We start from the raw sequence: 261,343 nt of genomic DNA, 5'->3' as shown, positions 1-261,343 counted from the left end.
CAGCACCACCACCACTCCAGGGAGAACCAGCATCCCAACTGCATTGCTTCCTGTGAGGCCAGCATACGGGTAAAAATCCCCCAGGTAGGTCAGTGGGACAAGGGTTTTCTTTTTCTGATGATTCTGAGAAACTTATCCTTCAGGTTGACTGGGGTAAGGTGCCATTTGTAGACACTCTGTGCTAGCAAAACACTTTGGTGATGCAGATTTCCCCACACTGGCTTTGGTTAAAAGCCTTTAAAGCTCTTGCACACTTCTGTTGCCCTAAGGGAGAACTATCACCTAAAAGTCTGGTGCTTTATACATCAAAGGATGTCAAGAGTAAAATAAAGCTAGATGTTTTCATAAAAGAGTATCATCTTAAAATCCACTTTGGTGTTGTTGAGTGAAGAAGCTAGGATCTGAAGAGAAGCTTAAATAAAAGCTCCACTTTAAAAAAATAAGATAAATACAGAATATTTGTACCTTGGGACATTTGTTTTCCCTTTTGAGACCCCTCATGAGCTATGCTGGTGTTCAGCTTCTGACTCATGTGCTTGTTCTCAGGAAATTAAACACCATATCCCTGATTTTTTCTTTACATGAACATAAGATGAGCCTGTAAATGTAAGCTGTCTCCACATTTCTTAGTGAGCATATTGTAGCTCCTACAATTATCTAAATAAAATGCACATAACTGTAAGCTAAATTGCCTCTTACACCATTAACTCGGATTTTATCTGGCTGTTGTTAGGGACAACCACATGTCACTTATGGAAAGCCAGGGGTTTTGAGATGTAAGCACAGGGGATTCATTAGTTCCCCAACATCTGATCTGACCCATCTTTAAATAACAGACTGGCTTTTCAGAGGGATGATCCTCATCACTTCCTTAAATTGCTCAAGCCTCCTTTAAGTGTCTTAGACTGAGCCCATTAAAGCAGAACTACCCGTGGCTATGTGCAATCATGGTATTTGTGTCCAGCTAAAGGGCTAATTTTTTTCAAATATCAGACCACCAGCACTTATATAACCACAAGAATAATCCAGAAAAGAAAAAAAGGTTTGACTAAACAGGATGAAAGAGACACCAGAGGGACAAACTTGGTTCAGCATATACATATTATACAAACAATAAATGCATACACAAATATACATTAAAGCAAAAATGCAAAATACCACTAATGCTCATGGTTCTTTCCTCCAACCCAAGAAACACTATAAAGGGAAATATTTTTGAATTTCCTTTTTGTCCAAGGTCCTGAAAGCAAAACTGGTAACTGGTAGAAAAGAAAAAGGAAGCCAAATTTCACTGAATAACCCCCAAATTAGTTAGAAGCAACCATGCAAAAAGATTGGCAAATACAAACATGTTGAATTCAACTCTTTCATGTTTTCTTCATTTGCAGTAAATCATGGCCATCCTATAAACACTGGAAAAGACTACTTTTTGTTTTAAATCTTTTCAGCCAGTGGTGCCTGCTCAGAGCTAATGTGTATTGTGCTGTTTGCATCATGGCTGCACCAGGCTGTTTCCTGAGAGACTGGCTTTGCATTGCCTCCAGTGCCCAGCAGGACAGGATATAGCTTATTACTGTCAGGATGCACCGGGCTAAGTACAACCAGTCCAAACAGTTCTCTGGGCCAGCTCAAGCAGAAAAAAAAAGCTAGAGTAAAGTGGCTTTAAAGTAGCTACTCCCAGAACTCCATTAATCATCAGTCTGCAGGTTCTTCCTCAATCCCATGAACAAGCAGGTCATCCACCTCTGATTGGTAACCAAACAGGGTTGCCTTGTTCCAATGACCTGGGAAGGAGGAGAGAGAGCTGGAGAGCAGTCTTGAAAAGTGTAAGGGTTTATGCACAGCAAAAGTGCCCTTCAGACTTTATGAAAGGCTGTTACGTACAGGGGCATCATACGTGCTATGCCACTGTAGGTCTAAGTCCTAAATTTGTATTTTATACACAGAAACTAATGTGGACTGAAGATATGGACTGCAGAGGCACATAATAAAGTGCTTCTGCATCTGTACAATTTTCCACACTCCTTTCTGTATAGCTTTTACACTCATCTGTCCCCTGAAAAAACCCTCCTTCTAAAACACCCATAACTCAGCAGTTTTGAAGAGGCAGGTTCAGCCAAGCAGAGAAATGCAAAGGTGGGAATCAAGATCTAAACCTGAAACTCACTGAGCTCAGGCTGTAGCAGGGCTTTGATCCAGAAACACCTCTGGTAAATAATTCTTTTGATTCCCATATTGTTTGGGGCGCCAAGAGGGTACACTCTTTTCTGTCAGGAAACAAAATCCATGGAACCCTCTTTTGGGGAAGGATTTTTCCTATGCTGCATAATGATAAATAGCCAGTCCTTCTCTTGTACAGCTGCCAAACCTCTTTTGTCACCTAAGCTTTCTGAAATAGAAATCTTAGTTTAGGATGACATTGGGGCTGCTTCTTTAAAAATGCCAAACCAAGGAACCAACTTCTTTCTCATGCAGGTGAGGCAAGTATTCTGATACTTTGGTGTTAATTCAGCTCACAGCTAGCAATGGGCATGTTCCTAAACAAAATTCAATTTTTCAAAGCATGGCTAAATAATGCAGCATGTTCCTTGGGGGTCCTAGATACTTCTAGAAGTCCTTCATAGCCTGGAATTAGTTTGGGGGACATTAGACTTTGAATGGAAAGGCAAATTTAGTCTAACATCCTAAATATGGTCCTAAGCTGTGGCTTTAGTTGGCATGAAGCATATTATTACAGAGGACAGCAGTGACAAACTAAACAGCCATTTCCTCCCCCACACAAGGCAAAAGTGTAAACTGAACCCTGCCAATCATAGCACACTATTAACAGTGGCAATTACAGATAATCACCAAAATTACTAATAAAACATTATCAAGGGTAATAGGATGGGTAATTGCTACCTTTCATTTAAGAAGGTCCAAGACCATGGCAAGACACTGTCAAGAAGGATGATTCCCAGCTCCCTTCCTATTTGATGGCACCCGTTAGGAGACCCCACAGCTACAGCTCAGGAAGAGAAAGAGCAAAGGGGTGTCAATCCTCTTCCCTGGAAGCAGCTTCCAGGGCAAGACTGGGAGCACAGCTGCAGTAAAAAGCACCAGCAAAATAACTACTTCTTAAGCACTGTGATACCCGAGTGTGACTGAGATGCCCATGGACACCCTAAAATATTTCCAGCTTGATGCTTCCCAGAGCCACAGTTGAGGATCATGCTTGCAGGCTCTAGCTCAGGACAGGCTCATGGCAGCTCTGTGGCTTGGCTTGACCCTTAGGACTGATCTTTGGTGTCCATCAAGCAGGAAAACACACATCCTCCCTCAGTCCCCCAAAATGCCTGGGTGTTGGCTCCAGGGACAGAACACGAAGAGCTGTGGGAATTGAGTAAATCCTTAGTTCCAGCCTAGTATGCATTTGCAAAGGCAAAAGTTAGTGCAGTGGAATTGTTAGACCACCAGCCTTCCCTGGCTGAGAGTCACCTCTTTACATGGCCATTGGGGGACATAGGAGAAAGGTATTTTTCCAGCTGACCTGCTGTCTTCAGAGGTTTGCATTTTACCTCACTCTCAGACTGATTTCCCACATTCCACGTTAAATTATATATGAGTAAGCAGTAACTTGCAGGGGTGTGCAAAGTGACACAGACCAGCAGCAGCAGTTCCCATGCTGAAGAACAGCTCATACACTTGTTTATTCTGTCAGAGGAGCTGTGCTGAGATGGATGTTTGTGTCCTCTGCAAAGAAACAGCAGTGACTGTAACCTGGTGCACAGGCACTGATTTGACTGGCATACATCTAAAGCATGGGTACCCAGTTCCTTGGGGATTATTCCATGAGTAGCCCCTCTGAAACCATTTGGGTAGGCATGGAGTGTGCAGCATGGTCCCATTTTGTGGGGACAGTACTGTTTGCACAGGGTGCAGCAGCAGGAGGCTCATGTGGACAACAGAGAAACTCAGCTTGTTTGGCTCATTTTAATATATTCAAGTGAAGGAAAGGAGTCTCAGTAATGCACAGGATAAGAATAAGCTCAGTCTTGGTCCAAAAGTGAAGTAGAGAGTAAAATTGTTGCTCTTCTACATGTCTTCTAACAGTTCACACTGAGCATCAAATCAGGAGCTTATCTCAATTCCCAGCACATGCGGCTTTTTTTCCCATTCACCAGAATATTTGCAGTCACAGGTAAAAGTACCTTTTATTGGTTTTACAGTCCCCTTTTATTGCTGTAAAAGAAACAGAATTTGAGTCAGTAGCAACTATGTGTTGCTGAGCACAGAGCAAATTCCCAGGGCTTTTTATTGGATTTCTCTACCTGGTACTAGGCAAATCCCCCAGGGGGATCAAAATTACTGCAAAGTCCAAGAGGAGCAAAAGTTTCACAATAAATAGCTGGCCCAGATCCAGCAGGCAGCCTGGAAGGTTGCCAGGCTGCTATGCCTGAAGTAAAGATGGCTGGAATCTGCAAGTCAGGTCCCAGCAGTGTGAGCAAATTCAGGGTGATTAGCTGGCAGGTCGGTGCAGCACGCGCTGGAGTGGGAGGGAAGTCACACAGGTCTGCTGAGCAGGTGGCAGAAGGTCAGGGAGGAAGAGGACACCAAAAAAGAGTGAAGAGAGAGTCTAGCTGATCAATGCACAGAAAAAAAGCCCCTTGCTATAAGAGAAAGTAGCACAAAGGCATATTCAAGTACTTCATTGCATGTCTGCCACATGTGTAAACGGGTGACAAGAGTATCTTTCCAGCCCTTAAAACAAGGGCTGGAAAACCATAAAAAAATCACTTTAAAAAAAAATCCACCCACTTTAAAGTGTATCCTTTATTGACAATAGCATGACCAGCCGGTCAAGGGAGGTGATTCTTCCCCTCAATTCTGCTCTTATGAGAACTCGCTTGGAGTGCTGAGTCCAGCTCTGGGCCTGCAATAGAGGAAGGACAAGGATCTATTGGACCAAGTCTGGAGGAGGAACATGAAGATGACCAGAGGGATGGAGGATTTCCTTCTCTGTGGAAAGGCTGAGAGAGTGGTGGTTGTTCAACCAGAAGAAGAAAAGTCTCCAGGGTGACCTTACAGCACCTTCCAGTACCTAAAGGAGGCCTGCAAGAAAGGCAGAGAAGGACTATTGACAAGGGCATGTAGGGAAAGGTGTCCCTGCTCATGGCAGGGGGATTGGAAGTTGGCAATCATTAAGGTCCCTTGCAACTCAGACTATTCTTTGAAGATTCTATAAATTTACTCTGTAGTTAGAGAGGAAGCAGAGAAAAGGAATTTTGCTGGAAATTTTTGGTGGAAATTTTCTGCAATATTTTCTGTGATTTACACACTGTCCAGTTGCCTTTCCAAAGATGCTTTATAGAGAAAGTGGGGGCAACCACCCTATGATGGCTCAGCAAGAATGACCAAGCGTCTGAAACCTGAGCAGCATGCATACTCTGAGAGACACAGTCATGCAGAGATTTGAGGGCAGCCATAAATTCCATACTGTGAATAACTGAGGCGTTCTGCCCTCTCTGCAAAACATCACTGTTAAGAACTTCCCCACTCTGAAGGCAAGCCCATGCTGCCAGCAAGGACAGTCTACAAGGGCTATGGTGGAAGCTGCTGCATTGGAGACAATGTGCTCCCTTTTCATAAAGCTGCTTTGGGGCCAACCCAGAAATCCTCACTCTCACCTGCAGGGCACACTAGGAACTACTATGAAATACAACTTTATCAGTTCTAGAGATATGGATGTCAAGTATGAGCATCTGGAACAAAGCAACTTGAGAGTGGATTCCTATGAACTGTACTGAGATATAAATCTCTTTGATGGACAACCATTTTTGATAAGGCATTTCCTGAACAGGATGAGGAATCATGGTTAAATTCCTAGAGACTGATGAGCATTTCTGGGGAATGGGAAAGAAACATGCCAGGCCTGAGCAAGGAGGGCAGCACTGTTTTTTTCTCAACTTTTCTACAAACATTTCTGGGGATTAACAACATGATAGATGTAACTGAAAACACTGGATGGGTAGATCAAGCATATGGAAGAGCTACTTACATTAGGCTAATGCATATTTTCAATCTATATAACTTTGCTGTGGATTTAAATCTCAGCAAATGGGCCTCTTCTCCTAGACAGCTTCACAAAGTCATCTTATCCACCCTTCACTGCAGCATCTCTGTCTGTGAAAATGAGATTAATAATATTTGTAAAATATCCTGTGATCTCTAGATACAGGGTATCTCTACACCATGGAATTGCTGGCAAATAAACATGGCTTTTCTCTCCCACTCACTCAAAGCCTCAGGTCTGGATATCAAGTTTTCATGTGCAGTAGAAAGGGTAGAAAAATCAGGCACACCAAGCTCAGTTGCTTTTTCATCCTTCAGCCCAAGGAGCCACAGGGTGTGAATGACCTGGGTTTTACAGCTCAGGAAGTCATGAATGGGAAGAAGAGTAGAGAGCCTGTTCTTATGGTCCACTTAGATCTGCTGGAAATCACCCCTGCCCAAACGAGGCAGAGCTTTAGCCTCATCTGTGGTTCACATTGCCCTCCCCGGGAGCCACAACCTGAGACGTCCAGACAACTGCTGGGAGGAACAGCCAGGGCTACAGTCCAGCAGCCTCTGCTGGGGCTCCTGCCATCCATCCTCAGCCAGGAAAATATGCAGGAGGAGCAAAGGAGAGGAGGCATGACCTTCCACAACACCCTGCAGAGGCAACTCCACACCAGCTCTTTGGAGAGGAACAGTTTCAGTCACCATGTGTAGAAGATGCAAGACAGGACTTCTACCTACTGCCACCACAATGTAACTTGCAATAATGAGCAGTAAATGTAAACTGTGGAGTTTCCTACCACCTACAGGAAATTTCTAGTATTAGGGAAGTGTGTGTTTGTGTTTCTCTGTGACTTTGCACATACATTCAAGCTAATGTACTTTAATGACGTTGGTTATTCCTAGGAACATGGATGAGCACAGGCTCCATTTGTCCTGCAAGATTTTTAACAAAGGAACAAATTGATCCCTACTTAGGCATCATGCAAGAGAATGGGACTGAGCAAAAAGGCAGCTCTGCCCAGGCAAGCTTGTGAAGCAAGTTCAGGAAACCCCATCAAATCAAATCAGAATGTGGAGATTCCTCCAAAAAGTCAGAGCTCAGTGCCTGCAGTGCCAAGCTGCTTGTAGAGATAAGGTATTGCTTTCCATAGATGAATTTTGCAGAACCCATTTCTTGATAACAAGTTACAGCAGCAAAGCACAAAAGGAGCAACCTTTTTGCTAATTTGTTAGCATCTTTGGAGAGGTTTGTGTAAGAGCATGTGAATTGTCTCACATGAGCACGGTTCCATCCAAGGAGACCATGAGATTCATAGCCTGCTGGCATGAGGATGAGGTCTAAATCTGAGCTCAGTGTTCATTAATTCATGTCACATTCCCACCAGTGGTGCTCAAGTTCAAGTCCACCTCTTCCAAGTTAGCACAACACTATTATGCTATTATGTTTCTACAATATCTGCTAAGAAGGAGATGCAGTGAGGTCATGGTAAGTTTTGGTCAGGTGGGAGCAAAGTAAATTCTCAGAGCCTTTTAAAGAGATAAAAGAGAAGGAAGACTTCCTTGAGGAAGGGATGATGTATGGATATTGCAGTGTCAGGCTATGTAAACACAGCTGCAAATCTCCACATAGAGTCAAGCTGCTTTATGGGGTGTTTATTACACATCTAGATGGATATCTCTTTATATACTTATAGAAAATAAATATCCACATAAAACACCCTTCTGCAAGCGCTACTCAGGCCTCTTCATTGCAAAGAAGTTGTTACAAGCAGGATAAGGGAATTCTGTGAAGCATTCTGATCAGAGCAGCGACTACAGGTGAGCCATCCCGATGAGCTCTGTGGCATTACAGTCCAGCACTCCGCAGTAGCAACATCAAAGCATCTCCTACAGTCCTGCAATCACTGCCACCACTGGGTCTTTTAACAGCAGTTTGAGGCCATCAATCAGCAGCCAACATGCCATCAATGCAGGGAAGAGTCACCAAAACAGGCTGCAGCACTGCAGTATCATTGGACATACAATAGAAATTGGATCTAAAAGAAATGCAGACATAAAACTGAATAAAATCAGTTGCCTTGGCAAGGGATCTGTCTGGTTTATCAAAACATTTATGGATGCAATACCTTAGCTTGCTTTCCTGCAGGCAGTCACCAGCAAAAGAAACATGACTGGAGGGATACCTGACACCAGATTTTGCACCTTTATAGTGAGCTCTGCAGGGATTGTTCTCAACTTGCAACCAGCAGTGTAGCAGTTTTCTGGTTCTCATATTTATTTTCAGCCAGATCAGCACCCTAATCTCCAGCTACATCATCTTTTGTGTCAAAACAAAGAAGAGGGCAGGAACAAATAGCCAGTAAGAAAGGCATATCTTCTTTACAGTGTTTCTTCACTGGCACAAGTTTTACAACCAAACTTCCTGTTAAATTTCCTCCATACCTTGCATCACACGTATGAATTCCAATACCACCTGTATGTACCTTCTTTTCTCTCCAAATACTTCCAGATTTCTTTCAGAGGGGCTATATACCAGTCAGTAAAGACTAAGCTAGAACTAGAAAAAAGAGCTGCATATGGGGACTAGCTTCAGCTGAGAGAATGATGACAACTTCCAAAAGAGCCATCAAAAACTTCTTACTCTAGGACTGACAGGTGCTGAGTAAGGGGGATGTTTTTAACAGTTCTCTTGTACCCCTTGGCCCCATGGCACTGGAACAGTAGGACACAGAGGACTGAATACACAGTGGTATCTCTCTTGCTGGTGGAAACCTTTGATGTGGCTGGGCAAGTATTGGTGCTAACTCAGCAAAACACAGATGCTACACTCCTGACCACTACTACATTACACACCAATCCATCAGAGTGTGTTACTTCAGTACAGGCATAGTTGAAAAATTTGGAAAATTAAATATCAAAATAGAAAGCTGGGAAGAATATCTGTAACCATCTATTGGAGGGAACCTAAACATGAGTGTGCATAAGTCCATGGGACCTGATGAGATTCCTCTGCAGGTCCTGAGGGACCTGAAGTCACTAAGCCACCATCTGTCATTTTTGAAAAATTGTGGCAGCGAGGTGAAATCCCTGATGACTTCAGGGAGAAAGGGAAATATAACTTCTATTCTTAAAAGGGGGCATGACCAGCAGACTCCACCTCTACTCCGCTCAGATTCCACCTGGAGTGCTGCAACCAGCTCTGGGGTCTCCAGCATAAAAAGGACACATAACTGCTGGAGCAAGCCTAGAGGAACAACACAAAGCTGATGAGAGGACTGGAGCACCTTTCCTCTAAAGACAGTCTGAGTTGGGGCTGTTCAGCCTGGAGAAGAGAAGGTTGCATGGAGACCTCATACCAACTTTCAAGTACCTGAAGGGAGCCTACAAGGAAGCAAGACAGAGACTCTTCATCAGGAACTGTAGTGATAAGACAAGGAGTAATGGGCACAAATTGAAGAAGGGGAAATTTAGGTTAAATATTAGGAAGAAATTCTTGGCTGTGAGGCTGGTGAGACACTGGAACAGGTCGCCTAGGGAAGCTATGGACACCTCAGTGTTCAAAGCCAGGCTGGATAAGGCCTTGAGCAACCTGGTTTACTGGGAGGCATCCCTGCCTATGGCAAGGGGGTTGGGAATAGAGGATCTTTAAGGTCCCTTCCAACCCCTTAATATTCTATGATTGAAGTAGTTATGTAGCATCTCTTGCATAACCATCAGATATGGCAGGTGTGGGTAGCCTTTATTATTTCCAAATTTTCTTTCTGTATTTAAAAAAAAACCAAAAAAACAAAACCCAAACTTCCTAATCACACATCTTTTCCTCACAGTTGACTTCTCACTGTAGTGACTAACCAGATATACCAACCACCTCAACAGAGATGCTCTTAAACTGTGGTCCACACTTAACATTTTCAGCATAGTTGCAGCAAGCACCATTTTATGATTTAGAAACTGAAGTTTTTGGTTGCAATAACAATTTTGCAGTCATTATGTATTTTGTCAAGGGGATTCTTATGAACTGCCCCTGCATCAGGAACGCGTTACCAACAGAGAGCTTCTGATGGAGATGCCTGGCTCTAATAAAAATATTCCACTCCTCCAAAGATTATCATGTTAGATGGGAGGCTTTTTCCTTATTTATTTTTCTTCTGGGCAGGATTAGTACCCAACAACCCTTCAAGGACAATACAAGGCACGCTGAATCATGGATGTCTCAGACACTCTCATGCCTGCATCCCCTCCCACTGAGCGAAAACTAGAGAAGGGCAAGCAAATCCTCCCCCAGCAAAAATGAGTGGTGACAGGAGATCTAAGCTGCTTCCCCCTGCTTTTCTCTCCCTCCATGTCCTCCCTCTATGTGTGGCTCTGAGGAGGGTGGTAAAAGGTGCAAGTTGTCGTGGGAGAAGGAGAAGCAGCATTTCTCACAGCTGAATTTTTGCCAGCATGAGCTGTGGTTCATGAACTCAGCCTCTGGCCCAAGGCTAAGTTCAATTGTGTCTGAAGTCTGATGAAATGCTTTGCATTGCTCTAATACAAATTTCTATTTCAGCTGAGGTTTTTTCCAAGGCAGGAGACAATCCCTCTGCCTGACTAAAAAACAGGCTTTGAGCACTGTTTGTAATGTATTAAAAGGGATTTGCTTTGTTAATTTTCACAAATACCAAGTCCATTCTGCAGGCATATAAAATGTACAGTAAAAAAAATGTGATTCATCTAAGGATCACAGAGGTTCTCTTCTTCACATTGTGTCCAGTGGAGATGATCAAGATCCTGAACTTAGGGATTTTGTAATTCATAATGAAAACCTTGACAGTAAAAAGATATTTCTAATACTAAATGGCTCTTTATGAGACAAAAATGTAACAAGATCTAATGTCTGGAAACTTGGCTAAGAAGATACAATTAATTTTAATAATCACTAACTATTGAAAGTAATTAGCTACTAGATCAAACTACTGAATAATAATAATTTTTAAAAATCTTAATTTCTGGCTTCATTTAGATGAAAGTACATGTTCCCTTATAAGGTGAAGAGTAGCTCAAACAGAAGTTACAGGGCTAAAGCAGAAATTACTCAGAAAAATGCTATGATCTGCATTAAACAGGTCAGGCTGGATGATCTAATAGTCCCTTCTGGCCCTAAATCCTATGAATTATGAATCTAGGGTGCTCTCCTTGGAGAGTTTGACAATGCTTTGCCGACATGAGGCAAATATAATCCACTGTCATACTGCAGGCCAACCACAGCATCACCTCAATGTCCAAAATCTATGTTTTATGGCCATCTCTAAAGAGATAAACTTTACTTATTAGGGTATTAAATATTTCAGAGGAATTGCTGGCAGATCTGATATGTGGAAAAATTCTCTTTTACAAAGGGAGAGCAGGACAGATGTGCACTATGAGTGTCCCTGTGCCAAGGACCTCTGTCTGCCCAGCAGGAGCACCATCTACTTTCTATGCTTATATCTTGATATCACCCTAGCAGAGCCACAGAGACCTCAGCTAAGGCTATGGGCTTTTCCTCACTGAAAGGACAAATAACCTGACCATCCATCTACCCCATCTCTCTGTATTATAGGCAAAATACAGGGATGAAGACTCTCCTACTTTAGGTACTGCTAAACAAGCAGTGCAGCAAGGCAGTGCATGCTCATGTGGACACACTGACACCAATATTAAAACACAGGCACGTGGATGCCCCATCCCTGGAGGTCGTCAAGGCCAGGTTGGACAGGGCTTTGTCCTTGCCCATGGCAGAGGGTTGGAGGTAGGTTATATTTAAGGTCCTCTCCAACCCAAACCATTCTATCATTCTATGATAGCAAGGAATAAATTTTCAATAGGCCACTTTAACCTATACAGGGGTTGCTTATTTTAGTTGCAGACTAGCAAGACTGCAGGCTGCAATTGCCTCTATGAACTCAGATCAAACTTTGGAAGACTTCTCTGTCCCGACACAGTTACACGATAAAGACTGGTTCCAAAACAGCTCAGCTCCAGGAGAAGATGTCCCACTTTTGTGTAGCAGGGAGCCCAAGCCAGCCAGCCAACCTGGCAGACACAGATTAGTTCTTCCCTTGCCACCCTCCTATCGCCGCCACAGCAAGGTCCCCCCGTACCCAGGGTCAGCCTGTGCTCAGCAGCCTCACAGGTCTGGCTGGATCCAGACCATGCTCCCTGGTACAGCAGGTCTCCAGGGATTCAGCACAGGGTGCTGAGCCACAATCTAGAGCTTTCCTGGACTTCCTAGTGCTACTGAGGGGAAAGATTCACTTCTGAGGATCAATAAAGTCTGGGAAGCCTGAAGATGTCCACTGAAATAGCATTAACATGCCTGAACCCAAATGCCTCCTCTTTGCAGAAACAAGAAGAGCTTCAGAGGCCTTTTCTGTGTGGCTTATAAACAGAGGAGGGCTGACTGATCATGTACAAACTTTGATAGTGCAACAAGTGTGTGAACATCAAGGCTTGGAACAATTGTGACTGTACAAACCTCTAAGGAAATCGAATCACTGTGGTACCAGAACTGCTGAAGCAATGTTTGAGAGAAGAGCAGGGAATGACCCCAGAGAGGATCATCCCAAGCTCCTGTTCTAGCAGAGTGTGACTAGGCAACTGCTCATGCCCATGTGACTTGTGTTAAGCCCCTCGAAGCACCCCTCTGTTGCAATAGTCAAACCACAGATCTCTTACACATAAAGCTGCTATAGAATGAAGCTGAATGCTTTTCATAAAAGTCTGATCCAAACCTGCTGGAGATGATACTGCATTTAACTTCTGCAATCAAGCCTAACAGGTGTTTTTTTAAAATGCCACTGCATTGCCCAGCATGCCCTTTTTCTCCCTTCACAGTCACATGGCTTTTCTACTGAGTTTTATTTTGATCTAAGGTATCATTTTCAGCAGGCACACATCACATGAACAAACCAGAAAATTAACAAGCTGGTGATTTTCTGCTGCTCTTGTTAAGTCAAACAGAGAGAGCACCCTTGTCTTCATAAAGCTCTGCAACAAAAACCTCAGCCAGTGAGAAGTTGGGAAGTTGCTACTCCAGTTAAATTACCCTCAGGTCTGTTTTGCAATCAAGAAAAAATGAGGAACCAACAGCTTTGCTTCCTGGCTGAGCCTTTTTATCTGCTTTGGCCAAGGACTTTTTGCTTCTGGAAAGCTTGGTCCCATTCCTTAGACTGTGCTAGGGCTTTGCTACAGGATGTACATGGGTATGAGGCAGGTGGGAGCTGTAAGCAGCAGAGCATTGACTGTCTCATCTGGGACAGGGTTAATGGTTCTGAATCATTGTGCTGAGGATCTTCAAGACTTGGGAAAATAGATTAAACATCATAATAAAACATATACTGAAACAAATATCCTTTAAATGAGGAATAACCCCACTCCGAGTTCAACAAATGCCTGTGCTTTGTCTTGGTTCCCTTTGTGTAGAGTGGGTTCACCAATATTAGTTCAGAGCAATGTGTTGAACTATGGATTGTGAAAGGCACATCTACCACAATAATGGAGCTCTATAAATAACCTAAAAACACTTGGACAGACACATGTAGTTAAAGGACTTCATACTTCAGTGGGCAAAACCACAAAATACCAAAATAATTAAATTTGTCCCTCAGAAGCCTTGGAAATAATTGGGTCAAGTTTCCCTATTTCATCCTCTCCTATTTTATAAGATAATTAGGAACAACTCAGTACACCCAGTTTCTGGAAGCAAAATTCTGCATATCCTTCTTTTTCCTTTCTGCTTCCAAAGAAGAAAACAAAAGAAAGAAAAACTGAGTCTGAGCACAGTTAGGTCTGCAATATGCCACTGGCTTTCCTCCACACAGCTCCCTTTAAGTCAAACCGCTGATTAGCTCCGAGATGTCTGTCTCTGTAGAATCTCTCTTCCCAGAGCCAACAAGAAACGGAATTGTGGCTGCCTGAACCAGAACAGTGCTTCTGGGATTTTTTCATGCACTCTCTCTGTGCAGAAGAGTCAACATAATAGTGCAACATGACAAGATGTTGAGCCACAGTGCCAAGACAACTTGCACACTTTGCATTTTTCCTATTAGAGATGCATCAGTGGTTCTGGAAGGGAAGAAAAGGAGAGGAAAAGAGAGAAAATAGTGCAGAGGAGTCAAGTCCAGCTCCAAAAGCCTTTGTGTTTTCATTTTTCTATCAAGATGAGGTATTACAAGACAGTGATGATTTGTAGACTTCAAGTACTGTAATAAATTTGCCCTTTTATTAAAACTGTTTTCCCAGGGGGAAAAAAACCCCCAAAAACTAACACAAAACAACCAACCAAACACCAACAAAAAACCAGGACCATAAGAAAAAAGGACCAGAACATTACAAACTACATAACATCTTCAAGTGCATGCTTCATGCTAAGATGAGAAAACAGAGAAAAAACTAAAAGCAAAACCTTCTTTCTGATCCCTCCTCACAGTTTTTCTGGGAAATACTCCCCCCAGATCACACTACCAAAAAAACCCGTGAGTTCCATTTCTTTTCTTAATATATAATAATAATATAATAATAATATCAGGAATGGAGAAATATGGGAAGTTTTGAATGCATTTTCCAATTTTCACTTTTATTCTGAACAGAGACCTGATTTTGGGCTGGTTTGTCCAGACATTTTTGATTTAAGGGAAACAGGGTTTGTACATTATCTCTGCACCCTACCAAACCAGGGTTCTCCCCAGCGCCAGTGCAGGGTGTGGCAGCAGCCAGAAGTCGGCCTTGTGCTGCAGTCCCCCCTCCCTCAGCACCCTCCAGCTGGGTGCCCACTGGGATGGCCCTGGTCAGGACTCTCAGCCCATCTCTGGCTGCCCCTCTCCAGCCCAGGGTGCCATGTAGCCGGGAGCCTTTCAGCCACCCTAAACATCCAGTGTACCTGCTCTGGACCCCAAGCATCCAGTGTACCTGCTCTGGAGCCCAGGGAGTGAGCAGCAAAACCTTACTTGGGTTGTCACCCACCTGCCCAGGCTTAGTCCCCACAGCAGAGCACCAGGGCCACCACTGCCCTCAGGCCCATTTTTGCCGCCCATCCTACACTGTGACCTCATCTCACAGAGAGTCTGTGACTCCTCACAGCTCTTGAATCCTTTTAATTTGTAGTGACAGAGAAAGGGGCTGCCCATTGCTGATGGGCCTGTCTCTGTGCTGGAGGTATGCACATCCGTTCAGTCATAAGGAGACAGCAGCTCATTTTCAGCCTTTTTCACGTAAATGCAGTGGTAGATAATGGGGCAGGAGGGTGGTATAATTTCTAATGGAAATTACCTTAATTATAAATTAGAAACATTAACAGGATTACCCTCACAAAGGAAAGTATTATCTCATAATTTTTATAAAAAAAACTTACTGCTCTGCTGTTTTAACACAGTCAGCTTAAAACCTCAAGGCTGATAAAAGAGTTCACTCTCAGTGTTCTTTTTTTCAAGTAAGGAGAAGATATTTGGATTGACTTCCCTCCCCACCCCACCCGATTCTAAAGTGTCTCTAAATTGCACCACAGTGTTACTGATCCATGAGCTGTACTGTAGATGTTTGCTCTTAAAGGTCCACAAATCCCCACTCTTTGTTAGGTGACAACCTATGCCTAGGGCCCTGGCAAAGATTATTAACTTTACCATTTAGTTGGCTTCCTGACAGAGATTTTTAATCCTGTGAATTACTTTTAAGAGGGCTACATCAAGAATTTCAGAGCTGCTTTATTATCTATGAATCAAGCCTTGGCTGCACATTCAGAACATCATCCCTACATGAGAAGAGCAAACATATGTATGTATGGGGATATAACAAATGAGTCTTTCAGACCCATCTTGACAATGAAGTTCATGGATTTACATCCATTCTAAAGATGCAATAGAAAAAGGACAGAAGGTCACAAGTTTCTTTCCAATATAAAGCCTGAATTTAGCCCTAGCACAGCTTTGCTCTATGGAACCGTGAGCCTGAAATTTACCAGACATCATCAAGTGACAGAGGGTATTTTTTCAGGAAAAGGAAAATTAATCAGAGATTTGTTTTTTCAAATATGGCTCAGCAGTTACCTTCTGTTGAGACTCTGACTCCTGCACTGAACCAGTAACATTTCTGCACAGAAACTTTCCTGCAAAAGTAGTTTTTTCTCTGATAAAAATTTAAATATAGAAACCAGGCAAAGAAGAGATACTTTTCAAGATAGAAATCACTTTTCAGTAAAACATTTCCTCTTTGGCCTTGGCTTTCAGTTAAAAGTGCTTTACCAAGCTACCTTTTAAATAATCATAGCATGAACTCTGAAAAGGCTGGCCTTATGGGGAAGGGCAAGGCTCTCCATCAGATTTTCTTTATCCATCCATAGGGTCACATCCATAGGACTATTAGACAAGTGCTGCAGACACCTTTGGGGATGTGGAAGAGAGGAATGTGCAGAGCAGATGTGCATCCTCACACCCATCTGTGCATAAAGCTCATGGAGAAATAGCTTGGCAAGTACAGCAAGCTCCTTCCTGCTCAGAAGAACCCACGCCCTCTCCTTGATGGTGTCAAAACCCCCTTGTCTTGGCAGGGAAGCACTGAGCACACCAGGGCTGCAGAAACCTCTCCTCAAGGCCATCAGCCAGGCACTGGAGGTCCCTTGATTCCATGGGCTTGCATCTGCCACAGACACTGATGTAGAAAATGGCTGCAAAAGCAGCAACATGCTGCCAAAAGGGGGAGAGCAACAGGTATGGGATTTGCCCTTCATGGGCTATGGGCATTCCAGCATCTCTTCTGCAGCTCATCGGGCTGGGAGTCCCAAAAAATCTAATAAACTGGGAGCCAGACATTCACCATGTTGGGAAGCACGTCCTCAGATCACCGTTTGGTCATGTTTATACATTTAGGCTGTATGCAAATCTCGTGGCGAGCTATCAATTATAAATCCTCAAAGGCTTTTGCACTGTTATAAATGATACAGCACGAGAAATGTTAGAGCCGCGGCACAAGTGTTTTCCGAAGCAAAGGCATACAGCCCGGAGCCAGGAATGAGGTAATTACTTGCACAATAGAAATGTAAATTCAGTAACCTGAAGCGGGGGTGGGGGAACACAGAAGCGATACAAGTCCTTACAGAGCCAGGTCCCAGGGGTAAGTCTCAGGCACCAAGAGGCAAGCAGACAGAAGGAAGAGAAAGGTTTTTTTATGAAGGAATACGGCAACCAGAATAGTCGGCTATAAAATCAGAGGAAGAGGTAACAGAATATCCCAGCCCCAATAGCAGCAGATAATGAACTACTCTAAAAAGCTAGCTGGTTGAGGGAATAGCCAGAAAAAATAAACACGTAAAGCTAAGTAAAATATTAATAATTCCTTTATTTTATTAACTTTATTCTAGTATCACATACCCTCGGGCCTAAGTAAACACCCTTTATCGTTCAGTCTCATCTACTGAAAATGCTGACTGTCAAGAAACATAAAACACAGGGTTTCCAATCCTTCTGGGGCAGAATCAGAGTATTAGTATGCTTTAACAACAAACAACAGCCAAATTAAAAAAAACCCCTAAAACATTACCGGGATATCACAAATTTCCCCAGAGAGGAGGAAAGCTCCTTCAAGAGCAGCTGGGCATGGGAGCCCCTCTGATGTTCAGAAGGGGGTGGGAAGGACCCTGGGCACAAAGGGTGTGCAGCACAGATCCAGGAGCAGTGCTGGAAGCCTCTCTACCTCAGGATAAAAGCCACATACCAAACCCCCATACAGAAGGAACTCAGGACACCTACCTGAAGGAGCCTGAGGCAGGAGGAAGACCACTGGAACCATCAGGAAGACCCCAGCAATCCCACTTCTTGGGCTCTTATTTCCTAGCTGCTTCCCATCATTCTCCAGCCCCTCTGTCTAAACAAGTCAGCTGAAATGCATAGCCCAGAGGCACAGCTGTTCAAATGGAGAGGGATAAACCAGCTGTGTTTTGGCCAGACCTGATTGAAACCCCAGTCCTACAGTCAGCAGTGCACTGGCAGTTAAAGCTCATCAGCTGGTGAAAATCAGCTCCACATGCCCACCGTAGGTGCAACTGTAGGAATTTGCATCCTGCAAGGCTCTGTTGAATGCATCCTGGCTTCCTTTTCAGTGTCAAAAATAAAGCTTGTTATTTGCTGAGGTTTGGGATAGGGGGTGGGGACGTGACAGTAAGATCCTGAAATGTTTAAATAAACGGAGGCAGCAGTGTTTTGAAGTACTGCTTGTTCCTCTCGAGGCTTTGTCCAAAAAAAAAGAAAAAAAAGTATTAAAAAAAAAAGTGTGGCCTTGTGACTTTTTTATAAAACCCTGCTGCATCAGAAAGTTTGAAATATAAACAGCTGCTTTTACTGACTACATCAGTGCAGCTGGGCTGCCTAATCCTTGGGTAGCAGTGCTTATAAATACTGCTCAGACAGGCAGGTTAGATCAGATTTTCCCATGAGCTCACCCAGGATGGTTGGCTTTCATGGGCAGGCACGCTGTTATCTCTTTTAGCAGCCAGCGTTTTAACAGCCGGCTTTTGAAAGGCAGCCACAGTTTTCAAAGAGTCAGTCCTGGGGAGGAGGAGAAGGAGGTGGCAGAGGAGAGTATCTTTCATCACAAACCTGACACGGGAGAAGCTGCGCCTGGATTGATGCCAGGCGAGAATGTATCACTCACTGTCAGGCAGAGCCAGGCCATTCCCAACAGGCAGCGACCAAGCTGCTGCACAGCCCTGGGCTCTTCCTCGTGGGCACAGGCCTGTTGAGACCCAAGTGCCCCTGGAACACTGGAACCTGGTTTTGTCCGGGGGGTAAAGCGTAGCAACAAAGGATATGGAGCTAACCTCCTCCCTCTGCATCCCTGAGAGCATCCCAGCACCCCGGTACTCAAGGGATGGGGTCTTCCCACTGCAACCCCTCACCCTAGAAATACCACTGGGGGAGGACAGAGAGATAGAATGTGGGTATTTCAATGAGGATTGTTCACCTTATCATACAAGCCGGGCTTTTTAACATCAAAGGGCAGCAATGCTTCCAGTTGGACCTCCTGGCACTGTGGTTCCTGCCCCTCAGGCGTATTTATCCCAGTGGCATGGTCACCTCCATGAAGGGAGACACACCCTTAGCTAGAGGAAAGCATCTTGCAAAGAAGGGATTTACTGAAATAGAAACAATAGAATGAAGTAGAAACAATAAAATGAAGATGCATTATCAGTAGAGTTTAAATTGTAGGAGGATGACTAATCAGATACCAGCTTTGGATGGCCTGTGCGGCCTGTGCCTGGCAAGAAAGCGTTAACCCAAACCTCCTCAGTCAAGACATGCAGAAAATCACCTTCAGTTCTGCTGCCTTCTTTGAGCTGATCACTACAGAGGTGCTTCAGAACAGCAAACACAGGGCTGCAGCCCCAGAGAGAAAGGAATCCATCAGGAGTGAAGGGGACGCAGTCCCACAAGAAGAGCAGATTGAGGGGTGTTTTGAGGAGCGCAGGCAAGGCCCGGCAATGCCTGAGCCGCCTCAGCGCTCACCCTGCACAGGCCTCAGTCAGGCTCAGGCACTGCAAGAGCCGCCACAGCTGCGGGGCAGGAGCTGCCCTTCCTGTCAAAAGCCATTCCTGGAAATCTTGCTCTGGGCATTTGGCTGATGCGTCAGGAGAGCCCCGAGGAGACCACGGAGGTGACATTATTGCTGCCGCAGAAGAAAAGTGCAGATAATGAAAACCATGGCTGTGTCAACAGCACTGCTGAGGAAAGGCTTTTTCCTCTCTATGTTTCTATTTCTTCAAAACGAGAAGCAAATCTCCAAGTGCTGGCAAAAGAAAAAGTGTTTTTATGGGAGTCCACTGAAAAATGCAGCCAACATGAAGCCACTTGAGCTTGCTGGCTCCACTAGTGTTAAACCCAATGCATTCCTCAATGAATGATCCTGAGCAAAAGGGCTTTTACCCACATTTCCTTGTCTGTCCTTATACTGATCCCAGTGGTGCCATCCCAGCTGAAAAAAGATGTTGAAAAAAAGCCACTACATCTGCATGTGCACTCAGGAGGGGCATAATAGCTCCCTCCTGAGGGTCTGAGCTCCAGCCACAGACACAGCTCAGCACAGGAGACTTGCACCCAGCAACCCCACAGGGCACAGAAGCTCCTTTTCTTTCCTGAACACCGTCAAGACTGAGAAAAAAAAGCCAAATCTCAGGTATTCATAGCCCCCTTCCAAGTTCAAGGAAGTCAGTAGTGAACAGTGGGACAGGGTTAGTTTTGGCCCATTTGGATCACAAAGTGCAGAGGCAAAAACTTCAGAGGCCCAAAAAAGGGTGATCCACCTAAATGATTTCTGCCAGAGGGCATGAGTTGACTTTAATTTCCAATTGGCAAAGGCTGCAATAAGGGAGGGGAGAGAAGGATGGTCATTAGGAGGTCAGAGTTATTAGCCTGTGTCCTCAGGAATAAAGACTTCATCCTTCTCTGCCTCTCTCTCTCTCAGCCAATTTCAGCTGAATTCAAAGGAGTCTCAGAGGTATAAGTCTCAAAAACAATTTAACTTCCACATGACTGATGAGACATAGAAGTCTGGGAGAATAAGAGGTCCCAGGGAAAAGCACATGGCCAAGACTGGGCAGTGGGTCAGCAATGCCATTTGTCTGGATGGCCCCACCAGGACACTTGAGGAACATGGCCAGGCAGCCAGGGGAAGGGAGCACAGGCACAGTCTTCCCAGGGTCCACCAGGTCTTCTGCTCACGGGACATAACTTCAAACAATAGAGGATATTGCTGGGGAGAGGAAACAATTTCAAAGCCATTTTCTGTGACTGCTTTCTTTGACAAGGCGTTTCCATGCTTTAGATAGAGACTCAACATCAAATTCCTTGGCTGCAGTTTGAAGGAATATTATCTAGGTTGGAAACAATCTCTCTGTTTTCAGAGGTGATGGGGATTTGTCCTGTATGCTGCACGAACACACCATTTCCAGCACAGGGTTACGCACATTCCTGCAGCAAGATCCAGTCAGGGCTGTAGGCTTCATGCAGCAATATCTGGCAGCTGATCACACTTATCCTTTGAGCATTAAAATTAATTAAAGAAAAACTGAGAGTAAGCTAATCACTTTCAGTTATAACGGTTTCATATGATATCAGGATAAATACCTATCAGTTCGATGAGATTACAAGCAAAAAGTGGAGAAGAGATGAAAAATTCCTTCAATTTTGCTTGTGTATCACAAAGCAAAAAAAAAAAAAAAAAACCCAAACAAAACAAACAGATGCAATCTCTTCTTTCACAGCCCATTATACAGACTCCTGGAAAGAAAATACCCAGCCCTACAAGGATCTCCATTAAAAGACAGATTCAGTTCCCGTCACTTCTGACATGGAAGTGCATGCAGAAGTAATGAAGGTTTGCTTTGCTTACGGTTCTCTGTGCATAGCTGCTGGTAATTGTTCTTACTGAGAAGCGAGGCATTCTTCTTTGTGGAAAAAAATCAATAAATATTTAATTCATAAATGCAAGAGAGGTGATGAGCAAAATATACAACTAATAAAGATAAATGGCTTTCGTACCCATGAAGAAGTCTCATAAAGAGTCAGTGGAAAAAGTGTCCCTGCTGAGCAAAGAGAACAAAATAAATGGGAGATTATATACTGCAAACACAGCACTGAATTAAAAAAAAAAAAACCAACAAAAACAAACAAAAAGAACAAAAACCAAAAACCCCCAAAACACAAGAGAAAACAACATTAATGCATCATTAATGCTGAGTGTTTAAATCTACAGAAACCAGCACAACATAAAGGAAGATTCCTGAGGCAACATTAATTGGGACTTATTGTGGGCTCTGTTATTGATAATTACATATATTCAACTGCATAAACAAATTGCCAAATCTGTATACAACTGGAATGCAAATAAGGGATGTGCAGTCATGTGGTTTCTCCTACACTGTGAGACCCAGCAGGCAACATGTGCAGCAGGAACAGTTTATGGGTCACTTACAGATGCACACACATGTATATCTGTTCCATGGACCAGCACAAGGCAAAAAGTCCACCCACAGTACCTTACGCGTCAGTTATTTTGGTTTGTTTATTTATTTGCAGGCAAGTTAAAGATGGGGCGAACAATGCATTCTTTTAGTGCTTGCATAATTTAATTTGTTTCATCTGTTGTATCTGAAAATGCTGAGACACGACAAGAATGTAACACTCCCTAAGTGGTAAAGTACTTCTATTTAGTCATTTCAATGGCCAAATGAAAACTTTGTGTTATTTCATGTCCCATACTGCCAGTAAAACCACAGCTGAGCTAACATGCTCCAATCCCTATGCCTGTTTTCCAAAGCACAACATCCTGGGGACATATTCTCTAAATTCCCTGCAAAGGCTTTGGAACCACACAAATGCAGCCCAGAGAAAGAGCCTCATCCATCAGCAAGGCCAGGGTCTGTCTTGGATCCAGCAATAACTTTGTACCTTATCGGCACCAGGCAGTCACAACTTGGCAAATGGCACTCACATTGATGCTGGAGGGGGTATTATTTGCATCACTGATATTCCCAGAAACCCCAACAGAGATCAGATTCCTGCTGCAAGTACAAAGGAAATTGCCCTTCATGTCCAGGTAGGCTATTAACCTTTTGGAGAAGGGATTATGTGTGAGTGGGTCATCCTTTCAAACAATTCCCATTTCACAGTGGAAGAACTGACCCTTCTACTGAATGCTGTGGATTGAAGTGGGAATTTTTGTGTCCTGACAGTTTGTTAAAAATTAAATCAAGCTCAAAAAAGTGATCCCAGACACTTTATCAAGGTACCCAAAGTTGCACACTGTGACAGAACCCAGAGGTGCCACTCTTCCCCACTGGCATTTCCCATGAATAGCCAGTCCCTCCCCACCTTTTGTGCCTCCTCTTTAATCAGAGAAAAATAATGGAAGTGCTCATGCAGTGTTGCATCCTCTCTCTACTTTTGCTTTCAGGCTCCCCAGCATCTGATCATGGGTTGAAACAGACAGGGGGGACATTCTGCTTAGATGATTTAACCAATCTCATGCAAATGTACTCGGCAGTCATGGTACCCATTGTGTTTTCACCTACATAATGGCCAAGACAGCTGAATATAGCTTTTTCCAAGGATAATAGCATTTTTATGCATTATTCCTTAAAGCTTTTTGTGCTCACACACTGAAAAACAGCTCCAGCTGAGGAATAGCTGAAGTCAATATACTCAGTCTCTGTCCAGGTAATTATGCATCCTCCTCCCATGCTAGGTTAAGCAAATATGATAATGATAGGAATCATTAACATGTCTATTTCCCCTCCCCCTTTTCTTACTTTCAGCACATGCAATGGAAAACCACAGTTAAACATTTATTATCATGTATTTTCTGACATATATTGCCTACTTATCCTGCATCTGAGAAACGGGAAGGATTTTGCAGGCAAGACAAAAGAACTGGTTTAAACCAGAAAACAATACACTTACCTCTCCTGAATTTATGTGATTTACTGATTTCTTAATTGTCTGAGTCCAGAAGAAAAGGACAAACCCCCCCCCCCCAAATATACATTATATACATTATATGCGTGTATGTGTATATATATATATATATATATATATATATATATATATATATATATATATATTTGTAGTTTCCTTTAGTAATAGAAGCAAAGCCACTCAATAATGGTAATGGAAGAGTTGTCAGCTCCTCTTCCACATCCCTCACCAATTCCCAGGTTAATTTGCCTGATAAAACTCAGGAAGGTATATTGACGTGATAAAATCCACCTCAATATACCTTCCTTCCCAAGAAACCAGGATTGGCCGTGAAAACCAATGTTAGTGGTTTTTTCCCCTCTTCAGTTCTGACCAGGTGTTGCTCCTGCCCACACTTTGTGCATTGACCAATGCACAAAGACTTTTGAGTAAAGACTGGGATTTCAAATCTGACACCAAGGGAGCTGGAGGATTTGCTGGAGGGAGTGGGGTGGGTTGAATATGAGAAGACAATCAGCTCACAGCCACCTGAAGCATTACCTGGAAAAGCTGTAGCAATGTGGCACCTGCACTAACATTCTGGAAAGTCACAACTTCTGTATAGGTCCAACACATTAAACCCAGCTGTAAAAAAGGAATGATAGCAGACTTACAAAAAATTTAAGTACTTGAATTTTGTAACAACCAGCCTTTAACTTATGCTCCCGAGAGAGCACTTTGACTGTTGATCTATCTACAACTGACCTTTCAATCCATTGGCTTCCACAGGCTTTAGGAAATTCCTGTGGATTTTGACAGCTGTTGGCTTATATCCAAGGTCCATGCCTTCAGAAGCATGAAACCCATTTTGATGCTTTAAACAGATATGGAGAAAGCTCCAGCCCCCCGCCTCTCTGATACAAAAATGTGACTGCTTTCATTGTAGGTGTGTCTCATGCTGTTTGATCATTGTTCAGCATCTTTCAAGTTAGCTCCATTAGGAGGAGAAATTGCTGAGGGATTCAGGTAATTTGATACAAACCTGTTGATTTTGAAAAGAAAAAAGAAATACAAAAAGCCTTGAAGACAGTCTGAATCAAATCAGAGGTAATTTCTAATTTTCTAATCTGCATTCATATTTGTTGTGAGAATTTGCAGCCATTCTCTCAAATTGTATTTCCAACTTTTTTTTTTCTGTCTCCAGGACTTGTCTAGATCCTATTTTTCCCACCTGTTTCCTGGCTATTCAGGCTGGTAACACACTCCAGTAACAGTATCTTATTGCTTAGATCTTAATTTGAGCCCTGGAAAAATATTTTCACCTTTTTCTGATTCTTGTTAATTATCCAGAGCCTGTGTTTTGGGCATTGAATCCATTCATATTTATTCCAGAAAAGGAGATTATCATCTTCATTCTTGTCTCCTGAATGAAAGACACCATCACACTGACACGCTTTAATTAAGTTCCACCCAACCACCAAGAACTTCAGACATGGCTTAAGAGATAAATATATATCATCAGAGATAAAATAAATTAAAAAAAAATTAATTATGGAGCCAAAAAGCTTCCCAAAATGGAAAGAACACACAACAGCAGCATGTATCACTTTGTGGTGACATAAAAGCCCACAAGGATTGAGTGAATGCCTGGTGAATGCACAGTAGCCACTGCTCCCAGGTATCTGCTGGAGGTGGGATGGGTAACTCGAGGAGCAAGTTACTTTGACAGCAGACAAAAGCCCAAATATTCTCATTTAGAAGAGATAAAAGGAGAAAGCAGTGGACTTCATTTGTAGTACTAATTTGGTAAATTTCACCCAGATGCATGGAAACATTCCTGAATTGTTACATGGAGACCAAAACTAGCTCCATCAGAATGACCCTCATCTGGGTCTTCAACTTTTGCTTAACACTTGTGCTTCAGAGCAGCTTCTTCATCCTCCAGCTACAGGAACTTCCAAATACACTATAAGAAAGTGGCTTGTAATGGAGCAAAATTACTAACAGGATTCTTGGTGGGTGCAAAATTAATGCTGGAGAAGAGTCTCAATTACTGGAAAATTAAAATACTGTTTGGAGGTTGGGGGCTTTGTTTTCTGGGAGTTTCTTGGGGATTTTTTTGGCCAAATTTCATTTTCAATTAAACCATTTACTGAAAGCAAAATTTGGCCAAAGCAGAGCATGATTTTCACAGAACAGCAATGAAATATTTAGCATGTTTATGTTCCCAAAAATTAAAAACAAAGCAGAACAAAATGCACAAAACAAAACATTGTGCTGAAATGGGCAGACTAGATTAGTCTTCTGCTGCAATACCTCTGGTTTTGCCCTTTGTCTGAGAAATGCTAGGCAACAGATAATTCCCACTTCATCAATAGGAGCTGGGGATGCTCCATCTGTGCTGAGCTCTGATCTGTTTACAGACCTGCTTACAGCTGCCATCCCGATTTAAAAGCATTCTACGAGAAAGCTTTTCCTGTTTACAAGCTCGCTTAGCCAGACTCTGGTCCTCCTGGTCACTTAAGCACACATTTAACTAAAGTGCAGGAGCAGATTCCCGAACTTAAGAGAGGTCCTGACACTGCGAGCAGGGCCAGGTTGTTTGAAGTTAAGCACATGCTTAAGTGCTCTGCTGGATTTTTGCCCAAGCTGCCAATCTTTTATAGTTAATCATTTATCACCCCGCTTATGTTCTGGTAGTTATGCTTCAGTGTGCAAGTATGTAAATTGCTTTCATAAAGCTCCACGCACTGAGCACAAATAATGCTTCCTCAGCCCTTTGCAGTTCTCCAGTCCTGTGACACCTCAGATAGATCAAGCGACACTTAGAACTGGCAAGAAAGTAACTTCTCCCTTAATTAAACAGAATCATTACCGTGTTCGTCTTCTTAATGGTGAGGCACATTCACAGACTTGCAAAGTAAGCAAATAAATAATGCCAGTTAGCTCTAACCTGACAAGTATCACACATTTTGCCTCTAGAAGCATGTACACCAATTCATCTTCCTCCTCCACTCCCAGAGTGAGAAAGGGATCAAGCTGTCAAACCCATCGTAAGCATATCTGCATAACTTTGGCACAGATTAAGGTAAATCACTGCCTACAAGGGTATTTGCAATGCATCACAAGGTAGTTCTCCCAAACACCAGTGACCATTTTAATTTTTCTTTCCCTCCTGAGGTTAATTGCTGTGAACTACAGGGGAATGTCACCTCCACTTACCCGTGCTCTGTTGCTTTGTATTCAGAAAGCTCACAGCTGCCGTGATTTTTCACAAAGAATTAAAATTGCCACAAGGAGAGAAAACATAGTTACTGCCATTCAGTTCCAATATATTTATTGGAATGATAGGCAGCAATGGTGCCTTACTGAAACAGAGCTTTAAAACACAATTAGTTGCAGTTCTATAAATTGCAGAGCCAGTTATTCTGCGCTCCTGCCCGTGGGCCTTCCATGCACCCGCTAATGAAAAGGCTGCTTTTCCCCAGATGTCAGGTACTTTTGCAAGAAATGAGCAGCAGGAAGGGAAAATGACAGAGTCTGTTCTCTTGCTCTGTAGAGCACTTTTTTGTAAAAATTTATTCTCTGTCAAGCAAACTGCCTGAAAAAAACCCCTCAGTCAGCTACATTGTCTAAGAGGAAGCTTGAACACTACTCAGATTGAGTCATATTAAAACAAATTAATGCTGACAGCTGGTCTCACAATCATTACTTGAAAAAAACTAAACCTCAAGCTTTAAGTGTAAATTAACAAAAAATCCAACTCTTAACAAACAAAGAAAGAAGCAGCAATCTAAGCAAATGGGCCCTCCCGTGATAGACCGGCTGCCACCACGACCCACTGAACAGGACAAAACTCGTCCCCTGAACTGTCCTGGGTTTGGGTCCTGGGACTGCAAAATGCTCCTAAGATTCTCCTGCAGAGTTGGGCTGGCAGATCAGGTCCTGGGCCAACAGGACACCGATTGCTGGAGAAGTAAAGGCAGGAGGGACCCCCCAGGGAAACCCTCATGCTTGGGAAAAAGAAATCTCAGGCAGGGTTCACTGCATGGCTGTTCTGGGATTAGTGGGGAAGTGAAGCCCCAGGAAATTAGGAGCCTCAGACAAATTTAAGAAAGCTTATGTTCAGTTCAGGTCCTGGATGGAGATTTGGCTATCATCCCAAATACTAGAAGGTTTTCCTGCACTATGTAATTCTTTAAAAATTACATGCATGTTAACTTCTTTTGGTTGTAACCACCAGTTAATTACCAAGTTACATTACAGCAAGTAAGTTTGCAGCATTTTGAAAGAAATATACTGTTAAAGTAGGTTAGAAAAGACACAGAAAGATGCCACTTGTATGGAAAAATGCATGTTGGTGAAACAGATATTTTCCTTTCACAGTAGGTCAGATATAACAAACCCTTGATGGAAAATATCCACTCACTTCTGGAGATCTAGTGAGATGGAGACACAAATATCTGAGCAGCTAAATATAGTTCTGGATAGCAGTGCTTTGTACATTAAGTTCTAGTGTCTCTTAACTTAATATGGAAATTGATACAAAAATAAAATCACAGCATTTTCAGAGTCTCTCTCTGCTTGTGTGCTCACCGCAACTCACACCACCAAATTTCAGCCTCTGTTGAAATTACTTTGCAGTTTTTGTCTTGCACTGCCTCACATGCCAAGAAGGCAGAATAATGATGTCCATCACTAAAAGGCCACCTCTATTGAGATATATAAAGGTTACTCCACAGAAAGTCAATATGAGAACTGCTCTGAGAATGCCTTGTCCTTCAGCATTTCCACAAGAGCGACAAGCTAAGTTTAATTAGAGGAGTCCAGGTCTTGGTCAGAGGTTTCCCCAGCCCTAAATGCCAGTGGTTCACTTGTACAATGTTTGTTACTAGACATATGCCCTTTGGATCAGCCTGTGGTTGCTGAAGCTTGGAGCCAGGCTTGGGCAGGTACTACTGGAGCTGCAAACCCCTCGAGAAGGAAGAGGGGGCAGTGGGAACAGTGAAGAGCTGTGGTAGTGACACGTGGCATTCTCATATTTCTCCTACTTTCTCACTTTGAGGCAAAAACTTTGGACCCAGGTGTGATTGCTTTTGCAATGATTTAAATTTAAATTTAAATTCCCAGGCCTGACTCTACATTACCCCGTCCCTCACTCAACCGCTGGCCTCAGCATTGGGCATGCAGGACTTGGTGGCTGTACACTGGGTCACAGGACAATTCAGGTCAGGAAGGGCCTCCTTGCAGCAGAGGTGACACCCCAAGAGGGAGGGTGCAGATGGCAGGAAATTCAGAGCAGAAGTGGGCTCCCTACCTGGCCATGTCTCACTACAGTCACAGGCAGCTGGGGGGAACTTGGTCTGGTGCTTTTTCTCCCCATTGCAGAGAAAGCACTGGATGATATCCAGCCATTATTAACAGGTTTGTCAGCAGTACTGACCTGGGCAAAAGGTAAACCTTTAAGTCAACTTCACCTTATGTAACATTAGAGGCATTTGCTCTTACAACTCACATGGAAAAGAAAATGCAAACATAACAAGGTGTGTTGTCATTGCCTTTACATTATCCACTTTCAAAGTTAGAAAGTTATGCCAAGCATAAGTCAATAAATAAACAGACAATGAAAATATCAACAAGCTTGATTTCAAAGGTCATGGGAAGAGGGAGACTGCCATGTTTTCAGCCTTCTTCTTCCTCTTTTCAGTCCTCAAATGCTAAAATACTGTGCCCTGCCCTGGGGTGAGGAGGGAGATCTTGCAGGAAGCAGCTGGATTCAGAGCCTCTATAAGCAGATGAACTGGACTCAACACTTCGCATCCTGATGAACACAACTAGTCCAAGAGAGGCCAGAGAGGACTGCAAATAATTTGGTGACTGCAGCTCACTACAAGCCCTGTCTCATGGATGGATAATCAGGACTGACCTGGGGCTGTACCACACAGCTGGCAGCTCTGCAAGCCAGGTTCCCAGACCTTACCCAGCCACAGAAGGTCACCAGCAGCTTTCCAAAGACAACACACAGGAGAAGACAGTTTTCCACCTTCAGGCTGGATGAAGCCATGTGATGATGGAGAAGGGGGCATCTGGAGATGTCCCACCACTGTGACACACAGCACACCCCAGAGCAGGTGCAACACAGAAGTTCTTCTTTCCCTACCACAACTATTGCTCCCAAAAATATTATCTTCAGCTGGCTCCTGCTCACAGTGCCCCACATCTATCAGATGCAGAAGCATGGCACCCTCCACATTCTCATCCTTTTTGCCAAAGACATCTCGGTGAAGTATCCCCACCATTCCAAAGCCATGGGAAAAGGGTCTTCAGGGTTCACACAAACAATCTGGAGAAGTAACAAGCATTGCATCCTTACAAATTAGCTGGGGTCGTAAGAGGTGAAAAACATTTGCATTGTGGCTTCTCCAAACCAGACACTGCAGTTTAAGGTTTGGGTGAGACCATGAATGTTCATTCATATCATTGTTCTCATTCAAAAATGTGAAGACTGTACCAGACTTACAACTAACAGGCACGGCATGCATCGAAATCGCCAGAGCTTGTAAAATCTGATTTACTCTGTGAGGGAGAAGGGGAAGTTATTTAGTTTGAGTCATAAGAGGTCTTGATACAATCTAGGCTTCATCATTTCTGAAAAAACAGCTCACTCCCTGGGCAGATATCAAAAGGCTGCTGTGTACAGCTTTGATAACAAAAAAACAGAGAACAATTCCTAGTGCTGAAGATTACGAGACCATTGTATCAGCTGCTCTTCAGTATAGTTTCTCTTGCATTACACCACCTGTCTTTTCCAGCCTGATGTTTTCATCCTCTGAAGCCTCACCTGCTCCAGTGTCAGAGTGTGCAGCTCTGCTGCAGGTGAAAGAAGGCAGGCAGAAGAGCTTGGGGTAAATTCTGCCTTCATGTCCTTCACGTGGTGCTGGAAGCCTCTGCTGGCTCAGAACCCCCTTCTGTCACCTGAATCCTGTCAGGACCCCATGAAGAGGGATGATGATGCTTGAAGACCCACAAGTAGAACAAAAGAAAGCTTAAACTCCTCCAAACACAGAATTTTACTCCCTACCATAGCTGCTAAGGTTGGGGAGGATGTTTTATTGCCTATGCCATTTGTTTCTGGTAAACACACATCTGTGGGAGGGAAGAATTGACTTTGTCACACACCCCATGGGGCTGTGTAAAGTAGCTGAGTGGGAGAATTTTTGACACCTCTCCATGCTGGAGTCAACCCAGAAGTGTGGGCCAAGACTCTGGCAAGAGCCTCCCCTGGGGAGACACGAGAATAGCACAGCCAATCCTGCCTCTCCATGAGAGCTGCTCTCCAGCACTCCTGTGGCCTCTCATAGAAACTGAATTCACAAATAGCACAGAGATGCAAGGAACTGGAGGGGGAAAGGGAAAGGGCAGCTGAGGTTGCTACCACCATGGCCGAACCAGAGCAAATGGCAAACAGCAACAAACCCCCGCAGAGCAGCACTGGGGACAAACAACACACATATTGCAAACTGCATATTCCCCTGTGCTCATTGTCCCCTTTCTTCTCTAACAAGGAATGATCTAAGAAACAAAACTCACTTTGTAGAAAAAGGTGCTATGGAAACAGTAAGCAGAAAGAGTAACTGATGCAGGTTGTACTTTGCATGTTCATTTCCACTCGCCTGCATACCACAGTACACAGATTATTCCTACCACCACAGATGAGCAGCACCAGATGCAGTGGGCTGAGATGCTGTTTTATTACTAACCCCCTGTGGTAAAAAAAAGGCGTTAGGCTTGAACTCCTCTGCATTCTCCCAGGGACCCTGCAGTGCCAGCAGTATCTACCTCCCAATAGGTAGGACATCCATTTGGTCTTGTCATAAATAACAAGAAGTTTTGATGAGCTTGCAGAAGGTGTGACTTATGGGGTGGCAGCCATGTGAGTCCCACATTGCCAATTTTTCAGTCAATTACTTCACTCACACCAATACCAGCTGTTCAGCTGCTCCCATGAGTGAATTTGTTCTACAAACAGAAGTTCTGCAAAGCAGTCACTCCAGCAATGGAGACTGGGATGGTCAATGGCTTAGAGCTTTGTGTACTGAAGGGAAACACTGTGGCCAGAAGTCTCAAGACATCAGCTAGGGCACAGAAAGCTGAGGATGCAGTGAGTACCCACAATGACAGAGTATATGCTGTAGATACTTGTGGAGTGAGGCTAAGGTGAGGATAGCTCTCCACAGCAGACACTCACTGGATCCTGGAACAAGTGTGGCACATTCCCATGCCTATACACAGACTGTGCTGTAGTGGCAACTTTCCAGCTGCTCATGGCTGCTCCTTGCCCTGGCTGTAGGATACAACCACCAGCACCAGGCACATGTCCACCTTTAGGTGTGTAGTCTGCAGGTACAGCCTGTAACAAATACAAAATATCTGCTGTAACTGAGGCCAGCTGTGAGGCAACATGCCCAGTAAGACCACTGGACCATCACCTAGTGGAAAAAATTACTCCCTTAACAGTACTCAGATATTCTCACAAGGTACTCTGAAGCTGCACTGATGACTGCAGGCCCGTGATGCCATTTTTTTTCTAGTACCTAAGAAGCAGATGGAGGTTTGTAACTGGTTTTTCCCAGCCAAACTTCCTGCAGAGGGATGACTAGTTTTCAGAGTGTTAAGAGACATGTGACCATGGCCAAATGCCAGATGGCTGGAAAGAGCATTGGAGAAGCCCCCATGATGAATGTGTAGCCTTGGCTGCCAGGATCATGCACCATATGTATCAGCTCTTGGATAGAAAGGCCTGGCTGCCACTTGGGAGTGTGACACAGGGATATTACACAGCACAATTTTTAGTGATGCCATCATAGAATAGGCCAGAATGAACAACATTTTTTCTTTTTCTTGCTTCTCACTTGTAATCAGTAACCAAGGAATCTGCATGAGATTCATTGTGCAGCCATTACTGATGCTTACAGTAATGGAGCAGAATACAAGTGGAAAGAAAAACAAGGAAACAAAAAAAAAGCCTCCACATGGCTTCACTTTCTGAAAACCAGCAAATCCAGCTGCAGTTTCATGACCTCTTTGTGCTGATCTAACTCTGGGCTGCTATGGAAACAATCAGCCCTAACCTTCCTGCCCACCCTGTCATGAGCTAGCCCAGGGAATTTGACTGCTATTTAACCAGCTTCCTTTTCATTTGGATCATGAGTTGCAGCCTGTCCAAGCTCAGGAAGCAGCAGGAGAGCCCAGTCAGCAGCAGCAATTCACAGCAGGATGAGCTGAAAGACCTTGTCTTACAGCAACAGCCTCACAGCACACCAGCCTTAACTTGCCTCAAGATATGCTCACAGGTACGCTGACAGGGCTGGCAAAAAGCACGGCCCATTTTGGAGATATTCGTACATGTGTGCCACATCAGGTACACACAAACCAGCCATCTACCCAGACTGATTCCATCCATTCCTTAGTCTGGGAGCTGCTTATGCAAGACATGAAACTAAGCTAGAAGTCTGCAGACTCCTAATGAGAGCATGTATAAACAAACAGCTGGCAGCCAAGTTATAACAACAAAAAAAAGAAAAACACCTCCCCAAAAAACACAACCCAAAAGACAGCTGCCTATGTATTTTAAAATAAGAATTTTGTTGCTGTTGTCATGTTCAAGAAATGTGTACACTTGAAGAATAATCAGAGGCTTTTTTTAATCCCATATTCCCACTAGTATCTAAATGGCAAGCCTCAAATGCAAATTTCAGTCATGTGACAGCATTTAATCTGTATCAGCACAGCACTCCAATTGCTGGATGGGATTTTGGCACTCCAGTCCGTTAACCCTTATTTACATTCCAGAGCTGGAGGTTGCTTCAGAGGAAGTCTGAGGATGCTTCATCACATGGAATGGTGCTTATTCCTTCTGGGAAGTCCAAGTCTCCGTGTGGTTAACAGCTGGGCCAGTCCATTCATCACCATCATAAATATGGTCAGTGACATCACCAGCACATAGTGGCTGATGCTGTAAGGAAGAGACAGATAAAAAAAAAGTGAGAGAAAAATACAAATTTGCAGAGTAAAGAAAAAAAAGCCTGACATAAATAACCCTCTGAATATTTCTTTTTTTTTCCATTTTAAGTAGGCCTAATTGTTCACCTAGGATGTAATTTCATATACACTGCTCTTAGAAGACAAGTAATTATAGCAGTCCTGTCATGTAAAAACCCAAGTTATGACAAAATAAAGTGGTGGGGACAACAGAAAACACAACTGAACATACACCAAGTGAGTAAAAGTACCAGGTGTACTTTTCATTCAAATGGATAATTCAGTATATGTGAGTGAAACAATTGCAAAACTTTCATTTGCTGTCAACTATAACACAGAATCTAGAGAGAACTTGCCATCCGGCAGACATTGCTTGGTAGTAAGACAACTCAGATATTTATGTCAGATGAAGTGAACTTTTCTAGAGAAAACACTATCCTAGTGACAAATAGCTTTAAGAAAAAAAAACCAAAACAAAAACAAACAAAAAAAAAACCAACAAAAAAAAACCAAAAAAAAAAACCAAACCAAAAACCAAAACCCCACTACTTTGTCACTGAACATTGCTAAAATCTGTAGAATTCTGTGCTGTAGTAGCACATGCAAAGATATTAAAGAGATGAGTTCAAGAGTGGCTAATAAACACAATATGAAAGTGCAGCTTCTGGGTTAGGATGTCCTGAAGCCACTAAAGCCACCTGAAATGATTAAAAGTCTGACAAGCAGTGAGCTTGTTCTCCACTTGCTCAAATTCTGTTACCTGAGGTTCACTGGTGTTACAGATGGGCTATTTAGGGTCAGACTAAGATTCAGTCCAGGACATTCAGCATTCTGTGTTCAATGGGTTCAAGGTCCATTTGGAATTAAATCTGGCTAAGGATGTCAAGAATAACAAGAAGGGCTTCTTCAAAGACACCAATAACACCAGGAAAACTGCAGAAAATGTGGGTCTGCTACTGAATGGAGCAGGGACCTTTGCAACAGAGGCTGCAGAAAAGGCTGAGATACTGAATGCATTCTTTGTTTCAGCCTTCACTGCCAAGGCTATCTCTCAAGAACCCCTGACCCAGGAGATCAGGGGGAAAATCTAGAGGAAGGTAGACTTTCCCTTCATGTGGGAGAATTGGATTACAGGCCAATTGGATTCAGTCAAACCTGACATCCACATGTGCAGGTGCTTCCTCAGCAAGTTCACTGATGGCACAAAGCTGGGAGGAGTGACTGATACCCCAGAGAGCTGTGCAGGCCCTTAGAGGGACCTTGACAGGTTGGAGAGATGGGCAGCAAAGAACTGCCTGAGATTCAACAAAGGCAAATGCAGGGTCCTGCACTTGGGGAAGAATGACCCCAAGCACCAAGAACAGGCTGGGGACTGACCTGCTGGAAAGCAGCTCTGTGGAGACAGACCTTGGTGTCCTGGTGGACAATGAGCTGTCCACGAGCCAGCAGTGCATCCTGTGGCCAAGAAGGCCAAAGGTATCCTGGAGTACATTAGAAGAGCATTCTGACCCAGCCCCTCTGCTCAGCCCTGGTGAGGTACATCTGGAGAGCTGTGTCCAGTTCTGAGCTCCTCAGTACAAGAGAGACAAGGAGCTCCTGGAGCAGGTCCAGGGGAGGGCTAAGAAGATGATCAAGGGACTAAGAGACTGGAGCATCTCTCTTACAAGGAAAGGCTGAGAGAGCTGAGCCTGTTCAGTCTTGAGCAGAAACAAGTGAGAAGGGATCTCTTCAAGGTCTCTAAGTATCTGAAGGGAGGGTGTCAGGAGGATGTATGCAGACTCCTCTTGGTGGTGCCAAGGAACAGAACAAGAGGCAATGAGCACAAACTGGAATACAGGCAGTTCCACCTCAACATGAGGAAGAACTTTACTGTGGAGGTCACTGAGCACCAGAACAGGCTGCCCAGAGAGGCTGTGGAGTCTCCTTCCCTGGAGAGCAGCCATCTGGGCACAATCCTGAGTAATGTGTTCTGGGGGACCCTGCTTGACCAGGGAGGCTGGACTAGGTGACCTCCAGTGGTCCCTTCCCACCTCAACCATTGTGTGATTCTGTAAGATCTGTAAGATTGGGTACTGTTAATGTAAACCACTAGTCATTCAGAAACCAGAAATCTTCCAAAACCAGTGACATTTCAGGTTAGAGCTACAGAGGAAACACTGCTGCAACCATTTCCATTATGCATCCAGTGTAGCTTTGGTTTTTCTTGGGATTACTGAAGAAACTAGCACTCTGACACGAGAGGTACCCATACCTCCTGATGCACCCATACCTATTATTCCAAAGTAGATGGCTCTTTAGGACAAACAGAGTAACTTCAGACTCGATGAAGTGTGAGTTTAGTCACAAAAAAGGATTGCAAGGAATGCTTGCTGGCTTAATGACCTGGAATTTCTGCCAGAGGACTCATTCAGTTTAAGAGTTTAGCCACAGAAGAGCAGTAAAGCTCATAATGCCGACACTATCAATCCTCACAACCCTGAGACTGTGACAACTCTGGCTCTAGTCTAGCACAATTTAGACTTGTGAAGTGGAGAAGCACCATCTCTCCACAAAGCTGGGCTGCTAACCACTGTGAGAGAATAAAAGTAATCCAAAAAGTTCTTCCACAACCAGGGTGCCAGAAACCAAAGGACCAAACATAGAGAACATGACAACAGAGTTGATGCATGAAAAGGCTGAGATAAAAGCTTTAAGATTTTTCTGTTTCAGTTGAGTCTGACTAAAACACCTCACAAATGCCTTGCTCAAATGAATAGTTTTAAGAAATCAATTAGAAAAATCCACCATCATAAAAGGGCTCAGACCTGAATGAAGATAACGAGTGGCAGAGCAGCCACGTCTACAAGGGCCAAGCTCCTGTCCTGCTTCTGTGGGGAAGGTGTAAGAAGGGACACAGGGGGAGCATGAAGTCAAGCACAAAGCCTCCTGTCACCTGGGCAGCGCACCTTGGACTTCATAGTTCATAGCACATTTACAACAACAAAGATCAACTCCCTCAAGAGCTGCCCTTGAAAGATCACCTGGGTGTGTTACAACTTTGGTTTCAGTTCTCCATGGGAAAGGACACATTGACAGATGAAACTCAAACTCTTGCTGCAGTTATCTTCATGGCGTAATGTGGCCTTGGGGACTGTACATTTACCACAGGTAGATAAGGTTGCTGTTCCTAAGGGAACAGCCACTCTGGTAAACAGCTGGACACCTAGTGTCTCCTGCCTTACTGGTAACACTTCAGCTTTCCTTCTCACCTGGCACCAGAATTCTAGTTTTTCATGTAAGCAGCAAACACCACTTTCCTTGTAACCTTCAAAGAAAGTGTGAATGCAAAACCTGAAAATCACAAGCCAAGCAAAGACCCTGCCTTTATTCCCACAGATACCCCAAGAACATCACAAACCATGTATGGCCCTTAGACAGGCATCTGAGTTCCTGTGCACCCCCCAAAAGGAGCTCTTTCAGATGTGATCAGGATTTGGCAGGGCACAGGGAGGGGCTTTCTCAAAGCTAAAAGGTCTCTTCAAACTCTCCTTAGCTGCCTGTCAGTTGAGGGACTGGATCCTCCATACTTTTGTAAAGAAGAGAGTGTTGCACACACTTCTCCCTTGCTATACTGCACATGTCTGCATAGTTATGCTCCTTCAATAAAATATCAGACATTCAAATATATATATATATATAATACCATAGGGCACAATAAAAACAATTTAAATCTGGTTGTCATGTTAATTACAAACAGCCAGCATCTCTGGGGCTCTCAGCAACTGGCACTGCACTGCCTATGGGCAGCTCTGCCTGGTAAATTACTTCTTAGGCTGGGGTAATGCTGTATTTAAACAAAGAAAACCAGACTCTTACAGGTATATGCCACAACAGCAGTGTCAAATCTTGATCCCTATACAATTCAGAACCTGTACCCTTGACTGGATATGTAGTTACAGTGAAGGAGGTAATTCTCAAAACAAGCTTTCTGCATCAAAAGTCAAACCTGAGCTAATGAGAAGGAGTAGAAAGATTCTAGGCTCCAGGCAAATTAGATCCATGTGGAGGAAGAAGAGCCATTAACAGATACAAGAGAAGAGCATAATGGGGCACAGTGGGGCAATGCTTACAAAGGATGAGATGGCAGAGGTAGCAGGTGTGGGGGATCATGGATGATCTATGGTAAGGTGGCACTGTTCAATGGAAAGGTGAGTGCCCATGTAGGTATCAATGTCAACAGGCAAAGCTGGTGGTAGGAAAATTTTTTAATCAGGGAGCAAGACACCTGTTTCAGTGGCAAGGAACCACAAGGAGAACATATGAGGTACTACCACCTCTCGGCTCTGTGACAGTGTATATTGGTGAGAAAAAAGAAGATGAGAAGAATCTAAGATATTAAAAAAATCAGGGGGATAAGCGGTGGGAATCAATCTTGCTCCAAAACTTGGCTTTCTCCCAAGACAGGCTAATTCCTAAGATGACAGACCTGATTAGAAGCTGGAAAGACAAGAAGATGGAGTAAGTCACCATAGCAATTAAAACAACTAGGAACAAAATAAGTAGAACAAAAACAACTTGTGCTAAGACTTGGATGGGCACTCTTCAGAAGAGTCCAGAGACATTATTTCTTTGTGACATGCTCTTTGAACTGCTCCCAAGCACACACTGAGACCCCAGATTTAGATTCTGAATTTTAAGTTTCCTGCTTTTCCAGCCAGGATGCCACACCCTCTCTCCTCAGTTTCACCAAAAACAAATTGCAAGACTCTTGTTTTGACAGTTCAACCAAGAAGCCTCAGCACCCCAACCCCAAAATTGACTCCGTTATTCCTAAAACCTAAAAAACCCCAGTTTTGTGCTTTATTTATGTCCCCTGACCTTTGAAACTGCAGAAGAGCAGTTAAGATAATATCTTTATCTTCCAGCAGCTATAAAGAGAAGGAATAGTACAGTATGTGTCTGTATAGAGCTATATAATAGCCATATAAAGAACCTTAAAGGTTTATCTTTACTATCAGGTTATACAACTATTTACAAAGTGCATGTACTGTAAAGATATAGTAGCCTTTAAAGGCTATTTCTCTCTCTTTCTGGAAAACTACAGAGATAGATAAACATGTTTTAAGCTGCAGAGAAATTATTTTAGTGACAAAGAAGCTGAAAAGCTAGCTATTCCATTTGGTTCTTATTCAAAAATAAAAGGACCTGTCAGAACAAAACTCTCATGATCATGTACTACACACTAATACATCAAAAACACTAGGAAAATTACATTATTATTTTTAAGAAATTTAGTGGTGTGTTCTTCTGGGTCATATGATGCAATTCAGGTTACCTCAAGGTATATAGGTAGAGGGCAAGGTTAAGCACACCGCAGAAGTTTATTTAAGCTGCTGCTTTGAGTTCTGCATTCCCTGCAAGACTATTACCCCATTATTATATCAAAACAATGAAAAGCACTCTCTGAAAGACAAGCTTACATTGATTTTGGCATCGCAATTAAGAAAAGGGGCTTTAAAACTTTCTAAGAAGCCATAAATATTTATGGTAATTGATAATTTACTGAGAGGAGGGAATCAGTGGTGCATTGATAATTTGCTGAATGTGGTAATACAGGGCTGTATGTTGCATCTGTTGCTGCTCAGCATTTCATTAATGCACTGGAAGAATGGAAGAGGTAGAAATCTGCTTCCATTCAAAGACAACACTTATGTGACCTGGTGAACGCCACTGGGAGAATAAAGGCGTCATATTGTTTAGGCAAATGTGAGGCATAGTAAAATGTCATGTCACATGGTTAAGGCATAACAGAACAGGATGCAAAAAGCCAGGAGTTAGGGGTGAAATTTTTAAAAATAGAAAATGTCAGTTCAGTAAACAAACCTTACTTTCAAACAATAAGATCCACTAGGAAAGAAAACAAGGTGAAAAAGCAGTGAAGGTCTTTTTATTGCAAGGGATTTAAAGCCAGCTCATCTACATGAAACTTGGCTGTTGGAAAAACCAAATATTGCCTAATGAGTCTCCTACTCAACTTGCATATTCTTAGTAAGAGAGAGGACATGCAGAACTTTTGAATATGGTAGTTAGAAAATCCATGGAAAGCCCATCACTACAAAACAGGATGAGTAAGGAAACACATATCAAAGCTTTACAAATGTGGCACATACACCACTGAGCTCTGAGAGACTTGAGAGGAATGAATCTCCACCAGGAAATTAAGCTGCTGGTTTTCTACCTCTGATTTCACTGATGTGCTAACCAGTAACATAACACAAATCCAGATATTTTTGCAGACACACACATACGTACTTCCTATCAGTGTGACAAGAAAAAAAGAAAAATATGAGAGCAGCTGTCCCTAAAGACTTGTCGGATTCTCAGGAAAGCTTTGGCAACATGGAAAATGTTGCCTGTTGTAAGACAGGATATTTTCAGACCTTGCTGTCAAAGCAGCAACAGACAACACTGCAATGAGAATGCTACAGAGCTGTCACTGCACTTGCAACAGGAGGACAGGAAAGAGCTATGTTAGTATCTCACTCCCACTGGTTTTGGGAATTACCCAAAAGTTCATCTTCCCTTTCAGGAACAAGCAAAAAAAAAAAAAAAAAATCTTCTGCTGTTGCCTGCTAATTTTGCCAAGCCTGAGGATCACACATTAGAAATCTGCTCAGAGGAGAAAGTTCTGGTGCCAAAATAATGCTCATGCTAGATAAAGGAAGGACCACTTAGCTCCACACCTATGGCTTCACTTCCTTTCTTAAGCAACCTAATTATTTTTCTTATGTGCATATACACACCTACATATAAGACATATATAAAGAGACTACAATAAAATAACATAGGTGGTAGAGTCAAGCACTCAAAAGTCAAGTAATGATAGAGGTTGCCTGAACATTGAATATGAATTTCCATGTTAAAAATTAACCACAAATTACTCTTTTGAAAGGCCTTTTTCAGTGCTTTCTTCAGTGATCAAAACACACACACACGGAGAGGCAGAATTAGTGGTGCATAATAAGCTCTCCTAAACTCTTCAGAATAAGGCAACCTTCCAGCTCAAATAGATCCAGCAATGCATTGCTGTTGTAAAGCTCTAGCTATGAAGACCACGTATCAGAGAGGAAGCTTATGGGTACTTGTAACAATTTATACTATTGCTGCTAACTCCCTAATTAAAAAACTTCTTGCCCAACAGAACAGAAATTTTTGGAGGGCTTTAATATCCTTATTAATCTGCAGAGGAAATCAAACCAAAGGATGAAGCCCTCTGACTGACCATAAACTGACCACAGCAAGGAATTGGGATGCTAAAGTGACATTTCACTGTTTGATCTAGATGTACCTCTGCCCACTAGGAACCTCAGAAGGTAACAGTGAGCAGGAATTGGAGTTTCCAAAGAACACGTGCGTGCACACGCTGCTGGAAACAAAGGGGCTCACAAAAGCAAAGCACAGAGCACACGTAGACTAAACAGAATATTAACAATGGGTCACTATTCAGCTTCTGTTTAAATAACAGTGTCAAGTGACCAGATTGGCTGGATTAGAAACAATTTATATTCCCTAAGCTTACTACAGCATTTTATCTATTTTCACAACTCAGGGAAGGTAAATCTGAAATGTGCATTCCTTGTATTTGAGGTTAATATGACTCAATGCAAAACAAATTCTCTCATTTTAGCTGTGATTGCGATGTTTAAATACTAAACTCTTCCCCGGCTAGGGGGAGGATAAGTCCATGAACCTTGGTAGCCACCAACATATTTACACAAGGTTCTCTAATTCACAGTGAACTGTATATGGAGGCTTAACTAGATACAAGGTAATTAACAACTTCAGTAAATTGTTACTTTAACAGTGATTACAACTAATTAAAATGCAAAACATTAATTAAATACTTTTTGTGTAATTGCTCTTCAAACAGATCCTACTAACTGTACTTCTTGCCATGCCGGACCTACTACTTTGTGTTGCTCTGGCACAAGTTTTAGCTTGGGTGGGATATGTATATGTATGTGTGCACATGCTTAAAGTATGTGGAACTTCCCCAAAGCATTTGATTGAGCAGAGTAATTGGAAAAAATGACAAGAATTATGAGTAGATAAACAATAGTACGAACCCATGAAGCTTTATAAATGCAATGGAAGCAAAAAAAGGTACTGTACCTTGTGCCAATATCCAGCCAGCTTCCATAATCTTTAACCAAAAAGAAAAAATGCTAGGAAATAAAACAACTTTGATTAGTACATCAACACTGCACAATTTGAAAGAGAAAATTCAACCAAAATTTTTTCAGGCTGGTTACTCCAAATTTCTAATTCTTCACATAGAATATGCACAACACCTTTCCAGAATGATCATTTGGACCACAGTAAAGAATAGTTTAGGAACCAGAAATAGATTTAACACAGTATCAAACAAAAACATCAAGAGATGGACTAAGTTCTGTCTAGCTTGGCTTGCAAACACCAGAGAAATACCAGAATTTTTTCAATAAGAAAAGCCAAGCCACCTTATTGTTTGAAATAACAGCATGCCAAATAATGCATAGTGCCTAAAAGTTTTCATGGAATTTCAACACAAATGTCTTTGGGCAACTCTGGCAGTTCTCCACCTGTAAAGTGGGAATAATGTTGGGAGAAGATAGTTCTTACCTATTAGTGAATTCCCCTAATTCCAGTTGGTGGCCCCATTGATTCAAGACTACAAACATGTTCTCTTTTTGTTCTGCTACTGTCTCTTTTCTTACTTCACACAGCCACACCTTCTCCTTTTCTCACTCTACAGACAAATTAGCAATTATTTGGTTTTTACTTGCTGTTTTTCCTATCAGGTGGTATTTACAGATCACACTGTACTAAGAAATAAGATCAGGAATGCCTACTCCAAGTGATAAAACAAAACCAGCATGCATAAAGTGACAACACCAGCTCTACTTGCTGATTTGAAAAGGTTTCTATTTACCAGTGGCACTGCTTGATGATTTGAAGACAGCTGAAGTGGGCAACAAAACCACACTTTTAATCTGCAAAAACTGTGTTGGGGGATTGTTCAGCTTTGGGTTTTTTCGGCTAGCTTGGTTTGTGGATGCAGGTTTTCTGAAGATAGCATTTCCTGACAGCTTACTACAAAGGGCACAAAGTGTCTTTATGGATGTGCTGATCTCCTGGATTCTGACAAGTCGAATGGAGTTGGTGGGTAAAGCATTTCTCCTTTTCCTCTCTTTTTCAAGACAAGCTGGGGTGGGTAAAAGGTTTGGAATTCCTGAACTAAATTAACTAAACCCTGCACACAGCTAAAACTTATATTCTTGTTTAATTTTTTCCAAGGAATTTGATCATAAAGCACATGTTGAACTCCGAATGTTAACTTATTACTTCATTTTGTCTTTTATTATTATGAGAACATTGCTTCTTCAGAAGCATTAATTACATGAAATTTGAAAAGCAGTGATTGGAAGAGTTTTATCTCTAAGTTATGCTAGGATTTCAATCCAATTCTCTGCCCTAGTTAGAAAAACTTTGAAGTCTGAAACAAATTCAGATCTCTCTTGATGGAATTAGGAGAACTCTCTGCTTCTTGATCTTATTTGAAGAGAATGTGCAACAACAACTTACCAAAGCCATAATGTCTGAAATCACAAGAACAATGAGGAAAAGGCTGCAAAGAAAAAAACCCAGCAAAGTCAGACCATCAACCTTTCTTTATGGACACAGCTATTAAAAGAGCTTATTAAAACCCACAGAAGGAAATTAAATAAAGGTATAATTTCTCGCATTTGTTTTCAAACAATCAGGTACATTTCAATCTACTAGAAAACAATTCAAATACATGACTAGGACATCTGGCATGTCCTTTATAATTTCACATTAATAGGGTTTCAATCTTGCAATGGAGAAACCTGAGTCATTTTTTGGAGAACAAAAGAATCTTACAAAGAGCATCTGGCCCATTCTTGATGCAGAGAGCTATGTGCTGGTTGGACCAAATAAAGCTGATTTAGGAGCTTCATGATGGACTCAAGAGTGAGCAAAGCTGCTTGGCAGGTACCTGAACCGTTCAGTCCCACCCTGCTGACAAGCACTCTTCTGGGTCAGAGGCTGCTAAAGGAGGTGTTTGCCCTCTTCCAAATCTTGGGATGCCCATAACCTGCTCTGGGAACACCCAGCATTTTGGTGGTCTGCTCCCAAACCATGGGCCTCTTTACAGGTAGCAGTTAACTTCTGGAAGTTAGGCTTAGGCTAGTAAAAGGAACCAGAAGGGAGGAGGCAGAGCTATTTTTTCCCCCCCATTAACCTAATCTTCTTTTCCTGAAACCATGTAAATCCTAAATTACATGAAAGCAATTGCTGTAACTGGTTAAAACTGGTTTCTAAGTTAATGACACTGAAGTAATGTTGCAAACAGCTGACCCATTAACAAAAGCCTTTAACTAGAATACAGCTAATTTATCAGTACTACCATCATAAAACTACAAATGTTTTTTTGGAAAATGTCCTGCTGCAGCATTGCATGGGCATGTACTGGGGAGGTACCCATACCAATGTCGCCAAATGAGGAACTTGCTGATATTGCCTACATCAGTTGTGCTTCATTGGTAAATCAGGATGCAGCAAACCAACTGCATCTCAGACACAGGGAAAGGCTTCTTTCTCCTAACCTATGGCTCAGATAAACAGGATGTTGCAATAATAGTGCTTAGGAGGCACTCAGCTAGAGGGATTTTTTTTATAGGCAAGCTCCAAGAACATATTGGGACAGAATATTTCCCACTGGAAAAAAAAAAATCTGTAATCAGGGACTTTAGGAGCAATTTGTCCAAATCACAAAAATGCACTTTTTGCCGTTTTGAACTGCAGGAAGCCTTTCTCAACAGAAGGACAAGACTAATTTCAGGGCATGTTTATACACTGCAAAGACAAGATTGTTCCCAGCGATGGTTTAATTTATCTAGCAGGGGCAGCAACCGCAGTAAGGAGTGCAGCACAGACTTCAGGATGCGCTGACAATCAGAGCACAACCTCTCTGGGGATCCCGGGTGCGTCTTGCGGTTTCTGCCTTGTTCCCAGGCGGATGCTGTGGCACTATCACTGCATTTGTTACCTGAGCCCAGCTAAATGAAGCTGGCACAAACAAGAGACAGAGTTACAGCCACAGCCTCATAAAGTGGCACAGAAATACTTGTGTCCCCTGGTTTATGAAGGCAGTATCATTTCCCCTCTCACACACTCCGATGCACATTCCACAAAAGTTTGCAATATCACCAGTGCTGCCAAGGCAAGCATTCACAAATTAGGAAATGCTGACCTTTATGATGCTTGAGCCCTAGAAATGGAAACCACTAGCTGGTCATCTGAGCAACCCCAGGTCCCCAATGCAGCCCTGCCCTTGTACAAGCCTTAGGGATAAGGATGAATGCCCTTCCGTGGGGATCCAAGGACGACGCAGGTACGGTGTGCACACAGCTAAGGCAGAGCAGGTGAAAGGGGTGGGGAGTGTCGTGCTGCCACTCCAACAGGGAGTCAGATTTTGGGCTTCCTCACTTCTCTTTGGTAGTGGGTGGTTTTGTACAAGGACTCAACAAGCAGGGTCAGGCAGGAGGAAAGCAAACTGAAAAGCAGAGGGCATCACAACAAGTGAGGGCAGCTTCCTCATGCTCAGCTGAGCAATGTGCAGGAGAAAGTCCCTGAAGTCCTCCTGCCACACACAAGCAGGACTTTTGGTCAACCCACACAACATCCCACAGTGACAAAATCACATGGCTGTCAGGGACCTCCTCCATCTCAGCACCATCCATAATATCACACGATGAGTGGAGGATTCAGTCATGTGCACTGAGTCTGCTGAATGGGGTGAGCAGGGCTGACAAAATAAAAGTCTTGAGATGGGAAAACATGTTTCATGTCTGGATACAGCACTCTGTGAAGCTGGGCACCCATACTCTGAAAAGTCCTTAGAGATAGGGAAAAGACTGGCAGCCATCTGCTCCTACTGCAAAAAATATGTAATACTGAACACATCTGGGAAGCACTGAACTGCAATGCAAGGACATCCAGTGCCTTTTTTAATGCTATTTGTGGTGAGATCAGTGCTACAAAGCTATAAATTGGTTACATTACAAATGGGCTATTTAAAAAATACTATGCGATAGGCAGAGATGCATAAAGTAAAGTATAAAGTAAAAATCAGACTTTAAATTCTGCTCATTTTTAACATTATGGAGGAAAAAGGGTCTTTCTGTGTATTGTAAACAAAGAATATGAAATATCTGATTGTTTCAGACAAGGCCAACACTTCAATTTATACTTGTTTATCACTAAGGAAAAAACCCTGAACTTGCAGAAATCACTGAACAAACCCCAAGCCCTAGTAACAAATAAAAGCAACAACGAGATCTAATAGTTTGGTTTTGTTTTTTTTTTAATTTACGTTGAGATTTGAAAATTCTGAATTCTTCCAAAATAGATTTGAATCCCTTACTAATGCAGAAATAACAGCATGTAATGTACCTCTTAGAAGACAGCTGTGTTGTGACTTGAACAGCTTCGAAAGCACATGATACCAGAACAAACGGGATTGCAACCTGTTCAAAACCAAACATTTTGGTTTACAGTCATATTTACAAAAAGAACCTGGGCAGATTGTGAAAACATTTTCCTGGTTTTGAAATTATCACAGAATGTGTATGTTACAAAATAAAATATTGGCTAGACAGGGTAGAAAATAATTTTGTAGGAAACATTTTCAGTTCATTAATAAAAACCCCCTTCCATGATCATAGCTGAACTGCAGTGAAATAAGCCACGAGGTAATATCAAAAACTAGAATTAAAGCATATCCTCACTTCATTTATCCATTTTAGCACTAGTGATAAATGCTTCAACAAGGCTAGAAGACAGAACTATTCAGATCTAGCATCTCACATGACAGGCTGCAGAGTTTCAAGTGTAAAGGACAATCTCATCACAAAAAAAAGCCTGAATGCAAAAGGCATTCAATAAGGCAAGGGTCACACTGCCCCCTCCAGAGCCAAGTCAAGCAAATATAAATGCTTCAGTAAATTAAGAACAAAAACTAGAAAACATGAATGCTGCCTTTTGCTGTTTCCAAAGTTAATTTGAAATCCTTATGTTAGCAGTGTATAAAACCTGACTATTGGCATCCAGAAGGTTTGCACTATGGATCTGTGTCCTGTAGGACAACATGCAGTGTACCTGTAACTTCAGTCTGCCTCCTCTGGGACAGAAGCAGCAGAAAAACAGTGGTAGAAAATACTGCTTATTTTGGTAATAACAAATAGATTCAGTGTCCCACTTCAGCCCCTCTGGCAGATCCTTTACTCAAATACTAGAAAAGAGCTACCACACCTTCCCTGCAAACCAGAAGTGCAATCCAATCTCTGACAGACTACTAAAAAATACAGAAAATAACAGCCATTGTAAAATGATAATCTAATCAGTAGAACACTCAATACCTCTATTTAATGTAATATAGATAGAGCTAATTTTATATATATATATATATATATATATCCTCAACATTTCTGTTGATATTATACTACAGGAAAAGCTTAAAACTTTAAAAATAATTAAAGTACTTTCAACATTTGAAATTTCCATTTTAATAAAATAAACTGACCTAATGCTGTCAAATTACACTTCCCTGCACTTCAGTTTTTCTTTTGGGAAACAAAATGATCTCTCTAAAAACACTACAAAGACTGAAAGCTTCACACACAGTTAAGAAGCCTAATGAAGCTCAAATATATATACATATGTTCTTTCATGAATTGCAAAGTAACAACTATGTATGTGATACGTTATTTATTCCACAGTTCTCCGAGAAAATCTCACCAAGCTAAGATTACTAACCTTCAGTAAAAGCAAGCCTCCCATCATGAAGGGACTGAACACAGTCAAGAAACAATAGACAGAAGCAGGGTCAAAACTAGAGAAACATGAAAAAGACATTACATATCTTCAAAATGGTGCTTTCCATTTAAAAAAACCCCAGCCTTTAATTACCCTGTAACACACTGGGTTGTATATGCATTTTTAAACAAGGCTTCCAATTTTATCTTCTCTTGATGAAATATTAAATCAGCAGGGACTGCCAACCTCACCTGTCTTTCTCTACAATTTTTCTCTGATTGTGTTTTTCAAGGTGCCATGCTGTTGGGGGGCAACCAAGCTCTCTCTGCTCATCCTGATAACATCTAATGGAATTGAGACAGCCTCACAACCAATACACTCAGGCTCTTAAGGCAGATGTTATAGAGAGCAGAAACAAAAAAAATTGTTATCTCTCCACTGATAACTGCTTTGATTCTGCTGCCCTGATTTTTTTAACTAAATTTACATTTAGTACGTCAAATGCAGGAAGAATTTTTTGTACTCTGTGTCTCAAATAAATGAATAAAATTTACCTGTTAATAGAAGCTATGTTTCCAGTGCCAAAAAAGGCTGTCACTATGAAGAAAACCTAGATGTATTTAAGGAAAATACACTAAATAAGAAAATAAAACCCACATTTCTCCTCCTTCATTCCAATTTACTTTCAAAATCTAACATGAAAGTACAAGAAGCTGACCCACTGCTACAGGTTTTACAGCACCTTAAGAAATCCAAAGTATTTTCTAGCTCTACCCTAGATTTCACACACATCTATACCAATTTTAAAACACACACTGCCTAGGGAAGGTTTTAGAGCCTGTCTTGAGGCCCTGGTAAGAAAGCTGCAGCTGGCTTTTTGGGTCTCTGCCTAGCAAGACAGGAACATCCCTGGACCACAAACCCAGCAATGCATTCAAACACATGCTTTTGCAGAAAGTAATGACACAGGCATGTGTTCTGCACACCAAAAGAGATGGCTTTATTGAGGAACTGACTGTGGCTCTTAAAAAAAGGCTAGAAGTTCCTATGCTATCCTTACTATAGATTTTTTTTGTCCAAAGATTATGCTGAGTCTACCCATGGCAATATGGGACTTCCATTTTCTTCCTCATCCTTCGAGGGAGGATGACTCCAGCAGTCTCTGTACAGCTAGAAGCTTTTGGATAAACCCCACCTTTTTCATCTAGATGCAACACTTGCAACTATATGAGCCCATGAAAGGTATTTTTCTTGCTCCTGAGCTCATTGGAGCCCATAATAGCTCACATGGCTTCAGCTGAACTTTTTAACTTATTCTGCATGAGGCAGAGGGTCATAAGTCAGTGAGGATGGGCTGCTGTTGCCAGAGCTCCCTCTGCTACTTTTGCTCCTGTTATAGCTCCTGCACTGGGTCATTTAAGTCTCTCCATAAACAATTTGTTACCAACTGTTTAGTAGAATAGTTGGGATTCCACGTGCAATATTTTGGAAGGATTAGGTCAGCATAACTGGAGAAATCAGGCTTCCCAAGAGTATCACATAATTTCAAGTTTAGTAACACTTTAGTATAAAAAAGTATAACTTTTTTTCAAGTTTAGCGGTCTAACGAACTAGCACAGTTCTGCTGGTTGAGATTTATAAGAGCAGGTCTGCAATAAAACAAAAAAAACAAACCAGTAACACATAGGTCTAATCAAAATGCTAAGCATGAGCAATCTGAATCTTTTCCTCAAAGACCAGACTCTGATTTCTCAGCAGATGCCAGCTACTGGGCCCCATACAGGAGCTTTGGGACAACCTTAAGGCACACAGTTCACAGGGTTGTAGCTGCAGTATGACTACTCTAGCAGAAAAGGTTTCTCCTCTAATACGACTATTTCTAAACATTAAACAGCATCTAAATTTAAAAAAAGACATAACATGTTTTGAGCAGACAAAGGAGATCTGAAAATTGGTAATTTTTTCAGGAGCTGAGCAAAACACATTTGAGTGTTTTAAAGAAGTGCTCACTTGTGGGGCAGTGTGAGGAGCAGAGAAGGCCTTGACTATGTGCCAGCACTGAACTATCAATACTGCTGCCATCACAAATGCAAAACATAGCCTCATACTAGCTACCATAAAGAAAATAACTCTACCCAAAACCAGCATAGCTACATTCCAGCGTTAAAGATGTACTATGCTGGAGCTTTAGAAAATACAGTTGGATTAGTTGATTTATTTTTACTAGTATTTAGCAACTGACAGCAGTAGCTTTACTGAAGTTAACATATTTTTTGTTAAAACAGCAAATGAAATTGATGCATTAATGGCAAGGTCTCAGCTCTTTTTAGATATACTAAAGCAAAGACAAACATCAAACACCTAGCAAATAATTTTGCCTTCTTTCTTAGCATTAATCTGCCTTCTTAAATTGGTATCTGTTACACTTTCTCTGCTGCAGGTTCCTAATGTCCAACAACACAGTTCCAAATTCCAAAAGTGTGGACTCTGTGACTGTGACCCACCCTCTCAGATCTGGTTATCTGACAAACTATAAAGGCTGTTTTTGAAGGAAGCAGTATTGAGACAACTTCATCCCCAGATACAGTAGTAACTCACTTGCATGAAACCCCCCTGTGTTCTAGACTGGCTCATTTTCTCTCCCATTTGCCCATTCATCTTCCTTGCTACCAAATAGCTCTCACTTAATTGCAGTCCCACAATGAAAGAGAAAAATGACAATGTTATCAATGTATAGTATTAAAAAAAATCAGCTGCATATCAGTTACAGGAACACAAACTAACTGCTATGTTAGTGAACAAACACCTCTTCCCTCATAAGACCATATAATTTCTAACAGCAGAAATCACTTAAGATATAAGTAATTCTAGGCCAGACTCTGGGAACATGTTTCACCATGAGCCTGAAGGAACTTTCCTTCTTGCTTCATCTGCCTGCTACCTAACATCTGCATCCTAACACACTGCCATGCTCTAAAAATGAGAATAACTTTAATATCACCTATTTCAACTGATTTGGGAAGGTGAGCAAATTGCCTCCAGCCAAAGTGAAGTCAAACAAAACCAAATTGAAAACAGAACTCCTCAGAAGAAAATTTACCTCAGCTGCAATGGCCATAAGTGGGCAGAGAGCCAGATTCCAAAACTGCAATTTTAACTACTTGATAAAATGCATAATGTACAAGACTATTGCCTTTTGAGAGATATAAGTCAAATCATCTTTACCAGCTCCTGTTCTCAGTGAGTACCAGGCTATAATTTTTGACTGCAGGTCCTTTTGAAACAAACCCTTTTTTTGCCCTGGAGTGCAGCAATCAACCAAAGGATACAAAGAAGAAGGACCTCCGGACATCATCCAGGTGGAGCTGTCGGAACTGAGTTATATCCATAGTACAGGTGAAGTTGAAAACAGCAAGCTGGAAAGACAGCAGAAGGAATCAACACTGAATATGAACTAATGGACTTTGACAGAGCCACTGTATTTTTACTGAAATGAATAAGAAACCTACTTCCCTATTGCCTGTTATTAGAGAATTGTAATAAGGACTGCAAGCGTTTCACATGTTTTCGTTATACTTGAATGAATTAATGAATCAGCCAGAAAGACTGTACAAGTGAGATGATCAAATGAACAGTGAAGCTTCTGCTGTTATCTAAACTAAAAATGGACTTCTATGCCTTAGACTTATAACCATCTTTTTTCATCAGAAATACTCCTCCTACACACATACACTTCCATTGCTCACATGAGCATATGGATAAAGATCCTCAGAAATAAAAGACTGCAATTATCCTTATTTGACTTATTTTATGAGTGAAAATAGTAAAATACTCTCCATCTCCTTTACTCACTCCTCAGCACAATATCCCTTGACTTGAAGAGAAATTATCTTCATGGAATTTAAGAGGTCAGTAAACTCCTTTACATTGGGAAAAAAAATCAAGTAATAGACATTCAAGACTGATAAAATTTTAATTTAAAATAATCTCTCATCAGAGAATTGAGCTGCATTCTCTAATACAAGATTTACTTTGCAGCATATATTAACAGACATTCTAGGGATGATATCTTCAGGGGTAAGCATTATTGTTCCTTTCACTTGAAACCACAAGGTCCACGTAAATGTTGACAAACAGTGAGTGACAACTTAAAACATAATTACAGCCTACCTATGTTCTTTTCATTTGCATTTGATTAGTAAAGTGTTCACCACTGTTTAATACAACTTTAATAGAATTTTATTTTACAATGAACAGAACACCAGACTAACGGCAGACAGGCAAGCATCATAGATGCCTTGTAACAAGATACAAAAGTTAGAGTGGGTCTTATAGTGGAAGAAAAAATACATCCCACAGATGCTAAACACCTTCAGTTGCAATTGTGGCATCACACTAATTGTAATTGTGATATTCAGATTCCATCCCTGTTGCTTAAGATGCTACAAAACACAATCACACAGATTATCATAAGTAAAGGTAGCATAAATAGAAAATGATTCCTGGTTTTATTTTTGTTTTTTAGCCTTGAATTGGTAAATCCTACTCTGCCAAATTTCAAAACTGTCTTCATTGTAGGAGCACCACAAAACCACGGCAAATGTCAGGTTCACTCTCTCTGTTGACTGTCTTGGCTCAAGTTTCAACCTCCAGGACTTCTTCCTAATTATTATGAGCTGCAAAAGGAAGGAAAGATGTGTACCAACACTTCTCTTCAAGTGACTCTGGCCACTCCCACGCATGTGCAGCCAGGAGGGCTCATCTGGGAGAAGCCAAGGAGAGCTGAGGTGCACACACACCCACCTGGCTCCAAGGACCCAAGCCACTGTAACTGGCACTTTGGGTCCAACCAGAACAGTGGCACAGCCCCAGTTTGTTCAACCCCACACCTACCCTAAGAGCTAAGTTGCAGTGTGAACAGCATGGCCTTTGCAAATTGTTGACAATATACTAAATTTTAAGGTGAAGAATTTGCATTGATTACAAACTCCCTTTTCTCCTCCAGGCAAATCTGAGAAGGTGCTAGTTCCAAGTTGGTCTCCAGTTACTTGTCCAATTAAGATTGCTAATATCTCCTAAGGTCTTTTCAGAAATCAAATAATTTCAGCCTCTCACTCGTGAGTCTGTCATCAGACCAAAAAAAGTACAGTGACATGGTACTTCCTCTGAAGACTTACTGCACTTTATGCTACACTTGACAGAGACAGCTCTGTAGCTTACAGACCATTCCACTGTGTCTTACTAAGTCAGACTGTCTTCCTGCATTTCTAGAAATGGCTCTGATGTGCAATATCTTCCATAACATGAATTACAAATCTTACTTTAAAAGTCATATTCCTAGTTCATGATACAGCTAATACTGATTTCCCAACTGAAAAGAAACACGAAGTGTTGCTCTCTGAAAACCACTCAGAATATTTATTACATCCTCAAAAAAACCCAGCTAAAGCTGTTAATTACATTCATATATCTGTCAAGAGCTGTTACCTTTGGTTTGAGTGAAAGACCATAGTGCTGCAGTGCTTCTTGTTCCATATTTATCCACACAAACATCAAACCAAACAGTGCCAGTGGAAAGAGAGCTTCGTATCTGAAAAGTAATGTAATAATCATAGTAAGTGCAGTTGCTGACAACTAATTAACATCAAATGCTGACATGTTTCTTTGCTTTTTTCTTCACACAAAGAATATGCCAAGACCTAGCGGCATTCTCTCCCATCTTTCCCCATTTCCAAATACCCACAGTACGTTGAATTTTAAAGCCATAAAGTAGTTAAATGGCAAAAGTAGGAGAAACAGAGTTTGCTTCAGCTTTGTCATGCTTTGCATTTTTTTATTCAATGGCTGCCACAATGTTAGATGAATGCCTTTTTTTAATTTTAACAAAACTGGAATAAAGTTAAAAGAAACAAGAAAAAACCAAACCTATTTGACATTAATTTTCTGCAAAATGGAACATTTCTCAATGAGAGCGACTTGGAACTGAGGGGTTACAGTTCAACAGCAGCTAGAGATTGTGTCTCTTTAGGACCTAATCACACAAACTCATTATGGTGATCTCAGGAAATCCTTTTGTTCTAAGGAAAAACACATCTGTACAATAAAAGGAGCACTACATTTCACTTCAGTGAAACACTCTTTTCTTCACTGTATTCCAACCCTTCACAATAGCAGCATCAAGTCACACACCATGGCCACTAAGCTGTTGTAGCTACACCCACAATCTCTGGGTACTTCTGACTCCTACAGCACTCAAATTCCAAAGTCTGAGTGTATTTATGAGAAAGATTATTACCCCCAGATAACATAAGGGTGTAAACTAAAATTGGATAACATTTAGTTTCTCCAGTTGCACTTCATGGTACCTCCCAGGCTTTTTTCTTTCAGGGTAAAATTATAATACTGATACTGACAAGATTGTAAATGGTTCCCTTTTTAATTTTCCTTCTTAGACAAATATCTGTCTAAAAAATAAGGAAATCACTGCAGTCGCTGCAATCACTGTGTCTTGATATTGTTTCTGTTGGGCTACAAAACAATTTCAAACTGGAACAAATATTCTGACTAGACATTTCCACTTTAATTATCAGAACCACAGGCAGCTAAACATGAAGATGAAACACTTATGCTGTCAGCAATCAAAACACTACAGTCCTTATAATGGTCTATACTTGCCTTCAGATTAAATGCCTTCAACAGAGTTGGTGACAAGTGGTTGCATGCAACCATGCTCTTGGGCTGGCTTCAGTGTTTCCACTTAAGCACCCCTAGAGAGGTGCTGCAATTCCCCAGGCAATGTGCTGGGTTATCAGTACATGATAGAAGAGTGCACTGAGGAGAGAAACACTGGACACTTTTGGCACCAGTGCCTTGGGTTTTGTTTTCTCTTTTAAGAATCATTCCAAAATTTTTTCATCTATTTGGACATTGTAGGAAGGCAGCAGAGAGCTGTCAGCATTTACGTGGTCTGGTGGAGGGCCAAAATACAACGAGGGAGATTGCAGCCTCAGAGAGAACAACATTCCTGCTTTATACAGTAGCCAGCACAGGCTAAGAAGGTTGAGTGTAAGAATGTGTGTGCAGTTAGGATCAAAATCTTAATGGGGAAGTGGGAGGAAGGGAGGCAGAAGACCGGGGAAAAAAAACAAAGGAGATGCTTCAACTAAAATGAGAGTATCCACAGGAGGCAGCTATTGCAAAATGTCTGCTGCAAGATGTTTTATTCCACTTAATTTTCCAGTGTAATTAAATCCACAGAATAAGTGGGAGGGGAGGCGGAAAGAACAGTTCCTATACTCCCCATTAATTATGCTCTTAAGAGCTACCAAGTCTGAGAAAAAAGAAAGGGCTGGCTGACATAGTGTTTTCTTCATTTATAACAGCAGAGGAATTGACTTTTATCCAAAAAAAAGCAAGGTCTAGTCTTTATGGGAAACAACATCCCTTTGAAAAAAAAATTACTTCCACAAAAATCTCTCAGAATGCAATTTTCCCTCATTTTAGGACTACCTGTTTCCTGGAACACATCATTTAAGCCATAACTAGACACCAGTGCTGAGCAGCTGGGAGAGATGCTATTTGTTTGTGAGCAGAAAAGCACACATCAAAACAACAAAAGGCATAAACTAAACCAGACTTCCTTATTTTGTTGCAATATTGTTTGAACACACACCCTTCTAGCCACTGCCTTGTCTAGTTGAAAGGAATGTCAACAAACTGTGTTTAAAATACAAGGAAGAATATGAAAGTTGCCCTGAAATTTTATTTAGTAAACTAAACAAGGAGATAAATGCTGGAAGCACATGTTACACCTTTAACAGAAATGTGCATGAGATGAAGCAGTTTCACATATAGTCCTGGATTTCCATATGTAAAACTAACTGAAATAGAGTGAGAATGAAGTACCCTGTGCTGAGGAGCAGGTAGGTAGACATCAGGGAGAGCAATATGCTGAACAGTCTCTCAAAGAGAAATGTGGGGCTCAGTAGCAGCAACACTGGGGAAAAAACTGCAATAATAAGAAGAGATCCATCAGTCACAATGTGCAAAACATTTCATCCTCAGTAACAAGATAACTTTGCTCAAATCTTGACATATTATGTACAGAAATTCAATACAGATCATATATGACCCTCTATTTTCAAAAGTTACTTTTGCTAAAGAAAATACAATGTTTGGAAAGTTTCACATTCATCAAAAGTAATTTCAGTTCTGTATCATTTTAATTCCCTGACTTTCCATGTCACAGCCTTTATAATTTCTCATGAACTGATGTTAATAAGTTTTTAAGATGATGCAGAAGCACTACCCTCAAATCCAATCAAACTTGACTATTTAATACTGCTCTGATAACCAATTACCAAGGCCCTGAGGACCTCTGGCAGCTCAAAAACTGCAGCAACAAAGCCACTGCTCCACTGGATTAGAGCCATAGACCGGCTTGGGTTGGAAGGAACCTTACATATCACCTAGTTCCAAATCCCCTGCCATGGGCAGGGACACCTTCCACTAGGACCAGATTGCTCAGAGCCCTATTTGACCTAGCCTTCTCTCTTTTCTAATTAGATTAGGAACTGGGCTACTGCAAAAGTGAGTAAAGAGGTAGAAAAACAGGAAAGATGGCCAGTGCTTGAAGAAGGGAAAGGGAGAAGGACAAGCACTGTGATCACACTGTGATGTAATCTTTAAACCTGTTTTTTTAAATATAAAGACTGCATGTTTATAAAAAAGTATGCTGACAAATAATATTCATGTGATTCTTCATTGCAGTATAGGAACTTCACATTACTGAATCATTCAAAGATTGCATCAACAGTAAGTCAAAATTAATAATCACTCCAAGGAACACAAAAGATATGGAAAGTACTCCCTTGTGATTATCATCATTATTTCCATTAGTATCTATAGTCAACATATCATTGAAAGAGGTGAGGAGGTTTCTAAGTCCTGTGGATCAGTATGTTTTATTTCCTGGCTTTCAGCCTTGGCCACAGCTACAATTACAGAATAAGTGACTTCAAGGGGCTCCAAAAAGGCCCAATTCAAGGAGGAACTCCAGGGACCTCACTGAAAGTCAGAACAGTTGGAAATAAAATTTAGCATGGCAACTGGCCTCTGTGAATGACACTGAACATATCAGATGTGTATCATTCTGAGTGCAATCATAGATGAGAACAGATGAGTGGCTAGTAGATGACTATTAGTCTTTCTCTTCTATCTCTGATGCAATATATCAGATATTAATCATAAAAAGACCTGTAGGTTCTGGCTGACTGACACAAACCTCTGTATATGACTCCTGCACACAGTTGTGACACAAAATTCCTCAAAATTTAGCAAGTTGCTATGCTAAATTCCCACTGATAAAAATTTTAAGACATAATTTACATTCATTTAGAACTGTCTGCTAATATTGAGAAGGTTCTGAAGAAGATGGGAAGCCCTTGAATTAATGTTACACCTCCTGGTTTTGCCTCTATGGTTGCAGTTAAGTACACTGTATGAACCATACAGTGTTACAGCTAAAGCCACTTGGACACAGGCCTGCAGGAACCCAGCCATCACTAATTCACTTGTCTGGTTCCTCCAACACCAGTCTTTCTCAAAAAAAACAAAAAAAAAAAACAGGTAGGTCAAAGTTAAATTTTAACGAGTTTGGCTTCATCTTATTCAGGATAAACAGCTGAGAAGGGGGGAAAAACTCCCTAGAAAACTTCTGAAGTATGAATATTATTCTGACACAATAATAAAACAGTATTATTATTAACAAATACTGTTAACTGTGTTTCTAGTTCTATAAATACACAGAGATGCAAAAAGAGAGTTCAGGAACAGTGCCATTCTTCCACAACTCTGCAAAAAGACAAAGAGAAGTTGGACCACCTGTAATCCCACCAACCTTGGAAAAGCTACAGTAGAGTTTGGTATTTTAATTCTTATGGTATCCCATTTGTGGTACACCCTGGCAACGAGGCAGGTGCTAGTTGTGGTTAAGGTAATGACAAGGCATTTCTCTCCAAGAGGAGTATTGAGGACATCTTGGATGCCTTAGTGTTTTACCTGCTTATTTCTGTGTTTAATTATGGAAAGCAATTTCAGCAAGTACACAAAGCTCCTATCTTGTATATCATATTCACTTAGAATGATTACTTCCAGTCTGAAAGACTTTGCTAAAATATTCAATACTACTGTGGCAGCAAGTAGATATTTTGAGTATCTACAGTTTACTTCACCGTTAGCTTTATTTTTATCATCACCCACAACAAAGAGAATTTCTAATATACTTTTTCCTCATAACTCTAAACCTCTTTGACTGCCTGAATCATCTCTTAGATGAAAAATGTTTCTCTTTCATCCTTACACAGGAGAGAAATATAACCTTTACACTCAACTCCTGCTCCAGTAAGCCAAGCAGGACTTCATCGATTTCATTGACTTTACAACTGTGAGAAATTCATCCACACAGAGATCCCCATTTAGCTTTAGCAGGCTACAAAGAGTTAGGGGAGCATGATGGAAAGGAAAATGCTCCAAAGAAAAATGAATTACTAAGAAAGCATTGCTCACACACACCGATCACAATCACTGAACTTAATCTTGAATCCATTTGCTCAAAGAGAAGCAGGATTGCTAAAACAGACACGATCTGCTTAAGTTAAAACAATGCCACCAGTACAGGAATGTGCAAGACAACCAGCAAGTAGGTAGCATGGGCCACAGTTCTTTCATTGTTTAAATTCCTGATCTTGATTTGCAGCAAAAAGCTGCTATCCAACTTTATATAGGATATGTTTAACTCTAAAACAAATCCCACATTTCAGATCACTCAGGGATGAACAATGCTTAACATTTTCTAATGGAGCCCTATAGAAATTATTTTATAACTGAAATATGAAAGGTATTGATTCATTGTATACCAGAAGCCCAGTAACAATTCCATTTACTCTGTTTAATCACACTAAGATTTTTGAGTGGTGAAAAATTCATAGACTTGCAAATTGCTTTTTTCTTTAATAATTAGATACTAACAGATATCAAACATACACCATCATTATTTCACAGGTATTTTGCAAAGCAGCTCTCAAAATCACTTCCACAAGAGTCACTGCCATCTGCTGCAGCTTCAAGTTTACATGGAATTACAGCAACAACCTTTGGTCATTTCCCTGTGTTCAACTGAATTGATGGCAGAACATCTCATATCACCCATATCCAGCTCCAAGTGAAACAAAAAGGGAATTTATACCATTATATCCCTAAAAGAGGTCTTGAAAATATCCAGAACACTCAAAAGACAAAGCTATTTGTAAATCAAAGATATTTGCATTTTATCACAAACTTACAAAGGAATAATATTTTAGAAGACTAACACATCTCAAAAAAACTCACTTAGGAAAGCAAACATACAGAAGAAATACCAGCAGTCAGAGATAGGAAAAGAAGTTGTTAATGAAAAAGTGACATCATCCCCCACCCAGTCCCAGACTCCACAAACTGCAAGCATAGAAATTTGAGAGGGAAGATTTTCTTACCTAGTGTCATCCAGCTAATAATTTGATTCATTACAGGTAATCCCTGTTTGATCTTAAGACTGTTATGGGTACTGCCCACAACATATGTCGAAAGTGCAACACTGAACATCTAGAAAGAAGAAATCAGGCAAAGAAACACAAAATTAATGTATGGATCTCTGCCATTCCATCCTAAATATGTAGATATGCTTTAGAGTTGCATAAACACTTCATCTGAATCATTATAAGAACAAGAAGTCAAAGACAGTGTTAAAATGTATAACTTTTTATAACCTACAATTACTGTTTTTTAAAACTTCCATCTAGACTACTTTTTATTAGCATTCTTGTTATTTATTTGTGCTATTTTAGAATAGTATCCACAAGTGACCTGGACTACTGATTTGACATGCTATACTCCTTGTCAAGAGTAACTAATTAAACACTCCTGCAAACCACAGAAAACACATGCCCCCAGTCCTTCAAGGGGCACCTGTCCTCAAACAGCAGCCACAAAGAACAAGCAGAGCCTTTGGCTTTGCTGCAGAATCAGGTACAGGGAGAAGGGGAAGGCTCCTGGAAGAAGAGAAGCAGCAGCAGAACAATTTGGAGGTGGCTTTTATGAGATGGAAAGAAGCTGCTGGGATTTTTGCCCCCCAACTGAATTGACTGAACCACCTCAAGCAAAGCCCTCAGCCTTACAGAAGCAGAAAAGTTGGAGAGGTTTTTTTCTTTGACTAATTCAAGAGACACCATTCAGTCATCAAGTACGTGCAAAAAACTTTTTTTTGCACGTAATTACCCCATGAGTCAGGATTTTTGAAAGGTGACAATTATCCAAGAAAATGCTTGAGCCAAGTTTTCAATTACTGCTATTTATTCACAACTCTGCAGTTCCACTAAAAGGCAAATCAAGCATGCACAGTACTTTGCAAACACGTGCTTTAAAACTGCATTACCAGATGTAATTGCAGTCGTGGCTTTTTAGTGCAGGCAACTACACCATTCACATCCATCACTTTGTACCATATGAATAGCTGCTATTTCCCTGCTAGACTGCAGTGATACCTACTGGGATCAGCCCAGACATACATTTAGCACCACCATTCTTTTTTGACAAGTTTCACAGGTGCTTAGCTTATCTGCTGCTTCTATTGCATTTCAGGCCACAAGAACATGTACCTTGTATTTCTCTGTGGCATCAATAAACAAGGTCAAAACATTAGGCATCCAAAAGCTCAGGGAATTTTAGACCTCTGATGTTTATTTTGAACACTTTTGCTGTATTCAAGCCCTTTGACATATCTTATCAAGTTCTGTTTGGTGTCATGAGCTCTGGTAATTCCTCCAATACCCCCTAGACACTGGTGAAGTCACTTTGCACTGTCTTTGTGTCACCCTCCGTAATATATCCCGTGCCTTGGAAGACTTGTGATGGCCTGGGAACATTAATAAGCACAAAGAACTGCTGCTAAATCTATGCCAGTGTCCAGGGAAGGGCTCAGCAGGTGCTTTTGAGAATCTGTGTTCACATTTTAAGTAATGTTCAAACTGGTCTTGGCTTTCACCAACATCTCCAGGACTGTGGAACTGAGCAGAAGTAACTTGGAGAGGCAAACTGAGCTAAGATAAGAATCTGTCTCCCTTCATCCTTCACAACCCTCTCTGATGTTCAGAGATAATTCCTAAACAACCTAAGAGCAGGTCTCAGATACCCATACCTGCAGGTCATACAGCTACAAAGAAGAAACCAAGGGTGACACCTGCAGTCCCAACACTGCCAGCTGCTCTGGCTCGGAGCTCTCCTAAGCATCACACATCATAAGGACCCATAGGGAGAACGGCAGGAGAACCAGCATCATCAGCTGGCACAAGGCTGGTTGAAAACACCCTTCCTGTCCCCTGGTTCCACCAGAATGACATGGTATGTAGATGTTGCACTTAGGAACATGGTTTAGTGGTGATCTTGGCAGTGTTAGGTTAATGGCTGGACTTGATCTCACAGATCTTTTCCAACCAAAATTATTCTATAATTCTAATTGAGAGGAAGAAACTAATGAACTGACCACCTCAGACACACATGAACTCCAAGCATCCTGGGAATAATAACTTGGTCCAACATGATCAACCAATGAAAAAAGCATGTTCTCAGTAGCATGGCAGAAACTGAACAACACCTATGAAACGGTGTTTAGGTTGGCTTAGGTTTAATTCATCAGTGACCCCAAACATTAAGTAACAGTGTTATCAGAGGAAGGCATAACCTTTGATGACTGCCTCCAAACACCACTTACGGGGAACCTGCAAAAACTACTTTTAAGAAATCCCTTGTCAGATGCAGAGCAGGAATCTGATTGAGTGTGCTTATCTATTTGAATGCCAGTGGCCTGATCACCATTTGTCACAGAAAAATAGGTATTTTTCCCTGACTAGGGGATTCATCTCACCTTTAAAACTGTCTGGGAGCTGTAATCAAAATTCAGGATCTCAAAATGAGCATTTTTGAAGATTACCCCTTCCTGTTCCCACTGAAAAGTCCAACTCAAAGGAAAATATAAAAGTAGAATGAGGGAATTTCATTGACTAGAAATACCAGTATTCTGACAAGCATTTTCTTTTGCATTCCTGTACTTTTTGAAGCAACTGAATGTAACCTAACCTCAAAACAAGATATTTATTTAGAAACACTTAGAATGCCTCTGTAATGTCCTTTAATCCCTCTACATCTGAATAATCTCACCTCCCAATCCTTTCCTTACCCAAAATGTGAATGGTGGATCCTATATTTTCCATTCCCAATTAAGGTACTGAAACAAAAGTCTAATAGAGACTAGTAATTAGATGTCACTGTTGTAAAATATCTTCTGATTAAGAGGCAATTTGAGGAACTTTATGATCTTCTTAGAAGTTGGGAGGAAAATGAAGATGTTACTTCAGGAATAAGCAGGCAGAACATTTTCCTCTAATTAAGTATCACTCTGTGAGTGGATTTCCTGATTCTCTACGTTTGCTCAAGAATAGTCAGACATAACTTTTTTACTATGGACCAGTTTCTTCATCATCATGAGATGCTACAGCAGTTGTGTGGTGAGTTGAGGTTGGCCAGCCACCTACTGGGCTGCTCTCTCACTTCCACACCCAGTATAAGCTTTTTTCAGGCATTTCAGCAAGGAATCCATTGCCAAGTATATACTGGAAATTTATGTTTTAAATGCTTAGGAAAGGAAATGACATCTCTTTTCTACATGTAGGCTGAAAAAAGAGACATGACCACCATATTTGACATGCATTCATGCTCAGCTGCTAAAGCCACTTGAAGCATTCATTAGTCTTTCCCTTCCTCCTTTCAACCATCTGAGCTCCATACCTAAATCACTGATATAATGAATGCATTGCTTTGCTCACCAAGAAACTCCAGCACACACTAAATCATAACAGATAAAGGTGGACCTGAAATAAAACTATTATCTTGTAATAGGTTGAGGGGCGAAAAAATTTAAAAAAGAGGACAGCAGACATGCAAGGTATTATTAGAATCTTAAAGCTCTCTAGAACTTAATTAGCTCCAAGCATGAAAAAAACCTACCTCTTTCACAAAGATATAATTCACCTGAAAGAAGACTTAACCAACAGAAAAGCAGCTCACAATCAGTCTCACATTGTTCTTCTACAGCCAGAAACTAGAACTAGGTCAGCCCCTCAAACCAGCAAGCCCTAGTATGCACATGCAGCTACTGCAAAGGTCACTGGAAGTGATATACACAGACAAAAGGCAGGACAAACTCTCCAAGCAGAACATCAACATCTATATGCACATTGATATATCAAGCAATATAATTATGCACACGATGGGCTTTTGGGAACACAGCATGACGATATTTAAATATGTGCACATGGTCCTCTTGAAATAGCCAAGGAGAAAACTCTTAGGAACAATCTTTTTTTTCTTGAAAATTGTGGCCTTGGTAGAAGAAATGTGTTCTTAGGAGCTAAGTAAAAATTCGCACATAAAAACCTTCTAACATTCAGAGTTATTGAAAAGTAACAACTGACCTGATAAAAATATATTTTCAGATCTTCATTATCTCTGTACTTATTTTCACTTTTGCAAAGAGATGTCAACAAGAAGAAAGATATCAAGATGGTCAGCAAACCAGCTGCTATTCTGCAAAAACAAACAAAAGAACAATAAAATCTCAGAAAACATCATCAAAAATTTCTTTTGCTACCGTACACTGTCTTGTTGCACTTGACATCCCACACCAGATTCAACCCCAGGAGCGTTTTGGGTTTCCTAATCCATCCTGAATATTCAGTGTCTCCAGGTTCCTCTTGGATTATCTAGCCCTGCTTTCATCCCCATATTTCCTTTTTATGACTGAGCTGACTCAGGAGCTCCCTGCTCCTACCATACAAGTTTCATTCATGTACTGAAAAGCCCTGACTTGACAGTACTACTGCCCAAGAACAAAAACACCTATTTCTCACTGGCTTTCTGATTTCTCCCTCTTGTATCTTCTCCCACAGTATCAACTTATCTGCAACATCCTGAAGTGTCACATATATTTTTAATTGCTGCTTCAGGCCTTTTCAGCTTCAAAACTCCCTTGAAAAGTTTCAGACAAACACAGTGTTTCAGAGGTACAATGTTTCATCAGAAGAATAAATAGAAAGAAGTACAGCCTGGGCAAGGTGAATATAAAGAGGTGTCAGAGAGGAAGATCTGTAGGTAATTTAATTCCCTTTTGATTTCTAAGCTGTGCACATATGTTCTAAAGAATAGAGAAACCTCAGTTTGGGCCAGTAGAAATGCATATATATGTATATACAGCTGAGATGCTATAACACAGTCAAAGCAAATCTGTGCTGAATATTTCTAATGTGCCCAAGGAATAAGACTAAGGGTTTTCAAAGATAGATTTAAAACACAGTAGAAAATATTGAGGGCGAACATCAATAATCTTGGAAATATCTAGGCTCATAATTCTACCTGCAATCACATATTACTGCTCAAATCCCATATTTCACTGAGGACCAGGCATCCTGGCTCTGCTGAGGCATTGCACCCTAGGGTAAATTCACTTTTTCTGCAGTAACTACAAAGAGACCACAAGCCTAACCCTTCAGGCCAACCACCTGGATGGCATCCAGATATGAGAGAATGTTCCCATGACCAAAGAGTAGCTCACAGGAGGAGAGGGACAGATAAAGATGTACTAGAAAAACAATAAAAAACAACAACTGTAGAAAATCAGACAAGCAATACCAGAAAAGAAGACTCAGTATAGAGAAGCAGAAGTGGAAAAAAAGAGACACAGGAAACACAGAGGAAGAAGAGAGCTCTGCCTAGCCTGTTTGTTTTATTTCCCTGAATATCTCATTAGGTAAAGAGTGCTATTCAAAGACAAATTCTCATTAGTGGATAACTGGGGTCTCTATAATCATGTTATTTAAACTCTAACTTTCAACTCCTGTCTCAGCCAGCTTTCAGTAATGCAATTCCTCACAAATACCAAAAGGCAGCCTAAATTTCGAATCGAAGAGGGAATAAAAAATTTAAAGAACAAGATGAGATTCTTACACCAGAGGAATGTTTGCTTCTCTTCCTACAACAGGCATTAATGGAAATATTGCCAGGAGCACACACAGGAGAGTCCAGATCAATGCTTTTGTCTAGAAGAAGAAGGAGGTCATGTAGACAGACAATTGTCTACTCATAAAGAACTACTACTACTACTTCAGTGAACTACTAACAGCTACTAGCACCTCCCAGAAGCAAAGACCCTGCATCACCAAAGAGTAAAATTAGCTAAAAAAAAAAAAAAAGAGAGAGAGAGACCATGGGGTCATCGGTATTACAGAACTTGAATTTAATACAGAAAATAATTTTTATATAGCTGTCAAAATCTTATCAAAGACAATGATAATTAAAGCCAAGTTTACACTTATAAGCACTTTCTCAAAGTGTGGCCTTCACACATTGCAGGCACCAGAACTCTGACAACTGGCCTTCTAGAAGGAAGGCATAAAACTAAGATCTCAGAAGGATACAGCAGTTAATTAATCAGCACTGAGAGAGAATACGGTAACATTATCCAGTCTTTGCATCTATGTGCCATTTGATTTAGCCACCATAAGCAACTAAGTAGTTCTTGAAACTCTTTGCTAGGATGAAAAAAAACCAACATATCCCAGGCATTTTAAATAACTAAAAGCATTAAGAGCTGTGTCATGTAAATTTTTCAAGCTCAAGTAAAATTCATATTCCTGAAAGGAAATTTCACACAACAAAACATCATCTGTGCATATCCAGCTTTAAGACAAGTTACTTGATTATTCAATTAGAACAAAAAATTGTAAATTAAACAAATACAAGCCTCCATCTTGGCAGTTTTTGGAGACTAAGACTTAGCAATTTGACTCCTTTTCTCGATCCCAGAACCCTAGGTTTTAGGTATCCCCTGAAATAAGAAATCTTGGAAGCAGTGAACAGAAGAAACATCTCTTAAATTTAATATCATGCCACCTCATGAAGGTGGAGGTTTTTTCCTAGGAAAAACAATACAGAAAGCTGCCTCTGAGGAACAGTGTGTCACAGCTGACTGCAGACAATAATGAGTTGACAACTGCCTTTCTGTTATCTTCAATATTTTTTTCTAATAAATGATCATATTAGTTAAAGGGTGACACTTTCACCAATCATACACGTAAACAGCAGAGTCACTGCAACAGTTTGATAAATGATGTGCATTTCATATGATTGAGTCAAGCATTTCTTAGTCATCAACAACAGAAAACTGATAGCTAACCCACAGATACCTCAAAACTCTTAAGCAACTCTTATTACTTCTGCTGTATAACAGATCTACCCAGATCATATTAAATTCCTTTGCTTTGCTTCATGCAGCTTATGACAGAGATCAGAAAAAGAGCATAACTGAATAAGAATCTAAACCAGCATTCCAAAGCACTCCCAACATCCTAAGATTCAATCCAGCTGTTCACCAAAGCAATGCAATACCTTAGCTTGAATCCACAGCTGTGTGATCACTGGCCAGCCAGCAAAGACAAGAAGGCCAACAGTAAGTGCAGAGCGGTAGAAAAAGCTGAAGACCTAATTTAAAAAAATCCAAGAGAGGACTGAATATCAAACACATTAATTCCTCAAAGAGGAAGAATACAAGAAATGAGATACCCTGTTGATATATAAGGATAAAATACTTACTAGTATTTCAATTCCCAGTATACAAACTAAAAGGAATCCTGCAGATTGACCAATATGAAGCGACAAAACATTTGTGGCAAGGTCTTGAATGACAGGAATTCTGTTCAAAATGATAGAACAAGATAAGACTCATTTAAAAACACAGAAATAGCATAGCATCTTACCTTTTCAGGGCAAGAATGGGGTCAGAGCACAAAAAACGTTAGAGGTATTGCTGGTCCTGCCTAGACCCCATGGTTGATGGCCAGATGCTCCTTCTGCCCAGTTTTACTTGATAGAAAATCTACTATAAAACCCTCCAGCTTTTTTCCTCCCATATTTGGCACATCTTTGCCAGTGTTTGGACAAGCTTCAGATTATTCACTACCCAAATTGACTCTGAGTATATGAATATTTTTGGTTATGTTGTGCTTAATGTCTGTCATAACTGATGAAACGTTCAGAAGCTTTAGAGAGAGAAAAACCTTCCTTGTTAGCTTTTCCTGTGCTTTATGAGACAGCTCATTATCTAACTGCAGTTGGTCTCATTTTCTCTGAATAATACTGAGTTGGTATCTACAAATTGCCAGTAGATCAAGAAAGTAAAAGGAATCTGAGGATAACAAGCATTTTTGGGCCTGGAGTAAAAGGAGACCCAAACAAGACAAATATATTTCAATATGGGAGCACATTCATCAACATGACTAGCATGTGTTTTCCAAGAGTAGCTGGCATTCCACAGACTTGACACTTTGAAGGATCATTTTGCAAAATAAGGCAGCTGCTAGAAGTATTTGCAAAGATTTTAGCACTCTTTTGCAACAGTACTAAAGTTATGTTTTTATGGAAATAGCTTAATTTATTTTTGCTAATAGAAAATATATCTTCTAGAATTGGCGACTGTATCAGTCAGTTTGGACAATACTCATTATGTCAACTGAAATATAAACCAGAGTCCTTTGGAATGTCTCAGGAAACACTTAATGAAGTTTTCTCCCAAAATTATGGGAAAAAATTTTATTCTCTACAAAAAGGAAGTCCAGACGTGGTCTTATAAAACAGTAGTAATAAAATTGCATTCTTTACTTACTCTTTCACAACTGCATACCATACTGGCACTGGCAAGAGACAGTATATATAGTATGTCCAAGGACATGTTTGAATCAACAGGAAAAAAGTTATTATCATTCCCGCAGAGGCAAAACCATAGAAGAGGACAGTAGATTTCTGAAATACAAATGTTTGGACAAACATTCTTTTAACAGCAATAAAATGCTTTAAACTACACTCTATTTTCCATTTGTTAGTTACACAGTAAAACAAATGCTATTTTAACACAGCCACACAAGCTGTCATGTGTCTCTAGACAACTCTAGACAAAGTTGTCAGCCAGATTAAAAAAACAACAGTAGGATCTGAAGATCTAATTCTAAATGTGTCTATTCATAAGGTCCTGGAGTAAAATCTGCAAGGCAAAGACATACTTGTACAATCTGGAAGCCCAATACATGCAATATCATTTATGTTCAATGGATACTTGGAATCCATCTGAAGCCAGAGATGCTAAGGGGTTTAGGAAAAAGAAATCTCAAATTTAGATTTTAGAAACAGAGTTGGAATATAACCCATCAAGTTCATAGCCTTACAGTCAAAGCATTTAATGAAAATTCCATCAGCACATTTCCTCCTCCTGCTTGAGACATTTGTAAGAGAACTAATTAAATTAAAATATTAAGCATTAACTCCTACCAGAAAAAAAACCCCACTACTACTCAGCATCTAGGAATAGGAACAGCTACAAAAGGAGGCTTGTGACCAGCCTTTCACAGGAAAAACTTCCTTCCTCAAAGAACCCACAGAGGACTGGTGCTGCATGGCCCTAAAAGGTAGCATAGCTACAATTCCTATGATATTTCATCTTAACGTACAGGTACTGCTTTGGGCTTTTCTTAGAAAAAAATCAGATACCAGATTGGAACATTATGTACTTAAAGAAACACATTCTCAGACTGAGAACACTCTTAAGGGGAAACATCAAAGAGAGAAGGAACATTTTTAAATGGGTTATCTTAGATAGGCAAGCCAGTCCTTAATCATCAGCAGAAATCCCTTGTTTGTACAAAGAGAAGCATTAAACAGTCACTCTGCATCTGCCTTTTATCTGGCCATTGAACTATTCTTCCTTATTCAGGGACATTCAAATATCAGAAGAATTACTGGTAAGGGAAGGTTATCTACAAGTTTTAAATAAACAATTTTTTTTGTATTATAACTGGACATAGCAAAGGCAGCTTTAGTGTAGGTAAGGACAGACACTGCTTTCTTCTGCACAAATACTAGTTTTATTGAAAGAGTTAGGTAGACAGATACACAACTGTGTTAAATATGCTGAGAAGAGACAATCAGCTCACAGTTCACCTAGATGGATTAACATCTTTTCTGACTCCCCCTCCCTGTAACTGATGTGCAACTGCCTTGATCTAAAATGACAGCAAATGCAAGTTCTAAATTATTTTTAAAATAGAACTTTTGCTAAGATATACCATTAGCCTAAGAAAAGATACATCATATAGAAAGCTGACCTAGAGCAATTTTGCTTTATTAGTTTTAAATTTTACATTTGCTGACATACAGGCAGAATGAATATGCATATATAGATATGCACACAGTATAATTTATCACTGAATGAGTAAACACACACAATCAACATTTTATTCCATATAGTGACACAAATACTATAGAGCCCAATATAGTCAGTCATGCATTGAAAGTGGAAATGAGATTTGCAATTCTGTGAATATTTAAAATAAATTTAAAGGTTATACTTCTTGCTAGGCAAAACAACATTCTACACCAAAAGAAAAAAGATGTTTTTTCATACACAGCATAAGAAGCCAAAAACTTTTAAAGATGATATATACAGGATGTGCAGTTTCATTACTCAGAAGTTTCTTGATTTTATAAGGGTGTGCTTTGCAGGAGACTATTTGTGAATGGTAGATTAGTCACTAAGCAAATTTCTTTAAGTTGCTTCAATATAAGCAATAAACCAAATAACTTCCCTATATGAAGCATTAGCCTCATATTGTGATTCTCTAAGTATTTAGGAGCACTAAAAAAGGTTCCTACAGAAAAGAGGCTCATGAAAACTGAAGAAAAATAAATTCTATAGACAAAGAACTAAGATATCTTTTTTTTCCTGCCAGTGTCACTACCATTAAATTTGTCTTCAACAAGTAAAATCAATATACAAAATTAAAATCTATGTCAACTAAGAATGCAAATTTTTCTGTAATGTAGTTATTAATATGCCTGATATTCAGCCTACTTATTGCAATTATTTTGTTTGTATTTAACATAACATGCATTCTGGATTATTTCCTCTCAGTTATTTGATGAAAGAACAACTAAAGCATGCAGTACAGCACTTATGAATATTTTCCACTTTAAGTTTGTTTGAGCATTTTCACTAAAGGTCAAGACTATCTTATTTCAGCCAGTAGTAAAAACCTCAAGATAACATGATAGGAATTTTCTCAGACTAATATATTGAAGGCAGTAAAGATGTTAAATGAGTGCTCACTCTCACCTATATTACAAAATAAAACAATTATTTTTATTCTGAAACAAACTCTTGAGGTTTGGGAGAATTTCCCCTCCCCACAAATGCTTTAACCCTTCTCTAGTGAAATGCTAGCTTTTTGCCTTTTTGAGGTCTCTTTTCCTGATGAATGACTGAAAATAAATTCTTAGGATTTTATACTTTGTGAAAAATCAAACCATAATAATCTAGTCAAAAAGAGCTTCCTTCATCTTTAATGTCTTCTGCACACTTGCAAATCACAAAAAGCAAGTGAGCACACTATTTTGTGAAACCAAAGTTCACCTGCTATCAAAACAGGCTACACATTTTAAAAATGCCATGATTGGACTGCACAGTTTCTGAGAACAGATGTAAAATTACCAAAGAGGGAAGGAATAAAATTATTTACATGCTGGGGTTTCTTCTGTCCTTACAGTGAAGAAACATCAATGAAACTGGAAGCCTGAAATCTGTAGTCTTCCAAACAATTATCATTACAACAGAGTGCTGTTAATACTGAAAATGAAACCTGGGAAAACTAAACCCAGTTAAATACAGACCCTTTAATAGTTTTAAATCACTGTGTTTTCTCACACTTGCATTAGCATCTCAAACGGACAGCTGTAGGAAGAAAAAATGAAGCAGCACATGCAGACTTACACATCTTAGGAATACTGATCCTAATCACTGGACTTAACAGCAACACCACAGAGGATCACAGCAGCTGGAAAACTCAACAGCTTGCCAGTTTCCACATTAAGTCAAAGGAAGTATAAGGTATTCAATTTATCCTGCACACAGTCACTTAGCATACATGTAATACTGAAAACTGATAGAAAAAAAATAATGGAATGCTTCAAACCTACCTTTTTATTAGCTGGGACAGTCTTGGTCAAATTGGTATGGGCCTTGATAATGACCAAAATCACATAAGTTGTCCAGCCCACAAAACTCACTGCAATGCTCAGACCCAGGAATAATCTATCATAGGTGTGGTAGTAAGACAAGCCTTCCAAAGCAAGGTTAATCAGAGTTTTGCACAGGGATACCTGGAGGCAGACAAAATATTCAAGTAACATATTAGAAGAATGTGAACTCCCCATTCCCCATATCAACCTAAGTGACAGCAACTGGAGCTGAAGCATCTCTACCACTCCTGGCACGTGTGTCCTCTCCATGCTCAGGTAGTGTTTTGGCCAGCACCAACACTGCTTGGGACTCCTGCTGGATATCAAATCAACCATCACCTGGCTCCTTCACCATCCTCCCTGGCCATGACAGTGGTTAGAAGGTGAATGCCACACAGACAGCACACCTTGAACATCACCTGCTACCATGCATGCCATTTGGTTTTCCCACAAATATTTGACTGTACATACTCCAGTTTAAGTTATCCCCTTAAAAATCAGTCATGTGCTCCCGAAGGCACATTTTCACAGGGGGAGGATTATAGATGCAGCTGAAACATGGTCACTCTCCATAGCCTGAAGTATTCCCTGCCTGGGTTTTGATGTCCTCTACTTCAGTAGTACCTGATACCACAAGAACCAGCAGCGAATTCAGAGACTAAAGTGGAGTCCCAGATGCATTTACAGAGCAGCTGCTTGTAGCTCTCAGGATGTAAATCATTTGGAAACAAGAAGGGTTGTACCCAGTCTAATCACAGGTGCCCTCACTCAGTACCTCCACTGGGGAGACACCATAATAAAGACCGTGGGTTTTCCCACTATGCCATTTGGCTGTGCTGTGATTTACCCAAAGATGGGAAGCTCATCCATGCAATTTGGAAGAGTACAGTAACAAGGTGAACAATGAATACACAATGAAGCTTTTTATATGTGCAGGTATCCGACTGGGATTCAACAAAAACAAAGTCAGGAAAAGGTACAGCAACTACTGAAGAAATCACAAGTCTGCCAGTAGACAATTCACCCCAAAAGACATCTATTCTATACAATTCTTCTATTCTATACAATTCTGAGTGCATATTTTCAATGCAAAGGAGTTGCAAGGTTCAGGCAAACAATCATCCAAACCCCAGGTTCCGGGAATGGAAGAACCTTTTCTGCATTGCAATACAGGATGCTGAGGATAACCAAGGCACAGGCACAAGTCTGATGTGTGAGTGATCAAGAGTGAACTTGAACACCTGGAGCACTCAAATAAACAAGAAGTAAAATTTACATATAAGCAACAATACAAAAATCACAAGTTCTACTCCTGAAATGCATAAAATGTCTGCTATCAGTAAATGTGACAACTAAGTATTAAAAAACCAAAAAGAAAACTTTCTCCTACAGCAAAATGGATCAATTTATTTAAGCTGAATGGTTTCCAATTTACAACAAAACAAGTAAAAAGGCATAAAATAGATTTAGCTGTCCTATGCATAAAATAGTAATAAATTACCCTAAGAATCGTATTAGGAAAAAAGAACTGAACCCCAGCACACAATGGAAGTCTTCCTTGCGCCTGGCAGGTTAAATATAATCTTATATATTCAATATTTTCACACTTTTTAACACAGAAGTCAATGACCAAACCACATCTGTTAAAATGGAAGACTTCTTGGTATTATTTAACTCTACAAATTCCTTCTGCAAACATCAGAATACAAGCATTGGTGAACTGCACCTATCAAGTACCCCACCACACAGTGAGTGTTGGCAAATGCTTAGGAAAGTAATACTAGAACTGAGAAGCATAATTCTATGTATGGCTGCCAGTCTGACACACTGAAATGTGAAAGTAAAACCAAGCACAACTGGTTCAGGTAAAAAAAAAAAAAAAAGATTAGGTAAAGCAGGATCTATGATGGAGCAAGATACCAGACTTTTTTCATGAAACTAGCAGTCTAAGTAGTGCAAACATGAACTAGATTCCTCAGTTTATCTCTCAATTTACCCTTTTCTAGGGTGGAAAATAAAAACACACACTGTGTGTCATACTATCAAATAGTAACAAACAGTTTAAGAAGTATGAAAAAAAATACAGCAAGTCAGTATTACTTATTAGAATTAGTATCAAATTGTAAAATTTTGAAGACTAACAGTGGGGTTTTGAGTTAATGAAATGTGTATCATGAGGATGAAAAACGTTTTATTTCTCAGTTAATTTCAATTTAAAGAAAAAAATATTTACATATAGCAAAACCAGACTTACCGCTTCATCATACTTCTGCTGCTCAATATATAGTCTTATTTTTTTTAAATAGTTGATCTGTTCAGAAGCAGAAAGTGGTCTGTACAACAATATAAAGAGATATTAACATTTCTCCTTTTCATGAACAGAAAAAATTAACTTTGCAATTAAAATAATTATTCTGTAATGAAACCAATATATTCTGAACATCATTAGAAGCAATTAGGTAATTGAGACTAATCTATTCCTCTGCATTCATCTTCACATGTGTCAACACAGCTGCTTTTTAACTTATCTCAAAATTGCTGCATTAATAGACATTACTTTTATGTAGCTGATCCCATCTAATACTGCTGAGAACTATTTCCCTTGTGCATTATTATTGACCATTGCTCTGGACAGGAAGCATGGCACATAGAAAAATTAAGCAATTTAATTGATTTGAATATGGCTGTAAGCAGTTGATAAGACAGCACTGAGTGATTTGCTCATGTTCCATGTTAACAGTAGACGATACCTAACAAGCTTCTCTTGGAAGAGTATGACTGTGTCTCCTGTTACTCAAGGAGCTATTAGCCGAATCCCCAGAGCAGGGGATAACACAGTTACCTGGCTACACTGAGGTCAGTGATAAAAATCTCTTTGGTTTTAATGAATCTCATCATCAACCAAAACAATTGCTACCATTCTTCCCTTACAGAAAGCAGCAACCAGGACAAAAAAGCCAGTCGACCAAACTCCACCCAATGAAGGCAGAAGGAGCTGTTTCTCCTGTACCATTTTCTTTCCACATTTAGGGACAGCAGCAAGCCGGAGAATCCCAGACTTAGCCCGGGTAAGTTACAAGGCACATAAGTTATATGGATAAGTTATAAGCCATAACACAGTCCCTGCCGTTCTTGGCACCACAGCAAACCACCATGGGCCACAGCTCTCTGACAGCCAGGAAATTCATACTGCAGGTTCCTTCACACATGGCAGTGGCACAGCACCAGCTCTCAACATCCATGGCACAAGATGGTCCAGTTGCTTGCCTGCCTGCCTCCTGCTCCTTCCCATGCCTCATTGACAACCACCAACCTCATGTTTCAGGCAGTACCAAATCAGGTCACTCCCACCATTTAAACCATCAGCAGCTGCCCATGTGGTCACTCAGCTGAACCACGGGGGCAAGTCTTGATTTCAAGCAGCTGCTGCATGGAAATGCTCATTCCTGCAGCTCCCAAACAGCCATGAATTACTTTTGCCTACAACCCAGTCTATAGGCTGATACAGCACTTAACAGATACATAAGCAATACATACACACCATCCTTTGAGGCATGAAATACATTGCAAGTATTCTGTGCCTGAACAACCTGAATTTTAGTAGTAGTAACATCCTGGTATATTTTGATGCTATTTCATTAAGTTCAGAGCAGAGTAGTATCATGCAGGAATCTTCCAAAACACTGAATAATTGGAACAGCAATTAATCTTACTTTTGAGAAGAGTATTACCTGTAGAGTAGTACCTGTATTAAGAAAATGTTTATCTCTTCAATCTAGAAAAGAATTGAAGGGTGGTATGTATAAACAAGTAGGAAGAAAGAGGTCCCATTGAAGAGGAAAAAGGGATAAAAAGATAATCACAAGGTCATGGTAAGAGTTTGATCACCTTAACTTTGATGGGAAAACAGAGGATTTTAGAAACCAGACTTGAAAAATAGCAAAGTGAATGTTGGTTGTTTCTGCACCTTCATGATACGTCTCTATGGAAGCCAACCTTACACCTCCACAGGCTGAGGGCTACAATCAGAAACAATTCCTAAAGGAGGCAAACCAGACCCCAAGCCCTGCCTCAAGGAAATCTGTGGCTTTCAGATTTTGCTAAGTTGTTTGGTAGGGGAAAGGGAGCAAAACATCCACTCAAGATGGGAATTTCACCATGTGTAATAATAGGAGGAGGAATAGTAGGAGAGGAAAAAAATAGGGGGAGGAAAAAAATAAGAGATACCTTAGCTTTTAGGTAAGAATTTTTTAAAAATATGGAATAAATATTCAGAAACTTTAACACATTCAAGTTGTTCCTATGTTCCCTGGCTCATTTTTATTGTTTTACACACACTGTTATCTGCAAATTCTATCCTTGTCAAATTCAATGCAAATTTCTTCCAAGCCAAAATCATATTTTACTTCACATCTTTAGTCATTTAGCCATAACCCACTTATTATCTTTTTATTCTCACTGAATCCTTATATTATTAATGAACAATAGTCTTCACCTATTCCTTCTGAGAGGACAGCACCTAGGGTCTCTGTACATGGATGGTGTAACAGAATAAACAGGGTTTTCAAACAGTAAAATTTTGACTAAGCCAAACACTGAAAGCAATTATTTTGTCAAATTGGGTTACCATTGGCAGGTGCAATGTTAATTTTCAATAGCTAACATCATAACACACATATTACCTTACTTCCATATACAAAATTTTCAAGAGGTTGAATTTACAATTGTCTAACAATTGCTTTTGTAAAATTTATGAATTCACCAGAAACTAAGGACTAATCATATATTATTATGAAAATGCAAGGAATGATCATCTTAAGATATTTTTTATCTCTGTATTAAACAAAAAAGAAAAGAAGTTATTAAAGAATTTTTGTATTTTATACCAGTCTAAAAAGGTTACCAAATATGCTGATGATTCCTCAATTCAAGAATGGGCATAGTTCACCATAAGCAATTTATCATCCATTGAGGACACTGATTCACTTCCTGAAGCTGACAAAGTAGATGAGAGATTTAAAAGAAATCTAGATGTAGCAGAAAGCATAAAGAGACAAACATGAGCCATTAACAGAAGTGGAAAGTTGCCTATGAAAAAACTCATGGACTTTAGAAATGGTGATTCTATAAAATCTACAAGACTTACCAAAAACCAAAACCACACTGAAAATTTAAATCTGAGAAGTTAATGCTTGATCTGTGTGTAGCATTAGATTTTAACTTAAATTATTTTAAAGGTCTCCAGCAGAAGACAGTGTTAGGAAATAATAAACTGATCAGAGCTTTTCCCTGTTGCAGAGCATCCCAGAGGCACTAGCAAATGTCAATGTATTCTCAAGGTCACTTAATAAACATATCCATGCAATTAATATTAATAGCAATGAAGTGAATTTACTGATCATTATTAGAAATATTTTCAATTCTAGAAGGAAACCTAGGGTGTATGTGTATATGCTCTTGCCAGCTATCCACCATCAAAATCCAATTCTAACAAATTCAAGATGAATAGTCTTGCCTAGCAAAATCTGAGGACTTTTTCCATAACACAAAAATACCTGTCCTATTAAGAGGCACACACAAAGAGAATTTAGCAGTAGACTCAACTCTGTCCTCCTTTTCTTAAAAGTATTGCAAAACACATGCGCTGAAAAGGGTAGTACTCAGTGGTTTAACTTGAAAGAAAAAACAAGAATTCCATGATCACATAGATTATAAACAAACATGCATTCACAATACTATCGGGATTCTAAAGACTTAAGATTAAATTCTTGACAGAAAATGATGGTGGTTCTGGAAGAGTCATTTTATTTTTCATTATGGCTATCAGAGATTAACTTCCTGGTTCCAGAGAGAAATCACAGCTTCATCCATGAATAAATGTAATTAATTATGAAACAAGATGATTGGGCTAATCATGCAAGTGCTTGTAAACTCTCCCTTCTGAGATGTTAGTTACCCTTGTCATAGGTATACCTGACAAAATTAATCTTTCCAGCACATCATTCATGCTTCACATAAGCTAAGCTATTTGACAGCAATTCACAACAAGACTCTGATGAAGTACATTCACCATAGCAATGTCAAAGGGATCTCTCTTTGGCCCATGAGTCTTGTTTATCATCACACTACAGAAATTACCATCCCCAATGGCACAGGTAGCATGCTGCAGACAAATCAGGAAATAAAACCTCTCAAAACAGAAGGAGATGCCTTGCAAATAGATCTGTATCCACCACTGCTAGTTTGTTAATTTTATTATGCCTGGTTATTTGGGTAAAGATTTATGGTAATTTTATTGCACAGTACATTTTCCAGAATTCTGCTATAAAAAGTAACCCCTTCGTGTCTGTATTAGTTGAACACTTATAATGATTCAGATTTAGTAATGAAAGCCAAGGAAGCACCACAGACCTGTAGATGAAATGTACAAGAGAAAGACTAAGATCTTTGCCTAGCTCATTGTCAGATGAAAACAAATTCATTTCAGCTGCTTACCTACACACACTCACAAACCTCATGCACTTATGTCAGCTCATGCATATCTACACCCTTCCATCACTGCCTTTTCACTCTCTCCATCAGAAAAAAAGGAAATACTGTACATCCTACAACCCTTTGAGAGTGCAAGATTTGCAAAAGACAGTGATCACATTTCTATGACCCTTATACAGCAGCAAATCAGAAGTAGCTGTTCAGCAGTCTTCTAAAACTTTTTCATTTTGGCTATTTGGGAGATGGAGAGGTAAGCACCTGCTCCTCCTGTTGATGCAAAACTAAAAAGCTGAAGGACATGAACACACATCCCTAGACCCCTGTGACTACCCCATGATGGATCAAGGCCATTTGAATATAGCATGATAGGATTTTGTATAGGTGACCTTCTTTTGAACACCACATAAAGCAGAGCTTCTCACATGCTTTGCTATGAAATTCCTAACTCCAGAATTGCTAGCAGCAAAAGAGTCAGACTGACACTGTCCAAACAACTCTAGCAACATCTGCCAAAATGCTGAATAATTACAGCTTCTTGTCCTCTTCTCCAGAAAGATCATCCCTGGTACCTGAAATAAATCAGCCAGGATAAAGTTGGGCACCACCCATCCTGCAGAGCATCAAGGCCTCTGCCATCCAGACACTGCATGGGGCAGGTGCCAGGGCCTCTCTGCTCTCTCCCCATGGGAGAAAACTGCCAGCAACACAATCAGCTGAGTAAATTCAAACTGTGTTGCCACACACCACTCCCTGAGAGGACCATACTGCAGAGATGGATGGCTTCCACTCCAGCAGCCCTGCAAGCAGCTGAAATAGTACTTACAAGACCCACTATTTTGGCTTTGATCCACAAAGCAATAATTTGATCCACTGCTGGCAAAATGCCATCTTGAAAATGCAGATGTAAGACTGGCCTGATGCTTTTGCAGGGCTGCTATTCAATAGCAACTGAGCCAGTGCAACAACAGGCTTCAAAAATGCAATCCTCCAGGAGAGCTGCCTTCAAGCACTTCCAGTGCTCAACAGGATGGTACCTGAGAAAGCATCAGGTGGGTAATGGCAGAGTAGAGACACAGATCTGTCTGCATTCAACACTGTTAATGTGACAGAAACATGACTGCACATCTATTTCTGTTCTACAACAAATTCACTCCAGTTGGCAACCCATGAGTGCAGAGACTTTATGGTGGTGACAGTGCAATCTCAAATGAACCCAACTTTGTAATTCCCCTGTTTCTTGCTTCCTGTTTACTTTTCAAAGTACTGTGCAGAGTCTTGTAGGGGCAGAATAAAATGCATAAGAGAAAACTTTCCCACTTCATTAACAACAAAGAACAATCACAAAGACAATGAATGGCAAATGATGCAAACACTTAAGTTCATTCAACAAAATATGAAAAAAATTGACCAAATAAATGTTTCATAAATCAAACTCTGGAACCATGATATTTCCTTTCTGTTGAACTTGCTGTGCAATACAGAGTACGTGATGTTACCTGGGGCAATGATCAGGAAAAAGAAAGCTATTACAATTCTATGGACCTCACCAAATTACCTGTTTACATGAATTTTAATGGCCAGAAGCCAATTTTTTCCCATTTTCAAAATGCATTCAATTCCAGTTCTTCAGATGTGCCTTTTTGGAAAAAAAGAACTGTTTTATAGTATCTGCCAAAGACAGACTGAAAGCACATAGTGAGATAAAGAGACAATCCTTTGCATACATTTTAGTTCTGATCAAAGAGCGAAGTTTCAAAGACTAAACAATTTGATGGGTAAATCAGTGATCCTTAATCTGTTTAGATGGCCTTAATTTTACTTGTTTACTAAAATATTTTCAGGTAAGCTGCTAAAAGAGGCAAGTCCTAAAAACCATCATTTTGATAATTAGAAGATGCATGCTGATTACAGATTTTAAAAATTACAGCCATAGTATTACTATACTACAGTTATGCTTTTTAAAAGAAAATGTGCTCTACATAAACTTACACTAAAGGGTTTACTAGAGCTTCATAAAGCCCAGAACCCACAATATTCCCTTTCCCAACTTAATGGGAAATGCCTTTCTAATGCCTTTCTTCCTGCTGTTCCACTGTCAGGACTTTCAGTTTTGGAGGGTCTAAATTTCAAGTGGATTTTTGTATTTCTGGGTTTTCTGACTACTGTGTTAAATTTTTAGTCAGGTAGTCTAGTTGTAGGGTTGTAGTAAGTTATTTTTGCAACTCAGTTATCCTTTTCTTTTAAGAAGCATTAAAAAGCACTGCTAGCACTCCAAAAGGAAGAAAAGGATGAGAAAGTCAATAAGAGGAGTCAATAAGAGGCTCCAGTTTTTAAGTTCCGAGGTTTTTGTTCTTTAAAGCATAAGGAAATGAAAGATGGGCACACACACTTCCACAGGCCAAAGGTAGCAAAAAGTCTATTTACTGACACATTGCAGAAGCCTGTCAGTACATCTATGCTTTTGTATTCATCAGATTCACAAACATGCAGAAGAGGACAGCGGGACATCAGTGAAGCCGCAGGAAATGGTCTGACTGCTAATGCTCTAACCGTGGACTGTCAAGTCTCAGGAATTAAAATAGCCTTTAATATTCACAAATCAGAATCCCTGATGTAGCATATTCAACAGCATAGTGCCTTAGGATATTTATGTAAATCCCTTAGATAACAAAGATGAGAGAAAAAGGAGCTGACAACTAAACTGCCAGCTGCCAATTCACTGAACAGAGAAGCAATTAAGGTAACTGGGCTGCACACAGCATATTTTGCATGTAAACTACTATGGCAAGAGCTTCAGAGAAGCAGAGGCCAGAAGGGAGGAGACCACACTCCAAAACTGTCCCTTTGGTCCCCTTAAAGCAGAACTGAGAAGCTGGATGCAGGGATCTTCCAGGGGCAGGGGGTTTGTCCAGAAAGCCATAGCAGGAAATGATGCCGCAGCCTTGGAAAGGGAAACTGCTTTTCAGGAAAGGTGGAAGATCCTTGAAGGAAAAGAAAGGCACCATTTTTAAAGTCCCTTCTATTTTAGTACTACAGGGGAGGGATATGTGCTGACTGTCCATAACAACACCCTGCCAATGCTGCAAGTGAGTCCTCACCTCTGCAAGATACATGATGATTTATGTCAATGACTTATGTATGATTTATGACAATGAGCTGGATCTAGGTATCTGCAGTGTTGTGGCTATATAGTGTTAACACCACAGCTCCTCTTCTGCTCCACAATCCTACATGCCCATCCTAAACCACAGCGACCATTTTTGAAGCAGCTGCATCCAGCGCAGGCAGCTTGTGTTGTGCAAGTACCTACCAGCAGGGCCCCATGGCCACCAAAACATGTCTGGGAGACCACCCATACTGATCCTAACCAGGAGACCATTGCACATCAAGGAGTCACTGATCCACATACCCTATGCAGGCCCAGGAATGTGGTGCCCAAATACCTTGGCCAAGGGACAGACCCAGTCAGCTGGGAGGAACAGAGCAGCCTGCAGGCAATTCCCACTCTGTAACAGGGATTACACTGCCTGCCTGTCCTCATGTATGTAAGAGCTGCAAGAAGTTCTCATGTGAACCTCCTTTCTGTCTGACAGTAGAAATTATCACCAGGGTTGATTTCTTGATTGAAAATCACATAGCAGCTTGAATGAGCAATACAAGGGAATGCCTCCACAGCCAGCATCTGTGTGGCACCATCAGAAAACTGATCCCACGCTCCACAACATAGGGTGCCCAGCATCTGAAGGGATGTATGGTTTAATTGCTGTTTTCTTCTGTTCATTTCCTATTATTACAACAGCTACTTTATTAAGCTATTTGTAATTGGGCTTTTCTTACTGTGATCCAGAAAGAGTCCTGTATTCTGCCCCTCACCTCACACCCCAGAGCAGAGCATTCTCTGTCCATCCCCTCCTACCACCTGCTGGAAATCCTCCCTCACCCTCATTGCACAAAGCCTCACAAGTTCCACGAAAAGGGCAAAAGGATTTATAATACAAGGCAATAGAGAAATATACATTAATCTTGTGATATTTTATCTTATATACCAGCCTTTTAGCTCCTTCTTAAGACCTTACCTACTTCCTACTTGATAGTAAATCCAATTACATCCAGTCCTCCTGTGCAGAAGCCAGTTAGCTTCACATGTACAAACTAAAAGCTTCAGAGTGCACTGCTGAAACTCAAGACCAGCAGGATGTCTGCCTTCTGAGAGGATTGCATCCTCCCTGAGCAGCAGTGTGCTTCAGACATGGCCCATTCAGTGTGAGAGAAGCTGACATTTTTGCCAAAGAACAAGCATTGATTTCTCCCTGAAGAGATAATACCTTAACTATTTAAACTATTTATATTTAAATATAAATTCTATTATTTGTAAAAAATAATAGAAAGCCATTATTTTCATTTGAGCACTTTGTCTCTACAGCACTGCAGTTCTATTTTTTGATGTATATACACATGTCCTTAAAGCCAAGGGTGAAGGGGAGAGGGCTGCCAGTCTGCCTCCCAACACCAGCTGGCAAAAGGTGCCCACACTGACCAGCTTCTACCAGCAATCCCTTATGCCTGGATTCACACCTGATAACACAATGGGGACAAAGTAGAGACAGGAAAAGGCTGCCTGCCTTTGCAGGGTTCACTTGGAATTGATAGAAGCCGCTGGTCCTTCATTCTTGACTACAGGATGAAGGGGCTGAAATCTCTGCAGCTAAATTAGTGCTTCTGCTAAATAAAAGGTCCTCTGAAGACACAAAGCATTCCAACAAACATGCAGGGAGAATGATCACTATTAGACTATTCTTACCTACTGCAATATTTTCACCCTTTTCCTCTTGGCATTCAAAGCTAAATGTTTGCTCTTGCAAGCATTATCACATATATCACAAATACCTTACATATTACCAGTTATTTCAATAAAAGTAATTTATTTAAGCAAAACAAAAATAGTATGTTTCAAAGGATGTACTGACATCTTAAGGAACCCTGCCTTGCTCAATAGTGGAAAAGAAATCACCTGCTTCACTTTGATCCAAATGTCAATTTTGTGGGAATATCTATTATTTAAGTTTTGAAAGGCCATCAGACAGAGGGAACAATATAGTACTGTATCTCCAGTCATCAGAGAAAGGAAGAAAAGAGAGGTATTTTTGCACAAGGCAGTTTTTTGAAGTTTCTGTAATCTTCAAAGACACTCTACACTCTATTTTCTTTTCTATCACTGACAAAATACATAATGGGCAATTATGTGGAAAGACACAGCCTCTACATGATTGATACTTCCTTGCACCAAGTCCATACAAATGTTTAAGGGAGTTATATCTCAATTCATACTAGAGGATAGAGCAAAGGAAGAGTTACATTTTCATATGGTGAAAAATACATTTTTATTTAATAAATGTACACTGCACATTAAAAATGCAGTGACGGTCTACATAAATATGCAAGTTATAACTTGATTATGCACACAAAAGTAATTATTTGGTATGATTAATATGTAGTATTCAGACAATTAGGTTACTTTAAAAATGCAGCATAAGGTGGTACAGGATTTTTCATATATGAGAAGATAGCTCAAGTTTCTTATTTAAAGTCAAGGTTCTATTTCCTGATAAAAAAACCCCAACCATTATTGATAAAAACTTCAAGACATTCAACAAAAAAGCAGAGCTAGTGGTAAGCAAGCACTGATTATAGTTTAGGTGTTCATCCCTTGGATTTTTTTCTGAAGATGGTGGTTCTTAAACTACTGCTCCTGCTACCTTACTGTGAGGGACCAGAACCTGACCAGCTGGAAGCACAGCCATACCTGAAAGCATTGGATACACCAGGACTATGCAAAAGGACTCTTGTGCTTTTATGTAATTATCTGAAATCTCTTGTACCTCTTGGGACAATAAAATTGCACTAATTGGTTTCGCAGCTTTTAGGGCAACAGTGATGCACCATTTACTCACCATACCACCCTGTCCTTCTGATACTTCTTGCAGGATTACTTCCACAGGCCAGAGATGCCAACTTTGGGAATGATTTTGCAACAGTAGCATCTGGCCCCTTGGCACACTGGTCTTTGAGCTGTGCCAGCTTGGCAGTTGCCCTAAGGTGCATCAAATGGTCAGAAAGCTAAGATAGTGAACTATCCTGGACATCAGTTTTCCTCTGTCAGCAGTCTTCAAATTTGTCCTCTCACTTCCTTCAAAGCATCTGGTACCTTGGCACCTCCTTTTCTCACACATAAAGGTCAAAGCAGTGTGCTTTTCTTCTCAGAATTCTGAGAAAAGCCTCTGACTTTGCTAAGCAAATGGTTTTTGAAAATATGTCTTTTGTAGTTGGGAAAATAAGGTAGGGAGAGAAAGGAAGTGGGAAGGCAATAAATTTCAGATACTAACTTCTTTCATATATCCAACTAGAACTGCAGTTAAGTATTCAGTCTCAGCAAGGGATACTGCACCTTGCCTTGCAGAATCAAACACTTGGAGCTGAGTTTCTGAAATGTATTCTCAACAGTTTCACAAGTAGCCTCAAGATACACTTTACCCAGATTTGTTCCTTGATGAAGGCACTTTGAAAAAGCAAAAATGGCAGCCAGACACATCCTTATTAATAGATAGAGCTATTCAAACTCTAACCCACCTCGAGTCTGGTCAAGTAGACACTATTGAAGTTTCTATCACATAACACAATGATCAGCTCCATCCTCCTTCTCATCATTATACACCTGACAGATGGATTTCAGAGAGAAATGCAATTTAGATCCAAGTAGGAAAGGGCACATATCTACTGGCCTCCTTCATTTCCTGTCCACTGTGCCAGCCACACTTCTGCTAGGGATGAGATTCCCTGTAGAAATCAGAAGCTTTATATCAATTCAATATTCTTCCTCTGTTGCCAACACTTTGAAAACAGGCTTATTTTATCCACAAATATATATTGTATACTAGCTTTATGCTTTTGGTGCAATATATTCAATGTACAACTCAAACACCAGTTTTTGAGTCATTGCAGCTGAAGGTCATGAACAGTTTTCTACTCACTCAGTAATAAAACACCTGAAAATCAAACTAGAAAACAGGATTTTTCCCTCAGAATGTCAAAACAAACATTTTAATGCTATTTCTGACCGAAAAAATTAAGTCCAGGTTAAGTTTCTGTTAAGTTGCAATTTCTACAGAACACATTGTGAATATATCCTCCTCTCTCTCCTGCTCAGTAAACTACATATTCATTAGTAATTGCACCTCTAAAACCAGAATGTCTCAATCTGAAATTCTAAACTCAGATTTCTTCTGGAGCTCATATCTACATTTTCTATTATACTTTATTCAACTAGATCTTTAAATAATTTAAGAAATTCAGTTCTTAGAGATATCTTTGTTGATTTTCAGGTCACCGAGTTGCTGAAATAACACAAAATCTGTAATACTCACAAACAAAATAAAATTGAAAATTTTCTATGTAACTTCATGATTCCAAAGCACTTCAGACATGAATAACCCTTCACTAACTTCCAATAAACTATGAAGAAAAAAAGAATTATATGTTGGAGCATACACTTTCTGAGCTTCAAGTTACATATTTCAGGCACCAGAAGGATTAAAAATGAGTATAATTCCTTTGTACAACAACTGAAAATGAACAGAGGTGGAAGAAGTTATTTGTGTCTGAATGAAAGGACAGTAGGAGCAGACACAGCACAGAACTGTGCTCAGCTGCAGCAGCAGGTAAGGCCAACCATAGGTTAATACAGATCAGGAGTCAAACCTGACACTAAACCTGGGCTGACAACTCCCAATAGCATACAGCTCTGCAGAAACACAACCTCCCTACAAATACCAATGACTCTGAAACATAGCACAGCACACCAGGATTTCACTTGCTCTGGACAGGAGGTAGGTGTCCCCACCTTAGCATTTTTAACTTCACCTGAAAAAGCAATCATACCCTTCTACACCCTCTATCTACCACCAAAAAAGTGTCTCAACAAAGACAGCAGAAGGGGATGGATGCCTTTCCCTCTCTATCTCATTCAGATTCAAGCATAATTTGTGTGATTATCTGATGTGGTTTGCCTCATAGTAATGCATCAGATCATGTATCTGCAGCTGAAGTTCAGGCTTGTGTTCATTGCACACACATTCAGTCATCTGCATGTGAAAGGAGGGATGGATCTATAGACAGGTCATGCCTAAAACTACCTTCACTCTTCCTTTGGTTCCTGCAAGCTGGAGCGCTAGGAAGTTACTCATGTGTTTAAAAGTAAGTTTGTGTTCAACCACTTCATCCCAACTATTAGTAAGAGGTTAGACAAGATCCCTTGGTAGCTTTCCAGACATGAGCCAAGTTTTGAAAGTCAAGGAGAGCTGTGAAGACTAATCAGAATGTGGCCAAACTACTCCCAGCACACTGTGGGTGAGTATTTACATTAGTGTGTGACCATCCATGGTGAGTCTTTTTCTGCTTTCCAAGCATGAATAAACAGCATCATCCTGAAGCAACAAAGAAAGTCTTCACCCCCACAACATTCCTGTAAGGCATTTCACTGTGGTAGTGGATTCCTGCCTCCCTCAAAACCACTGACCAAGTCTGGAACTAATTCTAGACCCAGCTGCATCTAAACTCCTTCTGAGAAGGAGGTTAGACTCTAAGGAGGTCTTCTCTGCATCTCACAACTCAACAGGAGGATCTCCATGACAGCTTTTTCTGACCCATCCTCTATGCAGTAAATAATCAAGTGTACCTTGACACTAAATCTTGCTAACTGCTGTGGCATTTCCTATCAAACATTGTGAAATAGTAATCACTTCTCTCTGATGAGTGAGGTGCATCACTCCAGCCATGACACTCACACATCCAAGGAATTATTTTGGTCTCAAATCAAAACATTTCCTGGAACAACTATTAATCCAAATTTTGATTCAGAAAAAATTGTAGAGTATCTAAAGAAAATAAACTTATTTTTGCAGTGGACCATACCAAAGTAACAATATATTTATACCAAATTTTAGCTGCATTTTCAAAGTGATAAATGTCTCTGGTATTTCCACTTAAATCAATCCAACATAGCATAAAAAAGCAATCCATAAAGCAATTGGTAATATTTAGATCCTTTAAAGATCTATAGCATTAATAAAAGCACATCTTATCGTATAGGCTCAGTCTTATTTCTCAAGGAAAGGTAAAATTGAAAGAGCTGCAAAATCAAACTAATTTTATCAAAGAGAACCATCCATCCTTTCCATATGGGCATTTTATTTCACATAGATCAGTAAATTCTTTGATAATGCAGCTGTCATTGTTATTCAGAATTTGTTCTAAAGGATTCATTATGTGCCCAGGATTAACTTGACTTTTGTCTCACAGACTGTCTTGAACCTTTCCCTTTGAAGGAGCTAGAGGTATAAAATAACACAGCAATTGCCTGTTCTGACAGACAGCAATCATCTTTAACAATAAACATACTTCACAGGAAGCGACTCAAGTATGTTTTACTGCTGCTATGATTTAAAGACCTTAATTAACAGCGCTCTAGTTCCCAAAGGAAAACAGCTGCTCTTGGTGACAAGGCATTTTTGGAGCACTCCACCAAATGCGAGCAGAACTGTACACTATCACATCCACCCATGGCAAAGCTTTTAAAAACCTCTACAGAAGAAAGGTAAAGGAAAAAGAAGCTTTAATTAGATAAGACAGAAGGGTGAGGGGAGCAATAACTGTTCCATACACTAGAGCAGAGTTCCCAGATACACAAATCACTACAAAGACTCCTTCAACAGCCCTGGAAACACTAAGACCAGGCAACACAAATGCTAAACATTGTAAGCTTCTTTTCTGGATGCAATGTATTTTATTTATTCTTCATTGGCATTTAAATGACAGAAGAAACAATTCTTAGTTCAACTTTTAGACATATATATAAATTAACAGATGGCACTTCCTGACCATATAGGGACTTGCATCTCCCAAAGTATGCTGAAAAAATGCCCAAAGTATAGCAAGAAAAAAAATCAGTGCAATATATAGTGTCAAAAAAAGCCTAGACAAATTACCCTTAATGGAAAATAAAGTGTAAGGAATAGATTTTAAAATGGGTCAGTCCATCACGGGAAAAGTAAAAATCCATTTGGCATGTCTAAGCCAGTCTACTTCTGCTTCAGCAGAGAAAAAGAAAATTCAAAGGAAATGCAGACAGGATCATCCCAATTACATCCTAAAGTTCTGGTGAGAAGAAGCAGGTAATTACATAGAGTTCTAGTGCAAAGTTTCATAGGCAGATAAACACTTCCATCTACAAAAGACTTAAGAGACTGAATGAGTTGTTGCAGCTCACTGAAATACCAAAGCAAGTGGTAAGACAAACAATCAGGTAAAATATACATAGTTTTTACAGACACTTACTTGAATGGTGTGAACAGAATTGACAATGTAGTTTCTTTTTTCTGACTCATCTTAACCTGCATAAAAGAGCATTAAATCATTACATGCAAGTGGCAACAAGACTAAAAATTGTATCAGGAATTAAACTACAAAAGATCAAAGAAGATGTATAAGACTTTGGAAAAGGAATGAAATCACACTCTCAATATCTGGGTGTTATACTCCAGTATGCACAACTCCTCTGAGCTCCTGCAAACTCAGACCTGCTCTAAAGTAAATAAAATAAACCATGCTCTAGCCCCTGCTTTTCTCAGAAGGCCTTCTACAGTTTCCAGGATAAAAGGAAGACATGGATAGAAGTGAAACCAGGCTTCAGTGACAACCACCCTCAATGAAACCAGCACCATTTCTGCCAGACAGGCACCAGTACACTGCAGCAAACACTGCCAAAGCAATGCTGTAAATCAATTAACCTGCACATGGACAAAAATAGAAGGTTTTGATGCCATCAGAGATACTTTGTCCAAGGTCCTCCAAAACATATTTAAGGCCTCCTACAGCTGGCTGACTCAAGTCTGACTGCTGGCATAATGTACAGTCAGGAACTTCCTAAGCACACCACTTGTAAAACCTGACAGCTGGAAGTAGGATCCCACATATTTCATCCTATCCATCCGAGGCAACATCATCTCCAGGGAGCACAAACTGTGGTCAGGTCAGCCCATCACAGGAAAAGTAAAAATCCACTTGGCATGTCTAAGCCAGTCTACTTCTGCTTCAGCAGAGAAAAAAAGAAATTCAAAGGAAATGCAGACAGGATCATTCCAATACAATGCTAAAAAAAAGCCAACAAGAATAACCCAGCACTAGAGAACAACAGAACAAAAGTAAGCTCAAAAGAAAGGAGAAGCAGAACTACTTCGTTTTTTTAAATAATCTCCAAGATGCCAATTTAACTGAAAAATATCTGAGTCATCCTTAATGCTTAAAGCAGAGGTCTTCCAACTGCAGAGGTCATATCTGCATGCTTCAAACTTCACATCCAACCCCACCAGTTACTCTCCCTGTTAACACACCATCTCTCCACCTTATTTTTGAAAGTGATTCTGCTGCTGACACTGCCACCCTGGTATCCACACCTTTGTGAAGCTGGCATTCACAAAGGGACAGAAGATGCTGAAGGTGCTGATCTCATGCATGTCATCTCATGCTAGTTCATTGTTTCACTACTGTGACAGGAATTTCCAGAGAGGATAACAGTTCTTTTGTGTCTCAGCTTCTATCTGTGGAGGATGATTTTCCTTCAGAGTATTTCTGTGCCTTGCCAAAACTGGGATTTTGGACAGTTTCTCACTCCACTGCTTAGTGAAACAGAACCTTTTTTATTTGGACCACTCATGTGTTCTCATAATGTAATATCCAATATTAAATGATTCAAGACAGAGGAACCAGAGATGAACATTTGCAAAGCAAAACAACAGATATAACAGCATTAGCTAAAAGTTAATTAGGCCACTAATTTAATTTCTTTAATGCACAGGAGCCTTTTACCTTTCTGATCTGTTTGTGTAGTGACCCTGATTTAAGGCCTTGTCTCCCAGCCCCAAATGCCAAGGCATTATTTCCCTTCTCTGGTACCAGCATTCTACCTATATACTGCAAGTAGATTTACATTAACACCAATAAACATCACCATTTTTGTTAAGATGCAAGAAAAAAGTTATTCATTCTCCTTAGAAAAAGCCAACCAAACTTCTTTATTAAAGTATTTCAAGCTTCCCCAGATAAGTCTGACAGCTATTCAATCAAATGAATGTGCATTCAATTTTAATCCTTTCGACTTGGCACGCTATAGATATGGTAAGTCATACAGTTACTTACACATAGCAACAACTATTATTCAAATAAGTTGGGCTTTTTTACCATATGTTTAGTACCTTAAATTGCTCAAGAACCTGAACAGCATTGGTAAACATGCTCTCTGCTTTGAAAAGAGCACTAGTGTTCAGATACTCCAGAGGTAGAGTTCCCTGAGGAAGAAAAATACACATTATAAGTAAAAAAAAATTAAATTAAATAACAGGAATTTCTCTTAACTGAATTGCTGGCCAAATAAGCAGTAAGAACACTTCAAATTACTGCTGAAATAACTCATGTTATTTGAATATACTCTACTCTTCTCACACAGATTTGCAACATTGTAGGGATTGTTTGTAATATCTCAGCTTCTACAGGAATGCAAAAAGCATAAATAACAGAAGTTGTTACCAAACTATATACTATAAAATAATATAAACTCAACCTCTAATCAAAAGCCATTTTTGATAACCCTAACAGTCTTCTACCCAAAGCCTCACCTGGGCCTGACTCAATCCAGTACTTGTGGTAGGAAAGGGAGCAGTTCCCATGCCACCCTGTGTTGGGCAGCTTTCCTCACATAACCAGCAATGAGTGCAGGACAAGGGGACAATTCCTTGGACAGAGTCCCCAGAAGAAATATTCCAAAAAATATGCTGTAAATAGGTGTTTTATATGTGAAACTAGCAGTGTGACAGCACACTAATGAAATGCTAATTGTCAATTCAATATTTATGAGGCAACTTTTGAACTATGTAATAATACGTGAAAGAAATTAAAAGAAAGTCATCTCACTCTTCACTAAATTAGAGGCACAAGATAACATCTGAAGAAAGTACACCAGTTTAATCAAGAAATAATTGAATATTAAATTGCAGGAACTGGCTTGTTTACAGGCTTAGCTTTCATGATCAAAATCATGTGTTATTCAAACCATATTGCATTTTTACCATCCCTAAAAACAAAGCAACAAAAAACTCTTATATAGCTCAAGAGTATAAAGTTGCAGCTTAGAAAAGGACCAGCTGCCTCTCCAATTAAAAGCCCTATACAATACATTAAAAAAATTTAAGTTTGTACTCTAAAGATACACACATAAAATTAAAACTACGAGCAGTCTTCACACCCTATAGCACTTTGACAAATCTGTAATCCTTCTCCTCACACACCTCAAGTCTCACCCCTAGCACCTCTTCCTTTATAGTGAACAGATTTTTATGACATAGAAAAACATCTGTACTTCTTACCACAGAGTTCAGGGGGAAAGGTACACCGATAAGGGAAGCCATCAGTGGTGCTATATCAGCCTGTACAAACAGAAGCATTCCATTTTAACATAGCTTCAGCCTCTAGAGATAATAAATTCAGCTTAATTTTAACATATCTGCATATGCAAAAGATAACTATGTAATATCACCAAGTTATACACGCACGTCTCCTTTACAGTTTTTTGGGTTTTTAGTTTCTAGTAGTCATGGCGTGATTAGATTCAAAATGTGAAGCTCTGCTGCTGAGCAAGCTTGAAAAAATACATTTCATTTAAAAGGCAAATTATAACTACCCCAGTATTTATTTGCAGGAATTCAACAGCTCCTTTACTGCACTCAGAGAGGCATACCACTTTTTATGGCTATTTATATGACCAAAAGAACTAATTCCATATTTACAGTTTTAAGCAGTATTCTGGATATACTGCTTTTCACAACATTCTTTATCCCATGCTTCTACAGCGCAGATTGCTCATCTTCTCCCCTACAGAGGGAGTTTCTGCAGCTTTTTAATGTCCAGTCAGGCTTCCAAGAGGCCCTTCAATCTTCACTAAAGCATCTCATGAAATAAGTTATCATTTCCTTCTATTTGTGATAATAAACACTGCCTCTTACCAGGTTTATATTTTCCTTTAATATAAAACTAGACACCAAAATTCTTTGTTTCTCAGGCATAAATCTGAAAAAACTACACTGAAATCACAGGCACTACTCCAGCCTCAGATCTACTGAGCAGACTCCAAACCATTATTTGTTGAGAACAATACACGTGGAGTGTAATGATAATTAGAAGTCTTGTTTGCTATTTTTACCCATCATCCTACGTGTACTACAGGACAAAAGCTCTGTCTGTCCTTGGGAACTCCATTATCCAGGGCAAAGTAATATTCAAGACTCTTCTTTACAGTCTCAAAACAACATTGCCATAACTCCTACCAACCTTGAGAGGAAAACTAATCTTTTTTTGTAGTTTTGTACCAGGGATTTGCTGAAGGCAGTTGATCCAGAACATTCCCAATTTGAACCTTCTAGCATGAGATTATTTCCCTTGTTTGAGTAGGTTTGGAGTCTGTTATTCATATATTGATTTTTGAAGGATGATGAAGCACCACCGTTTAAAAAAGCTTGACTGATTAAGGATCAATGGAAAAGTTGTTCACATTCTTTTCTTCCTTGACTAATTGTCTAACTTGCAAAATATTTGGGCCACAATCACAGATGAAAAAAAACTCCACAGTTTACCACTATAGCAAGAAATGGTTTTGATTTCATGACAGCAGCTTGGGGGACCTGGTGTATTGTACTGCACTTTTCCTACAGCCATGTGGGATCGCTTAAATAAATGGTGCAATAATCCATCTTCAGGAGAAGTTGTTTGTGCAGCTGTCAATTTCTTGTCAACAAGCAATTTAAACTTACCCTCATTATGTTATTGTGGTTCCTGTTTCTAGGGAAATGTTACATTGGTGTGATCATTCACTCAAATTAAGTAATTACTTTAAATCACGCAAAACTCATAATTTAAGGGGAAAACTTATGAACTATTAAATTAGGTGTGTTTGATACCTGATTGACATCAAGCCTCTTCAAGTTCTCCAGTTTCCATTCTGCAAGAAACAACAGAGCACCTGAACAGCTAATCTACACAGATTTCAAAGGACAGTTCAAGTTCAGTTGACATTTACTATCTTGGTGCCATTTTCTGTAAAGTGTTGGTACTAAAGAAAATTATGATTTTACATTAGGATGCTAGCTCAAGAAGGGTTACAGATGGAACTCAGCAGGCAGAAACAACAAAATGCATTCATTTAAATTCACATTTTCTTTTATCCAGCAGGATAAATTGCTGCCTGCAATTGTGACCTAGATCAGTAGAAAAAAGGCCAAGGCTTTTATTTTTTTCAGCACAGTGATGTATTACCTCCTGTGCCAACTAAAAGAATCAAACTCGGATCTAGGAGATTTATAGCATCTCTTCAATAGCTGGTAAAAAAGGCTAACTCAAGGTCCTAAATGCACTGGTACAGCACAGTACAAACATTAGATCCTAAAGCTTTGGCACATCATACAAAAACCTGGTTGAAAATTATATTTTCCTGCTCTACACTGGCCTCTAAGGAAATAAAGTGAAAATTGCCTATTTTCTTTGGGGGTGGAGAGTTAGTTAAAAACAAGAGTTTAGCAAGGTTTGTTTTTTTCTTTCATACATCCGCAGTATTGCATACAGCAAACTTACTTCCAGCAATTAGTTCATACCACTGCTACCTTGGGGGGGTCTGAGTAAAGCTCCACTGTTACTTGGTTCCACAAGCACCCTGAAGAGCAGACTTGTACTTTAATAGTAGTGAGACAGCTAAGGGGAGTTCCCATGGGAACACAGGGGAAGTATTAGCAGCATTAATCATCAATTCTGTTAAACTCACACCAAAAGGTACAAGTCTGCTTCCTTTTGCTTCCCAGAAAAGGAAATGGATTTGTATTTCTAGAAACAGACTCTTACCAATATTTCTATTGTATAAATGAATTGCCTGTCTTCCCTTTAAATTCAGTTTTCCAAAGAAAAACATTGGAAAACTGTCTATGCACACACAAAATGTGTCTAAGGTAGGAAGAAACTGTCTCTGCTAGAGAAAACTTCCTCTTTTTGTCAGAAGTTTTTTCATCTCTGCATGTTCTACTCAGATATTCCAAAATGCAGAATTGAAGACATCTGCTTGGGACCAAGAGCCACAGGACACTGAGCCAAGGAGCTCCTAAGGACTGTGACACACCTACGGACTGGCCAGTCCAGGCTGTACTCCCAGGAGTGAGGCATCTTGGCTGTGCATGCTGCCCACATCGGTTTATTATTCCAGCTCACTGTCTAGGCTTCCTGTACAGTGCTCAGCAGTTTTCCACCCACTTTATAGAGGGGTTTTTTGCCTTTATCCTTCCCTGCTTTTACTGCAGCATGCTGAGCTGTCAGATGCAAACAGTCCAGGGAAACAGCAGGGAAGTGCCAGTTCAAAAAGAGGCTGAGGATGAGGGTACATGAAGCAAAGAAGATCTCACATAAAACCTCACAGAAGCCAAACTAGTGGAGGGTACAGTGAGCTCCCTCAGCTGTGCCAAAGCAGGCTGAGCCCCCTACAAAGCAGGCCTGTATCAAGCACCTCATATCCTGATGCTGCAGGAGGTTGTGCCTTCACTCACAAGCTCCTCTGGGCTTGTGCCCCAGGGCCAGCCATCAGCCCCTGAGGAGCTAGAGAGCAGTTCTGTATTCTCTTCCCTGCTGAAGAAGGGTCAAACCAGTAGCCAAATGGGTAATAGCACATGTTGCCCACAGGATGCAAGGCTGCCATAACAAATCTTTCCAAGAGGATTGCATGAGCAGGCCTGAGGGAAGGCAGAGCACAGGTGACGAAACTGATGAGAAGGCTGCCAACCCAGAGCAGATTTTGTGCCCTTCTGGCCATCCAAGGAACACATTCATGTCTCTGTGACAAACTGGACAGGCTAAGTCCTGGCTGTAGGCACTGCCTTTGGGGGGTATGAACCCTCCATGGCAACAATGAGAAGAAAGACAATTCACTGAGCTGCCTTCAGCCTGCTTGCACTGAACAGATCATAAGAAGTTTGTCAGCATTAGAAATGTTCTGTCAATATTTCCATAAACATTTGGAGAAATTGAAAAGGATTGTCAATAGATGAAAGAACTTGACCATTGGAGCGTGCAACTAAAAATGTAAGCCTGACACCTGCATACATCAGTGACACAGCAGTCTTGAAAACACTCTCCTCCCCTGCATGCAGCCACAGCTGCAGCTGTACGGAGCAGGAAAGACAGATTCAAAGAACATTTCCAGAGAACTCTTTTAAACAGCTTTCCTTTTATATGTTACCTTTGTGAAAATATCTGGGATTCTAACAATGGAGTAGCTGAGCTGTATTGACCTGTGCAAGTGCCAAGTTCCATTTCAACAATTTTCTCTTTACTTCTAAGCTACGTAACCTACTAGAAGCTCTGATGTACTACCATAGAGAGAACAGTCCCTTTTCAAGAAGATAGTTTTTACTCAAACAGAAATTCATACTCCCAAGATACTCAGAGCATCTCAAATCTCCAATAGAGATTATTCCTTGCCAATTAAGAATCTGTAACGTTAAGTGTCTAAACAAAGCAACAACATGCTTGACAGATGCAAAGCTAGCCCAAAATAAATGGAGGAGTTTCTGATGTTTGCTTTGGTGTGCTTGGCTTTTTCTGTGGTTATTTGCTTGGCTAGTTTTTTTAACCATCAGAAGGAAAATATGAAGCAAGCACAGCAGGGTGCAGACAAATGTCATCCTCTAAGTAAATACACATTGCCTAACAGATGAGGGCCATATAGCTTTCCCTACTGTGCACCTGGGAGTCAGCTCAATGCTCATCTTTTTTGAAATCTCTCACATCATTTTCATCATGATTTCAAGTCAAATGCTGAGTTTTGCAGTAAGGCTGCCGAGAATCAAGGAAACTGACAGATGTAGACTTCAGCTATTACAGATCAACCCTTAGATATCACATGTCCTTAAAAGTCTAGCAGATCAGCCATCACTGACACTAAAATCAGTTGTTTTAGTCTGGTTTTTTTCTACAACTCATTTTCAATTTTATCACAGATGTCATCATTTTATAGCAGCAGTTAGGCACAAGGAGTGAAAAGGTAGCACTATTTCTGAAATGACCTAACCTGTTACCAAATACCTTCTCGAGAGCAGGGCGGAGTTAACACCTCAGAGCTGAAGTAATTTTTGCCTGTTTTCTCTAATGTACCTTGACAAACAATCCAATAAAATAGGAAGTCATTACCTCATTGATCACGAGCAACAACCCAAGACTGAAGGCATCTTAAAAAACAGAGCAGGCCACAAGAATGGGGCAGGCACATGAAAGAGGAACAGCTTGAATAATTTAATCATGTGTTAAAGAGTCTCTAACTACACTGATATTTCAGTAAGACAGCATTTATTGCATTATGTATGCGAAATAATAAAAACTCGTTCTTTTAAAAATGTTTACTCTTAAATAAATTAGAAAAAGCAAAAATAACAGTGAAGAATCACAGTTTTTCATTAAGAAAAGCTGTTTACATTTGCACAACAACTGCAAGGATACGCAAATGAGACAAGACAGCCCCTAGAATGTCCACAGGGTTGTGCTGTGAAGTTAGAAAGGAGTCCTTGAACTTGTCAACTTATGTTTCTAATAATGTAATTATTATGTATTATGCACTAATATATTCAACATCTGGGAGTTAAAAATTAAGTCTCCTTCATTCTCTAAGGAATGAAGTTTTAGGAGCATAAATAGCCTCCTGTCAACAAAGAGAGAAAGTCTTCAATTCTATGATTAGAAAAGAAAACTGACTGAGTTATCTACCCAATTTTGCAGTAGCTTCCTTAGGCATACCCTGTCACCTTTTCCTTACACATCACACAAAGCAAATCACGCTTTCTGAAATGGAATAGAAGTTAGTGAAGCTCAACAGGTGTAATGGTTAAAAACATCTCAGTTTCCATCAGAATCTTTCACTTAAGTCTTATATTTTACCTACCTTTCAAAAAATTGTCTTCAAGGAATTGGGTTGTAACTTTCTGTGGATAATTTACCCCAGCACCCCAAACAATCAGTGGTGTTAAAGTTTCTGAGGGATGACCAGCTCCATGGGATCCTAAGATACACCAAACAAGAAAAATAGAAACTTTAAGACATGTGCTGTAAGAACAAACACAATCTACATGCAATAAAAATACACACACATGTACAAAGCTCCTGATACACACATAGTAAAAGTCTGTTACAGACAACCTATTCCAGCTTCATAGCTTATTTTTATGCCACTAACAATAAGGGCTAAATTCAAATTTCAAATTGGGAAATCAGTATCAGTTAAGTCAAGACTAAATAGACAGAACTTTTTATATTAAAACCTCAAATTTTTAACATGCAGGAAATAAAGCCATAATATTTTTTAAAGCCTCAACATATGGAGTAGTTACCAGCTCAAAACACATACAATGTGCTTATCCTGAGCATCTTAGTGAAACCAAGAAAGTCTGATTTCAGTAATATTAGGCACATGGGAAAAAAAATCATATAGAACTGACCTCTGAATAAGAATTAGACTTCCACTTCAAAACCAAGAAGCAATATGCATTGCAACTGTCATCTTTGCAACAGTGACAGAAGTTCATTTTTAAGGTTTTAAAGTCTAGTAGCACATTCCTTAAAAATTGATAAAACATTACTTTCTTCCCTGGGGAAACAGATTTCCTCCAGCTTAACATATCAGCCACCAAAAGCAGGAAGGTTGAAAACTGTGACATCTCAGCAGCAGTTGTACTAAAGCAGGAGCCACACAAACTTGAAAGAAACACTGGTCATTGAACCCAGTGGGTGCAGTGAGATAACCCAGGCTCAAGGGGAAGGACTTTATTATACAAACCCTATGTGGGTCCCTGTATGGTCTACAAGATTACACATTTGCCTTATATTCACACAGGCACATGCTCTTCCCTGTCTATAAATTTTAATAAATACAAAGGACAGACAAAGCATATTGTTGTGCAACCTCAAGGCTATTCCCAACAGCATACCTAATTCTGTCCCTAAAACAATCACTGTGGCACAGCTGAAGAGTCAACTTTGCTTACTTTAAACAGCCTAAAGCTTAAGAACACACTGGTCTGGGAATTAGATTTCTGACATTTCTTGGTGGGCATTCTCTGGGTTCAAAAACAGCAATAACTGCTGTTCTTTGAAGAACTTTGGGAAAAAGAGCTTATGGAGAGAGCACTTCGTGTATCTTCCACAGACCAGGGACTATTTCCTATATCTGTTATATTCTTATTACTGCAGGAGGAAAATTTAGCCAAGCCACCAGCTCCATCAGCATTTCACTGAGATTCTACCTCTATGAATACTTTAAGACAGAGTTGAGAGAGGCAGCTGTACCCACTCCCTCCATGTTATAAAGAACTGTTTCAGTTCTGATCTGAATAACAAGAGGTGAAGAAAAATAATTCTGTTCAGCTGGGTCAGCTCCAAGTTCTACCTCTAACACTCTCCAAATAGACCTTTTCAGGGAAAAGGGGGAATGTTGTCATCTTATTGCAGGGGTTCCCATACTGTTGTCTCCTTATCACAAGAGTTTCATACCTTCTTAGTTTTTCTCATGGGCATCTCCTCAGAGCACTGCCTCTTTCTTCTTCACAAAGGAGCCAACTGACTCCAGTTCTTTTCCCAACCAGCCAACCCACTCTTTTATAGCACTCTTCTTCTCATTGGTTACAGCTGTGGCCTGTTAAAGTCAGGCCTGTTCCAAATCTTTGATAATTGGCCCAGCTGCAACTCCTTAGGGGTAAGATTAATTACTACACTACCTTGATTTTTCTTATATTCTATCCCCCTACAGGGGGAAAAGGGTGCTGTTGTTTAGTTGTCTGTTCCATAGACCAGCACACCACACAGGTACTTGTGCCAGGATGGTAGCAGGAACAAGAGGCCAAAGTGGGTATGGAATGCCCTGCGTTGGTGGTCAGCTGTTCCATCTGACATCAATTTAAAGCAAAATCATGGGGTCAGACTGAGAAAGCCAGTGACACCATAGGCTTTTGCCAGCAACCACCAGGTCTTTGATCATGTCTAAGTCAGATCATATTCTTTTCCCTAATAGGCCCCCCCATCCTCCCCATGTTTAATTTGTTTTAAAACCGGCGCACATCCCATTCTGCAAATAACCACTGAAAGGCTGCAACAGGGCCTGATAGTACCAACCAGCTCAAATTAAAATTCCTGAATTATCCTTCAGACAGCTTGCAATGGGCCTGAACAGAACCTCTGGGTTTGCTCTAGGAATCACTAAAGTCAACTTCAAAGTCATTAACACTTCTGGCACACGATCAAGTTTTTCCTTCAAGACAGAAAGAGATGATAGAAAACTATGACAGACCAGTGGTTCTCAAAGCCTGAAGAAGTTACTCCTAACACCTTTTATTCCCCCTCCAAAGGATCCAGTGCATAATGAGAGCACCCGTGCAGCTCACTCTGGCAGCAAGGAAGGCCAACAGCACCACAGGCGGTGTTAACAGGAGCGTGGTACAGGGAAAGGACTGTTCTCCTCTATTCAGTACCTGTGAGACAACCTCTAGACACGGGATCCAGCTTTGGGCTCCTTTGGTACTGGAAAGACACCCATCATCTGGAATGGTCTCAGGGAGGAGCACTTGCCCTGTGAGAAGCAGCTGAGGACTGGGACTTGCTCAGCCTGGAGAAGAAATAGTTTTGGGGAGAACACAGCAGAGCAGCCTGCCTGCGCCCCAGTGTGAGGGGGCCTGAGAGAGGATGGAGTGTCACTGTGGTGCACAGTGGGAGCATGACAGAACAGCCATAATTTGACACAAAGGAAGTTCAGATTGCAGATAAAGAAAACCTTTCCCCCTCCATGAGGGCAGGCAAGCAGCAGAGCAGGCTGCCCAAAAGGATTGCATATGCTCCATCCCTTTGAGGTTTTAAGGGCCCTGCTGATAAGCCCTAGCATCTGTGTCTGATTCAAAAGTTAATCCTGCCTTGAGCAGGTGGCTGGACCTCCTGAGATCCCTATGATCATATATATATAAATATATACACACATCCTTTTCCTTATAAAAAAAATATGAAATCATTTCTTGAAACATATAGGAAAAATACAGCAGAATTAAAATCTTATTGCAAGTGGCAGTAAGCTCAACAGTAAATATTACTCAAAATGGACTATTTTGCAAATGAACAGATGGTAATTAGGTTGATTGGATAAATATACAAATATTTTGTTATCTCTGATGACAGAAAAAATCTGCACCTCCTCAATTGAGCAACTTTAGGATTTCACACAGAGAGTAACATGCTGACTGTTGTTTTGCCACGACCATGCCTGGAGCAGCCCTGTTCCAAAAGTGTCATAGTTAGTAGCTGCAAGCACACAGCATTGGAAGAGAGACTTAGCATTTTCACTGGCTGCACACAAGGACAGGAGCGTTCTTAAGGTTCTTGAAAGAAGAAAGAAATTAGGGAAAAATGTCTAAATGAGCTTAGCACTGCAAACTTTTCTCATCTGCCCTCAAAGCATTTGGCCACTGTGGCCATACCCTTCACAAGCCTCCTCTGTGGGTATCAGCATAGTTGGCCCCTGCCTCATTCAGCCCTCTGTACTCTCAGCTCTTTCACCTGTCTCCAGCACCAGCCTCCTCTAGAAAGATCACACAGCAGTCCCCTCCTTTCTGCTGTGCTTAAAAGGCCAAAATAAGCAAAAGATTCGGCACCCTCCCAAAACATCTCTGTACAGTTTTTCACCAACTCCTGGACAGATTTCCCACCTTTTCCAGGTGCTTTAGAGCACCAAAGTGAGAACTCTATCTCCCAGATGGGCTGAAACAAGACCAAATTTGCTGCTGGCAGCCAAATAACACCGTCTCCTCCTGCCTAAGGTGGTTTTCTGCAGCAATCTTTCTATCCCTACTAGCAGTCACTGAGGAAATTAAGCTTTAACTTAATGTCTTTTTTCTGTCCAGACATGGAATGCAGCTGTCACAGCAATTTGCATGGATTTTCATACACAAGCAACACTTAGGATACCAAATTAAAGCAGGGGTTCCAAAGCTTCTCATGGGACAGAGCTCTCTAATCACACACCAGATGCCCATAAACTCAACTGACTCAATATTTAAAAAGACTCACCCCAATCTGTCATTCCATGGTCAGAAGTCAAAATAAACGCAGTCTTTCCATCATTTCCATAGAAACTGTCAATCAGTGAAGCAATTTCTTTCACACCCTCATCAACTTGTTTAATATTCTCCTGGTACTCCCTTGAAAAAGAGGAAAAAAATGTTACATTCCAGGTGGCTCTCATAGTTGGTATTAAGCAACTTATCCATGGTCATAAAGCCCAGCCCTTTGAGTACAGACTGCTTTAATCTCAAATGAACATCAAGCTAACAAAAGGCTTCCTAGATGTAAAATCTCTCCTCTTCTGAGTCTTACTGAGATATTAAATCGTTGCAGCACAGTTTGAAGATTACTGAAACCACAGTTTCAAATGGATTTATACTTCAAATCTGACCTGTCCTTGATATAAGACTATAATTTTACTACTCACAGCTGCCAAGCAAGTTAAGCAGAATGCCAAAACTAAGGAATTCTGGAAAACTCAAACACCTTAACTGTAAGTAGCAAAAATTACTTTAAGCTGGTAACTAAATGGCAAAGAAAGATCTCACCAGGCAGTCAGTATTTTGAGATGATTTATAGATCAGGACAGACCCTAGTTTTCTGGAATATAAACTAAATAAAAAATTTGTATTTTGTAAAAAATTTTGTATTTTAGATAAAGTGATTGACCATGATTGACTTTCAGACAATTAATTTCCTATCTGTTGCTAAAGTCAGTTTTAAAACTCTGTCTGTAAAAAAAAATCATAAAAATGAGCGTTAAACACACAGCAAGTATGAACTTTATAATGATGCAGGAAATCAGAGAATTTTAAAAGTATGCAAGGATCAAGAGAGAGACATAAAATCCTGCAAAGCAGGATGTGAAGAAATGAAAAGAAAGTTCACACAGAATAACACACTTCAAGATGAATTGGCGATGAGAACTGTTAATCTAAACTCTGCTCTTTTTTTAAGTGTAATAAAAAAGTCAAAACATAATGCCAGAATTTGCCATTATTGCTGAGCTTACTGTTGTCTATAAACTCAATGATATCACTTCAGCAGTGGGGTATCTGAAAACTGTATCCATTTTATATTTAAAACTGCATTTCGTGCATATCCTCTAGATTACGTGTTGGCTGCAACTAAGAAAACTGCTAAAAATCGGACTTGAATACAGGAATATAACCTGACATACGGTATAAAGCAAAAATCTGTCATTTCTATAGATGGGACCTTAAAAAACAAAATAACCCAAATGTTCAGAATGTAGATGATCATGGTAACATATATGACCCCCTCCCTATTACAACTCTTGTTTCTGGCTTGATAAATTGCACTGTTAAAAAAAAAATCACTTTATCTATTTAAAACTAGTAAGAAAGATATGCTTAATGTCTCAATTACCTTGAGTTTGGCCGATGAGCATGTCCATTGGTGTCTATGCCTAGCAAATGCAGGAACAGAACCACTTTCTCTTCATTCAGTGCAGAGAACAATGTTTGATTGCTTCTGGAAGAATTAAAGAAGCTCTGTATGGAATAAGCCATTAATATATTAATCTGAGCAAAATGGAAGAAGATAAGCATCTTACTAGAAGTAAAACACTGCTGTTTCCATATCAAAATGTTAGTAGTTATTAGAGTTTAAAAAGAGGAAAAATAATGGACTCCCCAATTTACAGCTTGGAAGACAACTACTATCAGTAAGGTCAGTCCAAATTCCTGCTTATCTAAGACAACATTTATGTTGAAGTGTTCTTTTGTTCGGCTTTTTTTGTTGGGTTTTTATTTGTTGGTTTGTTTTGGTTTTGTATGAGGGTTTTTTTGAATTTGCATAGGCAAAAAAACATCATCCCTTCTATGTCACCTGTATAAACAAATTGATGAACCACTCTTGAGTGCCACTCATGGCTTTGCATTTCTATTGATTTACTGAATTTAAATTGGAAGCAAAGGTCTCAAATATTCTTGCTTTGGAAGCAGGTTCTGCAGGACTGAGATACCAAGCTACAATTTGTCTGCAGAACCTACATAAAAACAGAACAAAACATGACATGCTTTGCAAATATATGAACTACAGAACATACATCTGCCTTGCACATGTCCTACTTAAGCATCCCTGAGGCAGATGCCAGGGGAGAATTTTCCCCTTGGACTGAATGAGTCTTGACAGGGCTATTCTGTGTTAGACCAGCCACGCTGCAGCAATGCAAAATGCAGGCAGACAGCTATTCCTGCATCAGCTCCTTAGTAACAGCACTGCCCAAGGAAACAAAACAGGGTAGGGTCTTAGTTCAAAAAAGCATCTAGAGAACCTTTCAGTACACTAACATAAGTGAGTGTCTTTGAAATTCATGCAGGAGTCCAGGGAAAATGCTGGTAGAGGCAGGGAAGCATTTCTGCCACCAAAGGACACGCAGTCCACCACATAGCTGTGACAGTGATGCAGCTAAAGCTGCCTCATATAAACAAAAGTCAGTGTACCCAGAGGAAGACCAAAGTGGCAGCGAGGATGTCACAGTGAGCTGTGCCAGGAAACCATGGCAGTATGCAATTCCACTTTTCTAACTCCCTGAGTACACACAAGCCACATGGACTAATATTTGCATGCTTCTCAGCTTCAGCTCTTGTCCAAACAAAATCATGACCAAAGTCCAGAGATATTTTAAATAAAGATACAGGAACAAAATCCGATTACATTAAATAGCAATGTAATTATTTTTAAGGAGATTTTCATTTCCCACAGAGATCCGTCCACCTGCACATAATTTGACCACAGACTGAAGAAGCTTTCCAGAGCATACCAGTCATTTGCAGGATACAATAAAACTGTTTCCTTAATTTTAATTAAATAAAAGGAAATCAAAACAAAGCATATCAAAACAGACAAACAGGAAAACTCCCAAAATTAAATCTTAAATCATAGATCAATATGAGAAAGCATATGTTTTTCTATCACAGAATGATTAAGCAAAAAAAAAAATCATTCAGAGGAAGGCAAGGCCTGAGCTTCTCCTCTCCCACCAGACAAGTCCCCTGGATAAACCAAAAGCATCCCAGTTTCACAGTCCCAGCCACCTCATAAAGCAGAGCAGCAGCAGCCAGAAAAGTTTGCCCATATTTTGGCCAATTGCAAACAAGAAGACAAAAGGAAGATGAGTGCAACCTAAGATGTGATGTCTTTTCCCAGAGCAAACAGCGAACTTGATCCCATGAAACTTGAACAAAAATGGTTTACTGAAAAAAATCCCAAAAACAACAGGAAGCTTGCCTGGATTGATGGCTGATAAAGGTTGTGAGTTGGCAAGCAGGTACCAAACACACCAAGGGCAAAAATCACTTCACCTTGCTCTGGATGTTGCTGAACTATTTGTTCAGAAGTATCCTTGTATCTCCTTACAGCCTGGTAAAGGCCTCTTCTTTTTGGTACTCCGTGTTCACAAAACTTGAGTCCTACTTCTACTCAACACTAGTTTCCAGCCCATCACTCTATTTTAACTATCTTCCTGTCTCACTCTTTTTTATTCTTGCTTCCCTTTTATTCCTCTATTCAGTAATATTGCCTCCACTGTATATGTAAGCTGAATCTCACCAAGAAGTTTCAGGGACCGCAGTAATCAACTAAGAGGCTGAGAGCACTCAGTTTTTCCAGTCTCAAGAAAAAGCAGATAAAGAGAGGTCCCATTGCTGTATACAACCGTCTGCCCTGAGGGTCAAAGGAATCTCCATCCTCTGATTGAGCCAGACTGATCAGAGGGCCCCAGAGATGTCACAGGGAGACAGACACAATTTGAAATGTGAAAAATTGCAGTAAGACACAGACTTTTAAAAATTATTTGGTAAACCATAACTATAGCCAGGTATTGGAACAGCTGCTTAAAAGGCTTGCCCTTGGAGATGCTCAAAACCTGACTGGGCAAGGCCTGAGGACGTTGCTCTACCTGAACCTCCTTCATTAAGAGAGCTGGACTCAAGATGACTATAGCTTCCTTTCCAACCTTCTTTTTAAATTATTATGGCAACTTTTGTTTGATTTTCTGGCAGCTAGCAACAAAATAATGCACTGGTTACAACTGATATGCACCTTAAGATGAGCACTAAGTTCCCCATTAAAATATTTACATCAAACTGTGAACTTAATTATAATGTAGAACTAAATAAACCACTACAACAGAATTTTAGTTATAACTATGTGAACTTGATCTAATCATCTCCCTCCTCCGATGGGAGAAAGCAAAGAAGGAATAAAGACTATTTATAAGGTCTAAAAATGATTCACAGATGTCTGAACAAAATATGAACTTTAAAATGTTAAATATCTAAATAATTGGGGACTTTTTGTTCCCTCAAAGTGTCTCCCATGGAAGCATGATTCTTTAGTAGAGCTGATAAACTGTTGCTGACTGCATGTATTAGAGAGACCAAACAAACTTTTCCCTTTCACAAAGCTCCTTAATCTAGGACAAGTTAATTTAATTGGCTGCTTAAAGCTGTGCACACTGATTTGTGCTGCTGGGAGAGTTTAAATAGTTATGCCAGTTTTCAGATGTAAAACAAAAGTACAAAAGCAGGACAAACATATATGCCAGGTTTAGATCCCTTGAACATGATCATACACAAGACACTAATACATTCTAAATGAATCATAAAACCATTGCACTGCTAACTAGAGCAGAGCTATCTGTATTGAAATTCACTGGCACAAATCAACATCCAGTCACAGCACTATCTGCAGAGCTTCAGAGTTTAACATAATTCAATTCTGGACTCCATCCACCACCCTGCACAGAAGGGACAGTCTGAAGGCTTGGGTGGCCTTTCTCCAGCAGAAAGCAGACAAACGAAGAATGGAATACTGTGTTCAAAATGAGAAAAGAATAAAGGAAAAAAACCACAATTTTTTGCCATCTGTATCTACATGTCTTTTTCAGTGAGAAGACATTAACTGAATATCCCACCCTTTAAACATAAGAAATTGTGGTTAGGCCATTACTGGAACTCCTCTCCAAGACTGAGTTCCTAGAATTTTAAACTTTTTACACTAAAAAAAAAAAAAGTTGAATCTTCCAAAACTATTTGCCACAAAATATTTTCAAAAGTCAGAAATGCACCAATAAAGTCTTTTTTTCCCATTAGTTAATCTAGACTCCCAGTATTTTGCTCCTTAGTTTCTTAGCACAGACTCAAACTGCGATTTCAGTAAAAGTTATTTTACTGAGAATCATTGAGTCACATTACAGTGATTAAACTCCTCTCCTTAATTATTTTGCCAGCTTCTTAAAAAAATCAAAAAACAACAAAACACAAACACACGAAAAGAAGCCCCAAACAACCCAAAAACCAGAAAGAACACAGTCCATCAACTCCATGCCCATCTGGAACTCTAAACCTCTCCCAAGTTATTACTGCACTTAAATATTGCTGAATTTTCACACTGCTGTAGATAAAAAATCCCACAGATTCTAGTCCATGGTGTATCTTCTGTCCCAAGAAAGGGCTATGATCACCTTGTATCGCAAGGAGACAGGACAAGAACTATCAAGTGTCATACGTTTTTCTTCTACTTATTATTTAAGCATAGATACAAATAAAAATTAGAGTTTATCATCTCCTGATGATTATTTACTGTTAGCTAGCATTTTGAAAGAGAAAAGGAATTTCATATTGCCAGCACTAGCAGCCCCAACTCGAGTTAGCCATTCTTCATTTTATCCCCATCATGTTTTGGGGCAGAGGAAGTGGCCCCAAACAAGTGGCCCTCACAATGCTTGGAACCTGTGGACTGCAGAGTAAAGAGGAAGTACATTTGGTGTCTTTTGTTTCCTAAAGAGGCAGAAACCAGGGACCACGTTGGCCAACATACGAGTAAAACAATATATTGTTAAATACCTGAGATAAAACACAAAAGAAGAAAAAAAAAAGTAGGCAAAGCAGAATTTAGATTCCAGCATAATGTCATTACTACTTATATATAATCTCACTAGCTCAGCTGAAAGTTGTTAGAGCTATAATAGCAGAGTGACCTTGGTTTCAGTAAGCCCCAAGTTTCACACTCCTGAAGCAATTGTTGATGTGCAGTTGAAGAGATGATTAATGGAATGTGTGGCTTATGCCAGTCAATCAAGTCCTATCCATCCACAGAATGGAATTTAGATGGGCAAAATAAGTCTTAAAAATAATGGTGCTGGCTCCAAGGAAAAAGTAATCAGTAATGACATATATTTTAAACATATCATTATAGCTTGAAAGGATAAATGCCATTAGGTGTTCTGAAGCAAAAGAAAGGTAGTACCACCCTCATATACTTGTGCAGCTCCAAATGACAGCAGGGTGCAACTTTATGACAACAGCTATTCAAGTGTAACTGACAGCCTAATTTGATTTGTATTATTCATATGCATTACAACACACAACATGGCACAAGTGCACATTCAGGGAAACGATGGCACTTAGAAAAAACATCTTTTCACCTGCAAACTCAGAAAATCACTTCCTTTGAAAATTAGCAAACTATAATGATCTTTTCCACCCTATGTCACTGTTTAAAGCAGAACTACCTTTCACTTCCTAAATAGATGATGATCTGGTTTATTGATTTTTTTTTTTATTTGATTTATGCTGGTTAGCTATACTAATGCATACAGCCCAGAGATCTTGTGAAAAAAAGTTTTAAGTCTGAAACTCCATTAACATCATTATGAGATCCAGAAAGTAACTCACTCAACTGCTTCAGTGGTACGGACATTTATACACCAATGTCCACTACCAGCATTTCTTAATCCAAAACAAGTGAGGCAGCATGGAATAACATAAATACAGGAATTAACAAATAATCAGAAATCATGTGTCTTGGAGTATTAACACAGTGAGAGTGCCACCGAAAACAGTCATGAACCAGCACTGACCCAAGCCAGCTGAGCAGAGCACCACAGCAACAAATTGTACAGCTCCGGGTCCTGGGCTGCCTCTACCTCATACCCTGTCCCCTGAAACAAACTGTGCCTGCTCTGGCAGCCACAGCAGAGTGCGAGCCACAGCAGAAAATTACAAGCCAGCTACATCTGTGAGGAAAAGCCACACAGCCTGACAAAAAATAAGTCCATAATATTGCTTATTTTGCTTTCGTAGCAAAGGCTTGTCATTTCTATCATGCTGCAACAGCTGTTATAAAATCCTTAACTAATTGCATTCAAGATCTTATAGGGTCTATAGTACGCCAAGATGGGTTTCACATTATAGGCAAACAAAACAAAGCTAAGAATGTTTTTATAGGGTACTTTTATTAGTGTTAATTTTTTAATTAGCACTAAATGACAAATATTTCCTTTAAGCATCTATTACACTTGTCATGAAAGTTGATTCAAGAAATGCTTACTTATGACCCCAAGTGATAGGTCTTTGAAAATTGTCATACTTTCTAGATCTGTGATAACGTGTTAACAGATTCTGTGATAAAGTTAACATGCAACTGTGCTTTTTATAAACAGATAGCATAAAAAGAGTCTCTGCTTACCTTAACATGATCAAAAACCCACATATCAAGCTTGGCTGCATCTTCTGCTCCAAAGTCTTCACTTTCTGCTGCATAACAAAATGTATAAACATGATCTCCAGTAGCACCTGCAAAAACAATATAGATGGCATACGAGATACAAGATTTTTTGCCTTTCTCATAGTCAAAAATAGTTTGCACAGGAGTAGAAACCTACAAAAAAATGATGATCCTGAAAGAAGTCAAAGAAATTTTATTCTTATTTTAAACTTTCCCACAATTAATCCTTTTTGGAAGCCTGGATAATATTTTACATCATTAGCTTATCAGCACCTCAGAGGAATGAGAAACAATGTTATCCAGTATGCTCAGGCACGGAAGTAAAATGTGGAAAAACAGATAGCAGAAAACCAAATCCCAGTTTAATCAAATTAAAAAGAATTTGGTTTTGAAACAAAGAATTTCACAGAGAAACTTCTAACGAAGGAAGATACATATTCATAGTCTCATTTGAACACATGTTTTGGGGGCAGGCTGTTGAAGGAAAATATGCTCAGCTTTTCGTAGTTCAACTGAATCATACAAGATAATGCCTCATCCATGAGGTCTCTTCCACAGGAAAACATATCACATATAACAAAAGCATCAGGAGGGTTACTGTACTTCAATTCCAGCTACCAAAGGCCCAGTGGACAACTTCAGGGAGACAACATTCAAAGTTTGCATCTGTAAAAGAAGCATCCAAAACAGAAAAGGGAGAACTACTAGACTATGTTCAGTCACGAAGTACAACACAAGGGCCACTGATGTGCAAACACAGCATCTGGACAAGGCAACTCCATTCTCTACTCACTGTCAAGGGAGCAAAGCGGAGAAGGGAGGGGGCAGGGGGAAGACAAAGACTGGCAAGAAATTAAACTTCAGAAGTCCTGAACAGATTTGAAGCTAGGTGAAGTTTAATTAAACAATTCCATCAATGGCAGAGCTGTTACAGCTCAGGGGTGCCATTCATACTATGACTATATAAACTTTCATAGGGGAAAATGTTCTTCAATCAGTTGATGACCAGAGAGAATAAATTCCATCTGCTGTGTGTCACAATTATATAATGCAGTTGTGTAAGCTTCCAGGCTTGTGAATGAACCAACATCCCAGGATAAGGCACCTGCTTAACCAAGATTATGTGGAAACCCACACAAAGGGATGCAGGTATTTCAGGCCAGGAAGATGAAAGCTGGCACAGATTTTCTGATGCAGCTCTCTCCCCTGCGCCTCTGGAGATGTTACTACTACTTATAACACAGAACACTGACTGCAGTTCTCAGCTTAAAAGAAAAGGAAGAAAATACTGCCAGGCATTAAAAGTGAATGCAAGAATTTCAATTGGTGGATAAATGAGTTCAAAAGAAGAAATAAGTCCTGTCAATCACTGCCAGGATGACTGATAGTCTAAGAGGATAGAATGCTGTAGTGTTTTTCCATAGTGTCACCACAAACTTGAGAAGTCCTTCCTTGAGAGGTGCCACCACAAAGAAGCCAATGACAGCCCAGAGTTTGCAGAAAAACAAAGGAACACATCTACCACTTACCCATTTCCAATTTCTACCAAAGCAAAACAAAACAGTCCACCCAACCCTGCACTCTACAAAAGAGAAATGGTGGCAAAATGAAGTCATACCAGGAAAGTTTTGAAAGTACCCACATAGCTTATAAAATAACTGTTTCTTTTCTCTTTTTTGGTTTGTTTTGTTTTTCTTTTTCTTTTTGGTAAGAACTTCTACTATGCAAAATGTTAGGAAATGTTATGTTAGTTCTATTGTTTGAGGGGGCAGGCAACAGTATGCCAACACTTTTTTTAAACCTGGGAATGAGGAAGCAAAGATGGGATAGAGAAGTAGAAGAAAGCCAGGGATGAAAACATCTTTTAGAAGGACAGAGCTGCTGGGTTTGATGATGCCATTACACTACAGGAAATAACTGGAGGTGCCAGAAACTCCCAAACAAGATACCACCTATTGCTTTTGCTCTCTTCTCTGCCACTATATCTCACACTTAGCACCCATATTCAAACATTAGGATCAGGGATGAAGTTATCACACTCTTAAAATAAGATTTAGGTCCTGAAGAAAGTGAATGTCTCAACTCTGCTAGTGGGGTAGGTTGTGACCCATGACAAGTCTGCCATGGGTCAAAGTCCAGACCAGCAGAAGAATTTGCCAGCAAATTTTCCCTGCACAAAAGAGGGCGAAAAAGAATGAATACACAAAGACAGTCAGACACTGAGCAGGACAGTGTGTGGACATCAGAGAGCTGTCATCAAATACAGCCATGTGAGGGATATGAGAAATTCTGCACTGTTTAACAATAAGGAACTAAACCAGAAGATGGAGAGGTCTGTCTGTCCAGAATAATCCTGACAATGGTTTTGTCCCTGTGTTCCCATGATCTTGATGATACCTTTCTTCATACTGAAGTTAAAACAATGACCCTAGCCTTTCTGGAAGCTTCCAAAAAAAAAGAAAGGGAACCCATGAAACAAAGGGCAATCTGGATGCAACAAACTAGTATCTACTTCCCCTTAGAGAAGCAACAGTCTCAGCTCCTTTTTCAGCATGACATTCTAATTTACTCCAACCCAGATCACTGACAGAAGAGTACAGGGCTGGATTTTTCAGGTCAAACCTCAAATCCTGGCAAGTCTAGAAGAGAAACTCAAAGTTTTAAGGAAATAAAATAGGCATTTTCAAACCCTGTTATTTTTAGATAATTTCGGGTTATAATCTAAAAACATCACAGAAAAGAAGGTTAAAATTAGCATCATGAATTTGTGTATCTTAAGTGGGGTTGACTATTAGAAACAAATATCTTCTAATCCTGCTCAAGATAAAAAGGTTATTCAGACATTTTCTCGGACTGAAATACTAATCACACAGTCATTAAAACTTGGCCAAATTTAGATTTCATGTATATCTATTTTGATATTTTAAAAAAATCTGTGAGCATTTTTTTACTTACTTATAGAATTCTCAACCACTTCCTTGAAATATATATTTTATTACAAGAAACGTACCTAGAGAAAATAGACAATGACAGGAAACAAAGGATTTTTCTATCCTTTCCAAAAGGCAGCAGGTATCATCCACTCTTTATGCATCATCCAATGCAAGTGGTGAGACGGTAAAATTTGGAACATATTGGCATGATAAAATATACACAAGAAGAGTCCTGTGGCCTCACTAATTTGCAACATGAAAAGAAAGGGGCAGATAGCTCAATTTCTATCTCCTTCTTTGCTTTTTTGTAAAAGTAAAGAACAAACACTTGATTCCTTTGCCTTCCGTACTACAAAACTTGGCCTCGTTGAAAGAAAGGGAACTATCCTTTTCTAAAAGAAATTAATCTGTTCTTCTATCATGAGAAATCATGATTCATGTTCTGACATAGCATCTACTTCTCAGATACATAAAACTTTGCCAACTTTGGGGGATTTTCTCCCCCCTGCAAAAGGGAGCTGCATTGTTGATACCACTCAGAACAAGCCATATAGAGAGTATTTTCCTTGGACATCTCTTCAGATAACATCAAAGCTGCTCACAAGTCCTCTGCTTATCATCTAACTCAAACAAAACCAGTAGAAAGACAGGGCTCTGGGAAATTCTTGAATTCCCCAAATATTTTCCCAAGAATATATCCCTTAAAACACAAATAATCTGTGTGAGGGCAACTACCTTTCCCCTCTCCCCACCACCATCACACCATTTCCAAATACAAGCTGTAATCTGAGGTCATGGGAAATGATCAGGAGATATTTTTACAGCTCATCATAAATTCATGAGGCTTAAGCAAAGAGCAGAAAAGAGAGGCGTGGGGGGGAATGTCAGGATGTGAGGGGGAAGAGACATGAGTTCAGAAGAAGTTCAAGAATCATCATGAGAAATATGATGTACGTTTTCTCTAAACCAATATTACATTCTACTCCTATCCTGCCTATCCCATTTTTCTTATTATTTGTCAATACAAAAGCTCAGAACAGAACAGCAGCACATGCCCTTAGCTTGTCCCCTTTTCACTTGAGTCTGTTTATTCTGAGATTATGTGAAAGGGTGTATATGTACTCATTCTTCCAAGAAAACAACAATATTAAACTTGGAGAACCTTTAAACATTTGAAGCGTTGCTCAGCAATCTCTGCATGCTCAAACCCCAACTGCACTGGCCTGACAAGACTTTAACACACTGCACACCACAGGCAAAAGACCTCAGCTTCAGGAATAGTGCCAGGAAGTTCTTGCTTGCACACAGTTCTTTCCTTTATATATTAATGTTGTGAGTAGAAGCAGGATAACCCACAATAAGCTACTTCTTCAGCTCCTACACTGAAAAAGCATGGCTGCAGTTCCATCTCCCAGGTCACTGGAAGCTGCAGGCTTGAAGAAAAATCTCAGCTGCAGGCTTGCAAAACAAGAATTTTAAACCTCACCAAAGGAAAAAATACTATGTCCTTATAACTAAAGGTGTGTTCTTTTAGTGTATTCACAAAATTAGTTAAGGTCTATTTAAATAAGTGAGTAATAAATAGTGATATCCTCATCAAAAGCCTACTTATTTCCTCCACCCCATCTTCATTTCACAAACTAGAAATCGAGTAGACAGAAATACACAAACTGAAAATACTTTTTTCACCTTCTGTTATAACTCAAAATGCTAAGTGTCTGTATTTTACTACCTGATAACTATGTGTTAAAGATTCATAAAATTAAGTCTTACCTTTTGCAAACATTGGCAAAATATCTGGGCTTCCCCAGCTCCAGGTATATTTACTTTCATTGAAAACTGAGTCGAATTCCACTGGATTCTCCTTCCATCCTGTTAAACAAACACACCTGCGTTTAAATGGCATTGCCAGAAGATCTCATTGACTGCTAAAATTGATAGTCCATGCAAACCCCATGTTGTGGGGTTTTTTTATAAGTTTCCCCTAAATTATTTCACAATGAACTCCAATTTGTGCATCTTGATTTTAATTCCATTTAAACATCCATTATAATTACTCCCCCATTCATTATGAAGTGAGCTGAAAACCAGACCAATCTCATTATGCAGGGTTTCAAACAAGCAAAGCACACAGCTGATTTACCTTCTAAACAGCTAGCACTTCCCTGAATTCTGCATCTCCTATTGCCTGAACTCAGTGTTTGGCATTTCAGGCAATAAGATACACACTTATAGATATACTTCTAGAAGTCATGCTGTACTTCCTTACAATAAAACATTCAAGATTTTCTGTTTCCATGAAAAGGCACTTGACAGAAATATGGAGTTGCTCTTAACTAAGTATCCTTGCCAATCCTGCAGTTGTAGTGATTGTCAGAAAGAAGAACCTTTTCATGAGGAACACGGAGAAGACCCGTTGTGTTGTGTCTGTATAAGTTGGATTTTTCTGTTCCCTCTATCATGCAATGGTTCTGCCCTGGTTCTCCCTTCCCTCCCTTGTGCTGCCAGTTATCCCAACTCCTCCCCAGCTGCCTTGGAGACTGATGTACCCTTTCTCAAATCCCTCCCCAGTGCCCTGTCCATCACTCAGCACTCCCACCCTTCTCTCTAGAACTCTCTAGAAACTTCCAGCCAGAGCATCGAGAGATTGATTCAGGGGCCGGGGCCCCACCCTCAAGTTATCCCCATTGGTGTTCTCCCTAAGTCAATCTTTTGTATCCCACTCCCTTCTAAAACTCTATTCGCCAGAGGACCGACTCCTCCCCTGTGTCCCTCCCTCCTTATAAGCTGTTGCAACCTCCCCCTCTTCCTCTTTGGTTGTCGGTTTCCCTTGGGGCCCAATAAACCTGGATTCACCATAGCTGGAGAGCTCTCTTATTTCTCTTCTTATTTCTGCTGACTATAACCATAAGCCAAACGCATCCTACCACAAGGTAGTACTGCTGTCACAGCACAGAGCATTTGCCTTAGGTGCTGTTCTGAAGAACGGAGATGGGGATAGTGCCCCCGTACTGCTAGCGGTGCTGAATAGCTGGCCGGGACGTCCGAGAAGGACAATCAGTCTTTCTCCAGCTGCACCGCTTCAAGTAATTACTCTCAACTCCCCTGTCTAAAACCAGCACACGTGACTAGTGCTCAGGCCTGGAAGCCAGAGGGAAGGCAGAGGAACACACAAAGACCAGGTCAGTAATGCAAAGGGTTGTTCCGTATAAAAAAGCCCCAAACACTCAGTAAAAGCTCTGGACGAAACATGGGTTTGGGGCTTTTAGTTTATTTTGCTCCTGATTCTCCAATTCAAGCTTGCAACGGTCCAGCTGAGACACTGCAGTTCATTTCTTGTTTGCAACATCTACTTAGCCATATCCTAGTGCATCCCAAATGATAATTGAAAACTCTGTCACACGAGGAGGTGAGGCCGTAAGATACTTCTGCTTTTAGATTCAGGCTGCTACATTCAACCATATTAAAAATAGATTAATTTATGTAAGCTATTTTCCTAGCTATCAATATTAGGATTTGAAAATCCATCGAAAATTACTATTTTCCATATCATCTTGGCATATAAACTACAACACAGGTATTTATCAATAATCATCCAGAAACCCAGCACAGGACTGAAACTCAGTACCTTGGAGAACAACATTCCAAGCTTTAGGACCAGCCTACCTTTAGCAACTGCACTGACATCTTCATAAAATCCAGCAATAAGTGCAACGTGCCCTGGCCTGGATTCTGTTGGGACGCGGGTGTGAGAGATTCCCCAGCTGCCATTATTCTCTAGAATACTCCTGAAAAAGGATTCAAGGCAGTTAACTTCCATGACTTGTCAAAGCACAACAAATTCCAGATAAAAAGAGTGACAGGTAGATGTGAGGCAGGAAATGCAAAACCAGATTTTCACTTCCACCTGCTGTGCAGTAAAACAAGCACAACATTATCCTTCAAGTAGTTCTATATTGCAACACTGCACAGAGAACATCACTATTGTGGCCCCTCAGCACTGCAAACAGATGAGTTCAGCTGGTCTTCTAATACACCTAAAATTAACTGGTTTTTTTCTGCTGCTTTCCTATTCAGCTTTTTTTCTCCTCAACAGATTGTTTCTGCCTGGTGTTACTCTTCTTTGTTCTTTCCATTTAGCCTGAAAGTGTCTAGTTCAATCTTATCTTACTCTTTAAATACACTCAATTATAATTAGCTCTTGTGACCATGCCTGCCTTCATCTGTGCTGAATCTTGGAAGCAACATTAAGAGAATTTGAACCCCTCATAAATCTCAGGAGCAAATAATATTGGCAGCAAGAAGAAAATTTAAGTAAACATTGCACCTTTAGCAATTACACTGAAGTGAAGGAGAATGCATTCTCACCACGTGCACAGAAACACATCAAGTGTCTAGGGTTTATGCACATACAGTAAATAGTTTCAACAGATAAAAAGCAAAGAAAACAGAAGACAAAGCCCAAGCATAAGAAACAGCCTCATAAACTATTCTCATCTGTCAAAGATCTGAACAGCTGGAGCCTGTCAGGAAGCACGAGGTGAGTGTTACCATATGCTGTTTTCTTGTCTCCATCTTCTGGAAGAACAGAAAGATTCACTGCTCACTGTCAGAGCATAGGAAAAAAGAAAACAAAACACAACAGGACATATCTTTTACTGATTTTTAGGAAAAACCAGCACAATCTTCTGAAAAAATTCCAAGTAGTTTTTAACAGTCAAGTTACCAGGAAATTAAAATTTTGTTGTTCGTAATATAAGCTACCAAATTTGCAATGTTTATGTGTTTTAGTCCAAGGAAATTCTAAGTTTGTGCCTTTAAACACCCTAAAATTTCAGGCTCCACTCTAAGCTTGCAGCACTCACCATTTGTTTGTTGGGGTTTTTTTAAACTCAGCTTAGACCTCACATCCTCAGACTTACTTGAAAGCTCACAGAACTACTTGGAATAGCCGAAATATTACAGTGAGGAATATAAAGGCATGTAGAGACACAGCACTCCAATACGTTATTCCTACTCTCATCTCAGCTAGGAGATAATACAAGTTGTACTGAAAAAAGTAATTAGAAAAAAAGGATTTATGTATTAATCAAAGAGGTTTCTTATTTTTCTCATTACAGACTGATCAGGATGTATTGCACTAACTGTCATGAAAGATTTAAAACAAAAATAAAACACTTGTAGCTCTCCTCAGACTTACATTGTAACAACGGGTAGAATATTGATTTAATTAGAAATTTATTTCTATTGAATTAGAAAGTAATTCTTTATCTTTGCTTGTCAACAATAGGGTAACTTCAAGATCTGAAGTCAACAATAACACATACCAGGCAGAAAAAAAGCCATATAAATTTGTCATTTACCTACTCAAAATAAATTTAGATACTTTGAATTACTTCAATGCCTTTTACTCAGAAGAATCATTAAAAAATTAATTTCCATGACAGCATAAACATTAGCTACCCATAATAATAATAAGTATTAATATGATATAGATATATGGCTGAAACATGACAGGCAAGGAAGAAAACCTCTTCCCTGAAATCACCATTGCAGCAATTCAGATCACTTACTGGCTCTCACAGCTATGATAACACTGCTGAAAACCATATTTTTCATAAATATTGTGGAAGACTAGGTACTTGGCATACATGTATTATCCAACAATCTGCTTTAAGCCTAATGGATATTTATTTTTAATTCCATGTACCTACTAAAACTTTGCTTCTTTTAATAGCACATTGCTACAAGAATGGCTCTTGCTCATTTAAAGACAATCTTTCCTCATTAACAATGCAATAGTTCCCAAGGTACTCCACTTGGGTAAGACTAATTACCTGGCTGTTACGTTGCCCACTACTATAAAGTGGGTAAGGGACTGAACACTTGGAACTTAAGAATGAACATGCAAAAAAGTAAAATTTGTATTAAATTGCATATACCTTGAGTTAGTGTTATTGAAAAAGGAATGTTCAGACAGCAACAACTTGGCAGAATAAAAAAGGATATATTTCCAGAAGCTAACCCATGATCTTGTCAGCCTGTTTACAAAGTTAACTTACGGAAGTTGTGCACCTCAAAGGTTCAGGGACAAAACTCTGAACCTGTTGCTTCGAAATTGTGGCAGCTCGTGTAATAGATCTGAAGATATGCTCTGGGCTGCCTGATCCTCCACATTTCAAAAGGCACAGCATGCTGCATGCTTTTTTGTTTTCATCATCTCTCACATATACACGCTCACACACATACGTACTTCTATGCAGAATGAGAGATGAGAGAAATACAGATGGCACTTCACACTCTACTAGCATTTTCTTCCACTCGGGGACCTACCAGCATCTTTGCTTGTTACAAGGCAGTTCTTTCCCTCCATTCACCCATGTACTTTCAGCACTGGTGACAATGCTTTACTTCTACAGATTTTGAAATACAAAGTCCTTAACTCCACAAACATGGTCAAGAAGAGAAAGCAAAAGTGACAACTTTCCAGCAGTAGACAAACTAGTACATAGTTTAACTTTTTTCTATATAGCCATGATAATGCTGAGTGGCTAAAACTTTAAACCTCAAATCACTTAGTAAAAGAAAATACCCAGTATAACTTTTTCCTGGCCACTACTCACCCCTGCTCCTAGTGATGGGGCTATTACAGCAATCATACCTTGATGGTGTTGGTTGGTGGTCCAAAAGACCAACAGTTTAACTGGTAAGGAAAGAAACTGCTCTGGGGTAAGTGTGAAGTCCATTGCTGGAAGACAACATGGTAAACTCACACTGATGTGGCAGACACCTGCCAGTGGCAGACAGCACCCTATAAAACAGTAGCAGCAGCAGCAGAAGTAAGCACAAGTAAGCCCATATGGGCTGGCAGGCAATGTAGCAGGACTTGTCATATTTCTGTATTACTTTTGCAGCATTTGAATGCAAAAGCCTTAAGAGCTTCAGATGACTGGTTATTTGAGTTTGCTCTGATATTCAAGCCCAACCAATTCTATGATCACTCAAAAGTAGTCTTATTTAATACTGCCTTTTTTTCAGTGTAGAAAATCAATTGTCTTATGCTCAAATAATTACCTTGACATAAGGAGACAGGGAAAGTTAACAAAAAATAGTTCTAAGCACACAAGGATATGACTTTAAACACTTTTTTAGCAGGATTATTTTTCACAGCCTTAAACTAAATCATTCCTTTAAGCAATTAGACACACACTGTAGAGCGTACAAGGGAGGCAGCAGGGTCATGCACACAGGAAGGGTGGAATGAAAAGGAAGTGGCAGCCTGCTGTTACATCTATTCAGGACATCTCTTTTAATCACGCCTTAAAAAGTTTTGTCAGTAGCTTAGAATTAGAAGACAAGTACGTTAATGTACTACTACTCTTAAACAGAGTATCCAGGAAGCAGTTTAAATTAGTGCCTGCCAGGCTTCAGAATTGATACCCTGCTGATGTGAATGGAGAAAGTTCACTCCCCTCTCAGTTACTGGCTATCTGCAGAGTTCAGGGGACAACATGGACTCAATTTACACTGTCCTACTTTCAGTAGCTTTCCTGACAAGGGACACCAACCCAAGCTCATGCATTTCTGCACAGTGTAACTCTGCAAAGTTGGTTACTTTGAGGGCAGAAGGAAGGCAGTACTCAAGCCACCACAATTGTTGTTCTTGTTCTCTTCTCAACGTTGTGTAGAGCAAAAACCTACACAACGGTAGGGTAAGTCTGTCGGAACCCAGGAAATTCCTCTGGCTGCCCTGGAGGGCTCGAGCCCCTGCCTGGAGGGCTCAGAGACCTTGGCACAGAGCCCAAGATCCCTGTGCCTTTGATTTAGCTCTTGGAAAAAACAATTACCAACCTTTATATGAAGAATTTCAAGTCAAGAGAGTTTAAGTAGAATAATAGTTAGTTGGTCACGGAGTGAAAAATAGATTTATGGGGTTTTTAGAATGGGGGCTCAGGAGGCAAGATGGAGGAATCTGGGCATGTCCAGCCTTTCTCCTTCTTCTTCTTGGCCTCCATCTTCTGGGTGATGTTGGCATTTTTGGATTGGTTTAAGGTAGAAACTCACTGTCTAACATAGGTGATAGGTATTGGGAAGCTATGGTAAATAATGTACACATAGTTTTTAGTATAAAAAGACAATACCACCCGGGGGGCGGACAGTGTGCCTCTGTCTGTCCTGCTGAACAGACCTCAGCAGGCCAGAGAAAGAATTTTCTAGATAAGATACAATGAACAACCTTGAGACCGAGAACTGAAGAGCTCTGACTCCTCCTTCGACCGCCAGGCTGGGAAAAGAGATTTCTAACACAATCTCAGGGTCACTCTGAGCAGCAGAGATTCTGAGCTAGGTCAGTGTAGCTTTGGGCTTACCGCAGGTAAGGCGCCCGGGCCGTGCCATTGCTGTCCAACTCAAACAGAGAATCTGCTCGCAGACCATCGGCAACAAAAAGCACGAGACGCTTTGCCGGAGGTGGCAGCGGAGTCTGCTGAGGAGCCATCCCATGGACCAGGGGAGAGCTGAAGTAGATGTCAAAAATGGAGACCAAGAACACACAATGCACAAGGAGCCCCGCAAGAATGAAGACTGGTATATCCATGGCAGCAGCTGGCTGGCAAAGGCAAAGTACAACACTAAGAGAGAGAGAGAGAAAAATAAAGTTAGGCAGACAAGACTTTATCAGAATCAATATTTATTTCATTTGTTATGGAATGGGAGAAACAACCACAGACATCCCCAGAATCCATAATCAATTCCTGCTTCCAACAAGCTTTTTTCCCCACAAGTCCTGGTCAGAGTCACTGCATGACTAATTCTGACTTTCAACAACCATTATGTCTCAGCAACTCATCTCTGGTGTTCAGGGGTTTGTTAGACAGCTTCAAAAGACCACTGAATCAAGCCAGTTTGTTCGGTGAGCTACATCTGTGACAGAAAACTCAGACAATGCAATGTAGCCATGAACATACTACCCTCTACTGGCCGGTTGCACGACAGAGTTGAAGTCTGTTAGGTGAATACAAGCCAGACAGCCAAGAGAAAGCCATCCTATAATAAACATCCATCCAGCACTGCTTTTTTTTTCTCCAAGTTTGCCATCAAATCCGGGCTCATTATACCCTGCCTAGAAACTGAAACCTTCTTTTAAAAGAACAAAGATGCTGTGCTGAGCACAAAATGCTATTCCTCTTCTAAAACAAGTGGCAAAGCACAATAGCTGAAGAATTATGTTTCAGGAATTATTATATTCCCTTTTTGAGTGGTTTTTTCCTTCTGTCATCCTCTGATGTCATATTAGTGATGCAAATATGCTTAATAACAGGTACACTGGAAAATGTCCACGTTTGCCAAGCGTGCTGTGGGGTTCATGCAATGCCTCCTAAGTAAATATGTAATTATTTAAGTAAAGTAGGAAGTAAATCTGAATATTGGCTGAGCTAAGTATGGGACCTGAGCCTGAATGAGGCTCAGTTCTGACAAAAGATTATCAGTGCTGTCCAAGCTGCTTAGTTATTTAAATATTAGCTAATTATCCACCTTAGCCAAACATCACTTCTATTCACCAATTAAGAAACAGATGCTCTTAACAGCCTGGAAGGTTCAGACTAACTATGTAAATACACACCCTTCTCTAAAGAAATTGTTTGTTTAAGAATTTAGTTAGAGCTTCTCAATGACAATATATTTATTAAGTTTATCTTGTTACTTTCAGAATTCCAGTAGCTAAACAGACACAGGCAGCCACCATATGGTAAATCTACCACTCTTACCAAATAAGAATAAAAGGCTTCCTTACCACATAACCTTAACTCTGAAAGATGTTTTTTAAAACAAAAACTTAAAAGGCCAGGAAAACCAGTGGAAAAAAAAGAAACACACTAAAAAAGGTTTTAAAGATAATACACAGTATTACTTACTAACCCAAAGAAAATTCAGATCTGCATGCAACTTAAACATAACTTCCAATTGCACCCATTTTCCTTACTGAAACGGATGCAACAACTCCAACTCTAATCTGAAACATTACTGTAGCAATTTCTCATTTGAGATATTTAGAGAGAAAACTAAATAAAAAATGGAGCTAACAAAATACTCAAACACTTCAAAGAGACACGTAGTAGTCACACTTTAATGAACAAAAACTTTCTGTTAATCAGGAACTTACTTTTTTGTCTACAAGTGAGATTCCAAGAGATTTGGAATATCTGTAAATATCAGTTTGTTTATTTTTCAAGTATTCAGGGTTCCTGCACCAATTTAAATATATGAAATCATAATCACAGAAATACCACTAAGTTTAGTGCCAGAGCTTATTTTATTCAATCAGTTTTATTTTCCACAGGGCTTTTACTTTTGATGCAGTTGTGCTTAATAAGAGAATATGAACTACTCATGCCTTAAACTGATGAGACTAAACACCCTACTAAAGAAAGCTGTTACTTCTACTTGTTGTATGCTCCCAGTGCTACAATTCTATAGCTTAACATATTCTATGTTCTTCCAATTAAAGTATTAGTAACCTAATCTGTTTTTTGCACTAATTCTCTTTGCTTTAAACTCTCCCTAGCCCTGTCTTTGCAAACAGAAGAGTTCAATCAACACAATTCAAATGTAATGCTTTGACTATAGTATCTATAGAATTAGTGAGAAAAGAAAAAAAAGAAAAGAGTATGTCTTTTGCAATCAGTTTGATTACATTACACAAACCATTTATCTGGGCCCAACATATCCTACTGCTCAACACCATCACATGGTTTCCAGACAGGCAGCTCCCAAAGCACCTGCTCCTGTCACAGCCCTCCCTTCTGCCTCTACCTTACCCTGCGCTCCTCGAATGCAGGACTTGGTGTGTCATCACTGAGACACAACATTGTGAAAAATATTCTGTCCTCAAGCTTACAAATAGTTTCCCATAGGTAGAGAGGCTTTGGAAAGCTCCTAATTGCACTCAGCTGAATGCAAATTTCTCTACAGAGCCTGGTGCTCGACTGTTCAAGATAGCTCAAAAGGCATGGAAACAATAAGGATAACTATTTCAATAACAATTTCTTCCTCAAAAGGAAAAAATAACCAGGATAAAAGGCAAAACTGGATTAAGCACTAGCTTACAAGAAAAAGCAAAAGGCACAGCTTGCTGAGAGGAGAAAAACAAAAATGTTTAAGCATACACACTTTTGAGGACAAGGAGCCATCTCTAAGTATTTATGACTAGTGCCAAAACATCTCTGCCCTCAGGTGCCCGGCCATCCAGAATGTAGATAAACAGTCACTTGGAAATACATCTTATATCTTTATGTCAAGAAAACTTGAGCCAAAGATATCTCAATATTTTTGTGTCCTGTGATATTTTCTCAGGCAATCCCTTAGTGCAGTAGGACTTCCACAGTCCTTGTTTTCACAGGGCAAAACACAAGCTTTGCTCAAATTCTGACTGCATTACTCTACTTTCTTCTGTTAAATCATTGCCTGTCACACCAAGAGGAAAGACACTCTGAGTCCTGTAGATAAGAGAAGCATGTTGCAACCTATTTGCCATGTGTCATTTCTTACTGCCCACCCAAACACATCACTAGCTACAACAGAATCCTGGAATCCTAATACAATTCAGACAGCCAAATCACCTCCTCTATAGACTCAGCCCAACTAGTAAGCCATATATCAGACTCTAATTTATATTCCTTTCTTTCTGCATTTTCCCCCTTCTGTCACCATCTCCTAAACGATACAGAGCCAATAATGATACTGTCCAACCCCCAGTATGCCTGACCTTAAACTATTCCAATAAAATATTTTTGTTCAAACAATTTGGAGTCAAAATCACAAAGCTGATGTGGATTCTTAAACAAAGATTCTTTTCAGATCCTTAACAGGAAAGTACTAAAGATCCACTAAGCTACTCACTGCCTGTTAAATGCAAGTTGTTCACACAGAGGAAGTAGAAAATGAGCAGTGCCAAGGTGATGCAGGGGGCTCCAGGAGACTTCAGAGCTTCTCGCTTCTTTGGACATTGTAGAGGAGCAGAGAAGAGAGTGAGAAGATGCACAGGTTAAATCGATCTGAGAGACAACAAGGCAGAACCAGCAAACACCTTCCCTAAGGTCTAGGAGATTAAAGAAAGAAAAGCAGCAAGGACCTTCTGACTGCAATTAATTACTTTTCCAGAATAAAGTGATACATGCAGATTAGAGAAGGGTTTTTTGGTGGTTCTCTCCCCTCACCCTGAATTCTCAGGGAGAAAGTTAAGCTCTCAGCTGGTGACGAACAGGATGAAGAGACCCTTTCTTTCTTTGTATTCACACCTATCAAAACAATACCAAAAAATCCTGCTATCATCCACAAGCTCCTCTCCAGCAGCCACATCTGTGCAAAGACTAAAACATCCAGACTGTGATGGTGGCAGGGGAGCAAGACAGTTGCAATGAGCCACCCAAGACCAACTCTTCTTCACATGAGCTTTTCCCTCTTTTCAAGTTCATCTGTAATTTGTTAACAAGACTGTTTTTTTCCAAACTTTCTTTTTGATGCCATAGAAGCTACATCCACAGCACCAGGCTGGATCAGGTCCCTCAAGAATTAACAGGGTGGCTGACATAATTAAATGTAGCACTCATTTTCCTCAAGTAATCTATATCTAACTTGCATTGCCTCTGAAGTTGTCATCTCTCAGCATTATTTATAAAGCAAAGAAAACCATACTTGTACTGCAACACAATACAGTTCTTCATACAAAAGGTAACAATTCCCTTTTATATTTTTCTTTCTCTGAATATGCAGTAAAACATACACAAAACACTGCATGGAATACGCTCCATGGGCAGGACTATTTTCTTAAGGACAATGAAGTGTCAAAACAAGGAGCTCAAGGTACATTAGTAATTTCTTTTAGAGGGGCCATGCTTCACAAATACCATCAAGTCTGTTGATTAAAATGAAGAAAATGTGTTTTCAATAAGCATCAATGGCCTTATCTTTTACAGAAAAAAGAAACAGACAAGAATGTCTGCTGTGCTTCTGGCTAATATTTTTCAATTAAAAAGTGTCATGTTTTTTGTAATTTAACTGTCAAAGTTGTGACTGTACAGTTTGTCTACACATTAAAACATTATTCTTTTCTTAGGGCAGATGAGCAAATGGAAGTTGGGTGGTCTGACAGTACTTTGCACGACATGCTAGCTCTAAAGGCGGTGTTAGCAGTCCCTACCCTATTCTTTCACTAATTTAAAGAGCTACACCAGTCAGGAAATACACTCAAGTCATTCCTACTGTCACAGCCCACACCTACTGACTGCATGAGGCTGTAATTTACATGAGATGTACCAGCCAATTCTGAGTAACTCTCATATCTTCACCCACTACTTAAACATAGGAAACCCCAAATCCTCATCTTGACTTCATCACGTATGAAGTGGGAAAGTGATAAATTCCATTTTCCTCTTCCCCAAACTTTCATTTTCTTTCTCTATTGAAGTATAACATACTCTGCCAGACAATGAAACTGCAACTACAGTATTTCCACTTGCTCTGGCACTGAAGTGGCTTTTGTAATTCAAACTATCTGTTTAAAATTATTTTATGTTCAACATCTTCACTAAGCATTTTAGGGATTACAATAACAAATGACAACTATTTTAAATTTTAAATGTGGTTCAGTAAAGCACATCCAAACCTGAGGCAAAGAGCTCAAAGAATACTTCATTTTCTTTTTAACATCACTTGATAATCAAAATTACTCTGCCTGCCTAGAAAAGTCTCTTTTGCCAGAATTTTTCAGGGAGAAACGTTGTCATCTTATTGCAGGGGTTCCATACTGTTGTCTCCTTATCACAAGAGTTTCATACCTTCTTAGTGTTCCTCATGGACAGCTCCTCAGAGCACTGACCCTTTCTTCTTCACAAAGGGGCCAACTGACTCCAATTCCTCTCTCAACCAGCCACCCCACTCTTTTATAGCACTCTTCTTCTCATTGGTTACAGCTGTGGCCTGTTAAAGTCAGGCCTCTTCCTACTCTTTCATAATTGGCCCAGCTGCAACTCCTTAGGGGTAAGATTACTTTCTACACTACCTTTATTTCCTTATATTCTATCCCCCTACAGAGAAATTTGACTATGGCCTGCAAAGCATCAATGAAACATCAAGTGTTCCAATACTTGAACACCTTGCAAAGCAGTGAACACCCTGCAAAGCAGTGTCAGCCTATGCAATTTTCTCTGAATTATCCTTAAACATGGGAAAGTGTATCCACAAGTTTTCCAGGAAAAAAGCCCATACCTGAGAACAACACTGACAATGGGACAGCAGTAATAAAGAGAACAAGAGCACTTAATTAAGAAACAATTACGTTTTTGAGGTATTAAAGAGAAAACAAGAACACCCTTTTGTAGCATTTGTTAGCCAAGTGCAGGCAAAACATGGAGTAGAAATTTAGCTTTACATACACTCAGGATGCATGCAGCTAAAATGTCAGAACTCATAAAAAACAAAACCCAACAATGAGAAACCCTGAGTGATCTTGCTGTGAATTATTTCACTGAGCAACAGCATTTGGAGGACCTATCCTGGGTCTCAGGAGCTATCAGCAAATCCTCTTGCATATTTCTTGATTTCTAAGTCATTCAGCAATACCCTACCAGCAAGTCTTCTTCAAACATCACTGTGATACTATATTTTTTCTTTTTCATCTCAATATGGACTGTTTAATTCTTTTTTGTACCACCAAAAGTAGAAGATTCCCTCAGATTTCTGCATTCTTGAATAAAACAAGAATGCTTTCCTGTCACTGTTTTTTTTTTCTTAACCTGCTTGGAGATTTTGTAGATGGATTCTTCATATTAAAAGTTTTATGGGGCACTTTTGGGGAAAGAACATCAGCCTGACAGCGTCTAATAAAACACATCCGACCAGTTTTCACAGGTCAGAGTCAAGGGACAAGTGGCACTTAAGAGAAGACAAGCACATGGAAGGCAGCTTGCCACAGCAATCTTTTGTCTTACTGGAGCCCTCCCTCACAAACCAAGGCTGAAGGCCCCTGGGGTATTTTAAAAGCCATTTGCAATAAAAATACACAATAAAGCAGAAGTACCAATACAGGCATGACAGTTCTGCCCTTTAACAACAAAGGGGCAAGGATCATACAATAAATATTAACCTAACACACAGGGATGAGGATGAAAAAAAATAACTTTCAGTTACACTCTTGCAAAACTAGTTTGCAAATGTATTATATATACACACAGAGGAAAAAAATACCCTTTAACAAAAAAAAAAAAAAAAGAACGAACAGAAAACCAAACAAACAGTGCTTTATGTACATTCTAGAGAAGCTAATATGAATAATGAAGGTTTTAAAAAGTTGGCAGAAGTTGTTTTCCTTCTACTAAGTCACATTTGCTTACCGAGAGCAACCATTACAAACAAACAAGAATTATGTCATACAGCAACGAGCACATCTGTTGGATCTTACACATGAGCCTCTGAATGCAAATTTACCAAAAGCTTCAGTTTGAAGGAAAAAAAGAGACCACATCTTGCAAGCATAGAGTAATACTTTGATAAAAGGCAGCCAAAGAATCAATTTGTCATTTCCCACCTTTTCAAAAGTTGGGATTTTTTTCTTTTTTTTTTTTTTTTTAGTAAAAGACTTCAGAACTTTCTGGGTTCAAAAGTACTATTTAGTTATGCTAGCAAGTTGACCAGAATGCATAGCTCGATACTATTCAACCGGCTAGCATAATCTACATTTTCTATACCTTTACCTTTCCTTTGATCGTTTCTCCATTCCAGAATGTTCCTAAGTCCTTCTTTTCTGTTTCCAGCATTTCAATGGGGATCAATTTTGGCAAGCTTTGGTGCACATCCCTGCACTTCATGGCATCCCATGCCTTTTGATGGCTTTCACTTTGGCAAAGATTTTTTTCTTTTTTTTTTTTTCGTTTTCAGTATCCATGCCATGTCTCTCATATCTTCCCCATCAAAGTTGTGTCTTCCTCCTTGATTTTTTCCCCCGCTTTTGCAGCATCCGTGAGGTTAGTTATGGCCTGTTTTGGTCCTTTGCACTGCACCTCATTTCCTCCCTGACTCTTTTCTTGTTGTTCCGTGTCAGCCTTGTTTGGCAGGTAAAGGTATAGAAAACACCTTTAGCTGCCAAACAAGGCTGACACGGCCAGAGGCAAGTTAAGCTCCCCACTGAGAACAAAAACTCGTTTGAAGGACGGAGCAGGAGAGCGGGCATGGCTGGGAGCTGGGACAGGCCGGGGGTGGTGCTCTCCCACCGCCCGGCGCTCTCCAGGGTCCTGCACCGCGCCCGGCACCACCGCACACACAGAAACCCGGCAAATCCCACCCCTCCAGGTTTAAAAGAACTGCAACAGTCAGGGTGTAAAGTGTAGAAAAATAATAAAAAGGATGGATTATGTCTCCTTTAAAAGAGCATCAAGTCATAGCATAAGCATGCACAATATTTGTGCAAGGATACTTTGAGGTCCAGTAAGAAATCTCTATGCAAAGCAATCACCTCATCTTTAACTCTTCCACCAGCAGCTGTACTTGCAAGCTGTTCACAAAGGAAGCATTTCCCTAAGCTCCCACAGGACTCAAAGAGTCACTGAACTTATCAATTACTGCAGCCTGAAATATTGGCCTTTACTTTAGTATAAAGTTCTCTGTGCTCCTACATTGGCCTCCGCTAACCGAGTAGTTAACATTCATTAGCATTTATGACATATCAACTTGCAAACACCCTCTGCTGAAGCCCGGTGAGCTTGTGTTTGTTTTTATTACAAAGCCAAGCCACTTTTCATTTGTATAATACACCTTTATTTTTCAGCTGCTGACTCAGTCTAATAATTAATGGAAACAGAAAATTATGCCTGAAAACAATCAGTGTTCTGCCTCTTTGCAATATGGGGAACTGCTGATTTAAAATGAAAACTCCCCAGCACTCAAATTCTTTCAGCAAATGACAGCAATAGAACCACTGAAAAGAAAAAAAGAGCTCAGAAGACAAACCAAAAACTGCTAGGGAGAAACCCACAAACCTGGAGAATACAGATGGGCAACAACTCCCCAGTTCTCATATTTGAGGTGATCTGGGTATCAGTTATTCACTTGTACCCTGCCACCTATCAAAACTTGCTTCTAACTAAAAGCATATTTTCCAAAATACTTGGGACCAGCAAGGCAAATACATTTTATCAGGTCTTTTATACAAAAACAGCTGTCATGGGAGTAGCAGTTAGCAGAACAAGAGGCTTTCACAGTTACGAATACTCCAAGAAAAACCAAGCCATTAGAGCTGCAGAGAGCTGTCCTGTCCTCTGCTCCTGCCCACTTATTCCCAAGGCAAGACTCTTCCTTGGGCTGGCACAGCCAGGCGTACAACTGGATAGTTAAGCATTCTAAAGAATGAATTCAATTGAAAATAACCGCAAGAAAGGGGGAAAAAAAAAGCAGGAAGAATAAAGATGACTTTGCTGTAGTTTAGTTCCCTGAATTCCCAGCACAAACCTCTGTGTTGGCAGCAGGACAGGATGCCATCTCCTCCAAACAAAAGACCTAACTCACCATGCTCAAAGCATGTCCTCAGACTCCTTCATTCTTTGAAGCCTGCATCCCACATTAGTTGTAGTCAGCAGGCCATATAAGGAAAAAAATGCAGATTTTTTTGTTCAAAACTGTGCAAATACTAAATTGAAGAGGAATAACATGAAACAGACAGCAAAAGCACAGAGCATCTTCCCTTCCCTGCCTCCCCTGTCCCTCACCACATTGAGGCAGGGTCAGGCACCCATCTCAGAGCCTCTGCAAAACCTTTCTGGGCAGCCTACAGCCCAGACAAATGTGCTCCATTCCTCAGGCTATGGTGAACAAGGCCCAAGTAATTTAATACTCAAGTGTTTGCAGTGTCTAAAAGGTCACGTCTTTGATTCACAGTTTATAAATCCTCACTCAACTGTAACAGCAATTTTCCTTACATATTCATTCTCACAAAGCCATAAATATACACATAATAAAGCCTGAACAAGTTTTCTAAAATACTCCCTAGGCTCTTAGTGTGTTTGATGTCTTTTTTTGATGGTAGGTTTCCAAATACCCACTGTTTACAGTAACACTTCCATACAGCAGTTTTGGAGGTGGAAAAACACAGCCAACTTGAATTCAAAGGGATTTTGGGGAGTTGTTTTGTTCAATTCAAGTCTTCACCTAATTTCATGGGTCATTATCATGTTTTTGGTGACACTGAAAATATTTCCAAGTGCCGATTCACATTGCTGTAGTACCTTTACTTAAAATCCCAATTTACCAAACCCTTATAAAGTAGATTTTTTCTGAGCAAAGCTACATCTGAATGTAACACGCAAGTAACCATTAACTACTGATAGTTACAGGCTGTTCACATTAAAACATTCCCTTGATACTGGAATGGACAGATGCAATTTCAAAGATGTGGCAGAGGTTTTTAAGTACAAGCTACCAACATTATGCATCTCAACATCTTCATTATTTGGCTCCCACAAAATATAAAAATACTTTAGAGGTTAGAGTTAACAAAGCATTAAAATTCATTTTTAAGGTTAAAAAGCAAACATAAAAATTATAATTGGCATCAAGTTTCTTCTGAAAGGAGGGAAAAGTCAGCCTTCAATAAACATATATAGACAAAGATTCTTTCAGGCAGCTCACTTTAAGAAGAAAACTTAAGCAAGAGTTGGTAGAACTCACAGATCAGCAATATTTTAAAATAGAAACTAGATTTGCTTCAGATAGTTCTCCATTATTTTGTTCCCTGTGCCCTATTTGGGATCCCAATCAGATTAAAAAAAGCTACCCTATTTCCTTATAGGACCACTATGTTGCAGTGTGATGGCATTTTCTGTTTCACCTATCCCAACCTCCCCAGGTGTGCCAACCTTTCCCCTCTCCCTTTGCCCTCCTGCTAAGAGCTGTCCATCAATCTTAACATTCCAGCAAGGGCATCGTGTGGTTGGCAGAAGCTCAAAAGATGCCCCTCAGGTCCGGGCTCATTGGCCTGTCCAAGTGTCTTTATCCCTTGAGCCTTCCCCTCCTCACACCTGGTTGGCCCTCACCTGCCCCTTCCCCTCCCCCTGTCCCCGGGGCTTAAAAGGAGACGGGACCATGCGGTCGGGTGTCTGTCAGTGAGCTGTTACCACATTCAGAGGTCTACCATCCTGGAATAAAACTCTGGATTAAAACTCTATGATAGAATCCTCTCCTGTTTCTCTTCACTGTCGCCTGAACCTTTTCCACCAGCGGTAAACTGAGTTCCTACTTTGCCTGGATTTGTTCCGAGTGCCCAGCTGCAGCATCCAGCCAGCCAAAGGTATCTCTGGGGTGAAAACACCACAGCTGCCGCCTTTGGTCCAGCAGCAAGGGTCAGACGAGGCCAGGCACGCCCCACCCAGAAATATTGGGATCAATATTCCATACCACTAGAACACATTAACTCATATACTTCAAGCATTCAGCACAGAAAAAAGCCCCAGTATGTACCTAAGAGAATTAACTTCTTTGAATGAAGTTAACTTTGTCTGTGGGAGCTGAAACAGAAACGCCTATAAAGCTTGACTTAAACAGTGTGTTCAGTGGCTGCGAGGATGCCTGATGCTGCACCAGAGTAGTGCAGAAAGAAAGAATAATTTACACACCCATCACACCACCAAACAACAGAGGGAACCTGAAACTGCTCATATGTTTCAGTTCATTAAAGTCCCAGGCATTATCTCAAGATTTAACACTCCTACCAACATCAACACATTGAAAACAAACTTTTTTCTACTCATTTTTCATCTCAAGTACCATAAATGTAAAAGTTCATAAAACAAAACATGCATAGACTGAAAAAAAAATGTTTACACCACCTCCTCCAAAAAAAGACTCCTCAGATTTTTTTTGTACAAGCTCCTGTATTTTGGACTCTTAGCTTTCCAAGATGTATTTAGATATGTTGTTCTTCAGACATAGAACTCAAATCCTTTAAAAGTTAGGAGACAGCAACTCCACTAAGAGGCAAAGCAGCTTGATCAACAATCTGCCTCTCTTAGAATGACTACTGAATAATTAATTTGCAGCTGTCTGCCTCAAGTAGACCTATACAATGCTCCATTTCCAGAACTCATGCAGCTTTTTCTGCCTCACACATCCTCTGAGGCAGTACACTATCAGGTTTTCTTCTCTGGTTTCTCAGAACAATACCCCTTTGGCACATAAATTCTTTTAAACATATTGTTACAGTTACATTTTTCTACCTACACTCTTTATTCCTGGAATATACATTTCAGTGAAGACAGCTTTTTCCCAGCCATCCATAAATTATTTTGGAGCAATCAAGTGACATCTGTAAATATTTAATTTAGTTTCACAAACCCAAACAAACCTCTTCCAAAGCACGGAAACAGTGGGACGCTTTTACATCGATTTTCAGCGTGGAAGAGTGAAAAAAGTTAGTCCTTACTGGCACGGCCCCGAGAAGCGGGCAGAAATGAGTTTGTGAAGAGAGAGGCAGACGCGGGCGCTGCAGAGCCCGCGGGTCGCCGCCAGAGGCCGCTGCAGGACCCGGCAGGGCTCGCCCTCCTCCCCCGAGGAGGCAAAGCACCGGAGCCAGCTTACAAAAAACTCACTCTGAACACGCTCTAACTCTCCAGAAAGGAATGGAAATAGCAGAAGGTTACCTTAAAGGTTCTCAATTCTACCGGAGACGTTTTTGTCCCCATTTTTGTTGTGGTCCCACTGGAATTTTTAAGAATTTTCAATACACTGCTATTTTACGTTATGCTACAACCAGTTCATGCTCTGCCACTTACGTTCTTTTTAGTGTGGATCAACAAGATAAAACAACACAGCAGTAATAAAATGCCAAGTTTATTATAGGACAGAAAGCTAAATTGAGTGTAAAATTTACAGAAAACTTATGCAAATCCTGGAAAAAACTGGAAAGCACAGTCTTTTATGGCACACCACCATGTGAATGGAAGGGTTTGGAGTGAGTACTCCAGAGGGCTTTTAGATCTCCATGTCACTGCCAAACATTCACATTATTCTATTACTAAGAGTTCAGCCCCAATATGCAGGTCCTAGTGGATCAGGTTTACACAGAGCTTCCATTGGTGGGGATGAAACAACATTTTCAAAGAAATCAAACAGAAACCAAAGCTGGCCCTGCTTTGCAGCTTCCACTGAGCTGAACTTCCTTCAGTAGCACACACTTCCTGCTGCTACATTCCAGCTTCAAGTTTTTTACCCGGTAACACACAAAGTAACCACTTTGCATCATGTTTTTAAAAGTGATAACTTCACACTTCCAGATGCACAACTTCATGCACTCATAGAATTATTAAGGTTGGAAAAGACCTCAAAGGTCATTGAATCCAGCTGTTAACACAGCAGTGCCAAGTCGACTGCTAAAGCACATTCCCAAGTGCCACATTCACATGTCTTTTGAATATTTCTAGGGATGGCGATCCCACCACTTTCCTGGGCAGCCTGTTCCAATGCCTGATTGCCCTTTCAGTGAATAAATTTTTACTAATATTCAATCTTATGCATATTAGAAAAAAAATCAGTGGCACAACTTGAAGTGATTTCTTTTCCTGCTATCACTTGTTACCTGGGAAAGGAGGCCAACCTTCACCTTGCTACTGCCTCCTTTCAGGTGGTTGTAGAGAACAGGAAGGTGCCCCCTAAACTTCCTTTTCTCCAGGCTAAACGACCCAGCTCCCACAGCCATTCCCCATAAAACTTGTGCTCCAGACCCTTCGCCAGCTCCACTGCCCTCCTCTGGACACATTCCAGTGCCTCAATATTCTTTTTGTAGTGAGGAGCCCAAAACTGGACACAGGATTCAAAGTGCAGCCTCACCAGTGGCAGGTACAGGGGGACAATCCCTGCCCTGCTCCTGCTGGCCATAAGTGCTGATTCAGGCCAGGGTGCCCTTGGCCTTCTTGGTCACCTGAGCACACGGCTGGCTCATCTTCAGGCAACTGTCTATCAGCACACCCAGGTCCTTTTCTGCTGGGCCAGCTTCCAGACACTTTTCCTGCATCCTGTAGCACTGCCTGACGCAACAGATCCCTAGGCAGAGCCTTGTAACCCTCTGAGCCAATGGGAGCATCATTCTACTCCCTGTTCCCTTCATCTGGCTCAGGGCTGTACATCACAATGGCAACTGGCTTTGTCATTAAAGAGCAAGGAAAAGAAGATGTTTCGTACCACAGCCTTTTCCTCATCCTTTACCACAGTTTCTTCTTACATCCCACAATAGGATAAACATTTTCCTTAGTTCTCCTTTTGCTGCTGATGTATCTGCAAATACATTTGGTTGTCTTTTACTCTTATACAGCAGTAGTCAGATTAAGTACTAGGTGGGTTTTGGCCCTTCTAATTTTCTCTCAGTATAACCTTACAACATCCCTGTAGTCCCCCTGGGTTGCCTGACCCTTCTTCCAGAAGCACCAACTTACTATCCACCCGCGCTTGTGCCCTCCCTAATGGCAGCAACACCTGATGCTGGGACATGGCTCACACACCTACCGGAAACGCGGAGTTACAGAACCACCTTGGCTGGAAAAGGCCTCTGAGATGCTGACATCGAGTCCAACCCATGACCGAACCCATGGCACCTAAACCATGGCACCCAGTGCTGCATCCAGCCTTTCCTTAAACACCTCTAGGAACAGTGACTCCACTCGTTTGGCATTCCAAGGTCCATCCCCGGGGCCCTTGCCGGGCGCTGCTTTCCCCGGGAAGCCCTACCCTGGCCCAGCCAACACAACCCGGCAAGGGTCCAACCCCTCAGCCCGAGCTCCGAGGCCAAGCCGAGTCCCGCATCCCTCCCGTCCAAGCAGCGCTCTGAGCCCGTACGGGCTGGGCGGCCGCCGTGGAGGCTGCGGAGCGATCCAAGCTTTGCGGAAGCGGGGAGGCGCAGCCCGTGCCCACCCCTTGCCAGCGCTTCAGGATCGGCCGCCCCCTTTCCCGGTGCCTCAGGATAGGCCGCCCCCTCCCCAGGGGAAGCGCGAGGCACAGACGCGCCCGGACTCACTCCTCCTCTCCCGCCGCGATCCACGGCCGCTTCCGCCTTCCGGCTTCCGGCTTCCGCCTTCCGCCGCTCCCGGCCCCGCCCCGGCCCGCGCCCCGCCGCGGGCGTGCCCCAAAGCTCCGCCCTCTGGCCACGCCCCTCAGCGTCCCTCCCTCTCCTCGGGCCCCGCCCTGCGCGGAGGGGGTGTGGCCGCGCGCCGGGGCGCCGCTGGCGGTTGGCCGCGGGAAGTCTCGCGCGAGCGGGGATCCGGAAGCGGCAGCAGGGCGGGTGGGAGGCCGGCGAGGAGGCGGTGGCGGGGAGTTGCTGTGGCCGCAGGTGGCGGCAGCGCCCGCGGCGACAGCGGCGTCGTCAACATCATCAGCACCATCGACAGGGGCCTGGCAGCGGCTCGGGCCCCCGCCCCGCCAGGACCGGTGTCTGCGGCGGCATCTCCGCGCAGGCTTTGCCGCGGTAGCGCCCCGGCAGCGGTCGCGCCGCGCCGGGCTGTAAAATGGCGGCGGCGGCGGCCGGCGGGGGCGGCAGTGTGAACCCCTTCCTCAGCGACTCGGAGGAGGACGAGCCCGAGGAGGCCCGGCCCGGCGGCGGCAGCAGCAGCAGCACCGAGCCGGGCGGGCCGGCGTACCCGCAGCAGCAGCCGGAGCCGGCGGCGGGGAGCCCCGAGGAGCTGCCGGGTCTGCGAGCGGCGGCGCTGGGCGATGCTGCCGCGGGGGCCGGGGAGCTGCCGCGGGTGCCGATGGACGCGATAGCGGCGCAGCTGCTGCGGGACCAGTTCCTGCTGACGGCGCTGGAGCTGCACACGGAGCTGCTGGAGAGCGGCCGGGAGCTGCCCCGGCTCCGCGATTTCTTCTCCAACCCGGGCAACTTCGAGCGGCAGAGCGGCACGCCGCCCGCCGGCGGGGCCCTGGGCAGCCTGGGCGGCAGCAGCGGGCTCGGGGGAGCCGGCGGCAGGGAGCCCGGGCCCGGGCAGCTCAGTAAGTGACCCTGGCTCGGGGCCCGGGAGGCTCCGGGAGGCGGAGACAGCCGCCGGTGGGTGCACGGGGCTGGGCGGGGGTGGCTCTCGGTGTCGCTGGGCGGCCGGGAAAGGCGCTTGGCATCGCTCCTTCAGTCATTCCTTGTCCTCTGTAACCTGTGCGGGAATGGCGGAGGTTGTAGGAGCGGTGCAGAGGGAGCTAAGGAGGGGCGCTGCCAGGTCCGGTGTTACCCTGGTGCCACAGGCGTAGTTTCATCGAGCTTCGGTATCCCTGCGAACATCACGGGTATTTGCCAAGTGTGGGAGAAATTGTTTCCAGTAGCGTCTTTAGCGCTCACTTCCAAGAGATAAGTCGTACGGTGTTGGGAGAAAGAATGGGGTGTTAAGCCGTGACTGCCACATCTAAAGTCTAAAGCCTGTCAGAAATGGGGTATAAGGAGCCAGGATGTTATTTTTGGTGCTGCAACTAAAGACAGGTCTGAGTTTCACAGCTCTTGCACAACTAATACAATGCTTCCTATAATTAACACTACCATGTTTACCAAGTGTCTGCAATCTTTGGCTAGCCAAGGAGATGGGGAACTCAGTAATACTGAGTTGGTAAAAGTTTAGGGAGCAAAATGAGTGCAGGTATTCGGACAGTTGTCACACAGCTGGCCTTAACAGCTTTTGTGTTTTAAAAGTAGCACACATGGCTTAGAATAAAATCACTTCAGTGTCCTGTCAGTGTTGCTGTCCAGACAGATAGGGTTCTACAAAGGAGGTAGCCTGTGGAGGTGGCTTTGGGAAAGAGAAGCTGACCAGCCACCTGAGTTTGAGGACTTAATGAACTCGTGGGAAGGTATTGAAAGGAATTGTGGGTAGCAGACAGGTGAAAGACATAATTATGTGTTTACCAAGATACCTAAAGGCATTTTGTGAATAGTCCTATATTTTCATTTCTTTTAAGAGTTTCTAATGTTGGAAAGACACAAAGTAACACTTTAAATTTGGAAATAACTAGTAGCATCTGGATGGCTGGGGTGATAGACATCTAAACTTCAACTTGTTAGTGCATTTGAAGGTCTTTTAAAAATGTATGGCTTCTTTTAAAATTCCTGCTGTGTTGTTTATGTTCTGCTTGTCTTGTTTGTGAATTATTAGAATTTCATACTTCTCTTTGTCCAATTGAGAGCTTCAGTGTGGTCTTCTTCATGATATGATTAGTGAATGTTGGAAAACTTGTGCTTTGGGGCTTTGAACTGATAAAAATTTCTGTTTCATCCCCAAGCTGCTTCCTTGGGGATTCCAGTCAATTAATCTGATTGATTAAATATTCTCTTTTCTTTGTTAACATAGTACGTTGTTTCCAGTTATTGACACTGCACATACTCCAGAATTAGAAAAACAGCAGCCTGTGTAGCTGTGTTGTTATGCATGGAAAAAAAAAAGACCTAAGACCTCTTCCAGTCTTAGAGCAATGCAAAATTATGTAAGAACATCTTAATTATTATTTTGCTGACTTGCTAATTGATAGATGCCTGTGGGAAGTCCCTATTAAAAGAAGGAGGGAGGAGGCCGTAGCAGTGGGGAGAGAGAGAAGGGGGGACTAACACTTAATTTAGACAAGTTTAATAATACTGAAGTGCTGAAATTAAATATCATGCTAGACCTTATGCTAAAGGTGTGTCTTGAAATCTGATATCTACAATAAGTTAGAGAGTGCATTTCAAAGGATTTTTTTTGTATCAACAGTGATTCAAAAGGCACTTCATATTAAGTGACATGGAAAGGTGACAGATGCAGAACAATGAAAAAATATTTTTATATAGCTCAAGTAGCTTTTTTAACTTAGTGCCATCAGATTTTCTTGCAGTCTGAAGTCTGGCATTGAGCTAGCAATTGTGATAGCACTGTTCAGACTGATTCTGATTGAACAAGATCTGATAGTCTCGTGCCTCTGTAGTTATGTCATTTTCCAAATACTAAAATGTAGATTGCAGAAGACTCTAATGGGCTGAAAATCATGGTCTTTGGAAGAGTTCCCTCACTTTTTTCCTGAGCATCTGGTATTACTTCATTTAGGTAGGTGGCTGAGCTGTAGTTCAGATCCAAGAATAAGTCTAAACAGTTTCCTAAGTTAGTCAAAATGTCCCATTTTGTTGAGAGATCCAGTCTCTTGTACCTGTCTTTATAAGAGAGTTGTGCATGTACCTTCTCTTGCTTTAACATGCCCAAAGGTATTTGAGAATGAACTACTAGTTTTCTTAATAGAAACGATGGATGTAGAAAGTAGTGCAGGTTGGCATGATTGCCATTTCAAGGTCATGTGAATTTTATGCTTCAGTGAAAAAAATTCATACCATCATTAAAAAAGTTATTTCTATTTATTTCTGAAGTCAGAATTTGTTCTCAGTGCTTTGTAGCTGCTCCTCCCAGCCCCCAAGTTAGATTAATTTCTCTGGCTTTATTCTGACATTTTTCATAATTGGAGTGGATGCAGAAAGAGTATGACTGGCAATTCTTATTGAATGTGAAGTATGTTTGGAATGCTGCCTGAGGATTTCCACTGAGCAATAGAAAGCTTTCGTACTTTACGTGCTGTACAGAATGGGAGAATTTCAGTACAAGTGTTCGTTGCCTAAAAGGACTCTGAGAAGTGCCAGTCTAAACTCTGAGTGCGTAATGGAATTTATTTTGGTGTGGTTTTATTTCTTCTCTTCATCTTCAAAGACTGTTACAAAAAGATTTTGCTCAAGTGTCATTGGATTTAAACAACCAGCATCATGTGGTCAGCGAGTGACTTAGAAGCTGTTTTGTCTTTGAACCATGCTTCAGAGCCCTTGGTTGCAACAGCAAATGACAGTCAGATGACTGGGATTTCTTAGCTCTTTGCAAAAACACCCTTCCTCTTTCTAGCAGCAGCAACATCACATCTACAAACTGAGATTAAGATATATTGTAATGAAAAATGTGGAAATGTTTCTTGTGTCTAACAACTTTGCTTTTCTAGTTTGAAGCACGTGAAGGAGATGACACTGTTCCTTTAGGTGCCCAGCACTGTGTACAGTCATCCTTCATGTCCTGTATCTCAGCCAGATGTTCCCAAACTTCTGAGAGCTTCTTCCATTGGTTTCAATAGCAGTAGTTTAATATCTGCTAGAGCACTGGATACCACTTTTCTAATGCTACTCATATGAGCAGTATGGTTTGGAAGTCCCTTCTTCTTCCTGTATTCCAGATCTTTTGCAAGACTTTAAATATACACATTCAATATAAATTTTTGTCCCTATTATTTTTGCATAAGAAGGAATAATACCAGTTGAGACACTCAAAATTTAGAAATAAAACTGTGGCTCAAATGTCTCATCTGTGTTCCTGGACCACAAATGTGTTTATTATACCCATGACTGTAATTCAAGCTTGTGCATATAAGGTGAAGAAAACTTCTTTTTAATGTGATTGATATGATGCCCTTTGGTTGCTATGTTTGATTAATGCTCTTTCCTGAAGGAATGCAGCTTATACTGGTAGGACTAGTGTTAGTCTTGAAATTTGCCATTTATTTTTTTCTTTATTGCTACAAAAGTGTGACATTCCCAAAATTTGAAATAGCTTTAATGAAAATCATAAGGGTTTTGAGCACTTATGTTACATTTGTGGTTTTCAGGAGATAATTTTTTTCTAGTTACAGCCATAATAAAATTGTTTATAGCTTTCTGGGGATTTGATTCCAGTTATATTAAACTAATCCATGAGTACAAAGATACAAAGTATTGCTGCTTCTTCATAATAAGCTCCAGGCTTTGCTTATGATTTGGGGTGTTTGATTTTCTTTGGGGGTTTTCTTTTGTGGTGGGGGGGGTGGTGTGGAATATTGTAATGCATTGCTCTTTTTGTTTGTAGCCTTTGAAATTCAGATGTTCTACTAGAAAAAGTGAAGTGGGAAAAGTATATAGATTCTGCATTTGTGAGAGCGGGGTGTCTTGGTAACAGATCTTCTCAATTCTGAATCACAAACATTGTAATTTTGTGTGGACCTTTGCCATATTTCAACTGATTTTTTGTTCGGAATGAAAATATAGCAGAACAGGGCTACTTCCAGCCAGTTCATTATATCTCAGTTTAAATAGCAGTCTAAATAAAACAGGAAATTGAGAAGATGGCAAATAATTTTTGTTCTAATGACTACTTCTTAGGTGTTTTGATGTTGTCAGCTGAAGTCTTTGGCTTGTTACTATATGAAAGCAGACAAAAATACCTAGTCGTGTTGCCTGGATCTGCAGATAATGGGAGGTGGACTGGCAACTTGTGAGTAAGAGTGGTTTTACTACCTGATTTGGAATGCATGCTCCCCTGAGAAAGGATGGGATGGGAAGGTTCACATAAATAGGTAATCAAAGCTGCTGGTAATCAACAGATAGGAAAGGCTGATTGCTGTCACTTTTAATGAAGTACAGAAAACATTTGAAAGGGTTGAGGTTTGTACGTAATGCTGAAAGAAAAGGAAGCAGAGTTCGCTTCAAACCTGGCAGAAAAGAGCAATGCCTGGAGGAAACCTGAGAGGTTTGATAGTGCTCTGATGTTGGCTTTACTGATAGAGAAGCCAGGTGAACTTTTCCTGTTGTGGCTTCTTTAAACCCACTCCATTTTACTGACACTGGTGTTTCTGACAGGTTTTCAGTAACATGCACTTACAAGCTGCTTATGTTAAGGCTTTTGCAACTGTTGGAATTGTCAAATGACTAAAACTGCGTGTGCTGGAAGCTGTCCCTGATGGATGAGTCTAAGCTTTGGCTGATGTGTTGGTAGATTGTTCAGGAGACAGGTTAGTCCCCATAAGTATGTAACTACACAAAGAAGTAACAAGATAAGGTAGCCTGATAAGCATGACAATTATGGACAAAGGAGGACAGAGTAGAAGCCTCTCCTATTAGGCAGGTAGATATCAAGTTATCCACTGAGTAGCGAGTGACTGTCATTACTATGTTGTATTTTCCTGTGTCCTAACTTAGTGCACGTTGTGTTTCTTTTAGGATCCTCAGAGCTATGAGATGGGGAATTTAATTGCTTTTGTCCTGGCTTCTGTTCTGTTCCTGTGCTAGAGTTCCTGTTACTTTTTGATGCTGGGGAAAGCAGAAGTGAACCTCTCTATATATGCACTGTAGCTAGTTCAGTTATGTGTGTGTTTAACCATCCTGTGGCTGAAAGCTTCAGCAAAACAAGCTGGATTTGTGCTGAAGCAGCACACCATCCTTCTGATGGTTTTGCTGTTAAGGAAAGAAGAGATGGGTTTTTGGTGGGTGGAAAGAAGGAAATTAGAATGTTGAGCTAGAGCTTTGCATTTCAGAACCAACCATTGGCAACTTTTCGAAGTTCTCCCATATGTAATTTCAATTCTGTGTAAGTTACATCAAACTTCCTGTAGCTTTTTTTCCCTCTGAGAATTACCTTTTTCTAAACTAAAGATGTGACTCATAAACTCTGTCCAGCTGAAAGAATGCTTGCTGAAAATTTTACACAAGTTTTGTTCCTGATAAAAAAGTTCGTCTAGTATTTGCAAGCAAGTTGTTATCAAGTAGATATTGGTATCAGCTATGTTGGAAGCTGATCTGTGTGCAGTCCATCTCTGTTAATTGAAAATTTGTAAATACTGGACTTCTGTGTTCCATAAACACAGAATTAATGAAAATATGGGGAAAAATCTTTTTTCAGGATGTTCTTACTCTTCCCAACTAAATTAAGATTTTTTTTACAAAATCTGAGTTAGGTAACTCATATCTGTGGAGCTCTTTAAAATATAGCATGAGTAGTCCTTTTTTTTTTTTTAATGAGAAGATAAGTCCTGAAACCTTATACTGCTGAGTTCAATCTGACAACTCCTTGTCTTCAAGGTGTTACTTGTATTTGGATTTCTAGTGTATTGTAAAGCTGCAGTTTTGAGAAACTGAGCTGACATCTCCTCTAGCACAGGCTAAAATATTGAGTAATTCAGTAAAAGTTTGTAGGCCTTATGTATTTATTTATGATGTGAATGCCTGAGACATGCTACTACATATATTGAGTGTGTTGGACAAATAGTTAAAAAAAAACTAATTTTTTTTTTTTTTTTTTAAGACAGACCAAGTTGAAAAAGCTTTTAAGAAATAGTGAACCTTTTCTTCCAGTGCACTGTAGGGTAGAGGGAATTTTCTTCCTCCCTTCCTGCAATATAACTCTGCATGATAGTGATGCAGCTGATTACTTTGTTGTTGAATTGAAGGAAATACTGTTACATAAAAAGTCACAGAGCAAGAATTTCATATTTAGATAACAAGTACTTTTTCATCTTGTTTGATGTAAGAGGAGAAAGAAAGCTATGAGCTGTTTTGTCATTTGAAAAAAAAACTTTTGGAGTAAGAGAAACCATGGCAAGAATAATCTCAGAATCACAGCATGGCTGAGGTGGGAAGGGACCTCTGGTGATCATCTGGTCCAACCTCCTGCTCAAGCAGAACTACTGTGACCTACAGCTGGTTTCCCAGGATCATGACCAGGTGGCCTTTTAAGTATCTCCAGGGACAGAGACTCCCTCCCCCTCTGGGTAATCTGTGCCAGTGCTCGGTCACCCTTACAGTAGAAGTGTTTCCTGATGTTCCAAGGGAACCTCCTGGGTTTCAGTTTGTGCCCACTCTCTGTGGTCACAGGTCACCACTGAGAAGAGCCTGGCTCTGTTCTCTTTGTGCCCTCCCTTCAATTATTTATACACATCATGAGACTCCTCCCGAGCCTTCTCTCCATGCTGAACAGCTTCATCTCTCTCAGCCTTTTCTTACAGGGGAAATGCTTTGGTCTCCAGTTGCTAGTTTTGGGGGTTTTTAAATTCTCTAGGAACCATATGGACACAAGTTAAGTTTTAACTGGAAATCCTAAGATAAATGTAGAAAGTGGGCAAATGAGAACTTAGTGAAATTTAAATATGAAAAAAATTGAGGCAATACAGTGCTTCAGAATAAAGATAGATATTTTCCATACACTTTAAGTAGTCCTTCAGCAAGGGCAACCATTTAAGGACTAAATTGAGACAATTTTGCTAGATGTTAGGCTTTAACAGAAAGCTGGGTTACTGCAACTCCTGTGGTGCAAGTTAATGGATACATTTTGGACAATGCAGTCCTGCAGCATCAAGCATATGGAGTTAATTTCATGCTGGTGAAGCATTCTGATTTCTGCTAAAGCCAGCTGGGGTCATGAGCTGGAAGGAGTTACCTCCATGCTATGCTTGGCCCTTGGCTGTTCTGTTTTGGGAAGGTCTGCTTGCTCAAGAGCATTGCAGCTTGAGCTACACCTTGCAGATGTGAAAGGGGTCAGGCTGGGTTTGATGCTTTTCCTAAGGGCACACCCCTCTGGACCTCAGTGTTCACTGCAGCAGCATCCAAATGCTTTGTGCAGCACTGGCTTAATTCTTTCAGGCTCAACTAATTTGGATGCTGCCTGAGAGTGTCTATGCCATAAGCCTCTCTCCAAAAGCAGCCTGGTTTTGGTATGGCTCTTCAGGAGATCAGCCCAGGTGCATCTGTATCATAACCCAGTTCTGTGAGCAAGTTATTTCTGTGCTAGGATGTACAATCTTACCTATTTTCTACTTGTAACTTCATTTTTCTGATGAGCTTCCACAGTGTGCCTGTTATGGGAGTGAGAGTGATACTTTTCTATTGCCATGTGTCTGCAAAATATTTGTTTTACGTATCTGGTGGTTGGGTTTTTGTTGTGGTTGGTTGGTGGGATTTTGTTGGTTTGGGGTTTTTTCTTTTCTTGGCCAGCAAGCATAGGTTAGTTTTCTCTAACCAGCTTTAGGGGTTTACCCTCATATGCTTCCTATGAATTTTTATAACTTACTATAAATATGAAGTAGGAAAGTGTATTAATCATCTGTTTTCAATCTGGTTTGGATTGCCCATCATGGACTAGTATTGAATGTCTGTTCTTGATAATTGGTAAGTAGATTATTCCGACAGCTTGGAAGTTAATTTTATTCTAGTAGCTTTAATTAACTAAGTTTTCATTTGATGAGGGTCTGAAGTCTTCAGAACATACGAATTTGGAAAATTCTGCAGGTCTCATTGATTAAGAACATCTGGGAGAGAACAAAAGAGGCACTTGAGTTGCAAAGCAAGGTTGGTAGGTCAGGTGCTTAGAGTTTAGTGCCTGATGCAATGAATTAATTGAAGGCTTTTTGTTCCATCCTCAAGTTACCATAGCAATGTGGAATGTGTTGATCTGGTAAAATTTACTCTACAAGTTCAAGTTAGTTTAAAAAATTGTTGTGTAAGTCTGTTTCTACTGTAAAGATTGTATGCTAGATCACATGTCTGCTGCAATGGATCAGGTTTGCTTTGCTGAAAGATCCAGCATTAGTAAGCTTGGAACAAGTTGAAACATAACAGAAATTTTAAATGCAGCGGACTTGTAAAACTTTTCAAAGTAATACTGCTCCAGAGATGTCTTATGAAATGTGTTACGGTTAAAATAAATTTGCAGTTTTATTTATGGGGAATTAAATAGTTTAATTAATTTATTCATATGTGTTGCACAACATAGCTATTTCAGTTGCTATATAAGGTAGTCACAAATACAAACCGTGAATTGATGATCTCTTATTAAAGAGTTAGTGATGTCTGATTGTTTGATTTAATGGAGAAAGGACTTCATTAAAACTCTTGGGGTTTTCACATTATCCCATCTTTTATCACATGTGCTCACTCTCTCTCACAATTTGGTTTATTCACATACACATGTGTGTGCTTCAGTACTAATATGGGGCTTAAGCATGTACAAAGAAGTACAAGAAGTAATTTATTTTTCCCAATTAGCCTCCATTCCCTGTTTCCTTGGCTTCTGCTATTTTGTGCCTGTGATATTGTGCGGGGTAGCTGAAAATACAAGTTATTCAAGGACATACTTTTTCAGACCAGTAGCTCTAGAAAAGAGCAGGCCATCTGCAGCATGACCCTACTGGCTAGTTTACTCTAGGTTTGGGATGTTTAAGGTAGGTAAAATACCTCACTTGCAGACTTCTTTACTGCCAGCAGAAATAGACCTAAAACGTATATTTATACATCTGCATTCCCTTAGGTCTGAATTTCAATAGTTCTTTTATTATATCTGTAGCACAGAAGAAAGGGAAAAAGTGTCAGACCTGAGTAATTTTCATAGAAGCTTCTCAGTTGGGATCTGTTATCAGAATACTTGCTAATTTGCCTGTATCTTTGCATTTAAAAAATTAGGTTGGGTGCCCTAAAAGTAAAGATAAGCTATACCCTATAAAATATGGGTACTGTTGTCCTTTGCTGATGACTATGAATTTTTTTTCTGACCTTTGATTTGCAGACACCTTTAAGTTTTGGCTTTGATCTCTTCATGACATAATATGCTTTTAGATGGAGAGGTTCCTCCATGGAAGGAGGGGTTTATGTGTATATTGGGAGGAGGGACAGCTTAACTTATAGGAATAGCTCAGCTCATCAGGAAAAACTTGTGTGCTTTCTAAAGTTACATGGAACTATATGGTTATTTCAAAGCTTGTCTTAGTAACGATCTAATCTTGTTGTTGGTTGAAAAACATTGCAGTAGAGGGCTTTTATAGCTTCTCACTTTTCAGAGATCTGAAAGAGTATCTCAGAGTAACTTGGATTTTTTCCCACATGCAGCTGTAATTGCTTTTCTGGCATTTATAATCCCCAACAACTTTCTTTGTATGATAGTTCATAATTTTTGGAATCTAATTTGCTGCTGTGTGTTAAGTGTAGCATTTGTTGATTGAATTATCCTGTTTTGTTTTGGTTTTTAATTCATTATAAAAATCAAACCTTAGCAATTCTCTATTTTAATAATTTTGTTCTGCAAAACAGATTTTCAGTGCCCAGTTCAAGAATGAAGTGCAACTTATTTCTGTTGTTGCCAAGAGTTGTATTCTGGAGTCATATTGGGTTTTTTCTTGCCTAGAAGTAGCTGTCAGGATGGTGATGCTAAGGAACGATTTTCAATGGCCTCAGTCATTCACTTATGTAACTTGCAACGTCGGGTTTTATTCAGGATAAGATAGAAGGCATTAACCTGAGATGGCTTCTAAGTAGGGTTGTACCTGATACTGAACTGGCAGGCCTTGTTTAATGTTTGTCCCATGTGAAATCCAATGTAGTGCAAATTTAATTTGTGAAGAGAGTGCATTATTATTAAATAAAATTACTACTGGTGGATTAAGTTGCATGTACGACAATTCAAACACTAATGTTAAAACACTTGAACTTTATCTAAAGTAAAAGAAAAAAAGAAGAAGACTACATGAAATAAAAATTCTGTGCTTCTGGAAGCAGAGCTGTGCTTGGATGATTATTCAGAGTTAGTGATATAAATCTTCATAGTATCCAATAGCATGAACAATGTCTTAGCGGTTTTTCCCAAGCCTTTGGTATGTTCCTGTTTGATAATGCTGCAGTAAATGACAAATACAATTGTATTAACCAATTGGATAGAACGTATTGAGAGTGTTCTTTTGCTTGATTTAGGGGTTTTTATCAATGCCAAGACATGTTTGGTTTTGCTTCTCCAAGTAGTGATGTGTGAGGGTAGAAGTTGGAGTTGGCCTGATGGCCCTGATAGCATTATAGGTATAAGTTACTATCCAGACCTTTGCTATCTCAAAAAAACTTGAAAAGGTTCTATCTCTCTGTGAAATGTGTGAGCTATCTGCCTACAGCTGTTTCATCCTCCATAGACCCCTACAATTCATATAAAGCCTGGCTTAAACTGGGAAATGTGTTGTCCTAGTATGTGCAGTATCCAGTGGGAAGCTGCTCTCATCTTGCCTGGGAAGGATTAACTTTTAGTTCCATTTGTATGCTTACCAAAATCCTATTTCCAGTAGCCAGTTATTTCTCCAATCACTGTAAAATCTGGTTAGCCAGCTATTTCACTCAGCAGTTTAAAATATGGCAGTAGTCTGTTTTCAGGATTACAGATATTTTTCAGTACAAGCGAACACTTAGTTAGCTAAGTGAATCTGTCATGTACAAACATAGTATTGCTTCCTCTCTTTGAATTTCAAGGAAAAATTGTGGCTTTCTGGGTCTTCATATGTTCCATTTGATTAATTGTTAGTAAATGATGATATGATTTCCGGTGATCTTAGAGGAAATGTGACAACTGGGCTGCTTTATCAGCTAGTAATTTTTAAAATCAATTTGGATGTTTGCAAAGCAAATTCAAATAGCTTCTAAAATATTAATTTTTAAAATGTTTTTTCTTGTGCCTCCTATCAGTAAGTAATGCCACTTAATTTGTCTATGCTTTTGGCTGATTTACAGTGTCATGAACATGTAAAGATTATTTAATGAGATTTTGTAGAAGACTGCAACCTATTTTGACTTAATGGATGTACTGTGACAATATGGCTAACATGAAAATATGGCTAATATGATCATTCTTGGTGCCCTTTAGGTAAACTGGTAAAAATAATCTCCTTTTATCATCAGAGTGAATGAAGCATAACCTTTTTCACATTATGTATGTCAGTGGAGGGGGATGTATCACTTTGAGATTCCCTTACATTTTCCTACTTTGGTAGTTATGCTCAGCTTTCAGGGAGAGCTGAATATATGCCATGGGAACAGAAGCTGTCAGCAGAAGTCTGCATGTCATTTGGTGCCAGTTCTGGGAATAAGAAAAGAATTAAAAATCCTTTCCTCTGGAATGAAGCAATATTTTAAAAGTGTGTATAAGTTAATAAGCAAAATGTGATGTTGAACCCAATTTTTCACTTCACAAATGAAATTAAATGCATTGCATTTTTTAAGGGATTAAAAATCTTCTTATCTTTGAGTATATGAATGTTGGCATTCTGATTTTGCTCATCCTTTTCCAGTGGTAAAGGTAAGAGACAAGAACTGTGCACAGGCTCTCCTTTATTATCCCGATATGTCTCCTGGCATTTCTCTGGTATGAATTATGAAAACCCTAAGCCTATTTCACTGCTGCTCTGTGCGCTTTCTTGTTCCATATTGAGGTGATCCATGTTCTGCAGTTGTTTATACCTGCTTGTCAAAATTGTTCTTGTTACTTTGCTTTTACCATTTCTGAACATGGAGCTGACAGCAATTATTTTGCCAGTATTCACTAGGAAAGCTTTTAGGAAAAGGGAATTGCTGATTATAAAGTGTTTTAACTCCGAGAAAGAAGCTAAAATCCATGCACAGGAGACTGTTGATAAGAATGAACATACCAAAACAACAAAATGGGTTCCCACTGCTGTGGTAGATTGGGTTTCTTTCTGGGAAAGAAGCAGATTTCAGCCAAAGGGTACTTTTCCTTTTCAGTGGTTTCTCCACAAGAAGTTGCTTTGATATTCTTTGCCAAATCACTTGAGACTCAAATTTTTATTTTTATTTTAAAAATTGAGTATATGCTTTTATCTAATTTTTTCTTTTCTTCACTTTTATTTCAGAAACTAGTTCTCTTTTCTGAATGCTGTAGTTGAAATGCTTCCACTCAGTGTCCTGGAGTACAGCTGTTTGTACTTCAGACAAATGCTATTTCACATTCCTCAGGTGAGCTGTGGGACTGAGCACAGCCTTTCCTTTCAATCCCTTTCCTTCAAACAGCCCTGCCCATTTTCCCAACAAATGAGGCTGTTGTGCTGCCAGCAGGAAGGTGCCTTGTACTGTGGGAACCCAGGACATCCCTCTGGCTGTCCAGGACAGCCAAGACCCCTGCCAGGGGACTCAGAAGCCCTGGCAGAGAGCCCAAAACACCTGTGGTTTTGATTATGACCCGTGGAGCAAATTACCAACCTTATATGAAGACCAGCAAGCCACAACAGTTTAGGTAGAATAGTAGTGAAGTTATCACGGGTTGAAAAAGTAGATTTTGGGGTTTCTAGAATGGGCGTTCAGGAGGCAAGATGGAAGTATCTGGGTGTGTCCAGTCTTTCTCTTTCTTCTTCTTGGCCTCCATCTTCTGCTGTGATTTTGGCACTTACAGATTGGTTTAGAGTAGAAGCTCACTGTCTAACATAGGTGATAGGTATTGGAAAGTAATTGTAAACATTGTATATGTAGTTTTTAGTATAAAGACATAACACTGCCCTGGGGGCAGGCAGAGTGCCTGGACTGTCTTGCTGAGCGGACCTTGGCAGGACAGGAGAAAGAATTTTGTAGATAAGATACAATAAACAACCTTGAGACCGAGAATTGAAGAGCCCTGACTCCTTCAAGCGCCAGGCAGGGAAAAGAGACTTTCCAGCTTTTCTCGGGGTCACTCTGACCAGCTAGAGATCCTGACATTTTACACCCTCTCGATCCTTTGCAGAGCAGCTACATCCTTCATGGAAGTGTAAAATATGAGGTTATGTTATTCCATGATTTTCTGGAGAATGGCATTAGTTTTAGGAGTTAAACCTCTTCTGATGCCTGCTTCCAGAGACAGTTGTAAGTAGCAAGGTCACAGACACAGTTTCCCCATGGTGACATTTTAGGCAGGTGGAGCCATGGCACAGGCCTGCTGTTCTTCACTGTTCAGCAGTGCCTGTGTGCCCTGACTGTGCTGGTAATGGCACATCTTGGGTTAGGGGTGTGCTAATGGGTGTGTACTTTTGTAATGGAAGGAGAATCAGCATTACTGTCAGAGTGAAATGATGGTAGCAGGAAACCCATGAGGGCTGAGGTTCCTTAGCCGATCTTCCTTGGTTTCATCAGTCTGAATCTGGCTGTTTGTGCATCTTCCCAGTGTCGGTCTCTATGAAAAGGAAGTCCAATGTTTGCTTTTATTATGAACATGGTAATGATAAAGCGAAGTCAAAATAGTGAATGTACAAGGTTCCACCCTGTAAATTGCTGCTGTGCATGCAGGGGTGGTGCTTAAGGCAGTTTCTGGGTGTTGAAATGGTAAACCCCCTTGGTGTTGCTTGTTCCTGTCGGACCCTTAAGGTTGTACAACTGATTGATATTGAGAGTTGTTGGATTCACAGCTGCTGGTGTGATCTTAAACAGCTTCTGTTGTCTAAATCTGACAAAGATTGTGATTACCCCCTGCTTTTTTTATAGGCATCTGGTTTTTGGTGGTTTGGTTTTTTTCCAAGAAGTTTTTGGCTTTGGCAAATAAGTTTGTCTTTATGCCTGGGTTCATCAGTTCTCAGGGGAGAACCTTGGTCTCTGAAGTGCACCACTAGTCATATAAAGAAAAAGTTGGGTTGCTTATGGCTTTGGATGCTTCAGTAATAGTGGTGTGGTTGAGTTAAGTTGAAATTTGAGCATTGTTTCTCTGATGTTAATGTTACTTTGCTTCTGTTCACAGATCAATTAGAAAATTGATCTGTGAACATGGCAAGACTGCAGGGGGAAACAGTTTTATTTCTGCATTTGCCATAGCAATGCTCTATGTGAGACTTGGTTACTTCTCTTCAACATGAGCTTTTCCTTGAGATCTTCATTTAAATGTTGTTTTAAATTTGGTTTCAAAAAATGATCTTGTAGCTCTCGATGAAATAAGTCGGAGCAATATCTACTTATCAAGGTGCTGGGTGTTTTGAAAAGTCATTTCTAAAAACTTTCATACTGCATGAATTCATGTTTACTTTTGAACTTAATCTCTTCAAATGTGCAGCAGTCCATTTTCCAAAGATGCTGTAAAAAGAAGAGTTTGTACTGTGTTGCTAAGCTATATAGAACAGCCTACAGAAAATTACTAAATCAGACTAATGTATGAAGAAAATGCAGAGAATGAGACTGGAAGCTGCATATGAGCAATGAGGTTTAGAACCAATGGCTGAGTAGAGACTCACTGAGGAGCAACAGCTTGTTTCATTGTTTGGATTAGAAAGCATTGCAACAGGAAAAAACCCTTTGGTAGCTATAAAGTGTATACTGTGATAACCTGTCTGTTCCATGGACATAAAGTATAAGGTTTTCAGGCAAGTCTTGATGTTGTGGAACTCAGCTAGATTTGGTAACTTTAGTACCTCTGTATCTTTTAACTGTCAATGCTTCATTCAGTCTTAATTCAGATGTTGTTATTTGAGTACAATGCTGGTCTGTATGTAGAGAGAATGTCACAAGACCTTACAGTAAAATGAAGCACAAATATACGAAGAAATTCATTAATAGATTTTTTTTTGGTTTTGTTTTTCTTTTTTTACATAATGCAGAATGGGAGGAGCAGTTAAATACTTAATGATGTTAGTCATGACAGAGTTTGACTGACAAGTGATGAAATTGCTTCTATTTCCACTGACAGATAAGAGGTTTTTTGACAGCTCTGTGGAGTTTGTTCTTTGTTAATGTGACAACAGTTCTAATGTAATTAAAATTATTCTTGAAGTGCTACATAGAAATTAATTTCAAAAGGAGAGGAAAGATACTAAGGTACTTAATATAATTTCTGCATGTTCAATTGTGCTAAGAAACTGTTCAATTTATTTTAAGTTCTGTTACCAAGTAATTTATGCATTTTTATAATAAAAAAGGTGAATATGTGCTTCAACAGACTTATCAAAATTGCATTTTGGTTGATGGTTTTTTCTTTGCCATTCCTGTGAAATGAAAAATGTCAAGATCAGATCCAAACCTTATGCTGGTTACTGAATTTCTTGATTTTTTTTCTTTTTTAAATTCAGGATTTAATTATAGAGTGCAAATATTATACCTGCAATAGCGTGAACTGTGCTTCCTTTGCTTTTGTTAGATACTGCATTCCTTAAAAAACGTTAATTAAGTGGGTATGTACTGAAGTTAAAAGCTAGATCAGAAGATATGTAAAAAAGTATTTGGTCACAGTGACATGCCTTAAAATACTAAACATGGGAAAAGGAAGTAGAGTGTTTGAGGCAGTCACAGGTTTCTGTTAAAAGGGAACTGCTTGAAACTTGTCACACAACAGTTTGGTTTCTTTTATGTTCTCACCTGGGTGTCCAAGCCAAAGTCCTTGGCCCTTGTGCAAAAGAGGAACTGCTGCAATGCACTGCTCCTCATCTGCTGTGAACAGGGTAGAAATGCCATCTTTTAGGGAGAGCAAAAATATCTTACAGTCTGTTCAATGAACTTGCTGTAGTGCTGCATTTTTGGTTCAAGTTTACTGATGTACTCTCTACTTACAGACTTTCAGAAAATGCAATACAACTTGAGTCTCGCAGAACATGTAGCCTCCAATTTATAGTTTCTGAAATGAGATGCTGTTTTGACTTTCTCTATGACTTTCTCTATAAAAGGCAGCTCTTCAGGATTCTTTCTGATATCTTTTATTTTTTTTCTCCTACCCCTTAAGATCGTGCTGGAAGCATCAGTACTCTTGATTCTTTAGATTTTGCAAGATACTCCGATGATGGCAATAGAGAAACGGATGAAAGAGTAGCAGGTAAGTGTTCTATATGTTTTAGGAATCACAGAATGTTGATTTTTACTGTTTAACTTGTTGTTTCTAGCATAAGTATATTTAAATGAACATTTCTGAAGATGACAAGATTACACTGAGGTGGTTTAACTAGTTGCTTGATGTTGGAGAATTCTGCTGTAATTTCTGTAAGTGTTCAGGCAGGTGTGCTAGTGTATGATTCCAGATGTCACCAGTGCAGAAACACACAGTATACTTGAACATTGTGCCCAGTCTTGACAATATAACTGTATCCTGGTATTGACTGCTGACTACTACTGTTAAGCTGAAACATTCACTAAATTACTCTACAAAGTGGTCTGTTGCTACTATGTGGGTTAGAGCTTTCTGACATAAAGATCTGTTGCAAGTCATCTCTTAAACATAGCCTTCATTGAGATCAAATAAACACCTCCAAACCCAGAGCAAATTTGGGATTTACTCAGTTCCATAAATCTTCTTCACTACGAATCTTAATTGTAGTGCTTTTCTCTCCTATTTGCATCTTTGGTTGTATAAGGTTGGGATTTTTGCCTTTTGTTCTGAGTCTTTGGCACTTCTAATTCCAGGATCTATTGCATCACCAAGGGCAGGACCTTCTCTTAGGTTAGAAATTATTTTACTAACCACTTTTGCATGTGAGCCATGTTTCTCTGTCCAGGTTTTTTTCCAAATTCATATATTAAGTTATTCACAGCTTCCACAGAGAAATCCATAAAAGCTCTCTAGAAATGGCTACAGAGCTCTCTTTTCTTCTCCTCAGTTAGTAGTATTCAATATCCTGAGCTCATGGAAGTTGTCCACGCTGTGACTTCAGCTCACATGGTTAAGCTTTATGAAACCTGAGGTGATGCAGGCTGCCATGTCTCTCTTCCACCCTATTGTCTCTACTCTGAAACACCAAGCAATGAAAAGGCTGACAAAACACAGTTCTGTAAAGGATCTTCATTCTGAAATTTCATCTCTGAGTCAGACTGAAATGGTGGGAAAATCTCATTTTTCTTACCCAGCCAGTGTTGCTGAGTTAAAGGACTGGATTAAATTCACAAGCTCAAAGCAAATCCAGGTATTTTGGTGTTCTGGTCTAGTACTATAGGAACTTAGTGTTCTTCAATTTGTATGGAAGCTTCTGGATTCTTATTACTATTTAGCTACTCTCTTTTTCAATATACATAGTTCTTTTTAAGGAGGCAATAGTTGTAAATAGAAAACTGATCTTCTAAAAAAATGGTGTTTAATGAGCCCAAGCCTTGTGAATTGTGTCCTGTAATGCAAGGAAGAAACAAGCAAAAATCCCAGTATTTTATTTATTTTTGTTTTTGTAAGAGATTTTTCTTGGTTCTAGTCAGTATTTCTTATCAATAGTGTTACTGAGACAGCTGGTTTGATTCTTGTTATGAGCTGTCCTTAGAATTGGATTAGAGATGCTTATAGAAAATATAGACCAGTCAGAATTGACATCCAATAGAACCAGAAATCTTCTGACAAAACATTAGTGACAAACTATTGGTTACTTCCAGTATGAAATTAATATAGCCTAAAATTAAGTGTTAAGTTTAAGTAAATAGTAACATTGATCAATATTTTTGATAATTGCTACATAGTGATTGACTGCTGTCATATGTAATTGATGAGGAAATTGTATGTCAGGATATTTACAGTTCTGTGTTCCTTTAGAGATGTTTTTCAAAGAGTTCTTAAAAAGTAACATAAGAACTTGAATGAAGTAAGATTGAATATTATTTCTGGATGTTTTTAAAGACTGGAAGTTTTCAAAAATATTTTGTTTGTACTTAAAATTCTGGTTCAGTCATAATTGCTTAAAATATTTTGCCTCAATCATGTTTAAAGCTATCTTCCCAAGCAATTTCAAAAACTGATAAGTATTTATTTTGTACATTAAGAAATTATCTCAACAGAGGTTTCAAAAATTTTGCAAATCCAGTTCCTTCTTTAAACAAACTCTGGCTTATAACTTCTGCTTTTGAAGTTGTTCTTAGCTGCAAATGCACTTTGAAACCTAACTGGAAGTCCATCTTGCTTATTTCTTCTGAAATTGTTTCTTTTCTGTTAAGAGCTTTGATGCTTAGGAGATTAAAATTGTAATCTGTTGTGAAAGCTTGGGGCCATGAGCTAATAGTCATCTTTTTCTTCTGATAGTTCTGAAGATGAGGTTTGAATCGTTTCTCTTTGTAAATGCCTTTCTCATGCTCCTCCTATCTTTGCTTTTTACTGTTTGGACAGAACACATGATTTCCATATCAGTTCCCTATCATATCAAATGAAAGACAGGACATAAATGTACATAAGTCACTAAATGAAACTGCTGAACTGGTTCTGAGTCAGAAGGACTTGAAAACTAAGTTATAACATACCCACTTTACAAATACTTTTGTATCTTGACTATATTAGAAAGCCCCAAATCAAAAAATGTATGCATATATCATCATCCAAAGCCACCATATTCCATTTGCCCATTATGATTAGTGGTAGATTTAGCTGCCTTTTTTTTTTGTTTTGTTTTGTTTTAACAGTTCAAAAATTCCTGAAAATAACTGTATCAACTCTTGCTTGAAATTGATTTCAGTACTTAAAAGCTATTAGCCCACTTCATTCCCTCTGGAATTAGAATTAAAATTTGGCCTAGAAGCAAGCATGTTTTGAAGAGTTGCTGAAAAGAGCTTTTCACTTGGCAAATCTGCTGGAAGGGATCTGAGTCCCTTCTATAATATTATCGCCTGCTTGACTGAAAAGATGCAAGTCATAGAAGGCAGTCAGGAGGTGGAAAAGTATGACAAAACTAACTGCAATTTAGAAAACATAAATTTTCTTCTTTATCTACCTGATCTTAATGAAAATGAGAGTTATGTAACAATTTGGATAATACATTTGTAATTGACTAAGAGATGAAACAAACCAAAATGCATCCTTACAGCTTGCAGTTTACTAGATGGAAACAACTTGTTCTCTAAGACTGGTAACTTTTGAATCCAAAGTCATGTATTAAGTGCCTGAAATACTTGCTCCTAGGATAGACTCAGTACTGAAGGATTTGATAGGGGTAGTAGACCTCCTCCAAATACTCATAATTTCCAGAAAGCAGCTAGAGAATGGAAAACCTGCTCCTTTCCTGTGTTATAAGGATACACCTAACTTGAACACCCACAGGATTTGTTTAAAATAGGTTGCCTCACATTCAGTCTAAGGAACTGAATCTTCTGCCACATCTTAAATTTGCCATGGTCTAAACCCCCTACTTTGCATAATTCAAAATGTTTATTATTGCTAACCTGCCTTTGACATCAACTCAAAAGATGAGACTCTAATAATTTTTGAGAATTTAATAATTTTAAAAGCACATGCTGTGCTTTCAAAGATGATAAAATTAATTCTTATAATCAAACTCTTTTTCAATCATATGTATTCTCAGATTTCCCTGTATTTGCGTTGATTTCTAGCTAGTCTCTGTGTCTCTGATTAGAAGAATAAGATTTGAACGGAGGGGAGCAGTTCACAAAATATTTCTTCTTGAGAATTTAATTTATCTAGACTCAGGTTCACAGTTTCTGCTTTTTACAGAGCCTTTTTTTGTGTTTTTTTAGTAGGCACTATTAAATTGTGCACACCAAAATCAGAGGGAAATCTTTTAAAAAATCAAACAAAAAACCAGAGCACAAAAGGCATCTGTAGTACAACAATCACTTGTTAACATGGTGTGTGTGCTTTGTTCATCCTGAAAGCAGATCTGGTTTTGTCTTCCCATTGCCTGTCTTAAGCCTGTGAAGGAGTTGTAAGCCTCTTAAATTTCCTTCCAGGCTGAAGGTTGTTCTTACAGAAGGTCTCCAGGAGCTGAAGCTGAAGACAAGTCTGCTGTAGTTCAGGTCTTCTCTGTAGGTGGTCCTGTCTCATTAACTTCAAAGCATTAATGAGGCTACTGAGTCAAGTGTTGGCCTCCCACTATTAGAGTGACAAGTTCTCTGTTACTTGCTCATGAATCTTCCTCCTGCTCTTTATTTTTGTACTGTGGTAGTAATATCTTGTGTGAAGTATAGCTTTCTGTTTTGGGGCTATTTGTGTTTTGTGCTGAAGTGTTTCACATTTCAAGGCTGTCTTTTTGCTTCCATCATCAACAACAGAGCTTGTAAGAGTATGAAAGTGTGGAAAGCTGGGTAAGCAAAGGGGCCCTTGATACTTCAGAGGAAAACTATTTTTAAAAAAAATGTCCAAATGCCATATAGTGGCTTCACAACACAAAACTAGCCTTCTACCATTATCTGAAGTACTGGGTACTTCACAGTGAAATACGCAAAAATTTGACAAGGTATTCTAAATGTAGATGATAAAATTCTAGTGTAATTGGAAATAGTACTGCTTACACAACACAAATGATGGATGATTTTAGAAGTACTGTTTATTTCCTCAACTTTTTGGCCTTGGTTCAACAAGACTGCTGTTCATGTAGATCTCAGCTAGTCCAATCCCAATTGCAGGTGGTTCTTGGTATGATCCAATAACTTATGAAGTCATTAACGAATATGAGTCAATAGAATAAGACCCTTGAGAAAGCTTAATTTTGAGATTTCAAAGCTCAGCAGACAAGCTACTCACTCCTGATATGCACTTCTCTTTTAAGGTGTATTAGATTAGCTGCATGAAAACTGAAACATTTAAAAATTGCTGATCTGAAAACCTTGGTCCAATGCATCATGGCTTGCTTGAAAGATTCACCCATTTTAAGTCAGGCTTTGTAATTTTTTTCAGGATAGTAGCTGTAGTGATTAGAAACTTTTAATAACAAAAAAGCCATTTAAAAGGCATCACTTTTTATTAAAAGAGTCATTGAACTTTAGATAGTTTTCTCCCCTAAGGCAAACTAAATTGTTCAGAAATGCCCTTTCCTGTAGGAAGATTACCCAACCTTAAGGCTCTAAATTTCTATTCTTTGCTTTCCTGGTGCAAAGGAATATCTGATTGTTTCCTTTCTTAGGCTGTCTGCAGCAAAACTTTTGTGCATTATTCTTAAGGAGTGTTAGCCCCTTCACCAGGTGCTGGGAGTTGTATGTGTTATTAGCCTAGTCAAGCATGAAGCTGAACTTCAGCTTGGCTTTGTCAATGCTTCTGAAGGCATAACTTCAGCTTTGTAACAGGAGAGGGGGAGAGGCATCAGGTCGTTTGTATTAAAAGTCAATAGTTCATAATGGTTACAAATAAAGGGGTTAAAAGGTTGCCTTTTATGTAAGAGAATGCTATAGAATCAACAAATGGGAATTACTAATGTTGATTTCATTGGTAGATATGTTGAATTAAAAATCATTATATGTTTTGGCAGAAGATCACATTTCAGTATAACTTAAAGAGCTTTTAATCACAGTTTAACATTTGACTGAAGTTAATGTTATAGCTGTTTTCATGTATAATTGTATAAACACCTATAAACTTCTTCAAATAAAAGCTACATTTGTGACTGACTTGAAAGCATCAAGGTTTGTATCATGGCAATTATCATGGTGCCATTAGTAAGATTAGATGAGGTACAACTGTAACAATGCTGTGTTGTGGTGGGATTATGTGGCTGTTTTGACATGCTACCAAGTGACAGCTTCTCAAATATACTACATCTAGAATCTTCTACTATAACAGAAACATGCAGCAGAGTAATCTACTTTTAAGGTTGAATGGGTAAAGTCCTAAAGATTTCTAAGAATTGTCAGCATCGTCACAGTTCACTAAAATTCAATTCTTGCCGTCTGACATGGGTTTGTCTGACATGAGTTTTTTGGCTTTCTACGCCTTCAGACATGTCTTATTCCTATTTTCCTTAATTGGATTTCTGAGTTTTTATAGTTTGCATTGTTTTTCTAACTTTTTTTATTATTTATATCATTCTAGTTCAGGGCACTCCTGATCTGCAACTGTTCTGGTCTTCGAAAATATTTTACAAGATTAAAATGTTAACACGTAGTTATTTCCATAAGAAAAATTTCTTAATTTGAGTTCTTTAAAATTTTCAAAAAGTAACAAATTAGTATCTTACAACTGTGAATAAGTATCTCAAATGCAAGGAAGTAAATTAGCTAAAATTAGGTACTTACTTTATCATGAGAGCGTTTTCTGACTTTGTTGCACAGAAGTATTTGCAGATCAGCATTGCTGAATACTAGAGAGATTTTACATATTTTATTCATTGTATCCTCAGTTGCGCTTTTATATTGCTGCAGTAAAATTCTGTGCATCAAACAAGTTACTTTCATGTAGCAAATGTTGTGTATTGTAGTAACTCCTTCAGTTTTTATGCAGAACTGCAAACTGAGTGAATCTTTTTTCCATGAGTGCCAATTACCAAGAGTCTTAATTACAGATGCTCAAAAGAGGAACTGGTTTTATTTGCAGCCTTCAGTAACATTTTTTACCAGCAAGGGCCAATGCAGCGTTTCTGCTGTGCATTGTGTTCTGTGTAAATATTTCAAAATGCCATGTTAAATTGTTTCCAGGCAGTGATTAAAGATTTCATTGAAACTTTCTTGTTAAAAGTCACTACAAAATTTTTCCTTTTGTTTGGGAATAAAGTAGATAGTAAACTATTCTAAATAGGTCATCTAACACTTCAGCGTGGTAGGTGTTCTGTGCTTATCTCTCCTAGTTAAGAGTCCTTCCTCCTGGTAACTGTATATTTCAGTGTGATTAGATAATCTGAGAATTAATGAAATGCATGTATTTATCTGGTCATCTCTTAAATAGGTTTCCTCAGATGTTCTACCTGTAAATGGCTATTAAAAGAACATTTGCTATATCTTTTGCAAAGGTCCAGGGGATGAGAATTTGAGGTCACTATGTACATATGATCTCAGCATCAAAACATATGAAATCCCAGTGCACACAAATCACCACTGGCCCTTTTTGGAGGAAACATTGGAACATGAGAAACAAATACGAGTGACTAGGGAAGTGGAGAGGTGAATTAAGAGAGAGTGGAGAACTAGAATTAAGTATTTTTGAATTTAAAGCTGACTCTCAGTCTTTGAAAATCAGCGTAAACTTTCAAGAATAATGATGCCAAGAATTTTTTCCTTTCAAGCTTTTTTATAAGTACTGCAGAAGAGCTGCATTTTTTGGGTGTTTTTGTTCTTGTATATCTCTGTTCATTTGAATTCAATGACCTGAATTCAAAATCCTAATCAACTGTGGGACATTCCTAAAACTCCACTATTTTGAAATAGAATTTAAAATTACTTTTTTTTTTTTTTTGCAAGATAAAGTACATTTCAAGATCTCCCATTTAAACTACTAAAATTTTGGTGTATGGTTTTATTTTCCAAATGAAGTCTGGGGTGTCAATGGGACTTTACATTCACTTCATGGTTTAAGCTTTGCTACATGGAGACAGCTTCCTCTGCTGCCACAACATACTCATTTCATTTAGATCTGTGTTCTTACTGCCTACGTACTCCTCTTGCCCCCCCAAAAAAGCAAAACATTTGACAGCATCAGCTCCTAAATATTTTCCCAAAACCTTACAGCGAGTCCTTGTCAGACAGCTTGAAATTTTGACTTAGCTAAGCTAAAGCCAGTGAAACTATGGAAAATGTTCACCAGTTTGCTTTCAGACCAACTCTGCTGCATGTGTTCATAAGTTCCATAAAGATTGCATGCTTTATGTTTAATACAAACGGTATCTTTTTTTTCACACCCATCCTTGCTTTTTATATTTTATTTTTGTTTCCCTTGCCTTGGTTGGATGCCTGTGTGTGTTTAATCCAAATCCCTGTCCAGTCCTGGAGTTTGAACTACGGAAAGCCAAGGAGACCATACAGGCCCTTCGAGCCAACCTGACTCAGGCTGCAGGTGGTGTACATAAACCTTTTCTTAAGTCTCTACTTTAAACAATGTAGAAGTAGCTGAGCTCATCCTCTCTGAGAGAGTAAAATTTAGTTACTTCTTTTTTCCTCCCCAGAAAATGAAGTTCCTTTGCAGGAACGAAAAAATTATAAATCAAGTCCTGAAATTCAGGTAGGTGGCTGGTGATAAATGAACTTTGCATGGATTTTAGTGTGAATATAACAAGCTTCCATAGTTGGAAGAAAGATAAACCCAAGATCTAGTGTGTTTTCTTTTTTTTTCCAGGAGCCAATCAGACCTCTTGAGAAAAGAGCTCTAAACTTCCTAGTTAATGAATTTTTATTGAAGAATAGTTACAAGCTTACATCAATAACATTTTCAGATGAAAATCATGATCAGGTAAAATTTCCTTGTGGGTTTGAGGTTTTTTACACACCTGCTTTCCATATTCTGATCTTGTCATAAACGCAAGTGAACTTAAGTGATTTTTCCTGTGCATGCAGTTTGCTTCATATATATGAGTTCTCTAAAAGTTAAATATGTTAGTTAGCATTTTCATATATAAACATGGTTTGAAAACACAGCAGTTTGGGCAGTAGTTTCCCAATATTTGTAGGAAGGAGACAGAGCGCTTGCATTCTTTAAAGGAACAAAAGAGGAAGTGAAATAGTGTGAGTTAGATGTTTTCCTTGTATTCTGGTGTGACACACATTCACTTGAAGTCAAGGATCTGGATCTCAAATGTAATCTTTTCCTTAGGTCCTACTCAGTTGACTTGTACAGGGATATACAATTTACTCATTGGTTGTTTTCTGGGGATGTGTGTGTGTGTGAGAGAGTACTTAATCACCTGTGGCATTGAGTACAGTATTGAATAAGCTCTTGGTAATAAGATGTTATCCTGGCTCTTTCCCAACATAGCTATGCTTTGATGCGTTTTTCTTAAAATGATCAGTTTTATATCTCTGTTGGCTTACATTTGATGGCAAGAATGTTTGGAAGGTTCTAATTACATTCTGACTGTTTCTGGGTAGACAAAGCACCCAGTAATATCAACACCCAATATGTATTGATCACAAAATGGGGATATTACCAGAAGAATTAAATATGGAATTTCATCCAGTTTTACATGAAACTGGTCCTCCTAAACTTTTCCTACATTTCATATCCTAATCTGTGGAGCAAATAGGTTGTTAAATAGAATTTCTGAATCTTCCACCTCCACTGAATATTTGCACATCCAAATACTTGTGAGAAAACAGACCCCCAAAAATAGAAGATGAACAGTCTATCCTATTTGTGCTCTCAACTGAGAAGTTTTTGTTTTGTGAGACAATTAGCAAAAAAGAGCAAAATTATTAATTCTAAAAAGTAAATATAAACATACTGAAATTACTGTATAGTAGACACATTTTTTTCTATGTTATTCATATAATTATCTGAGAAAATAATATTTCTTCAAAGAAATGTATGTGACCAGACTATGGAAAAAATAATAGTGAAGACTGGGAACAATAGGAAAAAAGTTTAAACCAATACTTAAATTTAAAGTCGTTAAAGAGACCGTCACAACTCCTGTGTAACAGTGCACAAACTTACTTGTATATACAGACATGAAATATTCTTGTGTTAGTAAGATGATAAGATGTAAATGAGAAAAGAAAGAAGCTGTTTGAGACAGGAGGCCCTTGTGTTGTCTGCACCTCACTATCAGTCTTCTACAGAGCTGTTTGAGCTATATTAGACATCAGGAGGAAATTCTTCATGGAGATGTTAAAGATTGGAATGGACTGCCCAGAGAGGTGGTAGAGTCACTGTCCCTGGAGGTGTTCAAGAAATGACTGGGTGTTGCACTTAGTGCTCTGGTCTTGTTCACATGGTGATGATCGGTCAAAGGTTGGACTTGATCTCAGAGGTCTTGTCCAGCCTAAATGATTCTGTGATACTGTGCTTGTCTTCCCTAGGGAAATTAGACCTGCACTTGTGAGTGAAATGGGAACAAAACCAATATTTCTGCCTTGTATCAACTGCATTGGCTTCTGGTAGAATTTGAGCAATATTATTTCTGATTATAAAAAGTGTTCATGTCTTAGCAAAAGAGAAAGTGACCTATGTGGTTGGAAAGGTACTCTCTCCAGTATGTTACCTAGAGCTGCCTTTATGGTCAGACTGCTTTGGTTCACAAAGTGAATCCTTCCTCTACTATTGTTTCTTGCTGAGTTATTCTTCTATCTGATTTACTACAATGCAGTCTTGATGTGATTATTTTGCTATTGCATCACCTGTGGTCAAATGAGGAAGAGAAAAGAAAATAAAAGGAAGTATATTGTATGCTTTAGTTTCTTCTATTCTTTTGAAGGATTTTGAACTTTGGGATGATGTAGGATTGAATATTCCAAAACCTCCTGACCTGTTACAATTGTACCGTGACTTTGGAAACCATCATGTTGCTGCAAGAGATGTGGTGGACGCATCAGTTGGTGTAGAAGATGATGAGTTAGAGGCTGACACTCCTATACTCGGGACCGTCCCTGTGTTTGAAACAGCACCACAGTCAATAGAAGTAAGACTGTACAGGAGAAATGTTGCAGCTGTTTGATGTACTGCTTAACTTTATTGTACTAAACTCTTCTGTTTCTGTCTTGTGTTTAGCAATGTTTAATAGTGCAAAAATTAGAAGATCAAATTAGTGTGTTAAACAGTGAGAAATGGTCTTTGATGGAACAAATCCAAAGACTTGAAAGGTATGTTCTTATCAACCTACTTGACTCTTGATAAATGTTAGATAACTTTTCAATGTCTTTCTAACACATATATGGAACCATGACTTAGATATAGGAAATTACTGGGGATTCTTCAGGGCAGGGCGGTCTTTCCTTTTCAATACGTATTATTTGATTTAGAAAAAGGAAGAGACTTCAAACTGACTATTTCCCTGTATTACATATACAATTTAATTTTGTAACCAATTTTGTTCTTTCAGTGTGACTTCTTTATTCCTTTAAAAACTATCACTTCTGATCTGTTTTACATAGGTTTTTTTTCAATTAGCTTTATGTCACTCCTTAGTGTGACAGCTTGCAAGCACTGTCAGAAAGATGCTTGTTTTTACATCTGACATCAACACAGTATTTCTTTCTGAAGAGCAAGACTAGTAGACATGACAGTATCTTTAAACACAGCAAAAAAAAAAAGATACTTAAAAGTTTTGAGCAACCATATCATTCTGTAAGCCATAAGATATCATTCCTCTTAAGAGGTGTACTGATGCAGCTTGTGGGAAAGTGCTTAAATTTTAAGTGTCTTTATTGACTTGCATAGTTACCATTTCAAAGCCAGATAGGATAGTACATATTGATTCACCACTCTAGTATTTTGTTTTGCATCCTAGGTAGTGTTCTGTCTTGTAACAATTTGTGTCTCAGTGCTCAGATTTCAGCCAGAAGGAGATAAAACTTGCTACTCACTTGTTTCATTGATTCACTCAGTGTGCAACATTTTTGCTGTTACTAATTAAAGTGCTCAATGAAGCTAGTGCTTATTTGAACAGTTTGTGTGACCAAAGTTATTTGTTATAGGAATTCTTAAACATACATGAACTGAAGAATGTGTTGAGCTCTTCAGCACGTTGTCTTTATTTCTGCGCTGCAGTGGTGTGATTTGAACAGCATTTGCATGAAAGCTACAAAAATATTTCATATTTTGCTTTTTCAGTGAAATAGATCTTCTCAAGAATGAAAACTTTTCTGTGTCAACTGTTTATGGTGTAGCTCCCCATCCTTCTTTAAAACAAGTGCCTCTCACAGTCTCAGAGGACAATGGACGGTACTTGGATATCAAGAGCTCTGAGAATGACAGTAAACATGGAAACACTGAGGAAACAAGCCTTGTTTTATCAGCTGAAGTGGATTCAAGGACTTCTAAAGATGATATGCTAAATTCTGTGCCCTCTAAAGAGACAGAAAAACTGTCCTCATGTCCTCCATCATCTAAAGCTGCAGTCCACTTTGATAAACCTAATAGGTTAGTGATAAGTTGTAAACTGCATGATACTATTAAAAATTCTTGTAAAGTAAGTAGATATTTTTCTAACAGTGAAATTCTGCCAAATGAATAGATCATTTATGTTTTGAAGGCAAATAAAAGACTTAACATACCTCTAGGGTACAGTGCTGATATTTTTATATTGTTCCTAATCTCTTCAGGAAGGAGTACATATGACAAACCTACAGTTTTAGTATTAAGTTGCAGAAATTCTTTTCACTTTCTGCTTGTTTTTAAACCCAGCCCTATTTGTTGGAACAAAAAAATAGTTAAAATCAGAATAGTGAATGGGAAGACAAGAGAGTTCTGTTCTCTTTTAATTTAATAATTCTCTTCTGCTTGAAGAGTTGGGAATTTTTTTTGCGTTTTCTCTGTAGATGTGTATAACTCTCCTAGAGAGCAGAATTATTTTTCATTTACTTATTTTGTAATTATCAGAAAGATATCTAATGGCATACTGCTTTTTTGAGTTTTGATTTTGGGGCAAGCCTTCACTGGGTAGCCCGGATTCTTTTAACCAAGTTAGGGAATTCGTGTTGTGTTATTACTTGGAGACTGATTTTGTGCTTATAAGTGTTCTTGAAAAAGCCCTTTCAACCTGTACAAGTATTTTTATAGTGAAAAGGAGAAGTGATTTGTTCATTAAGTGATAGATAAACCACTGTAGTCATCAGGAGTAACACGGACGACAAACATAATGAGGGTATGTACAGCTTGTAATTGTTACCACTGCAGACAAAGATAAGCAAGTAGCTCACCTTATGATCTTACTGTTGCTGTTTGTAGGGAAGCAGGCGGCCATCCTGCTTTGTCTTTTGTCCCTTAGCGAGCTTTTGCTGGTTTTGATACTGTAATTTGTTTCTAGAATTATCTTTCCATCTGAAAATACCAAGTAGAAATCTGTGTGACATTCTGTGCAGATGGAAAAATAAATGCAAGCTTGTAGTGGGCTGGAGAAAAGGAACACCAGAAAAAAAGAAGTTGCTAATCCTGCTAGTAATTACCTTTTCTTACAAACACTAAGAATCCTGCTTTTTCTGGATTTTCTGTACTTCTTGCACTAAGTTCAAGGGTCGGGGCTACTTTTTCAGTAATATCTTAACTTTTAGAATTGGACAGAAGGAAAGACTTCTGAATATAATTCTTTGGAGTCACATAACAAATTTATTCTCTCTTAGTTGACTATACTAGTGTTTAACAGGAAAGTAGAACAGCTTAGATTTTTCTGGCAAGTGGTCAGTGGTTTGGTTTAAGCTTTCCGGATTTTTTTCTTTTTTAAGTTTCTTTCATATCCTAGCTAAAAATCCAGATATGTGTAGTACACTACATAATACAAATATGTGTAGTAATCAAAACTTCAAGCTGTTGCTATATACATGTCTACCCACTTTCATTTGGCTTGTTGCAAGTTTCTTCTTGCTCAGATTAATGGTGAGTGCTGGGTGGCATTAAGTGCATGAATATTAGATTGATGGTTTGGGGATAGTGAGGGTGTATATCAGAACAGGATTAAATCACTGGGTGAGGAATGAGCTGTGTATTTCCGGTGGAATTTATGATGGTAGAGACTAGATGAACAGCATTTGTTCTGCTGCTCACAGTTGTTTTAACTGCACCTAGATTTATTTGAAAAGTAGTTCAATGAAGCCGTGAATCCCCGTTGAGTTAAATTGACAGTCCCCTCAAATGCAGTTCACTGCAGAAATAAATAATGCATGTGTAATATGTAGCTATTTTTGTACTCTGCTTTGGGCTTAATATGTCAGCAAAGGGTCAAAGGAAAGCATGTTTGATACAGTGTTTTATAGACCAGTATCTAGTGCTAAATTTTCTTCCTGGATTATGCCCTAGGTTTGTAATAATGCAGTAATTTTTCTCACTGAATAATTAGATTATTTGTTAAATGTTTTGAGATCTGCAGGAGAAGCAACACAATGGAAATGCTGGATATTTATTGATTTCAATCCACATTTATTTATAGAAGACAATTACTATCATTTATTCAGAATGTACTAAGAAGGGTTAACAGCTAAGACTATCCTAGAAGGCAAGATCATTACTACTGTATGTATAGAGTGTTTTCTTGGCATAAATCTTGCCCAGATGGGAAGAGAGAAGAGGAAGTGAGCCTGCCTTGTGTGCCTGCACTCAGAGCAGCTGTGCGTGCATGCTGGCAAATGAGGACATGACCATCATTGGAAAAATGCCTCAGTTAACAGATGGCAGTGCAAAGCACTAGCAGTGGTTTAGATAGACTGCACCACATGTGTTTATTCAACTAATTTGAGGTGTGTGGTAATTTGCACCAAATACAAGGTGTTTTCTGTATACAGCAGTCCTGGCTTTTTGAATGAATTGACTCTTCTGTCCCAGAGTTATATAGAATAGAACAGTAGTGCCTGGGCTTTTTATTCATTGTACTTTCTTGTATTCAGATGTCTTCACTGCTGGCATCTGTTTGCCCTTGAAGAGACTTGCCGCTGACTTGTGTGCAAGAGGCCTTGGTCTTTTATTGTTTTTGTTCAATGTAGCCATCAAGGATTTTGTTAGACTTCATTAAGGAGAAGCTTTCTGGACTCCAAGTATAACCAGCAATTGTAAGAGGATCCACACTGCCCAGAGCTTGCTGTTATTTAACCCACAGGGTAATTCAGTGACATAATGTCATACTTACTTTTCATTCTCTGCAAAGTGGGAATGAAACTTTGCCCTTATGTAGGATTTTAATTAGGATTCCCAGTGGGAAAGGCTCTGATTTTCTGTAGAATGAATGCCAGGTTGAAGGACAGACTGGGCAAAGGGCTGGCCAAGGCCTTGCCTCTGTGTTAATGTTAAGCTGCTGCTTTGCAATGCTTGCTAATGTTCTCCCAGTGTAAAAATACTCTACAGTCTTGAGTAGAGTCTGTAAATCTGTCACTCAAGAATATTTTACAGCATAAGGACTAACATATTGTGAAAGAGGTCTTTTACAACTTGCTACCGTTTAAGTAGTTTAGTAACTTTTTTAAAGTGAACCTTGCACAAAACCAAGCCAAATAGAATTAAAACAAGCTTCCTTCATTAAAATTTAAAATGTATTTCAAAACTCCATACCGTTAAAAAAAATTAAGCAATAAATAAAAATTCTTATTTATCATAATTTTCTAAATAGTGAGAAGAGGAAAACTGGTATATTTATTGATGTCCTTTTGAATTAGTTTAAGTAATTGTAAGTAAGAGCTTTGATTCTTAATGGGCTTTTTCAGTTGGAAAAGGGTGAATGATTATGTATTTACTGTAAGAAGTAATATGTGTCAATCTATTAGATAAAATGTATGTCCATGCACGTAATCATTTGTGTGTTGGATTTTGTGCACTCGTGTATTTTTGAGGGTTCCAAGGTGTTACCAATTTCCACACAAAAAATAGGAGTTGCCTCCTCTCAATATCATTAGAGGACTCAAACAGCAGATGATGGAAATGGGTGAGATGCTTTCTGTGCATATTTTGGAAGACAAATGTTGTGTTTCTTCTTTAAACATAGTGGATGGAGCAGTGTTAGATTAGCATCTAAGGCCTGAGATAAGGCAGAGGAAGTTGTCATTACTGGGAATAATAGGGTGCTGCTGCTTGCCTGTTTGATGTAGTGGTCAGTAATTGTTTTCTGAGAACATTTCTGCCAAATTACCTTCTTCAGACATGGCTGTTTTGAAGCTTTTATCAGGGTTTGATATGGATGCTTAAGGCTTTGAGTAGCTTGGCTGCATTGCCTGGTGCTGGATGTGACTGTGAGGCAGTGCCTGTGCAGATGCACCCTGTACAAGGGCTTAGACACCAGTTTAAGATTGATTTTGAGGTTCTGGCAGCTTTTGAATCCAAAGTTAGATCCCAAAGTGGCAGTTGAGCAAACTCTATCTAACTCTGAAGCTCCTAACTTGACTGACTACTCAAATGCTTTTATGCAATTTGCAGAATCAGAGCATTAAGCAAAAATATTGTTTCATGTGATTTCTCTGCCCGCCCCACCCCGTTTGCATAATTGTATGCTTCCTCTTGTATTGCCTAAGCTTCCTTTTCTTCATGATTTAGTCCTATTTTTGAATGTAGCAGCCGTTTGAAAGATGTTATATTTTTTGGAACTAAATCTAACTTCTTAATTAGGACACTCACGTTTTTTTCTTGCTACAAACAAAACACTCTAAAAGTCAAAGATAATTTTAAAACTTCTGTAGTATGAATCACTTAAACATGCTTTCTGGGTGTCATTTTACCTAGCTGATTAAACCAGCGTGAAAGGACTTGCTTTATCACCTTTCTGATTATGCTTTCTTCCCCCTCTCCCTTTTTGATGATATTTCAGGAAATTGTCACCAGCTTTCCATCAAGCACTACTGTCTTTCTGTCGGATGTCAGCAGACAGCCGTTTGGGATCAGAGGTATATTTCAGTTGACATAAACTAAAAGATCCTTCATTTTGCATGGCAGCAATAGTTAAACAAGTAATAATTGCTTTGAAACGAGACATGGAAAGATGAATCCATGTGCATGAAAGTTAAGAAATAAATATATGTTCTTAGATTTTATGCTAAATATGAAACCTAGTGATAAAGGTGTAATTACTGGGAACTTTGAGCCTCTACTCATGCTTTTGAAATTACTGACACATCAAAAACTTACAGCTTAATGTATGGGAATAAATTAAATACTTTTCTGGTAAGTGGTCAGCCTGCTGCAATTTTTGTTATTCCTTTCAAATGGCATTTTTCTGTTCCTGTTCTAAAAAAAGCAAACAAGCAACTTGATTTTCTAGGTATCTCGAATTGCAGACAGTGAGAAAAGTGTCATGTTAATGCTGGGACGCTGCCTGCCTCATATTGTTCCTAATGTGCTGCTTGCAAAGCGAGAGGTGAGGAACCCTGAAATTTTACTCTTTTTCATCACACTATTTTGTTGTTAATTTTGAAGATGTTGTGTCTAATTTCATGAAAGTCTATTACTTGCAATCATGTTCTTACTTTTGTGCATGCATCTCTGCTCCTAGAAAATGGTTTTACACCTCTGTCAGGTGAGTTCAGCAAACCTGCATGGTATCCTAATATTCCTTCCTCTGCTTAAGGCACCTATTAGCCTTCAGCAAGACTGTTACTGTAGGTCCATCTGTTTGTGGTAGCACAGATGTTTCTGTTAGGGAAGACTATATCAATGTGCTTTGTAAAAACAGGGGCTATGAGTTCAAACATTGTTTCATTTATTTTGTCTATCAATTTAAATAAGCAATAATATTCAGGTTCTTTTGCAGCACTACATACTTCAACAAAAATAATTTTCAACAAACAAATTATTTTAATGTCTTTTCTTGGAAGCTCCATGTATCAGCCAAGTAAAGGTTCATCAAAAATATCCCTTTGTAAGGAAATGAGCAATCTTGCTTATATGTTTTCCTAAACTTTAAAATGAGAATGACTAAAAATTATGAACATGTAATGTGTATTTTGAATGTAACTGAAGGTGATGGTTTGCATAATCATTCATGCTATATAGCATACAAAAGGAAGGAAAAAAATGTGACTGGCTTTGTTTTGCTTTGTGTAAATATTGCACATTACCATATATGTAAAAAAAAACCCATAAACTGAAGACATATAAAACAAAAATTCAGTGTCCTTATAGTTGACACTGAAATAAAGGGTTTGAAGTAGCATATCTTGTTGAGCAAGTTTTAGTCGTTGTTGACAGGACCTACAGTATGGTAGACTTAGTCATGTGTTTTGTGTCAATTAATTTTAAGGCTTTGAAAATTCCTCAAGAAATTCGTACTGATCCTGTAATCTAAAATTTTTATACCATACAAGTAATTATCAGCAGCTGACGTGGTGAACTTGAGATATGTGCTATGGTTTGAAAAGTCATATAAGGCTTTATTTTTGAGGGAGTGGGGGTGTTAACTGGGTACTCTGGAAATTCTTCTGTCTTTCACAATAATTCTGTGAATGTTCCTGGATCAGTGCTTAATTTCTGATTTCTTCTTTATTCCTTTCCTTCCTTCTGCTTGGCAGGATGTGGTATTTTGGCTCCTTTTCACAGCTTTTTGCTTAATCTGTGTAATGTATTGAATATTTTTGTAACCTTTTCTTCTGTTTCCTACTTGGTTCCTTCCTAGGTTGTTTTACAGTGAAAGTTATATTTGATTACATGTATTTTTGCCCTAAATTATCTGCTTCAGTTTAATTGAAAAAGCCACAGATCACAATTGAGTAATTGCATTACAGGGGATGCTTAATGTTTCAGTAATTGAAATTTCTTTCAAAAATATCTTCTTTTAGTTCCCTGCCACCTTTTGCTATAACTGTTTTTAATGTTCTTTCTGATGTAGTCATGGAACTTGAAGGAAAAGTTGGGTAGACCATCTGTCAGTATTTACACTAATCAAATTATGGAAAGCTAACCTAAGAACTAGGCTGTCTTCAGCAAGGTATAACTTTGAGTCTTGTCCGTAAAGAACCTTATAATGAGACTTTTGCACAGAGAAGTGGTGTAAAAATATACCTCAAAATCACTAATTTGAGAAAGAGGTATAACAGGTTCAGATCACAATGCAAAGTTCTCACCAGTCTGTTCTGAAACAAGAATGGTAGTATTTAAGATCTTACACTATCAATATATTAGGATGAGAGTTAAGCATAATTTTTTGATGACTCCCTGAAATGTCTTTGTTCTTTAAGCATCTGTCATGTTGAAATTGCTTGCAAAATCTTAAGCTGAAAATTATATGCTATGCATCTTCATTTTGGAAAAACTGAGTTTGCAGAGGCTGACGGTCTCTCAGTAGTTGTTGTCCTTTAGCAGAGATTCAGAAACCATTTTTCCCATGCTTTTAAGCATATTAAGATCAGTAGCAGTCTGCCTGATCCAGTAGTAAGTGTTCTGGCAAATATTATAGTTGACATTTCTGAAATTATTTATTTTTGTGTATTGGTGCAGCTTTAATTGTTCTTCAGTGTCTGTAGTTTAGGTTCCAATGGAAGGTAACAAGAAGGAAATACACAGTATTGAGTAGGGTGGCTGAGGGAATAATTTCAATTGTTTCTAAAAAAAGCAGTTCCAACTGTGTAAAATCAGTAATGCATCATACAGGAAAATTGCCTCAAAGCAATTCATAATCATCAAAATTCATGTAACAACAAGTAAATTTAATTTTGTTTTTATCTCTAACGTCTAGGTTATCTTAACTCCCTGAAAACATCTATGTCAATATTTAGATTTGTGTATGAATGCAGTCACAAATAAAGGAGATGTTGCAATCCAAGTAACAGTTAAGTGGAATGACCAGTAACAAAATGCTAAAAGCCAATACTTAAAAAAAAAAAAGGCCATTGTTTGGGGTGCAGTCTGTGATAATACTTCTTGAAGATAAGCACCTTGGGTTCATAAAAATTGATCTACATTGTAATCTGCTTTCTCAATTGTCATCACTTAAAATACATTAACAATACAAAAATTGCAAAAGTAAAATCAGCCACCTTCTATTTGTTAACAGATGTACCATAGAAAAATTCCTTTGGGTAAAATGCAATTAGAGAGAAGCAGTCTTTTAAAACTTTTGTAATAACTAATCAGTGCAATACTCATTTTTCACACTTTTTAAGCTGTTAAAGTCAATGGGTTTTTGTCAGGAAACAGGAGTAACCTTGTTTGTACATACAACTTCCATACTCTGCAGTATATAATCCTTTAATGGAGTTTGGCCCAGAGTAAACTTTTTGCTTAAGATCTTATTAGTCTTGTTCTTAATCAGCACTTTTATTTAATTATTTACATCTTTAATCTCACCCATTATTCCAGTGTTAGTCTTTAACTTCTTTTGTGTTATGCAGACTTAGCACAATCATGATAGCAGTGGTCTACTGAATATGCACCACTAACTAGTTATACTGCTAAACTGTTATTTATAGAGAGTTCAACATGTTAAGAATAGAGTTCTGCTTTTATTTGTTTGTAAAGTTGAAGCAAAGATTACGTTAAATCTTCAGACTCTGAATTGATGCCGTTCTCAACTCCACTAGATCTCCACTGTAGATTGACAGTAATCACATTAATGTGTGGGAACTGCACGTAAATATCACCAAGGCACTTTAATTCTCTGGCATGTCTCTTAAAACACAGTAGAGTTGAGTATCTTACTATGAATTTTCATCTCAGGCTTATGCTTTAAAAGCCATTAAATACTGGCTTTGCTAAATAAATGCAAAACAAGACTGTGTCAGATCTTGGCAGTATACTTAATTGTTTGCTTCCAGGGGTTGTGTCTAGCAGATTTCGTCATGGCTGGATATGGATAAAGGTACATAAACCTGAGTTGCAGAGCATGAAAATTGTCAGTTGTCAATATCTCCTACGTGACCATTTTAATTTCCCATTATAGGGGAGAATAAAGAAATCTAAATTAACAATTACAATACTATGTTACTCTGTAAAACTTAGATTGCAGTAGATTTCTATAGGTGATATTTCTAAAAACAGGGGTAGTATTGCCCACAGCCTGTTTGCTGGTCCTTTTATGTGGTCCTTTTCTTGCTGGTCCTTTTCCATGCTGGTTTTGGCTTGCAGGGCTGTTTTGTTCAGAGGATGAGGGTGTACATGAGACATAACGATATTTTAAGTCCTTTAGTTCCCTTCTGCTCAATATGAGGGCTTAGTGCAGTTTCCTTAGAGTAAAATAGCTCAGTCTCATAGAGTATCCTTTTCATCTCTAGTCTGAAAGCCAATGTCTTTCAACACTTGGCCTGTAAAGCTTAGATAGTTCATGGATGTGAGGAGTTGAATTTGATGTTTATGAATTGAATTGCCAGCTTTTGTTGTATCACAAACTTTTGTATGTGTGTTTTCAAATAAACAGTAGATACAGACAAAGAAGTATAAAGTTTTTTCACACCCACACCCTACCATTGATTCTTATGTAAAAACATCCCTTTGGCATCTCTGAGAGGCTTACTTTGGATCCTGGAATAATAGTCTCACCCCATGAAAGGTAATTAGAGCTGTGATTTTAATATTGGTAAGATTAGTGGTACAAAGTTTTGAGTCATGCGTTAATCCTATGATTAATTTTTTTTTTTCATTTTAAATTAAAAGAATAAATTTGGAACTTTAAATACATTCTTGCCCAAGACAGTTCCTATCAGTACTTTGTTGGTACCTGCAGCTATTTCAGTTGCAGACCATAAGATTATTTAATTTTATTTACTTGTTGTCAGAGGCTACAGAATAATTTTAGTTACAGAATAATTTTAGCACAGTATTGGGTCACGATGTAAGCATTGACCATTAAAGAAGATTAAAAGGCAGACATTAACAAAATTGATCATGTCATCCTGGTTTATATATTGTTGCCTGCAATATTAATACATTAATATTTGGAGTAATAAAAATATTATTATTTGAACCTACTGAAGTAACCAGTCTTGACACTTAACACTAGTTAAATTTATTCTTTGAGGTAATTATTTTGCTTATACAAACTCCAGCAAGAAGACAGTAATTAGTGAGAGCAATAAGATGTAGAAGACTTGTTGGAATGTTTAGCAAAACATTGTTATAATGATGGAAACAAAACTGACAGAAAAGTCCTTGCTACCTTCTGAGATGCTCACTATATGATGCACTTTTAAAAAACCCAAAATTTAATATTTTATTGTAATACTTTTAATACGTAGGAGGAACTGTAGGCATGTAGTTTAGATGGTACTTATTACTATTAAAAATCCATGTTCTTTTGTCTGTAATGAAGAGCGAGCTACTCTGTATGTCCATGTAAATGTTGCCTTTATTGATAACTTAACTCAAATAGTGAATCCCTTTCAAAGGTAGTAGAACAAGTTGTTGTAAGTTAGGAAGAAATTGTCCAGAGATACTATGGTGAGAAAAATGTGAGTTTTTCTTTAGAGAGACCTACATGGAGAGTTACAGAGAAGCAGAGCAGAGGGAAGATGGGCTGTTTCAATTCTCCTGTGCAGTGTGTTAGGTCAGCCTCAGAGCATTATCTGTCAGTCACCTGTATGTAGCTTCTCTCACAGTAAAACCAAAATATCTTCTTTCTCTCCATTCTGCATCTGGGTAGCTCACAGGTATAAACTGCCTCACATTGGAATTTGGCTTTTCAATAGGAGAGGTGGAACCTGTGACACACATAATGTTATATTGCATCAAGCTGCAAGTGCCAACAATGTTACGATATGAGTCTGCTTGGAATCTAATGGGAAAACAGTATCAAAGCTCTGGAAGTCACTCTTCTTGCTATGGTCATGAGTCACTAGTCACTCCTGTTGACTAACACCAACACAAACTACCAAAACTCATGTTCTGAACTCAAAGGCAAAAGAGAAAACAAGGACTTGGGGATGAACAGAATGTTTAGGAAAGTTCCCAAATTAAATAGAGGGAGAGTTGTTGGGTTTTTTTTGAAACTTAACTTCTTGCTTTATGACTGTCAGCACAAGTGGTATTCCTTCCCAAGGAATGCAGAGTGTTTCAAATAGTACTGGAAGTCCACTCCTTGATTATTAATAAATATATAGAGTCTCCAATACCATGTTGTGAACTTTTCTCTTGAATCTAAACAGCCAAATACTAATCTTACCATGTTTTATTGGAAAATTGCTGCTTTGTATTGCTTCTCTGCTGGTTTAAAGAACGAAAAATCTGAGATTTGTAAAACAAATCTACAGCAAAGGCGTGACCCTTAGCACCACGAAGAAATGAGCTCAAACCTACCAGTAGGTTGTTTTTTTTCTTAATGCTCCTGCATGTCCTGAGAAGAATCTGCCCCTTATAAGTCTTTGGGAGACTTCACTTGACCTGTTTGATCCCTCTGTAGAGCAGTTTTGTTCTTCTGGTCCCACAGTCCCCTTTGCTTCCAGTTTTACCTTCGTGTCCCTGAGGGCTTTAGGGAGCACAGAAAACACTGTGTGAGACTTCTCACTGTTTCTCCACTCCCGTTAATAGAAGGAGCTGTAGAAGCCCTGATGCAGCGATGCAGAGAACACTCTCTTCTCCCATAGTATGCATGAGAGAATGTGACCAATGGACGAGAAAATACAGCTAATTCCATCAGCTAGAATAACCAGCTTGCTGCAAGGTAAAGAACCAGCCTTGTATCTGCCCATGTCAATGCTGTTAGGTTACTCATTACCTTTCAGACACAAGGCAGTAGTTTCTAGGTGAATATTCTCAGGTGTTTTCCTTTCACATAGACTCAGCTGAAAAAAGACCATGTTAACTTCCTTAAATTCTGTAAGAAGCTTAAAAATACCCCACCTCATGGTACTGCTTTAAAATCTAGCAGTAGTTCTGAATAAGCAGTTGAGGTTTTTGAGTAGGTACTCAAACATGCTAAGGAAGTGAAATCAATGTGTTGGTTTCAGTAGATGAAACAAAAATCCCATTAATGTCCCATTTCATGGAGGATATTCTTTGTCAAGTTTTTCATAGGAGTATTTAAGAATACTTCCAAGAGCAGTTGAATAATGTGAATTTAGAGTAGATTTCAGAAAGTTAGGTTTCACTAAAGTAACAGATGTATATTTAGCTTTAAGTTTTTAAGTGAGCTTTAGTCTTTATAGTAGTAATTTTGTTCTGTATCTACAAATTGCGATCAGATTTCCTATTTAAAAGATGTTAGTTTAATGTATAAGTAGCGTTATTTAGAGTGGTGTTGAGGCGGATATTATTTTAGAAATATTCTTTCAAGTCTTTTTGAATTAACGCGGCATTTGCAGGAGAGAAAATTCTGTGCAGTCCAAAAAGATAAATTAAATAAGTTAAATCCTCAGACTTCTCATAACTTTAAATGGGCAAAAATTTCAAGTAAAAATAATGAGGTCTAACATGAAGATTCTTGAGGGAAAGAAGCTCTCAGCTGAAGAAAGTTATTTAGTTGTTCATGCAATTTAATTTGTCAAGTTCCTTTAATGCAGGTCTTCAGTTCATGCTGTGTTGAGCGACACTTATTTAAAAACAACCCCAGTTACTCTTAAAAAAGTATTTAAGAACTGGAAATGTTCAAAGTATTCAAATTTATTTTTCATTTCTCCTCTCCTTTTAGATTTTTTTAAGTGATAGGTAGGATATTTCCATGTTGTCTCCTCTGTCATAAATTCTCTAATCTGTATCATAATTGAGTTGAATATTGCCAGTATATCTTCCAGAGTCACAGAATGTTAAAACACAGTTCAGGCTGTGCCTTGGTCATCTTTGGAGATGGAAAATAGCACATGGAGTAGAATTCTTGTAAAATGAAAAAAAAACGACAAAAAAAGCTTGTCAGGAGTTGGCTAGCTTAGGCACTGCTCTAAAATGGAGTCTTGTTCTATGTTTAATATAAATAGAGCTCGGGCTGTTTAGGAAAATACAGGTTGAGCAGTGAGGATGTTGTCAGTGGTGTTTCCACAGGTCCACAAGAACATCATGATTAGATCTCTTTGAATATCTGCAAGAAGAAATTTGCACCTCCCTGCAAAGTCATTCTAAACAACCACAGGTTTTTCCAGGTTTTGTATAATTTCTCCTACTAATGTTAGATGTGTTTCCCACTGTCACCTGCTTATTTGTCTCAACTTAATAATTCACAAAAAGTCTTTCTGCTGAAAATTGCTCCTAAGTACACAGCAAGCGTGCAAGGTAATCTCCAGATTACTTGCCCATGTTTTTTTCCAGACACTGAGGTTTTTTCTTCTTTTTTTCCTGACCTCCCAGTGTGATGTTTCTGTCTCTAAGATATTAAATCATTTAAAAACTGTCTGGCTTTCAAATTCAGTTGGAGTAAAAGCTCACATCAACAAGGTCAAGGGAAGGGACTTCCAGACAATGTTTTAGAAACATTTGGTTCTTCTGGGAATGAATACCATGAGCTTTGTAGGCATATTTAGAAAGGAGGAGGCCTTCACTATTAAGATCCTTCTATTTTCTCTCCATGTTTTACACAGTATTTTCTTTGTAATTTATTCTTTTAAGGGGTTTTAATTACTCCAAAAAGAAAATTCAGCTTCAGAGATCACTTTTGTATGGAAAAAAAAATCATAGAACCTTTACAAAAAATCAGATAATTGTCAGTCAACACAAAATCTGTCTGCAGTCACCATTACCAATGTATGTTTCTCAATGTTTATTTTTTCCAACTTGTGCACAAAACCATGTGGGTGTTTAATTTGAAATTTTAATCTTTAACTCCTTGGCATTTTTTCATAGGAGCTTTATTTCATAGTTGTCTGTGGAGCTTCAGTTCAGTAGGTAGTGAAAACAGTTGAAACCATGATTGTCCTCTAATTCTGGTTACAGGTGACCTGCATATGTTAATTGTAATCTTTGCAGAGCTTTTCATTTTATGTGCTGATTCTCCCCTGATTTTTCCTAGCAGGAAAATCATTCTAACTTTTGTAGACCTTCACTTTCCTCAAGTCACTTAATAAGACATCAGGACTCCAAAGTATCTTTTCTAACTGTTTTGATGTTATGTGATTTTAGATTATCTTAGTTTCTTGTGCAGTAAATGAATGTATGCCCAAAGCAATTTTACTTTGTTTGGTTTTCCCCTACCCACAACTTTTTAGGAATTGATCCCACTCATACTGTGTACAGCCTGCCTCCATCCTGAACCCAAAGAGAGAGATCAGCTTCTGCACATACTGTTCAATTTGATCAAACGACCAGACGATGAGCAAAGGTGTGTTGGCGCTTGTGTGATATGGGACAAGCAGGAACTTTTTTGTCTGTGCAAGCAGCAGAACTTGTAAAAATTGGATATTATTGGGTGATATTAAACAGGTTTTGTTTAGCTGGTGTTTTGCTTATATAGTGTTGACAAATTTATGCCAAGTTCAGGAGTTTTCCTTTGCATGATCTGTACTTCCATTTACTGAATTGTAAGAGTGTGCTTGTAAGATAGAGTGTAATTTCAGTTCCTTTTTCTGTTTAAAGATGAATTTTTTGCTAAATATTTTGCTGTTTTGCTAAAATGATTTTTAACATCCTAATTCTTAGCACTGGTTGATGTAGAAATCAAAACAGCTTTTCTTTTAAAATCTGTGTTAGTGATCTACATGTTTGTTCAGATGACCACCACATTTCTTTAGGGAAAATAGTGCTCTTTCTACCTCTGGCTCATTAATATGGTGGCAGTAAAAAAGTCAGAAGAGTGTAGCAGTGATCTAGGTCTGACAAGTGTTAAGGACGTTGTTTTATTTTGGTTAAGCTTCTGAAACAAATTACACCTTTTGTTCTATAAATTTAATTCTTCCCTAGTGCACAGGAAAACTTTATACTGATCTTGATGAAAATATCCTTAAGGTTGAAAGACAGTACCCAAGCTGGTATGTTTCCTTCTCTTAACTGTGGAACCACTTTTTGTGTTCAATCTGTAGCTCTTCCATTATTTTTGTTAGAGATGTTTTGGAAAGCATCTGTATCCTTTGTTGCTCTACGCTGTCTTCAGACAAAATAGGCTTTATCAAATAGGTGGAAAGCATTTCTTTTGGAGACTCTCCAAAACTGAAGTGTTCAGGCATCTTTTTAAACCATTCTCATGTAAAATCTAGAGATTAGGTATAATTGAAAGCCATGGCTTTGGAGACAAAAAAAAAAAAAGCTTAAACAAAAGTAACTTGTAGCATAGTGGCACCATGTAGATTGAAATTACAAAAAGATGCAGTCTTGGTTCTACTTCAGAGTCATTAGAAATCTGCTTCTGAAGTGTTTTAAATGTCCCAGTAGATTGAGAAGCTAAAATAATTTGTGGTTGAAGGGGAAGGAAATTGCATGTCACTTGGAGTCTCTTGTGATTAATTTGTTACAGGATTGGTGGCCTATCAAGTAGATTTCTCATATCCCCCATAGGTGCATTAGGTGTGTCTATTCCAGCAGTTAAAGAAAGAAGAAAAATCTTTTTTCCTTGAATTTGTTCCATTTTTGTTCAGAATTAGAGATTTATATATAATAATAACTTGTTTCCATGAGAAATCTGGGAAAAATAGTCTGCCATAAACTCTAGGACAAAGCATGCATATACATACTATACATTTGCACACATAGAAATAACAATTGCTTTTGAAGGTGCCATAATCTGATGGAAAACCAATTGAGATTCCATGAATAAAAGATATTCTGAATAGTAATTAAATAGAACATACTTTTTCAGAATTTAAGGGGGGTTATATTTATAGATTTCTATGGAAGTGTATTATGCATGCTTTGTTTTTATCTAAATACATTTAAATAATATGTTAGAAGTCTTGTGCAATATGAAGTGAGGAAAGACATTCAGGTTTAATCACCAGAACGATGATGTTAATTATCTCGTTACTTGTTTGCTTTCTGCTGTACTGTACAGGCCTACTACATTGTCCCTTGATGTGGCAGTTGATTAGTTGACATTTTTAATGTGCTAAATGCGAGAGACTGAAATGTGACATTGCATTTCTAAGAATTAACCCATTAAAAGCAATATTTTGTTTTACAATGTCCAATATCTGAAGTATGTTAACGATTATGCAGAAAGCCTGGATTATACCTCTTGCCCACGTGAGATGCATTTTGGTGTTTGGCATATTTCTGTAGTCTTGTACACTAACATTTTATTTGACAAGGCCACTTCTATCATCATGGCTTTGCTCATTAATGTTCCATTCAACTTTTAAAAATGCCTATCAAATTCTCTTCTGCAAAGGAGCAAAAATGTGTTCACATAACCTCCTTTTTGTACAATTATGTTAGTTTTGGAGGCTAGGAGTCATAATGAAGTGAGTTTAATGTTTGACTCTAATAGGACAAGATTAAAAGGTTGCTTCAATCGCCTTTTATTCAGATCCTTACAACTTTCCTTTCCCTGAAATGCTGACTGTTATATGCTGTTAAAAGGGTTGCAATAAAATATTTAAAATCTTATTTTAAAATATTTTTGAAATATCTTCAAATTCTCATCTTGGTAGGTAGGGCAGAAAGAAATCTGGCTTAATTTTGAGATTTCATGGAACTTTAAAAAAAAGATTCGATGTAAGAAAAAATATTTTGTTTTATCCCATTTATAATGCAGAAAACTTCAAGTGATTACTGTGTTCTGCTATTTTCTAATGTCTTAAAAATATATATTCTCTTACCCAATTCTGTGATTAGGTGCAGTGTACAGAACCAAAGACAGTAATTCAAATGCCTGTTTTGTTTGCAGTAGAACTGAGAATTACCACAGGCTTTTGTCTCCATATTGCTATCAGCTGTTGATTTCTTGAGTCTTACCTAATCATTTTTGTTTTCTCCTTACTTTTTACCTTAATCAAAGGCCTAGTTCTGTCAGTGTGACAGAGAGGTAAAAAACCCAAACGCACACAACACATAAGAGCTTGCTCTGATTGTTGGCATAAAGAATGCTGGGATAAAAAAAACCCAACTTTTTGATAGGATCTTTCTCCTAAAAAATTCTTAAAGTGAATGAGTCTTTTTTTGATGGGGTATGTTCTCTAAGGGGTTAGAAGATAACCAGCAGAATCTCTGCCTTTCAACCTTAAGGGGATGCTATTGGTACAGAAAATACTTAGGAGTCTAGACATTACACTAAAATGGTAACAATTCTGGCTTACATTTCACAGAGGAATAATAATAAACTCTGAGTGGTGTCCCAGTATTACTGAGGAAGTGATGAAATTGAGTTTCATGTCCACACGTTATCATTTGAAACTGGGTATTTAATAATTCATGTAGCCTCTAAAGGTAAATAGAATTGGTGAATTGCATTCAAAGTTGGTACTATTCCAATCCTATCAACAGGAAAAATAGAAGTAAAAACATCTTAGGAAGATAGACAGTCATTAAATAAAATACCACAAATGACAATTTAATACAGTCTTACTGAAATTTTATAAATACCTCTGTGCCTATAAAATTAATGGAACAATGGCAATCTCTTGCAAACTTTAATGAAAGGTAAAAAAGTATAAGAATATGAACACAAATAACAGGTGATTGTAGATCCTACTGGTTGATTACTTGCTTTCCTTTTTTTAGTGGGCTTTAGAAGATTTCTCACAAGAGTGAAGTTCAGTATTTTGTGAGATGACAGTAACTTGCATGTCAAAAGGTTGCAAAACTATGTCATAAAAGAAATAAGCTGCTTGCTCGGAAGAAAGTTCATTAAATCTCACAAATGCTTCTAAATAAAATCAATTTGCTTCACTGAAATACTGATAGTATGATAGTATTAGGTAATTTAGATCCTTTTACTGCATGACAGTATTCAGTACTAAGAATTAAATGAGAAATTTAGTCAGTCCCAATCTCAGACTTTAGAAAATCAGAAATACCCAAATCAGAGATTCTCAAACTAGTTTATGGAGTTGAGGATCTGCAAGGTTTTGGAAAAGGCATTCTGAGTATAAAACAAGGTAAAAATCATAGAATAGTTTGGGTTGGAAGGGATGTTTGAAGGTTATGTAAGCAAATCCCCACCCTGCAATGAACAGGGATATTAGCAGCTTTCAATTTAATATTTAGTCTATAAGTCAGTGTGGATGGTGTGAAATCTTGACTGCAGACAACTACCTATTGCCTGTCAGCATGTGCTTTTCCTGACTTAAGGAATATATGTTATATATTATAAAACTTTATAAACAGGTTAAAGCTTTACATTTATCTTTTCAGACAGATGATACTGACTGGGTGTGTGGCATTTGCCCGACATGTTGGACCAACACGTGTAGAAGCTGAACTTTTACCACAGTGTTGGGAGCAGGTAACTGATTATTGTTTGCTTTATGCTCCAAAATCAGTTAGAAGTTCATAAATTTGAGTTTTACTTGTTCAAGGGAGAGGTTTTGGCTTTGGTTTTCAGAAAGATATTTGCATGTTCTTTGTTCTCATCATATATATTTTTATTTAATATTAAAAACACCTCAGTAGCAGAAAGCTTATTAAAGACTATCTGGAGAGATTTTAGTTACCTGCTTGTACCTGAATAAGCTTGTTATATTGAAGTGTAGATAAGCACATGTTCTTCATCAGTGTCGTTAACATATTGCTAGGTAGGTACTTTTATAATTTTTGCTCTGCCTTCCAGCCTGTTGGAAATCCATTTTCATTCAAAGATTTTATTTGCTGATTTTTTTAATGTTGTATTAAGTCCCTGGAGCAGTGGCCACACCAACTAGTTTAAATTCTTAAAGAGAAAATCAAAGACCAAAGTACTCATAAGCAAGTCTCTCATAGATGAGATGAGCCTGAAGTTTACATCTCTTGTAGAATCACAGTGATCTTTTTCACAGATACTCCAAATTAATAGAAATAACTGAACAACCAAACAGAAATGTTTTTACTTTTTCATCTGAGGCATGGAAGCAGAACAACATGAGTTCAGGTGAAAATCTGTTGTATTTTCCTACCACAGGGAAGGAAAGGGAGTTCTCATTGCCTGAGAAGACAATGAATAACTAAGCCATGACGGAGTGGGAATGCCTGCTTTGATGGCAGAGTCTTTCTGGTCTGGTAGTTTGCTACTGTTCCTTGCATAACACAGCAATCTGTGTTTCCCAATAAAGTCTAAGCTTTAATAACCTTAATGCTTTCTGACAGTAGAAGTATGAAATTATATGCAGCATTTGTGCTTGTTGTGAATGACTGATGTATCTGTTGATTAAGTGAAGGTCTCATGACAGTAGTAGTTTGAAAGAGCCATACAAAGAATTCTGTATTTTTGCCTAATTTTGTAAGCAACATTTTGTTTTCTTAGTCCTCATGAAATTTAAACTGTGATTGAAAAAAAACTATCTCACCTCAGGAAGAGCACATTTTTCTCATCCACTTCTTGCTAATTGCTGAAGCAAAAGAGAAACGAGTCCAACTGTACAAGAAGAGCATCTCAGACTGCCAAGTCATATGGCATAGTGCACTTAATGCAGTTTGCCAGACTTTGTTTGGCAGTACTGGAAACAGGTCATTATTTTTTCCAGCTGAAATTTTCTCCAGCTGAATCTCACGGTCACAAGTCTTGAGTTTATAGAAGGAACTTTAGTATAAACATAATTTTCTACTTTTTGCAGTAGATGTGTAAATCATGAAAAGGATTCCTGCTCTTGGTCTCCAACCAAAATCTGTTTACAGATGCAGAGGTCTGGGCCCTCAGGAAGTTCATCCTTTTCATTGATACATTGTGGAGCTCAGTTATCAGGCTAGTCTTTTTAAACTCTCTACCTGCTCTTTTGCAGGTAAAATTTGGTAACTGACTCAGTTTAGTTGAAGGCTCTGTGAATGCTAAAAGGGTCACTCAAAACTGGTGACCAGTTATTGGCTTCCAAAATTACTAAAGACAAAAGGAAAATAAATAATAATAAACATTTTAGTTATATTTAGTTTCCAAGGGCTACTCATCTTCTCTGAACACAAACCTGACAGAAATTTCAGTCTTTTTTCCTCCAGTATGTGTTTGTAATATCACGGTGATATTTGTATTGCCATGCTAGACTACCTAAAACCTGTAGGGGGATAGAATATAAGAAAATATAGTGCAGGAAGTAATCTTACCCCTAAGGAGTTGCAGCTGAGCCAATTATCAAAGATTAGGAAGAGGCCTGACTTTAACAGGCCACAGCTGTAACCAATGAGAAGAAGAGTGCTATAAGAGTGGGGTGGCTGGTTGAGAAGGGAACTGGAGTCAGTTGGCCACTTTGTGAAGAAGAAAGGGTCAGTGCTCTGAGGAGCAGCCCATGAGAAACACCATGAGTGTATGAAACTCTTGTGGTAAGAGGCAACAATATAGAACCCCTACAATAAAATGGCAATAAAAAACAGCTGAAACCAGTCATTGCTGTTTCCCTCAGGTAGGCAGAGCTCCGCAAGATGATGTGTGTCTATGCTGTCAGTGGGGAATTTGCTTTTGAAAAGATGGCACATAAGTAAAAGATTTTATAAAATAATAAAGAAGGTTTGGAAGGGACCTTAAAGGCCATTAGCTCCAAGTCTCATCCAGCCTGGCCTTTAAAATCCTGGGATGGGGCATCCACAGCTTCTCTGGGCAACTTATTCCAGTGCCTCACCACCTTCACAGCCTAGTAGGTTTTAAAGCAGCCTCTTACTTGTCCATAATATTTTTCATCTCCATACTCCAAACATTATTGCAGGTGCTCTACTGATGAATGAATGCAAAGTAATGATAGACACACTCAAAGAACATTCCCATGCTTGAGACTTCAGTTTAGTCCTGAAGCTTACAATTTGTTAATTTAAATCTCTTTGAAATCATCTTTTCCACACTTGATTCTTGAGAGAGTTCTCAGTCATTTCATACTAGAGCAGTCAGAGTCAGGCATCTTTGTTGAGTGTGCTGAGCCAGTCATCTCAGAAAGTTGTCAGGTTGGTTGTGTCATTTTTTCTATGTAAATACATCCTGGCTATTTCCAGCCACATTCTCATCCTTTGATGTTTGGAAATGCTTTGTAAGGCCAATTGCTCTAGACTGCCCTGTGTTTGACTGGGTTTTCTGTCTTGCCCTTCCTGAGGGTAGCAGTGACATTTGCTTTCTTCCACTCCTCAGGAATTTCCCCATTGCCACAACATTTTAATTGTCAAGAGTGTTCTTGGAATGATATCAGCCTGAGCACTCATGGGTACATCCCCATCAGGGCCCACAGACTAGTGTATGTCAAATTTCTTCAATATTTCCTGGCCTGCTAGTTTCTGCTAAAGGTCCTCCTGGTGCCAGAATTTGGCATGGATTTTAGGGACCTCAGACTACTGAAGACAAGTCTTTCAAGATAGAGACAAAGAAGACAGTGAGTACTTTGGTCTTTTTACATTGTTAGATGACTGCCTCACCAAGGCTACACACTACACAGCAAGAAAGAAGCAATTGCACCAAATGCTGCATATCCTATTTTATCTGACAGCATCAAAAAATTCACATTTTACTCTCAGCATGGTACCACAGACTCTTTTATTCACAAAGTATTGAAATACTTCATTGTTTCATTGTACAACCATTACAACCACTAAACCTGGCTCCACCAGAATGCGCGCTTGATTCCGAAGTGTCAATAATAAATATTAATTCTGTAAGGCAGAATTTTCAAGCAGCTTTTGAGTAGAAAGGGGAAATATCACAGGATCAAGAGGTTTTTGGTAACATGAATTGTTTTTAGAGGTGCGACTATATTTATGCTGAACTTTAATAGAATGCAAATGTGTTTAGGCTTCTACAGGTATCTTCTTCTGACTGTGATTGCTCAGCAAGACCTGGGCAGCTCTGCTACACTGCTCGGCTCAGAGCACTAGAGGGCACTTGTGCAGCTCTTGAGGAACAGTGCTCCTGAAAGTCTTCATAAGACAAAGTATTTCTTGTAGTGCCAGTTCAGGAGTTATGCAGATTCTTTAGAGTACAGCAGCCCATACGCTGCTTTCCTTTTTATTGCTTATATGGCTTCTCACATACCTATGTGCTTCTCTGACTCTTTCCCTACTATAAGCTATGTCTTATAGGACAGCTGCCTCACTTTTATGCCTCAGTGCAAGAATTTGAGGCTGCTTAGTACCCAGGTGCAACTTCTGTGAGCTCAATCAGTGCTAATTGATTGAGGGGTGAACTGCACCCCTCTGCAGTTCACTCTAACCACATTTTGAATGCTGGTTACTGCAAAGCAAACAGTCCATCTGTTTCTCTTTACCAGATCAACCACAAATACCCAGAGAGACGGCTGCTGGTAGCAGAATCCTGTGGAGCTCTAGCACCTTACCTTCCAGTAAGTATTAATAGACTCCAAATACCTGCTAGGGAAAGCAAGGTAAAAATCTGATGCATAATGTAAGCATTCTTTATAATTTTAAATATCACCAAGTGTGTATATTATGCACGGACAGTCACATTGTCTTCTACTTTATATCACACATGAGATTAAGTCACTTTAAGAAGGAGATAGTTTGTTATGAATACAGGTTAATCTAGCTATAAAATGTTTCTAAAAACAATATGAATATTCATTTCGCTAAAAATGAGGTAAAGAAAAGATAGTTAGGACCAATTAAGGAAACAATCTATGAAAAACGAATTGGCACCCAGCTGTAGCATTCTTCAGACACCGTGGAATGTTACATCAAGAGTGCTGCCAGTTAGAAGAAGCAGTGAAATTATGTCAGTGATAAACTAGAATTTCAAGCTTCAGAGAAAGAGTGGGGGAACTTAAATTAAAACCCAATTTCTCCAATTGAGCAATGCAGTGATTACTTAAAGTCTAGGCCTATAGTAGTTTTACTGCTGTTAGTTATTTTTGGTTCCATGCAAATGAAGGGACCTTAGTTCTGTGCTTAGCAGGACAAAAGCCTTTCTATTGAAGCTACTGACATTTTATATTCATTCATCTTCTCTTGTGAAAACTGAACATGTAATATTCATAAAGGATTTTATGGTTGGAGGAAGGGATTTTGTTTGTGAGCACTAATAGAAGTGGCAACTTTTTATTATCCACATTTCTTGTTTCATTGGCATTAACAAATGTGTTTCTCATTTACAAACAGAAAGAAATTCGTAGTTCATTAGTACTTTCCATGCTGCAACAAATGCTAATGGAAGATAAGGCCGATCTGGTACGAGAAGCTGTGATCAAAAGCCTTGGCATCATTATGGGCTATATTGATGATCCAGATAAATATCAACAGGTATCATCATTTGGTTTGAGTTCTGTATGTGTAAAATGCTTTCTATAGATATTTCATAAATAATGAAAGAGGTGGTTTAATAATAGATGATTGTTTAAATTCTTGCATTTTTCTTGCATATTTCCAGATACTTAAAAAAATAGAATTTCAGGTGTAAGCCTTATATAGAAACTGCTCTAATAGTTCATAATTTACCTTTAAGAATGTACCACTTCACTGCCCATCTGATATTATTAGCCAGTTTGGCATCATCACTTACTAATACAGATTCGTTTGCTACAACAAAGCCTACCTGTAGTTCAGCTTAATGCTGAACAATAATGTTTCACATAAGTAAAAATAAAGAACTTTTCTCTTTGAGTTTTTGAAGGGAGAGTGGTAAAAATGTGTATATAAATTTTTGGGAAATAATTGCGTTCTTTACTGTGTTTTACCAGGGTTTTGAACTGCTGCTTTCAGCTTTAGGAGACCCTTCAGAACGTGTGGTTAGTGCAACACATCAGGTATTTTTACCTGCTTATGCTGCATGGACAACAGAACTGGGAAATTTACAGTTCCATCTTATACCTACACTGCTTAATAAAATTGAAAAATTGCTCAGGGTATGTACTCAACTGTTTCTACATTGGAGAATTTTCTTTGTATTCTTCACTTGTACTTTGGAAGAAGAAAAAAAAAAACAAAACAAGGAAAAACACCAAACCTCCCCCAAACTAAGCATGCTCTTCTTTAATACTGATCTGTTTTATATCCTAATAGCATTGCCCCATGTCTAAATTGTGTAGATTTTGGTAAACTGCATTTTTTTTTAAATAAGCAAGAAAAGTAGATTTGAATGGTTAAGTTAGGTCGTTTCCAGTTATGATCCAGTTTGCACATTTCATTCGATAGATAACTCAGAAGTTCTGGAAAAATTGTGGGCCTCATAACTATCTAACACACTGAAAGAAGATGCTTGCTCTCAGAGTACAGGTGACTTGTTTATTCAGTTTAGATGCCTTGGTCACTGAGGCAAAGGATCCACGTTTCCAAAATGTGCTGAAAATGTTCTTTCAAAATATCAGTCTGTTCATCAGGATGAACTGTTAAATGCCAAAGGTTATATTGCCTGAATCTTTTCAGTAGAGGTGACCTAAGAGTGGCAAAATATGCTTATGATTAGGCTAAATTGCTTTATAATTAGTGTGTCTGGGTAGAAGCTCATCACAGATGTGTTGATGCCTTGCCAGGGAATACATGCCTAGGGAACAGATCTTCCAAACTGAAAACTTCCAAATTAATGTCCTGTTTGTTTCAGGAAGGAGAACATGGCTTGGATGAACATAAGCTCCACATGTATCTGTCTGCCCTGCAGTCTTTGATTCCTTCTCTGTTTGCACTGGTGCTACAGAACGCACCTTTTACAAGCAAGGCTAAACTTCAGGGAGAAGTACCACAAATAGAAGGTAAATTATTAGTTTCTGGGTTTTTATATTGGTCTGCCTTAGTAAATTCTTAAGTAATGCTTCCTTTTTTCACCCCTTGCTATGCTTGAGATACCTGATTATCACAAAAAAGCTTTAATCGATTTTTCTCTACTTCTTAGAAGAAGCTTTTAGAAAGCAAAGCAATTTTTAATTGTACTTCCTAAAGGTTTCTAAAGAACTGATTTCCATTAATAGCCAATAATAGCTCAGGAGGGCTGGCCTCAGATTCAGTCAATTCTTACAAATTTATGGAGTGGGAAAAACACAGCATAATGCAGCAGCATCACCATCTGTTATCTATCTGTGTAATATCCTAGAAGACCATCCCATCCCTGAAAGTGTTCCAGGCCAGACTGGATGGAGCTTTGAGCAAGCTGGTCTAGTGGAACGTGTCCCTGCCCATGGTAGTAGGGTTGGAACTAAGTGATCTTTAGGGTGCCTTCCAACCCAAACCATTCCATGACTGAATGGCCTCATGGTGAAGTTGTCCTTAGATCAGCAAACCTAGCCTGTGTAGTGTTTTCTTCTGTTGCAAATATTTTAAATATGTTATTGGTAACACCTGCCACTGTGCTGATAATAGTGCTGTGTGTGAAGATGCAAAGGAAAGGTAACAAAGGAGAATTTGGATAGTAGCTAGTGGTACATTACTGTCTGATACGCCTTTGAAAATGGATGCCATGGTAAGGCTCATCTGTCTGACTTGAGTAATTTGAAGATGAGCACTTTTTCTGAGTGGCTGTTACTTAAATAACAAATGCAAAAATTTCAGGTTTCAGCCTAGTCTTCTCCAGGCTGAGCAAGCACAGCTTTCAGCCTTTCTGCATAGGAAAGGTGCTCTATCATTTTGTTCACACTTTTGTAGCCCTCCTTCAGACTTGCTCTAGTAGGTCCATGTCTTTCCTGTGCTGGCGACCCCAGAGCTGGATGCAGCACTCCAAGTGGAGTCTCATGAGAGAGAAGCAGAGGGCTAGAATCACCTTCCTCATCCTGCTGCCACGCTGTTTTGGATGCAGCCCAGGATAGTGTTGGTTTTCTGGTCTGCAAGCAAATATTGCTGGGTCATGTCCAGTTTTATCATTCACCAGCACCCCCAAGTCTGCTCTCAGTCCCTTCCTATCCCCCAGCCTGCATTGCCCTGACCCAGCAGAGGTGCTTGCAGCACCTTGTGCTTGGCCTTGTTGAGCCTCATGAGATTCCTATGGGCCCATTTCTCAAGCTTGTCCAGGTCCCTCTGGATGGCATCCTGTCCCTTAGGTGTGTCATTGCAGCACTAGCTTGGTGTCATCTGCAAACTTGCCAAAGGTGCACTCAATCCCTTTGTCATTGGTGAAGAGAGTGAACACTACTGGTCCCAGTATGGACCCCTGAGAGGCACAACTTGTCACTGATGTCCATCTGGACATTAAGGCATTGACCACTGTCCTCAAGGTGTGGAGATCCAGTCAATTCCTCATTGACTGAGAAGCTGATCCATCAAATTCGTATTTCTCCAGTTTGGAGAGGATGTTCTGGGAGATTGTCAGAGGCCTTACAGCAGTCCAGATAGGTGACATCTGTAGCTCTTCCCTCTTCACAGATACTGTCATCCATCATAGAGGGCCACCAGGTTGGTCAGGCAGAGTTTGACCTTGGTCAAGCTGTGCTGGCAAGAATAATAACATAATCTCCCTGTATTTTCTCTTTTTAACTGAGGGTTACATAATCTCTTCAAAGATGACTTTAACTCACTGATTTTTAAAAAGCAAACTGATAAAGCAAACCTTGTAGAGAAGGCACTTAATGAGTTTCACAGTTTCTTAGCTGTTGTTTCTGACATCACCTCTGTGGTATTTTCATCATCTTTCATTCATGAGTGCTTGTTCTCTGCTGTTACAGTCACTAGGTTTCCCCGACCTGTGTCGCCTCTTCAGGACGTCGCTGTCATCATTGGAAGCCGCGAACAATTGGCGGTGCTGTTGCAGCTGTACGATCATCAGCTGGAACATGAGGGCACCACAGGCTGGGAGACTCTGCTATGGGTAGTCAATCAGCTGTGAGTTAATTTGTGTCTTAGGATACCTAATTTTAAAATGTGTCAAAATTAATAGTTCTTAAGCATGGTCTGTGGCATTCACATTCTCTGAAAAAATTGCTTCGCCCAGGATTTTTGTCCTAGGAAGCTGAGAAACCTCAGAGAGAAGGAAAACAATTCTTATCTCATTTGCTTCTCCTGTGTTGTGCTTATGTGTGGAATGTTTGGAGATTGTTTACACACAGGTGATTGTTTCATTGGTCTCCGGTGTGAGTTGTTTTGACTCATTGGCCAATTGGTGCCAAGCTGTGTCCAGACTCTGGAAAGAGTCATGAGTTTTCATTATTATCTTTTTAGCATTCAGTAGGTATCCTTTCTGTATTCTTTAGTATAGTATATATTCTTTAATATAATATAGGATTATAAAGTAATAAATTAGCCTTCTGAGAACAAGGAGTCAGATTCATTATTCCTGCCTTTGTCAGGGCGTTTCCCTGCAAATACAATACACAGTCGTGTTTAACAATTACTGAATATAAGAATGCTATGAATGATTGCATTTGAGAATTACCAAAGAGGAAAGCTTTTCATTTACTTTAGGCATTTTAATTTTCGTGCTGAATTGCCTTTGATTTTATTCAGAAAATATCGAGTCTAGCAGAACATGTAGGTAACTATTTGCTCTGAAAACTTGTTTCTTTTATTTTTGCATCAGTATAGTTAATTCTCTTGTGGAGTAAAGATTGTTGTATTCCATCTCGTGATAGCAACAGATGTTTGAAAATATGGGTCAGACTTTTCTGGCACTTAAACCCTTGCTTTCTTCACAGGTCAGGAATTGCACAGAACATGTAGCTAACTTTATTAGAACCAGTAGTGCTCTGTGTGTGCATGTATTTATTAATATAAGCAATAAATCTACACAAATGTAAATGGACAAAAGCAAAAAGTCAGAGTAGTGTTCAATATCCTTTTGTTTTCTGATTTTTAGGCTACCACAGCTTATAGAAATAGTTGGCAAGATCAATGTAGCATCAACTGCCTGTGTCCATGAATTCTCTAGATTTTTCTGGAGACTTTGTAGGACATTTGGGAAAATTTTTACAAACACTAAGGTAAGATATTACTTTAAATATTCTACACACTTGATAACATATATTCTCTATACTTAGAGTATGTTGGAACACTCACAATTTGTGACCATTTATATTTTCATGTCACATTGATGCTTTTCCATAAGTACATTTAAACCTGCTATTTTTAGAGCTGTCTTTGTGTCCTTTTCTGGTTTTGGTAATTTTGAAATTGCCTTCTGTCTTGCCCAACCAGGGACACGTTTTTTTTTTTTTAACTATATTCTTCATATTTCCTTTGTGAATGACAGAGAGAGTAGGAGAGATCATCCTAATTCTGGTTATTTAACAACTTTCTTCAGAGCAGCATACTGTTCACTCTTTGCAGTGTACATAAGTACTCCAGCTTTACTTGATTTGAAAATTTGAAATTGATGCCTTCCCAGCCTAAAATATTTTTTTGTAGGTGGTATGTAAACATTTTTATCAAGGAATTATATCATTTTTCTCAATAAAATAACTTCTGAATAAAATTTAAAAATACTTCAAGGGAAATTGTCAAACATGAGAGGATTAGCTAAAGATAAAACTCTTTTAGCAGTATGTGCTATCTCCAGAGAGGGGATTGTTGTTGTTTTGTTTTGGGGGACTTCTTTTCTTTGTTTTGCAATTCTTTTTATTTTTCTAAGTTAATTGACACTGGTAACAGGTCAATTACCATTGACCAGTTCTTACATGAGATTAATCATCCTTTGCATAGGTAAAACCACAGTTCCAGGAAATCTTAAGGCTGTCTGAAGAAAACATAGGTAAGTAGCTTTTTACTGAAATAAATTGATCTTAACTGCAACAGGAAAAAACTTTCATTCTTTTGTTCAAATAACATTGTGAGGCTGCCATTCTCAAATTTGCTATCTTTGTGAAATGTTGAAAAATCTAGTCTTAATCTGAATGGAGTGCTCTGAAGTTGTAGATTGTGTGTAGGGTAAAAAAAAAATCTCAAATCCAAATACCTCTTAAGTATTATTTAAGCACGTTTCTGTAGATATGCATATAAATTCTTGGTGTATATATCAAAAGGTGATTGAATCCATAATACTTAAATACACATATGTAAGTCTAGTATAGATAATATATATGTTCTATACTCATATGTATGTATAAAACCAAAATTCTTCACTGTGTTTCATTAGATTCCACAGCAGGAAATGGAGTGCTAACAAAAGCCACAGTTCCCATCTATGCAACAGGGGTCCTTACATGTTATATTCAGGTAGGTTGGGTTTCTGTTTCTTTATTGTATAGTAGTGTGTGAAACTTATTTTAAAAAAATACCTAAACATTACTGCGTTCATCGAAAACTTACTGTTCTTGTGTGTTGAAGATAGGTACATGAATGGGCAGCTGTAAATACATTTACAAAGTTTTCTAGTCAGGTGGTGATGGACATTTAGATCATGTGTTACCATGCCCCTCTATCAAAACTCTATTAATGTTGTTCCTGAAATGGGTTGTCAGCCATTTAACTGTGAACTTGACAAACATCATGGTGCAAAACAAGTACTGAAACAGGTAAATTGCCATTTGAAGCCTAGTGGGAGTCTTAAAATTTTCATGTTACCTAGTACTAAAACAAGCACACTATAAATCTTACCTAATCTTCCAGCAATGAGCAGCCAAGGTCTAGTACACACATATCTTATAGGAAAAAAAAGAAAGTCTTCATAATCTTACAAATTTTTTGTGGATTATGATTTATAAACTTTCAGTAGTCATAAATGTGCTTAAGTACTGTTCTTAGAAGTTTCTTTAAGAAAAGAATTTATGCATGAATATGTGCTTAGCAGATGAAACACCATCTTGTGTGTTTGCTTTGAAAGGCTCTTTAAACACATTTTTGAAATTCCTAAGAAAATTGTTAAATGCTTAATCTCGTTTATTCTTTTCCATAGTTTGTGTCCTCTGCAGCTGTAGGTTGCCATCATAACCTCAGCAGTCCTTCCTGCACATTGATCACTGTGTGATCAACTCCCTTCCTCCCTTCTTTCAGGAAGAAGACCGCAAGCTGTTAGTTGGATTCCTAGAAGATGTAATGACCATGCTTTCACTGTCCCATGCTCCTCTTGATAGCCTGAAAGCTTCCTTTGTGGAACTAGGGTAAAGAATATACCTTGGGGTTAACTACATCTAGATACATTAGAAGCTTTTAATAAAAAGCTGCTAATCTATTTGTAATTTTTAATAAATGTGATGCTTTGGGTGAATAAAGGGTATACTTGCTTTTTTTCCCCTGCTGTAAATGTAATTTCTAGGTTAAAAATGTAGCAGTTAAAAAAAAAATGAAGTGCAGAAGAAAAACATCAAAATCCAAACAAAAAATTTCCACAAAAATAACTCATTGAGAATACAATGGAAATTAATTTTGTATTTACCATGCTATTGTCATTTGTTCTAGATATGTATTTGCATTTAATACAATTCATTGAAAATTATGTTCTTGAAGTTGAGCTTGGGTTCTTTTAATTAACTTGTAAAAGGAACATATTTTCTGGACTGCAACATGGTGTAAGTCTTTCAGAATGAGATAAGTATTTTGTATCCTTCAGAAAGGATAAATGCTGGAGTTTTAGATTTGTTGAAATCTGCATTTTTTTAGGTAAAGAGCACATCCAGGGCTTGGGAGTGGTTTTTTTTGATCAGTTGCCCAACTTTTCTTCTAGTGCAAACCCAGCTTATCATGAGCTACTATTAACTGTTTTGTGGTATGGAGTTGTCCATACTTCTGCTCTTGTTCGGTGTACAGCTGCTCGAATGTTTGAGGTAAGTGCTGTCCAAACTGTTTTTCACTTTTTAAAAACTAGAGTTTATTTTTTATTTTTATACTAGAGTATATTTTAAAAAACAGGGATCAAATCAGACAATGTTTCTACATTCTTAATAATTGCAAACAACTTAAATAAGGTTGTGTACTGTGTGATGGAGCAGGAGGTCGTTGTTCAGCTGTTTCTGTATCTGTTCTCTGTTCAGCAGCACATCTTTCTATAGGTCTGTAGTTAAATATAAGCATCTCTGAGTTTTAACTTCTGCTTTTGCTATTCAACACATCATCAGTAGTCTAATATACAACTTAACATTTTCAGTAGGTCTTGTGTATGCTCATGCAACGCACTTGCATTGTAATTCAAACTAGTTTTCTTTGTACCAGATATGGTGGTGAAGACACAAATATAATTCTGTAGTTTTTGTAGAAATTAAAAGAATGTTAAAAGAATTTACAGTTAGTTTTACTTGCCTCATAATGACAGCTTAATTTTTCCCTTAATATCTATAAATTTTGGTCAGAATAAAGACTGAAATGTATACCTAGTAAGTTTGCTTTTATTTTCACATCATGCCTTTGTTTCATCAAATGTTCAGTTTAAAAGGCATATGCAAAATTCTGAGACATATTCCATTGGCTGAACAAAGAGAACTTTCTGTTCTTTGCATGTTAGAAACACATATTTCTAATCACCATTACTTTTTCCTTCTCTTTTTTTTGGGCATTTTTCCATATATGTCTCATTTGGATAGCTTTGGAGGGGACCTCTAGCTGAACCTGACATCTTGTATCCATTTGCAAAAATAAATCTGAAGTCTGCCTCAGAAAAAAAGAGCACTTAACATATCCATCAGCTTTCTTTAGTGACACTCAGCAAGTCAGAGCAGAGACAGCAGTAAACAACCACAACAAGCTCCATCCTGAGACTTCAGTTGAAAACATCCAACAGTGTCCTTTTTTGCTGGCTTTTTTTTGCCCTTCCTTTTAAAAAGGAAATGGCAATTTTTGGATGCTGTTACAATCTATTTGCATATTTTCCCTCTCACAAAAGCACTTTTTATATCCTATTTGTAATAATAAGCTCTTTTTCCCTAATAAATATTAGCCAAATGTATGAAACAGCTCAGTTACAACAGGCTGTTGTTTTGGTTGCAGCTTCTTTTCAAATTCAGCTGCATGTTGATTATTTTTAGGCAGTCTATGCATGCTATTTCATATCTTGTTTCTTAGCATATTTCAATTTTTACCAAAGCCTAGGCAGCTCTCTTTTAATTGCTTTTCTTACTTGAAAATAGTAGCATATTGCTGTTTCCTGGATAGCCATGGCATACATATTTATACATGGTATTATGTAAATTTGGGAAGTCACCTGTGCAAAGAGGTAGTAATAGCTGGTTTCACTGCTGGAAGATTCCATCACTTGAGGAATTTCTGTAACCTCAGAGGCTGCTGAATGGCAAAGCCCAGTGATTAGAAAATAGGATGAAGAGTATGTGACCTGCAGGACAGCTGTTTGAGAACAGTGAAGATTCTGAGCAGCACAGAGACTGCAGGCCTGACTGCTTTACCAAACCTTTATAGCCTGTTAAGGGTCGGAAGGACACAGAAGTGATGTGGGGCCTTTCCACTCCCTTGCTTCTTTGGGGCTGGAAGCTTTGTGCTACTATTTTAAGCTGTAGTATGTATAAGTAATTATCTAGAGGAATCAAAAAAAGATAACAATTTACATTGTCTGTCTCACTCTAACCTTAATGCTGCTACATGGCTTTGCCACCCAGCTGTTCCTGTTGCTTCTGAATTAATGTTTGTAGTCAGCAGCTTCCCATTTGAATGTTGATGCAAACAGATTTGATTGCTCTGATTTGAATGTGAATAAGTCTAAGTTGACTTATAAATCAGCTTTCTTTGCTGGTCTGTTTGGGTTCAGGGCTAGGGACACATCTTCAGAATGACACTTGTATTATAAAGCATGCTTTGTTTTCTGTATGATGGAATGCATCTGTTCTCCATGCTTTACCATACTTAAAAATGTGGCAGACCAGACAGGAATGAAGCTGAGATCATTCTAAATTATTTGCTAATTATACAAATCCCAAGTGTTTGATTTTTTTTTTCAAAGCACTGTATAACTGCTAGGCTTTTCTCTAAATGAAGGTTCATAAAGAAAACTCAAGTCTCTGTTTGTCCAAGATTGAAAATTGTAAGCATTCTCTATTTTAATAAATGTGAAAATTAGTAAAGCTATATATGAGAGTAAAACCATCATAAGCAAACGATGAGCTGTGTCCTTAACAGCTCTTTGAAGAGTAGCCCATGAACTCAACAGATTGGCACTTGGAGTTGTTGCCAATGTAAATAATTGTGAAATGTTTTAATGTTAAAATGTTGTAGTTGAGCTGACATCCTAATACTTTCTGAATAACAAGTATAGGATGTTGCAACTTGGCTACTCCAGGTGCTTTGCAGCGATACTGTCTTGTGTTCTTACACAGCTTGTCCCTGTCCTTCCTTCTGTCTGTGAGGCCACACTCTGTTCCATGTCTGTGTCACTCATGCATGCACACACATACATGACACATAAATGTTGCTTAATAGGAGTGACTCCTTTATATAGAAGCTTTTGAAAAGTCATGTTCCTTCCAATATTTTTCAGCTTACTTTGATTTAAATTCAGAGTTGATAAAGCAGGAATGCTCTAACAAATAGCAGAATGTAAAATCTTCTTTAGTTAGAAGATGTGAATACTGTCTGGTTTTGGTACTGATATACTGACAGCTACTGCTTTTCTCAGGGGAATAGCTTAGAGTTTAATTTGTGTTCATTATGCAATATGAGTAATCAGAATGTAGCTAAATATTAAAAAGACACTTCATATTTCTCATATAAACTTACAGATGAGATTTTTATATTCATCTCCTAAAACCAGCAAATACATGCAGACTTCCTTACATGAGACACAAAATGGAAATATCTAATCATTCCTCTTTTTATTAATTAAGACAAAACCCACCACTTTGTTGAATATGAAAAAAGTTTGCAACTTGGTTTGAAAATCAGTAGGTTTTCATATGAAGAAATCATGTAAAGGGTGTATGCAGCAAAGGCTTGTGTATAACTACATAGGTAATGTAAAAATATCACCTGGGAACATCTGGATTCAAACAACTTTGTTGTGTTCATGGATAATGAGTTTTACTGTGATTTCAAGCTTTTAACGTTTGGGATGCACTGCAACAAATACATCTCTTCCTTAGTTTGCCAAAAGACTTGAGGAAATACATTTCCTGGCTCTAGTTCAAGGGTTCTCCATTTTCTCCCTGCACAGACCAGCATTCATGCTGTTTGGACGGTTGTTAAATATCAAGGAGTCCTGAATGATTTTCAGGAAAACATTTTGGCATCTGGGAAGGTGCTGTTTGTCTCGTTGTACAAGGTGTGAGATGTATCACTCAGTGTGGGGAAATTACACACATTTAGCCTAGTCAAGACTTCTGTGTTGCATGTGACAGCCACCTACTATGATAAATATTGTTGTGTAGAGCTAGGAACAGCATTTACATGAAATCGTCAAATTCAAATTGACATCACTTTAGTACTTAATTATACATAACTTTATTTATAGTTATAATCATATCTGAAATAAAACATGGTTTGAGTTCAAGTTTTAAAATATCTGAAAATAAAGAAAACATTGTATTGTTGAATTTGTCATGTTTGTCCTGATTGCCAGACCACTTTAGCTTTCTTCATGCCTTTGCATTTATGAAGCTCTAGTGTAGCAGTATTTGCTTAGCTTCTAATTTTGGTTTGCTTTTTGTGTTTTCTCTTTCTCTCTCTTGGTTTTGCCGTTCTTCTTCCCATGATACTGTGCTCACTCTTTCCGTGCATCACCTGTGATACCCCCCTGCTCCGACCATTCAGCTGTTGGTGAAGGGGGTACATGAAACTCTGGTAGCTCAGAGAGTTGTTCCTGCTCTCATTACTCTCTCCAGTGACCCTGAAATGTAAGTTCCCTGACTGTCTTATATATCTAGCATCCCTCTTAATACTTAGAAAGAAATAACCATCAGTTATGTCTCTTAATCTAGCTGAACAAAAATTGAATTCCTTTTAAAAGAAAGTAACCTTTAAATCATTTCTTTCTAAATAAAAAGGTTTACTGCAACACTTGGAATTAAACTGTATAAAAATGCTGAATAAACTTTAAATAGAAAACTTAAATCCATGTAATTGAATTTTTGTTTATATTTAATCATGTTCTCAGTTTTCAAATTTGCTTACATCATTTCTGGTAGAAAGCTGGATACTACTATTCTGTAATGCTATCAGCTTTGCTACTGCAAAATTAGGTATCACCGGCATTAATGAAATGCAAAGTAGTTTTGACTGCATCTTATGTCTGATATACAATGGTGTCACTTCATTTTGTGGACATTCTGATGTGGTATTTCTTTCCAGCTAAGGAGGGATGCTTTGCTAATCTCACTAACAACTTGTTACTAACAGATGCTCCAGCATGAATAGAGTCTTAGTGGCTTTAATGTCTTGTGTGGATGACTAAACCAAGAACAACCCCAAGAGTCTGCCTGCCCATCCTCAGTCACAGCTAACCCAGTTGTTCACGTTTACCAAAGCATTTTTTATTGCATGTTGACTGGTTTACAGCTGGCTCTTCGAGGCATGAGTGAAGCGTTAGTTGGCAAGCGGGTTGCTCCGGCCCTTGTTACCTTGTCCAGTGATCCTGAATTGTGAGTTTCAGACTGAGACCTTGAGTTAATCCTGTCTTTTTCCTGGTCTGCTTTTTTTTTTTTCCCCCCTTTGTCATTGCTAGAAACTAATGTAACTTAAAAGTACTAATTTTAAAATTTTTATTTAAGTAATTTTGTTCTTAGTGTTGAATACATCTTAAAGACCCTATTCTTCCATTGTAGTTCAGTAAGGATTGCTACAATCCCTGCTTTTGGGACCATCATGGAAACTGTTACTCAGAGAGAGGTAAGACACCTGTTGTCACCTGTGTTTTTGTAGCATAAGAGGATGATTTTTTTTAATAAATACAGAATAAAAGAAAGGGCAAGTCATAAATTCTTTCTTTCTTTCTTTGTCATATTCTCTTCCAAAGTGCTTTTGGGTTTTGCAATGGCCTTTTTTTTTCCTCTCTAAACAAACCAACCCTTGTAACTAATAAAAACATTTCCTTCTAAATCTCAACCAAACATAAACAAACAGAGACAGATAAGTAGAGGGGAGGCCTGTGCTAGAAGATGGGAAATCCCATGCTCAAAATGTTTCTTTAAAACCTTCTCCAGTACAGTTGTGAAATCTAATTCCATTATTTCCAAATGAAATAGTTCTATTTTAAAAGAGTGACCAAAAACATCCACATATTGTACTTCTGTATATTGTATTTTTTTAGGTGCTTTAGGGTATCCTGCTTGGCTCCCAAATACTTTAGAAGAGCAAAAGACTCTTGTTGTTCCAGTCATATCTGCTTGTTTAGCCCTTGATTTAGTCCAAGATGGCACTGAAAGACATAATGACATTAGCAAAGTATTCCTTGAAGATAATGCAGAGATGCAATTCCTCATCATTTTTTAAATGATGCTACTATGGTAATAGATAAGAATTTTGAAGACAGTTAGGATTCTCCTGTAAACAGTAGAAAACTGGATTTTGTTTCATGTAACAGCTGTGCAATCAAATTTCTTCTGTACGTCCTTGCAGCTTTTTGCAGAGCTTGCATTCTTCCCGTAATTTCAACATATTCTAAAAGAATGTGTTTGAGGAAATGTGAGTAATGTGAGTCAAGTCAGTGATGACTCACACGTACTTGGACGATGGAAAAGTTAGAATTTTGCAGCTTGGAATGCATGCCTATAATCAGTTGGGAAGAATATTGTTTTGTTACCACACAGAAATTACTGTATCTATTGCACTAGTTATGATAAGCCTTAGAGTACAGAGGTGATAGCACCTTCCAAAATGTATCATAAAATGTTACTTTTTTCAAGTTTGAATCCAAATTAAATACCTATCTCATTTTTGGTTTTCTAGCCTTTAGTTGAGGGAATCTTTTTAATTCCATTGATTTTATGATAGTTACTTTTGCATCTCTGTCCTCTGCAAAAAAAAAATCAACCTATTAACTGAGATACATTACAAAAAATGCTATTAATTGGTTTCTAATTAAACAGGAAAACTCTGTAGTTATTAGTTATTAAGTAAGAGGGGAGTATCAGACTTAAGGAAATCTCAGGAGGAAAAATCAAGTATATGGGAGCACCTGTCTGTTGTTAAAAAACAGATGAAAAAATGAGATCAGATTAAAACCCTGGTAACAGTCTTTAAAACATAGAGGTGCATTGAAGAGTTTGAAACATCCTCTTAGAAAAAATCTGTAAATTAGAAGAAAGTTCAAGATCTGTCATCTGAAATACAGAAAACTGTAAACATACTCTGAACTGATCATAACAATTTCTAGCATCTTGATTCTTTTGTGTTCTTTCTATTTCTCTGGGAATATTTAAGCTTCTGGAGAGAGTAAAAATGCAGCTGGCATCATTCCTGGAGGACCCTCAGTATCAAGACCAACATTCTTTACATACAGAAATTATAAAAACGTTTGGAAGAGTTGGACCTAATGCCGAGCCCAGATTTAGAGACGAATGTAAGTTGCATCCATGGGAAGATGCAGTCTTCTTCTCTCTGTCCAAAAGCTAATAGGTATGCTGGTTACATTGATGGGGTTTTTCTTTCTTTTCTGTAAACTGTTATTATTTCAGAGGTACTCCAAGGTACTTTTTTATTTTAGGTGGTGCTACCACAGATTTTTATTTCAAGTTTGAATCAATCCATTAAATGTGCAAGGGCAATCCCATCAAAAGCAATTGTTTGCAGTTCTTATTCCAGGCTGATGTGTGAAGTTTCAAATGCCTGCAGTTGCCACATGGCACCTGTTTAATGCTAAACAAGTCTGTGGAAAGCAGTTTCAAATACTTATTGCTGTATTTACTTTTCCAGTTGTTATTCCACACTTGCACAAGTTAGCCTTGGTCAACAACCAGCAGTCTGTTGATTCGAAGAGACTGGATATCGCTACCCACCTGTTTGAGTCCTACAGTGCTCTTTCCTGTTGCTGTATCCTTTTTTCAGGGGAAGTCTAGCTGTTAGTTCTCTGGTGGTGAGAGAAGTTTAATATTAGAGAAATAACTAAGTCTTTGGATCTTTGATATAAAACATTATCTCTTCAACATAAGGGGGAGGTTTTCCAAGATGGTGAATATCACAGATTAGCAGCACACCAGGTGCCCCCCAAGCCTCTCTCCTTCCCCTCCTCAGCAGGATGGGTGAGGGTGGGGGAGAAAATCAGATGGAGGAAAAACTTATGTCAAAATAACAGCAGTTTAATAAAGGGTAAGCTATGTATGGAAGCAAAGCAAAACAGAAGAATTTTTTCTCCCTTTCCATTAGCAAGCAATATCCAGTTACTTTCCAGGAAGCAGGGCTTCAGCATGTGCAGCAGCCGCTCTGAGACACAAACATCACAATAACAAATGGTCTCCTGCCCCACCACCACCTTCTCTTAATTTTTATATCTGAATGGGCATCATATGGTGTGGAACATCCCTCTGGTCAGTTTGGGTCAGCTGTCCAGGCTGTGTGCCCTCCCCCAGCCTACTGATGGGGGGGAATGTTTAGAGAGAGTACTGATGTGCCAACGCTGCTCAGCAGTAGCCTGAGCACTGGTGTGGTACCAACACCAAAATTTCTAGGTACCAGTGCAAGCACAGCACTGAGGGCTGCTGTGCAGAAAATGAGCTCCAGCTCAGCCAGACCCCATACAGTGGAACTGATAGATACTTCAAAAAACAAAGCTACAAAAACAAAATTCTTGATCTTAACTAATAAATCAAGAAAAAAAAATCTTAAAAGGATTATATGCGTGTATGAAATACATGATGTTAAATATGTTCAAGATCTTTTTTCCTTTTTATTAGCTGTGAAGTGTCAAATGCCATTCCGTTTTCTTAGTTTTGCTGCTGCCCTTGTGTTCTATAAAGCAACATTATCAGAAGACAGAAAAAGAAGTGTAATTTCAAAAGACAATCCTTATAATACCTTAACAACCTGGGTTTTAGTTATTTCAGAGGATTTAATGGTCAATCACTTTTTACCAGGACTGAAGTGTTTACGAACCGACATGGAACATCTCTCTCCAGAGCATGAGGTGAGCAGTAAACTATGTTTACTGAGTATGAGATGTAGGTGGCAGAAGTTGAAATGTGATGGCATTTAAAACCAGAAGTTAAGGAGAGCTGCTCATAAGTGGTTTCAAAACATGTCATTGAGGAGGTTTTTTTGATAAAGAATAGGTCACATGATTTCAAAACCAGTAAAATCTGGTAAAATATATTTCTAAGCTGAGAATCTCTGCAGACAAATACTTAACCATCAGAAATGCATGTGGAAACATAGATCTTCCTAGACTGAAGAAAAAGGAAATGTTTTTACCATCTTTATTTTAGTCAAACCAAGGATGCCCTAAAATCAGTGGCTACAATATATCCAGTTAGGCAAAAGTTTCATTTTCTTTCACCCATGGGATAACTGATCAAATACTTCATTTTTTTAGTTAATGTAACTTCTAAGGTTTAAAGGCAGAGTCAGTTCAAAAGATACCCTGAATTACAGCAAGGAAGTTGATTGAGTTTGAATCTTGTAGTCAGAGAAGGAATTGAGGACTGGAATAGGATTTAAAATAAATCAGTAGGTAAAGACAGCTCTCAATTCTCCATTACCACATTCTGCATTACTGTGGTTAAGTGACTTAAGTCATGATGCCACCTGCTTTGGCTTTTTAGCCAGAGAGCAATATAAAATTAAAAGTATTTACTCCTGCTCCAGTGGGTTGGAAAACTCACTACAGGCTTTGCAATTTTATCCCTTTTTTTGTAGGAATGGATATCTAGGGCTTGATCAGCTTCCCACTTGAATGGGATGTTTGTAAGCATCATGATAGAGGCTTCTGAGACCCAGTGAGTTCTAGTGTGTCTTGGAAGCCTTCTATCTGAAAATCTTGTTTTCTGAAATTAATGTCATTTACTGTCTCAAATAATTAGACATTTGCATAAACAGAATTAAGCCTTTTTTTACTATTTTGGCCTCTATGGTGTTATTCATTATTCAAATGGCATATCACTTGACAAACACACATACATTTTCTAAATCACAGAGCCTTAGCTCTAATGGCTTTAACGTCAGTACAGAGTTTATGCTCATCTTGGAAGGGTAACATTGTGGAATTGGCTTGTGTGGTCTTGTCTGGCAGCACTTACCACTCATACCTCATACTTGTTTTCCTTTCTTTCATATAAATAAAAGTGCAAGTTGGACATTTAGGTCAGACCTTCTCATCTTTAAAGGAAACATTTCACCTTGTGCAGACATTCAGATACTTTACCAGCATCTCTAGTTCAATGTCAAGTCCCTTCTTCCTCATTTTCCACTTACCTTCTATGGGTTTTCAAAGTAAGTGGATTTGAGTTGCATGATAGTGAGTCAGTACTTCGTAAAAACATTTAGTCCATATACTGCAGTACTGTTTATAAGACTTCAGCATGTTAAGTCTCTTAAGTGTCTCTAAATATAGAGTTAGTACTCTAAAATATTTCTCTTTTAAGGAGATGTGATTTCATAATCAGTCCTATGACCAAACAAGGAGAACCCAAGGGAATAGGTCTGAGCAGTATGTGCAAAGCCATAATGTAGAAATTTAGACATTAATCTGCAGAAGAGGAAAGAATTGCTCCACTTCATCCAAGAATTACACAGTCTTCCCAGAAGGAGCTGTGCAATGGATGGCAAAGCCATCCTCTTATTGAAATGATCCTGGGTCCTTGATGAATTATTCTCCTCTTTGGTCAAATCTTCATATTGTTGATATTTGGAACATCTGGATTCAGATGTATGAAAATGTAGGAAAGCTCCAGTGCACAGATGGAAATGATAAGTAACAAAAATTATGGCGGCTGTGCTTGAAAATTTCACATCTTTTTTGATACAGAAAAAAATTCTGAATATATTTCTCTTGTACCTCTGTTCTCTTAAGCATTAAGTATTTGTATAACATTTTATGCCAATGGAGGACAGAAAATGTAGTAGGAAGAGTTGTAGTTGTGTTTGAATGCCACTCTCTGAAACCCTCAAGGGTGTGTAACACCTGCTACCTAAAATGATTCAAATGCTGAAGTAATACTTGTGGAAACATAGAGTGAGCAGTGGCACACGTCTGCAGACCAGACCACATCTTATCAGTGTAATTAATGGTTGTGCTGCAGACTTGACAGAAACCAGCATTTTAATTTATGCAAAAACATTTAAAAATAGTTATCAGTTGGTGGTAACCATTAGTGACTGATCAGTATTTTAGAGATTGAAAATAGTCTTTTTCCTTTGTTGTATATATTCAGGTTTGGTGAGGCAATACTAATTTTAATTGCTTGTAGCTTTGAGATTTTAAGTTTAGAGTCTCAAAAAAGTACTTAACCTTCTTCTGAGCTGTGGCAGAGGAAGTTTCCATTTATGCAGTATGTCTATATATGTGTGAATATGTACATATTATAGTTTCATACTTTGCATTCTAACTTTTTTGCCTAAGTGTTGCAAAACATGTCTTGGTTTGAAAAGACAGGTGTCTGCTAAGGAAGGCAGGAGCCTCTCGAAATGGAAAATGTAAACCCCCTCCCTCCAAATTGTTATAAATTTGAAAATTAAGGGGCTCTCAGGCAAAGATATGGGAGTAATACAAAACAACACTGACCTAGTCAGAATATGACCTGACACCCTGTTGGTCAGGGTGTTGGTAGCAGTCGCATTAAATGGTGGCTGCAGTCCTCCTGGAGTGGCAGATGTGGTTCTGTTGCAACAATGATCCTGTAGAAGGGTGTAGTTTTCCTCTGAAGGTCCAGGGCTGGTGTAGATGAGCCTGGTCTTCCTCTGGGAAGGGGAAAAAGGCTGCCTATGGTGTTCCAAATCTCAGATTATATCCAGGAAGGAATGCTTGGCTCCTCCCCTTGGGCGGAGCATCTCACACTGGGTTGATGTAATTTTATCAGTCATGCAGTGAGATTCAGTGGCCCAACAACAGAAGATATCTCCTGGAAGGAGGATGGGTTGTGGAAGAGATAAAGAAAAACTGCCCAATTAACAGAAGATAACTGTCCCACCTCTAACAGATGGCAATAGAATACACACCCCCAACCACATCTTGCATTTGCAACCTAAGACAAAACACTTTTGTCTTAATGTGCTGAAACAGTACTGTTGTGAACAGGGCAGGGAGATATTTACCTGTCCCATGAATTAACTGTATGATTTTGTTTTAAAGCCTGCTATTGGGAATCATTTCCTTATTTTTGGATAAGTGTAAAAATGTCAGTGTGGAAGTGTCTTCAGACTTAAATATTCTGCAGAAACCTTTTTAACACTGTACTTGCTTAAATAAAAGGAAAAAGCCATGAGTCATAGGAACTCTGGAAGACACCAGTGGAATGGTATCAAGTTGATTTTAGCACTTCTTCCATTAAGATATTGTCCTAGGATACCATCACACTTTTTTCTTTCCTTGCTTTTTCTTTCTGCATAATGTTCATGAAGATATAGCATGTCACAGATGTACATTTGTTTTAGTGCTGTTTTTAAAAGCCTGGGGCAAAAGGACAGAGTCCTGAACTTCTGTAACTATTTGGAAAGCGTTTTCTTCCTTAAGTTATTTTGAACGTTTTTGTTGTTTCTAACCACAAGGCATTATGAGATAACTGGAACTCAAAGGCACTTGAAAAAAAAAACAGGAAAATGTTTTAAACATTAGTTTTAAACATTAGTTTTAATTCTGACATTAGTTCTGCTAATGTCAGAATTATTTGCAGAGAAGATTTCGTAAGAAGTGTTAATGTAAAAGGAAAAATGTCAAATGTCATGTATCTCTCTTCCTTATGTGTCTTAGGTTATTTTGAGCTCCATGATAAAAGAATGTGAACAGAAAGTGGAAAACAAGACCGTCCAAGAACCACAAGGGTAAGACTTCCACTTCCCTTTTTCTATGTGCCTCCAGAGAAGTGTTCTGCAGAGTGTATTCCATAATGTTGTCCAAGGTTTGTGACCTGAAATCCTGCACTGACATGTGCTGTGTTTCAAAACAGATTTTGGAAACCTTAATACAGTGATTGTTTCTGTCTCCAGTGTAAAACATGAAACAATTGCTTTTATAGGAATTATTTTCTTGGTTCTTAATTTTTTGTTCATTTAAAGCTGAGTTTAAATTTCTGTCCTGAATCTGAGAAATCAGGGAGTGCCTGGCCTAAGTGCTTAGAGCAATGTATGTAGCAGACACTTTGCCACCCATGGGGGTGGCAACCTGCAGGCTGAGGGAATTGTTCTGGTCCTGGGAAGGGCTTCCTTCAGGCTGCTGTCCCAGTTTGCACAGGACTGGGGCACACAAGAACAGTTTCCCAGTGTATAAACTGACCCCTGTGTGAGTGTACTGGTTAGGCAGTAAGCTGACTTTGGGAAAAGGCCACCTGTGTTGCACTTTGGTAAAACAACCTTTCCACAAACACAGAGTAAACCCAGCTCTTCAGGGAGGCAGCAGACACACAGTGTTCATGCATCCATTTTCTTCACCTGTAGAGATGGTGTCATTTGTGTGCACTTCCTGATTACAAAAGTAGCCAACAGACCCACCCACCTTGGATGTGGAAATTTGGAATGCTCAGTGTCATTATGATGAGTTGTATGTGCTCTTTTGCCTGCTTATTGCCTGGAATGGCATGCCAGCAGGTAAATTCTTGTGGATTATTATACAACTTAACAAATCCTTAGCAGTACTGCCAAGGAAGTGTGTGAGAAGGCATCTGAAAAGAGAATCTGTTCTCAATCCCAATGCTTTGTCATGAGAATTGAGACAATTACTGAAGCTTGTTCATGTAATGTTTCCTTATCTGTAAAAAGCTGATAGAATTTACTTCTTGAAAGAGCTCACCCATAGTGAGCTGGAAGCAACTGGTAGTCTGAGAATGATTAAAATAAGAAAGGTGTACAAGAACTCAACAGAAGAAGTGTAAAATAGAAAAAGGGTCAGTCTCTCAGGCGCCAAGTAAAATACTTCAGGCTTTACTAGTAGCAAATACTTTGAAATGACAGTCAGTCCTGTTAAGCCATTGCAGAAATAAATAAATGCAAACCTCATACATCATCTAATGTATTTTCTTTATGAATGCAGCTGCTGAAAACTGAGATATGAAAAGGATAAGTCTTTGCAATCTGTTCCTTTGTTCTTTAATTAGCCTTCCCCTTTCTTATTCAACGTCAGGCTATGGTTGTAGTCTTGTACTGTACAAAATTAACAAGAAATATTTTACCACTGAAGAAATGACCTTTTCATATACGTAAATATCTGTTTTCTTGCTAAGTGCTTGCTGATTTCAGTTCCTAATTTCAATGACAAATACATATTTGACAAAGGATTTAAATACAACTGGGATATAAATTACTGGGGTTTGTTAACAGCACGGCAATGCAGGCACAGAAATCAAAATAGATGCAAAAGCAATCTTCTGATGTTCTTATCCTGTCTTTTCCCCTTGCTGTTAGAAAACTTGGTCAAATAATACAAGATCAAAGAAGTTGTTTTTTCAGAAGATTAAACTCTGCATTTTTAAATATTAGCCACTTTTGTTAAATATTTTGTTTAGCAATTAACAAGGTATTTTAATCATGGATAACAACTTATATTAGAAACTGATTGCTATAAAATGCCCATTAGGAATGTTTATTTTGCCCTAGAGCTTCCCCATAAAACAGGCAGAACTCTGTGTGGCATCTGATTCATCTGGACACCAGGAAAAATTTTATATTTACACATTATTTTTATTTGTGGGTTGGGTTTTGTTTTGCTTTTTAAATAATGGATTGTTTTAAACAAGATATACTATTGCTTTGTTGGGTTCTTTGATTACTTTTTAAAGATGTGAGACTCAAATTATTTGATTTCATGTTAATTTCTTCTATGTTTAAATATTCACTTTGCATAGTAATGGAAGTACTTTGGAGGCTATTTATTTTGGATATTTAAACTATTAAGTATGCAGGATGCGGTGGATTATGTTTCTGTTTACAGTAACAGTATTAGAAAACATGAACTTGTAGACTCTGTAGTTGTTACTGTTTAATTTTTGACATCAGATGGCTGGTATGCCCCAAACTGTTTCAAGAACCAATAGAATACCTCCTTGTTTTCCTCAATCTTATCCAGGATCATTAGACTAATGAAAGCATAGTTTGTTTAGAACTACAGGTTTGTCACCAGTTGCTAGGCTTTCTTTTCCAAAGTGAGCACTTTTATTTTCTTAATGCTGCTAATGCTTGGAATGTACAGTATTTCCCAAATACGTTTTCATAGCTACACCCAATTCTAGGATACCTCATAGTCTGAGATAGCTTCTTGTCCTTAACTAGCTGATAGTGAGTGCAAACTGTTACTTATATAGTTTATATGCCCTTGCTTTATCATGAATTCAAAGGAAATTGCATAAGGCATTCATCTTACTGTAGCAGTAATTTCCCAGCTGAGTTTTATCAGCTGGAAATATGTGATTCATTAGTTGACTGGAGATGTTTAATCAAGCCAAAGATGTCTGGCTATGTGATAGTGCCTGAAATAAATATTTTACTTTAAAAGTTTATAATTAAACTATTTGCAAATCCACAATACAGCTTTAGTGAGAAGCTTCTGTTTTATTTTTATGGTACTTTAAAAAGATCCAGAAATCATTATTACTAAGCACCTTTTTTCTGTGCTGTGAAATGGGAGAAAGAACTGCGTGTATCCCTTCTACCTTTGAAGAAATCATTCAAGTTTTGTTGAAACAGTTCAGAGTTAACTTTAGTTTTATGTCCTTGATGCAAGTGTGTCTAACAGAACTGTTTATAACTTTTCAGACTGAAAAGTCAGTTCCTGGAATCTGGCCTTTGCCTGTATGACAGATTTTGTGGTCTTAGCTATAATTTTGAAATGCAGAGTCCACACTGAGTTCACAAGGGAGAATTTATTTGGTAATGTTTTCTAAAATTGTCCTTGTCCAATGTTGATAAACACTTACCATTTTGACTAGAAAAATAGGAAGTATGGAATATTTGTTAATATTCCTGCTATGTACATTTGCTCTGTCTTGAGACAGATGACTCATACTGTGCTAAACAGTTTATATATATCTGAAGTTGAGCTCGCTGATATGTTGTTAATTTAAAAAAATCTGTTAATTTAACATAGTAGGGACAATTTCTTAACGTATTATTCAAAGCTTAGCATCCTGTAGCTTCAGCATTGATTGGATTGCTCAGTCCAGTTTGTGGGAAACCTATGAACTCTCCATTGTCTTATGTAGTATGTCTCAATTAGGAACTTCCAAGCACAGGTAACAGGAGCCACATTCACAAGAACCAGAAGAAGCAGCTCCTTACCCAGCAAGAGGCTGACCCAGTCGGGCTCAGGGTGGGGTTTGCAAGAAATTTATAAGGAAATCAAAGGAAAGCTGATTAAGTAATATAAAATAAAGATTTATTGAGAGTTACTAGGTTGACAATCCTCACCAGTTTTTAACTCTGCTTAGGTGAAAGTAGTTGGAAAATCAAGAGTTGAAAATTAAGGAGAGAGGTCACTGTTTTGTACTTACCTTGCTTTTGCTCATCTCTACACATCTGCTCATGTCACTGTTGGAGGCAGGTTACTTGGGTTAGAAAGTTCTGTGTCTGAACTGATACTGGTGAACTTATACTAAATAAACACAAGAATTGACATTTCTGGTGAGAAGGCAAAGGCAGTCAGTCTTTCAGAGAGGTATTTGTCACTATAGCAATTCCCCAGTAGGTAGCAAATGCTAATGTGGTGGCATCCAAAGGTACTAAAAATTAGTGCACAAAAATATTTTACTGTTTTCACAGGCACTGTGAACACATTATAATAAATTTAACAGTATATATATGGACTAGGTAGTTATGGGTTTTCAATTTTTCTTCACAGACTGGTCTTTTTTGTTGAAACCTATGAAACACAAAAACAATTTAGTTGCTTAATAAATAACAGCATAATGTTCTTTTTAATTTGTAGTCTCATGCCACTAAATGTTTTCCTTTCCTAGCTCGATGTCAATTGCAGCGAGCCTGGTAAGTGAAGATACAAAGACCAAGTTTTTGAACAAAATGGGCCAGCTGACTACATCAGGTGCAATGTTGGCTAATGTGTTCCAGAGGAAGAAGTAAGATGGGAAAAGGAACTCCCAGCTTAACACTAAGGTGGACCTCACAGAGACTGGTTCCTGTACTTGAAGTACTTGCCTTTTAATTTCTTCTGTCTTATGTTCTTGTAGTATAATTTTATTCTAAACTCCAAAGATATTTGCACTGCTTTTGAATATCGCTGTGTATCTGTTAATTTTGGGTTAACTGTGGTTGATATAAAACTGAAATCATAGTCCGTACCAAGTCCCTGTTCTGTGTTCTTGTCTTTCCAGCATATTTTTTTTATATAGTGGAAGGTTTTGGTTTTTTTTATTTTCTGACAGGATATCAGCAAATATCTGTATTATACATGGAGCTATTCTGACGGTACTTAAAATAATGTAAATTTGAAGTAATTGTCATGAAGTAATAAAAGTGGAGATTACTTATGTATTTAAATTATGAGAGAGTAATGCAGATTTTTTAATTATGTTTCTAAAAAGAAGAGGAAGAGCCACCAGCATTTGTCTGTGCTTCTAGGGTTGTTTTTGTAAGTATTGTGCATCTTGAATCCAGAGGAATTGCAGTATCTAATGTGTGAGACTGCTTGCACTGCATCAGTCTGCAGGGAATGCTCATGTTTCACATGCTTTATGCCGACATTGTAAATGCTGTACAAAGTCCTTCAGATAAAATTCTCACATCTCTGTGGTTTTTTGAGGAGTTTTTTCTTTTGTAGGGATTTTTGTTTTATTTTAAAGCACTTTACAAGTCTACACATCCACAGGCACATCCTTTAAGTAAAGGAAAAACATGATAAATGAATAAATGTTTATAAACATGTAAGCTACTTCACAGGGTCCCCAGTACAGTTCTGCAGGCAGAGGAAACCTTATGCAGGAGAGAGACAGCTTTCATCTTGCACTGAGTGTGCAGTTCTGTGGACTGTGAAAACTAAAGATATTTTGTTGTTTAGATTGAATTTCAGTTCAAATTTAATTTTGGAGTGTTTGAAATTATGCTGAGTTTGATGTGCTGTTTCTTTAAAATGTTAAGTAGACTGCCTACATACTTTTTGAAAATGACATTACAGGGATTATATTCAACTACCAAATATTTTTGTTAGCAAGGAAGCATTAACAACTAAATCCTTTTCTTCTTATACAGCACTTTTTTTCCCCCCTCTTTATGTCAATGTAATCTTCTGAAAGTAAACTCAAGTGCATGCATGAACTGGTATGAGGTAGCAAAATATAAAAGCTCGGGTGTTCTCTGACACGGTACCATTCAGCTGGAAGTATGGATGTCTTTGAGGACAGGGAAAGCAAAAAAGAGCAAGGGAATAAAGTATTCCCCCCTGAAACAGAATATGGATGGAATAACAGGTTGGGTATCACCCTTAGATGGAAATAATGGAGATAACTTGAGGTTTCTGCCTGCTTCATGTCTGTGCCCGTCGGCTCTGCGTTTGCTGTTCCTGCCACGGCTGTGTTGTGACAGGGCCTGCTGCTCCCGTGCGCGCCGTCGGTCCCCTCGCACTGCACTGATGGAACATCTCTCTGGAGGTTACACAGCTCCATGCCTTCGTGTTGCTCGTTGCCATGAAAGTATGCTTTTAGCAGACTGACTGTGAAATGGAGACATTCCTGAGGAATGGGAAGTGGTGACGTTCCTCTCTATTGTTCTGTTGTCAATAAAAAGTTTTGTATACCTGCTTTGTCTTGTTACTTCTGCTCTTCTCTGAAAAAGATAATCACATCAACAGAGCTGTTACAGGAGAGACATTTAATGCACAGAAATTGTTTAGCCTAAACTCTTTTTACATAGCAGGTAGTAGACTGAACTTGCTCAATTTCCTTGGCTCCCAGACCTGTGACTTTACAGCCATTTTCATTCAGGGTCTCCTCCTACGTCTCCTGTGCCACAGCTGTATTTTGGATTTTTCTTCTCAATCTCTTTTCTGACTTCTCAAGCAATTGCAGTGCCAGAGATAACTTTATAGTCATGAGACTGAAATAACAGGGCCCATGGTTAAGTTGCCACTTTCTAAAGCAGGGCAGCTGCCTGTGAGAGTGGCTGCTCACCTACACTGAATTTCATCCACTGTTTAGAAAACTCGAAAATTTGCACGAGCCTAAAAACTGTGACAGCAATTTAACTTTGGAGAAAGTGAAATGAGAATCTTCAGTTTGTTAGTATAAATGTAGCCTCTTTACCCCCATAGGCTAATGGGTCTAGTCTCTCCAGCCCCTTGAAAAGTGTAGCTTTTGCTACTCACAGTTCTACTTCCCACTAGTTGTAGGAATTTGAGTGAGGATCACAGGAAGACCAGCACAGTAACTACTGAGGTGAGAAAATTACTGTGTAGGCAGCAAACTCCCAATGCAGGTTGTCTTCAGGAGTTTTGCCTCCTAAATTTCAGGTCTCTGTTAGTATATGTTGGTTGCAGGAGTTTTTCAGTGTATATTAGTTTTCAAATATGAACAGACTTTCAAGATTGCAAGAAGTTGTTCTGTGGGGGGGGCTTGGTGATATTTGGGTTTTTCTGGTTATTCCTCCTAACTCTGTCACTGTAACATTTAGGACTGGAAAAATAAAAGAGACCCATTTAATGAGAATTACCAGAATATTTTAAATTAACCTTCCCCCACCTTTCCTGTTACTATTCAAAATAAGTGAACCTTTTGGGACAAAATGTTCTGTTAAAAGAAAGCAGTTCGTCCCCTAAGGGTTGTCTTTAATTGCTTATGGCTCTGCCTGAGTAAGGATTCTGTGAAAAACCTAAATGTTTGCTTCATTGGCATTGCCTGAACATCTCCGACTTGTTAGCTTTAAATGTCAAAGGTCTCATGCTGCCCCTAGTGAAGTTTCACATAAAATCTTTGTATCTTTATTTAAAATATTGGCTCTTGTGTTCTTAAACAAAAGTGATTAGTGGGCTGAAGGTACCTGGCTGCCTCAATATATGTTCTCTGCAGATCAAGCATAAAGCTAATTGGTATTATGCCTATATTTGGTTTTGGAAGATTCCTTTCTAGAACTCTAAATTAGGCAAATTGTTCTTCTCGTATCTTCTAAGTAAGGTGAATAAAGGGAGCTCCATAAGAAAAGCTGCACAGTCTTCTGTTAGTCTCTTCCTACTCCCCTACTGCACCAAGAAGAAAAACAATCCTGCTATTACTGTACATGAAAGTATATTCTGGTTAGGGGAACTAAAAGCAGTGTTTGAATGGATTTGGGGCTACAAAAGGTGAGGAAGCTGATGGATTTAAAGATTAAAAACTATCCATGAAAAAAATCTGTTGTGAAGACAAAGAGGAGTTTTTGTAATATATTGTGGGAATTCATTGCTACATAGGGGATGATAAGATGATTCAAAAAGATTCTGCAGAAAAGTAGATTTGTGGGATATTTCTACCCTCTCTGTTGTGACACTGTTAATGGCATCTCTGTGTTCCAGGACTCAGTGGCTCTATGTTTTAGTGCATTTATGAAGGTGAGTATAGTGCATTCAAAATGTTTTAAGTAATTTCCCATTTGGAACTTACTGAGTATGATATTTAAGTAAACCATGAAGTACCAGCACAGGTTCATGGAGCAGAAGGTCACTGAAATGTTGATGCAGCAAAATGATTGGCATGCCTCTGATCTGAGGTGGAATCACAGAAGTTCCTGCATCAAGTGTAAGTGCTGATGAATAACAAGAATGAAGGCAACAAGATTTCAAGGAAACTGGCTCACTGATTTTCTGAGTGCATTTGGATAATGTTTCTAGTAAATACATTCAGATCCATAGCTAATTTGGTTTAGACTATGAAATTGGTCAACAAAGGCCCAGAGGAGCATGGTTGTTGAATAAAGCTATTCAGGTCCTGGATTTCAGCAGTGTACACTGATATATCATGTGTTAACTAATTCAAATGAATGACCATGAATGAGTAATCATTTTTCCAGAGAAGCTGTTTCTAAGGTTTAGCTTAGAAGCTGTTTTAAGGTTTCCTTAGATTTGATGCTGGCCAGTTTTCATCCATACAGATAAGCTGTAGGAAAAGAGGATTCTGCTTACAGAGTTAGTAACAAGCAAGTCAGTGGCAAACAGCCTCTGTCTCTGGAGGCATCTGCACTGCATGCTGAACTTGAACGTCCATCACACTTCCAGTTTGGTGAAAGACTTCCTTAGGCTGAAGATTTCCATTTCCCAGAAACTTCTGAGTATGAGCAGTTCTACTGCAGAAGTGAGTGACTTGAAACAGTGACTTACCACTTGGTGTCAAGGGGCAACACCATGGCAGTGGTCAGTCTGGTTCCTTTCCAGCACTGGGATTGCATGTGCTCACTACTGCCTCCCTCAGTCACCCCATGTCAGGCTGGTCTGCACCCTCTTGACTTCACCATCCCACAGAAGCAGAGGGCTGTTTTTCCTACCATTTAAATACTGTTTGCAAATAGGACTGTTTGCTGTGTATTTGAATATTTCCATTCCCAAAATTCTGTGACTGTGGCCTTATGCTGCTGCTCCTTGCCCTGCACTTTTACAGAGTTTTTTCCCCATTCCGTAACACCTGAGAGGCCTCTTTAGGAGATGGAGGCAGTACAGGAGTCCTGCTGAAGTGACAGCAGCTGTAGCAGAGCATGTGCCTTGTAGGATCATGTGGGTTGTTCTGAAAGGCATTTGCACCTTCCCTTTAACTACGCTGCAAAGCAAGGGGAAGTGGTGATGGGGAAGAAGCAGCTGCAATATTTAATAGGCAACAAGGACCCATGTAGGTTTGATCCCTTGCTGACAGATGAATGCACTCCGTTGATCTAAGTATGAATTATCTCAATCAGGTGAGTTTTCAAAGGAGTTTGGGATCATTAAGTGTGCTGTTAGATAAAATGGCAGGGTGGCTCTGGGGAGCTGGTAATGGGGTGTTGCCAAGGGGTTACGGTCTCAGTCCCCCTGCGGGTAGGTGTTTGCCAGCCTTAAAGACTCATCTCCAGGGCTTGAGGAATATCCTGGGCAGAGCAAACTCCCCAGGCCATGCCAGTATTGCTCTCGTCCCAAGGATGAATATATGACTCAAGTCTTGAAGGTCAACAGGTATCTTATAAACATCAAAGTTAAAAATTCACCATGACTTTGTATTTCCTCCCTAGAGTATGCAGGCATAGCTGTTGCCACAGTGGCTGGTGATAACCTATCAGCTCAGTGTCTGCTTGCACGTACTTCAAATATCTGACGTACTAGCGGCGGGTGGTTGGGAGCATTTTTCTTTTGAATGCTGCGGACTTGAGGTTTTCAGACAGGCATTTAGCAGTGGTACATTTTTGTGGGATTGTAAAAGGTGTGTTGTGTAAACCACACCAGTGTGACTAAGGAGCTTTATTATAGTTGCTCTGTCATGGGAAATATTTGTGTGTTTGAAAATTTCAAGGAGACTGGGCAAAAGAATGCTATGGAAACTTGCCTTTCACAGGAAGAAAAGAGTTTCAAGTTGATGACGTGACTTTGTGTATGGGTTGGAGTTTTTTGTAAATAGATTTTATTTTTTTTAATTTCTTTATTTTAATAGCTAGAGTTCTCAAATAAAAGTAGAGCTTTCTGTGCTAAAATATTTTTCTACCTTTTTTCTCCAAGTATAGAAAGCTCCACATGCTGGGTCATACAGTAGGGCTCCCTCCCTGCAGTGGGTGATGAGGCAGCTCAAAGGAGCCTTTCTCCCTGGTCCTACAGCAGACTCTCTGCATGGATTGCTGGTACTCCAGAAGCTGCACTGCGACCCACCTGCCCCACAGAGCATCCCCCTGATTTAAAGGGATCTTTCCTAGAGCTCTGACTTGGCACTGCACTGCCTTTCTTGCTCACCTGCTGAGAGGCAGGTGCTCATATTTACACAGCCTGTATTTAGTCCACAGACTGAAACCTCAGATAACCTTTGTGACACATACTGAAAGAAAACCATTGATTGTGATTGATCAAAACCCTTCAGCTCATCCTCTATCCTCAGCAGCACGCAAGAGGCAAAGGAATGCCTTCACAGCCTTTCTGCACATGAGAAAAGGTCTCCCAGGGTGCAACCATCTGCCTTTCAGTGTTGTTTCTCTACCCAAGTTTCCATCATGTCACTTTGAAGACCCTGAAGATGTAACACAGAGCGTCCTGGTTCTCCCTCCCTGGGAAAGTGGACATCACAAGGTGTTGGTGTCCATGTGCAGGTTAAGGGGAGTTCAGTGGCATGGATAAAGTGAAAGAGCAGCTGGGGACACAAACATGGGCGCACAGGTGCTGCTCAGATGCCCTGGTGTATCCACCAAACCATTCCCGGCCTTTGCTTTTTGGGTTGAAAGTTTTGGAAAGATGAAAGACAAATTCAGGCATTGGCTGGGACTGAGCTGCCATTTATCCAAGCTCCTGCAAAGAGGAGTTTTTACACTGATGCTGAAGGGGTTTAATTTTCCCACAGCTACAAAACTTGCAGTTTTGATGTAGATAGCAACTTTTAGAATTGTATTTAGGAGGTAATACCCACTTTTCTCTCTCTAGGAAGGAAGCAAGAAGAGATCCATACTGACCGCAGCCCTGCTAAGTGGTCAGCCAGGCTCACCGTTTGTTTTCCATGGCAGGCATCACCAAAGAAGGGATCCTGGAATTATCCAAGCTATTATTTTCATTCTGTCACACTGCTAAGGCTGCACAGGGTTTTCCATCTCTCCTCTTTCACAAGAGCTTCCCAAAGGCTAGTCCAGTTTATGCTTGTGTGCCACAGCAGTGAACAGAAACAAGAAGCACCTGAATGTCATCGTTAAGTTTGAAACCTTAATATTTCAAGCATTTTGGTTTTATTCAAAACAGGTGCTTTGCAAAGGTAGCTGACAAAATAATATTCTGTAAGAGAAAAAAAAATTCTAGAACAGGCAGACAAACCAGTTTTGGTATAAATGTTTAGGTTTTATCTGTGCTACATAAAATGATATATGTGATAAGTGTGAGAGTATTGACAGTGTTACACATTCCCCAGTTCATATTTTATAGCATTCACATTTTAGTTTCTAACAATCTACTGCAATCCATAATTAAGACTGTAAAGCACCCAGTAGTGGCTTCTGTGGGTTTTGGCTCGGAAACATAAAATTTAACTTGGAGGAAAATGTCTGAGCTTTCAAAAAGAGGCTGTTTTCACATAGTGGTAGAAAATGAGAGAAATTTCAGCCCAAACAAGAAATACTTTAGGCAGGATCAGGGGTGAGAATGCAAAAGTAATTGAGCTGATGTGCAATACCGACTGCTCTGGAGCTGCTCTGAGCTGCAGGGCTTGGCTTTACTCGATGCCTTCAAAGCCTTCACTTGACACCTTCGAAGCAAGCTGATAACACATCTAACTGCTAGTGAGAGTGTGAGTTTGCTCTTGTAAATCTCTGGTTAGAATGAGCAGCTGGTAAATAAACACAGCCTATAGCCTTGGTGTTGTGCTAAATGTGAAAAGGGGAAGAGACTTAACAGACTGTTCTGTTTAAAAAGAAACATTTCCTTGTACAATAAACACAAACATTTTAAAACATCCTGGCTGGCACAGAACTGCATGTTTTCAGCAATGGGTGGATGAGGCTCCAGCAGAAGGATCTCACCCCAGTGCTGTCCCTCCCTCTCAGTGGGCTCCCTCCAGGACAAACCAGGACTAGCACCACTGCCAGCAGCTGGGCACACACCTTTGCACATGTCATAACTTACCTTGCAAAGCCCCTGAGAAGTCTGCTTTGCATTTGTTCCCTACCAGGCAAGCTGGCTGCTGTGGCCATCCCTCCTACTCCTCACTCCCAAATCAGTTCTGTTCCGGCCTGTGCAGCCCAAGTGTGGTGAGTCCCTGACTCCTCAAGCAGGGTGACAGGGCTCTGACATGCACTTGCAAGCTCGATGGCTTGCTGAAACCCATCAGCATGATCCTTGCCCAGTCACCTCCAGAAGAGTGAGGGCATCAGGAGCAGAAGCTGGCCCTAAGCTAGGCATGTCATGCAGTGTTGCTTTGAGCCACAGCCCACTGTGGAGCATCAAACTCACCTAGGGGCCACCAGTGCCCAAACAGCCCCGTGGTGTCAGAGAACAAGGCCAGGACCTGCAGGAGCACAAGGTCCTCAAGCAGGACCTGCTTGAGCAAAGATCAGGCACGGCCCAACGCTTGCTGAGGACATTGGGGGGGGGGGGGGGGGGGTGTCAAGCAACTCTAGGGAGATTAAAAAGGCTTTATGGTGCCTGGAAACTATCAAACTATCTAGGGGTGAAGGTCATAGCTTCATGTTGCTGTAGAGGCAAGCCCTCCACTAGCTAGATGGGAAAAGCTCAGCAGCTGTTTCTGTCCTGAGTGTATCATTCCTCTGAGCAGAAAGCAGACAACAGCACCACTGAGGAAGGATCAGTTTTTAATATTCTCTTCATCTTTTGTGTTTGAATTCATTTATTTATTTGAAAACATAGAGAAAACTCTACGTTTTTTTCCAGGTCAAGGGTTAAATCTAAATACATAAGTGAAAGAACAACTTCCTTCTTTGCCTAAGTCAGAAACGTGCTCCCAAGCTCATTTCTCAGCGTGTGAGCACAGGGCAGGTTTTGTGTCCCCGGGGTCAGCTCCCCTGGATCCTCAGCCTGTGTAAACAGCCGAGCCCTGTCCTGCGACACCACTGAGGATTGCTGACCCTCTGTGAGGGCAGGGACATCGCGGCCGTTCCGGGCACGCCCCCAGCTGCAGCCCCTCGCCCCCGGGCAGGGCGGCTGCCGCAGGCAGGGCGGTGCAGGCCCTTTCGGGGGTCAGGAGGCCACCGAGCAGCGTTCCGAGTCAGGTCGCAGGGACTGGCCCCGTGCACGGCCTGGAGTGGTTTGGGAGAGCTCCCAAAGCACATCTTCCGCTTTTCTTCCCCTCTTGGCAGCAATCCCGTCCGCCAGCTCCCGACATCAGCTAAAGTTCGTGGAGGGGGAAGGGAGGGGGACCTCGAGCTGTGCCAGAAGGCCGAGGCTGGCACCCACATGTTGCACGGGCACCGAGAAGGAACAGGGCACGGGAAGGGACGGGACAGGGGCTCTCCTCAGGCCTGGGGGCAGACCCAGGGCGCATGGGGGGCGAGGTGGGAGGCAGGCTGAAGCCCAAGATGTCTTCTGACAGTGACGGGCGATACCCGGGGGCGTGAGGAGAAGGCAGCAATTCCAGGGGAGATGACAGCGGGGAAAGGGGCTGGGGGCTGGAACGGGAGGGCTCAGAGGCGGGGGCAGGTGGACGCACGGCCCTGCCAAGAAGGACTGACCGGGAATGCAATCCCCACCGGCCGGAGGAGGGACGTGGGCATGGTGACTAAATTTCTTGTAAAAAGGGGTGGAGAAAGGAAAGGGAGGGACAAGAAGCGAGGGGAAAAAAAAAAAAAAAAGGCCCTGCATGTCAAGGCTGAGGAAATGCTGTGGGAACTACAGCCAGGCACTTTTTTTTTTTTTTTCTTCTCTCTTCTCCCCTCGTGTAGCTGAGAGGAAGGAAAGGAAGAAAGAGAAGTAGTCAGCTCAAATGCGCCTCGCTGCGCTGCCGGGGCGCGGGGGCTTGGCTGGAAGGATCTAGTTTCCCTTCGGTGGCAGGAAAAGGAGCCACGGGAGGAGGCAGAGACGCGCACCCAGACATGCCCGTCCCGTCAGGCTGCTGGCTCCTTCTCCTGTGCCTCGCTGCCGCTGGCAAGCAGGTAAGGCTGGGAGCCGGCGGAGGGGGAGGTGGGTGTCGCATCCCGCCCGCGGGGTTGGTTTGCTTGTCCCGCTGCTCGGGGCGATCGGCGATGTCGGAGCCCGCGGCATCCCGCAGAACAGCTTCGCCTGCCTTGCCCCCTGCTCTGCTGGTTTGGGTTTTGGTTTTGTTTTTATCCCAGCAACTCATAAGTTTCTCTCGCTTCTGTAAAATCAAAGTAGTCCAAACCCAAAGTTGCAAAGGGAAGCCAGGAGATCTGCGGGGAAAACAGCCTGCTTCTGCCCAGGGCAGGGTGTGAGAAACCAGAAAATATTTGCAGTGAGGTTGTTGAGGGATATAATTTGCATGTAGAGTAAAAATAAGGCAGACTCCACCCTACCGAACAGATTTATTCGAGCGAGCGTGGGCACACTTGTCCCTCAGGCATGGGACGCGGGGTTTTGGCAGCCCAGGTTCAACTTTCCAGCTTCCCCAGCGGGATGAGTCCCCTCAGGCTCTGGCCATCCCGCCATCCCAATGCTGGCAGCCCCCGCGCGGCCCCGGGACGTGGGACGGCCCTGTGACCCCCGGTCCGCGAGTGGGCGGCCGCCTGACTCGCCCGGGGGTTGCTGTGTGCTCATGGCAGAGCCGGGAACCAAGCCCGGAGCCGGGTCAGCTGCCCCAAAGGGCAGCCCTTTCCTCCGACGGGGGAAGATCTGAGCGAGCTTTGGCCCTGCGGTTGTTTGCAAACACAGCGTGCTCCGGTCGCAGCTCTGTGCGGTGCCAGGTGGCTGCCGGTCAGCGTGGTTCACTTGGGATCGCGGCTGGTCTTCCCCTGCTGTCGGAAAGACCATTTTCTACAGCCAGCTCCTCTCAGCCTTTTCAGTGGCGTCCATGGCGTTTCCTCCAGCAGTTTACATCGGCAGAAGCTTGCTTTGCTCTTTCTAATTATACAGCTTAAAAATTATCCTTCTCCCTTGTGGTTGTTTAGACCCTTCTAGACGGGCAGGATTTACAAATACCATGCTACCCTTTATTTAGACTTTATTTCCTCCATTAATCCATGTTTGGCAGCCTCGCTACCATTTGTATTTATTTCATCAGAACTTCTGGTATTTTTCTGTGTGTCATTATTCTTGATAAGTTATGTAACTTAGAGTGCTTCCCTCAACATGGGTATGTAACCAGGCCATGGCTGGGTTCCCTGAAAGCAAGGTGCAGCTTCAAGAAAAAAGAGATAAAAACCCAAACCAAAACAGAAAACCCTCTGTTGTCTACAGCTTACAATTTCATGTCTGACCGCACCGTCCTGAGAGCCTTTCCTTTGGATTCCTGGTCCTAAATATGTTGCTTAAAACCACACAGGCCTTTTTTTCCCCTCTAAAACATACGTTTCATTTTGTCCACCCTCACTCTCAGGCTTCTCTCAAATCGCTGCTTTCCAGGTGTCCTCCATATGTATGTGAATTAGCCTGCAAATTTCAAAAGTGACTTTTACATCACAGCTTTCAGAGGGTTTTCCCCGTCCCTCAGTATCCTCTGTGTCTCTCTTTTTTCCTGCCCTGGTGCTCAGGACTCATCGGTGCAGCAGGAAGAGCAGACCTCAATGCTCTTCGTGCCTTCACTTCAGGTCACTAACCATTACATGCCTGCTTCCTTCTGGAGCCATTTGGGTTTAGTGCAGTTTTTCCCTTTGGAATATCGTCATTGCCTGGAACTGGCTCAGCTTTTGACCGAACCTTGGAAATTCAGATTTCCATGGTATAGGTCCCAGCATGTTTCAGGTACCGTGATGTAGGAGCCAGAGCTCCTCATCATTTCTCACCTCTTGATTCATAGCCTTTCACAGGACACAGAACAAGGAACTTGTATTTATTTTGGGCTGATGTGTAAAGTCTTTCCACTGCCTCCAACACGTGCTTAATTCTGAGTCTGTGTTTGTACAGGGTGCAACTTTGCATCGCCATTGCTTTGGACAAGTAGCAGCACAAAACTGTAGGAAGCTCTGGGAAAGCTGCAGCGTAAAGATAAGGATAAAACATAATTTGTCAAAGAGCCCATTAATTTAATAATTGTGCCTTCAAGAGTGAGCAGAACCTACAAGAATGTGAAAGGCAAGCTTAGAGAGGTGCTGCTCTGGAAGAGCCTTTCAGTTTCTCCTTTGACTGATTTGAGCAGTGGTTTCTTAGAAGAGAGTTGCTTTCTGATGGAACAAATGTGAGAATACGAGTGGGAGGGTTGAGGTTTTTCTAGTGCATTTGTGTTAGTTTAGACCAGTTAATAGGGTGGAATAGTGCTCAAATAGTTATATTTGCAATGTATTTCCTGCAAAGAATGAGAAGCATTCAGAAATATAAGTTATTGCATACTCACTCCTAATTCTGCTGAGATTAGACATGATCATTGTCATCATTTTCACCAAAGAGGAAATGGGAACAGAGAATTCGTGACTTGCTCTAGGTCACACACCAAGCATGGAGCAGAACTTCTGGGAACAGAGCTCAGCCCTACTTATCTTGTGCTTCAGCCACAGATGATCTTTCCAAGTGATTTGTTTTGGGCACTTGTCAGAGGTATTTTGCTCTCTGTGGCATGATCTGCTCAGCTTCTTTGCACAGAGTAGTCACATCCCTTTCCTTGATTAACACCAGCAAAGAGTATCAGTGCTGCTATCAGATGGGAGTCAAAGTCTCTGAGAATGTGCATTTGCAAATGTGCAGTAAATCAGTTGCACCACAGATTCATCTCGCCTTGTGTGGCACGGAATGTGTCCTTCCACTACTCTGTAACATCTACTTCATAGATAACATTTGCTCATTGCAAGCATTTGGAATTCTTCACAGTGTAGAAAAATTTTGGCCAAAATATAGATTTTTCTCTAACTTCCTAAAATGCACAGTCTGTATGATGAGAGAGGGGAAAAAAGAGCATAGCAGTGACTGTACTGTGTTACCATGGGCTCTCCTGGTCCATTATTCCTGCTCTGATCAGGGCCAAAGAAATCATTCAGTAGAGCAAAACTTCTACAATATCTAAACTCCTGGATATGTTCTACCGTTAACAGCATGAGCTTCAAAGATACTGTAATTCAATTAATTCATTTGTAAAAATTCCCTTGCAGCAATGGTTCCCATGAGGAACACTGGCAAGCCTTCCATTGTTTTGCAGTTTCCCCCAGAACATGTGAAAAATCTTACAGCACCTCATATAAACAGAATATAATGTATGTAAAACTACATCAAACCACAATTTAAGAGATCTGTCCCACTTCTCTTTTCATGTTAAGCATCATCTGTCTGATGTAATTTCTTCTTTCCCACCAACAGGACCAAAACAAACCTTTGCCACATTTCACAAATTGGTAGAATTCAAAGCTTATCAGACATCTCAAGGGTACTGACCGATGTCATCTAGGTCACAGGGCTTTCTTCATACTGTGCCAGAAGGAGAAAAAACCCGAAAGAAACAGGTCAAGCAGAGAGATTAACTGCATCCCTAAGGATCTTTTTTTGTTTCTACTGCCCATTACTGTCTATAACTCTCAAGCTCAGAAAAGTGGGATGTAACTTGACAGCTGGGCAAGAACCATTTTACAGATGGTAAAAGGGATGAGTGTGTAACTACTACACAGTAAATCATGGAAACCTCAAAGTGATGCCCTCCAGCATCACTTAACACTATTTAACACATCCTTGACACTATTTAGAGGAATCATACTTGAGTCACTTTGCTAAGCTTATCCATCTGTCCTTGGAGTTCAAGTGGTGAGAGGCTCTCCTGTAGTAGGTACATGCACAGATGCAAGGAAAAGGAAAAGGCAATGCTTGCTTCAAGGCAATGCCTCCTGCTTCTCCCTGCCCACTTCCTCTCTGTATGACCTGGTCTGCAGGAAGTCTTTGTGGTGACCAGAGCCAGGAGGGTTCCTGCCAGCACATGCTGTTACCACAGAATTCACATCTCCCTCCATCTGTGCCCCATGCTGCAAGGGGCTGCTCTGCAGCCAAGGCTGCGGGACACTTGGAGGAGATGGTTGCTTTCGAAGCTGGTTGAGCTTACACAGGAGGGAAGAGGGAAATAGAGATAACTGGTTCATCATGTCGTCAGCTGCAGCTCTGCTCCTTGCATAGACTGTCCCCTTCCTTTCCATAGGAAACTGGAATCTCAGCTTGCTGGAAACTCAGCTTGCAAGGCAGCACTGGCTTCTGCAGTCACACACCCCTGTTTTTAAGGATGCCTTGGCTGGCGTTGCTTGCATGGAGAAGCAGCTGCTCTGAGAATGGCTCATTATTGCTGATGGAGAACGCAAAGGCAAATATTTGTGTGTTATAAATGCAAGATAAAAATTAAGTGATGTTTAACCAGGTTGCACTCTGGACTTGAGTAGGCCTTGGTCTGTGCGACACAATAGCCTGCCTGCAAGAACTTGCCCCTTTTTATGACTTACTCTTTGAAAATGGTCCAAAGTTCATGTAGTAGAAGAAAAACTCCACAAGCAGCAATGGCTGGAAGTCACAGTGTGGCTGCAGGTGGGAATCCAGCTGTGCTGGCACTCAGGGCAGCCTGCTGTTTTGCCTGCCCTGTGGGAGCAGGACTTGGTGTGATGCTTTGGCACTAGGGAAGGCAGGTTTTCTGATTTGTCCCTGTCTGTGTGTCACTGCACTGTGCTATCATATTTGTGATGGGGTGCCTTCTGGAGGGCTCAGCACTGCACAGCAGGAGCAATGCTGACATCACCCTGGCACTCCAGGACATCCTGGTTTGTGTCTCATACCTGTATAGCCGCCTCAGCTGCTTTGTGCAGGGCTTCTGATGGTTGCCTCTTTTGTTTGCCTTCTCAGGGTGTGAGCTCTCTGGGCATGGCTTTCTTTGGTGTTTGTGTAGTGCCCAGGATGCCATGGCTGCAAACGAAGCCAGAGTCATTAATCACCTTGGGATAGCACCCCATCTGTTTCTCACCAAAGTCACAGGGAGGTCTGCCCACGCAGGCCCAGGAAGGGAGTGGATACATTGCCCTGGCTGAATGCCACGGTGTAGGCTGCAGCATCCAGCCTTCACCCTTGTTCTCTGGATCTTCTTCTGCCCAGGACCCCTGCAGCATCCCCACAGCAGAGGCACATTCCCCACACCACTTGGCCAGATGTGTTTGTGCTGCCCCCCTGCAGCATTCCCAAAGGAGTGGCTGGAGGAGGGGCTCTGGCAGGGAATGGCAGCATAGTGGGCAGGCAGAGAGAGCCTGAGAGAGAGCTGAGACCCAGGGTTGCTTCTCGGCCTCTGCAGAACCCTCTGGCTGCCTCCCTTCTTAAAATCTAGATAAAAGAGACCAGAAAAGGCTGTGTTTTGGTAAAAGAGCCAAGCTGTCCAGTTTAATCCACCCTGCAAGAGCCAATTAGCCAAGGAGGGGGGGAAAAAATGAGGTCATTCACCCTCACCACTTTGTGGCTACTCCAAAAGAAAAAGAAGTATATAGGGTCTGTTCAAGAATGGCAAAGAACAACATTTGTGACTGCAGATGGACACAGAATATATTTAGTCAGTGGTCAAAGGGGAGGGAAAAGAAAAGAATCTTGTATGGAAATAAAAATACTGTGAAGTTTTGTTAGGCAACCCATTAATCTGGAATGCAGAAATACAGATAGGGAAAAATGCGCAACTAGGTTCATATGAAGTCCTAAAATTGCTTATGTAGCACACAAGAAAATCTATTTTGAGTGCATTATTTTGCCACAGTGAAGAGTTTTGCCTTAGGAGCAACATATGCTCCAGTAACTTTGCATTGTTTGGTAGCAAGGATGAGATGGTTCCTTGAATCTGATCTCACAGGAAGAAAAGCTCTCCCCTGCAATACCACATGTTGTAAAACAGCCTGCTTATGGAAAGCAGCCAGGGCCTCTTCCAATCAGGGAGGAATATTTCCATAGACATTACTGGCTGCAGCCACCGGCAGAGCTGGTTCCTTGTGACTGACACCTAAAGAGTGAATTAATCAATCCTCAGCCCAGTCCTGAGCTCTTTAATAAAGGCAGCAATTCCTTCACAACAGAGAAGGTGCAGATACAGTTATGCAGCCCCCCCTCTAACTCGCACTGAAGCAGAATAGTCTGTGGGTGTTACATGCATCCCCCCAGACAGCCATCATCCCCAGCAAGGGCTGCAGCCCCACCCCTGCCCTTCGTGTTCCTGCCTTCAGAGTACTCAGCAGTTGTTCCATGGACAATGCTAAAATCCAGGAGAAGGAAGCCAGAGCAGAGTATTAGGTGGGGAAAGCTCTCTTCTACTACAGGCTTTCTCATTCTGCCCAGCAGCTCAGCTAGGATTATGGGATTTTGCCGCACATAGTAAGAGATTACCATGTTATGTTCCACTCTGAGGGTGTGCTGGAAGGAAAGGGTACATAAATATACAGATTTTTAAGCACAGAAAGTCCACATTGGACACCTAATCTGGCATCCAGCCCAAGAAATCTGTCATGGTCATTTCTTCATTAAAATTCATCTTCAGCTGATGAAGCATAGAAAAATGATCTGCTGAACAAAAATGCAAGAGGAGCGTGCTCCCCCTAAATCATTGTAGCTTAACTGTTTTGGGTTTTTTAAATTTTTTTTTAAATTAAGCATGAATGGGTGTAGGGTGTAGAGTTACTCATGATGAGTCATTGAGACAGTACCTGGAGTGGGAAGGCTACTAAACTTTCCTTTGGAGCACTGCTCTCGCACCTGTTCAATCTAGAAGAGATTTGCCTCTGCAGGCCTTACCACAAGCACACCTAGGTATTAGCTTTGATAATGCCATTATTCTGCTGCCTTTATTTCTGCTTGTTATGGACTGTTGGTCTTGCTGTCAAGCCTTTTTGTTAAATATTTTTGTTTGGTTAGTGTTGGGGTTCTCAGTCTCTGATTCACCTTCAGAGTATTCTACCTAGTAGCTGTTAGTCTTTGAATTGCTGCCGCTGTGGGTGCACGCAGGTTAAAGCATGAGGTTTTGCAGCAAAGTGCAGGCAATGTGCAGGCACTGCTGACTGCCCAGGCACTGAAAATGTAAGTGTGCCCCTCTGGCTGCGGTGTGGAGATGACTTTGTCTCTGAATGACAAATGTTGTGCACATGATGGCAAGTCCGTGGAAGCAGGCTGGCTGATTCACAGCTTCAGTCAGTCCCTGTTTCAGCCCTGCTGTCTCTCACCCCCATTGTTGTCTCCCCTCTGATCTATCTGATATACCTGAGGTTCCTGTCTGCCTGCCCCCACCCCGCCGTGAGAGCCGTCAGTGTGGCACTTCTCCTTTGCGTAGCTGCTGGCCAGAAATAGCTCTGGTGGGTTTGAGATTGAGGAATGCTCCTTCCCACTGGTGGAGCAGCACCAGTTGCTCAGGTGTTTGCTTTTGGCTGCACGCTGGAACAGAGGGACAAGGGGAATAGGCAGGACAGAACTTCTGCCACCATTTGCCTAAGTCCTGGCCGCACGTTACGGTTTTCTCTTCACCTCTTCATTATTGATTTTATCCCTTACGCTCTTTCTGGCCTCTTGAGGCATTCAGGCTGTAGCAGGGTTTTAAGGACCTATTTTTAAAAGTGAAATAATATTGAGTTTAGCTGTTGCCATTTCCCGGATCTATTTTACCGGTGGTGGTAGTTCTGTGATGTGGTTTACTGGTCACTGGAAAGTTGACATCACCAAAAGCATTTCATTCACAATCTAAGATTTTTGTGATGAATTACAGGCCTGCAAGCAAATAACTGGAATTGCAAAACTGTGACTTGGGTACTGCTTTCATTTAATTTTTATCAACAGTGAAGGCTGTCCATGAAGGAACTGTTGCATGCAACGTGATTATGATTAAGTTTTTAACACAGGACTCCTCTTTCCCCTTGTACACCCACAGCTGTAAAATTTTCCAGAGTTGTTACTATTATGTGCCTCAACAGAGTGCCTGGGAGCACCAGCCACAGCAGCACCCATTGAGAACCAGATTCTGTTTTCACTCTTAGATAATTTTTTAGGCAAGCCTCTGAAACTGGCAATGGGCTGAAGAAATCTGGGGTCTGGTTAACTGTACTTCTGACCCAAAACAAGTAGGAGGCTGGAAGGCTGTGGGCACAGCTGGTACCTCTGAGGGGAGAGGCAGTGGCTCATATTTGAAGAAGCAGCAGCAGATGACTGCAGAGGCCCTCTTAACTGTGCTTGCACGGGCTACTTCAGTTCAGGAAAATGCTCAAATCTCACTCCTGTTGACAAAGGCTAATAAGCCCCAAATCCACAGATTTTTTTCAGTTTTGTAGCAGGCAAGTCTAAGGACCTCAAAAGCAAGTGGCTTAAATAAACCTGGGCTCCAAAGTATAAAGAAGAAGTGGTGTGGTCCTGGCAAGGCAGGACGGACCAAAGTTGTCTTTCCCATAGGTACTTTGATGCTGTAATAATAAATGGAGGAAAAAATGTGCTTTGCTCAGTGAAATGATGACAGATGACTTGAATACTCTCCAGAAACAACTACACTGGTCAAGAAGGTGTCATCTTAAAAGACAGTTATCCCTTGACGTGTCTCTTTACATCTCAATTTTTGCAAAACTGAGATTATTGCAAATGAGCAATCCTCATTGAGGCCTCAGGTTCCTGTTCAAAAGTGTCACGGGAAAAAGATTGTGGAAACCCCCGACCTTGTTCTTCCAGATTTTTTCTTTTCAAGGAAAGAGGCCCATGCAACTCTATCTTTTCTGAAATGTGAAGAGCGAGAAGAATAGTTTTAGCATCCATGACACACAGCTTCTGCTGCCCTCTGATTGCTCAAGGGCACAAAGAATAAATATTTCGTTAAGCCTGAGGGCAGGAGTCTGAATGCTGCTGGTTCTCCCCTTCAGAAGCACCTGTGTGTGTGTTTTTTTAAGGTGTGAGTAACACAGTGTTGCTTTGTAGTGCTGTCGTTGATGTTCTCCAACCCTAAAAGCACAAGCACACCCTTGCTTAGTATCCTTTTCAACAAATAAGCAAGAAAAAAACTCAAAGCTGAAAAGTCTCCCTGCAGCTCAACACCAAAACACAGTCTTTCTGCAAACCTTGATGTAAGCATGCCTGTTTTTCCACAGAAGTCTATTGTGGTAATCATGTGCTTAAAGGTAAGCAGGTGTTGGTGTGCTTTACCAAACTGGATCTACCAAGCCTGGAGGAGGTTTGTCTTTTTCTCCCTGGCTTCTTCCCCTGTCAGGTATACTTGTTCTGAAGTAATATTGATCAAATGGGAAAGCTTCCTGGTTTTTTAGGAGCTGGTGCAAATCTGGGTGCTTTGCACACTTTCGAAATGACAAATTAAACTTATACAGGATACCTAGAGCTCTCTGAAGCACTTATTTACACAGGGTGGTGGGATTTAATAGTAGCTTCATCAATAGCGAGACCATTAAAGGAATGAGCAGGCTGGGTGTAATCTCATTTAAGCGCTTCAGAGGAAGTTGGCACTTTCTCTCTCTAGATAAGAGCTTGGTGGTGTCCAAATCACTCTGACCCACAGGCCAGCATCCGAGGAGAGGAAGGATGTTCCAGGGGTAACGGAGCAGACTTGGGCCTTGGGAGACTTGGTTTGGTTTCCTGTCACCTCTGTAAAGCCAGATGGCCTCCTGGTACAAGTTCCTCATCTGCAAATGAATTGCACTTCCCTGTCTCAGAAGGACACATTGGCAGGAATGTGCTGGTGATGGTGAAGCATCAGGTCATCACTTGCTGCACAAGTACTTCTCATCCTCCAAAGGAAGTTAATGTACAGTTTGAGACAGACACTGCGTGGCAGTGAGAGACCCTCTGCCTGGCAGAGGGATTAACATGGGATAGCTTCATGTCTAACAGAGCTGTGTTAGCAAAAAGTTTGGATCCCATCATAAGAAAATTCCAGGTTGCTTTGATTTCCCTTCCTGTCCACTCTTGCCCCAGCTTTCATGCTTGGCAGGTCCAACCAGTACATACCAGCGTAGAATCCCTCACCTTCACCTGAGGGTTAGCCCCATGAGAGCCTTGTCTTTGCACCATTGGGCATAAATCAAAAGAGGGAGTATTACAGCTTTATGAATGCCTTGGCTTGTGTGAAAAGGGGAAGGACACAGACACAGAAGAGGCTGCTTATTGACACAGAGCACAGGTTAATGCAGCTGTGACTTATTCCATAACAGTAGCCCTCACTGTGTGGTAAAGCCTGGTGGTATAAAATGATGCCCAACAGGTGGCTGAGCAATCGCCTGCTCCCTTCACCTTGGTTCCAGGGCCCTGCTGCTTTTCCTCAGGCTGAGTTGTGATTCTCAGAAATTACTCCAGACCCTTTAGCTGAATGCTCCTTAGCAGATTTGCATATTCTTCCGCAAAAAGGATGACTTTGCCCTTGTTTGACACTTCAGTAAATTTTTTAGTCTTTTTGTCTAAAGAGGAACTATTAAACAGGGGCAAACGAGGAAGAAGAGGATATTCTGTAACAAAAAGTGAGTGACTGAGACTGCTTTTGGTCTCACCACGATTGTTACCTTTGTGGATGGCTGGGTAGAGAAACAATTGCTCAAGACACTCTTTGTGCTTGGTTCCACATCATCACCTCAGCCCTTTGCTGGCCATCTCGGTGTTTTAGCCTGAAGTGTGTTACAGAAAACGAGCTCTTTCAAGCATAGGGGTCACTGAGCTGTGTCGCTGTTCAGCTGCCAGGCTGGCCCAACTTTCCTTTTCCTAGATTGCCTCTTCCCTCAGCAGTGCTACCTGTTATCCTGTGCCCCTCCTTGGAGGTGCTGTGTAAACAGGGAATGCAGTGTTTGTTCCAAAAAGGCATTATCTAATCGCAGGAAAGGTACTGCTAATGAGTGCAAAGAGACAGACAAGGAAACAATGAGACAACACAAGACTAGACTCTTAATTTGACCCGGGCTTGTTGTAATGATAAAAAAAAAGGCTGTAAGTTGTTTATACCCTGCAAAAATACAAGAACTCAAGACCTCTGACTTGTGCTACTTTTTCTGTTCCAGACACAGCTAGTGCAGTTTTGATAAACACAAGTCATGCACCAACCCATGGCTCAAACTGCAAGCCAGAGGGTGGTGTTCTAAAAAAAAAAATTCAATCTTTTTTGGTCATCTTAAATATACAAGACCTTTCCCAGCATTAGAAGAGGGCAAGGTGCTTAGGGAAAACTATTTTTTAAGGGGTTGCTATTGCTTAAACTAGAAAAGGAGAGAGGAGAAGATGTGAAGACTTGGAGGAAACAAGGGGAGAATGCTAAGTAGAGGAATGGGAAGCAGCACCAGCAGGCATAGGGTTGTCATGTGCTATTAGATGGCAAAAGCTCCCTTTAACCAGCAGAAGAAGCTTTATTGCAGCTTTGTCCAAGTTAATGCAGTTTTCAGGGCTGTATCCAAGAGTGAAGAATTCCTTGCTATGGGCTTGATTTTGAATCACCTTATCTAATTTCAAGATCAACGACTGTGAGGTGTTGGGTTTGCCTTGAGGACTCTGAGATGCCAAAGCAGGGTCAGTGAAGGGCTGGGCACAATGCTCAGCTGGCCAGGATCCCCAGCACAAGCCATGCCATCAAGCCTGGGCTCTGGGTGGGACCGCTGTGTGCACAGGCTGCTGAGAGCTGGCAGGGAATGCAAAGGCCCATGAGGGCCAGAGGCAACTCTACTGCCCACTTTGCAGATGCCCTGTCATGTACCCATTTTAGGTGGGTGAGGGGGAGAGGGGGTGCTTTGTGTAGTTTGTGTTGGTTTTGGTTTGGGTTTTTTGAGACACAAAAAGCTGTTGGATAATTGCATCACCTTTCTGGATGGCTGCCTCAGTTCCATGAGACCACCTCTGCAGGACACAGTGGGAGCCATAAAAAGCTGCAAAATTTAAGCCCAGTATTTTATGGGACTAGCCAAGAGCATTTTGTATCCCAATGGGAAGCTGGGAACTTCTTCTTTTTCAGGAATATAAATCATTCACTTTGCTTGTTTGCTTAATGCTCTGCATTAAAACTGGCAGTTTCCCAGGTCTTGATCTGAGGTAATTTCTGTGGAAGAGACTACAGAGGTATCTCTATGCCTTTTTCTGCCTTTACAATTGTTTTAAAGTCATAGATTTTAAATAAAAGAGTACTGTAAGAAGAGGTTATGTAGCAGGCCAAAAGTTCATGACAAATTGCAAGATGGATTATTTATTTGTCACCTGGCTCTATTAAAAGTCCCTGTGTGTACATCATCAAGTACATACTCTTAGCATGTCTACAAAGCACCTTTGAAATCACAAGTGTTGGGTAAGTTTTATTACCTGGCTGTCCACAGAGATAGAGACAGAAGATCTTCGTTCTCTCTGCCAGTGCTGGGACTGGGTAGGTCTGGAGCTCTCCAAGCGTATTGGTTCTCATCATGTCCTCTCTTTCCTTCCCTGCTCCAGCTGTCACTACAAATCACTCCGCCGTGTGAGAGCGAGCAACACTATGAGTACTTGGGACGGTGCTGCAGGAAGTGTGAGCCAGGTATGTGAGCACTGCCAGGCTGTGAGGCTGAGAGGCTCCTTAGCAGCTGCTCTGAGGGTGAGGCAGCCAGCTCTCCTGGCTGCTGGTGGATTGGCACGTGCCCTGCAGGTGCCTGGTCTCAAGTGCCTTCCTAGAGCAGGAGTGGTCCTGCTGGCCTCAGCAAATGCCACAGCAGCTGTTTTGTTGGGATAGCACTTAACCACTGTGGGAGACAGACAGGAGCTCGATTCTTGTGATCCCAGGCTGCCCACTTCACAGATGTTTCCGTGCCACACTGGATGGGGACCAGATTGACAAACTAAAAAGGTGCAGGAAGAAATGATTGTCCACAGCAGTGTTAGCACCCAGTCTCTTATTTTTCTCTAACCTCCTTAGACAGCTGCTCTACAGCTTCCAGGTGACCTACTTGTTCTTTTCTCAATCACAGGGAAGTATTTGTCTGCTAGATGCACTGCTACTTCGGATAGCGTGTGCCAGCCGTGTGGCCCAAACGAGTATATGGATGTCTGGAATGAAGAAGATAAATGCTTCCTACATAAAATATGTGATCAAGGTGAGCTGTTCATACTGCAGAACCATTTAATCCAAATTAGTGAAGCACGGAGATGGGAAAGTGGATCTAGGGAAGTTGCTGTGTTCAGGTGGCCAGCACCAAAGGCTGAGCTTGCAGAAGAGCCTGGCAGAGAGGGAGGTCCCCAGACAGCAGAGCACCATGACTGCAGTCTCAGTGCTGCTGATAGTGATTATCTTCACCGGGGCCATTCGCCCCTGTAAGCTGATTTTAGAAGTTGTCCTTTTGCCCAGCACACTCTGCATTCACTTCCCCTAATGTGTTTGTCTCACCCTTGCAAATGCTGTGTTTATTTTCTACAAAAGCCACAAGGAAATGTATTGTTTAGAAGTGCAGTGGGTGAGGAGCCCCGTGCTGATCAAGGGTCTCCTGTGCTTCCGGAAAGACACCATTTCCTCTAACATGAATGGTTTTCCATCTGCCATTCAAGCAAAGCAAGTAGGTAGAACGGGAGGTTCAGAAACTTGAGGCTTGTTATCAGAGACATTTTTACTCTCATCTGCTTTCTCTTTTAGGGAAAGCCTTGAGAGAAGTGAACCCAGGGAACAGCACGTTCCAGCGGCAGTGTGCTTGTACGATGGGCTACCACTGGAACGAGGGCTGCGACTGCTGCCAGAGAAATACCATGTGCCCTCCCGGACTCGGAGTCAAGCCTCCTGGTAAGATACAGAAAGGGGATGTACAAAGTGAAATGTCCAGCTCAGGCCTGCTGGATGAGGCCAGCATCGTGTGGGTTGTGACATTAGAGAGGGTCCTTTAGACTCTCAGATGACAACAGAAGATGCATGTCTGAGTTGTCATTACTACTGCATGTAATCCCCCTGGACTATTCACATTTTGAAGGCTCCTGCCTCCGTAGTTTAAATAGTGTCTTGGATCAAGTGACTTCTGCAAGATATCACATGGACATGGCAGTAGTTGCAAGGTGTCCAGTACATTTCTGATGTTTGCTGAGGTGTCTGACCGTGAGTCACTAGGTCATGCGTTGCTCCTGTATTCAGAGAAGCACTCTTTTGGGGGTTGTCTGAGGTCAGATTTGCAATCTGGTTTTGTGCAATGACTTTGCTTTGCCACTTTTTAATGTTACAAACAAGTTGAAACTGATTAGCACTTTTCAGGTAGCTCATGTATTCTGTTTTGCATGGCTAGTAGTGCAAAGGTTTATTACAGACATTTAATTTAAATCTAAAACCAGATGCAGATGTTTTGTGGGTGGAAAACAGAGAGTTAAGTTCAGAGTGAACACTAGGAACAGCTGCACCAGGCATAAGGAACCCCAGAAAAGCAGCAAATAATAGAGAAATGGAGGAAGAAATGCTTCATGTGTCTGGAGGAGAGTTGCTGTTTTTTCTCCAGCCTAACAAATCCTGATGCAGCATTTTGTTTGCTGTGGCTTCATAGAAGTGACAATACCAGTCAGTGTCACTGTCTGTGGCACAGCATCATCATGAGGGAATAAATAGAAGGGGAAGGATGTAACAGCTGTGTATTATTTTTCAATAAATAAAACAAATGGCTCCTGATCATTTCTCATTTTGATCACGTAGAGAAGTGCTCAGGTGAGACTTTCTGGGGCTTACATGAGGCTGTGATTGCTGCCCTAATACAACCTAAGACCCCACTCTTTATGAAAGCTTTTAGGGGGATTGAGGGAGGAGAGTGGAGCGGGAGGATGGGAAGCATAGTCACCTTCCTCTCACTTGGAAGGAGCCCACAGAAACTCATCTATGACATTTTTCCTTCCTACACACAGTGCAACAAGACAGGGACACAATGTGCATACCATGTCCCCGAGGCTACTTCTCAAAGGTCTCTTCATCCACTGACGAGTGTAAATCCTGGACCAAGTAAGTCCTTGGGTATTGTAAATGGAGCACACCAGCCAGAAAGCAGGGAGAAGCTTGGGCAAAAGCATTTCTCAGTGGGGTGGTCCAGACTGCCTGCAGAGCACATGGAGCATCAGCATCGGCTGTGCAGTGATGAAGGCATTGTCAGGCTGAAGCTTGAATTCTCCTTAGAGGAGAACAAGAGAGAGCAGTGACAACAGGACTGCTGAGCCAAAAATAAAGTATCTGAGATTCTTAGGGGTGGAGAAATGTCGTGTTTTACAACAGAAAGTACTGCTCTGCATAAGTGTAGGAGGCACAAAAAGCTTCCTTGGGAGAACCTAGCCTCTTTGTCTTTCTTTTTTAGCTGTACAGCTCTAGGAATGGAAGAAATTGTGCCTGGGACTGACAAGTCTGATGCAGTTTGTAAACAACGGAAGATACCTGAGCCATCAGAAGATGGTTTGTGTCCTCATAGGGGTTGTTGATTGGAAAGTAGCAGGGAGGAGGAGGGAAGTGATTATTAGAGGTTTGGGCTGACTTAAATCCATTCTCATTGTGGGTGACTCTAGGGAAAGCAGCTGTAGACCAAGACAGTGTTCTTGGATGGAAAATCCCATCTTTAAAAATTGTTTCAGGCTTGGTGAATCTAGGCCCTGTGTCCACTATTAAGCTGAGTTTGACACCTCCCACTAAAACTGCGTGGCAGCATTGCTGTTAGAGCCATGTTATACCCATGACTCCATCACATTTACAGCTTGTTCATTTTTATGTGCTTTCCATACACACATTACATGTATAAAGACTAGCAGCTCCTCTCCTTGCTTATTTTATAGCAATGGATACAGTCTCAGCCTGATCCCTCTCAGGTATCCCTTCTTGCCCACTGTCCATTTCCTTCTTCAGTGTGGATATGGTGCCAAGGAGGTTGCTTGCCTGACACGCAGTGATCCATCATAACTTGAGATAAAGGACAAATTTCTCCACCTGTATCTCCATGAAATGTGTGTCCTCTGTCCCCTGAGTGAGATCAAGCTTACCCCAGTGGCCTGCTGGCAGCTTGCAAGGGAACATTGAGAGAAGCCTGACCAGACAACATTGCTCTGTAACACCAAGATTCTGGTTTTTATGGAAATGTCTTGGTACCAGGTACCATCAGGGTGGCTGCTTGTCACAGAACTGCATGAGCGCTAGAGTTACTGTTCTTATTATAGAAACTAAAGATCAAATAGAAAGGAAAAACAACCCTCTCCTGTAGAAGAGCAGGTAAAATGAGCAAGGATTCTCTCTCTGCTGAGTGCAGGCTGTGTTGATGGCGCTATCTCTTTTACACCCTGCAGGAACAAACAGGATCTTGTACGTGTTGATTGTCGTCTTGTTTTTTGTGACACTAATTGGCATTGTCGTCTTCATCGTATACTACAAGAAGAAGGGGAAAAAGCTGACAGGTACATCATAACTAATGGTATTCATGGGTGTGACAACTGTGGCTCTCTGTGTGCTCTGATTTCATGGGTAACCAACAGATTAAGAAGCTCAGGAATTACACTGGAAGTTCTGTGCCATCCCTATGTCTGTCCATATACATATGCTTTATCTAGCACAAAGCCAGGCCAAAAATTCCTTTCCTCTAGGCAGGCAGTAATTTACAGTGCATTACACTTGACCCATGGAGTGACCATCCTCAGGGCAGACATGAGTGTGGTTGGAAGGAGGAGGGCTGGTTCTGGGGGCTTTCATAGCAGCCTGGCTGCTCTGCAGCACCTGGAACAGCTAACCCCTTGGCTGAAGGGAAGCAGAGACAGACAGAAGTCCTGTCTTCTTCACCTTACTTTCCCTCCCACCCAAAATCCTGCATCTGGACAGGTTAAAATATGGATTTCAAGACTGATGTGTATTTGAGAACATGATGGAGATGATGTTTTTAGCTGAAGACTGAAGTTCTGATGAGGTATTGAAGAAATACTAGAAGGCGATAGTATGAATAGTTAAAGTAGAAAAATAGAAAAAATTCTAGCCAAAGGCATACTGGATAATGGTGGGATACTGAGTTTATTATTTATAGAATAGAAATACCTTCATATTCCTCCACTCTATGTTAAGCCCCAGGTGTCTTTAGTGAAGGACATACAGAGGTATTGTTCTGTTGGTTCTTAATTTTTTTCCCCTAAACATGGAAAACTTTTTCCATCATTTCCTTTTCCAAGTGCTAGCAATTTATGAAAAGTTTTGGGAGCAGTGGAAAGGAAGACAGAACTCACTTCTTGTAAAGTATATTTCAGCCCATGTTTTAGAAATAGACTGCCTCTGCCACACTAAACATGGGTTGTGTTAAATCTGGAATTTCTGGCATGGGTTGGAGGAAATGGTGACTCTCTTGCAAACCAAATACTTGCGATGCACAGCAGGTTAGGGGGGGAATGCAATTTCTTTGGCTTTTTTATTGCCCTGCTGCTCTGCAGTGACAGAGCAGCATTTGCCCCTCATTGCCTTTGCATGGGGAATCCTGCTCACCCGGCCTGGGAGAATTGCAGGCTCAGGAAGAAGCCCTTCCTGCTTGTTGTGGGTACTGGTGGTAAATCAACATCAGAGCAACAGAGTCATTGCTGGGAACTGGCTGCACAGCTCATCTCTCTTCAGCCATGCAAAACCATCGTAAACTTCAAATGTGCATGGGGCTTGAGCCCTTCAAAATCTCCTGAATTTATAAACAGGAACCAAGAATTGCTCATTGCTTCAGTTGTTGCTCTAAAGCATGTTGGACTTAAAGGTTTTCTTTGGGAGATACTCCAAAGAAATTGGAATTAATTTCCCCATTAAGCATACTCTGATTAAGTAGAGTATGCTATATTTGAGGCTGCCATCCTGTGGTTTCAGTGGTTTACCCTCTTCTCTCCGGGCTTCTCACTCCTGTCTGGGAAGGGCCTTTGGGCCATCCATGTGACTTCTCTTGAAATAGAGCATTTCTGCTGTGAGCAGGTCGTTGTTGGGCCAGTCATAGCTTGGTGTGACATATGACCAGGAAAGAAACCCCATTTGATGTGGAACACAGTTTAACCATGGTCTATTTTGGGAGTTTGGAAACATTTGTTCCACAGAAATATATCCCTGTTCCAGTTACAATGAATCCTCAGCTAGACCGATGCTGGGACACTTGAGCAGGCAGTAAAAACAGGCTTGCTGGTTTTATTTAATATGATATTGTGGGTTGTGGGTGTTTAGGTCTGTGGTTAACTTAAGTGCCTGCTATATGTTACAGCTACTCTTTTGTTTTCCCTACAGCAGATCTACAGAACTGGGCTAATGAAGTGTGCAGCCAAATAAAAGGAACAAAGGTAAAGTCAAAGATGGTAGCATTTTCTCTTTGTTTTTTGTTTTCCTCCTGGCATTCCTGACACCCCTTCTGAAGCAGACTCCATGGTGATCTTTGGCTAGAAAACCAATTTTGAGTTCCTCAAAAATTGCTCACGACTTTGGCTTTTTCAGTCTGGTTCTCTGTAAATGTGAGGCATGTGAAATCACCATTCACAAATAGCTTCTGAACCTGCTCTCTGGTTTTAGCCACTTTTAACAGAGATAAAGGTCTTGTGATTATTTAATATTTATGGTGAGAAGGTTAATCATGAACCCACTGGCCGCTGAACACCTGAGACTGCCTGGGAGAGAGCCTTTCTAAATCCTTCAGCTGAGTTTGCCCTTTGTTACATACCAGAGTACTCACAGGGAAGAAACTTGGATTTGGGTCATGCCAAAAATGCCAGGCATGCAAGGGATTAAACACAGAGCCATCAGCTAAAGAAACTGTTTGACTTCTTAATTCTAGGGAGGAAGAAATCCTACTTGTGCATTCCAATATGAAAAAAATAAGAGCTTTTGCTCTGGAAGAACACCAGCTCCATGCTTGAAACAGATGGTAGCACTGCTTCAAGTTCATGTGCACAGCCTGCTTAACACTGTGGATGTGGACTGAGGTGTCCCAGATGTCCCTCCACCCCTTCTAGGAGCTGTGATGAGCTTAGCTGTTGAAAGACTCCAATTTCATAGCTTAAAAGAAAAACCAAACATAGAAAAAAACCCACCTTTCTAAGCAGGCAGTTCCCCTTTTGTCTAATAAGTCTTCATGCAACCTCCTGTCTTGGCAGCTGCTCAGGTCCTCTGGGACAGAGGAGTGAATCAACAGCAATTAGTGGCTGGCAGCACTTACACTCTTTTCTATCCTGGAAGATCTGAACAGATGCTAGAAATTAAAGGTATCAGTTCCCAAACACCCTTAAAGCACAACTTGTACAAACTGAAGAAAACCCCTGAAGTATTTCCCAACCTTTTTTCTTGGAGCTGCTACCAAAAATGTAGCTTTACTTTGTCATTTACCGTGACAACAGGATGTCATGGGCCTTTGCATTTTTTTGTCCTAACCTTTCAGGTTTATACAACCTTGCTTGTCTTTTCTTCTCGCTTGTCTCAGAACTTCTGAATCAACCCAGGTTCTTTCTTCAGTCATTGCTGACATTAAAAATTCAGCCTCCAGTAAGGCCTTCACAGACCAATAGCCCTTCAGACACATGGAAGTGTTTCCAAAACCTAATAAACAGTGGGTCTTACTAATTGTCCATAAGGAACAGCAGAATCCAGCAACTCTTCTAAGTTTATTAACTTTTCTTGAGTGGCCTTGAAGAAAAAGCTAGAAATAGTTGTTTCACAAGATGGAATGTTATTGCTCCCCAGGCCACCAGATTCCATTCTCAGCACCTGCTGAGCCCAGCATCACCAGTCATGGTTTCACAGCAGAGTAGAATTGCACATCAAGACTCAAATATAGCAGCACTGCTCAACCTCAGCAGCTACACACAGAGGAAGGATCTGCCTTTTCCTTCTTTGTCTAAAAAATAATTCCATATAGATCTATTTGTTAAAGACATTTTTACTTTTAATTTCTTTCAGGACCTCCCCAGAGATGCACTTGTTACTGTGAACATCACAAATGCTCCTGTCCCCCAGACTGCTGAAGGCACATGTCTCCTGGTCCCCTCGGGCTCTCCTGTCCCTGGAAAATCATGCTGCACCTCTGGTCACACTCCTTGCAGGAATGAGGGCCCCAGCACAGAGCCTTGTGAGGCAGGAGAGTTTTCCGTAGTAACCGAGACTGATGATTACCAATTCCCACCAGTTCCCACGGAAGACGAGTACATGGATAAGGACCTCAATAACACTGATTATTTATCTTTACTAAGTCAGACTGCAAGTAAAACTGTATCATCATTTTCAGAACCAATGGAGGCAGGGGAGAATGACAGCTTGAACCAGTACTTTTCAGGTATTGGGAGCACAGAGGACGTATCAGTCTCTCCAGGCTTTCACCCTCCCTCCAACACAGATGGCACACACATTACCACAGACCAGCTTCTACAGAAATCTTGCCAACATGCCCACAGTTGCCCGAAGGAAACAGGCAACAAAGACACAGATCATTTTGCAACAAACTGTGACTCAGAGAAGATCTGTGTGAGGTGTGGCATTTTGTACAGAGAATCTCCCCAAAAGTGTTACAAACCCTGTTGTGCTGCAGCTGACAGCATCTCCACCTCCCCAGAAAGTGGTTCCTGTGCCCAGTGCACCTGCGGTTTGAATTTTTTCTCTGCTGGTCAGAGCACTCTAGCAAACAATCTTGGTATGGAAGATGCACCTTCAGATAGTACCAATGTGAAGTACCAGAACACAAACAGAAGCACTTCAGGGACACAGAGCAGCACTTCAGGGATAAACAGCAGCACTTCAGACCTCCCTCCAGCATCTGGTAAGCCCATTAGGCTTCACCCATACACAGCTGTATAGGATTGTCCTCTTTGCTAGCTCAGTAGTATTCGGAGAATCTGATTTAGCAGAAGAAAATTATTCTTTTTCACTAAATTGCCCTGAAGGTAGTACGAAAAAAATTCTGAAACTGTAAGGCTGTTTGGTTTGTATTGAATTCTGCAAGAAGAATGAGCCCAGCAGGGGACCATTGTCCCACCCTGATCTAACCAGCAATGCAGAACCCACCTTCTGGCTGTCACTGCAGAGGCCAGGCAGTTCTGTTAGCAGAACACAATGTAGGGACCTAGCGGTTGAGCTAAGGAAGGATGCATAGTGCTCAGGCAGATGCTTTTCATTCACCATGTGCACACATATTTTTGCCATTAGATTTAAGTCCAGTTACATTTATACAGTGATCAGTGAAACTCCAGCTGGAGCTGTAAGCTGGTGGCTGTGACTGGATCTAAGAGATTATCTACAATTTTCTGCTTATGGCTCTTTCTCTTTGTTTTTATTTGCTGGGATATAAGTGTTCACATAAAATGGTTTCATACAGACACTGTTTCTCCATATACATATGCTTTGTTCCCTAAACAACTCTGAAACACTGATTACTTTACTAATTGTCTGCCAATTTATTAATTGAGTTAATATAGTAAAATTGTCAAATGAAAGGGAAGAAAAGCACTGAAGCAAAACCAGCAGAAGGGAAGTTACATGTCTTCTCTGAATGCAACCTTCCTTCCCCGGACGTTTTTTCAGCACAAAAGTCTGCAATCTGCCTGTCATATGTTATTAGTCATTTTAGATTATAATCTCATAAAGTTGGATGGTCTATTTTTATTTATATCAGTGCACTGCCAAGCATAATGAGACCTTAGTGTTGAGTGGGACATCCAAGTATTACTGTAATACCCACAGCAGTTGTAAGCTGTTGGCCTTCCTTAAAACCATGTCGTGCCTTAAAATTTCTTACAGAGACATTCTTGTCAGTCTGCCAAAGCCCCAAAACAACACACTTGAAGGCCCTTCCTCTCTCAACATGCATTCCATATGGGAATCTGAAAGTGTGTAGCATTCATCTTCTGAAGAGCAGAGACTTTCTGGGCTTCAGTTTCCTGAAATCTTGACGCAGTTTCACTCTCTGGTCTATACAAAATGCAGCAGGAGTAAAGAGAACACAGATTATCTTTTTTGTTATTGTTGGATTCTTGAGGTGCAACTGAAAGACAAGTTATATTTGGTACTGCTTTTCTTTCTAAATATGATGCAAAGAGAAAAAGAAAATAGTAAGGAACAAGAGGGCAAATGGGAGAGCTTGGATACAAGCGCTGTGCTAGCAAGTGCCATCTTAGATCTGCAGCACAACTCTTTATATGGGATTTTAATTGTGTCTGTGCCTTTGGATATGTACATGCTATAGTGCCATCTGGTGAAACCTGAGCACAGATACCGGGTTCCTAATTTGCCAGCTTTTTGCATGATTACAGGAAGATACTGACAGAGCTGTGGGCAGTATCAGAGCATGGGTTAGTTATCTGTGGGTAACCTGGCTTGTAGGCAGAGTAATTTTTCTGCCCACAGAATGGCCATGCTCTCCTGGCAGGGCCTGGTTGCATGAGGACCGAGACAGGGCTTAGCCACAGGTTCCGCACTGAAGCAGCCCAGGCATGCCAGGGCTGCACGTGTGGGTGATCAGCATCTGTCATTTTGCTAGGCATTGTGAAATGCCCAGATGGACTAAGTGTGCATGTAAAATAAGTTTCTGTAAAGCTTTTCAAAGCAACTGGAGCCACCAGGCTTTGCACACAGTTATGCTAAAACAGAATGGTACAAAAAAGGGTGGGTGAAAAATGGGAAGAAAAAGATCATGGTAAATTCCATGAAGTTTTGGTCTTAGTTCACTAACACTCAAAGTGACAACAGAACTGGTAAACTCTGTGCCTCCTGTGAAACAATCCTAGAGGACCAAAGTGGACCTCTGGACAGGTGTCCCTTCCAAGACTCACCACAGGAGATGGAGGTAAGACTTCAAGCAGTCCTTCAAAGCTGCTCACAAGTTCTTCTCACAAGCCTGGAGGCAGTCAGAACATGAAGGATCAGTTCAGGCCCACCTCAAATCTTGTGCAGGGCTACAGCGTAACACGAGTGCAGGAAAACTTAGCTGACTCATAATTGGGACTGGTTTTGCAAAGCCTTTCACTTCCAGATCCCAAACCAGCCTGGTTTGGCAGTGACAAACAGTTCTCACCATCTAGAGGCCATTAAATGTCTCAGAGAAAATTATTTGCCTGCCTTGTTCCAGTTCTTAGTGGACAATTACCGCAAAAATTAATCTGTCTTTGTTATTAATATCAAATAGTCTGAAGAGATCAAAAGGCTGAAACACTGCAGAGAACAATGCCTTCATTCTGAATGTGTCCTTTATAATTTTCAGGTTGGAAGCACTTCTCTTGCACAGTGTAGGAAGCTCTTGTGTCCATTTTCTGTGTTTTCAGGCCTTAAATATCCTTTTGTTTCAGCATGTTTGCCAGCCACATTTAGCTAAACATTAAAAATGTGTTTATCTGCCTTTTTTTTTCCCCTCCCACTGTCACATATATTTCTAAATTTTTGATCTCGTGCTGAGCACTGGTAACTTTATTCACAGCACCTTTTGCAAGTGACAGGGAATCTGTTTCAAGACAAACAGTTATTTTTGTACTGCCATTATGCCCAAGACTTTTATTCATGGCAAACAGCCACACTGAATCAAACACAGGGAAAACACAATTTTTCCCAGCAGGGAAAAACTCCTGCAGAGAAAACCCTTATGGACATCTCATGTTAATCAACAGCACGTGGGGAGAAAGCAAAGAGCTAGCCATGCAGTGGTTTAGGTGAAATAAATAAGATTGCTTAGGGGGAGCCTATTGGAGAGACACTTGAGTGCTGCCCAGACTCAACTCTGAGCAGGCACAGATCCTGACTCCACACAGCTGGAGACCAGTGCCCAGTGCTGGTGTACAAACAGCACCTGTGGCCACTGGAAAAACAGCATTTCTCTGGGCTGGGCTGTGTTTATCTGCAAGGAAAATGGGAATGTCTCGGGTGCAAGTAATGATGAAGTGAAGCACAGCAGGAAAAACATTTCTTAGAAAGGGTGTTGACAGGCTAGGAAATTTTTGTTGGTTTCTTCAGTTTATTTCATTTTCAAACTTCAGCAAGCTTGTTAGTTTGATGTTGGAAGTTTGTTCTCAGTTACTTTCTTTCTGCTCCGAGGAAAGTTTATTAATTCCCAGAACCTGGTCCTGCTGTCACTTAGGTCAGCAGCCCAGTCCTTGAATAGCAGAAATATTGCATTTGTAGTGAAAAATCTCTAACCTCAGGCAGACTGACTGAAACCATAACTCTGTTAAGTTGCTATAATATAGAGTCTGTCTCTTCAATGGCATCAGTCTATATCCAGCTAAATCCGTGCAGAGGCTAGATGGGTGCCAGAGTGTACATACCTGGAGGATCTGGACTATATAACGTAATTGTATAAGCTCTGTGGCTTTTGGACACTATGTGACTGTGTGATCTGATGTTAAGTCTTTCAGTATTTATTCAGTAAGCCTGCTACCTAACCCAAATGGTAGGATCGATTGGGGGTTTATTGCCTCTTTGGTTAACAGTGTGATTTCTGGGACTCTAGGAAAAAAATAAATCTCATCATCAGAAATAATTAGCATTTCCTCACAAATGCAGGCAGAGGCAGATTGGACACAGCTTTGTGCATCAGACAGCACGGGGGGCACAAGATCATCACCTTCTCTCTGGCTTCCCAGATCACAGCTCAGAGGGAAAATGTTTCCAACCCTTCCAGACATGCTCCTTGCGTATGACAGACTTTGTCCTGAGGAGATGAAAATGGAAATAATGAAAAGGTCCAGTGGAAGGCATTGATTATAGGAGCATCCTCATGTCACGGGGGAAAAAATAATGGAACAAGAACAAAGCCACCACAGCAGATTAAGTTCACTACACTAAGCATCCACCTTGTGAGGGGAAGATATTAATCATGTGTGTCTTCTTTTCTCTCCTGTCCTTCCTCAGGAAATGTGACTGGAAACAGTAACTCCACCTTTATTTCAAGTGGACAAGTAATGAATTTCAAGGGCGACATCATTGTTGTCTACCTTAGCCAGAACTCTCAGGAGGGGACAGCGGCCTCCTCAGGGCTGAGCGAGGAGAACGTGGGCAGCCCCGTGCAGGAGGAGAACCTCAGCCGCTGCGAGACCTTCGCCGGCAATGCCCAGCACTACAAGGAGAAGTGTGCGGAGCTGCAGGGCGCCTGCCCGGCCCCGGGGAGCGGGGGGCCACGGTGGCCTGGTGGAGCCCTGGCCCAGGAGTGGGGCCCCTCCTGCGGTGGACAAGCCTCCCAGCCTGTGCAGGAGGAGGGGAAGCTGGGACACTTCTCGGAGAAGGTGTTGAACTGAGGGGACACGGTGTCCTTGCTGCGGGCCAGGGCACCGGCACACAGCCCCCGACGGGTGTGGGGCTGCTGCCGTGCTGCCAAAATCCTGGGTGTCACAACACACTGGGAGACTGTTGCTGCCCCTGGTGTCTCCTGGGAAATTTTACAGCTGGAAGGACCCTCATGGCGCACATGTTGGTGGTGGTGGTGGTGCTCTGGGTGGAGGCCAATGAGGATGGGCATGCGCGTGAAGCCAGGCATGCTGCCCCAGCTGCAGAAGCAGCAGCAGGGCTTTCTCCTCTCCCCTACAGGGAGATGGGCTTCCTGCCTGCCCCCCATTCCCTGCCACCTCTCCCTGGCAAGTGGCAGAAGGGAGCTGAGATCCATCGACCTGGGGACTCTGTGAGGAGGAGAGCACTGCTGGCCAGGTGGGCAGGATGCTCCTGGAGAGGGGACGGTGTGGCCAAGGACCGGACTCATGGGGCCCCTGAGCTGTGCCTCAGGGTTTCTTTTTTGCAAGTAAGCTGTACCCATTTTGCTGGGTCTTGGAGGTAGAAGGAAGCCATGGTGCTGCTGCAGCCTTTGCCTCCCTGTGGTGATGTGGCAGGTGGCATCATCCCTTTCCATCTTTCCCCAAGGAAGCAGACACTCCAGTCCCAAATCAGCACCAGAGCCAAAGTCCTGGGCTGCCCCTTATTGACTTGTGGGTATAAATAAGTGTGTGTAGTGCTGCCACAAGAGGATGATAACATGCAAAATACAGCTGATAAGCCTTAAAAGCATATCAGACTAATTTTGAGCAAAGAGCATTTATAGTGACCCTGATTCACCTCTGCCTTGTTGCACCTCTCCAGAGGAGTTCAAACCTCTAGAGATGAGAGTGATGTGTGCCTGGTACATGGCTGCAGGAATAACATCACTATAATTTAAGACAAAGAGCTGCTAGCAGAAAGAGATAAAGGAAAAAGGGTCTGTGACAACCAGCTGTGGATGTTTCCAGGAGTTACAAAGATGGAGAATTCGGTCAGGGTCAAACACCTGTTCTTTTACCTGCCCAAACAATTTTGTCATTCCCTTTGCTATTTTCATTAATAGGCAAAGATTTACTTAGGTAGCATGAAGCTATTTCCAGAACTTGGCCTGTGTGAGCTGAAGTCAGAGTGTAGCTTCTGTCGAACTGACCGCTGATGAGCAATGGGACCAAAGGTTTGGCATTTAAGAATAATAGTAGTTGTATTTAGAAGAGAATCTTGGCTACTTGGCTGGCTTTGGTTCATGTCCAGTATCCTGCAGCCTTCTCCAGCAGCCACTGTGGAGAGAAAGATGAAGGGAGTAGAGTCTCAAGGAACTCCCAAAAGAAAAAGAAACATTTTTAATGATTTCCTGACAAGGGATAATTTTCTGACGTTCTCCTGCGGGTGTAAGTGCTGCAGGCATCTATCTGCAGCTGGAGCCCTCAGGAGGGCAAGTGCTCTGTTTCCTGCCAGACAGCAAAGGGGTCTCTTACCTAGTGTATCTTTGGCTTCCCTCTTGGAAAAGGTCTCTGCTTGGGAGGGCTTCTTCCCGGGAAGGTTTTAAAGTTGAGGGGTTCACTGCATAGCTGCTGTTTGCAGTAGTACTGCTCTGTGGGGAAAGAGTACCTACAAAGCTGATGAGGTGATCACTGTGTCACAAAGAGCTTCTCATGCATAAAACAAAACGATGACCTTAGCCACCTTCACCTCTCAGGAGAATACTTCTGCATTGTTTATATATCTGGGATGTAAAGTTCAGTACAAATGTGCAAGACTCTCTCTTGAGTGACTGGCAAAAAGGGCAAATGAGCAGCCAGTCTCACTTCCACCTCTCTGTGGCCTTCAAAAAACTAGATCACCCTAGCCTAGACTCAGACAGACAGGTAGAGTGTCCCATTCAGTGATGGCCAAAGCTACCTCTGCCTCTCTGAAGGTGTGTGACTGAGGCTCTTTTGTCTGTGGGATTCTTTTGTCTTTCCTGCTGGATCTTTTACAACCTCTTTCTAGTGTCTTCTGGAATAGTTCTGTATCCCCTTGGCACCGGTACAATAGGGACAAGGAAGCAGAACCACCATCACCTTCAGGAAAGGTGGTATAAATATTTTCCCGCTTCATCTTAATTTTTTCAGTTGCTTTTTTCTGGAAAGCATTCTGCAAGACATCAGTCCTGCTGGAAAACATGCAACCAGCCCCATTTACAGGGCAGGCAGGACTGAATTCTTGCCCTCATCTCTGGGTAAATTACCCAGGTCTGTCTTTTTCTGCAGCTTCTTTCTTCCCTTGGTTTGTAAATGCCACCAGAGAGCAGGCTCAAAATCCTGGTTTGAAGGGAGGTAATGAGAATTTATTATGTGTCCTCAATGAGGACACATTTTTCACTTGCAGAATTTCAGGTTCCTACTGAGCAAGGACTGAAACTAGGATCATCAGCAAGCATGAAGAAATGAGTCCCATATGGGAAACATGATGCACCAACAGACCCAGTTCTTTTTCTTCCTCCAGAGTCTATTCCAAAGTGAAAAAACAGTATCACAGCCATTAGCATGCTGCATGTTCCCTGGGTCTCTGCCTGACTCCTTAGACAAGGATCCCAAAGGGACTTCTTTATCCTCATGACTTCATTTGGCATCAGCTTGGAGCTGGGAGTGGTTTTTAGCATCTGTTTGTACAACAGGGACCTGTGCATTGGGCACTAATTTGGAGGCTTCTGGCTGCTATTGTAATACACATAATTAATGATAATAAAAATCTGAAATATCTATTTGAGAAAAGGTGAAGGTTTTATTTGAATAAAGAGGGAAAATGAAATACATTATTATATGCCTCTGCCTGTTTAAAGAAAAAGAAAAAAGAGCAAAATGTGAGCATAATCACATTCCTAGTTAGGCTTTTGTAACATTTTCTGTATGTTGAATTGTTTTAACAAGAAGTGCTTACCTTCCACAGTGCATTTTGCAATGCATATTCTGCACCTGCACTGAGCCTGATAGGAGCTCTCATAGACCTGGTGTGATAATGCTTTACTGCTGAGAACTAGGCACTGATTCCAACTCATTCCTGAAGTTTCCTCCTGCTCAGCATGCATTTTTACAAGTCTTTTAGTTTTAGGCATCGCATGAATTATCCTTGGTGAATATACTAGGTGTTCTAGAAAGTCAGCCACTTTCAAACCTAGCAGGACAGGAGTAATTCTGCATATAGCCATGGGAAAACAAGGACACTGGAGCAGCCCTTCTTATTCCCATGGAACACAATATGGAATTGAAGATCAATGTAGACAGTAGTGGCTGTTAATCTATGTACTTTGCTATATGTTCACACAGAGACTGGAATTTACTCTGCAAGGCTTACAGCATACCTGGGAGTAGCACCACTAAAATGCCATTTCTACTTGTCCATTCAGGTTTCCTCCTTTTTATCATGTTGACGGTATCTGAGCAATTACACCCCTGTGTCTGTCATAAAACAGAACCCCGCTGAAAGATGTCTTTGTGCTGATCAGGTATTTAATAGTGCTCTCATTTTATCAGATACCTACATGCACATTAGGCAGCAGTGCTCCTGTAAAATTAATCTACCATGACTGAAGAATTCACTTCTGCAGCACCTGGGCAGACCCCAGCATATACCCCTGTTTCCCATTGTTTTCTCTTTGATTGTGTGGTTGTTTGGTTTTTCCTTCTGCCAGGCATCCAAGTTGGTTGTGGCCTCCAAGATGATTGTGTTGTCTCTGCATTGAGTGTTGCTCCAGTCTTGCCCTCAGGCCCTCCAGCTGACTGTCACATCTGTTGTGTTGTAAAATGTGAGCATTTGTAAGCATGAACTTTGTGAAAAAGTGCTTTATTACAATATTCTTTGGCTTTTGAACAAGGCAATGACCGCATAACATTAAGGAACCCTGTTGTGGTAGGTGAGGATGCCAGAGTGTCCAGTCGATGTGTTTTAACACTGCTTTTTTATTTCTTCTTCTTCTTCTGGCTAGTTGGTTTATGGTTTCTTTGTTTTGGCTGAGGATTACCACAGCTCCTCTGGTTAATTTCTCAGCCTGCCTTACCACTTGGCCAATCCCTGGGCGTTGCACCAGTTTTTACGTGCATCAAAGTTGGCAGGTCTGTTCCATCATGTTTCTATTGGTGGTCTCACATTTCTGTACAATATATGCAGATGGCCATACATGAAATTGCTCCTACTTAAGCTTCACAGGAAACTGTTGGAAAGGTTTCCAAGGAGAGCAAAGGAGCTCAGGAGTGTCTGAGACCAGCTGTACAAATGGGACATACACAAGTCAATGAGACTTGACAGAATGCATCCAAAGCTGCTGGGAGGGCTTGCCAGCATCATTGCAGAGGCACACTGCAAAATCTTTGACAGGTCGTGGAGTCTGGGGGAAGTCACAGCTGACTGGAAAAGGGCAAATATTACACCCATCTACAAAAGCAGAAAAAAAAAGGGATTTGGGAAATTACAGATGAGTCACCCTCACTTGAGTACCTTGAAAAATTATGGAGTGTGCTCTCCTAGAAGCTATTTCTGGGCGTGAAGAAGAAGGCAACTGGGAGAAGCCAACACATACCTTAGCTAACTCGGCCTTTTCCCACTGTCAGCAGTTTGTTACTTGCTTCCTCATTGATTCCATAGAGACTTGGAAGCATGACCTTCCTCATGAAGATCTAGGCAAAGAAGGCATAAAGAAAATCTTCAGTTCTCCCTCTGGCATTTGTAATTAACTGGCCGACCTCACTCAACAGTGGACCTACCTGTTCCTTGTCCTGCTTGCTAACACACAATACAGCCTGTATTTTCTTGCTATTCTTGACATCTTTTGCCAGCTCAGGCTAGGGCTGGGCTTTAACCTTTCCCTCTGCGTCTCTGCATGCCTGAGTGATATTTCTATATTCTGCTTTGGAAGCCTGTTCCTTTTTTTCATCACTTTCATGTTCCTTGTTTTTGCATCTGAGCTCTTTCAGTATCTCACTGTTTAACCAGGCTGGGTTCTTGCTGTGCCTGCTTAGGTGGATGGGCTGCTCTTGTGCATGGAGAATACTGTCTGAGTGTCTCCCAATGCTCCTGAACACCTTTGGCTTCCAAGGCAGACTTCACAGATAGCTCCTGACAGCTCCCTGAGCAAGATGAACTCTGCTCTTATGAAGGTCTGGGGTTTTACTCTGCTACTCACCTTCTTCACATTCCTTAGGATAATCTCACCAATGCAGCCAAGGCTGCCACTGCCAGTCTTCAATTGTTTGAAGAAGATTTTATCTGTTTCCACATCAGGTCTTCCATAGCAAACACCTACCACAAGCACTTCCTTGATGGTGACTCCTCTGGTTTTGACCCAAAGACTCCCAGCTGATCTGTCCTCTTGCCCATGTCGTCAAATCACTCTTTTATGTAGAGTATAATCCCTCCTCCTCTTCCACCTTTTCTATTTTCCATCAAAAGCTTGGAAGCTGTTGCTTTTTTTTTTTCTAATAGAGCTGTTTCCTTAGCTGATGAGAAAAACCTCTCACCAAGTTCCCCACTGTTGTGCTTTTGTCTGGTTATAGGTCAATAAACTTCATCTCATGCCTGGGAATGGGCCTTCAAATCTCCCACCTGTAAGAAGGGGAGGATGAGAGGCAGGAGCTGGAGCTGGTGTGAGGAGCAGAGACTGAAAGATCCCTCTCCCCACTGCCCTGTAGAGATGTGGGGAGAAGAACTTGCTGCTGCTGGAAATGGCAGCGTGGCCAGCAGCATCCTGGAGGCTTTGTCATTCCTGGTGTCCAGTACCAGGTGTTATCCCATGAGACCTCAGTCTCCTCTGTCCTGCAGGAGAAGAAGCAGCTGGCAACTCATCCAGAGTTTCCATTGGATGAAATCAGGCCTATGTGTGTCTCTCTCAAATAAAATCAGTGAATACAAAATGAACTGAAATTTGCCATAAGCAGCACATGAGGACAAACCATTTCAAATGCAGAAACCACTGCATCAATAGGCTGTTCCTATTGATCATCTCTGGATTATAAAGGAAGGCTATTTATACAACGTCTCAATTATTTGAAGCACCTCAAATGAGTATCTGGAAGGTGGTTTTTAGCATGCAGGCCTGCCACTATGGTTCTCAATTACATATCCTTAGGAAGCAGCTTACTTTCTTAATTCTCTCTGATTTTGTTCAGCTCTAACATTCATTTATCTCCCTTTTAGTGTTGTAGGAAACACTCAAGCACGAAAGTTCTTGCTCCCTGTGGGAAATACAAAACAATTTCCCCAGGGGACATTTGCCTTTTGCATCATTTCAGTTCCTTGTTGGGTTTTTTGCAAGCTTAGCTGGTCATAAATGAACTAGACAACAGACGGTAGAGCTCATGCTATAACACAGAAAATTTTAATTTAACAGAGGTTTCCACTTAAAAATGCAGCTGCCCACTGGTGCACGGCCAAATTTTCTTTTGAGAACACACTTTGAATGTATTGGAGAATGAGATGGATGCAATGATTGTCTCAGCAGGCTGCTCATAAGTGTTTCTTGCAACCCCTATTCTTTTCATCCACACCCCATAGATCCAACCTGTCTGCTGGATGAGCCACACTTCAGGGATACATTAGAAACCTGTCCAGTTCATTGTCTTATACTTACACAAAACAATCCTTGCCAGGATTTTGTCCCCTTTGTCTGAAGGGATGCTCCAAGTATGACAGAGGCATAAATAATAAATCCACTTAAATGCTTGGGTTTTCTCAGTCAGGCTGGCCTACTGTATTTAAATATTGATACCCTTTGGGTCTTCTCTTCAAAGTCATGTTCTTTGACAGGTCCCATTCAGGTCCACCACACTACACTTCTGTCTGCTCTGTAGGAAGTGCTACAGCTGGTGGTTTGTTGATGTAAAATAATAGAAATCAGTTTAGTATTTGTTCTTACTTGTGTGGAAAAACACATTCAAGAATTCTGTCCCATTAGTAATTTTTAAAAGTCTTATAAGATTTGTTTCCTTTTGGATTTTCATGTTTTGGTTACTTTGACAGTAACAACTCTTCCCTGCCAGCATTTTTCCCTTGCAGGATAATTGTGTGTTGCTGAGGATGGCTGAGGGGCATGATTGTTCTAAATTAAACATGGACTCTATTTCTAAGTTAAATATCTCATATGGTTCCTTTATTGGCTGAATGGACACAAAAAGCTTTGCTCTGCTTTACTGTGACCAGAATATGCCTGCTGCAGGGATTGCAGAGCTGTTGACATGATTCCCTTGGAGTTCATGCAGATACATTAAACAAACCCAATCACAGCCACACCTTCTTTAGCTTGCATGTGAATAACATCAGCTGACTGTGTTTCAAAGAGCAAAGATATGCCTGTGTTTGGGTGTTTTATGTTTTGGGGTTTTTTTCCCCCCTTCCCTCTAGTTTTCTTTCCCTGTCCTAAGCTTATCATTCCTTTTTCGGTGTAAATACAAAGGTCGTGGTTTCAGTACGGTGGATGACTCATCCTCATGTTTGAGCAATGTGATCAAAATGGAAACTTAAAATTCCCGGTGTGGTGTGTGTCCTACGCCACCAGCCTGCACGAAGAATGCCTTTGTGCATGCTGGCTCTCCTACAGGGAGCCCCTGTCATGTGTGCGATAACCTGAGCGCCAGATCGGAGCAAATGCTTTTAATCTGACAGCGCTGCATGTGGAAAAATAGGGCAGATCGCTTTTTGCATGTGACACCTTTAGCAGCCGTGGGCTTCTGTGTCCGTGTGTGTGTTTATATGTCTGTGTGTGTGTGTATCTGTGCGTCTGTGTGTGTATCTGTGAGTGTCTCTGTGTGTTCTCTGTGTGTGTTCCGTGTCTGTCTGTGTGTGTGTCAGCCTGCGCCCAGCGCTGTGTGCCGGGCCGGGCCGGGCCGGGCCGGGCTCACCCGGGCGGTCCCTCGGGAGCCGTGCCAGCCCCGTCCCGCCGTGTCCCGCGGGGCCGCGCGGTGGCGCCGCAGGGCAGCCGTGCCCTCAGGAGGCGGCGGCGGCGGCGGCCGGAGCGGGGCCGAGGGGGAGGCGCGGCTCGCAGCCAGCTCCTCTCTCCAGAGGCTGCTGTTTTCCCCCGGCACGGCTTCTCCCAGCAGCCAGGAAGGAGGGGTTGTTTGCTGTCCGGCCAGCGAAGCGAGGCGCAGCCAGCGGAGCCCGGCCGACAACCCTGAGCTCCTGGCCGGCCATCCCTGCCCTCGGTGCCCTCAGCAGCCCTCGCCTGGCCTGGCCTGGCCTCACCCCCTGTGTGCCCGCGGGCTGTATGAAACTGCAGAGCCACAAGAATACCATATAACCTACCCTTAAAGTCATAGAACCAGAGAACAGCCTGGGTTGGAAGGGCCCTTAGAGGTCATTTGGTGTCAGCCCCCCCCCCCCGCCATGGACAGGAACCCCCCTGCCTTCCACTAGACCAGAGTGCTCAGGGGCTTGTACAACCTGGCCTGACACTTCCAGAGATAGGGCATCCACAGTTTATCTAAGACCTGTTCCAGTGTCTCACCACCCTCACAGGGAAGAATTCTTTCCTAATTCTACTCTCTGTTTAAATCTGTTCTCCCTTGTCCTGGCACAACGTGATCTTGTAAAAGTACCTCTCCATCTTTCTTGTAAGCTCCCTTAGATACTGCAAGGCCACAACCCCGAAGCCTTCTTTACTCCAGGCCAAATAACCCCAACTCTCTCAGCCTTTCCTCATAGGAAAGGTTCTCCAGCCCTCTGATCATCTTGATGGCCTTCTCTGGACCCGCTCCAACATGTCAGTGTCCTTCCTCCTTTTGGAGACCTGAGAGATGAATGCCCCACTCCAGGAGGGGTCTCACCAGGGTGGAGTAGAGGGACAGAATCACCTCCCTTGACCTGCTGGCCATACTGCTTTGGAAGGTGGAAACACTGCAGCATCCTGTGGCAACATAGTCCTATGTGCCACTTCCTCTATAGCTAAATAATTCTTGCTGCTGTCTAAATTAGATCACTGCTGCCATGGTTCAAGACTGTATTCTTGTTTTCAAGCCATTATATAGAAAGAAAATATACTATTCCTGTATATCCAAATACATATTTTAGCCTGTGTCACCCATTGACCAATCTTTAAGTGAAATGTATAAATGTTGTGCCCAAAGCCCATGGGATTGTGGTCACGGAGCTTAACAAAGGTCTATAAATAGGGTGACCGGGGTTCTTCAAGGAAATGTAAATATGGACTCTAAATGGAAAATGTATCTAAATCCCTGAAGCTGCTTTGAAATCCTTAGCCAACGAGGATAAACAGCCACAACAAATAATATAACTGAAATCTGAACGGGAGGAATAATAACTTATGAACAGATGCTGATGGTCTGAAAATGAGATCTTAGCAGCTGACAAAGTCAGTGGGACCTTGGGCTCCATGCACACAATGTACATAATTATGTATTTTACCAAATGCATAAACTCAGGAGCTCAGCGAACTGGGCTGCAGCCAGCACTGTGTGCTACTCACTAACATGCTTTACAAGAACAGACATTCAATTAGTAGAAAAAATCTAAAGAGGAAGTTATTGGTTTTATTGGTCCCGTGCCAGCTAGAAATTAAACCTTTGAAGTCAAAGACTGTCCTGTACTAGAATTAAAGCTTTCTTATCTGACTCTTGTTGTACTGGGACAAGAGTTGCCTCCATTTGAAATAATTTCCTAGAAGTCTTCTCATTTCTGAGCTGCCTTTGAGGGTAGAAATTCTGAAAGAAAAAAAAGTCCCTTTCTTAATAGAGAAGAAGATCCCTTAAAATTTGCTCTATTGAAAACTACTATATAGAAGTATTTTTTTTCCTGCTGAGTCTAACCCAGGCCTACTTTCCTGAAATAAGAACTGCATTCTGCTTAATAAACTCAGCACAAAGAAAATTATTCCTCTTGTAATGACTATAACCTCTGCACTTTTGAGTCTGAATGATGACACTTTGGGTTTTTTAAAGATGAAATACGTCTGTGTGGTTTTTATCCCATTGCCATTTCTGTAAAACATGATGTATGGCTGAAATCTGGCTTACATGTGAAGAGCAATATATATATATATACTAAAAAGAAAAACATTAATATAAGACTGTAAATTTATGAACAAGGAATACATATTGCAGCCAAAAAAAAAAAAAAAGAAAAAAAGCATGGAAATGTAACACAGCTACTCCAAAAGGTTACATTTTTAAAGCAAATATTGGTAGCCTAGTAATATCCTGATAATTTTTCATTGCACTAATAGCAATCACATACTGTTAAAAAATAGTAGAATATTTGTGAACAGATTCAGATTTTATCAAAAACAACACAAAGAGATTTGGGTTTGCTTTTAACAAAGCAGAGACATTGCATGGTACGTTAAAGAGTGAATGTTGTATTGCAATGCTGATAAGTAATATTAATAGCATATAGGAAATACATAGTATACAACTCTAAAGAAAAAGCATAATTCTGAAAGAACTTTTTTTCTCTGTTTTCCCCAAAGTTACATACATACAGATTTAAAGACAAAAGTGCCAGAAAGATTTTCTGGCTGAACATCTTTTCCTACTATCTGACTCACCTGAGGTGAAGCATTTGGTGTCTCACAGGAGGCTGGTGAGCCTCAGAATCTTAGTGGCCATGGAAGAGTCTGCTTGGTTTGTTTGTGTTCAAACCAGTCTCAGTAATCCACTCCTATAAAATGCAGGTCCCATCACACAAAGCCCAAGCTGCTCTTCTGCCTGCGTAGACTAAAGCAGGGATTAATGTCTGGAATATCAGGGAATGACCAAAGGTGGGTAGAGTTCAAACAACTCTGTATGGCACTATAAAGAAGAGCCTAATCTTGGGGTTATAGCCTTACTTCACCCTGCTCCTTGAGAGGGCTTAAGCCCTCATCCCATTAGGATGAGTAGACCTTGTTCACTCCATTTTGAGTAGACTTAGGTCTTCTTCTGCCTGTGCTCATTCTAGTTTTCAAGTCAGCTGTGAAAATCTTGGCTTTTTTTCTCAAAAGTTTTTGCCATAGGCTCCAGTGGCTACAAATTAAGTAATCGTGATTCTGCTACAGAGAAAAGAATCAATGCTACAGAATCAAAGAATCTCACTTTTCAGACTGGCAGTGAGAAAGATGTGTGTCTGCAAAGAGCAAGACTTGAAGGGTCTCTTTTCCCTCCTGAAAGGGATGTCTGGTTAGAGCAGCTTATACCCTCTAAGCTGTCACAGCAAGATGTTATGTGCAACACAGGACTCCTGGACTCTGCAAGCAGCCCAAATATGACTTTCCCATTGGAATCATTAGGGGTCCTGCACCTAGAAGCACTGCTTGTGTAACTGGCCCACACATAAGTAATGGCACATGTGGAGAGAAATGCTCTTGGAAAGGCCTCACAAAATTGAAGCCTGTATTTTGCTTTCTGAGTAGAAGTCATAAAGTTTCCTCACCTGACATTTTTGCTCCTCCCCCAAGCACCTGCTTTGCTAGCAGCCCTTCTACCCCTCCTGCCCACAGCAGAAAACCTGCCCTTGCCAGTCCTCTGCAGCTGCCTCAGCGGCTGTAACATTAGCAGGCAATTTGGTGACAGTGAGGCAATCACCTCCAACAGTTTCACAGGGAATAAAGCTTTAAAGATGGGTTTGACTTACCAAAAATGAACTTCTTCACAGGTAAAAAGCTATTTGACTTTTGAGTAATTTCTGTCTGACTTTAGATTGCTTCTCTGTTTTCTATTTAACACACACTGATGCTCACTGTTTAACATACACACACCCCTTTTTAGCACACAGTGATGCACCAGTATTCTGGTGGATTGTGTCCCCCAAAACAATGACTTGCTCCTCTATGCCAAGCTGTGGTGTTGTGACCCCATTCCTCTACTTGTCCTCCCATTTCCAACACCCCCCAGCTAACAGTGACTGAACAGCAGACTACAGAGGTGAGCTTGCAATGCCGCTGTTGAAAGGTCCTGGAACTATGTTGCCTGCTGGGTGGAAAAAGTTTGCAATTTTTCTAAAGTTTCAGAAAAGGTCACTGTGTTTTCTGAAGGTCTTGCTGCTTAGACCCATTTGCACCTACATGGAAAGAGATAAATTCTCTATCAGTTAATTTGGGTGAACTTCTAGGGCTCTGGTTACCCACACAACTTGTAATCCTGCTTGAATCTGATTATGTTTTTGACATTCACGCTTCCTCCGTAGATTAAGGTTTTGTAGCTCTGACCTATATTTGCTGAGCCAGCAGCTGCAGCTCTGTTTCATCACAGACTTGTTACTGCCTCTCTGTTGCTGGCTTTCGGTCCCATAATGAAGTGGAATGGAGCGTGTGCCCCAGCTCCCAGCTGCCAGACCTCACACATCTTGCTATGTGGCCACTTTCATTCAGGTTTCTTTCAGGCTAAGGTTTCAGCCACTGATGAGTCGTGACAAGAGAGCCCGCACATGGTCCTTCCAGTGTCTGCCTGCAGGTACAAAATAGCAAAGAGTATCCAGGCAGTAACCTCCTAGACTGCTTTCACAGCAATTTCCACTGGATTTTAAAACGTATGGACTGTGTAAAAGTGTTTCTTTCTTGATATTGTGAACTTCTCATCTTCTAATTTGCTGAATATCCCATTTTTTTATTACAGAGAAAGGAAAGGAGAGGCTCTTGGTATCTCCATTTCTCTTTCCCCATGCTTGCTCTCAGGCCCCCTCCTAGTTTTCTGCTTCCCAGAGGACACAGTCTCACTCCTTCAGATTGCTCTTTAATGGGAAAGGTATCTTACTTCCTATTCTTTATGAACACTTGTGATACTTTTTCTGAAATATTTTAATCAGTAAATGCACAATATTATACCACAGTCTGCCCAGTGCTCAGTCATTTGAGACAGTCTTAAAACTTGTTTTATTTTTTTTATACTTGCAGCCTATTCTTTAAGCCTTCTCATATATTGTCAACATTTCTGATTGCATGGTAAGTAATGACTTCCACTGAGCTATGCATTGCCACCTGGGTCACTTTATGAAATTGAGGTAGTTAGTTTAGAGCCCTTACAGTGCTTGAAAATGCTCTCGCTACTCCTCCGGCGTGTATTACTTTACATTTACCGAGACTGAATCTCATTTCTGTTCATCTATCCAGTTCTCATCTCTGAAGATAGATAGCAAAGAATTCCAAGAGGGCAATCTGCTGGGAAAAATACAAACTTACGTTAGTTACCAACTAGACTGTTTAATGAGGAAAACATCCTAAGGGAAGCAAAACTCTGTGCAGACTTCCCTGGAGCAGCCCGCTGAGGTGAAAAGGTGGAGACTTTCTGGTTTAGACACTCGGATTTCATATGTAAACAATACTAGAAGGCAGAGCCCTTTGTGGTCTGGAATATAGTGTTGCCAGGATTAGTGAATGATGCTTTTCATTTGCAGAACCAGGACTGGTTGGCTATTGTAACACCCTGATCTTGGAGATATTTTTAATGAAATGCACCAGATGAAACAGTGGTGCTGGTTTCTTTCTGTAAATGTCTGTAGTTTTGAGTCAAATATAAAATGAAGGCTTTGTCCTAGGTATGTAGGGAAAATTTCTGTGCAGGAATAATCCTGGTGAAGGATATTCAGACAGCACATGGATCCAGCTTTTTGGGCAATCCTTTATTCAGGATTTGTTAACACAGCTTTTCCTGCAAGCCAGGAAAAAAAAAAAAAAGTCAGACAGACATTTCGGGCACAAACATGTCTTTCTGGCAGTCTCAGATGGTTCACTTTCAAATCTGGGAACACCCACTCCTCCCTACTGTCTGGAGCAAGGAGGTCACTGGGGTGTTTCAGTGCACTTTAATGACTTTCTGCAGGAGAGACAACCCAGCCTCAAAGCTTCTCACCTTCCAACAGATTGACTAATTATTCTGAAAAGCACTAAAATGATCAGTTAATGAAAACTGTGCATCATTTTATGATCTGTTTTGTGCACTACAGTACATTACATCAGCTGGGCATGGTGTCAGTTGTGCCATTAAAGTGTTGATATTAGGACGTGTGTTCAGGCTCACAGGGATTCTGGTCACTACAGCTTTTCACCTCATATATCCTTCTTTAGTAGAAATCCATGGAAGACAACTAGTACTTCCCAACACCTTCCTTGTTTTTGAGGGGGAGATATTTGGGGAGGGTATGGTGGTGAGGATGGGATGACTTAAAGTGAAGATAGCTCCAATACAAATACTGGGCAACCCCCTTGAGCATCCCAAGTGTTTTGGCCAGTAATCCTGCTGCAAGGAGATCTAAAGAGAATGCATCCAGATGCTTAAGCACCTTAGTGCCAGGGTGTTGTCCTGCTGTGGCCACTTTTGCCTTTCATTGCCCCACGGTGCTGTGTACCCTCTGCACCTGCCTCTGCTTTACAGAAAAGCTATTTTAGAGCCTGCCAAATTCAGTAATGTTGATCTATTTCTTATGCCTCTCCCTGTAATAACTAGTTGCCGTAGTTACCTCATGTATCTAAGGCAACCAGATGTTACAGACAGAGGCACTGAAATAGCATCAACAAGTACAAAAATTAAATGGTTCAACTATTTTGCCTGAGTTAAGCCACTCAGGGCCCTTTCCTTTTGGCTCTGGAATTTGCCACTTCATCTGATCAAACCTGCTGGCCTGTTCCCACCTTCCTACTGCAGCTGTTTGGAGCTGTAGACATCCCAGTGTCTGGCATGGAAGGGAGTGATTCCTCACTCCCCTTCCCCCAGGACTGATGGCCATTGGACTGTTTGCCTTTTCTATCAAGGACATGTTTCTGGGCTTACAACATATTGAAAATGTGGCAGTGGGGGAGCAAGGGGTATTTACAGTTAGTGCAGACCTAGAAGAAATGACCTGATTTTATTCAGTTTGGGAAAAAAACTACTCACAGAATGTGGAGGATTTATCTCACTATTGGTTGGGGATTTTTTTAATAAGAATTTGCAAGACTGTCAAGTGGTTTCTAATTTCTAAGTACTGCCCCAGGGAGAACCAGTAGCTTCTAAGATATCAACAGTGGTGCTGTTTTCACACCAAGTTGGTCAAACTCAAAATACTAAGTGTCTGATCCCTGTTCCCACCTTACTAAGGAGTTCTCTGAGCTAGCAGAGAGAAAAGTAAATTGTTTCTTATGTAAAATTATTTTCCTTAATAAAGGTGCAGCTGTTCCAAGTTGCCCAGAGATTGGATGTCTAGAATGAGTCTTCCTTCAGGTGGAGTACAACACATGGGGAATTGGAAATACAGCATTGAAAATGCAAGCACAAGGTGCTGCAAGAAATAAAAACGGCAGTGCATGCACATGTTGAAAATCCCTGTTCTAGGTTAACTGCTCTGGGTGAGTAATATTTACAAGCTGTGAGCCAGTCCCAACAGGAGTTGATTTCCCTATGGCTGTGCACAAGTTACAGAACTTTTAAAGTTTTGTGAGCAGGAATGGTTATGTCTCCCCTCCATGCCCTTCCAAAAAGGCCATGAGATAGATGGAGAGGGACCTGCATGCGAGGCCAGGTAGGAGAGGAAGGAACATGCACTTTGCCATGTGATGCAAGCAAAGGAAGTGTATCACCAGACTGCAGTCAAAGGTAAGGTGTTCCCAGAAACACTTTTGGAGCATGTGGTCCCCTAAAGAATTTTTTGCCAGCTGCAATGCTGTATGGATGGCTTTGATTGTGTTCCCAAGCTGCATGCACAGGCAGGGCTGCTGCTTAGCTGGTGACTGCCATGCTTGGAGGAGGAGGATGGCTCTGTGCCACACAGGTACCCCAGAAAAGAGAGAGACAGACTCCCTTGGAGAGTGCGAGATGGGGGAAGGCTGGGTGAGGTTCGTCAGTCCTGAGCTTGTACAGATTTTTGTGTATCTTGACTAGTTTTGTTTAAACATGAACAAAACAAATCCAAACTGGAAAAGTTTTGAGGTTTTTGAAAAATAAATTGCAATGGAAAAGGAAGGGTTAAGCAGGGATGACAACCAGGGATGTATTACAGGGAAAAGTAAAATTAATCCAGTAAGGTGCTGCCTTTATTCTATCATAGGGTTTCATCTTACAGCTGTTGTCTTTTCACTCCCTCATTTTTTCAAAAGCTCAGATTTCCATGTGAGAGCCCAGGGAGGGCACCTCAGCAATTAATTTCACATGGTAAAAGCACCTTCCTCTCAAGGTTGTAAAAGCAGAAATTAGACATAACACCCTTCTAAGACATCTTTCTCAGGCCAGAAGGAAGCAGGTGTTTAGTGTTACATTAATTTTAAACCCATAATTAGTGTAACTTGAGTCCTGGACCTCATCCAGTTTAATTCATGGTATTCCTGCAAATGAGACTCCCCTGCTGATTTTATGTGAATGCAGCAGGCCAGGTCTTCAGCTACCCAAGCCTTTCCTTAGGATGTTTGGGGTGCAGGAAATGAGGTGCCAGGGAGGTGCCATATGGGTTTCTATATGGCCTCTGCAGCAGAGGTGTGGTTGACACGGGCTGTGCTCTGGCTGCTCACTGGCCATGAAAAGGATGTTGGTGGCCCAGAGGTGATGGTATAAGAGAGCTGCCTTTGGCTTCTCTCACTGCTCAATGATATAAGATACAAGATCATCAGAAGCTCTTTAATGAGGGTTTTGCTGCATACCTTCTTTGTTCTCAACCAAGTGGATCCCCTTTGGAGTGCTTATGTTTGATAGAGGATCTTTCATTTCCCACTCTATCTTGTGCAGCTGTGCTGGTGCGGTTGTTCCTGCTGGAATGGGAGCTATAGCTGTTGGCAGGGAGGAGGCATTGCAAGCACCTTTTATTTTATCTAGTTTGGAGAAATAAAACACCAGGATGAGCACTGAATAAAGCAAGTGGGACTGCTTTAACAAATGGCATAAGGGATTGCTTTTGTTTGCCCTCTTGGAAGCAAATTGATATCACTGGGAAGTACTTCATGTTGGAAGATACAAAGCACACTGGCTCAGTCTGGGGTGAGGTAGGGAAGAGGATGCAACCAGACCATACCTTGACTAGCTGTTGATAACCACAGAGCTTTGAAGTAACTGTTATTACTTATGTGTGTGTTTCCTCTGTGGAAAGCTGAGAGGAATTCCAAGGGGTACTCTGTAGGAGCGGTACCCGCCCAGGCACTGGCTGTGGCACTGTGGCTCAGGCACTGTGGTACAAGATCACAGCCTAGTTGTGAAGCCAGTCAGTGTGGGTCAAACCTGCCTCTGGCTTTGCTAGGCTGAGGCTAAATATGAGCTACCCAATTTAACTCT

At 40.3% G+C, this 261,343-nt stretch overlaps 3 protein-coding genes across 5 annotated transcripts; 2 read left to right on the top strand and 1 right to left on the bottom strand.

The window, feature by feature from the left end:
* Positions 1 to 33,119: 33,119 nt before the first annotated feature.
* Positions 33,120 to 133,937, bottom strand: PIGN (phosphatidylinositol glycan anchor biosynthesis class N). 2 transcript variants are annotated; one of them, XM_066545614.1, is made up of 29 exons: positions 133,830 to 133,937; positions 119,152 to 119,412; positions 114,449 to 114,570; positions 112,556 to 112,654; positions 107,811 to 107,917; positions 101,703 to 101,827; positions 100,320 to 100,450; positions 96,160 to 96,276; positions 92,150 to 92,190; positions 90,563 to 90,622; positions 89,396 to 89,488; positions 87,480 to 87,535; positions 72,853 to 72,931; positions 70,557 to 70,739; positions 67,198 to 67,334; positions 66,129 to 66,228; positions 65,925 to 66,017; positions 64,485 to 64,576; positions 62,957 to 63,068; positions 58,925 to 59,033; positions 55,299 to 55,401; positions 52,881 to 52,983; positions 50,723 to 50,809; positions 47,948 to 48,003; positions 47,394 to 47,469; positions 46,032 to 46,105; positions 43,140 to 43,182; positions 41,688 to 41,740; positions 33,120 to 33,510 (listed from the first exon to the last, which is right to left on the bottom strand). In XM_066545614.1, the coding sequence occupies exons 2-29, from the start codon at positions 119,376 to 119,378 to the stop codon at positions 33,387 to 33,389; spliced, it is 2,802 nt and encodes a 933-aa protein (XP_066401711.1). In that variant the 5' UTR covers positions 119,379 to 119,412; positions 133,830 to 133,937; the 3' UTR covers positions 33,120 to 33,386. The 2 variants fall into 2 exon arrangements, with proteins under 2 accessions (XP_066401711.1, XP_066401717.1); XM_066545620.1 differs by lacking the exons at positions 33,120 to 33,510; positions 41,688 to 41,740; positions 43,140 to 43,182; ... (2 more) ...; positions 47,948 to 48,003; positions 50,723 to 50,809 and adding an exon at positions 51,462 to 52,069.
* A 203-nt stretch (positions 133,938 to 134,140) lies between these two features.
* RELCH (RAB11 binding and LisH domain, coiled-coil and HEAT repeat containing) lies at positions 134,141 to 211,073 on the top strand. Of its 2 annotated transcripts, XM_066559321.1 has the most exons (29): positions 134,141 to 134,797; positions 151,069 to 151,158; positions 158,944 to 159,015; positions 159,125 to 159,180; positions 159,295 to 159,408; positions 161,369 to 161,572; positions 161,662 to 161,753; positions 162,724 to 163,032; positions 167,393 to 167,468; positions 167,843 to 167,938; positions 176,637 to 176,749; positions 180,712 to 180,802; positions 184,725 to 184,796; positions 185,569 to 185,709; positions 186,147 to 186,311; positions 187,007 to 187,154; positions 189,054 to 189,210; positions 190,181 to 190,304; positions 191,023 to 191,071; positions 191,456 to 191,535; positions 192,313 to 192,419; positions 192,983 to 193,082; positions 197,005 to 197,087; positions 198,015 to 198,078; positions 199,612 to 199,750; positions 200,104 to 200,220; positions 201,222 to 201,310; positions 205,088 to 205,158; positions 209,280 to 211,073. In XM_066559321.1, the coding sequence occupies exons 1-29, from the start codon at positions 134,317 to 134,319 to the stop codon at positions 209,398 to 209,400; spliced, it is 3,621 nt and encodes a 1,206-aa protein (XP_066415418.1). In that variant the 5' UTR covers positions 134,141 to 134,316; the 3' UTR covers positions 209,401 to 211,073. The 2 variants fall into 2 exon arrangements, with proteins under 2 accessions (XP_066415418.1, XP_066415426.1); XM_066559329.1 differs by lacking the exon at positions 158,944 to 159,015.
* A 7,899-nt stretch (positions 211,074 to 218,972) lies between these two features.
* On the top strand, positions 218,973 to 244,229 carry TNFRSF11A (TNF receptor superfamily member 11a). Its single transcript, XM_066545602.1, has 10 exons — positions 218,973 to 219,051; positions 231,419 to 231,500; positions 231,928 to 232,053; positions 232,587 to 232,730; positions 233,825 to 233,918; positions 234,265 to 234,359; positions 235,238 to 235,345; positions 237,180 to 237,232; positions 238,839 to 239,691; positions 243,768 to 244,229. The coding sequence occupies exons 1-10, from the start codon at positions 218,992 to 218,994 to the stop codon at positions 244,148 to 244,150; spliced, it is 1,998 nt and encodes a 665-aa protein (XP_066401699.1). The 5' UTR covers positions 218,973 to 218,991; the 3' UTR covers positions 244,151 to 244,229.
* Positions 244,230 to 261,343: the final 17,114 nt, after the last annotated feature.

Source organism: Molothrus aeneus, chromosome 1 (assembly GCF_037042795.1).
Source record: "Molothrus aeneus isolate 106 chromosome 1, BPBGC_Maene_1.0, whole genome shotgun sequence".
Lineage (NCBI taxonomy): Eukaryota > Metazoa > Chordata > Aves > Passeriformes > Icteridae > Molothrus > Molothrus aeneus.
The sequence above is the reverse complement of the archived record's forward strand: the minus strand, read 5'-3'. Positions and strand labels throughout refer to the sequence as shown.

What these genes read in the sequence shown, in the direction of transcription:
- PIGN (XM_066545614.1), bottom strand. Translation starts at nt 119,378, where the DNA reads ATGGATATACCAGTCTTCATTCTTGCGGGGCTCCTTGTGCATTGTGTG. An exon ending in GCCCGGGCGCCTTACCTGCG is followed by an intron (nt 114,571 to 119,151) that starts GTAAGCCCAAAG and finishes ATCCTTTTTCAG; the next exon opens with GAGTATTCTAGAGAATAATG. An exon ending in TGTCAGTGCAGTTGCTAAAG is followed by an intron (nt 112,655 to 114,448) that starts GTAGGCTGGTCC and finishes TTTGTTTAACAG; the next exon opens with GATGGAAGGAGAATCCAGTG.
- RELCH (XM_066559321.1), top strand. Translation starts at nt 134,317, where the DNA reads ATGGCGGCGGCGGCGGCCGGCGGGGGCGGCAGTGTGAACCCCTTCCTC. An exon ending in ACAGCCGTTTGGGATCAGAG is followed by an intron (nt 167,469 to 167,842) that starts GTATATTTCAGT and finishes TTGATTTTCTAG; the next exon opens with GTATCTCGAATTGCAGACAG. An exon ending in CGACCAGACGATGAGCAAAG is followed by an intron (nt 176,750 to 180,711) that starts GTGTGTTGGCGC and finishes TTATCTTTTCAG; the next exon opens with ACAGATGATACTGACTGGGT.
- TNFRSF11A (XM_066545602.1), top strand. Translation starts at nt 218,992, where the DNA reads ATGCCCGTCCCGTCAGGCTGCTGGCTCCTTCTCCTGTGCCTCGCTGCC. An exon ending in ACATAAAATATGTGATCAAG is followed by an intron (nt 232,054 to 232,586) that starts GTGAGCTGTTCA and finishes TTTCTCTTTTAG; the next exon opens with GGAAAGCCTTGAGAGAAGTG. An exon ending in GAAGGGGAAAAAGCTGACAG is followed by an intron (nt 235,346 to 237,179) that starts GTACATCATAAC and finishes TTTTCCCTACAG; the next exon opens with CAGATCTACAGAACTGGGCT.